The 287058-nt window shown below is 45.6% G+C and overlaps 7 protein-coding genes and 2 long non-coding RNA genes across 25 annotated transcripts; 5 read left to right on the plus strand and 4 right to left on the minus strand.

The window, feature by feature from the left end:
• Window positions 23063–32782, plus strand: RUNDC3A (RUN domain containing 3A). 9 transcript variants are annotated; one of them, XM_018065227.1, is made up of 11 exons: window positions 23063–23444; window positions 27068–27183; window positions 27506–27654; window positions 27841–27926; window positions 29073–29162; window positions 29287–29367; window positions 29564–29729; window positions 29845–30002; window positions 30784–30921; window positions 31041–31147; window positions 32189–32782. In XM_018065227.1, the coding sequence occupies exons 1-11, from the start codon at window positions 23338–23340 to the stop codon at window positions 32329–32331; spliced, it is 1341 nt and encodes a 446-aa protein (XP_017920716.1). In that variant the 5' UTR covers window positions 23063–23337; the 3' UTR covers window positions 32332–32782. The 9 variants fall into 9 exon arrangements, with proteins under 9 accessions (XP_017920716.1, XP_017920717.1, XP_017920718.1 ...); XM_018065228.1 differs by lacking the exon at window positions 32189–32782 and adding an exon at window positions 31576–31988; XM_018065229.1 differs by lacking the exon at window positions 32189–32782 and adding an exon at window positions 31576–31988 and having other exon boundaries at window positions 27521–27654.
• On the minus strand, window positions 33388–38031 carry SLC25A39 (solute carrier family 25 member 39). Of its 4 annotated transcripts, none has more exons than XM_018065237.1 (12): window positions 37872–38031; window positions 36880–36979; window positions 36687–36746; window positions 36534–36578; window positions 36151–36260; window positions 35479–35546; window positions 35209–35333; window positions 34865–35038; window positions 34446–34555; window positions 34149–34230; window positions 33996–34076; window positions 33388–33906 (listed from the first exon to the last, which is right to left on the minus strand). In XM_018065237.1, exons 2-12 carry the CDS (start codon window positions 36962–36964, stop codon window positions 33791–33793), a joined length of 1056 nt encoding a protein of 351 aa, XP_017920726.1. In that variant the 5' UTR covers window positions 36965–36979; window positions 37872–38031; the 3' UTR covers window positions 33388–33790. The 4 variants fall into 4 exon arrangements, with proteins under 4 accessions (XP_017920726.1, XP_017920723.1, XP_017920725.1 ...); XM_018065234.1 differs by having other exon boundaries at window positions 36151–36284; XM_018065236.1 differs by having other exon boundaries at window positions 36151–36284; window positions 36880–36997; window positions 37872–38005.
• GRN (granulin) lies at window positions 56344–63455 on the plus strand. The gene is made up of 13 exons (XM_018065239.1): window positions 56344–56432; window positions 59179–59323; window positions 59441–59566; window positions 59684–59768; window positions 60467–60579; window positions 60678–60813; window positions 60929–61023; window positions 61261–61384; window positions 61658–61755; window positions 61847–62092; window positions 62329–62562; window positions 62665–62895; window positions 62985–63455. Exons 2-13 carry the CDS (start codon window positions 59186–59188, stop codon window positions 63120–63122), a joined length of 1764 nt encoding a protein of 587 aa, XP_017920728.1. The 5' UTR covers window positions 56344–56432; window positions 59179–59185; the 3' UTR covers window positions 63123–63455.
• On the minus strand, window positions 63561–73624 carry FAM171A2 (family with sequence similarity 171 member A2). Its single transcript, XM_018065238.1, has 8 exons — window positions 73354–73624; window positions 69896–70123; window positions 69575–69667; window positions 66926–67084; window positions 66643–66822; window positions 66424–66540; window positions 66173–66299; window positions 63561–65575 (listed from the first exon to the last, which is right to left on the minus strand). The coding sequence occupies exons 1-8, from the start codon at window positions 73469–73471 to the stop codon at window positions 64096–64098; spliced, it is 2502 nt and encodes an 833-aa protein (XP_017920727.1). The 5' UTR covers window positions 73472–73624; the 3' UTR covers window positions 63561–64095.
• On the minus strand, window positions 78800–93881 carry ITGA2B (integrin subunit alpha 2b). 2 transcript variants are annotated; one of them, XM_018065241.1, is made up of 30 exons: window positions 91845–93881; window positions 90224–90345; window positions 90037–90134; window positions 89762–89930; window positions 89436–89485; window positions 89313–89358; window positions 89094–89219; window positions 88693–88740; window positions 88501–88544; window positions 88338–88391; window positions 88163–88215; window positions 87742–87953; window positions 85369–85551; window positions 85077–85122; window positions 84875–84979; window positions 84732–84787; window positions 84486–84637; window positions 84203–84328; window positions 83550–83617; window positions 83203–83350; window positions 82525–82617; window positions 82208–82287; window positions 81819–81899; window positions 81598–81694; window positions 81346–81498; window positions 81129–81245; window positions 80516–80629; window positions 80179–80280; window positions 79862–79978; window positions 78800–79107 (listed from the first exon to the last, which is right to left on the minus strand). In XM_018065241.1, exons 1-30 carry the CDS (start codon window positions 92030–92032, stop codon window positions 79051–79053), a joined length of 3105 nt encoding a protein of 1034 aa, XP_017920730.1. In that variant the 5' UTR covers window positions 92033–93881; the 3' UTR covers window positions 78800–79050. The 2 variants fall into 2 exon arrangements, with proteins under 2 accessions (XP_017920730.1, XP_017920729.1); XM_018065240.1 differs by having other exon boundaries at window positions 89094–89358.
• On the minus strand, window positions 96681–189574 carry GPATCH8 (G-patch domain containing 8). Of its 5 annotated transcripts, XM_018065244.1 has the most exons (11): window positions 189331–189354; window positions 169012–169086; window positions 167990–168024; window positions 162843–162860; window positions 160715–160787; window positions 143223–143267; window positions 141113–141180; window positions 139637–139723; window positions 118873–119016; window positions 105905–106035; window positions 96681–102826 (listed from the first exon to the last, which is right to left on the minus strand). In XM_018065244.1, the coding sequence occupies exons 7-11, from the start codon at window positions 141137–141139 to the stop codon at window positions 98926–98928; spliced, it is 4290 nt and encodes a 1429-aa protein (XP_017920733.1). In that variant the 5' UTR covers window positions 141140–141180; window positions 143223–143267; window positions 160715–160787; window positions 162843–162860; window positions 167990–168024; window positions 169012–169086; window positions 189331–189354; the 3' UTR covers window positions 96681–98925. The 5 variants fall into 5 exon arrangements, with proteins under 5 accessions (XP_017920733.1, XP_017920731.1, XP_005693989.2 ...); XM_018065242.1 differs by having other exon boundaries at window positions 141113–143267; XM_005693932.3 differs by lacking the exons at window positions 143223–143267; window positions 167990–168024 and having other exon boundaries at window positions 189331–189574.
• On the plus strand, window positions 218566–224425 carry LOC108638227. Its single transcript, XR_001919656.1, has 3 exons — window positions 218566–219083; window positions 220459–220715; window positions 224289–224425. It is a non-coding gene; the product is annotated as an uncharacterized LOC108638227 (long non-coding RNA).
• FZD2 (frizzled class receptor 2) lies at window positions 233839–235792 on the plus strand. Its single transcript, XM_018065245.1, has one exon. It carries the CDS (start codon window positions 233965–233967, stop codon window positions 235660–235662), a length of 1698 nt encoding a protein of 565 aa, XP_017920734.1. The 5' UTR covers window positions 233839–233964; the 3' UTR covers window positions 235663–235792.
• LOC108638233 lies at window positions 263838–265970 on the plus strand. The gene is made up of 3 exons (XR_001919661.1): window positions 263838–264092; window positions 264841–264964; window positions 265777–265970. It is a non-coding gene; the product is annotated as an uncharacterized LOC108638233 (long non-coding RNA).

Below are 287058 nucleotides of genomic sequence, written 5' to 3' on the forward strand. Positions count from 1 at the left end.
AAGCAGGTCCACAGCATTTATTTTGCATCTATTAATGTGTCAGGAACCCTGCTAGGTGCTTGGGGATACAGAAAGCCAGGCAGACAGGCCTGGTAACCTCAGAGTCTGGGGGAGAGTAAAGACTGCTGTCCTGAGACTGTGCGGGCAATGGCAACAGCCCAGAACCCATGGGAGCTTCCTGTGTAAAAAACATCACTTCATTTTGGCCAGCAAACCCCAGGAGGGAGCAGGGATTCCCTCTTGTGGCTTAGCAGAGAGGTAAACAGATGCGCTCAAAGCAATATAGCAGGTGTGTCTGTGAAGGAATGAGCCCACGGCGAGCGGGATCTGTTTATCTCAGTTGGGAAGCCCTAAAGGGTGGCTGCTAAGAAGGCCTGCAGGTACCTGCGGTGCACGGGCACCCTCATCCTTCTGCCTCATCTGCCCACAGATCCCAAGCCTTGCATGACCAGAGGGCATCCTCTCACACCCCAGGCTCTGGTGCTGGAAGATGTCACTCAGACCAAACGTGGCCCAACTCCTGGATTTGGCTCCACTAAGCTCTTCAGTGTTTGTGTGTGTGCTGTTGCTCAGTCGTGTCCGACTCTTTGGGACCCTATGGACTGTAGCCTGCCAGGCTCCTCTGTCTGCAGAATTTTCTAGGCAGGACTACTAGAGTGGGTTGCCATTTCCTTCTCCAGGAAATCTTCCTGGCCCAGAGACTGAACCTGAGTCTCTTACATCTCCTACACTGGCAAGCACACTTAAGTTCTTTGACCAAAGGAGATATGATTGCCAGGGTGATAGTGGCTTCCATGTCCTGGGGTAGCCAGAAAACTTTCAAGGATGTCAAGGGGCTGTACTGAGAAGTACTTCTGTTGGGCAAGGACAGGGTGAGCATCAGAAAGAAAGATATAATTAGGCTAACTTGAAATAAACCAGGTGTGAGACACAGCAAGGCACCGCAGACAGGATGCCTTGCGGGTCAAAATGTGCTTATGGCACTGGACAGGCCAGTGCAGGAGAAATGGCCCTCCTTGTGCCCAAAGGGGGCAGAAAATGAAGTTAAAAAAATGAACACGGACATAAGATGCCTCTACCTGCTGACTGTAAGTTCCCTCTCTTCATTTTGTGCTTTAAAAACAGAGTTGAGGGACTTCCCTGGTAATCCAATGGTTAGGTTAGAACTTTGCACTTTTACTTCAGGGACCTGGGTTTGATTCCCGGTCAGGGAACTAAAATCCTGCAAGCCACATGGCGCAGCCCCCAAACCCCACAAAACACAGAGTTTAGATCATCAGGAAATGACCATTCCAAATAGAACCCTCAATTTGCCTGATAACCAGACATAATACTTTTGGAAATAATCATATTTGTGCATGTTTTGCGAATCGTTTAAGTGTTCAGAGAAGTCAGCCGTGTTTTCATTATAGTATGTAATTGTATTAATAGTAACACCTCTATAGCTCAAGTGACTGAGTACAAATCTAACACTTACCAGCTCTGTGACCTCGGGCAAGTGACTTCACCTCTCTGGGCTTCAGTCGCCTCAGCTGCAAAACGGAACAAGTTAGTTGCTCAGTCGTATTTGACTCTTTGCGACCCTGTGGACTGTAGTCCATCAGGCTCCTCTGTCCACGGAATTCTCCAGGCAAGAATACTGCAGTGGGTAGCCATTCCCTTCTCCAGGGGATCTTCCCGACCCAGGGATCGAACCTGGGTCTCCTGCATGGCAGGCAGATTCTTTACCATCTGAGCCATCATACTTACCTTTCTTGAAGGGCTGATGTGAGGATTAATGAAGTAATACATGTAAGGCACGTCAAACAGTGCTTTGGGCATAATAAAGACAATATTCAGTGTTACCAATTTTTATCATCATTGTATTGGTAATTCATGTTTAAAATATTAGGAGAAATTTAATTTGTCAAATTCCTAACTGTTAATTTGTGCTTGGGTGACTATCAGAGAGATTGGTTGTTTATTTTTATTTGCTTTTTCATTTATTTTTTGACTACACTGTGTGGCTTGTGGGATCTTAGTTCCCTGACCAGGGACTCAACCCAGGGCTACAGCAGTGAAAGTGCCAAGTCCTAACCATTGGCCCACCGGGGATTCCCTTTTTTATTTTATTTATTCTATTTTTTGATTGTTTAAAGTGATGTCAATTATTTAGTAGATACAGAAGGTTAATATACTGGACGCAAAACAATGTTCAGGTAATAGTGAGGATTTCTCTCCATCAACAAAGATTCTTAAAGGTTGAAGTTTCTAATAAACAACGTCTCCTCCCTGGAGAATCCAAGGGATGAGAGCCTGGTGGGTTGCCATCTATGGGGTCGCACAGAGTCGGACATGAGTGAGGTGACTTAGCAGCAGCAGCCTCCCACGAGGCCTGTAAACTTGTCTGCAGTGACACCACCGATCCTCTAGGGGGCTCAGGCTGTTCCATGGGACACTCAACTTCTCTGGAGCGCTCCACTCCCACCCTGAGGCACAGGCCACTCTGGACTTCCTCCCTCCGTCCTCCCCACTCTCCCTCCCCAACTTATTCCTTCCCCATAGCCCTAAAGGAGCTCAAGTCTATCCATAGAAATAACCACACAAGCTTCTTTTGACCCTAGAGAGGTTGCTCTGTTGCTCTCCTCACCTTCAAATGCACAGTACTCTCCTCATTCTCTCACCTCTCATTCCCTCCTCTGCCCAAGACAGCTCAGCTTCTCCTTTATCTCCCCTTTCCACTAATAACCTGCAAGCTGTCAAGTCTCATGAACACTGCCCAGCTCCCCAGCTGGGTTTCCTCATAGCATTTGACATGTGCAGCGTCTCCCTTCTTAGAGGTATCTGCTCTCACTTCCCCTCCTATCTGTTGAATGGTTTCTCCTCTATCTTCTTGGCTGGCTCATATTCCGCCTATCACCTCCCCCCACGTTGATGCTCCCCCAAGTTCATCTTTCTTGGGCCATCTTCTCGCTCCACTCTGCATGCTCTGGCAACTTGGCCCTCATCCAAGGCGAACTAGCTCAGCCAGTGACAGCCCAGTCTACCCAGTGCTCAAGCCAGAACCCTGGAAATGACTGCAAAGCCTCCACCTTATCTGGCTGATTACCAAGAACTGCCCATTGACTTGTCTACAACTAATGACCTTTTAAAACCCAACTTGGAGCCTGTCACTCCTTGCTAATGTTCAGAACTCACAGTTGGAGGTGGGGGAGAGGAGAGAGGGGATAGTTAGAGAATTGGGGATTGACATGTACACACTGCTGTGTTTAAAACGGGTAACCGACAAGGACTTACTCTATAGCAGAGAGCACTCTGCTCAGTATTATGTAATAACCTAAATGGGGAAAGAATTGTAAAAACGAGGTACATGTGTATGTAAAATGGAATCACTTTTCTGTACACTTGGGACTGTTGCAACATTGTTAATCAACTATACTTCAATATAAAATAAAAAGTTAAAAAATCCCACTAATGTTCAGGAACTTCCCTAGTGGTCTGGAGGTTAAGACTCTGGGCTTTAGCTCCTGGGTTGGGAAACTAAGATCCTATGTACCCTGTGGCTCAGCCAAAAAATATTTTTTTTAAATGCTAATGTTCAAATCCTGTAGCTCTGTATAACCTTGAGTTTCATTTTTCCTCTTCATTCTCTCCACTTATATACTAAACTACATGTAGATTCTATATGATTAGCACAGGCTATGGCACACAGTAGGTACTCAATAAATGTTTCTTGAACGCGCATACTGAAAGGTGAAGATAAGAAGATGAGAAATACATATACCATGCAGTTTCCAGTGGCCAAAGCTAGAACAATTTGAACAACAAAATAGAACAAATATCCATGAGTCCATATTGATATACTTAAGTAATTGCATAAATTAATAAGTGGAGCAGAAGACAAATTTCCCATGTGGAAGAATTGCAAATAATGTATCAATATATTAATGATACTCCTCTCTCAAGGATGGGGAGCTTGACTCCCCTCACCCCCCTCTTTTAAACCATTTTAAAAAGTTTTTATTGAATTGGTTATTCATATGATACTGCTTCTGATTTGGTGTGTGGGGTCTTAGCTTCCTGATCAGCAATTGAACCTTCACCCCTTGCACTGGAAGGTCTATTCTTAATCACTGGACCAGGAAAGTCTCATGACTCCCCCTGCTTTAAGTGTGGGCTGCACACAGTGACTACTTAAAAAAAAAAAAAAAAACCTGCAAATTACAGTGGAATAACTTGACAAACACTAGCTCAGCCAGCAACAGAGTCAACATCATCAATTATAAATTGTGTTGATATTATGTACACTTGAGGTGATGGGATGAAAATGGGACTCTGTGATCTTCCTCCTCAAAATTCATAACTGAGTCTAATCATGAGAGAAGTATCAGACAGACAATAGCATGATGGTTAATTCCATGTGTCAACTTGGTTAGTCCACAGTACTCAGTTATTCTATCAAACCACTAATCTAGAGATCGCTATGAAGGTATGGGATTAATATCTACAATCTTTTGACTGTAACGCTGAAGAAACTGAAGTTGAACGGTTTTATGAAGACCTACAAGACCTTTTAGAACTAACACCCAAAAACGATGTCCTTTTCATTATAGGGGACTGGAATGCAAAAGTAGGAAGTCAAGAAACACCTGGAGTAACAGGCAAATTTGGCCTTGGAATGCAGAATGAAGCAGGGCAAAGACTAGTAGAATTTTGCCAAGAAAATGCACTGGTCATAGCAAACACCCTCTTCCAACAACACAAGAGAAGACTCTACACATGGACATCACCAGATGGTCAACACTGAAATCAGATTGATTATATTCTTTGCAGCCAAAGATGGAGAAGCTCTATACAATCAACAAAAACAAGACTGGGAGCTGACTGTGGCTCAGATCATGAACCCCTTATTGCCAAATTCAGACTTAAATTGAAGAAAGTAGGGAAAACCGCTAGACCATTCAGGTATGATCTAAATCAAATCCCTTATGATTGTACAGTGGAAGTGAGTAATAGATTTAAGGGACTAGATCTGATAGGTAGAGTGCCTGATGAACTATGGAATGAGGTTCGTGACATTGTACAGGAGACAGGGGTCAAGACTATCCCCATGGAAAAGAAATGCAAAAAAGCAAAATGGCCGTCTGGGGAGGCCTTACAAATAGCTGTGAAAAGAAGAGAGGCGAAAAGCAAAGGAGAAAAGGAAAGATATAAGCATCTGAATGCAAAGTTCCAAAGAACAGCAAGAAGAGATAAGAAAGCCTTCTTCAGCAATCAATAAAAAGAAATAGAGGAAAACAACAGAATGGGAAAGACTAGAGATCTCTTCAAGAAAATTAGAGATACCAAGGGAACATTTCATGCAAAGATGGGCTCGATAAAGGACAGAAATGGTCTGGACCGAACAGAAGCAGAAGATATTAAGAAGAGGTGGCAAGAATACACGGAAGAACTGTACAAAAAAGATCTTCACGACCCAGATAATCATGATGATGTGATCACTAATCTAGAGCCAGACATCCTGGAATGTGAAGTCAAGTGGGCCTTAGAAAGCATCACTACGAACAAAGCTAGTGGAGGTGATGGAATTCCAGAGGAGCTGTTTCAAATCCTGGAAGATGATGCTGTGAAAGTGCTGCACTCAATATGCCAGCAAGTTTGGAAAACTCAGCAGTGGCCACAGGACTGGAAAAGGTCAGTTTTCATTCCAATTCCAAAGAAAGGCAATGCCAAAGAATGCTCAAACTACCGCACAATTGCACTCATCTCACATGCTAGTAAAGTAATGCTCAAAATTTTCCAAGCCAGACTTCAGCAATACATGAACCGTGAACTCCCTGATGTTCAAGCTGGTTTTAGAAAAGGCAGAGGGACCAGAGATCAAATTGCCAACATCCGCTGGATCATCGAAAAAGCAAGAGAGTTCCAGAAAAACATCTATTTCTGCTTTATTGACTATGCCAAAGCCTTTGACTGTGTGGATCACAATAAACTGTGGAAATTTCTGAAAGAGATGGGAATACCAGACCACCTGACCTGCCTCTTGAGAAATCTGTATGCAGGTCAGGAAGCAACAGTTAGAACTGGACCTGGAACAACAGACTGGTTCCAAATAGGAAAAGGTGTACATCAAGGCTGTATATTGTCACCCTGCTTATTTAACTTATATGCAGAGTACATCATGAGAAACGCTGGACTGGAAGAAACACAAGCTGGAATCAAGACTGCCGGGGGGAAATGTCAATAACCTCAGATATGGAGATGACACCACCCTTATGGCAGGAAGTGAAGAGGAGCTAAAAAGCCTCTTGATGAAAGTGAAAGTGGAGAGTGAAAAAGTTGGCTTAAAGCTCAACATTCAGAAAACGAAGATCATGGCATCCAGTCCCATCACTTCATGGAAAATAGATGGGGAAACAGTGGAAACAGTGTCAGCCTTTATTTTTTGGGGCTCCAAAATCACGGCAGATGGTGACTGCAGCCAGGAAATTAAAAGACGCTTACTCCTTGGAAGAAAAGTTATGACCAACCTAGATAGTATATTCAAAAACAGAGACATTACTTTGCCGACTAAGGTCTGTCTAGTCAAGGCTATGGTTTTTCCTGTGGTCATGTATGGGTGTGAGAGTTGGACTGTGAAGAAGGCTGAGTGCCGAAGAATTGATGCTTTTGAACTGTGGTGTTGGAGAAGACTCTTGAGTCCCTTGGACTGCAAGGAGATCCAACCAGTCCATTCTGAAGGAGATCAACCCTGGGATGTCTTTGGAGGGAATGATGCTTAAAGCTGAAACTCCAGTACTTTGGACACCTCATGCGAGGAGTTGACTCGTTGGAAAAGACCCTGATGCTGGGAGGGATTGGGGGCAGGAGGAGATGGGGACGACCCAGGATGAGATGGCTGGATGGCATCACGGACTTGATGGATGTGAGTCTGAGTGAACTGCGGGAGATGGTGATGGATAGGGAGGCCTGGCATGCTGCAATTCATGGGGTCACAAAGAGTCGGACACGACTGAGCGACTGAACTGGACTGAACTGAACTGAACTGGATGGTTCTCATCCAATCAGCTGAAAGCCCATAAGAGGAAAACGAAGGGTTCCTTGAGGAAGGAGAAATTCTGTGAACTGCAATTTCAGTGCCTGCCCTACAGATTTCAGACTTGTCTAACCAGGCCTCACAATTGACTAAGTCATTTCCTTGGCAATAAAACAGTAAATCAATCAATCAATCTTCTCTCTTTCTCTGTAAATATTTATCTATAAATATATCTAGAAATACACAAATATATCTATCAGTTCAGTTCAGTTCAGTTCAGTCGCTCAGTCGTGTCCGACTCTTTGCAACCCCATGAATCGCAGCACGCCAGGCCTCCCTGTCCATAACTAACTCCTGGAGTTCACTCAGACTCACGTCCATCGGGTCAGTGATATCATCCAGCCATCTCATCCTCTGTCGTCCCCTTCTCCTCCTGCCCCCAATCCCTCCCAGCATCAGAGTCTTTTCCAATGAGTCAACTCTTCCCATGAGGTGGCCAAAGTATTGGAGTTTCAGCTTTAGCATCATTCCTTCCAAAGAAATCCCAGGGCTGATCTCCTTTAGAATGGACTGGTTGGATCTCCTTGCAGTACAAGGGACTCTCAAGAGTCTTCTCCAACACCACAGTTCAAAAGCATCAATTCTTCAGCGCTCAGCCTTCTTCACAGTCCAACTCTCACATCCATACATGACCACAGGAAAAACCATAGCCTTGACTAGACAGACCTTAGTCGGCAAAGTAATGTCTCTGTTTTTGAATATACTATCTAGGTTGGTCATAACTTTTCTTCCAAGGAGTAAGCATCTTTTAATTTCCTGGCTGCAGTCACCATCTGCCGTGATTTTGGAGCCCCTCAAAATAAAGGCTGACACTGTTTCCACTGTTTCCCCATCTATTTCCCATGAAGTGATGGGACCAGATGCCATGATCTTCGTTTTCTGAATGTTGAGCTTTAAGCCAACTTTTTCACTCTCCACTTTCACTTTCATTAAGAGGCTTTTTAGCTCCTCTTCACTTCCTGCCATAAGAGTGGTGTCATCTGCATATCTGAGGTTATTGATATTTCTCCCAGCAATCTTAATTCCAGCTTGTGTTTCTTCCAGTCCAGCATTTCTCATGATGTACTCTGCATATAAGTTAAATAAGCAGGGTGACAATATACAGCCTTGATGTACACCTTTTCCTATTTGGAACCAGTCTGTTGTTCCAGGTCCAGTTCTAACTGTTGCTTCCTGACCTGCATACAGATTTCTCAAGAGGCAGCATACAAATATCTATCTATATTTACATATATATGTCTGTATATATATATATATATATATGTATGTATGTTTATATATCTATATGTGTCCACCTATTTGTTCTACTGGTTCTCATGGGTTAAAGAAGAAACCATAAGGAAATTATACAATGTTTTGAAACAAATGAAAAAAAATGGTGGGATATGGCTAAAGCAATATTCACAGAAAAATTTATAGCCTTAATTGTATATATTAGAAAATAAATATATAATGAACAATCTAAGTTACCCATTTGTTTTTTAAAAATTACTTTAGATATTTATTTGGAGTTAATCCTTGAGAAGAACCAGACTTATTCTTTCTTGTATCCTCAGCCTACTTCTTGGGGCTTTCTTTCCTTTTTTTTTTGTAGGATGTTAGTTCCCTGACAAGGGATCAAACCTGTGTCCCCTACAATGGGGATGCAGAGTCCTAACGACTGGACCAAGGAATTCCCTAAATTACCCATTTCTATAATTTAGCAGGACCTTCCAAGTGGCGCTAGTGGTAAAGAACCCACCTGCCATTGAAGGTTGGACATAAGGGACACACATTTGATCCCTGGGTTGGGAAGATCCTCTGGTGGACGGCATGGCAACCCACTCCAGTATTCTTGCCTGGAGAATCCCATGAACAGAGGAGCCTGGCAAGCTGCAGTCCATGTAGATGCACAGAGTCGTACACGAGGGAAGTGACTTAGCATGCACGCATAACTCAGCAGAAAAACAAAATGAGTCCCTTAAAAGTAGAAGGAAGAAGAAAAATAATAAATATATATAAAATGTAGAATGAAATATCAATAAAGGGAATCAATAAGGACAAAGGTAGTTCTTTAAGCAGATTAATAAAATGTAAAAATCTCCAGTGTGATTTATCATGAGAGAAAAGGATCACATACTGCAAATATCAGAAATGAAAAGAGTTTCATTACCAAATTTAGGGACATTTGAAAAAATATGAGAATATCACGGATACATTTATCTTATACCAAAGAATTTAAACTTTTTAATAAAACAGACAAAGTCCTAGAAAGTTATGATATCACAAACCAACTCAAGAAGAAATAAGGGCATTATATCTCATCATGATGGAATTATAGGGTCTTGCTGTCTTGCAAGTGGAAACAGTGGCAGACTTTATTTATTTGGGCTCCAAATCATTGCAGATGGTGACTGCAGCCATGAAAGTAGAAGACGTTTATTCCTTGGAAGGAAAGTTACGACCAACCTAGACAGCATGGCTTCCCTGGTGGCTCAGAGGTTAAAGCATCTGCCTCCAATGCGGGACACCCGGGTTCAATCCCTGGGTCGGGAAGATCCCCTGGAGAAGGAAATGGTAACCCACTCCAGTATTCTTGCCTGGAGAATCCCATGGATGGAGAAGCCTGGTAGGCTACAGTCCACGGGGCCGCAAAGAGTCGGACACGACTGAGCGACTTCACTCAAACAGACAGCGCGTTAAAAAGCAGAGACATTACTTTGCCGACAAAGATCCATCTAGTCAAGGCTATGGTTTTTCCAGTAGTCATGTGTGGATGTGAGAGTTGGACTGTGAAGAAAGCTGAGCGCCAAAGAATTGATGCTTTTGAACTGTGGTGTTGGAGAAGACTCTTGAGAGTCCCTTGTACTGCAAGGAGATCCAACCAGTCCATCCTAAAGGAGATCAGTCCTGGGTGTTCACTGGAAGGATTGATGTTGAAGCTGAAACTCCAATACTTTGGCCACCTGATGCAAAGAGCTGACTCATTGGAAAACACCCTGACGCTGGGAAAGATTGAGGGCAGGAGGAGAAGGGGACAACAGAGGATGAGATGGTTGGATGGCATCACAGACTCAATGGACATGAGTTTGGGTAAACTCTGGGAGTTGGTGATGGACAGGGAGGCCTGGTGTGCTGCAGTCCATAGGGCTGCAAAGAGCTGGACACGACTGAACTGAACTGAACTGAACTGCCATCTTGCTTAAACAAGAAAACTAGATAAAATATATGAAACAACTGGTTTAGACATTGGATGATGGGCAGTACAGGGCTGAGATATCTAAAAGAAAGGGAACAAGCAAAGTGAGCCCAATGATTGCCTCAAGTTCTGCCTGAAGGCACTCTTTAAACCACAGTGTCAGGAAAGGGGCCCAGTGTCAGGAAGGGGTCCCAAAGCAGTAGGTTTGCTGTATCGGGATGAGAGATCACAGCTTAAAGAGACTGTAACACTTGGAATTTACAAAGTAGAATATTAAAGAAAAGGAAGCTGTGTAGAGAGAGAGCTCCAGTGACATGCATGAGTGTTCTTGAGAGGGTCTTTGAATTAACTAAACCACTCATGTGAGAGTCAAACACTGCACATCTCAGTGGACAAGCTGTGAGCTACAGGATTCCCGGAGCTTACAGAAGGCTAGGATATAATCAAGTTTTGATCACCGAGTGGAGAATATTCCTTAAAATATCCAGGTCATTCAGCAGAGACCCAAGAAAGTTAACACTTCGGTAGTTAATGAGAGCTATTTCAGCTTTATTAAGTTTGGATTGTATATTGTCACCCTGTTTATTTAATTTATATGCAGAGTGCATCATGAGAAATGCCAGGCTGGATGAATCACAAACTGAACTCAAGATTGCTGGGAGAAATATCAACAGCCTCAGATATGCAGATGATACCACTCTAAAGGCAGAAAGAGAAGAGGGAACTAAAGAGCTCCTTGATGAGGGTCAAAGCGAAGAGTGAAAAAGCTGGCCTGAAATTCAACATTTTAAAAACTAAGATCATGGTATTTGGTCCCATCACTTCATGGCAAATGGAAGGAGAAAAAGTGGGAGCAGTGAGAGATTTTATTTTCTTGGGCTCCAAAATCACTGTGGACAGTGACTGCAGCCATGAAATTAAAAGATGCTTGCTCCTTGGAAGGAAAGCTATGATAAACCCAGGCATCATGTTAAAAAGCAGAGACCTCACTTCTCTGACAAAGGTCTGTCTAATCAAAGCTATGGTTTCACCAGTAGTCATGTATGGATGTGAGAGCTGTACCATAAAGAAAGCTGAGTGCCGAAGAATTGATGTTTTTGAATGGTGGTGCTGGAGAAGACTCTTGAGAGTCCTTGGACTGCAAGGAGATCAAACCAGTTAAACCTAAAGGAAATCAACCCTGAATATTCATTGGCTGGAAGGACTGAACTGAAGCTGAAACTCCAATAGTTTGGCCACCTGATGCAAAGAGCTGACTAATTGGCAAAGACTCTGATGCTGAGAAAAATTGAAGGCAAAAGGAGAAGATGGCAGCAGAGGATGAGATGGTTGGGTGGCATCACTGACTCAATGGGCATGAATTTGAGCAAACTCTGGGAGCTAGAGGAGGATAGAGAAGCCTGGTGTGCTGTAGTCCATGGGATCGCAGAGTCAGACATGACTTAGTGACTAAACAACAACAACAGCAAGTTTAGATCTTCCCTAACAGCTTAAAAATAAACTTCAAAGGAATTAAGTTGATCATGGATAATTTCAAGACTAGCCTGTTAGAACAAAGTTCAGTATCTTGGAAAACAACAAAATGCAACACCTCAGTTCTTACAGCAAATCATGGTCTGGGTAAAAATGTTTGCAATGCTTTTATCTGACAAAAGATTTGCATCTAGAATACATAAAGAACCCCCACAATTCAATTATAAAAAGAGGCAAATAGGTCAATTAAAATGTTAATGAAAGACCTGGACACTTTGCAAAAGAAAATGCACAATGGGCTAATAAGCTCATGAAAAAACATCTAATAATAGCTAATGCTGACATTTTTAGTCATCAGAGAAGTGCAAATTAAGTCCACAGTGAGATACCACTACATACCCGCTTAATGGCTAAAATTCAAAGACTGGTGGTCCAGTGGTTAGAACTCAGCACTTTTACTGCTGTGGGTCCAGATTCAATCATTTGTTGGGGAACTAAGATCTCACAAGCCACATGGCATGGCCAAAAGAAAAAAAAAAGAAAGAGAACACCAAGTGTCAGAAAGGAGATGGAACAATCTTACACATGTGTACATTGTACAAATGGAAAAATCACTTTGAAAAACAGTTTGGCAGTTTCTTAAAAGTTAATCACGTCAATCATATATGTATCCTGTGATTCATTCACACACTCTTGGTACTTATCTAAGAGAAATAAAATATATGTCTATAAATATCTTTAATGAGAATGTTCGTGGAAGTTTTTTTCTTAGTAGCCAAAAAGCTAGAAACAGCTCAAATGTCTATCAGTAAGGGACTGAATGGACAAACTGTGGTACATTTCTCATCAATAAAAATAAATTACTTATATATACTACAGCATTAATGAATCTCAAAAAGTTTATATTGAAGGAAAAAGGCCAGCGCCAAAGAGTATTTATTATATGATTCCATTTGTAGAAAGTTCTAGAATAAGGAAAACAAGTCTGTGGTCCTACAAATCAAAGCAGTGGTTGCTTCTGGTGATGGTGGGGATTGACTGGGAAGAGGCAGAGGAGAACTTCCTGGGAGCGATGGAAATGTTTCGTGTCCTAATTGGTGTGTGGGATACATGAGCGCATGTATTTATTAAATCATTAAATGACAGTGATTAAAATTGAAACATTTTGCTGTATATAAAATGCACTTCAATAAAGAAGAACCACACTGACATACTGAAATGACTAAAATTAAAAAGAATAATAAATAGAATGGATAAACAACAAAGTCCTACTGTATAGCACAGAGAGCTGTATTCAATTGCCTATGATAAACCATAATTGAAAAATGTATATATATGTATAATTGAATCACTTGGCTGTACAGTGGAAATTAATACAACATTATAAATCAACTAGACTTCAATAAAATAAATTTTAAAAAGAGAGTAAAAATACTGGATATTGGGGAAGTATGTGAAATAACATGACCTCCCCTACACTGATGATGAGTATATAAAATGGTACAACTACTTTGCAAGTCTGGGAGTTTCTTACAAATGTAAATATGTACTTCTCACGTGACCTGGTGTTTCCACTTCTAGGTATTTACCCAACTGGAATGAAAACACCTCATTACACAATACTTTATACAATGCAATGCCATTTTTAGCAACTTATACTAGTAAGAAGAACTGAAAAATTCCTGAAGTCCAGCAACAACAATGGACCACTAAATTGCAATACATTTATATAATAGAATATTACATAGCACTAGGTGCTAGTGAAAAAGAACCCACCAATACAGGAGATGTAAGAGACGCAGTTTCAATCCCTGGGTGGGGAAGATCCCCTGAAAGAGAACATAGCATCCCACTCCAGTTTTCTTGCCTGGAGAATCCCATGGACAGAGGGGCCTCGTGGGCTAATGTCCATAGGGTCGCAAAGAGTCAGACAAGACTGAAGCAACTTAGCACACAAGTAATGAATTAATGTGCTGAGTATGAGAAGCCACACACAACGTAGCAAATCCATGATTCCTTTTACATGAAATTCTAAAAAAGCCTAGTCTGCAGCAAAAGGGAGTAGATAAATAGTTGCCTGGGGTCGGGGTTGGGCAGAGGGTTGACTAGGAAGAAGCACTAAAGAGACTTTCCCAGTGATGGAAATATTCCCTGTCTTAATGGTGGGTATATGTGTTGGTCAGAACTCATTGACTGGTCCAGTTAACCTAGGTGCATTTATTGTGTGTAAATTGTACTTCAGTAATGCTGATTTTATAATGGAGAAATTAACTGACAAAAACCTTCTAGGACTGAAAAAGAATAGAATACCTACATAGTCTACAATCATAAAATAAATTGAATAAACACTCGAAAATATTCCCACAAAGCAAATTCCATGATCAGAGAATGTCATCACTAAATTTAATCATATAATCAAGAAGGAAATACTTCCAAACAGTCACAAATGACTCCAGATTATAGAAAACATATCATTTAACATATTCTTAGTACCAAAGCCTGGCATAGAAGGTACAAGGAAGAAAAATAACAGGTCAGTCTTACTCATGAACATAAATTGAAAAGTCCTAAATGAATAAAACATTAACAAACCAGTAATAAAAGAAAAAGGTAATACATCATGACCAAATGGGTTATCCCAGATATAGAGTTTAGTAACATTAGAAAAATCAATTAATCTAATCCTCCGCATGAACAGGAATGAAGAATTAAAACCATATATTCATCTCAGAAACAAAGAAAGTATTTGATAATATTGCCACTCATTAATGATTAACATTTTGAGCAAATTAAGAATAGAAGGGAACTTCTATAACTTGATTAGAGATATTTATAAAAAGCCTATAGCAAACATCATATCTAAGATTGAAATCTTTCCCTCTGAGGTCAGAAACTGGACAAGGATGCTTGTTATTTGGTGAGAAAGAAAATACCTATTATTTGCAAAAAATCTGATCATGTAGCAAGAAAAATTGTCACAGATAAATTATTTCAATTTATAAAAATGCTCAATAAATTAAAAGAATCAACTTAAAAATTAAATTCACAAAAAACCCAATTTAAAAATAGTCAAGGTACATGAATAGATATTTCTCCAAAGAAGATATAGAAGTGGCCAATAAATATGAAAAGATCCTCAACATCATTAGGTATTAAGAAAACAGAAATCTGATACCACTTCACACCTTTTAGGAGGCCTATTACGAAAATTGAAAGATAGTAAGTACTGGTGAGGCTGTAGAGAAATTGGAACACTTCTATGTTACTGGGAATGCAAAATGGTTCAGCCACAGTGGAAACAGTTTGGCTGCTCCTCAAAAAGTTAAACATAGAATTACCATATGACACAGCAATTCGAAAGAATTGAAAACAGGGATTCAAACAGATACTTGTACCCAAATGTTCACAGCAGCCTGATGAAGGGTGATGGAAATATTTTGGAAATAGATAGTGGTGATGGTTTGCATAACATTGTGAGTGTAATTAATGCCACTGAATTGTACACTGAAAAATAGTCAAAATGGCAACTTTTATGTTATATATATATTTTAGCACAATAAAAAATACCATCAACTGCTCATCTCCACCAGCAAGAATTCAAAAATGAAATTTTAACAAAGTATCTTTCAAAATAGCATAAAACTTATGAATAACCTAAAATAAACCTAACAAAATATGTAGAAGCCTTCTTTGAATAAAATGAGAAAATTTTATTGATAAATGTTTAAGGTGAACTAAGTAAAAAGAGAAATATACTATATCCAGTGATTGGAAGACTCAGAATTATACAGATGTCAGTTTTATACAAATTAAGCTACAGATTCAATATAATCACAATTCCAATATATATCCTTTTAAGTTTAGTTTTTAATCCATAATTTTGTCAGTCATACCTCAATAAAGCTTGTTTTTGTTGCACCAAAACACAAGGGAAACACAAGTGGCCAAGAAAAAACAAGACACATTTAAGAATAAATAAGATGGCAGGACTTGCCCTACCATACCTCAAGACTTATTATAAAGTTTTAATAAGTAAGACATTATAATTTGGTATAAGGATAGCCAAAGAGACCACTAAAGCAGAACATAGAGCTGAGAAACAGACCCACACATGCACAGATACTTGATCAGAGACAGGAAAGCAGTGGGAAAAGCACTTTAAAAAAAATCATGAATGGAGCTGGATCAAACTGAAATTGGATCCCCACCTCACACCATACACAAAATGTACTCCAAGTAAATTACAGACCTTGAAGTAAAACAACACTACAAAACTCTTGTAAGATAATTTAAGAAAAAATATCATAACCTCAAAATAAGAAAGACTTCTTTTAAAAAAAAATATTTATTTAGTTGGTTGCATTGGGTTGCTGCAAGCAAGATTTTATTGCATCACGCGGTATCTTTCACTGTGGCTGGTGCCCCAGCTTAGCCGCATCCTTTGTGGCTGACTATAATCATTGTCATTCCACCTGGGATGTGGTAGTGCTTCTGATTTAATATCTTGGCAGGGGGTACTTTCTACTTGGTCTTTTCTACTTTGATGGTTCTTGTTTCAGGAAACCAATATGGGGGTTCTGCTTTCTGCCAAGAACATCTGTTTCAGTTATGTATTCAGGGACCAAGAAACTAACCACCGGGTAAGTCTGTGGGCCTACTGGACCCACTGTGGGAATGACTTTGCCAGGTCTCCTTTTATTGCTTGGCCTCTGGATGCCCCGACTCTTAATACGTGTTCATGATGGCATTTTGATCCCCCTTATATCTGTCAGCTCAGATCCTGTACCCAAAAGCCTTGAAAGAGCTGAATCTTTCGCCAGTGTACAATTGCTCTGAGAAATGGCTTTGGAGGAAGAGTGAGATAATTACTATGAGATAAGCTTGTTGTGGAATTCCAAGATTCTTCCTGAAGGGAACTGTCCTCCTCTTTGATTAATGGATTCTGTAGCTGAAAAAATGGCTAGGGTCTGGAAACTGGGTGATGGATTGTGATTTTTTCCTTCACAGTGGCTGACATCAGCCTTCTGTTTACCCATTCTTGCTTTTTATTTAAAAAAAAATATTTATTTGGCTGCACCAGGTCTCAGCTGAGGCACACAGGATCTGCAATCTTCACAGAGGCATGTAGAATCTTTAGTTAACGCATGCAAACTCTACATTATAGCATGTGGAATTTAGTTTCCTGACTAGGGACTGAACCCAGGGCCCCTGCATTGGGAGCAAGGAGTCTTACCCACTGGACCACCATAGAAATCTCAACTTGTTTTTGGTTATATAAATCCAGAAATACCTTCATTGGCTGTCCACCTACCTAGGAAGACCACGGTCTGCCGTGTGAAGACCATTAGGGATCACAGTAGATTGCCGTTTTCCATTTTGGTCTTTTTGCGCATATAATTACATCCACCTTGACTCTGATGACTAAGTGCCATCATCTGGCCTCTGTTCTGGGTTCCAGTCATACCCATTGACTTTATGAAGCCCTGTTCCATAGCCATGTCCACTACTATCAACTTTGGCCTGCAGAGAATAGCCCCTACTGAGTGGCAAATGATGCCGGTGTCTTTCCAACAACTGACACGTTTCTTTTGCTGTTTTTTTGTTAAATTTTATTATTGACTGCACTGGGTCTTTGATGTGGCACACAGGCCCTTCATTACTGTGTGTGGGCTTTCGCTGGCTGCGGTGAGCAGGGGCTACTGTCTAGCTGTGGGGCGTGGACTTCTCCTTGCAGTGGCTTTCCTTGTTTTGGAGCATAGGCTCTTGGGCTTCAGTAGTTGCAGCACAAGAACTCAGTTGTTGTGGTGCATGGGCTTAACTGCCCCACTGCATGTGGAATCTTCCTGGACCAGGGATTGAACCAGTGTACCCTGCGCTGACAGGCAGATTCTTAACCACTGCACCACTAGGAAAGTCCCAATAAAACATGTGTCTTCTCACTTTATTTAAGGGACTGTCTTTGGATCCTCCTGAGGAACACAGGAAGCTGGAGGGTTCTCTGGTCTTATATAATGATTGCATTCTGGTGAGCTCATCTTTCTGAACCTCTTGGCTTTTCCCCGCTACTCTGTCAAGGAAACGTTAGCATCTCCACCTCATTTGCTGTAACGCATGATTTCCTCCAAACTTTGCTGCTCTATCCCAGTAGCATATTGCAACTGGTTTCAGATGTCCTTTCTAGGGCTTTAAAATAATTAAATGCTTAGTCATGGCAGAGTATCCCAGATCAATATAAACTCTCCACTCTCCAGCCTTTTATTCCACTCCCCGACTCTAGGCCAACACCCTCAAGAACTGTTCTCAAGCATGTTCTCCCAATTTCTGCTGCTACCTTAGCCAGATCCTGCAGCACTTTTTGGTGAATAATCCCTTTCTCCCCTTAGCTAGGATAGTACTTCCCCACTTGTTCCAGGTTGAGACTTGCCCATGGTCATGTCTCTAGACTCCCGGAGTGGGATCAGGGCCAGATCTTGAAGAGAACAAGTATCATCTTGTGAGGCCTCTGCCTCAGGTGAGGACCTTGCATCTTATCTGGCAAGGAGACACTGCTCTTTTCCATCAAGGGAGAGAGGCCATGTCTATTGGCCCTATTGGTTCAGGATAACATGGGGATTCTAGAGCAGATGTTTCCATACCAGGCCTCAGTGTCCCACTCCTTCCCTCCCTCCTGCTACTTCCACAGCAGTATGGGATTGATTTTCAGCACAGTGTAGCCACACTGGGTACAGATGAAAACTTCCTTGAGTGCTGCCCTAGAAGACTCCTGGGTTTTACACTGTATCCTGAGTTAATAGCCATTGTGAGTCTGTTGTGTTTTTTCCTTTTAGCAATTTGATGGCATTTATCAATGACTGACTGACCACAATCCTTCTAATTCCCATCTCCCTCCCATATCACAGTTACTAGAGATGCGCACAGGTGGTGTGTCCCTATATTCACCAGGGTGAGAGTTTTAGTAATCGTGCTGGTGCTCTGGGTAGCAGCACCCTACTCACCCTAGTCACGGAATTCTTATCGTTATTTGGATGGTGAGTGATCCAATTCCAGAATCCCATGCAGGGGATCTGCTTCCTAGGATCACTTTAGATACCAACTGGGTTTGGCAGGGGAGGGAGGTCCCCCTAGGAATAAAACCTCAGTTGAAGATTTGAAGGCATGTACATTTTTTGAGTTTTTTTTTGGTTTTGTTGGCCACGCCATGAGGCATGTAAAAATTTTAGTTCCCCGGATGAGGGATAGAACCCAAGCTCCCTGCAGCGGAAGTTCAGAGTCCTAACCACTAGACTACCAGGGAATTCCCATATTTGAGAACTGATGCTAGTGGTAAAGAACCCACCTGCCAACGCAGGAGAGGTAATATCCCTGGGTTGGGAAGATGCCCTGGAGGAGGGCATGGTAATCCACTCCAGTGTTCTTGCCTGGAGAATCCCATGGACAGAGGAGCCTGGCGGGCTACGGTCCAGAGGGTCGCAGAGTCAGACACGACTGAAATGACTTGGCATGCACACACATGAGGAACTACCTCCAAGTGAGAAAGTGACGCAGAAAAGAGAAGAAGGCTGATAAAGGCTGCACTATCAAGGAAATTAAGCTTGTGGGCTGGAAGTGAGTCCTGCTGGGGACTCAGGAAACCAGTAATGATGAAGCCTCAGGACTATCCCACCAGATGGCTGAGAGAACTGGGGCATTTATCCACCAGTCACCGTCAGTTATTGCCTGAGGGTTGTTGAAGATTGGAGTAGAATTCCTCAGAATGTTCTGCCTGCCTAGCATCTGAGTAGTGCAGCTTCAGTGGCCAGAGATAAGAGCCCTTGGGCAGCGTTGCAGTTTTCTGGCAGCTGGAAGTTTGTCCCCAGTGCTTAGAGAGTGTGGGAGGGATGCTGATAACATCTGCTATACGGAGGGGAGGAATCCTTTCTCTAGATACAACAATGGTTCCACTCAACTGACAGCAATCCAATTCTGAGAATCTCGATTCCTCACGAATGAAGTGGTCACCTGACATGGTTTGAAAAACAACAGCCAAGTGAAGTGCTGGCTAAGGGCAAAGTGAAAATTAAATGAGTAATGAAACAGGAAATTAAAAAATATCAACTTCTAACCAGTTACAGAAATAAGGACTGTAGAAGCTATGGATATTTTCTTGCTTGCTTGTTTTATATTATATACTCTGTGTGCATATGTATATATGTATGTATATAATTTTTTCCTTCCTTCCTTTGCTTTATCCTCTTATAAAAGGATTGTTGTTGGTAGTGAGCTTTATTATTTAGTCTTTAGGTTCCTTTCGAGAAAAATATGTTTCCCTGGTGGCTCAGTGGTAAAGAATCCACCTGCCAATGCAGGAGACGTGGGTTTGATCCCTGGCCAGGAAGAGTCCCCTGGAAAAGGAATTGGCAGCCCACTCCAGTATTCTTTCTTGGGAAATACCATGGACATCGAAGCCTGGTGGGCTACAGTCCATGGGATCTCAAAGGGGTCAGATGTAACAGCGACTAAACAACAACAAAGGAGAAAATGTGGCTGAACTCAGAAAGGTGTTACCATCACCCAGAGATGGATATTGTTACTGCAGAGACTTTGCAACTCTGCTTTGTGGGGAGTGCTAGAGCACAGACCTTTGTACAAATGACAATTACATCTTTTTTTTTTTTTGGACAATTGCATCTTAATGGGCAAAGGCATGAAGTTGTTATTGTTCAAACATGTATAGAAAAGATGTGTGCATATGCTAAGCAGAAAGTCTCTGCTTTTTCTGTGCAGGTTATTTACTTCTTGCTTTCCCTGGTGGCTCAGACAGTAAAGAATCTGCCTGCAATGTGGGAGACCAGGGTTGCATCCCTGGGTTGGGAAGATCCCCTGGAGAAGGGAATGGCAATTCCAGTATTCTTGCCTAGAGAATTCCATGGACAGAGGAGCCTGGCAGGCTACAAATCATGGGGTTGCAAAGAGTCGGACACGACTGAATGACTAACACTAACACTTTTCTGCTCCAAGTTCGTTCTTCATGACTCTTTTCACTGATGCTGGTAAGGCAGAGCAAAACTCTGCAAATTTGTTTCCCAGACTTCAGTACTAACTGACTTCCCGTTAGGTTCTAATAGGAGGCACTAGAGGGAGACGGAAGGCAGAAGAGAAGGGACATCTTCCTGTTTGAGGGGTTTTGTTCAGGGTCACTCTGTCATTGGAAGTTGGCTCCAGCCTTCAGCTTTTTCTGTATTTTGAGAACCAGCTTTCTAGATGGCTCTTTTTTGTAGATGGCACCAGCGGCAGCCCACTGGCGGCTCTGGCTGAGTCTGAGCCCTACCTGTGGGATCCCACCTCTTCCCTTGTGTTCTCTCAATCCTGCTGCTTTCCTAGTTATGAGTTCCACTACTTCCATGGTGCCTCTGCTTTCTCTTTTTGCTTTTTTAGTCTTCCAGTGTGACCAAATCTCGTCTATTTCAAATCACATGGTTTCTGTTTTTCTGACTTGGCCCTGTCTTGTGCACAAAGTGACCCTCAATGGTAAAACAGATAAATTGTGGTAGAGATATACACTGGAATAGTATTAGTGGAAATGTATCTCGCTAATATGATACTGAAAGAAGCAAATTACAACTGAATTCATCCAGTATGACTCCATTTCTTCAAAGCCTAAACACTGGCAACATTGAACTGTATTTTTTTTTTACTGATGGATGTGTAGGTGGTAAAACTATAAAGAAAAACAAGAAAATGCTCATTGCAAAAGTCTGGATAGTGGTTATCTCTCACAGGGATGGATGAAGATGAGATCTGGCAAAAGCATTATGAGAGGTCCTCTGGGGCTGGTGATGTCCTATTTCTTGATCAGTGAGGCTATGACATAGCTGCGTGCTTTGTAAGTATTCTTCAAGCTGCACATATGTGATTTAGGCGCTCTTTCACGCATCTAATATATCTTGCAATTGAAAAGCAGAAGAACAAACATCATGATTGCCCCTGGCAATGAATCTGGAGGAAGGAAGACGAAGGTGAGGCGAGAGGGAAAAAGCAGAGTGGAGGGGCTGAAAAGACTAAGTCTGAGGCCCCAGAAGCCAAGAATTGAGGCTGAGGTTGAGTGAGCAAGAGATCTGTGCTGGAGTCAGGACCTTCTCCCCAGTCCCCAGGAAGTCAGACCAAGATTGGGAATTTCTACAGGTCTTTCATCTCTCCCTCCTCTGTTTGTGCTAATGGAGGGTCCCTGCCTGCTGGTCATTTTCAGATGTGAGAGCCCATCTGGAGCAATGTGGAGACACTGACCAGCCACTATCGAGCAGCGTCAACCCAGAGAGTGGGCAGAGTTGGACAATGGACATTTCTGAGGCCAGATGGAGAAACTGGGTGAAGCTCTTGTGGTCAACACAGAAAGCCTTTCTGTGGGAGCTGAGGATTTCAGTGGTTGAAAGAGAACAGGCTAAATAGAGGAACAGAGAAATGGAGCATGTGGGAGCAGTGATGTGAGAGAGCAACGGGTAGTATGGAAGCCAGACTGTCCCTCTGTTTCCCCCACCTTCCCTGAAGGATGCAACCACCTAAAAGACGCAACCAGCACTGTAAATCAGCTATACTTTAATTTAAAAAAATAAACACGGAAAATGGATGCAACCAGCTTTTCTGGCCTTGAAGAGAGGGTTGATGGCACCCTGCAGCAATTCTAGCAACCAAGGGGTTAATCCTCAAACCAGCTGCCTCTGGGGTGGTGTGAGGAGGTAGGACTCAGAAGCAGTTACTTGGCACCACTATGGGCATCAGCTCTACTGCTGGGAACCTCCACAGAGCCCAGGCCCTTAGCTGCCAGTCTACTCTCCACTCTTTGTCCCGACGGGTTCCAGGCTCAGGGCTCCTACGGCTCCTTCTGAATTCCCATCCCCCACCCTACAGCGGTGGACTCCGCTGCCTGGCGCAGACGAACCAAGCCCGGGGGCAGACAGATACGCAGTTTCCGACTGCTCCTTGGTCTCCAGGGTCTCTGGACGCAGACCTGGTCTGGCCTCACTGGGAATGCCGATAGACAACGGGTGGGCGGAGGGGGCCGGGATAAAGGTGAGGAGAAATGAGAAGACATCTGAGATAGACACCACTGATCAGAGGTCAGAAACAAGGGAGTAGAGGCGTCGGGCCGCAGAGACGCGAGACGTGGGGTCCTGGGCTCTGAGCCTGGGGGTGGAGGGCAAGCCAGAAGCCCCCTTTTTTCCTTCCAATCGCTGCCTCTCCCTGGGACCCTCTCGGCGATCCTTGAGGCCCCTGTCCCTTCCCCTCCCCCTCCAAATCCTGCACCCTCTGCGGATTGGTCCCCGGCCTGCCAGGGGGCGGGGCTCGAGGGCTTTGACGTCACCGGCCGAGGGGGGCGGGCAGCTAGGGGAGGGGGTGACCGGCCCCGGCTCAGCACCTCGGAGAGTTCCCTCCCCGGCCTTGTTTTGCTTCGGAATCGCCGCCGGGGGAGAGAGCCAGGGGGCCGGGCAACACGCGCAGCGGCTGGAGGATGGCCGTGGAGGGGTCGATGTGCCCCGGCAGGCAGAGGGCCCAGCGGTGATCCGGCGGTGGGGGGGCCGGGGCGCCGGGCAGGGTGAGGGGCAGCTGGCGGCGGCAGCAGTGGCCACACATCTGGATGGAAGCGAGCTTTGTCCAGACCACCATGGCTCTGGGGTTGTCCTCCAAGAAAGCGTCTTCCCGCAATGTGGCCGTGGAGCGCAGGAACCTGATCACCGTGTGCAGGTGGGCACCGCCGGCGGGCGGGGGTGGGGTGGTCAAGGAGAGGCGACGGGGCCGGCTGGATGCGAGGATGCACAGCAGACGCGAAGAAAAGGGAGGCAGCACAGGGTTAAGAGGAGCCCGCGTCCGCTATCCTCAGACCCAGGCTTGGAGAGGGTCTAGAGGTTTGGTCCCTATCCTTCTAGGCCAGACCAGGCCAGGCCTGTGCCCAGCCTGGGGCCTGGAGGGTGAGGGGTGTTTAATTGGCACTGCAGCTTCCTGTGAGAACCAGGAAGTGACATTGTCTGTGAGGGGGAGGGGTGGGGAGGGCTGGCTCCCTTGCTGGGGGCGGGAGCTGGGTGGGCAGAGAAGAACTGATGGGAGAGGGGAATGAACGCCCTCCAAGCATGTCCTCACTCCCACCCCTGCCAACCTGGCCTCTCTGGGGTAGGGCTTTTCTGGGAGATTTCCCACTGCTCAAATCCTGGAGCAGGGGTGGTGCCCTCCTCCATCTCTAGGCAGTTGCAACCCATGGCAGGGTCAACAGGGCATGTAGGTGAAGTCCTGGAATCCATCCAGTGAAGGCACAGCACTGCCCCTGTGGTGGGAAGGAGTGAGGGTCTGACCGCAGAAGCTGTGTTCTCCCGGGTCCAAGGGGAGGAGATTGGGAGGGCCGAGCCCTTGGTTCCCAAGGGTGGGGTTGTCGCAGTGTTGGGAAGACTTGCCCGCTTTCTTGGGGCCCAGAAAGTGAACCTTCCCACTCCCCAGCCCTGCAGTGGCTCACTCTCCCCTCCCTGAAGCCAGGAATGACCAGTCCTCAGCCCCTACCTGTACTCATCTCTCCCCCTTGGAGCCCCCTGCCAGCTGCCTTCTCCACCTGCAGTCTCCCCTCTGCCCCACGCCACCTCTGAGGGCTCAGCTGTCTTCCCTTGCCAGACCCACCTGCCTGCATACCAGCCGTGGTCCTGCTCCTTCCCCCAGGGATCAGTGCCCACCTGATGCCCTAGGTCTGTCTCCTACAACTCTTCCAGGTTCCTGGGTGCACACTCAGCTCTACTACGTCTGTCTCATACCATTATATCCCCAGTGCCTAGCATGGTGCTGTGCACACATGACCTCTGTAAAAATGCCTGGAACGTTAGAGAAGGAATGAGTGCGGCAGTGGCCCAGCCCAAATGCAGGCCTCTGCCTCCATGCTCACCTCCCAGGCCCTGCCAGTGTGGTGTGAAACACAGACAGTCCTAGGTTCAGGCTTTTCTTCAGTTATTAGCTGTACCACTTTGCGGAAGTCTCCTAACCACTCTGAGCCTTGGGTGTCTCACCATCTCCATCGTAGGTGTAACAGCCGCACCAAGGAATGGTAATGACATGATGCATGTTGGAGCCTAGTCCTGCACCTGGCACATGAAAACAGCCCGTCCCTATGCCATCCTTCCTGTCCCTCTCATCTCTCTTGACCTCCTAGGTTCTTCTGCCTTCTCTTGCCTGCCAGGACAGCTGGGACTGTTGAAAGTGTAGGGAAGGGACAAACGCCTCTGGGCCTCAGCTGCAGAAGCAGACGTTCTGGGGGACTGGAAGTGGGGTTAGATCTGGAATGTGAGGGAAAGAGTTGGTGGGGAAGGGGTGATTGCGAGCATGACAGAGGCTCAGAAATCCCTCTGGTCCCTGCCGCCTCATCACAGTCACGTGGTTTGCCTCCAGCTCTGGGAACAGTTCCCTTTAGCAGGCCAAGGGCTCCCCTGGGCCCTGGTTTCCCTGTCTCCATGGTAACCTGCAGCAGCCATTGCACCTCTGAGCAGGGAACACACCATGGGGCTCCCGGGGGCGATGACCAGCACCACAGCACCCCTGAGGACAGATGGCAGATGGCTGCCATGCTGAAACCAGCCACAGGCCCCCACTGAGGTCTGACCCAAATGACCAGAAGACATCACAGGAGCAGGGCTGTATAATAAAGTCCGGATAATGTCCTAAACACAGACTCCTTCTGGTCATGCCATTAATGGCCCAGTTCCTTACCACCCCTGCCCCATGGCTTGCTCACTCACCTTCTCCCAGACTTTTCCCAGAATTTGAACCAAAATTTGATGAGACAAGTACTATTGTTCTTGTTTACACCTGGGGAATATGGGCCTTGGAGAGATTAAGTGACTTGTCCAAGGCCACAAAGGTACCACCAGGACACAGGATTTGAGTCCATCCAGGCTGCCTCCCTTGGTACAGCCCCAGCACTGACCTGATTCTTATCTCAGGCCAGACCAACTCAAAGGAAGGGACTGAGGTCTGTGGGGTTAGTTGTGCCATTGGCCTAGAGCCTTGGCGGCCAGTGTTCGAGGGCTGGAGCACAGAGCGGAGGACAGAGTGTGGAGGAGGCAGGGGCTGCTTGGGGTCTCACTGATCCTGACATCCACCAGGAGGTCCCAGAAAGAGCAAGGGCATTGGGATCAGACATACCTGTTGACACCTCACAAGCTGTGTGACTTTGAACAAATCAGTCAGTCTCTTAGACCCTTCAGTTATCTTATCTGTAAAATCGGGGTGATGGTGATACTAAGAGGACCTCCCTCCCAAGGCTGTCAGGATAGATGAGATGACACATACAGAGTATAACGTTGGGCACATTACAGGACTGGATGAGCTTAGAGAAAGAAGGATGGTGCCAAGCAGCCCCCATGTCCCTGGATACATCCCCCCTGCTGTACCACCCACAGAGGGGCCATGATGGGATGCTGGGAACCAGGTCCTCATCCCTGCCCCACCCTGCTGCAGCGATGGCAGGTGGAGAATGCAGGCCTAGGGACTGCAGAGGGAGCCCAGGCTCTGGGTGGATTGGAGGGAGGGTGGGGGCTGCTGGGCTCCAGTCTCTCAGCCCCATTGGCTTCCCTTGGCTTCTTTCCTCTCTGAGAGGCCAGGTGTCCGGGCCCTCAGGCCCCCTTCCAGAGATCTGCCAGTGCCCCTTCCCACCCATTGTGTGTGTCAGACCCGCGCCCTGCGCCTCCCCCGGCCCAGCTCTGCACTGCCTGGTTCTGGGCAGCTGGTGTGTGGGTGGCCAAGCTAGGAAGGAAAAGGGGGAAGGGGGGCATCTGTGTGCTGGGGGTCCACCTGGCCACCCATGCATGCCCACGCTCCATGTGCTTGGTGCAACTCACATGCTCTGGCACAGGTGACCCCAGCCCCACCCCAGAAGGGACTGGAGAATGTTCTAGCAATAGCAGAAGGCAGCTCAGGACAGGGGCACAAAGCAGCTCCCACCTCCGAGCCAACCCCCGCCCTTCTCTGACAGAGAGGATGCAACTCCAAAGGGTGGCTGATCAGGAAGAGGCTCTGGGCTGGCCCCCGGCTCTGGGCGCCTCATCCTTCTACCTGTTGTTTCATCCCCTCTCACACCTTGTTCCTAAAGCCTCCCTTCTCTGCCTGTCACCTCTCCGTCACCCACTCTGTCAATCAATCTCCCATCTGCCACCCTGCTCACTCACATCACAGCCCCTCTCTGGTCACTACAGCCTCACTAGTCCCCCACCCTCTTTCCCTCTGCCTCCCTACCACATCCATGCTCCTGGTGATCTCTTCTTATCCTGCCTTTTACCCCCATTACCCTGTCTTGTCACCTGACACCCCACTGCCCCTTCTCCCTCCCTCTCACCCAGGTTCTCTGTGAAAACCCTGCTGGAGAAGTACACAACGGAGCCCATCGATGACTCATCCGAGGAGTTTGTGAATTTCGCAGCCATCTTAGAGCAGATCCTCAGCCACCGTTTCAAAGGTGGGTCCACGTTCCTGTCCCCTATTGCTCCCAGCTACCCCCTTCTGAGCTACTCTGTGGCTGTCTGAACCCCATTCCTGGTCCCAATTCTAGGTCATGCACAGAAGCTCAAGCACAGAGCTGGGAAGGGGGGGCACAATACAAGGGGTACCCACAAGCCCCAGCAGTGAGCCTTTGTGTACATGCATGTGTGGGTATGTCTGTTTGGGGCAGGCGTGATGCACATGCATGGCTGCTTTTATTTATGCATGTGGATGCCCCATGACATGGACCCTCTCCAAACTCCCTGGTCTTGCTGAGCCCGCTCCCTGCCCTGGCTCAGCCTGTGCCCCAGCAGGTCCGGTGAGCTGGTTCAGCTCAGATGGGCAGCGAGGCTTTTGGGACTACATCCGCCTGGCCTGCAGCAAAGTGCCCAACAACTGTGTGAGCAGCATCGAGAACATGGAAAACATCAGTACTGCCCGGGCCAAGGTGAGGGGCCTGCAGCGGGCAGGGCCAGGGCAGCTGCTCCCTCCTCTGGATACAGAGGGGCTGCTTGCTTCTTGGTCCTCGCCCCAGCCCACAGGCCCTGGGGAGAAGGGCCACAGGAGGTTCAGACCCAGGGGCACACACATGGGTCCCTCTGGGGCAGCCGGTAAAAGTGAACGTGCTTTCCAGGGCCGGGCATGGATCCGGGTGGCACTGATGGAGAAACGCATGTCGGAATACATCACCACAGCCCTGCGGGACACTCGGACCACCAGGTCAGACCCCCTCAATCAGTGTGGACCACAAGTCTCAGGATGTACATTCATTGCCTAAACACACTTGATCCTTAAGTTGTGGCAGCAACCTTCAGTATCTGGACTACAACTACCAGCACGCACTGCTAGTTTCCCTCTCCCAGACCATCCACCCATCAGCTGGGCCAGCCCGTCCCAGAACACACTTTTAGCACTATCATCATCTCTTCCAAGTCAAATTCATTATCCCCCATGACCCCAGTGCTGGTCTCACGCATACAGCTCTGGACAAGCCTCAACTATGTATTGTTTTACTTGTTGGCCTCGTTCCATGACCTATAGCACACAGCTCTACCTGCTCTGCAAACAGCAGCAGTACCGTACTTGCTACCCATGGACTCCAGAGTCCCAGGGGACAGAGTTTCAGTCCATACACTGTGGGTCTGCAGAGACATTGGGTCTGGGAGGCAGGGTCACAGGCAAGATGTGCCAAAGGGGAAAATGAGTACAGTGGGGACATGTGCCTCGCTACCCCCCTCATGTGGTCACACCCAACCTGATGTTTTTAGCTGCAGTGTATCTCTAGTGTGTCCTCACATTTCAGGATTCACATTAACATATATTAAAAAAAAATCGACTGTATGCCAAAATACTTCCCTGGTAGCTCAGACGGTAGAGAATCTGCCTACAATGCAGGAAACCTGGGTTCTATTCCTGGGTCGCGAAGATCCCCTGGAGAAGGGAATGGCAACCCACTCCAGTATTCTTGTCTGTAGAGTCCCATGGACAGTAGCCTACCAGGCTCCTCTGTCCATGGGGTTGTAAAGAGTGGGACACGACTGAGAGACAAACACTTCACTATATGCCAAGCACTGTTTGGGACTTGTTTCCTGATTTTAAGGATCTGGGTGACTCTGTACTTGGTGGAGAAGGGGTAGTTCAGAGTGATGGAGGTCGAATCTCAGGGGACACGCGCTTTAATAGGTGGGAGACACAGGTGCTATCCCCAGTAGGCCCCAGCCTGAGAGGGAGACACAGTGAGGGGTGAGCAGGAAAAAAGATACCTCCTTCCTCCAGGCAAGGTTTGTGATAAGCCAACAGGAGAAGCCCTGAGGTGTGGGGCTCTCTGGGAAGACTACATTGCCGGTACCTCCCTCCTCCCCACAGACGCTTCTACGACTCAGGAGCCATCATGATGCGGGAGGAAGCCACGGTCCTCACTGGGATGCTGATCGGACTGAGCGCCATAGACTTCAGGTGGGGTCTGGGTGGCGGTGGCGGTCGCCGTGACGGTGGGTGGGATTGGGGTTGTTTCTCTGCGAAAGTCCACGCTCCCATCCGCTCATACCTGCCCCCCACCCTGTGGCTGCTCTGCCCCCAGCTTCTGCCTAAAGGGCGAAGTGCTGGACGGGAAGACCCCCGTGGTCATCGACTACACGCCCTACCTGAAGTTCACTCAGAGGTAAGCAGCCCAATTGTTGCGATTGTTGCGGAGGTGGGTGGTGCGGACAGACGACCGCCCTGAGGGGTGGGGATGGCGGGCGGGAGGCGAGCGGTCTGGCATCATGCCGCCCCCCTCCCCGCCCCCCGCCCCCGGCCCAAGAGGCTCGTCTGTGTAACTGTGTAACCTTGGTTGTGTAACTGCTCCCTCCCTCAAGCTACGACTACTTGACGGACGAGGAGGAGCGGCACAGCGCCGAGAGCAGCACGAGCGAGGACAACTCGCCCGAGCACCCGTACCTGCCGCTCGTCACCGACGAGGACAGCTGGTACAGCAAGTGGCACAAGATGGAACAGAAGTTCCGCATTGTCTACGCGCAGAAGGTGTGCGGCGCGCGGCGTGGGCGGGGCGTGGACGGGGCGAGCCCGGCAGAAGGCGGGGCGGGCGGCCGCGGGGACCCCCTTCTCTCGCCGCCGGGGCTGAGCTGGCGCCCCGCAGGGCTACCTGGAGGAGCTGGTGCGTCTGCGCGAGTCGCAGCTGAAGGACCTGGAGGCGGAGAACCGGCGGCTGCAACTGCAGCTGGAGGAGGCGGCGGCGCAGAACCAGCGGGAGAAGCGGGAGCTGGAAGGCGTGATCCTGGAGCTGCAGGAGCAGCTGTGAGTGCCGCCGCCGCGGCCCTGACCCCTGTCCCCCGCCACCCCGACCACATCGCCCCCGCTGACTCTAACATCACCTTTCCTGATGCCAACCACCAACATCAGACCACTGAGCCCGATACCGCCACCCTGAGATCCCCTTCCCCGGGCGACCTAGCTTTATTCTCAACATAAGACCCGCCCCAAGCCGGCTCCCCACTTCATCCTTAGCTACGTACGAGACACCAGCTAGAATGGCCACTCAGCAGTACTGCTGGGATTCCGGCACTACAGGAGCTCCAGTATTACTCACAAGCATCTCTAATTAATAGTATTCAACGCCCTTCAACATGATTGCATCATTCCCTCTGTTCAACACGTCTGAACAGCATCGTAGGCCCACTGAGCATCAGGCACAGTGACCCCCGACCTCACTTTTACCCATCTTCTAACAGTTCCTCTTTAAACGTTTTCATCACCCTGAGGCCTCCCAGCCTGATCCCCTGACACCCCATTACTCTTCATGATCCCTGCACTGCTCTGCACCCACCTGCCCGCCACCCTCTCTGACATCTCATTATTCCGCTAAACCTCAACACAAGTGCTCTAATTCCTATCACCCCTGTGACCCCCCCAGTACACTCCACTGACTCCCAGGATCTGCCCCACTGACTCTCAACATTTGTAATGTTTCTGCCACCCAGGTTTCAATCCTAGCCCTTCCCCCCACCTCTCTCTGAGCCCTTCTTCCCCACTTCTGCTCCCTCTTCCAGCCAGGCCTGACCCCCCCTCCCCATCCCAGGACAGGTCTGATCCCTGGTGACCACGCCCCCCTGGCCCAGGGTTCCAAGGACCTCACCACACGCCTGGTCAACCAATGGCCATCACTGGGCACACTCAGTGGGGCCGAGGGTGCCAACAACCCCAAGCTCTACCGGAGGTAAGCCCCAGCCAGACTCAGCCTGAGCTCAGTGTTGGTCCCTCCTCTCCTACAGAAGAGGGGCGCTAGGGGCTGTGGGCCTCTGTCCGCCCACTGGCTCTCTCTCTGCTTTGCCACAGACACAGTTTCATGAGCACGGAGCCCCTGTCTGCTGAAGCCAGTCTAAGCTCGGACTCCCAGCGCCTGGGAGAGGGCAAGCGGGACGAGGAGCCCTGGGGCCCCATCGGTGAGCCCCCCAATCCAGCACCCAGTATCCACTCCAAAAGGGCTGAGGCCAGGCCTTGGGTCTTGTAGTCAGGCCCTAGCCATTTCCCTCATTCACTCAACCCTGCCTGGGAGCTTAGCACAGCAACTGAGAGCTTGGTTTGGGGTGTCAGGCAGACCCTGGCACAAGTCCCAGCTGTGCCTTCTCTGGTCGTGGGAGCTTGGTCATTGAGTCCACCTTGCTGAGCCCTTCGTATCTGTAAAATGGGGGTGCTGACTAGAATAGTCACCAGTGTTGGCAAATGGTGAGGGCTCCATTACATCCTCAAAGGCCCCACAAAGGCCCTACAGATCCTTCGGGAGTTCTTTGCCTAACTATTTTGCTCTTATTTCCTGCGCTCTATCAACCAGTTGCCTGACCATTGTTTCCCCCTTCTCTTTGGCTGCCAGGAAGCTCAGAACCAAATTAGTGGCTCCCTTCAAGCGAATGTCCAGGACTTCAACGCATGCATTTTGTGTTGCCCTCCCTCCTTGGCTTCACCTGGCTTTCCCACCCTAGTTTCCCTGGTGCCTGGACCGCCTGTCTTTTCTTTCTAAAATCCACACCGCACTGGATGACCCTAGAACTTCCTTGAGACGAGGCAGGCTATGGACCGTGGAACCCCGCCACACTGTGTCTGTGATTGTCCGTGTGTCTGTCTCCCCATCAGACTGTGAGCTCCATGAGGGCAGGGACCGTGTCTCGTCCGCTCTCTGTATCCCCCGCACTTGGAACCGAACAAGTGCTCACCACGTGTTTAATAAACGGACAAAGAGACGATGAACCCTCAGGGGGAGACAGAGACATAAACTGACGATTACAATACAGTGTCTGTCCCCAGCTCTGTGCATGACAGCGCCAGGTGCTCTTCCCAGGTTTCACTGCACAAGGCCAGCGCTCCAAGGATGAGGGTCTCCTGGCGGGTGACCCGAGGGCTGTCCCTTCACTGCCTGCACCCGAGCACCGTCCACCACTCACTTGCGGAGGCCGGTTGGCTCGGCCTCACCCGCCCTCTCTCCCCAGGGAAGGACCCCACGCCCTCCATGCTGGGCCTCTGCGGCTCCCTGGCCTCCATCCCCAGCTGCAAGTCCCTGGCGAGCTTCAAATCCAACGAGTGCCTGGTGAGCGACAGTCCCGAGGGCAGCCCGGCACTGAGCCCCAGCTGAGGAGCGGCGTGGGCAGTGCCAGCCCCACCTGCCGCCCTTCCTCAGAGCCTCCCCAACCCAGGCCACCCTCCAGAGAACGCTGCCCACTCTGCCAGGAGTCTCTCTAGAGACACCCTTTGCTTCTAGCCCAGTTCAGCTTCTTGCCCACGGAGGCTGGAGCTGCGGAGGGAGGCCGCTGGGGCCGAGAGGCAGGGGCACCGAGGCCACGGGGAGCCCTCAGGAAGCTGCTTCTTCCGGTGACCCCGATGCCTGGTTAGCTCCCAGCTGGACTCTCCTTCGCTCATCACCCCACCCTCCTCGGGCTGGCGGCCCAGCCTCAGCAGCCCCACCTCCCATGCCTCTTACGTCTGCCCCTGTGTATGTCCTAGAGTCACTCCTTTCTCAGCCCCCTGGCTGGGGGCGGGGGGGGCAGCTATGAGGGTATCAGGCAAATAAAAACCAGAGGACTGAGGGCGGCCTTGTCTGTGGAGGGGCTGGGACAGGGGGCCCGCTCCTGAGGTTGGCAGAATGTGGTAGAGTTAGTGCTGGGCCCACAACCAGGTGATGCTGGACCCGCTAAACCCTGGAAACAGACTGGTCAGAATAATTCAGGGAGCGGGTGGCTTTTGGTATGAAGTGTCTGAAATAGTAAGTCAGCCCAGGGAAACACCAAAATGTGTTAAGGGCCCCTTGGATAACTCATCTACCTCAGGCAGAGAAGAAGTTGGACATCCTGGGCAGGGAGTGGGGGGTGGGGCAGAGATGGAGAAGGCAAGCCCTGGCAGGGCCCCATTTCCCATCCATTACCTTGAGCAATTCAGCTTTGGCCTAAAGGTCCAGACTCTTCCATTAGGCCAAAGCCTGGCATTGAGGTCACCTTCCTTCCTGGGTTATCAGTTAAGTGTGCCCTTGGGTAAAGGTCTCACCCCCACCGGCTCTCATAACATCACAGGAGGGCTCCTCTACAGGGATACCACCCGGGCAGCCAAAGCCAATGTCAAGGTCCCTTCCAGTCCTCTTCTGTGCAAATCGCTCACCAAGCCCTATTTTTCCACCCAACCCAGACACCTCCTGCAATCACAAGCACTGGAAAGAAGTTTATCATCTTTAGACTCAACAAATTAACAGGAGTGGGTGCAGACTACGCCAGGCCCAGGGTTTTGTGGCTCCTAGAGACAGGCTCACTTACAGCAAACCCACAGGGAAATGAGGGGAGAAGTGAGCAGATTTGGTCTTGAACTTGAGGGGAGAGAGTGATGATTCTCAGGGCCGGGGAATGGGGAACAGCAGGAAGCAGTCGGGGGTTGGTGGGGTGCTCTGGGTGGGTGCAGAGGGGCATTCCCCTACCCCTGGGGCTGAGTGGGGAAGAAAGAGAAATGAGGCCCCTCCCCTCAGTGCTGAAGGAAAAGGCACTTGGCTCAGTCTCCTCCTGCCCCACCCTGTCCATGGAAGAGGTAGGGTCCTTGTCCCCTCGCTCCCTTCAAGGGCTCAGAAGCTGTTCCCTGTTGAGCCTCTGGAAGAAGCTTTTGCCGAACTCATAAGTGCTGATCATGATGGCGCAGGAAGGGGCGGCCTTGATGATCCTCGGGAGGAAGCCTGCAGTGGAGAGGAGGCTAGGGTCAGAGGTCGAGTCCCAGGGAGCACCAACTTCACCAGGGTGTGGACATACACACAAAGACGCCCACCTGCAAAGAGGCCCCTGGTGCCTGACTCGGCCAGGATCCTCCGGAGCAGCAGCCACGTGGAGTCGGTGTGCGGGGGCATCACTGCAAATCCAGGCCCAATAAGACCCCGCGGGGCACCCCCAGCCCTGCCCCACACCAGCCAGGGCTCCTCACCTCTCACAGCCTCCACTGCTCCTAGCGCGACCTGGCGCTGAGTCTTCACCACGTCAAAGGGTAGAGTCAGGGTGGCTGCCACCTGGTGGGGTGCAGACAGGCTTGTCTCCATTCCCAGGACCCTCGTCCCTTGCATCCAGCCAGGGCCTCCTGGCCTTAGCTAGAACATCCCTAGGGGAATGGAGTGAGTGTACCCCTGGACAGGCACGCAAAGATTCTTTTCCAGAGCATCTCCAACAACCCTTTGGTCACCTCAAGGACACATCAATGGCCTCACTCCCAGCATGATCAACTCACCATCCCTGAGATGCCGCCAGCGACAAAGCTGATGCCCACGGAGGTCTGGTCCTTTGGCCTGAGCCCACTCAGCCAGCTCTTCACCAGCTCATAGTTGAACCAGTACAGAGCTTGGGGGGATGGGGGAGCACTCATTAGAGACTGGGAGGGCGGTGGGGTAGGCCCAGATTTCCCATCTCCCACAGACCTATATCACGACTACTCCCTCCCAGTTATGAAGCCTACATGCTATGTGCCAGTGGATTTCACAGGCCCTGGGCAGGAAGCGTCTCATGAAAATGTGGGGCCCACTTCGCACGTGAGATGGATACTCATGGCTCAGAGAAGTTACATGACTTATAGATTAGTAGTAGCAAAACGGGCTTAGCTATAGACCTCCTAGGGCCCCTCACCTCAACCCCTGCACTCCAGGTGCCTACCTGAGAAGGGCACATCCCGAAGGGCAGTGGGACCCCAGCCCAGCCAGAGTGAGCGCCAGCCACCCTGAGCCACAGCTGCTCGGACACAGGTCCCCAGCTCCCGGTATGATAGGTGCTGAGCCTGCAGCTTTGTCCGCACCAGCTCTAGGGGGCTGATCACAGTCACGGTGCCCACTGCAGGGAATGGGAGGATGGGTCAGCTCACAGGTCCCAGTGGCAGCCCTCCCAGAGTCTGGGGGCCTTGAACATCCCCCCACCCCAAGGCTGGCAGAGGTTGGGAGTCCGGACTGGGCTCCTGCACGGGGGTGGTCAAAGGGAGATGGCGGGCCCAGGGCTGTGCTCACGGCGAGCCAGTGCGCCAGCCACCATGGGAGCGTAGAGGTCAGAGGTCAGGGCTCGACCACACAGGAAGGCCTTGAGTTGGTCGTAGGCGGTGAAGTAGGCGGCAGTGGCTGGCACAGTCATCACCCTGGGGGTGTGTATAGGTTAGCCAAGATTCTCCAAAGCTCCCAAACCTCCCAAGGTTCCCTGATCCCACTCAGCCAGCCAATGTTGGGAGTAAGAGGTCGGAATGAGGGGATCGGGGAGGTAAGCCGCAGAACTGGGGTGCTCACAGGGTGGCTGGGAGGCCGCTCCACAGGGTCCTGGTACCCTCATGTCGCACAATCTTCACAAAAGCATCCTGGTCATGCAGACACGAGCCCAAAAGGAGAAAGGATGAAATGAACAAGGCCTGTGGCAGGGCTGGCCCAGGCTGGGCCCTCCCGATGCCCTCACTTCTACCCAGGAGCCCTTTAGGCCTCTATACATGTAACTCCCTATTTGACTCAGCCCTGGGTGTTTGGAAGGAATGATGCTAAAACTGAAACTCCAGTACTTTGGCCACCTCATGCGAAGAGTTGACTCACTGGAAAAGACTCTGATGCTGGGAGTGATTGGGGGCAGGAGAAGGGGACGACCCAGGATGAGATGGCTGGATGGTATCATGGACTCGATCGACGTGAGTCTGAGTGAACTCCGGGAGATGGTGATGGACAGGGAGGCCTGGCGTGCTGCAATTCATGGGGTCGCAAAGAGTCGGACACGACTAAGCATGGAACAGGAGAGACTCCTAATCACCTTTCAAACCTAGTGAAGGCCCTGCCCCCTCAGGGGAGCGCTTCCCAAAATGAATTGGCCATCTCTACATGCTTTAGGCTACCCACTGTTTTCTGGGTCTGCTGCCCTACCAATCTGTATTGCTCCAAATGCCTACAGACCCATCCAGGGGCACAGCTGCTCCTCACCATGGTACCAGTGAAGCGAGTGGGGTCCTGAAACCAGGTGGCACAGCGGGCACCATTTGGGCACAGGTAGAGGGGCTCTAGGACACCACTGCAGTACAGGAGGCACTTCCCTGTGGATCGGAGAGACGAGGGCACTGGGGAAGGGGTGGAGGCGTCAGAAAGAGGGCCCTGGGACCTCACAGGGAGGTGGCGAGCTCCCATCCTTGGAGGGCCAGCGGACCCTGGGGTCCCTGAGTGGACGTTTTAGTGTAGGACAGAGGGCTGGCTGATAAGATCTAGAAGTGTGTGCCAGTCCACAGCTGTGGGGCCCCCATGTGCCCTGAGAGACCGGGACACTCCCTCCCGTGAACCCTTACAGGCTCCCTGTGGTGCGGGGCACTCACATTTGGCATAGGAGAGGCTCCAGAGTCTGGAGGGAGGCATCAGCTCTAAAACACAAGACGGTATCTCAAGTCAGAAGTGTCCCCCACCTTCCCCCAGGCACCCCATCCCTGGGGAACCCTGCACCCCCATTGGCTCCAAGGTCAGGCACTCACCACTGGCCACCGAAGGGCGCTGAGACTGCAAGCGTACCTTCACCACATCCAGGGGGGTCACTAGGGGAGGAGGGCAGGGCTGGAGGCTCCTTCAGGACCCCTCCCTGACCCCTCATCCAGAGCCAAGTCACTTGTCAACGTCTGGTCAGCCCCAGCCCCCAGCTGCTCCCACCCCACTTTCCCCAGGTCTTACTGAAGAGGGAGGTGACCACAGCCCCCGCGCCAGATGCCACCATTTGTTGGAGGGGGCTAATGCCCCCTGGGTCCTGGTCAGCCATCTTGTAGCTTCAGTTCTGAAAAGCAAGTGTCAACTGGAGCAAAAATCAGAGTCAGGAAAGGGAAGAAAGGAGGCAGGGGTGCCTGGGGACACTACAGGGATTCTCACCCCATTCACTCACTGAGTATGAGTTTCTCACAACCACTTTCTAAAGCAGTTATTCTCAGCTTCACCTTGCTGGGGGCGTGGGGGTGGGGAACATGCTCAGAGAGGTGAGTTGACCGGCCCAAGGTCACACTGGGAGAAGTCAGCAAGGAAACTGGGAGAGTCACCCATCAGTTAATGGACAATAACGGCCCACCGCCATTCCCTCTCCCTCGCCACACCGGCGTACTGTGATCCAGTTCAGTGCAGGTGCCCCGGCAGGCCTGGGTACCAACGATCAAAACGCCTGAGCCGCCCTCCACTCCAGCGCCCAGGCCCGAGATGGGTGCATGCGAGCCTCGAGTCACACGGCGTGGAGAGGTGAGACCCGGAGGTGAGGGAAAGGAAACAAATCTGAGGGCGGCGAAGGGTCCATCCCCTTTCCTGGGACTGAAGGTGAGGACTCCCAGACCTCCCCTGCACCCGTCCTCTCGAGGCCCGAAGGGCCAGGCCCCGGGGCCGAAGGGTAAAGACGAATTTCTTTGCTCTCTCTCGCGAGCGGGGATGGTGGCGTGGGGGTGGGGGGTAGGCTAGGCCGATAGTGCTTGAAATAGGGATAGCACGACAAGATCGCTCTTCACCCCTCAGAGACATTCTGTTTCGACTCCTCGCGCAGGGAGAGCCCGGTGGGGCCGACTAGGTCGGCCCGCGACTCCCGGCTCCTAGCCCAGGCCCGCCCGGCTCAGCCTCCCTCGGACCCCTAGGGACCCAACTCCCGCCTCTGCCTCCCGCTTGGCCCGCAGCCTTGGTTCCGTCCCGCCCACCTGGCTCTAGGCCGGTGCTCGAGCGGCGCGGTGCCCGGGGCCGGGCGGACCCATAGCGGCTCCGCCGCCGGTGCGGGCTCCACGCGCGCTCACTCGGCACCGAGGCCGACTCGGAAAGCGGCCGAGCTCGCCCCGCCCCCGGTTGGCCCTGTGAGGCCCCGCCCCCTCGGGCCGACCGACCGTTTGCCCGGAGTGCCGCTGGCCCGCCCACTCGCGGCCTCCTCCCTGTCCCGCGCTAGCCCGAACCCGCTCGGCCGGTGCCCAGTCCCGCCCGCGCGCCAAGGTCGTGTGTCACCACGCCGCGCTCGACCTGGCGGCAGCGCTGTACTTGACAACTTATTGTCCCCAACACCACCCCACCAATACCGCGGCAGAACGCTGCTCCCGCAAACTTTCCAAACGAGCATGGGTAACGCACTCCCCCGGTTTTCTTCATTCGCGGGCCGGAAGAGATTTGAATCAATTCTTTCAAGATCGCGAGGGCGATCAGATAGTGATGGCAAACATCAACCCACCCGGCTCTTTGTTGAGGTTTTTACAGCTTCATGACGATCGTATCAAACAGGGTCGTCCCCATTTAACAGACAATCCACCGAGGTTGCAACGCCAAAACCACTTGACAAACTGCGGGGTACCATGCGGGTGTGGGCGATGGAGTTAGCGAGTAAGCAACTGAAGCCAGACAGGCTGGCCCGAGGAGCGGCTGGCCTGGGAGCCCCTGTGAGATCTGGGTTTAACCTGGGCTTCGTCCCACCTCCTTGTGACCCTGGGCAAGTTACAACGCCGCTCCGGGCCTCGGATTTCTTACTTTGCACTGAGATAGGATCGAGTAGGGGGAAAAGGGACCAACATTTCTGTGTTGGTTACTCTCACAAAACCTATTTCTAGGTCTCAACAGTTTTAGAAATAGATTATTATTCGCCTTCCCCATTTTACGGAAGACGAAACTGAGGGTCAAAGTTAAGAACCCGGAATTCGAACTGGACAAATACCAAACCCCTCCCCTCAAATTGTCTCTCCGGGGTGACAGGTTGGCGTAAATCCTGTAACGAAGTCTCCGATCCTGCTTCTCAGGAGACTCATTTTTCTCCCGGGCCAGCCCCGTTAGCCGAGACCCCACCAACTGCCTCGCCTTTAAAACTTCGTTCGCTCACTGATTATTTGTTCTAACAGAAAAACGAACACGGGCTATGAGCCTGCGCCTTTAAGAATGGTAGGCCGTGACTCTGACGTCACTTGCTTCTCCGCCCCTCACCCCCAGAACGGTTGCTTCCCGGCCGGGAGTAACCCAGCCAGCCGGTGCACGCCGGAGTAGCACGTGGATTCCATGGGGCCAACCATGCGCTTTCCCTGAGAAAAGTCTTTGCGGCCCTCCGAGGTTAGGAAACCCGAAGTGGGGGGCGGGGAGTGACCGGTGAAGTGCTGCTGGTCTAAAGGGCCCCGAGAGAAGGCGCCATTTACATTCCCTTCTTATACCAAGTGAATTTTTGAAACGACACAAAATCATTTTATAAACTGTCAGGGAGAGAGCCCAGCCGCAGTTAAGGTCCTTTACCGCCTTACAGACATGGGTTACAAACAGTTTCACAGCCCTCAGCCAAGAGATATCTCTTCCCATTTTACAGAGTAAGAAACAAGTCCTTGTGTGTAATGACTCCTGGTGTGGAGTAGAACCCAGACTTCTCCCACGCACTCTTCCCATTTTACGGTGAGAAAATGAGGACCCTAGAGGTCAAGTTGCATCGAAATCACATGAGAGCAGCAGGCTCTCTGCTCCTGGCAAAGGTTTACTCAGGCCTTAGGTCTGAAGAACTCTAAGATACAGCACGTGCAGGCCCGCACCACTTACCTGCCTCAAGATCAGAGCTCTGGGAGGCCAGGACCTGGTTCCAGTCTGAGCTGCCTCCTGCAGCAGCTGTGGGACATCTAGCAAATATCTAGAGGTTTTTAAGCCATTTATAAAATGAGCTGATGGGGATCAAAATACCTGCACCTCCCAGCAATTTTGTATTTTATGAGTTAATAGCTCTAAAGTACATAAAGCCCTGTCTGGCACTTGGCAAGCAGTCAGTGACTGTTACTATTACTGTTGTTTAGTTGCTAAGTCCTGTCTGACTCTGCAACCCCATGAGCTGTAGCCTGCCAGGCTCCTCTGTCCATGGGATTTCCCAGGCAAGAATACTGGAGTGGGTTGCGATGTCCTTCTCCAGGGGATCTGCCTGACACAGGAATCAAACCTGTGTCTCCTGCATTAGCAGGCTAACTCTTTACCACTGAGACACCTGGGGAAAGCACTGTTATTATTCATTGTCCCCTCCCCCTTGGCACAGAAATTTCTGGAAAGGGTCTTTAGAGCAACCAGGATTCTGATCCTAAATGCAGGTGCAGATAGTGATGACTCCTCACATGCCTTCTTCCCAGAGCAACGTAGCTCAGCCAGGAATCAAACCTGGTGATCTCTGAGCCTCAGTCTCCTTCACAGTAGAAGGAGGGGCTTGCACTCCTTGCATTTCTGAGTTTCTTCTTGCAAAAGGGTGCTTTTGAGATTTGTCACTACACCTGTTTCCTCAACTGAAAGATGAGGTCACCTGCCTGCTGATTTACAGACTCTTAGCTAAAGACAAGTCTGTGACAAGCTAAGTAGAGTCAACAAATAGTTCTGTGGCCCCACCCAGAGCTGAGCAGATCACAGCCCCTGCCATACCCTACAGTAAATGCTTTGAGGCTGAGAAAACCTTGGGCACCAAAGGTCAGCGCACTGGCAGCAGTGTGGGCAGCTGCGAGAAGTTATTTACCGCTGGAGCCGATGGAGGTGCCATCCAAGGGCAATCAGAGCAACTTCAGGGTGGAGCCACAGCTCGAGATGCTCGTAACTGTGGGGCCCTGGCTAGACTGGCCTGCCCTGAGAAGCAAGCCTAGAGTCCCGAGGAGGAGACGGCCACTGTCCTGGCTGACTCAGCCATGGTTCACACTGACCAGGCACCCAAAAGTCCTTCTAGAGGCAGCATGTGGCCCCATGTGGCCATCACCAGCCTCCTTGTCAGATGGAAAAAACAGATATTCCTTTCAACTGTAAAAGGGGAGAAAACAGTACCAGCCCCAGGGTTATCTCAGGGACTGATGAGCAGGTCCTTGCCTGGCACTGGGGAAGGGATATAAACAGAAGATAGTTTGTTGTGAGGCTCAGTTCTTCCAGGGCAAGCCCCAGCTTGCACCCCTAGGGCCTAGGAAGACATTTAGGGCCCTGAAGTAGGGCTCAGGTTCCTCCCATGGACTCTACCAGCACCTCTGAGTTTAGAGCCAGAACTGTGCCCACCAGAAGTGCCTTGCTGGAGGCCAGTCCCCAAGCTTCTGGATCACAGAACCAGAGAAAAGTGATCCAAACTCTCGTGATGGTGGCTTAGCTGGTAAGTTGTGTCCGACTCTCGTGACCCCATGGACTGTAGCCTGCCTGGCTCCTCAGCTGAATTCTAGGCCCCCAGCTAAATGCCAAGTCGGAGCTTTGATTGAGCCCAGTGGGCAGGGAGGGGTGGGGAAGTCAGTATTGTATTGTGTATTGATTAGTCAAGCCCGACTCTTTTGCAGCCCCGTGGACTGTAGCCCACCAGGCTCCACTGTCCTTGGGATTTCCCAGGCAAGAATACTGGAGTGTTGACATTTCCTTCTCCAGGGAATCTTCCCGACCCAGGGATTGAACCCACGTCTCCTACATTGGCAGGAGGATTTGTTACTACTGAGCCACCAGGGAAGCTTGGGGGAGTTAGAGAGGACTTTATTATGACAACTGGAGAAAACTGAAGAAGGCCTGTATGGTCAATATTATTTTATCAACATTAAATTTCTTGAGTGTGGTAAGTATACTGCAGGTTTGTAGGAGCATGCCCTTGTTCTCAGGAAATGTTCTTAGGAGTGCTGAGGGGTGAATATCTGCAACTTAGTCTCAAATGATTCAGCAAAAAGAAAGAAATAAGGCCAATGTAGCAAAATGTGAGGAGAAGGCAATGGCACCCGACTCCAGTACTCTTGCCTGGAAAATCCCATGGACGGAGGAGCCTGGTAGGCTGCAGTCCATGGGGTCGCGAAGAGGCGGACACGACTGAAGTGTCTTAGCAGCAGCAGCAGCAAAATGTGAACAACTGTGGATCAAAGGGAAGGGTATGTGCTGCTCACTGTATAGTTCTCAAAGTTTTTCTGAAGTTTTAAAAGTTTTCAAAATTAAAAGCTGGTGGGGAAAAGGATTTCTCCCTCTGAAATATATATGTATGGTATATGTGTGTATATATATATATATACAAATAGTGCTAGTGGTAAAGAACCCACCTGCCAATGCAGGTAAACATGAGACCTGGGTTCGATCCTGGGTCGGGAAGATCCCCTGGAGAAGGAAATGGCAGCCAATTCCAGCTTTCTTGCCTGAAGAATCCCATGGACAGAGGATCCTGGTGAGCTGCAGTCCATAGAGCTGCAAAGAGTCAGACGTGACTGAAGGGACTTAGCACACATGTACAGAATCAGAAGGCAACGAAGCTGGGAATTCCCTGGAGGTCCAGAGGTTAGGACTTTCACTGTGAAGGGCTTGGGTTCAATCCCTGTTCATGGAACTGTGCATAAGAAAAAACAAAAAACATACAACAAAACTGTCTTTCATGTTTTGTAGGTTAAAAAAAATAAGAAATAAATGTAATAGCTAGAACCAGCCCAGCTGCAGAGAGTCCTCTATCTGACCCCCACCCTAGACCTCCCTGGCTTGAGAAGGTGGGCTGGGGAATTTCTGGACACCCAAGGCTTGAATAGGGGGACCTGGGTGTGGTCTGAGGGGATGGCCTCTAGAGGGGAATAGTCCTGGCTAAGACTCTGTAGAATTGCCTTCCCCCTGTCCTGCCGGGAACTCGGGACAGGCTCTCTGTACTCTGCTGGAGGAATGTGGATTAATCTACCTCGGAGGAGGGCAGTTTTGAGCCATAATTATAAAAATTCCACATACCCAAGCCTGGCGCTAAAGGTCAAGAAACCGCCTGCCAATGCAGGTTAGAAGATGGGGAAGATCCTCTGCAGAGGGGAATGGCAATCCACTCAAATATTTTTGCCTGGAGAGTCCCATGGACTCAGCCAGGCCACTTGTGAGCATTCCTCGGCTGATTGGCTTGCTACTGTGCACAGCAAGTTTCCTTGACCCTAGTAGCCCTGTGTGTAACGGCAGAAAGCCGTGGAAAGGGACTGCCTGACAATATTCCCGTATAACAAACACCACCCTACAAGAGATGCTGATCACCTCCGAGTGTAAAACCTCAAAGGTGTTAAATTGAAAAGCGGGCAGTTGTTCTCGATCGGAGCTCTACTGCCCCCTAGGGGAAGTTTGGGGAATTTAAGGGGCCGTCTATAGTTTTCGCAAGTTCCCGAGGCCCTGGCATTTTGATAGAGCGCAGGGCAGGGATGCTCATTGTCCTGTAAACTATAGGGCAGACTGATATAACAAGAATTTATCCCCATACACCTCTCAGCTTTCCTCTGTCTTTCTGGACAACCGCATACTTTCTTCCCTCGGTGTTCATGAAGGACTGGTCCCAAGAGCCCCTGCAGATACCAAAATCCAGAGATGCTTGAGTTCCTTATATAAAATGGCCTAGGAGAGTGAATACACCCAGCCCTTTGTATCCGTGGGTTTCACCTCTGTGGATTCAAAAAATCTGTTGATAATTATCCGACCTGGAAGCCAGCTCTATTTCACCCGTGCCGTGAAGTGCTAAGTCGCTTCAGTCGTGTCCAACTCCACGCAACCCTATGAACTGTAGCCCACCAGGCTCCTCTGTCCATGGGATTCTCCAGGCAGGAATACTGGAGTTGATTGCCATTCCCTTCTCCAGGGGATCTTCCAGACCCAGGGATCGAACTGGCATGTCTTACATCTAACCTTCATTGGCAGGTGGGTTCTTTACCATTAGCGCCACCTCATCCACATCTTCTTAAATGATTTTCTAATATATTGAATTTCCCAGGAATAAAACAATCATGCAGTCTTCAGGAAGACATGTGTTTGTCTCTGTTAGAACTTTACTGAAGATCACTGACCATTCAGAATGTCTGGTCTGTTGGCCACCTGGCCGGTGTGAGCTGAGAAGCTGACACAGTACTCCAGCCCAGTCTCCATTTCCAGTTCTCCATCACCAGAGATTCATGGGCATCTGCAAATTTCTCTTCTTACATGGAGTCAAGCCTGAGCTTTCACACACAGAAAATATATAATATTTTATTCTAAATTACTTTCTTCTATTTTTCCTCTCTATTGCAGTTTGCATTTCATACAGATTTTTTTAAATGTGCACAGGAAATTATACTGTCTGTACATTTCACTTCGGAAAATGTATTGCAGGAGATTTAAAACTATATTACCAAAGGGAGACTTTGGATCTGACTCTGTTGAGAACCTCAGAAAGGACCAGGAGCTAACCAAGCACCAGTAGTCCCGTGTAGTGTCATTGCCTCCTGGGAGCTGCAGGCGCTGCTTCTCACTGGGACCGAGTCTGCCAGGAATATGTCAGCCTCCAGAACAGGGTGGCCATGGTGCAGGGCTAAGCCCACGTCTCTGCCACCCAAAGAGAGGAAGTACAGTCCCAGCTGGGCCCAGACCATAGGCCTGACCTGTGTTCATCTCTCTCCCCCTCTCTCTTTGATTTTGTTTTTTCAGTGTTTGTCTTTTTCTCTCTTTAAAAATATTTGGGACTTCCCAGTGTTTAACACTCCACACTTCCAAGGCAGGGCGTGTCGGTTTGATTCCTGATTGGGAAACCAAGATCCCATATGCCTCAGAGTGCCACCAAAAAAAAAAAAAGTTTGAGTGTGCTGTTGTAAGCCCCAGGATATAGCAAGGAACAAGCCATTTGGGGTCCCTGCTAATATTTCTAATGCAGGAGATACACAGAAACAAGTGAATAAGACAACTGCAGACCTGGAGGACATTTGCAATTTAGTGAAAGCACTGAAACAGGTCATGTGATGGAGAGGCCCTGAGTTAGCCTAGAAAAAGGGAGCAGTAGGGGTTCAGGGAACATCGATGGGGATTAACCCTTGGTGAAGGCCAAGGGAGAGCAGGGCAGGCTGGGTTGAAGGCAAGTGCTCGGATGAGGGCTCGGATGTCACACTAACTTACACCGAAAGAACAACTATGATGATTACAAACACAGGCTCCGGACCAGACCTGGGTCCAGTTTCTGGTTTCACCCCTTCCCAACTACAGAGCCCCAGGAAAGTTGCTTAACCTCTCTGAGTCTTTATCCTTGCATCATAAGATGAGAATGATAATTGTACCTCCCTCACAAGGCTGTGTTAAAGATTAAAGGAGAGCTTAGTACGGAACCTTACACAACCTGAGTCTCCATAAACATCAGCCAGAACTACTTTTTAAAAACAGGAAATCCAGTATACCAGCGACCATCCTAACATAAGAAATTGAATTATCAAGTCCTCTGATGTGTATGTGAGCACAGATTTCTCTGCTAACTTGTTGGGGAAATTTCTCTTTTCTGGGCTTCATTTTCATCATTTTTGAAATGGAAACAATAATTCTCTCAGCCCTACTTCCCTTTCAGGACTGCTGAGAGGTTTAAGATGACAGATGGGGCGTGTGAAGGAGGTTTGTGACCCGGAAAGGGTGACCCGGGTTGAGAAGGGGGGAGTTCCTTCCTGTCCTGCCTCCTCTCTCTGTTCCTCCTTGGGCTCCTGGACATGACGCTGACCTGACCTCTCTGAGTTTTCTGGGGAAGGCAGTTTTCCTTACTGAAGCCCTGGCCCTATGCTTCCGAGGCAGATCATTAGGTTAACAAGAGGAACCTCTTTGATGTCCTAAAAAGAATTCCTCCTCCCATTTAATGCGCCACTTTACAAGGTTTCTTTACATCCGTCATCCCATGTGACCCTCTCGTGACTGTGTAAGAGAGCGTGTGGGGGGTTACTGTGTACCCATCTTACAGATGAGGAAACAATCTCAGAGGAGTGAAGTGGCCTGTCCAAGTGACTTGGAGTGGGTGTCTCCTGATGCCTAGGGGGACTGCCTGGAGAAGGGACAGAGAACTCAGGTGGGCTGGAAGGGCTCGGGGTTGGAGGGGAGCACCTGGCTGAACTGGCATCAGCATCCAGGAAAGCCTGGAGATGTGGGCAAAAGCTCTGAGGTCTGATCAGCTTGGACTCAGATACTGTCACCACTGCTAAGCAGCTGACTGACCCTGGACAAGACCCTTAGAGTCTCATACATCCGTGAGATGGAGGTAATACTCTGTGGTGTTGTTAGAAGGACTCAGTGATGTGGAAGAGATGAGCCAGGCAAAAAGTGGTCCTGATTCTTCCCTTCACTCCCCCCACCCAAGTTCATGAACATCCCAGCTCTAATTGTCAATGAGTCAGCCGAGCCCACAACACAAGTTGTCCTTTCACTTCCGTGACCCAACCTGTCCACCTGTCCCCCTTGACAGCAGCTAGGCGCCAAGTCTGGGAGTCCACAGGCAATGAAGCAACCACTCAGGGCCACAGCTGCCCCCAGGGCACTCTCAAGTTCAGAAAAAGCGACCAGGTGGGGAAAGTTTCTCCCTGTACCCGCAGGGAGGCATAACCCTGGCCAGACCACTATTGTTGCCCAGCCTTTCCCAAGCCTTCCATGGGAGGGGCGGGGTGTCCTTAGATGTGGGTGGAGGGCAGTCACCGTGAAGGAGCTTCAGAAGGGTTTGGTGGAACCTTAGCCTCTGTCTTGGGTTTGGCTGGATGTTTTCTTTTTCACTTGAGTGGCGTCAGATTTTTACATCGTTGATTTTGTAATTTTTGTTTGTTTCTTGTTTGGGTCGTGCTGAGCAGCTGATGGGATCATAGTTCCCTGACCAGGAATCGAACCTGGGCCCTCAGCAATAAAAGCATAGAGTCCTAACCACTGGACCGCCAGGGAATTCCGTGATTTTGTACATTTATTTTGGAAAATGAATTTCAGTCCTGAATAAATGTGCTTTAGTCAGAATTCTCTCAAGCATAGGAGTTGTGGAGAAGGAGATGACAGCTTATAAAGGATGACTGTGTGCTTGGCAATTTTCATACGTCTGTGAGCACGTTCCATTTTCTCGAAGCCCTGGCAGGTAATTACAGTTACTCCATTTGACAGATGAAGGCATTTGGGGTCAAAGAAATAAGCCAAATTCACCCAGCTGAACTTGAGATCAACAGGCAAAGATGAAATCTTGCTGCCCTGATCCCAGGCCACCAGCCATGTTTCAAGAAAAAGCGAATTCCCATCTTCAGGCACCAGGCACCTGCCTCTCCCGGATACCACTCTGGCTTCCTGGAGAGTCACAGGGGTCAGTCCTTGCCTCAACCAACAAGTTCTTCTCCAGGTCACCCCCTTGCTCTCAGCACGTTAGAAACAAACTTTACCTGAGAAGGTGCCCTCCTCTCCCTCAGAAGGTGGGTGCTGACTCCATGTCTTGATGGGAGAAGTCAGCCCAGCTCACCCTACCCCATGTCTCTCTGTCCGGACCCCATCCCTGAGGGGTTGATACTTCCTCTGCCCACTCCATCCTGGTCTGACTGAGAGATCCTGATGGTTTCAGCCTGAGGGGTGCGCTTCTCAGGAGTCTAAAACGGACAAGGTGCGAACATCCCCTACTGGACAGGGTCCTGGACCCTGGACCAAGAGGATGCCTTGGGGTGCAGCCAGGCAGGTGGGGGATCCAGGTGAATTTCTGGGAAGAAAGATACATGGAAGGAGAGGGTGAGGTGGGCTGAAGGATGGGTGGGCAGCTGCCCACGCTAAGGTGTGTGTGTGTTACGGGGGGTGGGGGGTGCTGATAGGGTCCAAGGGGAAGTATCTCCATTACAGGGACAGCTTCATGAACTGAGCATATTCATGGCTCAGGCCCCACACTGAGGGCTCCTCGGACAATACCTCATCCGGAGGGAAGTGGTCGATGTCCTCAGTGTACAGACCATGACGCTGAGGCAGAGAGGTTAAGCCAAGTCACACAGCTTATAAGAGGAAACGGGACTAGAAGGGAATGTCCTCGCTGGTTCTTCATTGCATAGAAAGGGGGTCCGGCGAGATGAGGGGCTCTCGGACCTGCACCTCAGCCCTCTGCTGCTGCTGAAGCTCCTTGAGTGACAGGCGCTCGAGCTGCGAACCCTGGGCGAGAGGATCCCTGAAGCTCCCTCCATCCAGGGCCTCTGCAAAGCCAAGTAATCGACTTCCCATAGCTGCCTTCCTTTCCTGCTTCCTTCCCTTCTCTCCCTCTGTATCCCAACCCTGCCTCCTGTGCCCCGCGAGCTGGATTTAAAGGTACCGCCCAGTATCAGCCTGCCTGCACAGAGGGGTGGTCCTACCCCTCCACCCCATCCAGGGGCCAGGTGGAGCAGCCACCATCCTGTGTAGACTCTGAATCTCCTAACTGACAGAGGGCAGAGCAATGCTCACTCACTGCCCAGATGAACACACTGAGGCCAAAGAAAAATTAAGAACTCACATACAAGCACACAAGGGAAAGTAACAGAAGCAACTGTTAGAGGATTTGAAAGTGGAAGTCTGGGGTGGGGAAAGAGAGGCTAGCAATGCTGTTTTGTGTGGGGCCTTCCCTGGTGGTCTAGTGGTTAGGACTCTGAGCTTCCACTGCAGGGAGCCTGGGTCAGGGAACTAAGATCCTGCGGTGTGCAGCACAGCCAAAAAAGAAAAAAGAGTTATAACTTGACTGTAATTTATTTGCATGTTATACTTTGTTAAAAAATAGTCATTGATTAAAAAACAACAAGGGAAGTGCCCTGCCCACTGGCACTGGGCAAGTTCAGGGCCTCTGCTCCGGCAGGAGTCCAGATCTGGCGGCGCTATTGCCAACTATCCCGCCACAGACTTGGGCCTGGGCGCTGGCCAGTTCCTGCCTCCCCTCCCCCACACCCACCCAGCTAGGCTGGAGGGCCAAGCCGAGCCCCACAGACACCAGTCAGCTGCCCCATGATGAGGGCCGGCGCCACGGGAACTGGGCAACAATTGCTCACCCTAAGGTGACTCAGGCAGGAAAGGGAAGGAAGGAGTAGGTGTGTGTGAGGCAGAGGCCATTTCTATGCCCTCACACAGGCCTCACTGTTCAGGGCTGCCAGATTTAGGAAATAAAAATATCAGATGCCCAGTCAAATCTGCATTTCAGAAACACAAGGGATAAAATGGTTTTTAGCCACACCCCCACACAATCTGTGGGATCTCAGCTACCTGACCAAGGATTGAACCCAGAGAACTCCCAAGAAATAATTTTTAAGTGTAAGTATGTGTCGAATAAGGCTTCCCTGATGGCTCAGAGGGTAAAGAATCTGCCAGTAATGTGGAAGACCTGGGTTCGATCCCTGGGTCAGGAAGATCCCCTGGAGAAGGGAATGGCAGCCCATTCCAGTATTCTTGCCTGGAGAATCCCATGGGCAGAGGAGCCTGGTGAGCTACAGTCCGTGGTCTTACAAAGAGACACGACTGAGCAGCTAACACACACACACGTGTCAAATATTGCATGGGACATACTTATGCTTAAAAAATGTGTCTTTAATCTGAAATTCAAATTTAATGAGGCATCTGATGTTTTATTGCACAACTCAAGATCTTGGTGGAGGGCTTCCCTGGTGGCTCAGTGGTAAAGAACCTGTTTGCTAACGCAGGAGACGCAAGTTTGATCCCTGATCCGGGAACATCCCACATGGCGTAGAGCAATTACCACAGTGCACCACAACTGTTGACCCTGTGCCCTGGAGCCCGGGAGCCATAACTGCTGAAGCCTGGATGCCCTAGAGCCCATACTCTGCAATAAGAGAAGCCACTGTAATGAGAAACCTACGGATGACAACCAAAGACTAGCCCCGGCTACCACAACTAGAGAAACGTCTGAGAAGTAACAGATTCAGCACAGCCAAAGATTAATAAATTAAAAAAAAATTCTTGCAGGGAAAGGCCTCTGCCCTGGGGAAGCTGTGACTCTTCTATGAGGGCAGAACTGGAAGTCTGAATGAAGAAAATCCTGAAGGGGTGATGGGCAGAACTGGAGAGAGGCTGAGAGTAGCAAAAGGAAGGAGAGAAAGGGATGCTGTCTGACCCTATATCCAGACCACCAGCTCTGAAAGCAGCCTTGGGGGCTGAGCTGGAGGGACTTCTTAGCCAGAGTCACATCCAAGGTTCTCTTTGTGTCTGACCACAGGGATCTCCTGTCCATGTGGTGCCTCAGTCAAGGGCAGTGCTGGTATTCGAGGTGGGACCACAGCAGGAAGAACATATTTCTAACTTCTTAAGCAAGTAGTGGGTGGTGGGGAGGGAGAAGCCACAAAGGAAAAGATCGATTGCTAGATTTCAGATGACATAACAGCACGACTTCTGACCACAAAAGACACCAAAAACAAAGATAAAAGACAAATGACAGATTGGGAAGAAATGTGTGCAATGCATATAATATCCAGGTTATATACAAAACTCCCACAGTTCAGTGAGCAAAAGAGAAACACGGGAGAAAAACGATCAAAGGATAATGTGATGGTGTTTATTTATTTATTATTGAACTACAGTTGATGTACAATATCATGTAAGTTACAAGTATCAGTTCAGTTCAGTCACTCAGTCGTGTCCGACTCTTTGCGACCCCATGAATCACAGCACGCCAGGCCTCCCTGTCCATCACCAACTCCCGGAGTTCACCCAAACTCATGTGCATCGAGTCGGTGATGCCATCCAGCCATCTCATCCTCTGTCGTCCCCTTCTCCTCCTGCCCCCAGTCCCTCCCAGCATCAGAGTCTTTTCCAATGAGTCAACTCTTTGCATGAGGTGGCCAAAGTATTGGAGTTTCAGCCTCAGCATCAGTCCTTCCAATGAATACCCAGGACTGGTCTCCTTTAGGATGGACTGGTTGGATCTCCTTGCAGTCCAAGGGACTCTCAAGAGTCTTCTCCAGCACCACAGTTCAAAAGCATCAATTCTTTGGCACTCAGGTATACAATGTAGTGATTCACAGTTTTGGAAGGTTATACTTCATTTATAGTTATTATGAAATATTCGGGTGCCTTCCTGGTGGCTCAGTGGTATAGAATCTGCCTACCAATGTGGATTTGACACGAGCTTGATCAAATTCAGACACGGGTTTGATCCCTGAACTGGGAAGATCCCAAATGCGGTGGAGCAACTAAGCCTGTGTGCCACAACTACTGAGTCTCTGCTCTCGAGCCCTGGAGCTGCAACTACAAAGCTCACGAGCTGCAACCACCAAAGCCCGTGTGCCCAAGAGCCTTGCTCCACAAGAAGAGAAGCTGCCACAATGAGAAGCCTGCGCATTGTAACTAGAGAATTGTCTCTGATCTCTGTAACCTGCAGACCTAGCACAGCCCAAAATAAATAAAGTATTTTTTTAAGCATTGGCTATATCTTCTGTGTTGCACAATATATCCTTGTAGATTATTTCATGTATAGTAGTTCATACGTCTTAATCCCCTATATAGTCCTTTCCCTTTTCCTCTCCCCACTGATGACCACTCAGCTGTTCTCTGTATCTGTGAATCGATTGTGTGACGATTAGTTTTGTGTGTCAACATGGCAGGTGTTTCAGATGAGATTAACATCTAAATTGGGCTTCCCTTGTGGCTCAGTTGCTAAAGAATCTGCCTGCAATGTGGGAGACCTGGGTTCGATCCCTGGGTTGGATGGATCCCCTGGAGAAGGGAAAGGCTACCCACTCCCATATTCTGGCTTGGAGAATTCCATCGACTGTATCGTTCAAGGGGTCATAAAAAGTTGGACACGACTGAGCGATTTTCACTTTCAACATCTAAATCACTGTATTTTGGCTTTAGCAAATTGCCCTCCATAATGTGGGCGGGTCTCATCCAGTCAGGTCAAGGTCTGAATTAAACAAAAAGACTGGCCCCTCCTGGCAAGAGGAATTTCTCCAGGAAGTCTGTCTTCAGACTTCCTCTGCTCCATCGGCTCTTCTGAATCTCCAGTCTGCTGGTACACACTGCGGATTTTGGACTACTCTTGCCTGGAAAATCCCATGGATGGAGGAACCTGGTAGGCTGCAGTCCATGGGGTCGCTAGGAGTCGGACACGACTGAGCAACTTCACTTTCACTTTTCACTTTCATGCATTGGAGAAGGAAATGGCAACCCACTCCAGTGTTCTTGCCTGGAGAATCCCAGGGACAGGGGAGCCTGGTGGGCTGCCGTCTCTGGTCACACAGAGTTGGAAACGACTGAAGTGACTTAGCACTAGCAGCTTCCTGAACCATGTGAGCCAGTTCCTTTTAATAAATCTTTTTCTATACACTTATCAACTGGTTCTGTTTCTTTGGAGAACCCTGAGTAACACGGATAAGAACACGCATTTCACAGACGAAATATACGTGCAGAATAAACATACATAAAAATGCTCAGCTTCCCTAGAGATCAAGGAGACGCAGATAAAACCACCATGAAATATCTTCCATCATTAGGTTGGCAAAATTTTTTTTGATTTCCTGGGTCAGGAAGATCCCCTGAAGGAGGGGATGGCAACCTACTCCAGTATTTTTGCCCGGAGAATCCCATCGACAGAGGAGCCTGGCGGGCTACAGTCCATAGGGTCGCAAAGAGAAGGACATGACTGAAGTGACTTAGCACACCACACACACACACGCAATGTTAGCGAGTATATGGGGGAAAAGTTCCCCCAAATACTGAGCCTAGGAGTGTAAACTGGAAAAATGTTGAGGCAATTGGGCATAAACATTTCAAATGTGCATACTCAGGTAGCTAGCAACATTAACAAGTTAATATTCCTAAAAATGTTAGTTTTAGGAATTTAACGCCCATACGTGTACTCAGACCCATGTTCAGAAATACTCGTTGTATAATTATTTGTAACCGCAAAAATTGGAAACACATAAAAGTCCACAATGACAGTGGTTAAGGGAATTCCTTGGTAGTCCAGTGGTTAAAACTCTGTGTTTCCATTGCAGGAAGCGTGGGTTTGATCCTGATTGGGAAACTAAGTTCCCACAAGCCACATGGCGTGGCCAAAAAAATTTTAAAAAGAGAGGCTAGTTAAATAAACATGTAACACCTATAGTGTGGAATACTTGGCAATTGTCAGAAAGAAACTGATAAATAAGTCAAAAGACATCCCATGTTCATGGGCAGGAAGACTTAATAACAATATTGTTAAGATGGTAATATACCCCAAATACAGTGCATTCTCTGTCAAAATCTCAGCTGTCTTTGCAGAAACAGATTCTAAAATCCACATAGAAATTCAGGGGGCTTAGAATAGCCAAGACAGTCTTGAAAAAGAAGTTAGAGGACTCCTACTTCTCCTCATTTCAAAATTTGCTACAAAGCTAGAGTAAATAAGACAGTGTAATACTGACCTTAAGGATGGACATATACATCAGTACAATAGAACTGATTGTCTAGAGTCCATTCCTCATATTTACAGCCAGTTGATTCTATCAAAATAAAAAATCAAAAGGCCTGACCAAAGGAGCCTGGGAGGAGTGAGGGAACAGGGCAAAAAGGGATGGACCTTTTGATATCAAATCTTTCTGTGACTCTGAAAGCTTTTGCTTCTTCTCAGTCTACCCTGTTCACAAAATGATGCTTCCCCCTTAAAAGCAAAAAGCAGAGGGAGAGAGATTCCTGACTTGGGAGGTTTAAGGACATGCGTGTTTGTTGAAGAACGTGGGAGAGACTTTTTTTCGGTCTTTGGGGGAACTGTACCCTCTTCCACTGAAGTGGAGGTTCACTGCATCCATTTTGACAAGACCTTTAGTAAAGATACTTTAAGTAAATATCTTATGTTTCTTTGCCACAGTAATCAAAGTAACTGCACATGATAAAAATTTTCCTAACTGCTTAGGCTCCTACCTTAACTATTAATTACCATTCTTTAAGAGCAGCAGTAAGATCCATTGAGTTGACCAGGACTGTTTGTCCCTAAACTCAATGTCCCCAGGACATTTGGCTTCTAAGTTCTTCAGTCTGCTTTTTGTACTTTTTCCTATTGAATGCTTTTAATCCTTGCTAAACTGCAAGTGACTGCTTCTAAAAAACTTCAACGCATAAATCCCCTGATCTTTCGGTAATCTACCGATGCTGGGAAGTCAGGTGACAGCATTTATTAAAAGTATATAAAATAAAAGAGGCGCTGCATGAGGGACACCTAGTGCTTTCATGGAGAACATTTATGATCCTTCAGAGAGGGTTTCTTAGCCTCAGCACACCTGACATTTTGGGCAGAATAATCTTTGTTGTTCTCCTCTGGTGGCTTAGATGGTAAAGAATTTGCCTGCAATGCAGGAGACCTGGGTTCGATCCCTGGGTCGGGAAGATCCGCTGGAGAAGGGCATGGCAACCCACTCCAGTATTCTTGCCTGGAAAATCCCATGGACAGAGGAGCCTGGGGGGCCACAGTCCATGGGGTCACAAAGAGACGGACACAACTGAGCACCTAACAGTTTCAGTCCTTCTTGCGGGGGCCATCCTGTGCACTGTAGGCTGTTCAGCAACATCCCTGTCTCCTGCCCACTAGATGCCAGTATCATCTCCCTGAAACTGTGACAATTTAGAATGTCTCGAAACACTGCCTAATGTCCCTAAAGGGCAAATCACTCTATTATGTATTTTGTGATATTTGTTTCAGTCATTCTAGGTTTCTTTTTTTTCCCTCTTTGTGTATTTTTTTCCTGGTTCCATGTAGTCATGATTATAGGTTCATTTATTGATTTGCCAAACATTGCATGGTATTTGTGTATCTGTGCTTGCTGTGTCCATAGAAGCATATGGATGTATGAGACAGGGAATAAGCATAGAGCCACCAGTATACAGAATAGTCCTGATTCTCAGCAGGAGCCTTATCCACCTTTTGGACCCTCTGTGGGCCCGGGCTGAGCACCGAGGTCACACAGTTCCTCAACTCTGCCACTTCTTCCCTACACAGACTCCTGCCATCCCTGAGTTTGCCTATTTGTCCCCAACCCCAGCCTCACCCCAAGCTCTCTGCTTAACCTACAGTGCTTCCCATCCACTTGGCAACCAAACACTGCCCTTCCTCCAAGATCCGGCTTCAGGCTTCCTCTAGTATCTCCTGGTACATCTCCCATCACCCACCTCTGCCTGGGCCAGGCCCCATAAAGGGCACCAAGCAGTCTAGCTCCTGCTGCTGGTGAATCTGTTCTGTGCGGTTTATTTTTTCTCCCTCACTGGCTTCCTTGGTGGCTAAGATGGTAAAGAATCTGCCTGCAATGTGCAAGACACGGGTTTGATCCCTGGGTTGAGAAAATCCACTAGAGAAGGAAATGGCTACCCACTCCAGTATTTTTTCCTGGAGAATTACATGGACAGAAGAGCCTAGAAAGCTACAGGTCATGGGGTCTCAAAAAGTCGGACACAACTGAGCGACTAACACTTTCACTTTACGGCTTCCCTGGTGGCTCAGTGGTAAAGAATCTACTTGCAAAGCAGGAGACCCAGGAGACTGCGGTTTCATCCCTGGAGAAGGGAATGGCAATCCACTCCTATATTCTTGCCTGGAAAATTCCACGGACAGAGACTTGTGGGCTATATAGTTCATGGGGTCGCAGAGTCGGATACGACTGAGTACACACGCTCGCTAACGCGCGCATCAACAAATCAATTCCTGAAAGGTAAGGGCTTGACTGAAACTAAGGAGCTACTTCCGGTATGCACCCACACCCACAGTCAGCCCAGCCTGGTGCCACACACCCAGCAACTCCACAAGTCCACTTCACTGAACCTGGCATTCAATCCCCGCCCAAGGCTGCCCTTGCATCTGGTTTTCTAATGCTTTTCCCAATACCCTCTGTCTAGCTACTTCTCCAACCCGTCTCCACTTGCCACTTAAAATCCTCCCAGACTCAGCTTCAAAAAGTGCCCCCAAGGTGGCACTTTTTTCCTGCTCAGATCTAACCAACTACTTCTCTACACACACCTGGAGCACCTGGAACACGATTCTCCTACCCCCTCCCCATCCCCTGCTGTGAGCACCTTGAGGAAAGGACCTGAGGTCTGTTTATCCTTGCCCTCACAACTCTCCTTCAGTCCCCTTTGGGGGCCCGGCTGCCGAGCACTAAATCTGCATGGGATGAACAGAATAGAGACAGGATGCACAACTGTTCTAAATCCAAGAGACACCCCTTAAATGCTCTTGAACGCACCCACTAAGGGACAGATCTCTTGGCTCTCAATGTCCCCGAAAAGGAGCTGACTCTCGGGATGGGTTAACAGAAAGCAGCGGGCACCCGCAAGCAGGCTGAGCCGTCCCAGGGCGTCACATGATTCTCCAATCACATGATCCCTAGAAATGGAGGGTTGGGGAGAGAGAGGAAGGAGGGAGGGGAGTGCATTGAGTAGGAAAAGAAACACAGGATCCCAGGTTGGCCCCGCCTTTACGTCGACGAGTAGCCAATGGGAGTGCGATATTCCGGACACCTGACCAATGGAAATTGAAGTGGGTGGGCCATCGAGCCGAGTGGCCCAAGTGGATGAGCTGCCTGACCGCTGCTACCCAGCGATCGCGGACCCCGACGCAGGTAAGGAGGGTGGACTTCGCTTGCTCCTTCTTAGGGGCCCAGCCTGGGGGACGTGGGAGATGGGGCTCCTCTGGAGTTTCAGCGGGGATACAAAAAAAAGATTCTCCTATAGAAACTCCGATGCACTGGAGGGAGTTTTATGGGTGGTGGGAGTAAACAGTAATTGCAGTGACCCCCATTAGAAGGGGCTCTCTCTCTCTCCAGCACCCCTGGAAGCTGCAGCCCCTTCTCCCAAAGCAGAGATCACTCTGTTCTTGAGTCGACTCCGCCCCCGTCGGCAGGTGCTGGTAGTGGTGCTGGTGGGCAGTCCCCGCTGCGCCTGGCAGCAAGCGAGGCGCCCGCCCCTGGCCCCCGAGCTCAGAGGGCTGGGAGTAGGGCTTGTGACCCTGGTCTCCTCAAAGACAGTAGGGACTTGGGAGTGGTGATTGAACCCCTGGGATGTGTCTGACTCTCTCTAACTTCCTCTCGTGGGGCTAACTTCCGCCTCCCCCGGCCACTTTTTCTTGCTCTCTCCGCTGTTGGGTTGGCTCACCTTTTGGGAAATCTTTCTCCTGGCACTCGAAGTGGGGGGCTGCCACCTAGTGGAAGATGACGGAGCTGGGGACTTGAAGAGGCAGTGTCCTCCCTCTCTGTAGTGGCAGTGTCGGGTTGGGGTGAGAGGTCACCACTTGAAACCCTACTGAGATGAACTGGGTTCCCTCTTCCCCATTCTGGTTCTGAGTGTGTGTGTGTGTGCGCGTACATACATGTGTATTCGGTAGAAGTGTACACTACTTCCAAACCCCAGGATACCCAGGAAGAAGGATGTACCTAAATGAATCACTAGGGTGCTGAGTAGTCAGAGATGTGTGCAGACAGGCATCCCTCCTGGCCAGAGCAGCCCAGCGAGTCTGCAGGGGGTTATGGTTGGACTCCTAAAAAGCAGGGCAGCCAGCTCCCTTTCCAGGTAGCTGTGGGCATTGGGGAAGAGAGTGAAAGGGGCCAAGGTCCAGGACCAGTCTTCTTCAGCCTCTCCTGTACAGGAGATAGCCTCCTGGGGGTGGTCTTTGAGTTGGGGAGAGGGCAGTGAGGAAAGCCAGGTGAGGGAGAGAGGATGTGAGTGACCCTGTGTGTGCTATTCTCTGCCACACAAAGTGTGCAGTGTCCACCTATAGACTGACTGAGAACTGAGGCCTAAAGACAGGAAGCACCTTCTGAGGCCTTCATTCTAGCACTCATGTGCAGGATCCAGACAGCCCCTGTACCCCACATTTCTGTCTGGGTCCAGTCCACTTGCCCAGAGAAATATTTCTATCCCTCTTCTCTGCTTGGACACCAGGCTTCTATCCTCCTTGGGTTTGGGGGGGCCTGTCCCAGGCACTGTCCATGGTACCACTTGTGAACCCAGGTCCAATATACTCTGGAGCCATCAGAGCCTGTCATCTCTATGTTTTGATATATGACATGGGCGGGTTGCTTCCTATCTCTGAGCCTCAGTTTCCTCCTTAGAAAAGTAAAGGTAATAATTCCTACTTTGGATGGTTGTTACAGAAAAAAAAAAAAAGAAAATATGTAGAATCTTGTCACTGGCTTCTAACAGGTTCAGCACACATGACTGTTTTGGCCCCTCTAGACAGGGTAAGATCTTCTGGGCCTGCCCCATTGAACTAGCAGGGCTGGCTGAGCTTGGGGGAAGAGTTGTTCAGGAAGTGAAAGGCCACTCCCCTTCAGAGAATGAGGCTTGCTTCCTTCTGCTGATGTGGATGGCAGCCTGGTGGGCACACATGGGCTCTCTACATGCAGCTGGGTTTCTGCTCCAGGATAGGGAGAGGTGGAGGGGAAGGGTGGTGGGAATGTTTGAGGATCCTGAAAGGGCCTGGTGTGGGACTTCCCTGGCAGTCTGGTGGTGAAGACTCTGAGCTCCCAATGTAGGGGGCATGGGTTCAATCCCTGATCAGGGAACTAAGAACCAACATGCTGCATGGGCGTGGCCCCCCAATTTTTTTTAATTAAAAAATTTTAAAAAGAAAGGGCCTGGTGGTATTGGGGGCCCATGGAGCACAGGTGACCCAAAGGTTGACCAAGCCTATGCATCTCCTTTGGATGGGGAGGGGACAGTCAGCGGGCAGGTGGTGGCTGGCCTTTGGGGAAGGCAGCCCAGACTCCGTCAACATCATGCTTCCTTTTTCACAACTTTCTCAACCCCGTGGTTGATCATGTCATCATGTGACCTCCCCTCCCCTGCCAACAGGCCTTAGCAGAGGGCAGGTGTGAACACAGCATTGGGTGAAGAGGCAACTGGAGGCACTGGCTTGGGAAGTGAAACCCTGGCTTTCCTTCAAGGGGAGACTTCAGTTCTTTCTTCCTAGGGCAACTGATGTCTTTCCCACCCCCATGGAGGTGGCTTACGTCCCCACAGCTCAGGCCCACAAAACCCACAGATCTTCCGGACTCTCACATACCCACATCTGCACACACTCAGCCACAGAGATTAAACTGTTAGGCCATGCACTGGGGAAACAGATTCACTCACGTACGCATGCCAGCATTCATTATCATGGATGTACACTCGCTGGTGCACGTGTGACCCCCGCACAGGACACACGTAGGAAGCTGAGCCTCAAGCCCCGCATCTTCTTGCCCGGACAGGCTGTTGTTGTGGAGGCTCAGATGGTCCTGGGCCTTCGGCAGGGGGCAGTGACTGGTCCCAGAATCAAGGGTGGCCTCAGCTTAAGCCAGTTGCCAAATGCTTCTTGGCACTTTGCAGGTGGACCATGTGGACGTTGGTGAGCTGGGTGGCCTTAGTGACAGGGCTGGTGGCTGGAACACAGTGCCCAGACGGTCAGCTCTGCCCTGTGGCCTGCTGCCTGGACCCGAATGGAGCCACCTACAGCTGCTGCAATCCCGTTCCGGTGAGTGCCCTACGGCCCAGGCAAAGAGCTGGAAGCCTGGGATCGGGCCTCTTGGATTGGCCATAGGAGTGGGCCAGGCTCAAGTCCTTCGATTTATCTCCTTGTCTTGCTTCCCAGGACCAGCGGCCGTCTGTGCTGAGCCAGCGTCTGGGCCGACCCTGCCAGGCCGATGGCCACTGTGCTCCTGGCTACTCCTGCATCCTCACTGCCTCGGGGACCTCCAGCTGCTGCCCGTTCTCAGAGGTGAGGGTGCCGTTAGGTCTGTGGAGAAGCTTGGGTCTGCATTTACACTTTTCCTGCACTCTCCCACCCTCCCAGGGAAATGGGCCTCGGTAACCAAGGCACTTCTGTGTCCCATAGGCTGTGTCATGTGGGGATGGCCGCCACTGTTGCCCCCGGGGCTTCCACTGCAGCGCTGACGGGAGGTCCTGCTTCCAAAGATCAGGTGCGGCAGAGGTGGAGGTGGAGGTGGAGGGCAGGGAGGTGGGAGCAGAAGAATCTGGAGCATCCAGGAGCCCAGCCAGCAGAGTGACCTTGATTCCTGCCTTTGTGCCCTCATTTGTATGACATCTGTACTAAGCAACACCCCCCCACACCCTGCTCTGGACAGAGGGATGAGGAGGGGTCAGAAGAGAATGAAAGACCCCAGGCCCAGGACCAAGCACTGTGGGGGTGAGGACAGGCCAAGTTGAAATGTTTTTTTTTTTTTTTTTAAGATTTTTTTGACGTGGACCGTTTTTAAAATCTTTATTGAATTTGTTATAGTATTGCTTCTGATTTATATTATTTTGGTTTTGCTTGGTTTGAGGCATGTGGGATCTTAGCCCCCTGACCAGGGATCAACCCACACCCCCTGCATTGCAAGGTGAAGTCTTAACCACTGGACTCCAGGGAAGTCCCAAAAGCTGCACTGGTTTAATGCCTACCCAGGCAGTGGATCCCCTTGCCCTGAGGCATATTGCTGGTACAATGACTGGCCTGGGGGACAGTGGGTTAAGAGAGCCGGGGGAGCCCTGAGCCCTAGTGCCAGCCCCTGAATCCTCCTGTAGCTGGGCTGGAAGGCGCTGGTGCCAGCAGCTCCTTGAGTGATGGGGGGAATGATAGTCACTGACTGGGCGGAGTCCTGGGTCATCCTGTCTACAGATACCAAGCCCCTGGATGCCGTCCAGTGCCCCGACAAACAGTTCCAGTGCCCCAACTCCTCCACGTGCTGCACCATGCCTGATGGCTCCTGGGGATGCTGCCCCATGCCCCAGGTACAACTTTGGGAAGACGGAGGGTGGAGGGGGAAGGCAGTGTGGGCAGAGGAAGGGGTGGAGGGAGCAAAGACAGAATCAGAGCCATCTCCTCTCAGGCTTCTTGCTGTGAAGACAAGATACACTGCTGCCCCCATGGCACGTCCTGTGACCTGGCTCGTGGCCGCTGTCTCTCGGCCATAGGCACCCACCCCCTGGCTAAGAAGATGCCTGCACACAAGACTAAAAGTTCAGGTAAGGAGGTATGAGTCTGGGGTGAAGAAAGACCTTTTCTAACTCCTAGTTGGAGAGAGCTGGAGAGACTGTCCCCTCCACCCTGGCTGCCCCTCACCTTTCTCTCCCCTTCCAGTGATCTTATGCCCAGATGGACAGTCCCAGTGCCCCGATGGTTCTACCTGCTGCAAGCTTCCCACTGGAAAGTATGGGTGCTGCCCGATGCCCAATGTAAGTGAGGGGCTATAGTCAGCTGGACTGTGTGCCCGCAGTCACCTGGCCTGGACACCCACCTACCTACCCAGCAGTGACTCCAAGGGTTGGGGCTGGCTGGCTGGCAGCTGGGAGCCTAACTGCTCAGGACTCATGCCACCCCCTAGTGGTAGACTTGGGGTAGTGCCTGCTGTCAGCCTGGCTGCTCCCTGCACCAGGGAGACTGGAAATCCCAAAGACCCTGCCCTCACCCAGGCCATCTGCTGCTCCGATCACCTGCACTGCTGCCCCCAGAACAGTGTGTGTGACCTGACCCAGAGTAAGTGCCTCTCCAAGGAGAACACTACGGACCTCCTCACCAAGCTGCCCGCACACACAGGTACCAGGGGAGACCGCAAACCCCATTCTACCTACACCATGAGGAGTGAACAGATATGGGGCTGGGGACAGACGGCCGCATGCATGGAGGGACTGAAGCAGGGACAGTCCCCTTCCGTCCACACTGGGCCTCGCCTTAGGATCACTGCCAGGGGTGGCCTGAGCCATACCTTCCCTCCTACGTATCTGGTTCTCGCTGTGGAGCTGGCAGAGGGAGGGCACCCCCGAGGGTCCCCAGTGCCACTGCTGACCCACTGCCTCACCTGTCTCACAGTGCAGGATGTCAAGTGCGACATGGAGGTGAGCTGCCCAGACGACTACACTTGCTGCCGCCTACAGTCCGGGGCCTGGGGCTGCTGCCCTTTTGTGCAGGTACCGAGGAATGGGGAGTGGCCTGCGCTGAGCAGAGGGCAGCCGCCAGCCAGTCCCCTCAGGCCCACTGTCCCCTCTCCCGCCACCCTAGGCCGTGTGCTGTGAGGACCACGTGCACTGCTGCCCGTCCGGGTTTAGGTGTGACACAGAGAAGGGTGTGTGTCAACAGGGGACCCGCCGGGTGCCGTGGATGGAGAAAGCCCCAGCCCACCTCAGCCTGCCGGACCCCGGAGCCGTGGAGGGGGATGTCCCCTGTGATAACGTCACCAGCTGTCCTTCCTCCACTACCTGCTGTCGACTCACGTCTGGGGAGTGGGGCTGCTGTCCTGCCCCAGAGGTGCCTGGGGAGGAGGATGATTTAGGGGAGGGGGGCAGTGTCCTGGCCTGGGCACATGGCCAGGCTCCTGTTGCCTTGCTCTTCTGCCTTCTGCCCAGCCCACGGGGGACCCCAGCTCAGTCACAGTCATGCCCAGCTGGAGGAGCCGAGCAGGAGAGGCAGGCTGGGGGCTGCAGGGGCTCAGCGCTCTGGCCCAGAGTAGCTGCCTAAACCACCCTTTTCTGCCACCTCCCCAGGCTGTCTGCTGCTCGGACCACCAGCACTGCTGCCCGAAGGGCTATGCGTGTGCGGCTGGAGGGCACTGTAAGAGGGGGAACCAGGTGGTGACCGGACTGGACAAGGTGCCTGCCCGCAGGGCCTCCTCGTCCCACCCCAGAGACATGGGCTGTGACCAGCACACCAGCTGCCCAGTGGGGCAGACCTGCTGCCCGAGTCTGAGGGGGGCCTGGGCCTGCTGTCAGTTGCCACACGTGAGTACCCACCTGCCCAGTCCTGGTCAGGGCGGGGCCCCGTCTCAGGTGGGAGGGGACGTTAGTGGGGGTGAGAGTACGAGGCCCTTTTGTGTCCCATAGGCCGTGTGCTGTGAGGACCGCCAGCACTGCTGCCCGGCTGGCTACACCTGCAATGTGAAGGCCCGATCCTGTGAGAAGGAGGTGGACCCTGCACACCCTGCCCTCCGCCTGGCCAGCGGCCCTCTTGTGGGCGCGGGGAACGTGGAATGTGGGGCGGGGCACTTCTGCCGTGATAACCAGACCTGCTGCCCAGACAGCCAAGGGGGCTGGGCCTGCTGCCCCTACCGCCAGGTCAGTGCCACCCCCCACCCAGGGGCTGGGTAAAGGCCTGGGCCAGGTCCTGCCACGTCCAACTCTCGCCCCCTACTCTGACCATCAAGGGCACCTGTTGTGGGGACAGGCGTCACTGCTGTCCCAGTGGCTTCCGCTGCGGAGCCAAGGGGACCAAGTGCTTCCGTCGGGAGGCCCTGCGCTGGGACGCTCCTTGGAGGGACCCGACACCAAGACAGCTGCTGTAAGGAGGGCCTGAGGACTGACGACACTTGGCAGCCCTCAGGACCCTGCTCAGAGGGTCCCCACTGCTCAGGCCTCCCTAGCACCTCTCCCCCACCACATTCTCCCAGACCCCCTTCTGAGTCCCCCATCACCCTGGGAGGTGGGGCCTCAATCTAAGGCCTCCCCTATGCCAAGGTGAGGGGGGCTGTGGCAAAAGCCACGTTTCAAGCTGCCATCCCCTCCCCCAATTTCTGTCAACCCTGTGGCGAGGTGCTCTTCCTATCCACGGGTGTGTGTGCGTGTGTGTGTGAGCGCGTGCGTATGCGTGCTGCAATAAAGTTTGTACACTTTCTTAACAGTGTCTGATTTGGCCACTCTGCCTGCCCTCCCCAGGGGCCCCTGAGCCAGGGTCCCCATCCAGTGGCCACATTCCCCAACCCCCACAGAAAGACACACAGCAGTTCATCTCACCAGTTTTATATTTGCTGTTGCCCACAGTGATCCCATCACATTACTCCCTAGTCCCCGGAGCCGCCCCAGCCTCCAGCCCTGTGACATCGCAGCCCAGAGGTGGGCTAGTCAGCAAGCAGCACCCCCTACCCTCCCAGGGGTCCGCTAGAACGCCCCCTCCCTTCCCGGCCCTCAGGCTAGCAGCTGAGGCCTCGTTGCCCCTCCTGCTTTCCCACGATAGAGCTTTCTATGTACAGCCACGTTTATACAGGCACTGCTTCCCCCCACCCTGCCCTCCTCCCCAGCACCTCCCATCGAGGTTCTGGTCCCCCCTCCCTCACCTCCCTCTCGGAGGCAGACACGGGTCCCTCCCAAGACATTACCCAGCACATACCACCGGACAGCTCCGCAGGGCCCCGGGCCCCTTTCCAGGCGGGGCTGGGGGCTAAGGGCGAGGGCCCCCGCGGCCCCCCGGAGCGCGCACCCTGGGGGCGGGCCCGGGCGGAGGGGGCGGGGGCCGGCCCGGAGGCGGCGCCAGGCCGGGCACTACTTGACGTTGAACACCATGAGCGGCCGCTCCTCCCGCCGCTGCCACGGGCTCTTCTTGTCGCCCGCTTCGTCGCCCACCTCCGCCCCCAGCTCGTCCTCCGGGCTGGTGAGCGAATCGCGCCGCAATTCGCTGGCGCTGCTGCGAGAACTGTCCCCGCGGCTGCGGCCCCGCCCCCGGGGTACCGTGGCCGCCCGGCCCTCGGGCGCCGCCACCTCGTCCAGCAGCGGCGTCAGCGAGTTGTCCTCCGGGGAGCAGAGGCCTGTGCGGCTCTCGCTGCTGCTCGGCTCCGTGTCCTCGCTGAGCGCCAGGCGCGGGGGCGCCGGCGGGGGCGGCGGCGGCGGCGGCGGCGGCGGGGCGGCGGCCGGGGCGCGCTCCCGCTCCTCCCGCAGGGGCCGCCGGCGCGCCGGCCGCGCCTCGTGCACATCGACGCCCGAGTCCAGGCTGGCGTCCGTGCTGCGGCCGCCGCCGCCCGCCTGCAGGTCGATGTATGAGTGGCGCACTTGCGAGTTGGAGCGCCCGTCGAGGGACACGAACCAGGCGCGCGGGTGAGGCTTCACGCCCAGTTCCAGCAGCTTCTTCTCGGTCAGGGCCTGCAGCTCTCCGTTGAGCTGCGCCATCGTCGACTCGTTGAACAGCACCGGGATGGTGACCGAGCCGCTGACCGGCGCCGCGCGCCCACTCCCCCAGCCCTCGCCGCCACCACCCCCGCCGCCCTCGCCCCCCGCGCCCGAGTGGCCTGGCATCAAAGGGCGCTGGGGGTCGGGCTGGGGAAAAGGGCGTGCGGGGCCGGGGGCCGCGCCCTCGGGCGGGGCCGACTCCTCTCCTGCCCCCGTTGCGCCCGCCTCGCCTCCTAGGCGCACGTAATGCGCGGGGATCACCAGAGTGGGCATGACGTTGCGGTAGACGCTGTCCTTGAGGTGGTCGATGGAGCCGCAGAAGATGAGCTGCCCAGCCTGGCTGAGCGACGGAGGCCGCGCCAGCTGGTCCACCGACTGCGACAGCAGGAAGTCGGGGGTTTTGCTCTCGGCCGCCCCCTTGTGGCCCAGGTAGTGCTCGAAGGGCGGCGGTGGCGAGGGCGGCTCCTGCAGAAAGGCCGGGGTCCCCGGGGCCCCCCGCCGGTACTCCTCCAGGCCTGGCTCCAGCCCGGCGGGACCCTCGACGGAGCGGGCGCCCTTGAGCCCGGCGCCCTCGCCCCCGCGGGCACCCGTAGGCTCGGCGACCGGGCGGCTGGCGGAGCGCGGCTTGGCACGGAAGAAGTCGTCCCGGGAGGCGGTCAAGTCCCGGGAGCTGGAGAAGGCTGAGTGGAGGGGCCCTGGAGGTGGAGCCTCGGGGTCCCCCGACGGCGCGGGCTCCAGGGGTCCCCCACAGATGAGGTGGAGCTGGGACATCGAGGTGGCCTGGTCTCGTTTGTTACCGTCAGAGGGGCCGGAGAGCTGCAGCTTGCGGTGCTGTTGCCGCGGCTTCAGGCAGCGCCTCCTGGAGACACGGGGGCAGATCAGGGTGTCAGAAAGGGTGGGGGTCCCTGACCCTGAAGTTGGAAGATGGGTTGGGTATAGTTGGAGGGGTCCTAACAATGCCTGGGACTCAGGAGAGAGGATGGGGAGCCCAGGTGGGTCCTGGGAGAGGTTTGTGGACAGAGTTGGAGTGTCTGTGGGAGGTCCAGCAGGCAGCAGTATCTAAATGGATCCCACCTCGGGGTAAACCGCACGTGATTCATGGCAGGTACAGTGAAAGCCGGGGAGGAACCTAGGCCAACCAGGGGCATGTGTGGCCTCAGGTCCCCTGGAAGTGGGGGCTGGGGTGGTAGAAGCAGCTGCAGATGGTCTCTGCAGGGGCCTGGCCTGCAGCTCAAGCCTCCTCTCCCGGACTTCTCTGAAGTCACCAGTCTTTCCGTCTTTACATATGCATATGCAGTGCCTTCCTGGCGCGCCTTAAGAATCCCAGTGGTGTTTTATGCATCTCTGGGGCCCCAGCACCTGGCTCAAGACCAGGCATGGAGCAGGCCTCAGGCCATGGCTGGGATGAGGGGGCTTGGGCATCGGGAGGCCGTGGGAGGGGATAGGGGGCACTCACCGACAGTAGTAGACGAGCAGACACAGCAGAATGAGCACGAGCAGGGCCAGGGCTGCCAGGATGGTGAGCAGGAAGATAGTGTGGTAGGTGCCGATGTCCTGGATGCCCGATGTGATGGTGACCAACCCTGTGCCAGGCGAGGGCTTAGCATTCCCAGGGGTGGCTGTCCCTCTTGGCATTCAGAAGGAGTCCACTCTCCCCCCTCCCCTTCTACCACCACCCCCGGTCCCTGCTGCCCCCCCAACTCTCACCAGCCGTCGGGGAGGCCATGGCGGCTGCCCAGTACCCCAGCTGAGGGGAGATGAAGGTCCAGTAGAGCTGCCGGCCTTCCTTTCGGATCACACCTGTGCCGTTGCGTACCCACAGCCCTGGGAGAGGCAGGGCTTTCAGCAAACTCAGTGTCCCCAACTTAAGTCCCACTTTTTTCCCCCAAACTCTAGCACCTGCACACACACCCCCCAGGCACTCACCACTCTTGGGGTCGAACCTCCAGGCTGGAATGCTGGTGCCCACGGCGAGGGCACGAGGTTCTGAGGGCACTGGCAGGGATAGGTGAATGGGGCCTGAGAGCGGCACCTCTGTCCCATTACCTGCCAGCAGGTGCACGCTCACAGCGGCCACGGGCATCAGCTCCAGCCAGGAGCCGTTGCCTGCAGGAAGGGGACACAAGGGCTGAGGGCTAAGTCCTGGTGGTGGCGGGGCGCAGTGGGGGATGGGGGGCGGAATCCCTTCTGTGGCTGGCACCCAGCATACCTGAGCTGGAGGCCTCCGTGCCCAGGAAGGCAGGGAAAGCCCGCATTTCCTGCTGGGTGCTGGCAGGTGTGAGCGAAGCCCAGAGCTGGCTGTAGGTAGAAGTGACAGGCAGGCGGGCAGCCCGGCGCTGGAACTGCACCCAGGGCTGGGAGCGGGCACCTGGAATGGAGAGAAGGGCTGCAGTGGCCTGGCCAGGTGCAAGCTGCGCCAGAGACCAGAACAGAAAGCAAGTAGTTAAGGCAGGGGTCCCCAACCTCCGGGCCATGGACAGTACCTCCTGTCAGATCAGCAGTGGTGTTAGATTAGGAAGAAAGTGTACAATAAAGGTAATGTGCTTGAATTATCCTAAAATCACCCCCAAGCCTGGTCTGTGGAAAAGCTGACTTCTACAAAACTAGTCCCTGGTGCCAGAAAGGTTGTGAACCACTGATCTAAGGAGAAGGGGAGCCAATGGATCAGAACACGTGGGAAGGCCAGGGAGGGTGGTAACTTGGGGAGAGAACTGGGCAGGCTTAGAATGGTAACTTTGAAGGGGCAGGGCCCTGAAATCTGCTCCAGTAACTACTAGACACACAGGGCTGTTAAGTACTTGACATGTAGCTAGTGGGACTGGGGAACTGCATTTATTTTTAACTCTAAGAAGTTTAATGAATTTTTAATTTATTCAAATTTAAATAGCTACATGTGGCTCCTGCATTTAACAACTTAGGTTTTGGATGTGTGTCTGTCTGTCTGTCTTGAAGCAGAGGGAATGTATAAATAATATTCCAATATAATATGGTAATAGCTAACATTTACTAAGCTTTAAGATATGCTGGGCACTGTTCTAAGCAAGTTACTGACATTAACCCCTGTAATTAGCACAACAGCCCCTGAGGTAGGTGCCTTTATTATCAGCCCCATTTTAAAGATGCAGAATTAGAGGCAGGAAAGGTTCAGTAACTTCCCCAAGGTCACTGGAGCCTGATCGAAGCCCAGGCAATCAGGTACCAGGACCCCTCCCCTCACTCACCATAACATCCTGCCTCCCTCTTGAAATAGCAGGGTGCAAGGGGAGCTTGCCCTGCCCATCTTGGAAATAGTCTATGGAGCCCTGCAGGGTGAGTAAGACTCAGGCAGGAAAGAAAGTGGGAAGGGACTTCTCAGAGGACTGACAGGAGGAAGGCCTGGGGCATGAGGCGACTGGCTGGTTGGGGGAAGACAGGTGACTGGAGTGGGAGGCAAGCAAGGCAGCCAGCAGCGCACAGGCTCATGGAGGGTGCTGCCAGCTTTGTGAAAGAGTCTAGGTTTTCTACTGAAAGCAGTGGGAGCTGTGGGAGGGCTTTCAGCTAGGGGGCAATAAAGGGTTCCTCTGGCATTTTAGAAACCTCCAAAGACATTTTAGAAGCCTCTGGTTCGGGATCAGAGAGAAGGAGATGAGCATACAAGAGTAATGTGGAGATAAGGATTCAAGCTAAGAATATAAATTGGGGAGGGGAGGCACCCCGTTCAGAACCCACATTGGCTCCCCAGTACTAGCCAGATGGAAGCTACCCTCTGCCTGGCTGCATCAACCAGTCTACACCAGGCACCCCTCCTGTACAGCCAGACCAGAACACCCTTACAGTCCCTTTCTGCCCCTGCATCTATTTTGGGGGGGAGCAGGGGGGCGCTATGCTGGGTCTTGCTGTGGCTCATGGGTTCTTCGTTTCAGCGTGTGGACTTTCTCTAGTTGCAGTATGCAGGCTCTAGAGCACATGGGCTTAGTTGCCCCATGGCATATGGAATTTTAGTTCCCAGACCAGGGATTGAACCCACATCTCCTGCATTGGAAGGTAGATTCTCAACCACTAGACCACCAGGGAAGTCCTTGCTCCTGAATCTCGATTCCGCTCCAGTGAAGGTGCCTTTGCTCCTTCTTCATGAGCCACTTGTCCTACAGCTCCTTTCGCCAGATCCTCTCACCCTGCCGTTGTCCCTCGTGAAGGTCCTCTCAGTAGTGAATGCAGCTGCCCTCCACTCCACAGCCCTGCCTACTCTGTAGTTATTTCAGGGTTTGCAATGTTCTGTCTTTCTGTTTGTCAGTGAACTCCACAAGGCGAGGAGCCAGTTAGCTCTTCCTCACCATTATCCCCCAGCACACTGTACCTGGCACAGCACAGGGGCTGCAGCAAGTATCAACTGGGTGAGACTGAAAGTCTAGGGGTGGACAAGGTCCATTGCAGGATTGCTCCAGGCCTCGCACTTGATAGGTGTTCTGTGTCTGTGGATTGACCCTAGTATTGAACATAGTCAGGCACCCAGTAGGTGCACAAGAAGTGCCTGTAGATCCACTGAAGACAAGGTGGCAGGAAGTGGGAATTCTAATGGTAGGAGAAGAGGGAGAACAGAAACCACGAGAAGCCCCCCAAACAGCAGGTATTGACCACCTTTTGTGCTGTTTTTCACCTGCCTGATGCCATTTAACCCTTAGCTCAATTTGACAACATAGATCCTATCAATATTCACATCTTACTGAAGAACTAACTGAGGCTCAGAGAGGTTAAGTGCCTCGCCCAAGGGCACCCAGCCAAACTGTGGCAGAGGGGAGCACTCTATACCCAGGTCAGGGAGAGGGAAGGGAGGCTGGAGTGGGTGGAGGAGAGGGGACTGGAGAAGGGAGAGTCTTACCAGGAGAGCCCAGGAGGATGTGCACCAGGTCCTCATAGAGGATGAGGGTGGCCGGCCGCTCAGGGAGCAGGTAGAGGCTGACTGACGCATACACTGCAGGAGGGGTGGCCTGTCAGCTTCAGAGAAAGCCCCCCTCCCCCAGGCCAGGCACTCCCACCATCTGAATCCCAGTGACTTCATCCTCTCTCAGCCCCTTCTGCATACCCCAGCCCAGGCAGCAACTGCTAGAAAGCCTGCCCCTCCGCCCCCAAGAGCTATTCTGGGAAGGGGCTGATGGGGTCAGCTGCTCCCCCCCCCCACTCCAGCTGCCCCTGCACTCACAGGGCAGCTTGTCAACACGCCAGGGCACAGAGTTGGTGAGGAAGCCAGGGCGGGCAGCAGTAACCAGCACCCAGGTGCCCAGGCGGTAACTGAGGGGCAGTGTGGCCACGCCCTCTGAGTCCGTGGTGCCGGCAGCCAGCAGCATCCGGTTTCCAAACACATCCACTGAGGCCCGGGCCAAGGGCACCAGCTCCCCGCTCACATACACCTGCACCTTGATCAGGATCTCTGTGGGCAAGATCGGGTGAGGGGAGTAAGGAGGAGGGAGGGGGGATGAGAAACCCAGGGGGAGCCTCAAGATCAGAAGAGGGCGCTGTGGTTGGGAGTGGCTTTGGGACCCAGGCTAGACAAGGTATTATGAGCCAGCATTTATAGAGCCGTCATGTTAACCTCACATTAGCCTGTGAGGTAGGCAGTACTATTAACATATTTCATCAAGTCTAACACATGCACATTTTGACATTTTAACATTCTGAACTTAGGCTGTGCCTAAGATTGATGATACCATAATTGTAATCTGGCAGCATTTTTTTTTTTTTTTTGCTGGCACATGAAATAAATAATGGTGTATCTTACAGTCAGTGATGCATTAGACCCAATAAAATATGCTTGTAGCCCATTTTATAGCTAAGGAAACAGGCTCAAAGGGTTTAGATTCTTGCCCTACAGTTAAGTAGGAGATCTGGGATCCAAACCTGGGAGTCTGTCTCTAGACCCAGATCCTTAACCACTGGACTCTATGGGAGGAAGAGGGGCTGGGGCAGAGTTTGGGTTCTCAAGAAAAAACCCGAGAAAGGGACACCAGCAGGCTGGCCATTCCCATCATTCAGCCTCTTCCCAGACTCCTGCGCATGAGCCTGTCTCCTTTCAGATTTAGGGACTCACACAAGCCCTGAGCTCCAACAAGTACCCCCTGACCCCTCCCCCTCACAGGGATTGCCAGCCCCCTCCCAGCTGGTCAGCTACAGCCAGTCACCATGGCAACGCCCTCATTCCTCCCAGGAGATGGGCAGCGAGCTGGGGCCCTGGCAAGGGGAAGGAGATCTGGGGGGCCGACACAGGCCCAAGGGTAACCAGTATGGAGGGGGCTTGGAAGTGAAGTCTAGGTCTTTCTTTGCAGGCACCTTGGCCCCTGGCCCCACGATGGTCTGGCCAGGATGGGCCTGCAGGTGTCCTGAGCTCAGAGGGACTGACAGAGGAGGGACCAGGCCAGAGTTGTTCTCATGGATTCTGCAGCATCCTCTCTGACCCACAGCGCTAACTACCCCTTCCTGCTCGGCGCAGTTCTTCCTCAAGAACATCCTCACCCCTCTCTCGTTGCTAAGAATGGGAGTAGGTATCTTGCCTGAAAAGGTACAGAGGCCGCAGTGTGGGGGCCCCGGGGGAGTGGGCGGGGTGCTAGACACAAACCTACGAGAGTCCAGGTGCAGAAGGACGAGCCCGGAACTGAGGGCAGCAGGGCACGAGGAGGTCATGGGGCCTCACGTGGAGTCTGACACGCAACAGCGACAGGTGTCTCGTCTCAGGCTTTCAACCAACCCCAGGGCCAGCACCACGCCTGCCCTTGGCATCCCGTCCAGCTGTTCGCCTGAGCCCACCTCCCTCTCGCCTCCCAGGCCAGAGCCCAGCTCAGAGGGTGGGTGTGCATGCACTCGACCCTTTCCTGCTTTCTGGTTCTCCTGGGTACTGAGCCTGTCCACACTCCCCCTCTCCCCACCACCACCCAGCAGGAATTCTGAGAAGCCAGAGGGGCTGCGGGCTCCCCACCCCTACCCGGGGTTAGGAGCAGCTGGATGGAGCAACTGGGAAGAAGGGACCTGGGAGTCTGGAATATGGTCATTTGAAGGAATGCCTTGGGTTCAAGGGCCAGAGCCTCAGAAAAGGGAAGGGGTCCTAGGGAATAAGACAGGGGTGGGCAGGTAAGGCCTGAGGAGGCATCAATGCCAAGCTGGGGAGGGGATGGGCAGGTGCCTAGCAGAGTCCCCCTTTCTCCTCAACCTGGGCCCCTAGCCAGCAACCTGGGAGAACCCCCTCTTCTGGCTCATTTCCAGCCAATTCCCTGGGCTCCCTCAGGTGTGCAGCTCTTGAGGAAGAGGCTTCCTGAAAAAACAGGGCCCCTTCCTACCCATCAGAGCCTCCACCCCTGCAGAGAGCAGGGGAGACTGAGGCCAGGAAGATCCTTCCCCATTCCTCAAAGCTTGACATTCCACCCAGGATCCGCCTGTCCAGGCTTCAGCCCTGCCTCATTCCAGGAGGAAATCCGACCCCCTCCCTTCATCCGGACCTTACTTCCCTCATCCAGACACCACCCACCCCCCTGCTTTTCCTGCCAGCTCCTTGATGGAAAGGCAAAGAGTAGAGAGCACCATGTCAGGCTGGGATGGGGCTCAGAGGCAGGAGTGGGGAGGACAGTGGCTGGGGTGGGGGAGTGGGGGTCAGGGACTAGGAGGCAGGCGCAGGGCTGGGGTGGGGTGGACACCCCTGAGAACCCTGGCATCGGTAGGGAGTCATGGTCTAGCCCTCCCGCCCTCTCCCGCGGCAGGAGCCAACCCCGCCCCCACCTCACACCTGGGCCCGTGAGGCTCTGGGAGGGTCTCCTCCACCGCGATGAAGAGGTAAGAGGAGGAGGGGGTGAGCTGGGGGCGGGCTGGGGCAGGAGTGGCTGAAGGCTTCCTGGACGGGGACCCAGGCACCTGCCCTTCCAGCCGACACTGCCCACAGCCAGTTAGCCAGCTCAGCATGGCTCCTCCACCAACCACAGCCCTGCCATGCGCCTTGAGCTGGGAATCAACGTACCCCTTTTTCCAGACAGCCCCCCAACTGCAGCCCCTCCTCCATCACGGGCCAATCGGCGTTTCTTTGGTGCACCCCAAATTCTGAACCTGGGGCCGGCTGGGGGCAGTTAGGCTCCAGGGTGAAGAACCCCATTCGAGCAGCCAATCCGCCCACCGCCTCACCCACTCCCCCTTCTCCCCTCCTCCCTTCAAACCCAGCTCCAGGCGCCCAGCCCCCGTCCGGGCCCAGGGTGGCAGCCGCTGCCTGCGCCCCCAACCCAGCGGGAGTCGGGAGCGAGGAACCCGCTGGGGGCTGCGGAGCGGGCGCCCGCCCCAGCCCGCCCCTGGGCGGGTGTCTCCGATAGACAATGGCTCTGGCAGCAGCGCCTCGCGGACCAGGAGGGAGAAAAACAAGGCAGGAGGGGGCGGTGGCACGGAGCCTGGGGACCCCGGCCCTCCCCATTGTGCCTCCCCGAGACCCCCGTCCGGCGGTCTGCCTTTCTCTCCCTCCTCTCCCCCGTAAGCGACGACCCCAGGTCGCCTAGCTCCCCCCACCCAAATCCAGGGAATAGAATACCCCTCAATTCACAAGCGCCGCGAAGAAGCGGCTGGCGGGCGGGTCCCGATCGGGGGTAGGAGGGGTACGCAGGCCCAGGATCAGTGCCCCTCCCGACCAAGACTCACCCTGCGGGCTGGGGGGCTCCGGCGGCGACTTGCCGGGAGCCCGGGAGGCGCCGCCGAGCAGCAGCCCCAGCAGCGGCAGCAGCCGCGCGAGAACGCTGGGGCCACTCGGCGGCGGCATCGCGGGGCTCGGCCCGGCCCTAGCGGCCCATGGCTCCCGCCCGGCCCCGCTCGGCCGGCCCCGCTCAGCCCCAGCTCAGCGCCGCGCCGCGCGGCTCGGGCTCCCGCTCTGGCTGCGGTGGCCGCTCAGCGCGATTGTCTCCTCCCGGAGCCGCCGCCAGCGCCCCCTGCAGGCGGCGCCCCACCCCGCGGGCCTCCGGGCGCCGCCCCCTCGATGCCCGCAGCCCACTCCGCAGCCCCGGCTGCGCGCTCAGACCCCCGGCTGCAAGGGAGTGTAGCGAATAGGGTCAGTCCACTGGGGTTCTCGGAGTTCCAGAGCCCTCAAAATTGGGTGCAAAATTTGGGGAGGGAGAATTGCTGTTGCTTACAACACAAAGAGTTGCTTATGAGTGTCTCCAAAAACTGTCAAGAACTGCGCGGTCCTCTCCGCACAAACAACCTGCGCGGTGCTGGGAAGGTAGGGTGCAGTCCCGTTGGGAATAACCCCGGTCCGAGTTCTGTCTAGTTTCTTCCTCCTCTTGAGTTCTAAGCAAGTTCCTTAGCCTTCTGCTCCACAGCCTTCCTTTAAGATGAGAGTTGTGGTAATCTCTGCCTTGTAGGATTATTGTAAGGATTAAAAGAGATAATGATGCAAAGGGTGCTTTACTGGAGCGCAACAGATGTTGCTGTTGGCTCAGGGTGAGCTTCACCCTCAGGGTGAGGCTCACCACTGCCCGGTAGTATATTCATCCCTGGGCAAACCAAATGCTTAGAACTGCACGTATGAATTCCACACTGGAAGCTTGCCCTGGCACCCACCAATCTCTCCTTCGTTCCTGTTTCTGGTCATCTTTACCATTCAACTTGGTCAAATCCTCACTAATCTGTATCCCTCTTCTGATTTTCTCTTGCTTGTCACCTTCTCTTTCTCACAATATGGTGCCCTGAAGGGGCCTGGACACTTAGGGTAAGGAACTCCCCATCCCTCAGAGGTCAAGCTTTTTTCTTGGTTAGGTGCCTCTGTTGGGTCTCCTGACAAGGACATAATTATGAGTTTGTGAACAAAACCACCTGATTGATTCTTTCTCTCTTTCCCTCCCTTCTTCCCTTCCTCTTTCTCTCATTCTCCCTTCCTTCCTCCCTTCCTCTATCCCTTTTCCTTTCTTTCTCACAAATTTCCATCTATTCATATTTCCCCCGTCTAATTCTTATGTAACCAATTTTTTTTTCACAACCTCAACACAGGATTTAGCACTCATTCCTGGTGAATTTCATCTTGTTGGTTTCAACCCAGCTTTACAATCTGTCAAGGCTGACTTGAATCTGCTTCATCACCCATTGTATTGGAGCTGCCTCTCAGCCAGCAGCCATCTGCAGGGTAAAAGCAGCTTTGCTGTCTCCATTCACGGGACTCATGACAATACCAGGCAGCCCAAGGATGGAGCTTTGGGATGCCCCCACAGAGATTGCCTCTGCTTTATGAAAATTGTTCAATTTTAAATCTGCATCTCTATCATCCAGGTCACATCTCTGTCTTGTTTATAAGGACAAATGCCAAATGATTTGCTGGATCAAGATAAATTGTCTGGGGCCATCCAATTACAATGGCGGCGGGAAGAGAGGGTTTGGCTGCTATTCAAGGATCACAGCTTAATCTTTTCCTAAATGGTCACAGTCACCCATGAAGAAAGCTGTTCTGGAACCTGCCATGCATGGATATCAAATTGTTCTCTTTACATAATTTACCTTTTACCCCTTTGGGTAAAATCAAATGCCAGCAGCTCTTGTGTGGTAAATTTATTCATCAACGGCTTCCCTCAACACTCAGCATCAAGTCCAAAGTTCTTCCCCATGGCTGCAAAGTGCTGCATGCCTGCCCCCACCCCTGACTTCATCTGGATTCCTCGTCTGCCTTCAGCCCGAGGGTCTCCTTTTGCTTGAATACGTCAAGCCTCCTCCCACTTCACTTCAGTTCAGTCGCTCAGTCGTGTCCGACTCTGCGACCCCATGCACTGCCCCATGCCAGGCTTCCTTGTCCATCACCAACTCCCGAACCTTATGCAAACTCATGTCCATTGAATCGGTGATGCCATCTAACCATCTCATTCTCTGTCATTTCCTTCTCCTTTGCCTTCAATCTTTCCCAGCATCACGGTCTTTTCCAATGAATCAGTTCTTCACATCAGGTGGCCAAAGTATTGGGGTTTCAGCATCAGTTCTTCCAATGAATATTCAGGATTGATTTCCTTAAAATTGACTAGTTCCTTAAAATCTCCTTGCAGTCCCAGGGACTCTCAAGAGTCTTCTCCAACACCACAGTTCAAAAGCATCAATTCTTCTGCACTCAGTTCTCTTTATGTTCCAACTCTCACATCCTTACATGACTACTGGAAAAACAAACTTTGACTAGACAGACCTTTGTTGACAAAGTAATGTCTCTGCTTTTTAATATGCTGTCTAGGTTGGTCATAGCTTTTCTTCCAAGGAGAAGCGTCTTTTAATTTCATGACTACAGTCACCATCTGCAGTGATTTTGGAGCCCCCCCAAATAAAGTCTCTCACTGTTTCCATTGTTTCCCCATCTATTTGCCATGAAGTGATGGGACCAGATGCCATGATCTTAGTTTTCTGAATGTTGAGTTTTAAGCCAACTTTTTCACTCTCCTCTTTCACTTTCATCAAAAGGCTCTTTAGTTCTTCACTTTCTGCCATAAGGGTGGTGTCATCTGCATATCTGAGGTTATTGATATTTCTCCCAGCCATTTTGACTCCAGCTTGTGCTTCATCCAGTCAGGTATTTTGCATAATGTATTCTGCATATAAGTAAAATAAGCAGAGTGACAATATACAGCTTTGACATGCTCCTTTCCCAATTTGGAACCAGTCTGTTGTTCGATGTCCAGTTCTAATTGTTGCTTCTTGACCTGCATACAGATTTCTCAGGAGGCATGTAAGGTAGACTGGTATTCCCATCTTTTTAAGAATTTTCCACAGTTTGTTGTGATCCACACAGCCAAAGGCTTTGGCATAGTCAATAAAGCAGAAATAGATGTTTCTCTGGAACTCTCTTGCTTTTCCATGATCCAGTGGGTGTTGACAATTTGATCTCTGGTTCCTCTGCCTTTTCTAAATCCAGCTTGAACATCTGGAAGTTCATGGTTCATGTACTGTTGAAGCCTGACTTGGAGAATTTTGAGCATTACTTTACTAGCATGTGAGATGAGTGCAATTGTGCGGTAGTTTGAACATTCTTTGGCATTGCCTTTCTTTGGGATTCGGATGAAAACTGACCTTTTCCAGTCCTGTGGCCACTGCTGTTATCCAAATTTGCTGGCATATTGAGTGCAGCACTTTCACAGCATCATCTTTTAGGATTTGAAATAGCTTAACTGGAATTCTATCACCTCCACTAGCTTTGTTCATAGTGATGCTTCCTAAAGCCCACTTGACGTCACACTCCAGGATGTCTGGCTCTAGGTGAGTGATCATACCATTGTGGTTATCTGGTTCATGAAGATTTTTTTTGTACACTTCAGTGTATTCTTGCCACTTCTACTTAATATCTTCTGCTTCTGTTGGGTCCATACCATTTCTGTCCTTTATTGCACCTGTCTTTGCATAATATGTTCCCTTGGCATCTCTAATTTTCTTGAAGAGATCTCTAGTCTTACCCATTCTATTGTTTTCCTCTATTTCTTTGCATTGATAACTGAGGATTGCTTTCTTATCTCTCCTCGCTATTCTTTGGAACTCTGAATTCAAATGGGTATATATTTCCTTTTCTCCTTTAGCTTCTCTTCTTTTTTCAGCTATTTGTAAGGCCTCCTCAGACAACCATTTTGCCTTTTTGCATTTCTTTTTCTTGGGAATGGTCAATCACTGCCTCCTGTACAATGTCACGAACCTTCGTCCATCGTTCTTCAGGTACTCTATCAGATCTGATCCCTGAATCTTTTCATTCATCTCTCTGCTCATTTCATCACAGGGGCTTCCCCTGACCACTTTCCCTAAAATGTCAGCCCTCTCCGAGCACCAATTATTCGATTACTGTCTCCTTATCTTTATTTTGACTCCCACCGATCATACATTAGTTTGTTCGTTCTTTCCTCCTGGTTGAATGTAAGTTCCATGAGCTCAGGGACTTTGTTTCATCCCTTGCTCCATCCTAGCACTGGAACAGGACTAGGCACATGGTAGCTGCTCCATAAATATTTACTGAACTCATGAACCAACACATGTCTCAGGACTCCAGGAGGACCCCCCCCGCCCCCGACTGCTACTCACTGGCTCCAGCCTCCACCGTGGGACAGCTGTGTTCCACTCCCAGCTCTCCTGCAAGCTCCCCGTCTGTGCCCTCATTCCAAACTTTAGACCCCTCCCCTTAATGGAGAAGAAGGAACAGCAAGCAGCAGGGTAGCCAGAGAGCAATGCCTGCTCTTCTGTCCCCGCTGAAACTCTGCCTTCCTCAGACTGAGGGCTTACTCAGCCTCCCTCTGCCCCTTCTCACTCTGAACATCTTTTTTTTTTTTTAAGATTTTTTTGGGGCGTGGCTTCCCTGCTGTTCTAGTGATTAAGAATTCCTCTGCCAGTGCAGGGGACATAGAATCCATCCCTGGTCAGGGAAGATTCCACATGTCTGGCAGCAACTAAGCCTGTGTGCCACAACTACTGAAGCCCAGCTCACTGCAAGGAAAAGTAGTCCCAGCTCCCGGCAACTAGAGAAAGCCCAGGTGTAGCAAGGAAGACCCAGAGCAGCCAAAAATAAAAAGAAAATAATAAATAAATCTTACAAAACATTTTTATATGGACTATTTTTTTCTCTTTATAGAATTTGCTACAACATTGCTTCTGTTTTATGTTTTGATTTTTTGACCCCATCAGAAATCGAACCCACACGCCCTGAATTGGAAAGTGAGTCTTAACCACTGACCACCAAGGAAATCCCTGAATACAGCTTTAAGGACCTTCTTTTATGAGAGTGGGGACAGCATATTACCTCAACTCTCAACTCATCTTGGGGTTTATTTCCTCCAAAATCATGGAAAAAAAAATTGTTTAAATTCACCCACCAGGGACTCAGCCTCCCTTTTCTGATGTGCCCAACCTCCCTCTAACCCAACCACCCTGAGACACCCCATTCTCCTCCAGTCTCACTTGGAGGCTCTGCCATCCCTTTTCCCTTGTTCCACTCTCTCGCTCCTGATACTCCCCAAAGACAGTAATTTGCACCCTAACCCTGGCAGAGACCTCTCTGCTCACACTTCTTCCAGTCCTAGATTCCTCAGCCCAAACATCACCTTGGGCCCCTCTCCTCTTCTGACCCCCAAGAAGAGGCAGCATGCTGTGGAGCTGGGTTCCAAGTTCTTTATTAGGCAGCAGGAGAGGGGATGACTCAGCTCTGATGGGAGAGAGAGGACATCAGGAGGCAGAGAGAGATGCTGGCCCAAGTAGATGACTCAGGGTCCATCTGATCTCCATCTCCACTATTAGAATGTCACCCTCCCAGCCTTGGGTAACCAGAGATGGGGGGGCGGCACTCATTGGAGAAGGGACACAACATCACACCCAGCCTTGCTGCCAGAACAGAGATGTGTGGGCTCATCACTCCTCTTCATCATCTTCTTCTAAGGGTGGACGATTCCGCTTGAAGAAGCCAACCTGGGGGGTGCACAGGGGCCAGGGATGGGGTGTAAAGGTGATTTTTCAGCCCCAGAGCAGCAATGGAGAGTGTATGCTAGAAACCAGCCAGCCACGAGGTCCTCACCCTGGACCAACACGATCCCCACTATATGATCAAGTGGAGGCATTTCCCATTTAGAGATAATGCATGAAACAAAAGAATTTTAACATTTTGCTTTTCATTTCCTGAACTTTTCTGAAGTACTATTGATTATGTCTCTATATGACTCAAACGTGATAGTATATATTTGATTATTATAAGTCTAATGTATGTTTTCCCTAAAAGCACTGTGGCTTTCTAGGGTTTGGACACTTGAGTGAGTTTGAGAACAGTGCAGGTGTTCTCCAGAGGCAGAGGAGGGAATGACCCACCAGGGACACATCGGAGCAGGAAGACCTGGGTCCTTCTGGGGGAGGGACTGAACAGCGAGGAGGTGAAAATTCTCAGGGGTCAATGGATTCCAGAAGGCAAGACTCTGTCCCTGGGACTCCTGCTCTCAGGGGAAACGGGTCTAAAGGCCTTAGGATTTCAGGTGCCACCTCTCCCAGGGACCTCTGCCCTGGAAGAGATCCTCTGGAAGGTGACATTCTAATAGTGGATATGGAAATCAGATGGACCCTGGGTCATCCACTTGGGCCACCATCTCTCTCTGCCTCCTTGTGGGATTGCCTGTCCTCCTGACCTCCTCTACCCTCCACCCCAACACCACCTCAACCTTGCTTCACGCCTCACCTTCCACATGGCCAGGATCAGGAATGTGAGCAGCAGCAGGCCGCCCAGCACACCTACCAGCACCCACCACATTGGAATCTCTCTCTCCTCCAAGACCCGAAGCAGCTGCGTCTGCACCTGAGGGGAGACCCATGGGTCTCAGTCACCGGGACACTTGCCTTTCCCAGAGACTCAAGACTTGAGAGCCGGTGACCTGAGGCCAAGCCACCTACTTGTCCCACCTCTCAGATCTGGGCAGTCCCGGCTGGGCAGGGACTCAGGGGAAGACCAATGGGAGACCCGCGGGACCCTTTCTGCCACCACCATTCCACACCCACCTGAGCTTCCCCGCTGGGCAGGCTGAGGGCAGGCACGGAGTAGGGAAAGGAGGAGACGTTGAACCAAGCGTGCGACTGCAGCACAAACTGATCCAGGGGCCTCTGTATGGGGTGGAGGTGAAAGGTGTTTATACGAGGCCTGCTGGTTGCAAGAGTCCCGGCCTCGGACTCCGCTGTAGGGAGATCCGCCCGGGCCTAATTCTATCAGCTCCAAATTAAACCCAGCCCTCACTTTCTCCCCGCCCCCACTCTCTCCCCGCCCCTAAAGCCCCGCCTCCTCCCCAAGTACCTCAGGCCCCGCCTCTAGAAGGCCCCGCCCACCCGCGTCCGGGTTCACCTCTTGGAGGATGGGCAGTGACAGGAAGGCCAGCACCGTGACCATGACCCGCTGCCCGCGCGCCATCTCCTGCAGCTCACACTGCACCACAGTACAGGGCGCCGAGTCGCAGCTCTGAGGGGACGAGTCGCAGCTCTGAGGGTCCCCAGCCCCTACTGATCCATCATCACCCCCATCACAGGACCCAAGTCAGAGGGGGCTTGGGGTTGAAGAGCTTGGGCCAGGCCTCCCTATCGGGAAGGGCCTCAGATTCAAGCTTGGGACGTTATCTTTGAATGGCATTGCTCACACTGTCCCAGAGATACAGGGAAAGGGCAGGAAGAAGTGGGTCAATCGTATAGCGTTCAGTACTAAGCCTTATTGTAACCCTGCTTTGGCATTTATTTATTTTCTTTAATGTACTGGATACCTTGAAATATACAAGTGCCCCCCCACCCCACCCCACCCTAGACACAAGACGAGCACAATCCTTCATATTCACCTGGAGGTTCCCTGTGAGACCAAGGTGACCCATACGAGGTCCCCACCACACCCTTCTCTCTCCTCTGCCTCCCATCCCCTCTGCCTCTGGGCCCCAGGGTGGCCCCAGCTGGAGACCACAGAGCCTGCTCACCACCAAGATTGGATCTTGGAGCCTTGAGGGCTGCTTCTCCTCCGGCAGGACCGCCTGTCTGCGATCCCGCTTGTGATGGGCTGGGGAAGGGCTGGGGGTGGGCAGCCTCCATTCCAGCTGAGGAGGCAAAGAGGCCCTCAGGTCTCACGCTCTGCCCACCTGCCAGCCCTCCCACAAGGGCCCTGGTTGATGGCTAGGGATTCACGCAGGCTCTCACCTGGAGGGGATTGGGAGAGGGCTCTGAGGCGCACTGAAGGCCTCCCTGCGGATGAATATCCAGGATGTAGAGCAGGTCTGAGGGCTGGGACTGGCTGGGGAGGTAGAGGTTGAGGCGGAGACCACTTACAGCACCAGGGCCATTGTTGTGGAGCTGGCAGGGTGGTGGTGGCAGAATGTTAGGAGGCTCAGCACCAAAACCAGCTTCTGGGACCCTCCTACCCCAGCCTGGGGCCCAGAGCCTCCTTCCTACCTCGTAGGTGTGCTCCACTTTGGGGCTCCAGCTGTCAGAGCTGTTCTGCCCATTGCCTTCTTCCCCAGCCACCACCAGGGAGGCTGGAAAGGAATTCCTGCAGAGGCCCGAGACCCCCAGAGTGAGCCTGATCACCTGACTTGCCTGTGGAGGTTTGCCCAGGACCCCCTGAGCCTCAGGGCTGTGCCTCTCAACTCCCTTTTGTTTCCCTGGCCTCTCACCCTCTCAACTCCACGTGGGCCACTGCCCGGACTGGCACATCCAGCTCCACCATCTCACTATTTGGATTCTGGCTGTTCTTGCTGTAGGAAGGAGGCCGAGGAGAAACAGATCAGGGACACGAGCCCAGTGGACATTAGGACTCTCGGGGCGGGGTCAGGGGAGGGAGGGCAGGATAGCAGAAGGCTCAGGAAGAGCTAACTCCACAAACAGCGCACCACACTAGTTAGTTCCTCTGGGGCTCCAAAACTCAAACCAGTCTCTGAGGAAGAAAGGAAACAGGGGAGTCTAAAGAGCATGCCTCCCAGAGAACCCTTCTGTGTGGCGGGCAACTGAGGGTCTCTGTGTGGGGATTAGACAGGGGGAGGGAGTGCCCCCCAGTCTAGTATACCTCCTGATCTGCAGCAGGAAGGACACCTGCTCCCCAGCCTCTTCCAGCTTCCCCACGCTCACCCACATCGTGACTTCTACCTGAGACATGGGGAGGGCCAGAGTCACTGTCCAGATGCCCACTCGGAATGTGGCCTCCAGTCCTCGTCCTGAAGACCACTCAGAGAGGGAGTCACTCACCCAAGACTACACAGGCAGGGAGTGAGAGTACAAGGATTCCAGTCTGGAGCCATCTGACTTCAAACCCAGCCCCCGAAACCCAGCTGTCTATGAACCCCTGGTAGAGGAGACCCAGCACCCAGGCCTGAGTGGCCTCACCTGGGTGTTGCTCTTCATGGGGTTGCCCAGTTCACACAGCACCACCTTGGTCTCATTCTCCTTCTTCTGGTTACAGATGAGTCTTTCAAACCCCTTCAGAGAAGCAGTTTCGAGAAAGAAGATGGTTACACAGCATCCCTTATATATTTAAGCTCCCTTGGAAAGTCAGGGCGGGGAGGATCCCAGGGTGGGATGGAGGGTTTCAAGGGGAGGTGGAATTCAAGGACTGTCACATTCCTGTTTACGTATTACTGTATATTACTGTATGTATTACTATTCTTTTTTAATGATTTTTTTAAAAATGAAAACCACAAAACATCACATGGAGGGTAACTCCATTGTTATAAACTGCATCAGTAAAATAAAAAATGAATATACACCTGCGTAAGTATCCATGTCGAGAAAAAAGAACGCAAGGAAATCCAAATTTAACAGCAGAAATTTAATGGAAATCCAAAACCGAATCTAAACGGTGGCTCCTGTTAACAGTTATTTCCTGATTTTATAATTGAGTTTGTGAATTGTATGCCATTAGCAAATATTCCTCTTCCAAATTAGAGGAGGAAGAAATTGGAGCTCTTGAAGGAAAGCATAGAGAAACGGGAGCTCCAGGTGGGAGATGAGAATCAAGGCTCCCACACTTCCCAGGTCCCCATGGACGCCCGGGTGGGGGCTCACCTCCATGTTGCTGACAGCCCGCATGTAGTGGGCACCAGGAGGCAGGAACACAGCCAGCTCGGCCTCATAGGCTCCCTCACCCTCATTGGCTGCATCCATTCGCAGCTCCAGCACGTTGTCTGCTCCAATTAGGAGTGGGGAGCCCTTCCTGTGGTGGTTGAGAAGGGAGTAAAGCCAAGGAGGCTGGGTCCAAGCCCAGGGTCTGGGATGAGGAGACGGGCTGAGGCCAGAGTTTCAGGATCCAGGTGAGAAGGGGCTGTCATCAGGGTAGACAGGGAGGGGTGGGGGGGGCAGTGGGTGGTGTTGGGGGGCAGTGGGCGGTGTGGGGGTGCAGTGGGTGATCTCACATGCTGGCAGTGAGCTGCAGCTGCGGCACACACAGGTCATCGTCCCCACAGTCCAGAATGATGCGGGTCTAGAGGGGACATGTCATGTGGGTGGGTAGGTTTGAGGGTCACAGTGGGGTTTGGGGAATTAGAAGGTTTGAGAAGAAAAGGTTGGTGATGATATCAGAGCTTTGGAGTTTGCCTCAGGGTTTGGGATGATGTCAGGGCTTTGATTCTGCAAGGAAATCCATCAAACGTTAACAATATTTCCTGTTAATATGTATTTCCAGATTTTATAACTCAGTTCTTGAATTGGATACCATCAGCAAATATTCCTCTTCCAAATTAAGGAAAAAAAGAAATCACAGCTCTTAAACAAAACGGTGGAGAAGTGGAAGCTCTCAGGTGGGAGATGAGTGAGTAGACATCAGGGTTTAAATGAGAGTTTAGAGGTGATGTCAACATCTGAGGTTTATATGAGGGTTTGGGGGTATTGAGATTTGGCAGTTTTCATTAGGGTTTAGAGTAACACCAGAGATTAGAGGTGACATCCAGGTTTGGATGTCTATTTGGAAGCGGCTTAGCAGCAGCAGCAGCAGCATGGACAATAACCCAAACCTTGACAATCTTGCAGGGGTCCTCCCCCTCCCCTGCCTGCACCTGCCCACCTCTACCTGTTCCTGGATGTGGGTGTCTCCATGCAGCACGAGAGCAGGGGCTCCTCCATCCTTCTCCGGCGGCAGGGACACACTAAAGCTGAGCACGATAGGGCTTAGCTTGTCCCGGAAGTCGGCCTCATCCTAGGGAAGGGGGCAAGAGACGGGCCATCTTGCTACCACGTACCCTACCTACCCTGTGTGTCCCGTTGACCACCCCTGCAGCACCTGGCCCCATGCCCTGGGGCTGGAGTAACAGGCTCTGCACACTCAGCCCTGCCCACCCCCAACTTGGGCATACTCGGAGGAAAGCCGTGGCAGTGGAGCAGATGGGGTTGTGTCTGCCTCTCAGCTCCAGGTCCAGGATGGTGCCCGCCTGCTGAGAGTCCAGCAGTAGGACCCGCCGGCCCTGGCGGGGCTTCTGCCGGTCCAGCTGCAGCTCGGCCTTCAGGTCTGGCCCAGGCAAGCGGGGCATGTCAGAGTCTCCCAGGCCAGCCTCCTGCGGAGCTCAGGCCCACCTGCCTCCTGTCCCCAGGGTGCTACTCACGCAGCTTCTCGGGAATGTTGTGCCCAGTGGCTCCCACACACATCTGGATGTTAAAGCTGCAGAGAGATGAATGGGGCTCAGGGGCAAGGGTCGCCCGGCTGAGGTCCCAGATCCTGCCCGACCCACACCCTCCATTTCCTCACCAGCTCACTGGGGTCTTGGTCTGGGACAGGACACAAGTCTTCACGGCAGGGTTCAATGAATCTTGCACCATCAGCTGGACAGTGACCATCACCACTGGCTGAGCCCTGGTGGGAATTGGGAGGCTTGCCTTGGTGGCCCCTCCTGACCTAGTCTCTGATGGGGTGGGTTCTTCCCTATCCCACCCCTGGAGCCAGCGCTCACCTGTATACCACAACCTTGCTGGCCCCGTAAGCTCCCACAAGCAGGTCTATAGACATTGTGGGAAGGAGGGGAGGTGTCAGAATCGTTAATTAGAGAGTTATGGGGTCTTCGTCTCATTTTCTCAGGGGTTTCCCACACTACCTCCCCCCATAGGAGGTTTGATCTGGCCCCCCAACCCACAGAGTTCTCAGTGGGGCACCAGGTCAGGTTCAAGCCCCTTGCTGTGTATCTTAGTATCTCCAGCTAACGCCCAAGGGCCCTTCCTGTCTAGTTGGAGGCAGTCCAGGGGCACCTGGGTATCCGTTGTCATCGATATCTGTGGCACCTCGAAGGGAGAAGCCAAAGCCAGAGCCTGTGGGGAAGGGGCTATCCAGGACTTGGGAGGGGGATGGGTTAAGCCCCTCACTCTGACCCAGGTACACCAACACTTGGCCTTGACCGCTGGGACCCCCGTAGGGGGCAGCTACTGCAACATCTGGAAAGAACAACAGAAAGGGAGTAGCTATCTGTTATCCAGTCTCTCCAGGCCCTGTAACATTTTCCTGAGCTCCTTGTCTAGGCAGACCCCAGGGAACCAGGAGAGGAATGTGGAGGTCAAGGAGGCATCTGCCCCACTCTCCAGGAGTTTACAATTGGATGGGAGGAAGACTCATCAAGTCAGATTATTGTAAAAACAGTCTAACAGCCCTCACTATCTATTGAGGACAATATATTGTCCTGATTTCTTTTAATCCTGAAAACTAGGCATTATTATTCCCATTTTAAAGGAGAAAATAGAGTCCCAGAAGATTAAGTAACCAAGACCTGCTAAATATTTGCCCCCACTTCAGCTGAGGCATTCCACTTCCACCATGTAAACCCAGGGTCACACCATGGGGTTGTCATCACTAATAACTATAATGACCACTCTTGAAAATGTAATCATCATTAATAACAATCATTAATAATCTTATTAATCTGTAAGAATTCTTTGCATGTGATGGCAATTAAGATCTTTGATATATATGTTGTAACTGTCTTTCCCTTGCCTTCTGACTTCATGGTATGTTTTCTGTGCAGTTTTTTTTCTTCTAAAGATCTACTGACTTTTCTGATAGACTCAGAACACAGTCTCGTCCAGTCACCTGATCTTTGGCTTCCCCATCTCTCCAGATATTTTCTAAACATTCAATTACCCTCACCATATCCTCAGTCATCCCGCCCCATTGCCAGTCCTGGCCAGACCCTACCACATGGGGCACCATGAATTCCTGACCTCCAGCCATCACTAGGGGCTTCTGTGTATGCCTAGCTGTCCCTCGGGGTTTTCTGCTCAGCACCTATTTCAAACTTTCTCCATTCAATCAAGCTCCCCGCCTCTCACTTCCTTCTCAAACAGAAGCAACCAAACTGTTGTGCTTTTTGCTCTTCTCCCCTCTTGACCCTAGAAATAGTGTCCCTCCTGCACCTGCCACTAGACTGAGCATTCCAGCCCTGCATCTCTCAGGCACTGCAGGGACCCACCTCCAGCTCACTCCCTGCCCCTGTTTCCCCACAAGATCATTTTCCTCCACATTCCACCTACTCCATAGTCTTTACAATTAAAATAGCCTTCCTTTGAGCCTCATCTCCTTTCAGTAATCACTTTTCTTTTTCTCCTTTCACAAACTGGTAGAAAGAGCAGTCTACTTTGGCTGCCATCAAATCTTCACCTTCATTCATACTTTGTACCATACTAGCCCTGAATTGGTTCTTGTCACTGTCACCAATGACTTCCTTCTTGCTAAAGCCCAGGAATACTTACTTCTCCAGCCCCATCTAATTGTATCTTTCAGCAGCATCTGGAGCCACTGACCCAGCTTCCTTCTGCTTCCAGCACTCTTCCTTTGAGTTCTGGGCCATCAGATCTCCTAGTTTCCCTCCTATCCCTCTGAACATCCCTCTGTCTCCTTTCTAGATCTATTTTCTCTGGGAGTCCCCTAAGTGCTCTTGCTCCCCAGGGCTCTCTTCTGGGCCTCTTCCCACTGTGCAAGCTCCCAGGACCTCATCGACCCTCCCCAAGCCCCTATCTCCCATTCAGACCTCTCTGCTGGAAATGGAGGAAGTCACACCCAACTGTTCTCTGGATATGTCTGCCTAAGGCTCCCAAGCCTTTCATGATCAAACAAGTCCAGGGAATTCCCTGGCGGTCCACTGGTTAGGACTCCGTACTTTCACTGCCAGGGGTATGGGGTTCGATCTCTGATTGGGGAACTAAGATCCTGCAAGTTGTGTGGCATGGCCAAAAAAAGAAAAAGACCAAATGAGAGCAGAGCTGAACTGCTGATCTCTCTTCAGGCCTGTGGCAAGACTTGAGTTTCAGGCAGTGAAGGGCACCACCACTCACCCAATTCCTCTCTCTTAGCCCCACCTCCAGTCACCCGTCAAGTTCTAATAATCTAAGTAATAACTATCTAGAAATCACCCTCATCTCTAACTCTGTTGCCAAAGCCCACATCCCAGTGGTCACCATCTCTTGCCTGGACTAATGCAAACAAATCCCGACTGGTCTCCTTTAGCTCTCTCCTGCTCAAAGCCCTTCCTGGCTCCCCCTGCCCTCATGTCAAATCCACGATCTTTGTCATGTCTAAATAAACCCCTTCTGATCTTTGTCATGGCTAAATAAACCCCTTCTCTCTTCCCTTACCATTGTAGCCATCCCGGTTGAGGTCGCCCAGAGGTGCAACGGCTGAGCCAAATCGCCCATAGAGCTGTGTGCCAGTCAGCAGGAGGTTGGGGGCCCCCAGCATTCGGGCGCCTCGAGTCTGCAGGAACAAGTACACACGCCCCACCTCGGCCAGCTTGCGGTCAGCACGGCTCTCCATGTACAGTGGTGCACCCACCAAGAGGTCATGCCTCCTGCAGGCCCAACGGGTGGTTATGTGGGGATGGGCTAGATGGATGCTGTGGGCCTGAGCCCAGGCTTACCCATCCTTGCCCTCCCGCTCCCCTCAGTGGTCACGTGTGAGTGAGGGCTGGGAAAGGAAGAGACTGGAGACCAAGGGCAGTCAACACCTCTGGTAATTTGGGACCCAAGTGGGTAGGAGTGGGGGCGCCTGGCTTCTCACCCATCCCCATTGACGTCAGTGACGGCCACTGAGTGCCCAAAATATGAAGCCATCTGCAGGAAATGGGGCACACCTTAATTTCTGTCCTCATACTCACACTTTGATCCCACCCTGTCTCGTGGAATATTCCAGGGTCTCAATTCCCTTGCCTTGGCCACCCCCACCTGATCCTCACCTGCTCTCCATGCAGCCGGTGCAGCATCTGGTGGTACGAGTCCAAAATTTCCACCTGCTCAGAAAAGGTACAGGAGCATGTCACAGGGCAGGAAGTTTGGGGCGGGGGAGCGCGGTTCAGGCTGAAGAGTGAAATGAGTGAGGGGTGGACAGAGCGCACTCACCGCTCCCAGGGTCCAACTCCAGGTGGGGGCACCGAAAACATACTCTGGGGAGAGTCGGGACCAGAAAGTGAGGTCTCTGGAACCCCCACCTGCCTCCCGCCCGCCGTTCTGCATCCCAGGGAGATGCCGGTCTTGGAAGTGCTCCTTTCCGGGCGGGACTCCCCAAACCCCACCCCTAAGTGAATTTCTTGCCTGTAGTGTTGGGATTTCCGTCGAAGTCGCCCACGGCCACCGAGTACCCTGAAGGCACAGTGAGAATTAGTCCTTCAGGGAGGGTGAAGCAGGGAAGGGGCCCGAGTGAGAACGGAGGGGACTCAGAGACCACCCAGTTCAAACTCTGCATTGCGGAGACGGGGAAATCGAGGCCACCGAGAGGTCAAGACCTGCCCGAGGCCTCGAAGCGAATTCAGCTCGAGAAGTCGACGTGCTCGCCTTTGGGAGCTGGGCTGTCTGCAGAGGGTAGGGAGAGGGAGCTGCCTGAGCAGAGTGGGGGCGCCTTAGTCCCGGGGCTGGCCAGCCAGAGTTGACAATGGGGCGTTCCTACAGGGGTAGGACAGGGCCGGCGGTGACGCTTGAGTGCTGGGAAGCCTTACCCCGGTAGCCGTCGTAGTATTGTAAGTGACTGTGGTCGTAGGTGAACTGGGTGCGCACGTGCCACAAAAGGTTGCCTGGGCGATAACTCGAGATGATATCGGCGATTGGAGCCCGCGCCAAGAGACCTAGGGCGCGTGGGACAGTTGGTATGGGGGCCCAGGAGCTTGGAGTCTGCCCGGGTCGAGAGAAGGGAGGGAGGTGTACGGATGGGCATGTACCTACGAAATAGTAGCCGCCAGGAGCCCCAAGCACCAGCTCCCCAGCCTGAAATAGAAGCTCTGAAGGTGAGAGAGGGCCCTGTTTGGGGGGCAACCCCCACACCGTTTATGCTCCCTACTCGCCTGAGTGACTACCGAGCTGAAGCCGGCTTCGCAGTAACGCCTGTCCTCTCCTAGAGAAGGCAAAAAGAAAGGGTCAGCGAAGAAGCCTGCTCTGACGAGTGGCGCCGGGCCGGGAGGCGGAGTCAAACGAGGGCGGGGCCACAGGGTAATACGGAGGCGTGGTCTACTATCAATATCCAGTGGGCAGGATATGGGGGTGGAGTCAGGAACTAGGCTATCTGGGAGACCCCAGACTGCAAGCAGGATTTGGGAATGATCGGGTGAAGGGCGGGGCTAATGGATAACGGCCGCGAGTGGGCGGAGCCGAAACGGAGAGAGGAGCTCACTGAAATGATTTCTCTCGTAAAACTGGCTCATTTTGTTGGCCCGGCAGGGCGAGTACTCTGTGCGGTCGCCGTTTTGGAGCTGAGCCACGAAGCAGCCACCTACGGGCGTCTTCTGAGCCTCCTCCTCGTTCCTATCTAGGACGTTCCAGTGCTGCCAGGGGGCGCAGGCCTGAAGCAGAGCCAGAGGAGAGTGGGGAAGGGGCGGGACTCGGGTTCCTCCCTCCACGTGTTCCCGCCCTCCGTCTGCTCCCTGATCCCGGTCCGGTAGCGCCCACCACAATGCTGTCTCTCCAACTAACGACCGACGCCCCGAGTCCTTGCCCGGCCTTGAACGTTTGGAAAGTTTGGGTGCCTATGCTTTGCGTTTCATCATCTGGAGGGCACAAGAAGAGAGTAGGGTGCTGAAGCCCGGCTGTCCGCGCTCCTTGTAACCCTCCCTTTCTCTTCTTGTGCGAGACTCACAGAGGTTGAAGGGCAGCGAGATGCACTGGCCGCCCTCGGCCTTCCAGGGGCACAGGAAAACGCCGCCGGTCTCCTCCTCGCTGCGGCCCAGGGTCCGTGGGGCGCCCACCACGACGGACACACTGCATTAGAAAGCTGGGTGAGAGCTCCGTGGATTCTGGGGTACCCCGTGCCCCAGTGCCTGTGCCGGGAACACTCCTCGGAAGGGCGGTGTGCCTTGAGGGTCACTGGATCTTTTCTCAGTGAGACGACACAGACCACAGAAGCCAATCTTTTCATTTTATGGCCACTGAAACTGACTCCCAGCGAGGAAAGTCACATACCCATCAGTAACCAAGGAAATTAAGGATAAAACTGAAACTATAACCATTAGGTTCGATTTGAACACGAGGGGTTTGACAGCCTTGCTAAAAGAGACCTCCTAAACTCTGTACACCGTCTACATTCCCCAACACTTGCCACGAAAAGCCAAGGGTTTACATGCACCGTGTTCCTGTCTAAACTGTCATCAGATCTCTTTCTGAGAACCAGTTTTAATCAGGAAATATTAAGCTAGTGGGCACCGGTAAAGTGGGTGGTGGGGTGCTGACATTTCTAAGGACTCTAGTAGATCTAGGTTCTAATGACAGCTCTACTGTGTATAAAAGGTGGACAATACCAATCAATGCTGTCAGGAGAAGTAAATGAAATAAACGCATGAAAAACATTTATGCCAGTGCCAGCCAAATAATACATAACGAGGGCTCCCAAAATGCTGTAATTTGTTTTTCTTTTTAGTTTGCAGGATGTTTACTAAGTAGTGCCCATGAGACCAGTATCTATGAAAAGGAGGAGAAAGAAGCAGGAGCAGGCAGGGGCCATTGAGTTGAGATTCAGACTGAATAACAGCCATGGGTCAATGTCCTGGGAACTTTGGAGGGAGAAAGACCCTCAGAACTGTCTGGAGTTGAAAGAGTCAGACCGTTAACCTCTCCCCTCCCTCCACACTCCTCATTGACTGGTCATTGTTCCTGGGCCACATTTGGAAGTGGCGGAGCTTTGAGGGAGGTGGCCCTCTTCAGCAGAGGCAAATCCCCAAGGTGCTGATACTTAAATAGTTCATCTGCTATTGTTATGCTCTGAAGCTGGACCTTGGTGTCCATCTCAATAAGGAACTAGCTCAGGGTTGTTGCTATAGAAAGAGCCAGGACTCTAATTTTAGCAGTCTGAATTTGCAGCCTGATGAATCCCAACCAATAATGCTCTATTGCTTCTTTTCAAGTATCAATCGTTTTGCTGGGTTGAGGGGATTGGAATAGAAAAGCAAAGTGGGAGTAGACAGACAATTTCACAGTTCTGCAGGTCAACTTAAGACATGTGCTCCTTTCTGTATTTCAAGGGGATGAGGGTGGAGTGGGTCATAAAACTGACCCTTGAGGAAAAAATAAGGCATCAACATCGGTCTCCCCTTTGTCTTTGCTCTGCTCAGCTCCCCACTGGTGCCTCTTGCTGACACCCTGGTATTCCTAACAAGGACTCAGCCCAAATAGACCCTGGAAATCAGTTTGCTCAGCCTCTATCACAAATGGGGAACTCAAGACCCACAGAAGCAGTGATAGTGGGGGAGTTTCCCAGGGCTCACCTCCTATTGCTGTTCTTGTAGAAGTCCAGTGAAAACCCAAAGTGGCTGCCATTAGGGCCTGTGTAGATGGTGAGCTGCACTGAATCCAGGTTCAAGGCCCAGGTTGGAGGCACAGCACCAGGTCCCAAGAGCAGCTGCACCCACTCCAGAAGCCAGAGGGCACGAAGTAGACACAGAGCTCTGGCCATCTTCCTTCTCCCACAGCCTCCTAGGCAGTAATGGGTTAGCAGCTTCCCCTTTCAGTTCCACCGCAGGAAGTCTTTTCTTATCAAGCTGAAACCTACTTGCTGAGTAGTAGGCAGAATCCTGGGCCATATGGTTTCTAGGGTTGCTGGGAAGAGGGTAAGTCTACCCTGGGGGTGGATGCTTATGGCTGAAAGCCAATTCTTCCCTTTTCTTGAACGTATTTTATCATCAAGTCCTGCTGGTTCTGCTCTTCAACAATGTCTCTTGAATCTTCATTCCATTTCTTCTACCACCATGCTAGTCTAAACCACCACTGCTTCCTGCCTGGGATAGTGCAACACGCCTCCACTCTAGCCCAGTTCTACAGGTCCTCCTCCCCCCACACAGTTCCCTGCACTGCCAAGGCACACTGTGACTTGGTCAGAAGTGGGGGAAGGAGCGAGGAAGCTCCTGGCCCCTGATAAGACCTGAGGCTGCTGTATCCTTAAAAGAATAAGGCACTTATCCACTTCCTCCTTCTAGGACCTTTGGCAGCTTCAATCAGTCATATTGGCACAATAGCTTCCTCGCTCATCCTCCATCTGGGGCCAAGTCTTAATGTGGTGCAGCAATGTAGCCAGTGCTGGGGGAGGGGTGGTCAATGGATCCTGGCTGAAGGGAGGAGATGGGGATAAAGTGGAGTCATCCCAGGGTGTTCTGGCTCACAGGCTTGGAGATTTGCACCAGCTGTTCAGTTGAAGGCAGGTCTAACTCCTTGGGTGACAGAGCTCTTGTCCAATCACTGAGACTTGATTCTAGTGGGATCATTGCCTAGGAGATGCCACTCTCGATTCCTCGGGCTGGCACTCTGGGGTTCACACACAGGGGTGCGGCACTGATCACACTGCTTTGTCATGGTCTGTTCACTGGATTTTGTTCACGGGTCCCTTGAGAATGAGGGTCCTTTCTGGTGCCCCAGGACCTAGCCAAGAGCCCATCATACCGTAGGCACTGCTGACAGACTGAATAATAGCAGGCACTGAGGACTGGAGGATGCAAATGCAGGCTCCCACAGCGGAAAGAAAAGGAATAGTTTTGAGCAGAAAGGGCATTTTTTAACGGATGTTCAGAGGAAGAGGAGTGCCAAGCAAGTCTTACTGGCAATGCATTGTCTTCCCAAAAAAGCAGGTTGTCAGGAAGGAAATTTAAGAGATCTGCTGGGGTAAAGAACATAGTCACATTGCTTTTGCTCATATTTTCTTTTTAAATATTTTATTTATTTGGCTACGTTGGGTCTTAGTTGCGTCATCTGGGATCTTTCCTTGTGGTGCACGGATTCTGTAGTTGCGGTGTGGGAACCGTTGCACCTCGGCGTGCGGGATCCTAAGTTTCCCAACCAGGGATCGAACCCAAGTTCTTTGTATTGCAAGGTGGATTCCACTGGACTACCAAGGCTGTTAAATTTTCTGATCAAACTTAACCATCATCTTATCCCGCCCAACTCCCCGGGGCCCTTCAGCACCACCTTTGTCCTCATAATTCACCTCCTTTGAGCACATAGCTCAAAATCCTATCCCTTTCTAGGTTAGAGGCACCTTGAACTTTAGTCTGGGCCTCCTTCACTGCTGAATTCCCAGTGCCAAGCTCACGGCAGGCACGTAATACTTAGTCCTGCACTTACCTTCCACCCTCCCCGTCCTCAACTGAGTGGAACTGTATTACTGGTGTACCCTGTGTAGCCCCAGATTAACTCACACTTCACCAAGGTTTTTAATAAATTCTCATTCTGTTCATGGAGAAGGCAATGGCACCCCACTCCAGTACTCTTGCCTGGAAAATCCCATGGACGGAGAAGCCTGGTAGGCTGCAGTCCCTGGGGTCTCTAAGAGTCGGGCACGACTGAGCGACTTCACTTTCACTTTTCACTTTCATGCATTGGAGAAGGAAATGGCAACCCACTCCAGTGTTCTTGCCTGGATAATCCCAGGGACGGGGGAGCCTGGTGGGCTGCCGTCTATGGGGTCGCAGAGTCGGACACGACTGAAGCGACTTAGCAGCAGCAGCAGCAGCAGCAGCAGCATTCTGTTCAAGGCACTGAGTGGTAAGAGATACAAAGACAATTGTCAAGGATCCTTAAAAAACTTAGTCCAGAGAGAGTTAAGACATGACATGAACACATATAACTGCAGCAGAATAGTAAATGCCTTGAAAAAGGTAGGGGTGATGCCTAGCTGAAGTCATTTATATTATCCGCTTCTTCATAACAACCCTATGAATTAGCTACTATTATGTCCATTTTAGAAATGCTAAAACTGTGGCACGGAGTTTTAGGTAAATAGCCCAAGTGTACAGAGTGGCAAAAACTATGTGTCAAACACATTTGTGCTTGAACTCGTTCGTAACCATTGTACTATATTGCCTTTTGTCAGAGAATGAAGGGGTTTTTCAACACAGGAAATAACAGAGAGCAGAACACAGAGGTCAGTTATAGAGGTTAGTAGTCAACACAGGAGAGGACTGGGGCATGAGGGTGGAATGAAGGCTGGGGTCTCATCACTGCAGGTCCTTGAATGTCTGAGAAATCTGAACTTTAATCCATAGGAGATGGAGAATCGTAGGTTTAATTAACAAATTAGAGAATAAGACACATGATCAACTGTGCTCCAATCAGAATCATACTAGTTACCTATGGATAGAAGGGATTGGAAAAGGCAGGACTTACTGGGAAGATCAGATGGATGGTGCCTACCATCCTCTCAGTTAAAGGTGATGAGGCCTGAACCAGGGTACTGGTGGCAGGAGCAAAGGAGAGGGCAGAGATTACACAATCAACTGCCATGTGGTAGGGAAGTGTCAAAAGTAATTCAGAGCTATGGGGCTGGCTGGTAGGATGGTAGTATCATTAATTCAAACAGGATCAGATTCAGGAAGGGACAGTTTTGGTATTCAATAAAGATTCTATTCCTTGTAGGAGTTCTGTTGGGGACACAGCTGGGTTGATAGTAGGCAGAGGAGGGCTGACACACTGCTCTCATTTTTCCATCCCATCAGCTTAAGTCTTTGAATCTCTCAATGAACGTTAAGGCTTCATAAAGTCAACAACTGCTGAACTACCATGGGTCTGGCAGTGAACTAGGCAATGTGGAGGATATAGAGAAAAATCTTCATCTTTGATGTTTCCTTGCTAAATCCTGATGCATAATCCTGTTAATTGTATTTTGCTTTACTTTTATCTTTCTTGAACACATAATCAATACTGAAACTGTTCAACTCCCTATATAAAACACTAGTCTAAGGGATTAAGAAAAAAAGAAATTGAAGTTTAAGAATTGATCCCTGTACTCTCAAGAGTTTACTATTTTACTGGGAAGCAGTGAGTACTAAATGAACCACAAATCTGAAAATCCAGTAGATTCTAGAGTCAGGGAGGCCAGCCAGGAAAAGGCTGCAATAATTCAGACACATGATAAGGAGGTGATGGTACCCCTGGCAAACAAGAATGGAAAGGGTTGACAAGGCCTGAATTAGTCACCGGGGCTGTAGAGGAGGAACTACTTCCATGTTGCAGCCCAGGTGGCTGAGGCAGGTAGCAGAACCCTTGCTGTAGTCAGGCAGCCGCTCAGACCTTCACACAGAGATCTCTACAGGTCAGTCTGCCTCTTTGCTGACACCTTGCTTGCTCAGAACACCATTTTTTTTTTTGGCTGTGCCACAAGACTTGGGGGATCTTAGTTCCCTGACTAGGGACTGAACCCAAGCCATGGTGGTGAAATGCAGAGTCCTAACCACTAGACCGCCAGAGAATTTCCACTCTTCATTTTCTAACATCCTTTACTTGGGGGTGGGGATTTTGCTATTTTAGAGAAATAGGCAGATCTGAGCATCCAACCCAAAGTTCAAGTTGAATAGCTTCTCTTTTGTCAAGGGGAGAATACAACTGTGTAAGAGTAGGAAAATAGAAACAGACATTGTACCGTTCCTTCTTGAAAGGCTGAAGGAGAGAGGAAAACTAATTCATCCCTACAGCACTATGGTAAGCATTTGATGCACAATTTCCCCTGCCTTTTGCATACAGAAGAGTAGATAGAGAATTTTATCTCAGTAACAATTAGCACATCCTTCCTTTTACCAGGTAGCTCTTTAGCACTGTACTCATAGTAAAGGGTTGAGAATATCTCAGGACTGGTACTGGAGGACTCAGGACTCTGGCGGGTAAGGCCAGGCAGGTGACTCATCTCATTGCCCTGAAGTCCACTCAAAAGCCCCCAAATTGGAATTTCCCTGGTAGTCGTGATTAAGATTCCGTGCTTCCACTGTAGGGGGCACAGGTTCAATCCCTGGTCAGGGAACAAAGATCCTGCATGCCATCCAATGCAGCCAAAAAGAAAGAAAGAAAAAAAAAAAATCTGGGCGAGTTGGTGGAAAGGAGATATACATTCCAAGACATCTACCTAAGACTGACAGCAACTTAACCATCACTTCTGCCCACAACATAACCTTTCACTTCTACTTGCACAGGGTGAGCTTTGAGAAGCACAATCTAAACATCATAAAGAGCTGGTTCATAAGAATCTATCCTTTGACCACTTCATACAAGATGTTATTTGTAACCCAAAACTCCATCCCTTCCCCACTGAGTGGATGGGGCAACAATCACGACAGACTCTAAAGTTTCCACAAATCATTGGTTTATTAGAAAGTTCCTTTCCCTAATTTTACAGCGCATATATCTCTATCATATGTGATAAAGTTAAATACAATCTGTTATGCTTGTAAGTAAGGATAGATTATTTTGTTTTTCCTTTTAGTTTTAAAATCACTATTGTGGAAATTAAAGGAAACTGCCCCCAGGAAGGTAGAGAGGCAGCCAGAGTATGGCTCAATCTACAAGCTAATGGGAAGCAGCACAAAAATGTTAATACTGTATTATTTAAATATTTACATGGGCTGAAAGCAAAGAAAAATGAGTCCCTTCACTTCAAACAGATGATTTCATTTTCCAGTGCTATTTATCAAAAAAGTGATGCTTCTGAATCAGAGGAGGAGCACTGAACAGGTAGAAGGCTCAACAGAGTCTCCGCTTGCCCAGCACTTGCTTGACGTGAACTCAAGGCCTTTCGGTCTTGGAAATTGAAGAAAGGCAGAACACAGAGCCCTGGCCCATGTCCGCAGGGTTTTGTTTTTCCTGTCAGGTGACCATCCAACCAATTCTAGCCACAGGAGTAGGTAGGGAAATGCCCAACAGGGAAGTTCTAACTACATCAAAGAAGATAAGATCTACAAGATGAACACCTTTGGGTCACTGTATTAATTAGGACTGAGAGCCAGGTGAAAGGTAAGAAGAGGAGGAAGAGGAATTCAGGTCGTACTTCCTCTGCTAAGTGTCATGGGAGAAAAGAAAAAAGGAATCTTTACTGCCTAAACTAAGCTGGGTAGAGGCATGGAAACTATGTAGCAAAAAAATCTGCAGAATCTAAAACTGTGCTCACCTCTCAATAAGAGGAGGAAGACCTTCCCAACTCTACCACGCTCCAGTCTACTTCTACTTCACAGCTTCCAGCCAACCCAAAAGGCACATTAAAAATTTTTGTCAGAGGGGGCTAAGTACTAGGAAGGCAAATGGACTGCCTGGGACAGGCACCCTGGAAACCCAGGAATCCCCCAGGACAATAACTTTGAATCTCACTGCTTCCAGAGAATAAAGCTCTTGAATCTCTCTCTCCTCCTCTGTGGGGCCCACCAGTTTCTCTGTATGAAACTGCAAACCACATAAGTGAGACTGTCAAAACTATTCCTCAACACCCCTAGCTGACTGCAGCCCGTTAGTTCAAAACTCCCAGTACTGGCGGCACCACTTACTGCAAATTATGTCTCAGCAAAAAAAAATGTTAAGCGATGTTCCTCTTTTTAACATTTTTATGGTTCATAACTTCAAAAAATACATGAACTTGATAAAATATACATGCTTAGTCATTTTTGCATCTAGCAGAAAACAAATACTTTATTTTTTTGTTCTGTTTTCATTTGATAACCTTTAAAGTTTCTTAATTCAACTAGGGCAAACATATTTACACAAAGCCACCAGAACAAGGATCACTTAAAGAGCTGGATGTAAAAAATATTATTGCAGTATACTACAAATATGGAACCTTTTTTATATGAGCTACAAAAAGCAGCATTTACTTTTATAGAGTTCAGTGCAATTTTTTACATTAAAAAATCCTATAAATTAAGAAGGAAACATCAACATGACAGAAGAAAATACACCCTTCGGACACATGAGCTCCTCTCTGTTCCGCAGCTTCTATTCATGATACGATCTTCTTTTCTGGGATATGCAGATGTCTCTTCTGGGATGAGGGACACAAGGACAACAGTGCCCAATGTGTGGTTCTGTTTGTGTGGGAAATGGATCAGATGACAGCCTGAGTGGCATCTGGTTCCAGGTCAGACTCCCTTTCCACCTCACTCGGGATAAATAAGGTCACCAAGGTCAAAGACACTGAGAAGGCAGGACCAGATGGACAACCCGCCAGCCAGAGAGGAGGAAAATGTTTTAAAATTTATACACAGAAGTGCAGAGGATAAAAAGTAGAGGGAGGAGGAGAGTATCTAAACTCGACAGTTTGGGGATGTTGCTGAAGAGGGGTGGGTAGCACTTACTGGTGTTCCCTAGTCTAGAAACAGGAGAGGGAGGGACAAACAGAAAAGGAAAAAGGGGAAAAAAAAAAATCCCTGATAGTAAACCCAAAGCAAACCTCAAATCTAAAACCACCCCTGCAAGCCAAAACTCAATTCTTTGGCTGTCAGACACTGCCCATTCCAGCTTCTACCTGCTGGTATTAATGGCTCGACACCCCAAAGGAAGATGCATGGGTCACCTTCCCTGGCCCTATCTGGGCTCCTATCCCCTAACTCATGTGCCATGGCTGGGGGGGTGCTGCAGGTCCTGACCTGAGAAGATGGGGTGAAGTAGTGGGTGAAGGTGGAGGGCAGTGGCAGCTGCTGCAGCAGGCCGGGGAGCCAGCAGGGTAGGGTAGAGGGCAGCATGTGGAACAGGGTGGAAGGTGAAGGGCCCGGGATGGATAGCCGAGGCGGGAATGATGTGGATGGGGTGGCTAGCCAGAAAGGTGGCGGGATGACCAGGGATGATGGAGTGAGTGAGGTGGGACAAGGAGATGGGGGTCAGGTGGGGCTGCGGGATATGATGCACTTGGGCTAGTGGCTGGGGGTGAGGGTGGGGGTGAATGCCAATGGCGGCGGCAGCAGCTGCGGCATGATGCTGTAGGATGGCGTGCTGCACAGTTGTGATGGAGGTGGCAGAGGCCGTGGCCGGCTGCTGAATGTGGATAGGCTGCAAGGCTGGAGTGGCTGGGGCCAGGGCGGCCGAAGCGGGGAAGGCCTTCACCTGCTTGGCCAGAAGCTGCTGCTGGATGTGCTGCTGTGCGGCCTGCTGGAGCTTGCTGTACTTTTCCATCTCCTCGGGAGTGAAGGTGATGGGCTGGCTCTCCAGGGGGGCAAGGGATGCATCCTCGGCTCCATCAGCTGACTCAATACTGGGTTCCCCACTGGGCGGTGCATAACTGGGGAAGGGCTCGAGGTCTGATGCTATAGGCAGCAAGCTGGACTCCACAGGGCCTGGCTGACTGCCGCTATCCAGGGACTCAAGGGTGTCCCCGTCGCTGGGGTCAGGGAGGTAGTTATGGGAGATGGATGGGTCCCCAGGATAGCAGTCAGAGTGCACTGGGGTGCCTAGCGGAGCCACAGGGTGATCAGCAGTAGCTTCTTCAGACTTTGGCTCTTCTGGGGGTGGGTCTGATAAGGGACCAGCTGTTTCCTCTGAGGGGAACTGATGTCCAAATGGGGCATCACTATTCCCTGGAGGCCCTTCCTCTGTCTCTGACTGTTCTTGCTCTTCTCCCCTTTCTAAGCCAGACTCTTCACATTTCTTGGCGTTGGGCTTTCGGGTAGCTGGGAGCTTCCCTATCAGAGGAAGGACAGGCTTGCTGCCAAGAGAAGGGGGGAGCTTGGGTCCAAAATAACCTTGTGGGGGGTCCTTGAGCTTGAGACTGGCTTTATTAGGGGTGGCCAGCACCTCCTCACTCACGCTGGGTTTCCTCTCCACTTTCCTTGACTGAATCTTTTCCAATAGCAGCTTGGCGGTGACAGAGTTCTTGTCTTCAGGGCTGCAGTCACCTTCTGACCCTCTTCCTGGGCCAACGCTGCTGTTCTGGGAGGGTGGGCCTATTCCTTTACCATCATCTCCTCTGCTGTCTTCTTTCTTCTTCTCCCCAGGACCTTCTCCCCGGCCTGATCGGAAGTAGTGGGGAGACTGGGAGCGGTAAATTTTAGAGCGAATGAAGTCTCGACGACCAGAACGCCTCTCTTCAGGGCTCTCGTGCCCCCACGATCCCTTCCTGGAGCCTGATCTCTGTGAAGGGCTCCGGGTGCTGCGGCTGCGGTCCCGGCTATAGCTCCGACTTCGCTGCCAGCTGTGGGCTGTGGTGCTGCGGCTTCTCCTTTTGCTCCGGCTGCGACTACAGCTGCTGCTGCGGCTACGGCCCCTGGATCTTGAGCGCTCTCTGGTATGACTCCGAGATCGGCTTCGGGACTGGCTGCCACTGAGGCTATAGTCATCATCAGAAGATGAATATTTGTGCCGCTTGGACCGGTGCTTGGAGCTGGTGTAGTCTGAGTCATCAGAGTCGTGGGAGCGCTTGGAGTGCCTTCGTGACCGGTCACTATAGTCACTATAGCTGTCATCAGAGTAACTGTGTTGTCTACTATAGCAGCTCTGGTCTGAAGAAGCATCTGAGCTACTGGAGTAAGAGCGCCGAGAGGAATGACGAGAGGAATGGTGCCGGCCAGACCGTGAGCGGCTTCGGGAATGCTCACTGCCCGACTCTTCCTCTTCCTCCTCCTCCTCCTCCTCACTGTACTGGGATGGAGACTTCTGGTGCAGCCGGCGTGATGACGCATCATCACTGTCCTCATCTCCACTACTGGGTCGACTTCGATGGCTGGATCGGCTGCTCCGTTTGGTGCCAGCTCTTCGCTGGCAGGATGACGCAGGAGGTTCACCCCTGTGTTTCCTCCCACCATGATCTTGGGCGCTCCCACTGCCTCCGCCTTCATCCTTCTTGCCACTGCTCCCTTCTTCAGCTGGAAGGGATCTCCGCTGCGAATCATCCTGGGCTCGCCGCCGTCTTCTCGGTGGTGCAGGACTACCACTACCAGGAGGTTCTGGTTTGGGCCCCCGTTCAGAATCTGCTGGGGCTGATGATTTATTCTTTTTTCGTTTTCGCTTCTTGCGCTTCTTAGACTTCTCCCCAGATTCTGCCTTAGAGCTTTTCTCTTCTGGGTCAGCCCTGTGTTTCCGTTTATGTTTGCTGGATTTTTTGTGCTTCTTTTTCTTTTTGTGTCGGTGGGACTTCCCAGATCGTTCTTTCTTGCTAGGAAGGCTTCTCCCTGTGTCTTCTGTCTCTGATCCATGGCTACCCCCAGGCTCCTGCTTATTTAGGCCGCTACAGGCAGCCCCTGAAGCAGGTGCATCAATTCTGCCTCCTGAAGAATGTTGAACACTCTCTTCCTCCTCTTGGCTTTTATGTAGCTCACTAGGATCAAGGCCTTGGAGATGGTCCTTTGAGGAGCCTCCTATGTCCTTTGGCTTTTCTGTCCCTTTTGCTCTGGCATCTTTGTTCCTTGAAAGCTTGAAGTCAAAATACAAAGGGTTACAACTGTACGAAATGGAGGGTTCTGCCTTCGTGAAAATTAACAGTTCTGATGGCCACTGGAGGGCAGTGCTTTCATCTTTGCTTAAAACGGGAAAGAAAGGACCGGTTGGATGTTTGGGTCCCTCCCGGCTTTCTCTCCCTGCTGGAGTAGCCTGAGAAGTTTCTTCAGGAGGGTCAGACTCACACATTTGGATCTCTGAATCCTTCTGACTCTGACTCTCTAAACTATGCTCACTTACATCCCCTCCTGAGGGCTTCTTTGTCTCAGCTTTGCTTCCAGGCTCTGAGGGCTCAGCCGCACTGGTTTCCATCTGCTGTTCGGAGACTTCACTAACTGTCTTTTCTGGTCCTTGGCTTGCTGTCACCTTGATGTAGGCTTTAGGCTTGGGAGAACTACTTTTTTTGCTGTCTAGGGCATTCTTTGGGTGTGTACTATTATCACCTTCCATTTGTTCACTGGCTCTCATAAAGAGCAGAAAAGGAAAATTAGGTTTTACTTTGCAGTGTGCTGGGGGGATGTAGTGGTAATACTCTGGCTCTGTAGCCCCAGCTCCTTCTTCTCGCTTCATTCTTTTTAACTTAGATAATGTTGAGGCAAGGGACCCTCCATCCTGAGGGTCTTCATCCTCTTTTTTACCATCAAGATTACTGCTACCATCAGAATCTCCCACCTTCTGAAGTCCTTGGTCTGTACCCTTTTCGTCAGCTTTTGTTCCATCATCAGAGGTCCCTTCCTCTGCGTGGTCCTTGAAAACTGATGCTATTGATTCGAGTTTGACAGGAGCCTTCTTGGCAAAGGAAAATGACACTCCCAATTTTTGCAGTGGGGTCCCCAGATTATTCTTAATGCCAAAGCTGATGCCTTGAGAGGCTGGCCCAGGAGCTTGTGCCAGTCCAGTGGTATTAGTGATTTGTACTGCAGTGAATGGGCCTCCTTTATCTGTGGAGAATTCAGAGCCCAGGCCACAAGTGGCAGTGGTACTTGTGCCACTGTTTGTTGCTGATTCTTCTTTCTCATCATCTCCACCTTCTTCATCTATAGCCACTGTGGTCGGTCTGAACATGGGACCACTTCCAGGTGCACTACACAACGGTTTAGAAAAATGAGAAACAAACAAAAAAACAGGTTTAGGGGTACATTTCACACTACGTTATTTTTTTGGCCGTGCCATGAATCATGCAGGATCTTAGTTCCCTGAGGAGGGATCAAACCCATGCTCCCTGCAGTGGAGGCGCAGAGTCTTAACCGTTGGGCCACCAGGGAAGTCCCTCATACTTCTAAAACACGTTATCTCTTATGTTTGACCATTCATCACAGGCAGATCTTAAAGACACTGAATACTGAATGGTGGTCCTTCCTCAGCCCTATGCTAACGAAAGGAACTTGCTCAGTAAGGTAAGGCAAAATCTCGTACTGCTAATCTACCAAGCTACATTCATAGGGATAGCCAGTTACTGCTGTTTCTTCCTAGGCTGTCTAAATACTGAGGTTTACCTCATAATTTGGATACACTATCATTACCATCTGGCATAGCCCACCTGTCTTGTATCTGCTCTCAATTTTTACTGTACCATCCTACCTATCAGTATGCTACCAAACATATGGGTGAAAATTTATTCCCAAAGGTTGCACAGTTCACCCTTGAATGATATGAGTTTGCAGGTTTGAAATACAAGGGCCCACTTATACAGATTTTTTTTTAGTATAGACATGTCACACAATTTGCAGCTGACTGAATCAGCTGCAATCAAACATCAAATTGGATGTGGAACTGCAAATATAGAAGACTGACTATAAAGTTATACACAATATCTGATTGTTAGGTGTATGAGTTTGTGTGGGGACTGGGGTCATCAGCATCCCTCACCTCCACATTGTTCAAGGATCAACTGTACTTTGTACAGCTAAAAAAACAAAACAAAACAAAAACACAACCCTCAATTTCTTCTCTGCTTTCAAATTTCAATTTTTAAAAATATGCCTATTCCCTGAGTTGAACACAGTCAGAAACCTCCACTGTGCTACGCTCTAATGGTCTGTGGTTAGGTTAGCATGTCTGTTACAGAAATGAAGACTCTGTGTCTATCATGGCACCATGTCCAAGCATTTGCTTTGGTTTTATGACACCTCCTGTTGCACTCCACACAACAATCATGATTCTACCAAGTACTTTCTCAGCTTTGAAAACAGAAACACTAAGGAGCCTCAGAGCCAGTGTTTTAAACTCCTGTCACGTCTGAAATTTTTACAGTGTGGGTTATACAGGTATCTCTTAAGCCAAACTCAAGACTTGAAGACAATTATTTGGATGAAATCCTCTTAATCTAAACCCTAACTACTAGTTGTCCTAAACTCAGGGACCAAATATATTCAGATAATATGGTAACCCCTTTGCTATCTGAACTCTTGTTATTGGAAGATGGAACCCACCAGATTGGGGTAGCAATCTGTGTCACTGTGTCACAAAATCCACCCCATGGCAAAGAAACCTTCAAACTGAAATAAAAAAGAATTTATTCTGACCTTTTGCTTAGTCTTTGTCATGCAACTCCAATATACTATGGGGTCATGCATTACTCCTAGGATGATGAAATATACCTGATGGTGGATCAAAACCTTCTTCTATCTTCCCAAGAATTTACTTGGTCATCTTTTAACTGTTTATTTCTAACACAGTAGTAATGCTGCACAGTGTGACTGAATAAATAAATAAAAAACAACTAAAACTCACCAATGAAGAAAAACATGTATTAAAATATGTCTGGAACTAAAAAGTGGTCTGGTATTTTTTTTTTAAGGAAATACCTTTACAACAAGTCCAAGAGGAATGTATTTATTATATAAAGAACTGCTAAAGAAGGAATCAGAATCAGTTTATAGGCACTGTAACTCAGTATTAGAGGTCATGGGTTAATTCTGTTTCAAAACTTACACTGTATGTGTTCTCCTCCTTCCTCCCTTTTCCAAAACACAAGAGAAGTCAATAAGTAAACAAGTACCCCAAAATCTAGAAAGGTCACGATCTCTGGCCTCAACTTCACTGTAAACTTTTAAAAGTCACATAGTTTTTCTTTCCACTGTAACCAGCTCCTCTTGTTCCTGGCCAGCCATTAAAAACAAACAGAGGGACCTAAATCCTTTAGATTGAGGCACATACCTCATGAATTCTCAGATGCTTAAAGACTAGGTCCACCAAAGACTAGCTGCTTGGGAATGCGGCCCTAGGCGGGGCTAAGGGGGGCTAATTCCACCTAAGGCTTAATACCAGTCCTATACTTATCATCAAGAACCATGAAGGAACATTAAAAACAATACTCAAGAAGGCAGGAATCTGTAGAGAAATAAATAGAATTTTCTAGGCTTTATTGCTTAGTACTAACTCTACAGTACTTGGAAAGACAGTTAAAACACTTAAATCTGCTCCAGTAGAATACTGTAAGGTATGTGATTTTCTACATAAGAATAATATGGGAGGGGAATTCCCTGGTGTGGTTAGGACTTGGCGCTTTCACTGCCGTGGCCGGGGTTCATTCCCTGGTTAGAAACTGAGATCCCTCAAGCAGAGAGGCAAGCAAAGATGGAGAATGGGAATAATTTACTGATTTGCATAATTTACTGAGGATCTTCTATGTGCTAGGAATTCTTTTGTAAGCACTTTGATATAACAACTTAATGATTTCTCACAAGAACTGTAAGAATTAAGTTATTATTATTATTTCCATCTTACAGATAAAGAAACTGAGGCATGGAACGTAGATAATTAAGGTCACACAGATCATAGGTTATGGCCTCAGGAGCATATATTCTTTTTTTCTTTTTTTTTTAATTTGGCTGTGTTGGGTCTTAGTTGCAGCATGCAAGGTCAACTGCTCTGATCCATGTGGGATCTTAGTTCTCCTATCAGGGATCGAACCCACATCCCCTGCATTGCAAGGCAGATTCTTAACCACTGGACCATCAGAGAAGTTCCAGGAGTGCATATTCTTAATCAGTATGTTATACTCCAAGTATAGAAATTCTTTTAGCTTGAAAGAAGGATCTATTTAAAATTTAACGATTATATGTCAATGATAACCTTAATTTTTTTAAAAAAAGGATTATTAAATTCTTAAACCTTAAAAATTATTATTTGTAAGCCCTCAGAAAGACAACGTCCTCACCATTCAGCTTGTTTTCTTTGCTCTGCCAACTCGTGGAGCCGCCGTAGGGCTTTCTCCTGTTTCTTCTCATCCTTGCGGGATCTTGAGGAGACATTCCGAGCAAACTCTCTCTGCTTGAGATCTTTCAATCTCTGAGGTTAACAAAAGAAAGGAACAGGGAGTGGGTAATTTAGAATAACTTGGGGATCCTGAAAGCAAGGCCTTCAGAATTTTTATCCATAATCAATGGTTTTAGCATAGTGTAGAATATACAGTGTTGTACTCTCTTATGGTAATTGAAAACACAATGGCTGATTACTCTGGGTAGAGCACCTGGAGTATCTGGATTCCTAATTAGGACAGCATACCATTTGCTTTATTGGCCAAAATTAAGTAATTTCAGAAGCAACAAACAAATTTTAGAACACTAGGAGAAAAGAAAATGGACTATTTAATCACCTGCTCTTTCAGGATGCAAAACTAGACAAATAGAATATGAGTTAAATTGTAATAACACAAGCCAAAGAGAACAGAAAGGGGTTAAGCCAGTACAGAAAATTACCCAGGTGTAAGATCTTAAAAAGCAATGTACAGCTTACATGGGAAGGTTATCTGAATCAGACTAACAAACAGAAAGCCTACTTTGCTTTCATCATAAAAAGGTGCTATTCTTTTCATCATGAACAGTTTTCCTGTGAATTAATCAAACCGTCTTCCAATGCTTGCATGTTCAGAGCTCACCAGTCTGACCACTTTCATCTGGTCAGTCTGCTAAAATTAGAAAGTAATAGGTGTGGCTTTTCATTCCTTCATGGCCCCAAGAGGAACAACCAGGGAATGAGATGGGAGAATAGATAAGCCAAAGAATTTATTACTTAAAATCCTGATGAAAGAATGGGTCTTTTATTCTCAGAAGATACTATACATAATTATCCTTAAAACAAAAACAACCACCAAAAAATAACAACAGTGTTATGACACACTGATGACAAGAATCCAGACACATCTATCTGCAATGAAGACAGAACTAAAATTAGTTTCAACATACTAGATAATATAAAAGCAAACAAACCAAACCAAAACACATACATTATCCTATGCTTTTTACAACAGCATTGAGAAAAGGAATTTGACCCAATATAAAGTGGACATTGCTTTGTGGAAAGGTATGATGCTGAACAGACAGAGGAATTTTCTTATCTAATATTTATGAAATGTGTTTTGAGTGTTTTTGAACTGGGAGAAGGAAAGGGTGGAAAGACACACACAGAAAAAGATATACAGCTAAAGACACTAGTAGAAAAACTCACTCTTGTGATCTGGGCTCCCAAATTAGAAGGATTTGCTTTCAATACATCAGCTGAAAATGTCACATCACAAAGAAAAAAAAAGTAAAAAATAAAACAAGAGTGGAAGAGAAAAAAAATAAAGCAAGCATTACTACACAAGCTCTCTTAGTGAATCTGCAAACTATTATACTGAACAATTAGGGACATAGCCATCAACTCTAATAAAACGTTTGAGGAGAGGGAAGCACCTGCACAAAACATGTATGTGTACATACACACAGACTGACACAGTAATAATCCCTTCTAGATAAATGGAACTATCTCCATTCCTTTAGGAAAAATGGTTACAAAACTTTAGGGGAGAGCACTGCGGTCTACAAGTAGTTAGTCTTATTTCATTTACCTTTATTTGGGGGATGTTCAAGTAACCGACAGCTGGCAAAATTGTTTTACTGAGGCTGGCTACTCAGAATTAAGCTTTTTATAAAAAACACTTCAAGATGAAGAAGCAACTATTTTAAATAAACATGAATTCCAAATTCCTCCTTCCAAGGAGAATGGGGCACAGAGAGTCTATCAGGTCTATTGAATGTTTATTTTAGGCCACAAACCTAGTTTTTTTTCCTGACCCAAACATTTACCAGGCTCTCCGGCCAAGATTTAAACAAAATGTCATATTTCTTCTCATTTTTACTGTTTTTTCTCCAGCTACCTCATAGGCCTGGAAAAATCTCCCCATGCCCAGTCATTCCCCTCCCTCTTACACTTTTAGGAGTTATTTCCCAAACTATAGGACCCTGTCTAAAAGAATGAGCATTTTATCAAAGTCTTGAGTCTCCAGGCCAAGTCAATGATTTGCAGTCATTCAGCAGCCACTTGGTACAAACTTGAAGTTGAAGGGACAGACTACTTCCACATCATCCTGAAGACATCCCATCTCAAATTCCCACCCACCACAATAATTAGAAGTAGGGAAGGAAGAAAACAGAATGATATCAATAAAACAAGTGCAAATCCCAATCCTATACAAGGTATAGGCAACACTCCTCTATCACCTCTATAAACTCTATGGTCAAGTCTGGGGTTTTAAAAGGAGAATTGGGAACCCTAGAATTCTAACCCAAATTTTAAAGACAAGACTAGGCAACTTTCCCAAACCCAACATGTATATTTGAGGTCTCTCTTAGATAAGGGTGTTCCGACAGTAAAAACGGATTCCTAAACCCAAGTCTCTTTCCATTCAAAGTCAAACTGAATTCCCCTCACAAACTTTCTACTGATCTCTACATAAGACGAGATTCTTTTTCTTTCTGAACTGTCTTACTAGCACTTTGTTACACCACTCACCTAGCAACCATCATTTTATCTGACTACTTATTCCTGCCTTTCAGAAGGGCAGTCTGTATAAAATTTCAGTTTCACCTCTCTGAACTCAAAATCCCTCATTAGAAAACAGGGCTACATAGCAATAGATTAACAAGATTAAATGTCAAAATAAATACATGTAAAGCACTTTTTATGTCTAAACTGTTCAATTCTGCCCATTCCCCTGTATTTGGGGCAGGAACTTTGGCTTATCTTTATAATCAACCCTGCATTGTTAAGGAGCAGCACGAAACCCACAGACTGCATCTGGTAAGTGGCTGGTGAATAATTTGGGTCAACACTGGATCCTTGATTTTCAACAATTTCTTTTTGTTATCATCCGTAGGAAAGTTTGTTATGAAATATTTTCCTATATTTACTAGAGACACAGTCAAGTTAAATAACATAGTTTTCCTAGGTATTACTCTGATAATAGTGAGGAAGTCTTACTCTTTTTTTTGTCTGGCCACACTGCTTGGCATGTAGAAGGTTAAGTTCCCCAGTCAAGGTTTGAATCCAGGCACTGGCAGTGAAAGTGCGGAGTCCTAACCACCGCATTGCCAGGGAATTCTCATAAATCTCATTCTTTAGAGAACCGAAAGGTCAGAATTTTAGCCCCTTAACTTCTGAACAGAACTGGACCAATGACAAAAAAAAGGTATTGACCAGAAACTTCTCAATTTCCAATCTAAAAAGTAGTTTTTTATAAAGGTATAAGACCCTAATTCTGAGTCAGTTTTCTGAAGTTGCTTATTTTATTTCAAAAGGCTACCAAGCTTGGCTCATTTGTCACTGAATACCCACATGAAATTCCCCCTGTGACCTTTACTTTTAATTCCCACTTGAATTCTGAGGGGGAACTCAACTTTAGATAACCTTTTCTAAACAAGAATAGATGAGCAACATACCTGTCTGTCAAAGAAGACAGAGTTCCAGTAAGGAAACCAAAAAGTACAGATGTGTCATCAATCCAAAACTATTTTCAAAGGATGAGCAAATTCCATACTGTACACACAAAGTCAAGTTAAAACCTTCAAACTAGCGCACAGTCTAATCTGAATGGATTTAATTAATCATTTAGGTGACTCCAAAGCTACTATGTCCTATATATTATCTCTGAAAATGATAAAGTATAATTTCTGAAGAAAATTGCTAATAAATTTACTTATTTATTGAACTATTGTTTATTAATATAAATTTAAGTCATATAACACAATTTTAGCTGGAAAATATTTGATCCAAAGGAAAGGAGACCAAACCCCATTCATAATGAAAGGGTTTGAAGATCCTATTTTTCTAAAAAATCAACAACAAATGTCCAAAAAAGTATATACACTTGCCGCAGAGAACATAATTTCTCATTGATTTCAATCACAGGGTAGCTGGTGTTTCCATTAAATTTCCCAAAAGACCAGTAGAGGGACGAACTTAATAAATAATCCAGCACTTAAAAATATCCATCCAAAAAAAAAAAAAAAAAAAAAAAAAAAAAAAAAAAAAAAAAAAAAAAAAAATATCCATCCACAGTTGGGGCTAAAGACCACTTCAAATGTAAACGACATTTCCAGTTCTTAAAACTGGCTAAACTGCAGTGTCCTGGCAGAAAAATATCTGCTCCAGACACAAAATCCTGCTCTACCTTTCAACTCTGAACAATTAAACCAATGACATGAGAATGTGGTATATCTTACCAGTTTTCAGTGCAGATGATAAACTTGCCCACATTATTACTAATGTGGAGTGTCAACAGTAAGGAGTGGAGATGCACGTGGGCAGGAATTAATGAGACACATACTCTCCACACTGTTTTCTCTACCATCAAAAGATAGTGAGGACTTCAATCTAATAAAATACTTTTTATATCTTTTGATGCTACACTTCTCTCTTGAACCACAACAAAATTTGATGCTAGAAGCTTGTATTTGATTGAATATACTTCACTAGGAATAAATCTATTATCTTTCTCAAGTATTTAAAATCTATTATTGCACTTTAAAGAATAAAACCGTTATTTACATGTGAAGAGAATTTCAGGCATTAGAAAATAGGCAGAGAGTATTTTCTATTGCCACTAAACAGCCTATGTTCCAATATACATGCAATTGTAAAGAGAAACTGAATTCTATCTCTTTGGGGTCAGAAGATTATCTGTGATTTCTTTCTCTCACCAGACAGCAATCCCTCTCCAAGGAGACAGACTGCTCTTAGTCTTCCTTCATAACTAACCCTCCAACACACACACCTTATCTATGGTACAGGAGATAGGCTCAATAAACATGTATCAACCTGGTTTCAGTTTTAGAATCAGTTGCTGGGAAAGGGAACATAAACACATACTTTCATATGTTATTTGTTGGTTCATGAACAGAGATGGAAAATAGTGAGCAAAGAAGCAGTGGTTGTAACTCAATCTGTTTTTTTTGCCCAAACATAATCCAGCCTTTTTGAGCTTCAACTACTCCCTTTCCATTATGTCAACAATCCCACATACCCCTAAATCCATGGCTCTTCTCCCCACTGTCCCCAGCCTCTCTCCAATGACAGAACATTAATGAGGAATGTCTCTCCTCTCCCAAACTGGAGCAGTCATGCTGCAGTTACTTGGCCAATTCAAGATTCAGTGTGTGTGATGCCTCTGGATGAGCCAGTCCAGGAAATCACCGTGCAGTGAGGGAGGGAAAAGACCAGCAGAGAACACAGAGAGCTTCAGCAGTAAACCACTCAGGGAAAAAAGATTCGAGTTGAAAGGTTAAGGAAATCCAAGTTACTGGGCATTAGGTGTAAATTCTTCTTTTAGCACGTGCATATCAGTAAGTGATGAAAATGAGTTTTATTCAGTAACACAGAAACCCAAATGTTTTGTAACAGAAAACTAAAACTAATGCTGATTACAGATACTAAAAAAAATCAGAGGGGAAAGAGATAAGTATACATTTTTGGGGGCTAAGTAACTGTAATTCTAATTAGTAATTTATGGCAACACTTAATTTGTGCACAATTACTCTGAAACACAATAACTTAATATCACTTGGTCAATGTCAAATTAATCTGTCATAAAATCACTGCATTATATGTTCCAAAATTCAGCAAAAGCCTTAAAAGTATGGTATTAATAGCATCATGTGTATACTGCTTTAAGGTATTTTCCACATATCCACACCTAAACACACACACACATATCTATGTACATGAAGTCACCATCATCACTACTAAAAGTTAACTTTGATAATGAAGTTTTAAAAAATAATTCTATTAATATGTATTTCATATATCATAAAATTCATCCATTTAAAGTGTAAAATTTAGTGGGTTTATTAGTACATTTTCAGAGTTGTACAACCAGTAGCACTAATTTTAGAATATTTACATTATCCCTAAAGGAAAACCCTACCATTAGCATTCACTCCTCACTGTCCCCTGCTACCTAATGTGTGGAAACCTAAACTATATTCTCCATAGATTTGCTTATTCTAAACTTCTCATATAAACAAAATCATACAATATAAGGTTTTGTGACTGGCTTCTCCCACTTGGCAGAGTCTTTCCAAGATTCATGCATGCTGTGTTTATCAGTAAGTCATTCTATTTATTGCTGAATAACATTTCATTGTATAGCTGTGCCACATCTTGTGTATCCATCACTTAATGGATATTCCAGTTGTTTCCACTTTCTGGTCATGATGAATAGTGTTTCTGTAAACAAACATGTACAAATTTTCGTGTGGACGTATTTTTATTTCTCTTGAGTACATATCGGTCATATGGTAGCTTTATATTTAACATTCTGAGGAACTATCAACTGTTTTCCACAGGGGCTGCACCATTTTATAGCCCCTCTAGCAGTGTAGAAAAGTTCTACTTTCTCCATATCTTCTCTACCACTTACTGTATTTCTTTCATTTTGGCAACCTAAGTAGGTGTGAAATGGTATACCATTGTGGTTTTGGAGATAACAATTTTTCAGAATATCTATGTAATCCTTGAGATCATATCTGAAAACAAAGATTTGCCCTCTATGTAAAATTTGAAGGAGCATAATTCAGAAGAGCTGCTTAGGCCCAAAGCAAATGAAAGAGCAACATCCTAGTTCAGAGTTCTCTTTTCAGTAATATTGTTCATAAACTTATCATTCCTGAAGTTGCTTTAACTTTTCAGACTACGACAGAACATATAGCCTCATATGCCAGAATCTCCCATGGTGCACCACTGTGATGAATGTATGTGTACAGGAGCAGAAAACCAGTTGAAAGCTACAGAATGTAATTAAGGCAGAATCACTTTTATTCACCTTGGAACTGAGTGCCAAAAGGAAGAACAGAGTTAGAAATACATACTAACAGTATTAGAATACAGGGTTTACCAGCAACCTTAGCTCCGAAAAGGTCTGCTTAGGGTTACCCCTGATCACAAAAGCAGACAGCTTCCCTGAACAGACACAGAGTTTTCCAAGATTAACTATGCTGTGATAGCAGGGTTTAAGATGGAGTCTATTTTCAACAAAAGCAGAGGTGGTGGGTAAGATTTAACAGGTGAAAAGGCTCAAATCATGCTCAATTTTTGGTAGACTGGAAGTGAAGTCATTCATTAACTAAAACAGTCCCAAAGAAAATGGCATCCACAGCAATACAAAACACAACCGAACCTAAAATTTTCACCTCTCTGCTGTAGGTTATTAAAATACAACTACAAAAAAAGTAAATAAATAAAATACAATTACAATATGCTTAAGCTCTGAGATACATTCCTCTCTCAACACATTTGCTTTTGCTTCTCAGAGAAAAATCTCTTCAGAAGTGAACTGTGCTCTTTAAGTCAATATTATAAAGCTTTGACATTCATAAATACTTTATGATTTTCTTAACCCTTTTCACATTTTTACAATAATCAATTTATTATTTTTCTAATTTATAATTTTCTATCAACACTTCAAATATACAGCAGCTATGAAATATCTTCATGGAAGCTAATCTTGGTGGTTTCACTTAGAATGATCTTTTTCTTTTTACTTTAGTCCGAGAATTATCTTTTCTTACCTTGCCTTTTTAGTTTTGTTTTTATTGATACTTTTCTGTGTCTCATCCACCATGACCCCTGCACTGAATATCCTAAGTTGCACTGAAAAAGGAATACAGTTACATTTCATCAAATCTGCATCTGGTCTTGCCAGAGGTTCAACTGGCTTTGGTGTGTTTACTGTCCTGATGTAGTAAGTGCCAAGCATAGAGGACTGAATGTATCTTGGCAAAAACTGGACCAGTAAGTAGTGAAATTTCAAGTGGAGAGTACACCAAACTTGAATGAAACCCATGTGAAGTCCAAAAATGATCATTCTTTCCATCACCAAACAATTTCTCAGAAAATACTTCAATTCAGAACCTATTTTATTTTTGAGAGATGAGGAAAACTCTGAACATTTCTGTTTTTTGGTACATATTACCAGGTGCTAGTTAACTAAGAGCAAGCAAGCTGTCAGAAAGTCAACAGTTTAGACAAAGTTAATTTAAATCATGCAGTATAGATTCTACTCTGTAGAGTTCAGAATAGAGAAGTCACTAATACCTGTTACAGGCTTAAACGGTTTAGTAATTTAGTTCAGTCATTTACAAAGTTCAGGAAACCATTATTTTTACAGCTAAAACAGACCTTGGTATTTCTTTTTTTTTAAAAAAGTAGAAGAGTACAGGGGTTTTCATACTGAAGCTATTTTAACAGGAAGAGGAGGCAGGCTGAAAGCATTCTTTACTCTGATGGAGATACTGATTCTTTGAACAAGTTCAAGAATTTCTCAAGGTTGCTTTACAGTACCAGATTTTGATAACTGGATTGTACTACCACATGGTTTTGAAACTGCAAGGAAGTTATACCAACACTAACTAAGCAGGAACAAGCAGGCATCTTTTCAATGTGCTACTTTCCTAGCATCAACTACAACCTGTGGAAGCTTGTGTAAAGAGGAGGGAAAGGTATAGGCCTGGGTCACAAACTCAAATGTTTATAGAGGGATTTGCCAGGTAACATAGTAGGTTACACAGGTTGGTGTAAGAGAGAAGATGAAGCAGAAATCATGTATAATTGGAGAAGGAGCACATGCGTTTCTAAAGAGAAGGTAGTAAGCTTTCAGCTTTAGCCAACTGTTATGTGATTATGTAGGCCCAATGTTCTCAGAAACTTCAATTTTTCAAGGTAAGTCAAAACCTGAATTATGTAACATCTCATTTAAAAGAGTTGGGAATCAACTGAAATTAAAGGAGAAAAAACTACCACTACAAATAACAGACAAAACACAGTTGACCCTTGAATAACATGGGTTTGAATTGTGCAGATCCACTGATATGTGGATTTTTTTCAATAGTAAATACTACAGTACAATAATAAATACTACAGTACTACAGATCTGGGGTTGGTTGAATCCACAGAATGGAACCATCGATAGGGAGAGAAATCTCAGGTATGAAGGGCTAACAACAAATCATACTTAGATTTTCGACTGCATAGAGGGTTGGCACCCCTAACCTCATGTTGTTCAAGGGTCAACTGTGCATGCATCTAGGGGAATTTGTGATCGCTAGTTTATGTACTGGAAGCTAGTGAGGAGGGCCCCCTTAGTGGCACAAATAAAATAAAAGAGTAAGACTGGAAGAATCTTGAATGAGTAACAAGGCACGAAGAAAGCAAAACTAAAACACATCAGTGTTAAAATAATGCACCGACCACTGCGCTGCTACGAATTTACCTCTGGGAAAGAGACTATTCTGTGGAGTCTGGAATTTAAATCTTGCAAGGCTAAAGAAAATGGTTTCCACTGTATATTCATTAGCAGATATGTGTTTTTAAAAGCTATGTAAAATAAAAAGGCACAGAGATAGAGATAGATAAATGTATTGCTTCACAGTCAACTTTAACTTTTATAACTAAGCCAACAAAGGTAGAAGATGAATACTAACGTTAATTGAACACTCAGGCATATGACACTAACTTATATAAAAATGAATCACAGATTAGATTGCCTCTTAAGAAAAGGAAGGCTAACCCCTGGAGATGTCAAAATGTACAAAATTATCACTATTAAAGAGTGTTACACTGCTAAAAACAGCCAAAATGTCTAATTAGGATTTTCATCTCTGAAAATCAAGCTGGGTCTTAATACTTGCGTATTAATGACTCTCTTCACAAGATATCTTAGAAAACTGAGAAAAACCAGTGAATAGTCAGATGTACATAGCACCAAGGAGGTGGGGAGGATTAAAAAAAAATCACCACAAATGAAGGTGACCCAATAGATTCTTTTTGAGACGTGTGTGTGTGCACGCAACTGTAGCCCACAAGGCTCCTCTGCTCATGGGATTCTCCAGGCAAGAATACTGGAGTGGACAGCCATTCTTCTCCAGAGGATCTTCCCAACCCAAGGATCAAACCGGTGTCTCTTATGTCTCCTGCATTGGCAGGCAGGTTCTTTACCACTAGCAATTATTTGTGTTTAATAAAGATAAGGGCGTATTCAGGATCCTTCCTATACCAGGAAGTTTACCACTAACATAATAGATTATTTCTCTGGAAAGTTTTAATGGTGAAACTTTGACAGAAGATGCAAACTAGGGATTACTAATATAGGGTTGAAAGTACTTACCTATTATCTCAGATTCATAATAATCCTGTGTGCCTGCCTGGAAGACAAGACAGGGTGTCTTTATGATTTTAGAGCATAAATTTGGAAAATGGTAGGTCCATTTGTATGGTAAGTTCATGTCCATCAAAGAGGAATGAAAAATAGGACCTATCTCCTCCTCTTAGGAGTTACTTAGCTGTTTTGTACCAAGGTCAATTAAAGTCTCCTTAGAAATCCTAAAGGCAGGAAAAAGTAAAACTATAATAACAAACTTAGATGCATCTGTTCTTTGTTTTATACCTAAGATGGGCTTTTGATCAAGATGAAGATATCAACTTACATGCATTCATCAGTCATACCAGCTGAAGATTTTTTTTGCCAGACCAGGAATCACAGATATATTATATATTAATGGATAAGGTAATTCAATATAAGAAATCCTTAATTTTTTACTTTCATTTTGTTGATACTCTAAAACAGAGTAATACAAGAATATATCTGAGATCATTGAGATGAGAACAGTATAAATGTTTACAACATAACTGGGGGCTTAAAATGACAGAAACTGGTCTGTACCAAACAAAGGCCACACACTATCATGGGTACTTGAAAGTTTTTCAATAGTTCTAAGAGAACTGAGGTTCTCAACCTCAGCACTACTAATCAATATTCTGGGCCAGGTAATTCTTTGTTGCAAGGAGCTTTTCTGTGAATTGTAGGATGTTTAGCAGCATCCTTAGTCTCTACTCACTAGGTACCATTAGCACCATCTCTCTAGTTGTGATAATCAAAGATATCTCCAGATATTGCCAAGTGGCCCCTGGGAGACAAAATCTCCCCAGGTGAAGAATCACAATAGAAAAGTGGTAAAGAGAACTGAGTCCACACAAGGTACACAAGAGAATAAATATGTGAAATTCAAATGAACCAGAGCCATAATAATTTTACTACTCTCAAACTGAGAGCACCATCACTAAAAATCATCATTCATCACTTTAATTGTTGTCAATGCGAATTTTATTAGTTTTGTAGTTATCTCAGATTTAATTTGCCAATCTGTTTTGCTCTGACAGAATTTTTTCCTATTATAAAGCAAGTCAACACATGATTTAAGTTTGAATCATACTTCCTCATTCATTTTTTTCTAAGAAAGGGAAGTCAAGAAACTTATCAACTAGAAATGTAATCTTTCTTAATGTTCTTTTGGTGTCTAAAGTTTCTTCTGGAGTCTTAATTTTTTTAAAAAATTTTATTTTATGTTGGAGTATAGTTAATTTGTAATGCATTAGTTTTAAGTAAACAGCAAAATTATTTAGTTACACATATACATGTAACTATTCTTTTAATTTATCAAATACAATTCTTAAAGAAATTTCTTGAAGATATTCTCATGAGCCCAAAATGGTAGACATATATTTAGATGCTAAATGTCTTTAACTCCAGAAAATGAAACAAAAACAAAAAAACTCCCAAATTTGACTTACACACACACACCAAAAAGCTGAGAAAAGATTTGGATGCAATAAATTGGATGCAACAGTCACTGTTACATTTGTCTTTCTTGACATATGATTCTTTGAAATAGTAAGGTAATTGCTAATATATCTTGTCCATATACATGCTCTCTAGTTTTCTCTTCCTCAAATCAAGCAGAGCTGACAATATATTAAAACAATGTCTAAAGTTGCATATAAAGTTGAAAAGTTGTCTTCAATACAATTCTATTAATGAAAGATTCTTAAATCTTAAACTGGTTAGGTATGGTTAACTATGCAAAAAAGTGGAAGACCACAACTGGCTTATAAACTATTCCTATGCTAGTAAAAGAAAACTTGGTCAAAGCTTGCCTTTTACGTGCACTGAAATGGTTGGTTGAAGATGAAGCAAAGATTAGAAAAACAGTTCAAAATGTCCAGCTTATAAGAGCATTTCAGTAATGCTCATAAATCTTACAAATTTATCAAATACAACCACTGTGCCCCCAAAGACCTGGCAAGTTCTGCTAAAGTCACCTACAATCAAATGTCTCAAAATTGTCCTACAGGTTTAAGGATTCATTTCCTCCTTCTAAAATCTCCCAAGGGAATTACTGCCACCTCCTTTATGCTGGTAACTAGTTAGGAATAATTTACTTTTCTAAATCAATGAACGGAAGAAAGAAAAAAAGGCCATAAAGAAGGTGTAATTTGTTTTTCAGCAAGCTCTTCAACATGCAGCATCAGAATTTTTTGTTAAAGTTAAAATAGTATCTAACTTTATTTCTCTTTTCAAGATTTATCTATCTTCCAAGGTACACGAAGTAACAAAATGACTTACTGATAGGAAATACCCAACACAGCATGAATTCTTAGATAACAGAAGATGAAATGACCAAGGCCTGAGATAACTGTTCGAAGTTTAACAAGTTCAGGAACAGGGAGAACTGGAAAAAAGCTCCCAATGATCCTTAGCTGAATTATCAAATTAATACAAATTTAGAAACCATTCAAAGCCAAAAATTTTATGCATGAAGCTCACAATTCTTCACTCTACAATCTTAGAAGGATGAGGTCTATGTCAGGACTTCTGTCACTGAAAAAAAAATCAAGTCAGTCAGATGACCTCAGATAAAGACAGGCAGATACAAGAAACCATAGTCAACAAGTTTTGGGGAGTATACTCATAAAGTTTAATATTTATAACAACAAATAAAGTATCATTTTCTTTTTTAGAAATTAACTATTCCTCACCTGCTTGTGTGCATGATCATAGGAGTTGATATGGTTGTCAAATTCCTGGTGTTTCTGATACTGCTTATCACAGAGTTCACAGTAAAAGTTGGCTCTAAGGTCTTCCAATGCTTTGGCAATGGCCTTCTCTTTGTCAACATAATCCTACAGGAACCACAAAATAAAACAAAAAAAATGAACTTGGCAAATGTTATAAAAAAGTAGTCTTACTGGAAGAGAGAAAAAGGGCTTTTCATAACATTTAATGGTACCAGTTAAAGTCAGATAGAACACAAGTAGCAATTTGGTGGGGTAATTAGTGTGTGGTTATACTAAGAGCTATCTTCAAAAAAACCGAAGTCAAAAGAACTTAATTTCACCTTCGCTTTTGGCAGTCTGGTGGACTAGATACTGTGGCATCCCCTATTCCTATCCTTGGCTAAAAGCCCCTCAACCAACCAGACATTATAAAACAATTTTCACTGTATTGCAGGAACCATAGAAAGAAAAGTAAATTCCAAAATGGGCAATCAAAGAAGAAAAAAAAACCCACAAAACTTAAAAATCAGCTATGATCTGAAACAGAAATTAGAGCTGTGATAGGCAAGGGCTCGCCTTAGGACATATAGGTGACAATGGTGCTTGAGGTTTGAGCAAGGTGTTGCAGCTAAACCTGAGAAGCCTCACTAACAAGGAAAAGAACCTGGAAGTGGGCTGGAAATTTCAGTATCTCTGGGTCTTGGCAGAAGGGATAAAAAATGTTCTAAGAAAGCATCCTCAATTTTGGTCCCAAAATTTTCCGTAGATTAGGATCAGCAAAATAGGAGTTATAATCAAAGATTAGTACACACATAAAAGGAAATAAATCTATCACAAGCAAGAGTCACAAAAAATAAGCAACAGATTTAAGCCTCCAAGAACTCAGATTTTGGAATATTCTATTATAGAATATAAAGTAACTATAAAATGTTTAAAATATAAAATGGAGTTACAAATATGAGCAAACAAAACACTATTATAAAAAACAAAACCAAAAGATTATGCAAATTGCAGAAAGAACCAAATGAGATTTTTACAACTGAAAAACCTAATTGCAAAAATTTTTTTAATGCATTAACTATTTAGGGGATAGGTTAAAAGAGAGTCAAGAAACAGCTCAAAATAGATATAGCATGGATGGTGAAAATGTTCTGGAATTAGACTGCAGCAGTATCTGCATGACCTTGTGGAATATACTAAAAACCACTGAACTGCACAATTTAAAAGGATGAGTTTCATGGTAGGTGAATTTATCTCAACTGACATAATCACTGAAAATTTTTCAGAAGTGATAAGACAGGATTTCACAGGTACACAAAGCACAAGGTAAACCACACAGGTTAAATAAAAAATAAGCACCTAATACATGCTAGTGAAACGGTTAGTTATGGGATTAGAAACAACGAAATCATAAAACTACCCAGAAAAAAATTAAGGATCACCCATAATCAGACTGATAGCAGATTCAAAAGCAATAAAAAAAGATAGAAAATACTATGCTTCAGTGTGAGAGAAAACATTTTCAATTGTATACCAAAAGAAAATTTTTTTAGAAATCATCAAGTAAAGGCATTTCTACATAAAAAGAGAATTTACCAAGAGATTCATTAAAAAGGACCTTCCTAAAGCAGAATTTCTGAAATCATAGATTGTGACCCACTAGTGGGTCATGACATTGATTTAGCAGACTGTAACTTCACTTTCATGCACTGGAGAAGGAAATGTCAACCCACTCCAGTGTTCTTGCTTGGAGATTCCCAGGGACGGGGGAGCCTGGTAGGCTCGACTTAGCAGCAGCAACAAATACAAATATGATGCTGTGGAAGTGCTGCACTCAATATGCCAAAAAATTTGGAAAACTCAGCAGTGGCCACAGAACTGGAAAAGGTCAGTTTTCATCCTAATCCCAAAGAAAGGCAACGCCAAAGAATGTTCAAGCTATCGCACAATTGCACTCATCTCACACACACCACTGAAGTGACTCAGCAGCAGCAGCGCATACTAATAAAGTAATGCTCAAAATTCTCCAAGTCAGACTTCAACAGCATGTGAACCATGAACTTCCAGATGGTCAAGTTGGATTTAGAAAAGGCAGAGGAACCAGAGATCAAATTGCCAACATCCACTGGTTCATCAAAAAGCAAGGGAGTTCCAGAAAAACATCTACTTCTGCTTTATCGACTGTGTGGATCACAACAAACTTTGGAAAATTCTTAAAGAGATGGGAATACCAGACCACCTGACCTGCCTCTTGAGAAATCTGAATGCAGGTCAGTAAGCAAGTTAGAACTGGACGTGGAACAACAGACTGATCCCAAATTGGGAAAGGAGTACATCAAGGCTGTATAATGCCACCCTGCTTATTTAACTTATATGTAGAGTACATCATGAGAAATGCTGGGCTGGATGAAGCACAAGCTGGAATCAAGATTCCGGGAGAAATATCAATAACCTCAGATATGCAGATGACACCACCGTTAAAGAGCCTCTTGAAGGAAGTGAAAGAGGAGAGTGAAAAAGTTGGCTTAAATCTCAAAATTCAGAAAAGTAAGATTATGGCATCTGCTCCCATCACTTCTTGGCAAACAGATGGGGAGACAATGGAAACAGTGACAGACTTCATTTTCTTGGGCTCAAAATCACTACAGATGTTGACTGCAGCCATGAAAGTAAAAGACACTTGCTCCTTGGAAGAAAAGCTATGACGAACATAGACAGCATATTAAAAAGCAGAGACATTACTATGCAAACAAAAGTCCATCTAGTCAAAGCTATGGTTTTTCCAGTAGTCACGTTGAGAGTTGGACTATAAAGAAAGCTGAGTGCCGAAGAATTGATGCTTTTGAGCTGTGGTGTTGGAGAAGGCTCTTGAAGAGTCCCTTGGACTGCAAGGAGATCCAACCAGTCCATCCTAAAGGAACTCAGCCCTGAATGTTCTTTGGAAGGACTGATGTTGAAGCTGAAACTCCAATACTTTGGCCACCTGATGCAAAGAACTGACTCATTGGAAAAGACCCTGACGCTCGGAAAGATTGAAGGCGAGAGGAAAAGGGAACGACAGAGGATGAGATGGTTGGATGGCATCACTGACTCGATGGACATGAGTTTGAGCAAGCTCTGGGAGTTGCTGATGGACAGGGAAGCCTGGCGTGCTGCAGTCCATGGGGTCACAAAGAGCTGGACACAACTGAGTGACTGAACTGAACTTTAGACTTCGTGAAATTAAGCATTAAATCAAGTTACTCAGTTGTGTCCGACTCTTTGCGACCCCGTGGACTGTAGCCCACCAGGCTCCTCCGACCATAGGATTCTCCAGGCAAGAATACTGGACTGGGTTGCCATTTTCTTCTCCAGGGGATCTTCCTGACCCAGGGATTGAACCCAGGTCTCCCGCAATGTGGGCAGAGGCTTTAACCTCTGAGCCACCAGAGAAGCCTTTGTATTAAAATTTCAAAGATTATTATTAGAAGAGAGAGAGGAGAGTGAAAAAGTTGGCTTAAAGCTCAACATTCAGAAAATGAAGATCATGGCATCCAGTCCCCATCACTTCATGGCAAATAGATGGAGAAACAGTGGAAACAGCGGCAGACTTTATTTTCTTGGGCTCCAAAATCACTGCAGATGGTGACTGCAGCCATGAAATTAAAAGATGCTTACTCCTTGGAAGAAAAGTTATGACCAACCTAGACAGAGGATGAGATGGTTGGATGGTATCACTGACCTAATGGACATGAGTTTGAGTAAACTCCAGGAGTTGGTGATGGACAGGGAGGCCTGGCGTGCTGCAGTCCATGGGGTCGCAAAGAGTTGGACACAACTGAGTGACTGAACTGAACTGAGGAATACTAAAAGAGGGGAAGATTAGGAAAACTTCAGTTTTATAAAGGTAATACAGGCCAACAAAACACAGAAAAATTAGGAATACAGAAGGTAAAAAGATGTAAGAAACAGACTTACAAGTGATCACTAGAAATGTAAACGCACTAAAATAAAACTGTCAGAAAAATTCAACTACCTGATGATTAGAAGAGATAGCCCTATAATATGAGGACTTTGAAAGTTAAAGGATAGAAAAAGATATGCCAGGCAAATTACTAACCAAAAGAAGCTGGAATAGCTATTAATGTTCAAGTTTTTAGACTTTACAGTAGAAAACTTTACTTCAGTTTGTGGCCAGCTATGGACTTAAACACAACAAGATTATTCTCCAAATAAGTGGTACTGGTAAGTTTGAAAAGCCAACACAGATACGCTGGTTTTACATTAGTCTTAATGAGATTTTGGCTCAAAACTGTGGGGACTGGCAAAAACTGTGGGGACTCAGCAGTTCCACTTAAAAAGAGATTGAGACACATCTCAAAGCAAGCGGCTTAATTCATTTGCTTTAAGGTAATACAGAAGAGTGAGAAGGGGAAAGGAATGAGAACATGATTGCTTTGATAGCCTTTTATAGCAGAGTAGGTGCCATTACTCTCATGAGCAGCTCCTTCTAGTTAACAGACCTAAAGATAAATCTCACTGCAAAGGTTCTACAATCAGTTTTTTATTCAGTTTAGTATCTTTTGGACACTTTCAAACATCTCTATCATCTAACATCTCTCTACAACTATTCAAGTTGAGCTACTTAATTAGTAAGCAAGAAAAGGTTGCTGTATTTTGTTTAAGGCCAGTACTAGTTTGAACAGACTAGTTAAGACTGAAAAATGAATAATGTGGCACATTATGATTTTCCCCCCTATTCAGTCCTTCTCACTAGTTTTCTCTAAGCTTCCTGGACTTCATGTTTGGCTAAAAGCAATTTGTGGACATTCTTCCTTATCAGTGCTGGTTTCCCAGACAGAAGTCAGAAAGTTCACCTGCCCAATTTTCCTTAAAATTAAGGTGAAGACATATGATCTACCATCTCTTCCTGTGAAATGTATTTACATAAGACTTTGATTCAAAAGTGAGCAGTACAAAGAAGTGCCAAGTGGAATTCATCTTCTAGCAATGGTGGCTGCAAAAGCATATTGATTACAAGAGATTACTGTCTCTCAGGTCTTTCAATGGGAACCACATTCCTTCTTTCCTAAGTACTTTCTTTTTAGATAGTCTTTTGCTAGCAAATGGATTTTTTTAATCTGAAAATTTATTTTTAATCTTTATTCTTAAAGATATTTTTACTGAGTATATGTAAATTATAGGTTGATGGTTGTTTGTTCTGAGCATATTTAACATTCCATTAGATTGCATCAATATCAGAAATGACACTGTGTTCTGATTTCCTTGTTACTGTAACAGTTCTTCAAAGATTGTCTTTTGTTTGATATTGTACAGTTTTATCAGGATGTGTCTATGCGTACACTTCCTTTTTATCTTGCTCCAGAGATTCACTAGGCTTCCTGAATATGTGAGTTGTGTCTTTCATCAAATTCTGGGATCTCTTCTTTGAACACTGCCTCTGCCATTTTTCTTTCATTCTGGAATTCTATCTAAAGACATTAGTTTTACATTCTTTATCATATAACTCAATTTTTTTCATGTATTGTCCATTTCTCCTTTTCTTGCCCTCCCTCTCTCCACTTTTTGCTACATTCTTCAGATGTGTTACAATTAAAAATTCAACTTTGTATAAAATGCTATTAAATCTTCCCCTTAAGTCTCGTGCCCTTCCTTACTCATAATCTCAATTCCTTAAAAAATTTTTTTTTAAAACAAATCCACACTTTATTTATTTTTCAGTAAGTTTAAATCCTCGAAGAGTAATAGCAGGAGACTGTTTTGGAACTGGCGTGAACCATGTCACTGTTTCCATGAGTGTAAATTATCCTTCCCCAGATTACTCTGGTTTTGTTAGGTTTTCCGCCAGGAGTTATTGAATTGTTCTTTGCTTTGCACACATAAGCACATCTCTTGCCTACATAGAATTCAGTTTCATCTCAAGCATATATACCTTCAATTTTCAGGAGAGTTGTGTGGTTCCCTCTGGTTCCATAGATCCCGCTTATAGCCAGCAAAAATGTCCTCAGACCACAACCTTCCAGATATATTCGTTGTTTGAGAAGTCCTATTTCCAGCAAGCTTCCAGAGTCCAAGACGGTTGAAAGAGCCTGATTTATTCTTAAACATACTAAATATGCCTGTCTTACATGCTTTAATCTGTGCTTACAATTTAGTATCTTAAGTCTTAAGAGGTCTGACTCGTCTCTTTTTTTTCTTCATTAATTCTAGCCCATAGTGTCTAGTTTCTTAGTTGGATTTATGATCTGACTATGATCTCTTATTTGGGGGAGCTTTATCTAGGAGTTCTTTTTTTCATGTGTGTGACTAGCAGGATTTTAGTTCCCCATTCAGGGACTGAATCTGGGCTATAGCAGTGAAAGCACCACCACACCATCAGGTAAATTCCCTTTATAGGAGTTCTTTGAGGCCTAAGTTGTTCCAGAGAAGTTTGAATTTTCTTCTTCCCAAGGGCCTGAGATCATTTTATTATGTATTTCATTTGTTTTTAAATGTCCCACTTTTTATTTTATGTCCCACTAAAAAAGAAAAAAATTCTCAGTCATTATCTCTACTTTCTCCTATTAGGATTTTGAAAATACTGCATTAAACTATTACCCCATTGATCTTGGATACTCTGTTCTGTTTGTTTGTTTGTTTGTTTTTTTAGTGTTTTCTTTCAATTTCAGTTTGGATAATTTCTACTGACTTGCCTTCAAATTTATAGATTCTATCTTCTGTGTTTAGTCTGCTGCTAAGTTCAATCTTCATCTCTGATACTGTGTTTTTCCTTTCTCCCTGGGTGATTTAATCCATTTTTGTGACAATAACATCATCAATATACTACAAATCTCCCAGTCCAATATTTCTTGCTGAGACCAACAAAAGAATGCAGCTTTAAAGAGGAAAAGAAGTAGGGGAAGGGAAGGTGGGAAAACAGGGAGGACAAAATAAGATGGCAGATTTAAATCCAAATATACTTGAAATGATATTTTCTATTACTAGATTAAATATTCCAATTAAGAAAGACTAGGAGGAAAAAAGAAATTAGAAGATAAACAGACTAGATAAAACACCTCTAAATAATCCAATTAAATATTGATTACAAAAGTTAACAGAAAAGGGGTGAAAAAAGATGCATTCTCTATGAATAGAAAGGAACTTCCTCAATCTGATTAAGCCATCTATGAAAAACACCAGCTAAGATCACACTTAAAAGACTAAAAGCTTGCCCCCTAAAATCAGAAGAGAGACATCTGTTCCCTTCTAAGACAGTTATCTGCTTTTGCCATTTCACTGATAAATGAGTTTAGCAAAGTTGTAGGATACAAGATAGGATACAAGATTAACATAAAAAATAACAATATAAAAAAGTAGAGTGTGTGTGCCTAGTCACTCAGTCGTGTCCACTCTTTGCGACCACACGGACTGTAGCCCACCAGGCTCCTCTGTCCATGGGGATTCTCCAGGCAAGAACACTGGAGCAGGTTGCCATCCCCTCCTTCAGGGGATCGTCTCAACCCAGGAGCTGAACCCAGGTTTCCCACACTGCAGGCAGATTCTTTACCATCTTAGCCACTAGGGAAGCCCAAGAATACTGGAGTGGGTACCGTATCCCTTCTCCAGGGGAACTTCCCAATCAAGGAATCAAACCAGGGTCTCCTGTGTTGCAGGCAGATTCTTTACTAGCTGAGCTACCTGGGAAGCCCAAAAAACCACAATACATAGGATTAAATTAACAAGAGAAATATAGAACTTAAACACTGAATTTGTATGGAAGCACAAAAGACCCCAAACAGCCAAAGCAATCTCTAGGAAGAAAAACAGCTGGAGGAATCAGAGTCCATAGTCCTGAATTCAGACTATACTACACAACTAGAGTAATCAAGACACTATGGTACTGGCATAAAAACAGAAATACAGATCAATGATACAAGACAGAAAGCCCAGAGATAAACCCAAGCACCTATAGTCACCTAGTCTATGACAAAGGAGGCAAGAATATACAAGGGAGAAAGGACAGCCTATTCAATAAGTGGTGCCGGAAAAACTGGATGACTCTACGTTAAAGAATGAAATAAGAACACTATTTAACACCCTACACAAAGATAAACTCAAAATGGATTAAAGACCTAAATATAAGATCAGACACTATCAAACTCTTAGAGGAAAATACAAGGAAAACATTATTTGACATAAACCACAGCAAGACCTTTTGGACCCACCTTCTAAAGCAATGAAATTTAAAATAAACAAATGGGATCTAATTAAACTTAAAAGTTTTTGCACGACAAAGGAAATCATAAACAAGACAAAAAGACAACCCACAGAATGGGAGAAAATATTTGCAAATGAAGCAACGGACAAAGGATTAATCTCCAAAATATACAAACAGCCCACGGAGCTCAATATCAAAAAAACGAACAAACAATCCAATTAAAAAAATGGGTCAGTCAAAAACCTAAACAGACATCTCTCCAGGGGAGACATACAGATGATGAAAAGGCACATGAGAAGATGCTCAACATCATTAATTATTAGACAAATACAAATAAAAATTACAATGAAATATCATCTCACACAGGTCAGAACAACCATCATCAAAAAAGCTGCAAACTATAAATGCTGGAGAGTGGAGAAAAGGGAACCCTATTACATGTTGGTGAGAATGTAAACTGATATAGCCTCTGTGGAGAACAGTATGGAGGTTCCTTAAAAGACTAAAAACAGAACTACCATATGACCCAGCAATTCCACCACTAGGCATATACCCTAAGAAAACCAAAATTCAAAGTGACACATGTTCACTGCAGCCCTATTTACAAAAGCCAGGGCATGGAAACAACCTAAATGTCCAATGATAGATGAATGGACAAAGAGGAGGTACATATATACAACTGAATATTGCTCAGCCATAAAAAAGGACAAAATTTAGTCATTTGTAGAGATGCAGATGGACCTACAGTCTGTCATACTGAGTGATGTTAGTCAGAAAGAAAAACATCATATATTAGTGCATACATGTGGAATGTAAAGCAATTATACTTCAATTTAAAAAAACTGAAAGATGATCTAAATAAATGAAAAAACATCCCATGTTCATGGATTGGAAGACTTAACAATGTCAAGATGGCAATAATACTCCCCAAACCAATCTACAGATTCAACATAATCCTTATCAGAATCCCAGCTGGGGATTTCCTTGGCAGTTGAGTGGTTAAGACTGTGCTTCCGGACTTCCCTGATGGTCCAGCAGTTAAGAATCCACCTGCCAATGCAGGGGACGTGGGTTCAATCCCTGGTCCAGGAAAATTCCACATGCTATGGGGCAACTGGGCCCATGAGCCAGTGCCACAACTACTGGAGCCACTGTGCCCTAGAGCCCATGCTCTGAAACGAGAGAAACCACCACAATGAGAAGCCCACACACTGCAACTAGGGAAAGCCTGTGCACATCAATGAAGACCCAGCACAGCCATAAACAAACACATAACAAATTTTTTTTAATTTAAAAAAAAAAAAAAAAAAAAGACTTTGCGCTTCCAATGCAGGGGGCACGGGCTCAATCCATGGTCAGGGAACTAAGATGCCACATGCTGCAAGGTACAGCCAAAAATAGAATAAGTAAAAATATTTAATACACAAATAATGAAAGAACTGCAACTGCCTTCTTTGTAGAAATTGACAAGCTCATTCTAAAATGCACACAGAACTGTAAGGGACCAAGAACAGCCAAAACAATCCTAAAAATGAATAAATTAGAAAGGCTCACACTTTTCAACTGCAAAACTTGCTGCAAAGCAACAGTAATAAAGACAGTGTGTTTCTCCAAAGGCATGTAGATCAATGGAATATAATTGAGAGGAAAAAACCCACACAATTATGGTCAACTGATTTTTGATGAGGTGCCAAGGCCATTCAATGGGGACTTTACCGTCTGAGCCACCAGGGAAGAGTCAGGGAAAAAACAGTCTTTTCAACAAATAATGCTGGGACAACTGTGTAGGCACAGGGAAAAGACTGAATTTGGACCCTTTCCTATTAATTTCGACATGCAAAAATTAGTTCAAAATATATCAAAGACCCAAGGCTATAAGAGCTAAAACTATAAAACTCTTAGAAGGAAACATAGGTGTAACTTTTCATGGTCTTGGATTAGGCAATGGGTTCTTAAATATGATATCAAAAACACAAGCAACCAAAGAAACAAAGATAAAATGGACTTCACCAAAATTTAAAACTATAAGCAACAAAGGACATTATCAAGTGAAACGACAATAAAAAAAAGGAAGAAAATACCTGCAAATCATACATCTGACAAAGGTCTCATTCCAGAATTCTTATAACATAATAAAATGACAATTAATAAAACAGAGTCAAAAGACAGACTTCCCTGGTAGTCCAATGGTCAATAATCCTCCTGCCAATGCAGGCAACACAGATTTGATCCCTGGTCTGAGCAGATTCCACATACCATGGGGCAACTAAGCCTGTGTGGCACAACTACTGAAGCCCACACACCCTAGAGCTGGTGCTCCACAACAAAAGAAGCCACCACAATGAGAAGCCCTTTCATCACAACTACAGAGTAGCCCCCATTCATACCCAGCACAGCCAAAAATAAAACAAATTAAATTTTTTTTAATTTTAAGAAATACAGTATTATTTTTAATTGTGCAAAAGATCTGAATAGACATTTCTCAAAAAAAAATCATTAAAAGGTCAATAAGCACATGAAAAGGTGCTCAACCAAAACCACAAGAAGATACTGCTACTTCATACCTACTACAATGACTATAATAAAAAAGAAAACTAGTGTTGATGAGAATGTAAAGAAATTGTAACTCTCATATAGTACTGGTGGGAATGCAAAATGGTACAACCATTTGTGGAAAAGAGTGGTGGTTCCTTAAAAAGTTAAACACTGACTTACCATTTAACTAGCAATTTCATTCCTAGGTATACACAAAAGAGAACTGAAAAATATATTCACCCAAAAACTTGCACAAGATGTTCAAAGCAGCATTATCACAATAGCCAAAAAGTGGAAACAACTCATATGACCATTAATTGCTGAATAACTAAACAAACTGTAGTATACTCATACAATGCAATATTATTCAGTCCTAAAAAGGGATAAGTTTTGATACATACTATTTATTTACATGGATGAACTGGGGAAACATTATGCTAAGTAAAAGAAGTCAGATACAAAAAGCCACACATTGACTGATTTATTAATAATTTACATGAAATGATCAGAATGGGCCAATCTATAGTGACAAAAAGTGGTTGCCAGGGGAGGGAGAACTGGTGGGGTGGGGGAAGAATGAGGAGTGACTGCTGACGAGTACACGGTTTCTTTTGGGAGTAAAGTAAATGTTCTAGAATTAATGGGGATGGTTGTACAACACTGTGAATATGCTAAGTTACTAAACTATATATTACATATGGGTGAACAGCAGCAAAAAATATCTACCTGAAAAAACATAACTGAATGATAAACACGAAATTCAGAATAGTGCTTACCTCAGGAAGAGGAAAGAAATGGGACGGGATCATAAAGTTATTGATAACATTCTTTTTCTTAAATAGAGCAGTGTTAAACACAAGTGTCTATAGTTGCTTTTTATATCTTACACATATTTGCTAAATATCTTATCAATATTGATGCTAAGGGTATCAAAATAGGACAGCATTTTTTTCCCCCATTAAAAGTGTGGTAGAGCTATTTGGGTTTAAAATTATGTACAACTTTCACACACACAAAAAGAATAGAAGGCAGTGAGTGTAGACTATTTTTTCAAAAATAGTAGCTGCAGTGACTAAGAGTCAATAAGTGAAGTGTAGTCGCTCAGTCGTGCCTGACTCTTTGCGACCCCATGGACAGTAGCCTACACCAAGCTCCTCCATCCATGGGGTTTTCAAGGCAAGAGGACTGGAGTGGGTTGCCATTTCCTTCTCCAGGGAATCTTCCCAACCCAGGGTTGAACCCAGGTCTCTCACATTGTAGACAGACATTTTACCATCTGAGCCATCAGGGGAAGAGTAAATAGAGGGAAGTTTATTTTGGTTTTAGTGCTTCCTTTCCCCTAAGAATGTGTGAGAATGTTTACTGGTGATAGGAAATGAATGAGTGAGTTTGCCAACACAAGAAAAAAGATGTAAACTTCTTGATAAGACAGAGAGGATTAGGATCCAGAATTCAGATGCAGGTAGGAACTTCATTTGACAAACCATGAAACCAGGGAAAAACATTTAAGGATGGGAACAGACAGACCAAAGTTTGCTGACAGATTTACAGGTAGAAGAAGGCGCTCTCATTTGATGGTCTAAATTGTCTCTATGCTTCCTACTGGGGGTAAGAAAAGATGCAAGAAGGACAAGGGTGGCTGAGGGAAGGTGAGAGCTTAAGGATCAATGTTTGAGAATGACAGCTGAACAGACTAAGAGGAAGATAACGCATGAAAGGATTCCTTGACAGTTCTGAGAGTCCACTGAGTTGGCACCAGTTCCAGACTACACTACTGCAATGATGTAGAAATGAATGATGCAAGTATTTGTACTAAGTGGAGATAGGTTCTTGGTAAGCAGACATGACAAAAAGGACTGGGAAGAAAGAAAGCTGGAATTGAAGTGTTGAGAGAAGGAAAAAAATCAATCTGTGGTGTTCAAGACCTATAAATTAAGGAGTGGCTAAGTTACTAAAGTCAAGGTTCCAAGGTCATGTGAAGGTGAAGAACAACTATGAAATAAAGGAGTGAAACATCAAGAAACGGAGAGGGTTTCAGGAGCTGTATAATTCAAAGTTGATAAAATTTCTGAGTAAAAAAAAATGTGATCAATAAAACGAGAATAAGTAATTCCTGTTCTATCTCCACAAAGAGTTCAAAAGTGAAATAATTTCTTGGTCAGGAGAGAAAGGGTCTCAAAATATAATAGATAATTTAATGAGGCTGTGTACTACTCAGATATTTCATGTATTAGTACTTGATAGCTTTTACTTGAAAAACAATAAAAATGCATTCTCTAAAATGTTTCTATTCTTGACAGTGTATCAAATGAGATAACAATCAAAATTGCAAACTACACAAGGAAACAAATCACTATGAGAAAGCCACAAGCAGCAAATTACAAAAACATTAATGAAGTACTACAGATAATAGAGACTTGAAAGAAATTATAAAATAAGAAAATTTAGAATGTTTTAAGAAAAAAAAGATAGAAATAGTAACCAAAAGGCAAAAGTTTTGTTTTCCAAAAAATTGGCAACTTTGGGGGAAAAGAATCAAAAAGATATTTTAAAAGGCACTGATCAATACAGTTGTTTTTAAAGAGGTCACTGAAATATAATAAAACTATAAATATTAATTTTAGAATATACATGGTAGGTATATAAGTATTCAGTGTACAGATCTTTCAATTTTCCTGTATGCTCAACAATTTTCATTATAAAGTATCACTGAAATAACAGTAAGTAAATGATAAATTAGGTACAACTAGAAGAGAAAATCTTCTATAATGTCTTCTAAACTCTTATGTTTTTCCCTTTTAGATTTAAATCTTTAATCCACCTGCAGTTGATTGCTGTACATATGGGAGTACAGCCTCTTCCAAAAATACAAGAGAAGACTCTACGACACATGGACATCACCAGGTAGCCAAAACCAAAATCAGACTGATTATATTTTTTGCAGCCAAAGATGGAGAAGCTCTACACAGTCAACAAAAACAAGACTGGGAGCTAACTGTGGCTCAGATTATGAATTCCTTATTGCCAACTTCAGACTTAAATTGAAGAAAGTGGGGAAAACCACTAGACCACTCAGGTATGACCTAAACCACATCCCTTGATTATACAGTGGGAAGTGAGAAATAGATTCAAGGGATTAGATCTGATAGAGTGCCTCAAGAACTATGGACGGAGGTTCGTGACACTGTACAGGAAACAGTGAGCAAGACCATCCCCAAGAAAAAGAAATGCAAAAAAGCAAAACGGCTGCCTGAGGAGGCCTTACAAATAGCTGAGAAAAGAAGAGAAGCAAAAAAAAGGAGAAAAGGAAAGATATATCCATCTGAATGCAGAGTTCCAATGAATAACAAGGAGAGATAGGAAAGCCTTCCTCAGAGATCAGTGCAAATAGAGGAAAACAACAGAATGGGAAAGACTAGGCAGTGGCAACCCACTCCAGTACTCTTGCCTGGAAAATCCCATGGATGGAGGAGCCTGGCAGGCTGCGGTCCATGGTGTTGCTAAGAGTTGGACACAACTGAGTGACTTCCCTTTCACTTTCATGAACTGGAGAAGGAAATGGCAACCCACTCCAGTGTTCTTGCCTGGAGAATCCCAGGGGCGGGGGAGCCTGGTGGGCTGACGTCTATGGGGTTGCACAGAGTCGGACACGACTGAAGCAACTTAGCAGCAGCAGCAGCAGCAGAGATCTCTTCAAGAAAATTAAAGATACCAAGGGAACATTTCATGCAAAGATGGGCACAATAAAGGACAGAAATGGGATGGACTTAACAGAAGCAGAAGATATTAAGAAGTGGCAAGAATACACAGAACTATACAAAAAAGATCTTCATGACCCAGATAATCACAATAGTATGATCACTCACCTAGAGCCAGACATCCTGGAATGCAAAGTCAAGTAGGCCTTAGGAAGCATCACTACAAACAAAGCTAGTGGAGGTGATGGAATTCCAGTTGAGCTATTTCAAATCCTAAAAGATGATGCTGTGAAAATGCTGCACTCAATATGCCAGCAAATTTGGAAAACTCAGCAATGGCCAGACTGGAAAAGGTCAGTTTTCATCCGAATCCCAAAGAAAGGCAATGCCAAAGAATGTTCAAACTACTGCACAACTGCACTCATCTCACACACTAACAAAGTAATGCTCAAAATTCTCCAAGCTAGGCTTCAACAGTACATGAACCGTGAACTTCCAGATGTTCAAGGTGGATTCAGAAAAGGCAGAGGAACAAGAGATCAAACTGCCAACATTCACTGGATCATCAAAAAAGCAAGAGTTCCAGAAAAACATCTACTGCTTTATTGACTGTGCCAAAGCCTTTGACTGTGTGGATCACAACAAACTGTGGAAAATTCTGAAAGAGATGGGAATACCAGACCACCTGACCTGCTTCTTGAGAAATCTGAACGCAGGTCAGAAAGCAAGTTAGAAGGGGACATGGAACAACAGACTGATCCCAAATCGGGAAAGGAGTTCGTCAAGGCTGTATAATGCCACCCTGCTTATTTAACTTATATGTAGAGTACATCATGAGAAATGCTGGGCTGGATGAAGCACAAGCTGGAATTAAGATTCCGGGAGAAATATCAATAACCTCAGAAATGCAGATGATACCACCCTTATGGCAGAAAGCGAGAAATAACTAAAGAGTCTCTTGATGAAAGTGAAAGAGGAGAGTGAAAAAGTTGGCTTAAATCTCAAAATTCAGAAAAGTAAGATTATAGCATCTGGTCCCATCATTTTGTGGCAAACAGATGAGGAGACAATGGAAACAGTGACAGACTTCATTTTCTTGGGCTCAAAATCACTACAGATGTTGAATGCAGCCATGAAAGTAAAAGACACTTGCTCCTTGGAAGAAAAGTTATGACCAACCTAGACAGCATATTAAAAAGCAGAGACATGACTTTGCCAACAAAGGTCCATCTAGTCAAAGCTATGGTTTTTCTAGTAGTCATGTATGGATTTGAGCGTTGGACTATCAAGAAAGCTGAGTGCCGAAGAATTGATGCTTTTGAGCTGTGGTGTTGGAGAAGACTCTTGAGAGTCCCCTGGACTGTAAGGAGATCTAACCAGTCCATCTGAAAGGAAATCAGTCCTGAATGTTCTTTGGAAGGACTGATGTTGAAGCTGAAACTCCAATACTTTGGCCACCTGATGCAAAGAACTGACTCATTTGAAAAGACCCTGATGCTGGAAAGGATTGAGGGTGGGAGTGGAAGAGGACAGAGGATGAAATGGTTGGTTGGCATCACCGACTCAATGGATATGAGTTTGAGTAAACCCCAGGAGTTGGTGATGGACAGGGAGGCCTGGCATGCTGCTGTCCATGGGGTCACAAAGAGTCGAACATGACTGAGCAGCTGAACTGAACTGCTGGGGGCAGAAGTTCAAAGTAACTATTTCCCATATGGATAACCAATTGTCTCAATCATTTACTGAAAAATTCATTCTTTCCCCCACTTATTTGCAATATCACCTTTCTCTTATCAAGTTGTCAAATATGTAAGGGTCTGCATCTGGGCTCTTTTCTGTTCCATTGGCCTATCCCTGTGCCAATATCACATCTTAATTACTGTAGCTTTCTATCTTATAATTTAAGAATGCTTTAACTATTCTTGGGCCTTTGCACTTCCATATAAATTTTGGAATCAGCTTATCAAATTCCATACAAAATTTTGTTGCCGTTTCTACGTGACTGATTTGAATATATAGGAAGACTGAGGGAAAACAAATGCCTTTACAATATTGGATCTTTTAATTTATGATCATAATAAAAAATCTCATTTTTAAAATTTATTGTTCTTTAATGCCTCATTGAAAATAATGCTTCATAATTTTTCTCTTAAGTCTCCCACATCTCATTAGATCTATACTCAAATGCTTCATATACTTGTTTGCTATTACAATTGATAACATTTTTGTTATCTCTAGCTTCTAATTCTGTTGTTGATATACAGATGCCACCCCTTGGTGGCTCAGATGATAAAGAATCTGCTTGCAATGCAGGAGACCCAGGTTCAATCCCTGGGTCGGAAAGATCCCCTGGAGAAGGAAATGGCTACCCATTCCAGTACTCTTGCCTCGAGAATCCCATGGACAGAGGAGCCTGGCAGGCTACAGTCCATATAAAAATTTAAATTTGATTTTGTATCAAGCATCCTGCTAAACTCTGTTATTTGTAACTCATCTGTAAATTCTCTTGGATATCTCTGAACATAATCATAGCTACAAACAAAAGACAGCTGTCTCTCCCTTTCATCTTATATCTTTGTTTCTACCTGTCTGCCTTGCTACTTAAGACTTCGAGCACAATATTTAATAAAAACAATGACAACAGGCATCCTTGTCATGTTTCCCTATCTTGAAAGGAAAGTTTTCAACTTTTCAATATTAAGTATGATGTCTCCTGTATAGTTTTTGTAGGCATTCCATCTGGTTAAAAAAGGTCCTTTCTTGGTCAGGTGGACAAGATCATGAATTAATGATCAATTAAGATGATCACATAATTTTTTCTCTTTAGTCACATAACATGGTTGACTATATAAACTGATTTTAACATTAAGTCAATCTTGCATTCCTGGGATAACTTAGTTATGGTATATCCTAAATTAGTTCTGGTATTTTAAGATTTTCATCTGTAACCTATGTGCAGGGCAGGGAGAGAAACTATGACACAGAGAACAGACTTATGGACACAGTGGAGGAAGGAGAGGGTGGGACAAGTTGAGAGTAAAACTGAAATATATACATTCAGTTCAGTTCAGCTGCTCAGTCGTGTCCGACTCTTTGTGACCCCATGGACTTGCAGCATGCCAGGCCTCCCTGTCCATCACCAATTCCTGGAGTTCACTCAAACTCATGTCCAGTGAGTCAGTGATGCCATCCAACCATCTCACCCTCTGTCATCCCCTTCTCTTCCTACCTTCAATCTTTCCCAGCATCAGGGTCTTTTCAAATGAGTTAGCTCTTCGCATCAGGTCGCCAAAGTATTGGAGTTTAAGCTTCAACATCAGTCCTTCCAGTCAGTCAGGACTGATTTCCTTTAGGATATACATTACCATGTGTAAAATAGATAGCTAATGGGAAGTTGCTGTATAGCACAGGAAGCTCAGTCTAGTGCTTTATGACAAATCAGAGGGGTGTCAGATGGGGTGAGAGGTAGGAGGGAGGTTCAAGAGGGAGGGGACATATGTATACCTATGGCTGATTCATGTTGATGTATGGTAGAAACCAACACTGTAAAGCAATAATCCTCCAATTAAAAATAAGTTTAAAAATAAAGAAAAAAAATTTTTAAATCTGCGTTTGTGTTATATGTCATAATTAACTGTCCTTGTCAGGATTTATCTTTAAGATGGTACTTTCTGTTGTTTTTTATAGCCACTAAGTCATGTCCGACTCTTGTAATCCCCATGGGATTCTGTCCATGGGATTTCCCAGGCAAGAATACTGGAGTTAGTTGCCATTTCTTTCTCCAGGGGATCTATGGTACTAGTCTCTTTCATTAAATGAGCTAGGATTTTTTTCTTCATTTTCAATTCCCTGAAGATCAGGAATAACTGCTGTTCAAGGCTGAAGTTATTTCTTTTATGATTTTTGATAGAACTCAGTAGTAGTGAAGTTATTTGGGCTGTATGGAAAGATTTTTCACTACATATTTAACTTATATAATTTATACACATTTTAAGATTACTGAGGTTTTCCGTTTCTATTCAAGTCTATTTTAGGGAGTAATATATTTTAAGAATTTGTCTACTTAAAACTATCTTTACATTCAAAGCATACTTATCCATACTATTTTTACCTTTTACTGCCTGCCACATCTACAATGATATCCTCTCTTTTCATTATTGATATCGGTTTTCTACGATCTTCTCTTTCTTAATATCACCACAAGTATGTCAAAGAACAAACTTTTGAATCTGTTGTATATTTGTTTTCTATTTCATTCTTTTTTTGTTCTTATCATTAGCTTCATTACTTTTTTTTTTAACATTCTTTGAGTTTATTTTGCTATTCTTTTGCTAACTTCCCAAGAGAAATGTTTACTTCATTTATTTCTTGCCTTTCTTTTTTTCTAAGGTAAGCATTTAAGGACATGTATTTGCTATAAAATATAATATTGCTTTAGCTTACCTTACAAATTTTGATGTGTAACATTTCTATCTTTCAGTCCAAAATATTTTGCAATTACTATTGTGATTTCTGCTTCTACTGGCAGGTTAAATAGAAATGTGTATCTTAATTTGAAAGGTTTTAAAAAACTTTTTAAAAAGCTAATTGTTTTGTGGCTTGATAACTTGATTTTTCCAGGTGGTGCTAGTGGTAAAGAAGCCGCCTGCCAATGCAGGAGACATGAGGCAGGTTTGATCCCTGGGTCTGGAAGATCCCCTAGAGGAGGAAATGGCACCCCACTCCAGTATTCCTGACTGCAAAATTCCATGAGGAGCCTGGAGGGCTACAGTCTGTGGGGCGCAAAGTGTTGGACATGACTGAGAAACTAAGCAAATACACATAAAAGCTTGATTTTAGTTCTCTGAAATTTGTTCATACTTTATGACACCAAACATGGTAGAAAAAATTTTTTCGTTTTGTTTCACAAACATTTGAAAGTTGCTATTTTCAAAATGATTGGATACACAGCTCTATAAAAGCATTAGGTGAAATTTGTTAAATGCGTTGTTCCAATCTTCCAAACATCCTTGCAGATATTTCTTTCCTCTACTTTTATCAATTACTGAGAGATGTATATTAAAATCTCCCATTACTGTGGTAGATTTAACAATTTTACTTGCAGTTCTGGTCAGTTTTTGCTTTATACATTTTTTTTTAAATGGCAGAACAGGTTTTTAAAAATGAATCCCTTTACTTTCTGCTCACCTTAAATACCAAGAGCAAAATCAGTTTCTGTATGATAGTTTTCACTAAATCTGTTTCTCATCTTCAAATTTACCTATTTCATAGTAGAAACTGAACTTACTAAAACATCTTTAAAAGCAAGTACATTGGTCTTTTTTTTTTTTCCAAGAGAAAAATAATCAGAAATTTATTACCAGGGGCATCATGCATACACATCCAAGTAGTCAGTGATGGCTAACTCAAAAGGGGTGGTTAAAACTTGAGCTTATATGCATCTTAACAAAATAACAATAACTTTTTAGAGAAGTGACAAGACAAAGGAAAAGGACTTTAAGTTCACAGAGCAGCAAATGGGGGAACTAATGGAAGATAAGAGTGAGTTAGTAAAGATTTGCTTCCCTGTTGGTGCTAGTGGTAAAGAACCTGCCTGCTAATGCAGGAGACATGAGATGCAGATTCAATCCCTGGGTCGGGAAGATCCCCTGGAGGAAGAAATGGCAACAGACTCCAGTATCTTTGCCTGGAGAATCCCAAGGACAGAGGAGTCTAGCAGGCTACAGTCCACGGGGTTGCACAGAGTAGGACATAACTGCAGTGACTGAGCACATAGCATGATAAAGGTTTGCTACGTAGATCTCTCTGGTGCCCATCTCTGGGCTGATTAGGGTCTAGAGTTGTCTCTGGTGATTAATTTCTGTTCTGGTAGAGAAGGGAAGGGGGATGCCTTGGTAAGTCATCTTGAAAGCTAACTTATATTCTAAGCTACAGTTTTCTATTACTATCAGCTTAAAAAGGAAGATACTAAATTTCTCAATTGTTATTCTTTAAACAGCTCATCCATTAAAAAAGGAAAAAAAGGCTTATCAATAGGTATCAAGTTCTCAAAGGACTCATCAATTCTTACTATTATTACCTAAGTATTTCAGGCATTGTTTTCAAACACTAATGTAATCTCCACAACAGACATACAAAGTGGTTGTTATTATTATCTCTATAGTTTTTAACAGAAACAATAAATTACAGAAACCTGAGAACTAAGACTAATCAATACCAAATGTCAAACAAATATTGTTGTCAAAGGATTGTTTTTCACCAAAATGAATATCTCAATGTGAAAGCCCCACATGCAAGAACGGTTTCATTTAAGTACCTTGTACTTCTGCCTCAATTCTTCTGTGTCTTCTTTTTCTACTTCTAGGACACGGCGCCGTTCGGTAGCATCTTCAGCATAATCAAGCTTAACAAAAATAGATATAGTTAGACTTAATTGCCATAGTACTCCCATCTAGCCATAAAAAAGTAATTTATACAACTACAGTATTATATGAAAATATGTAATTTGCTCAACTACCTCTTGCTTTATTGTCACACCACAGAGAAAAAGACATGCAAAATAGTTCATTAATCCTTTCATGCTGGTGGTTCCCAACAGGCATAGTTGATGATAACAGACTTTACTTCAGTGTTCAATGACAAAGAATTAGCAGTAAATGGAGCATAATATTTCAAGCAATGAAAAGAAGGTATCATAGATGAGAGCAGTACACAGCTCTATTGTTGTTCAGTCACTAAGTATTGTCCAACTCTTTGCATCCCCAAGAATTGCAGCAAGCCAGGCTTCCTTGTCCTTCACTATCTCCCAGAATTTGCTCAAACTCATGTCCATTGAGTTGATGATGTTATCCAACCATTTCATCCTCTGTCGCCCCCTTCTCCCTTTGCCCTCAGTCTTTCTCAGCATCAGGATCTTTTCCAATGAGTTGGCTCTTCACATCAGGTAGCCAAAGTATTGGAGCTTCAGCATCAGTCCTTCCAATGAATATTCAGGGTTGATATCCTTTAGGATTGGCTGGTTTGAATTCTGTGCTCTTCAAGGGACTCTCAATAGTCCACTACCACAGCTGGAAAGCATCAATTCTTTAGCGTGCAGCCTTCTTCATGGTCCAACTCTCACATCTGTACATGACTACAGGAAAAACTATAGCTTTGACTACATGAACCTTTGTTGGCAAAGTGATGTCTCTTCTTTTTAATATGCTGTTTAGGTTTGTCATAGCTTTCCTTTCAAGGAGCAAGCAACTCTTAACTTCATGGCTGCAGTCACTGTCCGATGAAAAGAAAATCTGCTGCTGTTTCCATTTTTACCTATTTGCCATGAAGTGATAGGACCGGATGCCATGATCTTAGTTTTTTGAATATGAGTTTTAAGCCAGCTTTTTCACTCTCCTCTTTTCACCTTCATCAAAGGCTCTTTAGGTCCTCTTCACTTTCTGCCCTTAGAGTGGTATCATCTGCATATCTGAGGTTGCTGACACAGCTCTGTAGGGGCAAAGCTTCTACCACAACAGATATTTTAAGATTTGAGCTACAGAGCCTACTGAAATGAGCGTAAGGGCCTGGGTTTAAGTCTGATCTTATCTTGTGGCATAATGCTGGGGCAATCACTCAATTTCTTTATAAAAGGGGCATTATTTGCCACCTACCTACCTCAAAGACAGCACTAAATGAGAACATAAAATAAGTTTTTTAATTTTCCCTCAAAAGTATTAATATTACACCTGAATTTTGGAATTAGTATCCATTTTAAATACTCCATGCAACAAGTCAACCAATGAGATCAATTTACCTCCATTTCCATGCGACCCATGCCCATGACATCATATTTGACAACGATTGGAATGGGATCTGTTCTCCCTGTAAGAGGAACATATAATCAAGGTGAGATGTAAGGCTAAGCCAACAGCTCGCTTTACACATTGGGTTTGGGTGGTTAGAGATCTTGCCTTGGAGTGCAGAGACCAGAAAGCTACAGTGAACCAAACACAAGCCATTCTCACAGCTTACAACCAAACCTACCTCTCCAGTTTAAGCCCAACTAACCACCTTGGCTGACCTTCCAGATGGGGATGATTCCAGATTACTAAAGCAAAATTAAATAAGTAATGCAAAGCATTTGTAAGCAATGGCACCAGGAAGTTTAAAATCAAGAACACTAGAAATTCCTTTTTAAAAAGCCTCCCAAGTAACTTTCCATCAAAAATCACTTCACTCTTACTGTTCACTGACATTTTCCCACACACACTTTTAAAACTGGTAATAAATATGTCAACTGACAGGTTTAAATCGGAAGAGCACAGTTTCAAATATGACACAGGAAAATTCAATAACTGCAACTCAGCGTGTTTATATTTCTTTGTATTCAAAAGATGCTTTACAATTAAATGAAGGGGTGAAAATAATTTAAAGGAACGCAACAGCGAGTTGCCCTGAGGAAAGCAGAGTTTTACTTTTAAACTGGTGCTCTAAGGTCCCATTTTTCCAGAGTGGATTTAACACTGACTGTGGCAATCAGTAAGCTGTGAAAAGGACTAGTTGCGAAGAAAATTGACTTAAACTAATTGATCTATGCTGGAGATTTTTTAAAATGTATATTTAATCCACTCATAACCAGCCAAACAAAGCAAAATGGGGCAGACAAGCACTTTACTACCACAGCTATTTTACATCACAACTTGCGCTGTTTATTGTGATGTAAGCCCACTGAAAAGAGGACTTACCTTATCCGTTGTATACCTTTAGTGAAAAAACACAATGTTTACTTCCCTCATCATTTCACTCAGGCTGGTGTAAACAATTTTTTTTAATTATTTTTTTTGTTGTTGTTATACACACATATATATTATACCTTTGGGCTAAAAGTTGAATTTCGTCAGGCTAAATCTGAAATATGACCACAACTGAATTTGGGGGGTTAAAAAAAAAAGCAATAAATGCCATGCCCATGACTAGGATTAGTCCCAGAGGGGAAAAAAACTGTTTCCAAAGTGACCAGCAACCACTTGAATCTAGTTGCTCTGTATTTGTGGGATTGATTTTTGTTTCAAAAAGAAATGAAAAACAAATTCAGAAGTTTAATTACTTATCACCAATCTTCTATTATTGCTTTTAAACAATAAGAAGCTAATCAAGAATAATTATCACATTAAAAAAATTTAAGTAAATAAAGAACATCTCACACCAGAAAAGAGAACAAAGTTGTAAAACACAGCCTTATTTTAGATACTATCAAAAACTGCCAGTTAAACAAAATAAAAATGCGTTACTACCTTCTGCCCAATGGTATAATAAATAAGCAGTGACTGCAATCTTTAGCAAAAGGACCAAATTAAGACAGGTTATAAAAATGACTTCCTAGGTGCAATATCACTTTCATAACGTCTCAATCAGGGATTTACTGGTAAACACCAATGGTCCAATGAAAGAATTGGAAAGAAATGTCAAAGTTATTTTTTTTTGTTTTGATATCTTTTTTGATCTGTCAGAATTTGCTTTGTTAAGAATCAAGAAAATTTTGGTGGAAATTCATTACCTCTGTAAACCCCTGTTATAAACTCTGCATTAGTACTTTTGCCTTCTAAGGCAGTCAAAGTTTGTTTTATTTATAAATTGCAGTAGCAAGTGCTAGTGCCCATTATATTGTGGGGAAATCAAGTTTTTATAGTATTAGAATTTAATGTTTTAACTGATTTTTTTTTTTTGGCAATTCTAACACAAACAGATACATCCCTTCTTAACATTACCCTTTAATGAACAAGGATCAGACAAGTTGCATAAGGAAAGGAAAGGAAAATGAAAAAGACCAAGCAGAAGGATGAAGGCTACAACAGAGAAAGTAAGCCTAACATATTGGTGCACTGATGACAAAGGAGTAATTCAGTCTGAAAATAAAAAATTACCACTGCTAAGTTTACCATCACCACAACAAGTCCAGGATCATAATGCTGTAAAAAAGAAACACCATTTGTTAGGCAGAAACCATTAGGGTAGGAAACAGGCCTTCTAGCAGGCAGACAGGATGGGATAAAGTAACAAATTGGGCTTTGTCCCTCCCCCAATTTCAGCTGGGGATGCAGGAAGGACACTTTGCGCTACTGCAGTTGTTTTCATACCAGTTGGATGAGGGTGTGAGATTTTTGTACTGCTACTTGAGAACAAACATGAACAACCTCTTCTACAACAATGCAGGGGTTGGGGGAAGGTGGGAGAAAGTGAGAGAACTCTCTCTCGCTTCCAATCTCTCATTTAACTACTCATTCTGTTCAAATCAGTACTCAAGGCCCAAGGTGGGACTTGTTCCTTAAGGAAATAACATCAAAGACAGATCATCAAGTGATTATCAAGTCATTGGCTGCACTAAAAGAACTCTAAGAGGACTGTCTCGTAGAGGGGATCATCAAGACCTCACTATAATAAATTAAAGGTCTGGAAAATAACCTTAGATTTTCAGTGCTTGGAAAACATGCACATTTGAGTTCTGTTATGAATGAATACAACTTTTGCGGCAGACTTCCTCAGAATTCTGTTTCCTTTTAATGAAGTCTTCCCAAGTCTACCAACATCTTTCTTTCTGCACACAATAAAGCCAAACTTTGAAGAACACCAGGAACTCCAGAGAAATTGGCATCAAAAGGCCTGTCACATTTACAATTAATTAGTCCACTCAGAAAACAGTCTGGCTTTAAAAACAATCTGAAGGTAACACTGCTGCCTCGGCCAAGTAGTAATTTTTTCCCATTATTAGAAGTTCCAGACCAAGGGAAAATCCCATTGGGAAAAGACACTGAAGAATACATACATGGAGAAGCTGCAGTATTAAAAAAAAAAAACAACCCTCATTTATTCGTGATCAATGTCAAATCCTATCATAAAGAACACTACCGTGAAATACCTGAGTAACAACCTATAGTGATGACTTTTCAATGGTAAATAGCAAAAGAATGTTTGCTATTATAATAATCCCCCAGAAAACTCAACTTCCTTTTGATACAAATTGAACTAAATCCAGTTTCTCTTATTTCTTGGTTTCTCTTAACAGGGACAAATAATTCTTAAAATTCATTAAAATAAGAACATTTTGTTGTTTATTTCATTTCAAAGGAGGAAACTTCAACCAGAACACTAAATACTTTCCTCTTCAGCCAAAGATCTATATATAGATACTCTGACTGTGATCTAGCTGACCGGACAAGGGTGGGAAAAAAACATACTACTTACAGAAAATTCCACTATCAATGTATTCATGTGAGGGGAAAAAACTGATATTCATATTTTCTAAATAAAAACTTTAAATATATATATATGTATTGAATCATTATGCTGTATACCTGAAACCAAAATAATATTCTATATCAACTGCACCTCAATAAAAATTTTTTTAAAGAGATGGAAAAAATTTTTAATGAGGCTTCACTGACCAACTGGTACTGTATACTCTATATTTTAAAAGGTAGGCTTACTTCTACAGTGGCACATGTGTTAAAATACTCATTGTCACATCTCTTGCTAAAATGTAAAGGTATTATAACTTATCTTAACTCGGGAGAGAATAAGGCCAAATATGAAAATTCACTGATTGCTTATAGCCACAGTTTCTGAGAATGAGCCCTTCCATTAATCAGTCTTGATTTTGAAACACTTTAGGATACTCCAATCTACAAAACTGGCCCAAAGAACTGGACTGTAGAGAAATTATTACTATTATTTTTTAAACAAACACTATTTTAAAACAAACTCCAGGAAAAGAACAACTGGGGAGAAAATATTGAAGAACAACCATAATCTGGTAAATAGCACATTTCAGAAACAGAAGACACACGACTTCTCCACAGAAACAAATTAGAAATGAAGAGGCTTCCAAAGTGATTAAAACAGTTTTTGGATAGTCAGCAGATAAGATAACACTACAATTTACCTTTGCTGCCTGTTCCTTTGCTGAGATTCATCTAACAACAAATGATTATTGAGTTGCTTCTACATACCAAGCACTACTGGAAGGCTTTGGGCATATTTTTGTGACAGTAATTAAAACAAAGTCCTATACCCCATGAATTATCTACAATTAGGCAAAATAATCCTACCAATGTAAACTTCTGGCATGAGGCAGTAGAAAATAACATTTGTGGACCCAATGTATGTATGCTTCAAAAAGCTTTAAAATGTCTAACAACTTTCAAAGAAGTCTAAAACTGTTTTTAAAGACTGACCCTAATAAGGCAGAAGTAAATATAAAAGCCATCAAAAAAGTCACAAATTTTACTTCCAAAAGGCCACTAAATTGATAAAAGCCAAGAATCTGACCTGACATCTTAAATTTATTTCTTACTTTAACCAACTCAAATATATATGTGAAAATCAAGAATAATACAAAATTAGGATGGTGACTCTTCTCTGATTTGTAAAACTACTCAAAATTAGACTCTATAGTAAGCTATGTTATAGTGAAGTCGCTCCGTCGTGTCCGACTCTTTGCGACCCCATGGACTGTAGCCTACCAGGCTCCTCTGTCCATGGGATTTTCCAGGCAATAGTCCTGGAGTGGATTGCCATTTCCTTCTCCAGGGGATCTTCCCAACCCAGGGATCGAACTCGGGTCTCCAGCGTTGTAGACAGACACTTTACCGTCTGAGCCACCAGGGAAGCCATTATGTTAGTGTGTTTAAATATAATTTCATTCATTTAAAAAAACAGTGGTTACATATAACTTTCAGAAATACTTCCTGGGTAAAAAGTGGTATATATTTTTCCAAACCAAAGCTTTACTTCTGCAAATTTCTCCTTAAAATAACAGTAGCATAAAAATGATAGTATTTTCAGCATCATTTAGATATCTTTTTCTTAGTAAACATCAAGTATATTAATTACACCCTATGGCTTTTAAGTTTTGTTTTGTTTTTAAAGAATTCCTACTCAAAATAGAATCCAAACTCTCTAGTGCTACAAAAACTAACTATATTCTTGCCACAGACTGTTTAATGATCTATACAACATCCAGGTTATTTTGATTTTCAGGCACAGGATTTTTTCTTTTCCTAAGGGCACAGAAGTTTAAAAAACTATGACCTAAAAATCCTTCCATCTTCCCAAAGAATCAGAGCTACTTTCTAAGACAAAATAGTTCAATTTTAATCATGTAATCTAATATATTAAGAAAAGGTTAGTTTTGTTTCTCTTGGTTAAGCATACATATATTTATTTCACTGTCAGCTGACAGGGCCTCAAAACAACCCGATGGTGGCTAAGTTGTAAAGAATCTGCCTGCCAATGCAGGAGATGTAGGTTTGATGCCTGAGTCAGGAAGATCCTCTGGAGAAGGAAATGGCAACCCACTCCAGTATTCTTGCCTGGAAAATCCCATGGACAGAGAAACTTGATGGGCTATAGTCCATGGGGTCACAAAAGAGACATGACTTAGTGGCTAAATGTAGATAGTACAGAGTAGCTAGTCTTATGGTATTGTAATATCCAACAATCCAATGTTTTCTTAGAGTTGTATTCACTTACTATTAAGTTATTCCATAACTACACTGAGAATTCCTTAATATTCCAAGATCATTCTTAAACCCAAAATGTTTTCCAGTTCCATTTAAACTGCTCTTCCTTAATCCTACACCTCAAACCCTCCTCAACTCACCTTTATTTTCTTTCGATATTTTTCTAGGTAGTCCCTAACTACCTAGAGGTGGCTACAAAATCTCAGTTCTCTGGTAAGAGGTAACTTCTAAACACTTGTGTCACTCTGGACAACTAGCACGTGAGTCTCTGCAGCCTCTCCAGCAAAATGGAGACATTATCTCTACTTTCAGGACTGGCATGTAGATCAAAACAGACAACAAATAGAAGATGCTTTGTAAACCCTAACATTTCACTATGATGCTGCTAAACACTTGTCTTAAGGCCTCAGAAAATTAAAAAATCAATTTGTTCTTTCATTTCCAAAACTGGCATTTTAAAATACCTTAAAATTAAAAATACTCTAAGAAGCTGTGATAGATTCTAATGTTCTACCAGAAACCTGGTGATAATGAAACAGTTCTATTTACTGAAGGAGAAAATTATCATCTACCCCCAAATCCTTCCCATATTATCATTCCATTAACAAGAGTGACTACTGAGTTTGAAAAGGTTACACAAATATTAAATCTAAGCCAAAAGAATGAAGTATACTTTAGCAAGACTTTCTCCAAATTGAAACAGATCATCTAAGAAATTTATCAGGTACATTTATCAGGTACAAACAATTTTCTTAGGTAAATTAAGCCTAAACAAAACAGAAAAACACTGTCAAAATGCTTACTATTTTACTATTACTGTTACCTGAGAAATACAGTAAAACCTATGTATGTGTACTGAATAGTAAGTTATTAATCCACTGTATGCCAAATTTGTAATAGATGAAGTCTACATGGAACATAGAAGTAAATTGAGAAAAATCTCCCTTATTTCCTCTGGCGTCTCTTCTAAAAAGCCCACAGATCCTAGGTTATCCACAGAAATTTTCTTTTCCAGTTCTAAAGTCTATGATTCCATACAACTTTGAAGGTATTTTTGTCTCCACTTTTCAAATATTGGCTAACCAGTGAAGTTTTATATTTTCAACTGTTTCCACCTGATTGGACTACTCTAATTACAATGACATCATGATGATTATATACTAATTTATATATTAGTATATTTTATATACTAATTTTCTATATTGCTAATTTTAAGTTTCTTAGACATGCCACTCTTGAAGAAGTATGAGAAACCAGTTTCCATGCAAACCAGTTTCATTTTAATCATGCAAACTAATCTAGGGCACAAAGCCCATAAATAATAATGTAGGAAACAGTGTAAATCAGGATAAAGATAAGATTATAAGAAAAATAAATAGCATTATATTAAGTCAGACTAAAAATCACTATAAGAACCAACTGTCTACCCCTACTTGCCACAGTGAAGGTAACATTCTCAGAAGCTTATTTTATTCATATGACCTAAAGCAAATTACTTGGGGAGTTTATTTAAAATGTTATTTCCTGAACCCACTGCAGGCCTGCTGAGTTATATCTTTAACAAGCACCCAAAGTGATTCTGCTGCTCACTAAAGCTTGAGAATCACCAGTCTAATGGTAAAAGTACTAGAGTAGATCATGAGAAACGCTGGACTGGAAGAAGCACAAGCTGGAATCAAGATTGCCGGGAGAAATATCAATAACCTCAGATATGCAGATGACACCACCCTTATGGCAGAAAGTGAAGAGGAACTGAAGAGCCCCTTCATGAAAGTGAAAGTGGAGAGTGAAAAAGTTGGCCTGAAGCTCAACATTCAGAAAACGAAGATCATGGCATCTGGTCCCATCACTTCATGGGAAATAGATGGGGAAACAGTGGAAACAGTGTCAGACTTTATTTTGGGGGGCTCCAAAATCACTGCAGATGGTGACTTCAGCCATGAAATTAAAAGACGCTTACTCCTTGGAAGAAAAGTTATGACCAACCTAGACAGTATATTCAAAAGCAGAGACATTACTTTGCTGACTAAAGTCTGTCTAGTCAAGGCTATGGTTTTTCCTGTGGTCATGTATGGATGTGAGAGTTGGACTGTGAAGACGGCTGAGCACCAAAGAATTGATGCTTTTGAACTGTGGTGTTGGAGAAGACTCTTGAGGGTCCCTTGGACTGCAAGGAGATCCAACCAGTCCATTCTGAAGGAGATCAGCCCTGGGATTTCCTTGGAAGGAATGATGCTAAAGCTGAAACTCCAATACTTTGGCCACCTCATGCGAAGAGTTGACTCATTGGGAAAGACTCTGATGCTGGGAGGGATTGGGGGCAGGAGGAGAAGGGGACGACCCAGGATGAGATGGCTGGATGGCATCACGGACTCGATGGACATGAGTCTGAGTGAACTCCGGGAGTTGGTGATGGACAGGGAGGCCTGGCGTGCTGCGATTCATCGGGTCGCAAAGAGTCGGACACGACTGAGTGACTGAACTGAACTGAACTGAACTGGAGTAGAGGTCAGAAGATTTATGTTACAAACACAGCTACTATCCTCAGCAGTTTGACTATGGATAGACACTTAAGTTTCTCAATCTATTTAAAGTGGCATTATCTCCCACCCTACTATTTGAGAGGAATATGAGATAAGATACAGGTATAAAGCTTATATGCCATCATGTTTAATTCCCCAAACAGTTCTGAAATCTTTTAAAGATTGAGCATACTGAGGAAAGGTACACCACTAACTGATTGCAGAGCTTGAATTTAAACCCAGGTCAAATTTCAAATGAGGTCATAAAGTAGTAACCTATGAATCAAATACAGGCCTTGCATATGTTTGTTTATCTCAGATGACTTTAAACTTTGAGCCAACATTTATCAATTACTAAGTTTCACCAGAATATCTGGATTTCCGGTTTTGTTTTTTAAATTCAGGTCTGGCAACACATCAGACTATATTCCTACACAGTTAACAATGAGCAAGAGCTACCTGAGTGGCAATTATTCCTCTCCAGACATAGCACAACTCACATTACTTCCTACTTACTGTCTCAAGTTCAGTCGGCTTCAACTGTTTATGTTACCACCTGACCCCAACAGGCATCGGAGCCTCCAAGTCCTACTCCTGAGACTGTCCTCTGCTCTTTCCTTCTAAGCTCCAGCTAGATTTTCTCTGTAACTCATTTGGTTACAAAGTTATCTACGTCACAGATTTCAAAAGACTCAGTAAGATAGAAAAGGCTGAATTTAGAACTAATAAACCACATTTATACATGTAAGATAATATTATTTTGTTCCCTTTTCTAAATGTACAATCCATTACTTCAAATTTTGGTAGCCATTTTTAATAAATATTTTCATTTTTAGCTTTTTTATCAAAATATATTTCTCAGAAATCATACTTTTAAACTTTGTGTTCTTATCATGTTTATATCTGGTCCTACTTTTAAATACCAGTGGTTCTTATAGAAGAATTTGATGATTCCATGTGTCAACTAACTAACAAGTATAGTTGGGCAGATGCTAATACAGTTGTTTGCTTCCTTACTCTCACAATGAGATCTTTCACTTATTAAATCCTTCAAGAAATAAGTTAAAATTCCAAGTTATGTTTTTCAATTCTCTATTAAGCCCCCACTGGACCTTTAACTTCACAATTACAGTATTATACTGCACTAGATTTATTTGTTACACTTGTGTCTGTATTAGACATAAGCCTCCGGAGACAAGAGCTACATCTTATTCATTCCTTAACTCTTATGACAGTACAGATCTGGCACATTCTACAGATTCAGTAAGTATATGCAGAATTAAAAAAACATATTGAAAAGCAACAACAGAAAACACATAAATGCCTAGTAATTGTTACCACTTAGGAGTTTATAGTCTAACAAGAGTTAAGTGAGTAAGTAAGTGAAGTCGCTCAGTAGTGTCCGACTCTTTGTGACCCCATGGACTGTAGCCTATCAAGCTTCTCCATCCATGAGATTCTCCAGGCAAGGATACTGGAGTGGGTTACCATTTCCTTCTCCAGGGGATCATTTCCTTCTATAGGGGATCTTCCCGACCCAGGGTTCAAACCCGGGTCTCCCGCATTGGAGGCAGATGCTTTAACCTCTGAGCCACCAGGGAAGATGGTTCAGAGGTTCAGAGGAAGATGGCTCACGAGAGTTAAGAGACACATAAATACAAATTATTCAAGGCAGAATGTTAAAAACACCACAAGAGAAATATAAAGTGTAAGAAAAAATAAAGGAGGAAATTATAGTATGAGACAAGAAATCACAGTATTCTCTTTACCCTTGGAGATCAATTATCTATCACTCCTAAAAATGTGGCCAAGGTTCTTACTACTCAATCTAGCCTCAAGTTTCCAGTTAATTTACATAAATTTATATTTATCATCAAGAACATAAATGACCACTTCATGTGCTCTAAGAAAAAATATCACATTCAAAGCTACCTACATTTTTTTCAACCAGAGTAACTATTGTACATTTCAATTATGCAGTACTTATTTCTCACCACCATCACATTTCTCCAGAAGACAGAAGTAAGCCACCACACAGCAATTAAGTACATTATAGATAGTATACTGATTAAAAGCATAGGTTTTTGGCAACATAATTCTACTACCTATGTGCTGTAAGATTTGGGGCAAAGAATTGCTTAAAATGTCAATCTCCTCATCTGTAAAAAAGGAGTAACTACCCCAGAGAGGACTTAAATTAGACTATACATGTGCAAACACTTTGTAAACACTTAAACGCTAGCTATTATAAAGGATTAACACTAAACCCAGTGAACAAAGGCTTGCTAGCAAGACACGTGCATCAATCAACTGTATATTATACTTCATAGTTGATTTATCATCCTTCATAACTACACTTTCCTTTCCAGTTCCACTGCTATCATTTTATTCTATGCCCTTATCAACTCATACCTAGACAACTTTCTAAATGGTTTTACACCTTCACCTTCAGTCATACTTTGGCGAGATTCAAACTTAACTTCTACCACCAATGTGCTAATTGGTATAATGGAACACTCTGGAACCCTAAACCTACATTTCTTCATTTGTAAAGTGAATTTCTGATTAAATTAGCTTCAATATTTCTATCTGCTAGATAAGTCTATACCTCTCTTCTAATAAAAAACTGCCTTTGGTTTACAAAATAAAGTCCCAAATTGGAGCAGCCTTCTACATTCAGTGTGGTAGTTAGTTAGCAGCACAGATTTTGGGGTCAAAAAAAGCAAGGTTTGAATTTTGATACTGTCATTTACTGATGGTTTATTCTTGAGCAACTTGCTCAACTTCTTTAAGCCTCAGTTTTTCCTCTGCAAAGCTGGAATAACATAGTTTTGCTTTAAGAATTATATGTGTTAAATAGACAGACAATGGGAGAAGCTGCTATATGGGGATAGGGAACTCAACCCAGTGCTCTGTAAACTAGAGGGGTGGGATAAGGTAGGGAGTGAGAGGAGATTCAGGAGGGAGGGGACATACATGGACTTGTGGCTGATTTATGTTGTTGTATGGCAGAAGCCAACATAACATTGTAAAGCAATTATCCTCCAATTAAAAATTTTTTAAAAAATAATTAAATGAGGTTTTAGTTAAGATAATACTAGATTTGTGCCTATCTGAACCAATTTCCCATTACTGCTTTCTAGTTATGGTTTCTCAACTGCTCTTGGACACCCCGAACCCTGCTTCAACCAAATAATTATGGTTTTTTCCATCCTTTTATATGTCAAAGTTCATTTTAAAAATATGTATTTTGATAAGTTCTTCTGCTTTTAAGTGTGACATTCACTGCCGAATGGACATTTTCTGCTCTAGCCAGCCACACCTACTCTTCGCCAACTGTAATCACCTTGTATACATCAGTGTCTCTTTCTTTGGTAATACCTATTCCTCCCTCCTTAAGACTTCATTGCGAGGTCTTCCCTAGTCATTAATTCTTACAGCGTTTACTCTTAAGGTTTCTTCCACTTATCTCCTAAAATAAGAGGCAAACTTATGAGAGTAAGGGTAGTATCTCGTAATGTATCTCTTTACTATGGTCTCTTGAACACAAGTATTTAATAGAAGTGCAACTATTTTAACGTAATTCTTCACCAGTGAGTGCTTCATTTAAAGTAATCTACCTTGAGAATGTCCAAACTGCTTCTATAACTGGTCTACTCTTTTCTTAGTAAAAAAGTATCTGGTCTAAATTAGAAAAATTTGCTACTTCCTTTCTAATTATTTTGCATGGACTTGATATATATTTAATGTCTTCTGATTAAATAACACCTTAACATATATTTAATGTCTGTCTTTAAATGCAATAATCTCTATACTGAGAAACAAGCAGTCTATACAGCATCTGAGTTCACTATTTCCCCTTCTCATCTCCCCCAATCCCTTTTCATTTCTCAGTTCAGTTCAGTCACTCAGTCGTGTCCGACTCTTTGCGACCCCATGAATCACAACACGCCAGGCCTCCCTGTCTGTCCATCACCAACTCCCGGAGTTCATTCAACCTCATGTACATCAAGTCACTGATGCCATCCAGCCATCTCATCCTCTGTCATCCCCTTCTCCTCCTGCCCCCAATCCCTCCCAGCAACAGGGTCTTTTCCAATGAATTAACTCTTCGCATGAGGTGGCCAGAGTATTGGAGTTTTAGCTTCAGCATCAGTCCTTTCAATGAACACCCAGGACTGATCTCCTTTAGGATGGACTGGCTGGATCTCCTTGCAGTCCAAGGGACTCTCAAGAGTCTTCTCCAACAACACAATTCAAAAGCATCAATTCTTTGGTGCTCAGCTTTCTTCACAGCCCAACTCTCACATCCATACATGACCACTGGAAAAACCATAGCCTTGACTAGATAGACCTTTGTTGGCAAAGCAATGTCTCTGCTTTTTAATATGCTCTCTAGGTTGGTCATAACTCTAGCTCTAAAATCTAGACTTTTTAACTATTAGACTGTCAATTCTAATTTTGTTTACTAACTGGATTCAACTCATTTGTTTATATTAACTAAATTTCATTAAGATAGTCAGAGGTTATATATAATCTGTATCTTACTAAATTTGATACCTGAATTACTAAAATTATGCTTACCTTTGGAAATGCATACAGCTCATTTAATTACCAAGGAACAAAGATCATTATAGCTACCAGGCTCCTTCAGCTAGACCAGCAACAAATATAACTAAGCCTTTCTGACAATCCATACTGACATGCAGAATGTTTAGATTCTAGATTTGGCACATAATCCATGAAAACAAATTTCAAAGGGAAACTAAGGAAGAAGGACAACAACTCAGCTTTTTACAAATATCCTATCCAGAACATTTATCTATGTCTTCATAGTATTAAAGAAAACCTATTTTTCCCCAGGCAAAGAATGATTTTTCTTAGAAGTTAGTGTGGTTTTAAAAATCAACATTCTAACTTAACAATGAAGTCCATATTTTAACACTACATATTTCTATTGTATGGAATTCAAATCTAGTTTTTCTTTAGTCATAAAATGTATTAATATAAGCACTGTTGGGGCTTAGCTAATACAGGGTTTACCCAACTATATTTACCATTTGTTTGCTAGCTGAAACTAGAGTGGGAGGAGGGATACATACATAAAATCAAAGAAACACTAAAGAAACCAACTCTACTCTGCTTGGATTCTGTCTACTCTGAGTCTTTTTCAAAACAATTTTCTTTCTACATTTTTTAGTAGTAATAGTATATCATATCAAATTTTAAAAGGATACAGTAAAAAGCAACTCACTTTCCCTTCACAGTCTGCCTTAACAATGATTTTTCTCCGCACAGTCAAGCAAACAAGAAACAGATATATGCACAAACCTCACAGAATGTACCCTTTTAATGTTTCACAGTGAAATGCTTCAGTTCATCTCTCGACATATTTTCCAGCCAACGATTTCACATAATAAAATTTTTATGCTTCAATCTCAAAAACCTAATTCAACATTTTTAACAAAAAGATGTGAGAAACCTAGAGATATAATACATTTCATATACAACTTGTAGGACTTTGGGAAAGCTGCTTAAGTATCAACAAAAGCTATCGACATGTTACAGCAGAGAAAGCAACTGTCAAGAACCATAGTAATTATTTGGTAATCAGGAAGAAATATATACTTTATATCTTAATTTTTTTAAATCAATAAACAAGTTATGTTTTAGAAGCTGGTTAGCTGCTGGGTTGATGTATATTCCATTTAAAATAATGGAAAATGGAAACACACTGTTTTATGTGCCACTAAGAAATTTTAAAAGCTGCCATTATAACTTTAATGCCATTAATAAGGTACATCGAATTTTACCTTTATTAAAATATGAAAAAATGTCTTAGGATCAAGGAAATATGGTAGACTATTTCCAATCTTTTATTACAGTGATATAATGAATAACTTCCAATCATACATTATTTTGTGCATTTCATGAATAAGTTAAAGATAGAAATAGAATTGTTGGATCTAAGGATACAAGCATTTTAATCTTTAAGTAATTCAAATTGTTCTCTATAGTGGTTTTATCTGTTTACAGTCTCACTGGCTATGATTTAAGAACCTATTTTCCCCAAATCTGACCAGGCTAGTCTCTTTCAAAGCCTTTTCCAAGCCAACAAGTAAAAAATGATATCTTATAGTTTAATATGCATTATCTCTAACATGAGAAGAAATGAGAATATTTTCATAGTCAAAAGATCATCTGCAATACTTTTCTGTAAACAGTATTCATAGCATTTCCCCCTTTCTATTTAGGTTACAAGTATTTCACATACCAATAAATACATAAAGAAATCTGTCCTCTGTCTACAATGAGATATTACAGATATTTCCCCCAGTCTGTTTAGTTGTTGTTCTTTTACTTTACTATGATGAAATATAGTCAAATTTATCCCTCTTTTAAGGATTTCTGGGTTTGGAGTTGAACTTTAAAAAGTTCTCCTTATTATAAGATTATCTTTAATAATTATCCTATTGTTCATCTTAACAATTATATTTTTTACATTTAATTATTTTAGTCATCTGTAATACGTTTTGGGGTAAGGTACGACAGTGGAGATCCAACGTCTTTTTTTAGGTTACTATACAGTTGTCCCAACCCCACTGCTTAGTGACTGAGGCTCTTTCAGATGTAACTAAGAGCTCAGAACTGAAACAAACAGAAAAATTAGGGACTTAGGACCCTAAAACATACATAGCATTAAAAGCACAGAACTGGGAGTCAAATATCTAGCACATATTCAGTTCAGTTCAGTTCAGTCGCTCAGTCATGTCTGACTCTTTGCAACCCCACTGACTAACACACCAAGCTTCCCTGTCCATCACCAACTCCTGGAGCTTGCTCAAACCCATGTCCATCAAGTTGGTGATGCCATCCAACTAATAAGAGCACATATTAGTATCTTAGCTACTACTGTTACAAATTCTGGGAAATAGAGAGTAGCAAGATAGAGGCTTCTCTGATTTTTATGATATTTAGGTTTTTGATGAATACCTAAAGTTTAACTCAAATTCAGTTAAAATATCTAAACATACACCATACAATTGAGGTGTTAATAACAATTAGCATTTATATAGTGTTTTACAGTTTATATAAAGTAAGTTCCCTTAATTACTTTACCCTTATAATCACTGCGAGAATATAGGCAGAGATTTTAATCCTCATTTACTGCTGAAACAAATAATTCAACTTGTCCCTTTACTTAAAGTAAGTGGCAGAGCCAAATTCAAACCTAAATCCTAAATTTCTAAATCTGCTCACACTGCTTCATACCCTATACCAAGTGCTTCTAAACAAAAATAAAAGAGAATCCCTACCCTCAAGGAACTTAAAGCAATTTGTCAATTAAGTATTCAATTGATCACATACTAAAAAATATAAACGGTCCCTGGCCTCAAAACCTTCAAAAGTGTACCGTAAGTTTAAAAAGCAAGACTTAGAGGACTGGAAAATAAACCTGAAGAGCAGGAACAATCTTATTTATTTTGCCCATGACTTACATTATTTACAGCTGGTATAACTAGAACACATTATTATCTCATAGCTGAGCTAATGCTGGTTGACCGTTACTGACTGAACCCTGTAAATATGGAATATGAAATATATCATACCTCTTCATTTGTCTTAGGGGACGAACTTTTGTTTGTGACCAAAAAATCAGCCAAATCATCAAACAGCTCTTAGACAATATAACAGAGAAAGTTTAGGAATCACTTCTGAGCTACATCTACTTACCTATTTCACAGCAAAATAAAGATTTTGAGCTACATTCCATTCCATTTCAAAGCTGCCAAAAGGTCATAAAACAATTTCAAGAACCAAATCCAATTCAACAGCCACAAAATACAAGTATCATTTGTTGTCGTTTATTCCAAATTAAACATACCCTCTGCCTCCATTAAGAAAACAACAACAACACAACCGTTCATAATATTTCTCATCAGCAGGTCGTTCTTTATTGTTGTTTCCTTCAGGTATCTTGACAACCTTTTCTATAAGTCTTTTATTTTTTTAATACTAACAATCACTTATCTGCCACACATAAATTTTAACTTTTGAATATTTTAAGAAACACTGTGATGTGTGCTAAATCGCTTCAGTCGTGTCCAACTCTGCAACCCCATGGACTGAAGCCCTCCAGGCTCCTCTGTCCATGGGATTCTCCAGGCAAGAATACCAGTGTGGGTTGCCATTCCCTTCTCTAGGGGATCTTCCCGAAAGGGATCGAACTGGCGTCTCTTATGTCTGACCTGCATTGGCAGACGGGTTCTTTTACCACTAGCCCTACTGCTGCTGCTGCTAAGTCGCTTCAGTCGTGTCCGATTCTATGTGAGCCCATAGACGGCAGCCCACCAAGCTCCCCTGTCCCTGGGATTCTCCAGGCAAAAACACTGGAGTGGGTTGCCATTTCCTTCTCCAATGCATGAAAGTGAAAAGTGAAAGTGAAGACGCTCAGTCGTATTGGACTCTTAGTGACCCCAGGGACTGCAGCCCACCAGGTTCCTCCGTCCATGGGGTTTTCCAGGCATGAATACTGGAGTGGGTTGCCACTGCCTTCTCCAAGCACCACTAGGGAAGCCCTAATAAATATTAGGGGAAAACAAAAGGTAAATAAGGGAAATTCAAGTACAAAATTAAACCCACCCAACAAAGTTGAATTTTCTATCATGCCACAAAGAATTCTGTTTCAGAGTTAGCATGCCCTATTCTCCAACTTATCCAGTGACAAACCTATCCAGTCTTTGCAGCCCCAAAGACTAGCACTCTGTAAAGTCTCACAGGGCTTGCAATAATTTTTAAATGTTAGCAAAATCTCGAAAAGATCAGGCTTAAATTCAGTGGATGACTCCATGTTAAAAAATGTTAGAGCCTAAAATCTAACAAAAGCAACTAAAAGTTGACAATGAACAAGTAAATACAAAGAACTTACAAAGCCATGAATCTAGAAATTATTTGCAGTGCGTCTATGCAGTAGTAAGAAGGCCTTATGATTTTCTGCAGAGCAACAGGGCTTTCTTCAGTGGTTATTTGTAGCAAAGGTTTGGTACAATGAAAAAAATTTGTCATGAATTATCTAAATATGTCATATATGTGGCTATATTCTAGTCAAACTATGTGGGTATTACAGAAAGAGCAATGTAAGAGAAATCAACTCAATGCCTGTACAATGTTGAATGTGACACTAAAAAAATAAAAGAGCCATTTCCAAGACAATTAAAGTCACCCCTTAATGTTGGCAGGAGAATAAGGTCCCATTCTTTTTGAAGGGTAGAGACTGTACTAGCCATTCAAGACACATGGGCTTTGAACAACAATGTGAATTTAGTAAACACTACTGAAATGTACACTTAAAAATGGTTAAGATGGCAATTTTATGTTATGTGGGCTTTGCCACAATTGAAAAAAAAAGGGACGGGCTTCAAATTTCTCTTTTATTTTAAATAAATAATGGATTGATGAGTTATTGAGTGCTTATTACATGCCAATCACCACAGAGATGAATGTGAAATATGGATAAAATCTGATTTCTCTTCTCAAGGAGTTCAAAGTTTAAAGACACCCAAGTTTGAAAGTATTCTTAAAATGAAACAATAATCTTCCATCACCCCAAAATAGTTAAGTACCCATTTACCTAATCTTTTTTTAAATTTTATTTTATTTTTAATTGGAGGATAATTATTCTACAATATTGTGATGGCTTCTGCCATACACCAACATGAATCAGCCATAGGTATATATATGTCCCCCCCTCCTAAACTGCCCTCCTACTTCCCTCCCCATCCCACCTCTTTAGACCATCACAGAGCACCTTTCTTAAACTCGCTTGCTATATATCTCTCTCACTCTTTTTCTCTGCCAGTTTTAGTTGTACTTTGAAGTCTCCGATGCTTACAATGGAAAACTCTGGGATTCAAACAGATTCGCTAGCCACCTATGTAATGTCCCCAAATTCTACTCTCCTCTGTACCTGAACAAAAACAGTAACAATCAACAATGCTCCTGGGAATCTCTGAATAGGAAGAGAGGTTTCAAATAGTAGGGGAAAAGATCAAATAAAATCTTCAGACCTTATTCTGAACTATCACCTCCATTCGACCCAACCCAACATTTAACTGTGCAAACCACTGGGACTAAACCTATTAAGGAGTCACTTCTACTTTAGGCCTGATGACCCTTTCTCTTTTCTGGTCTTTTACAAAATCTATGGTGTATGCCATACAAATTGCTCTCAGTTGTTGAGTATTCTTTATACTGTGTACAATGAGTTCTTGCAAGTTTAGTGGTGATCAAATCTTTCTACCTCCCCCAAAGGATAGGTTAATGCTTAGTAATAAATATTCATTTGAAGTACATTTTTGAGCATTTCTCATGTCACCACTGAATAGAATTTGTGGATGTATACTTTAAAAAGCAAAAGTTTTAAAGACTGAAACATCCTGTTTCATGCCCCCACCTATTGTGCCCCTTAATACAGTCACTTGAACTGATTAGACTGCCCACTCATATTATGGAAATTCATTTCCCAAATTCAAAAAATTAGTCAACAGTAGTGCACCTCTCCCCAAATATCCCTTTATACAATGAGACCCTTCATGGCCAAATGTAGAAGTGCAATGATTTCCATCATTTCTGAGGTACTGTTCATATCTGCAGAGAACAGCAGCCCTTGAATACGAGAGAGCTAATAAGTGAATGGAGTTGGTTGACTGGTTTTCAACTAGTAAGAACTCAGAAGCAGAAATGTTGGCAGTGTTTGTTATCCAAATGATTAGTACAGTTAAAAGAAAAAAAATACATGCAATGTAAACTTTAAACCATACATTTCCCAGAGACTGACCTGAACTTGAGAAATGGCCTCTCAGAGAACCCTAGGAAATCTCTGTTTCAATTTTATGTTTCATATAGGTTAATTATTCTACTATTGCATGGATTCTGATTAGAGACAAAGAACCAGGGCAATCACCAGCTTCAGGAAGAATTCAGGAGGGCAAAAATTAAACTCTGCTGTTGAAATTAATCCTCTTAAAAATACAGCAGCGACAATACATCACTAAGTGATACAAAGAAAGTACATTCTGATACTACGTATTTCATTTACTTCACCCACCCATCACTTCCACCAAAAGAAATTTAAAACAGACTGAGCCATACACAGTATGTTTCCTGGAAGTATTCACGATACAGCAGCTTACTCTTGCAAATTATTAGCTTAATAGTGATTTCAAATACAGTTATAGGAAAAACAGACTACTCTAGGGGATAAAAGGCGGGGGGGAAGCCCAAACACTTTTTAAAGAAAGACAAAAAATATATTCAGGCATAAGATCTGCATCAGAAACATTTTTTCTTTTTTCTTGGTATATTTAAAAAACTTACCCTGAAGAGATTTTCCCAATCCCTGGCCCAGCTTCCACCCATGTTTCTGGAGTAAGCGATGTCCAATATTATCCTGACAGACAGAACAGAGAGACAAACCAAAAATATTCCAATAATATATTCTTCCCTTCCTAGTGGTATATAACAGGTGATGAACAAGAGATAATTCTACATATATGCATGCAAAAAAGGTGCTAATAGGGGAAATGTGCCCAATAAAGGGGGCATTAATGTAAAAAGAAATACTGGCTAGTATTTTATACAGGAAGAACAAAGAGGTAAGGGTCCTTTCTGATGGTGTGTTGGGCAATTTTTATACACAATACTTTTAAAAAGAGAAAAAAGGGAAGGGGAAAGGGGGAAGAATACACTTATGAAGTTTAAAACTAACATTAAAAAGCATAAAGTCAAAGTACTTATACAATCATATCCACCACCTAGACAGCACCACTTTAAGAGCTTTTTTTTTTTTTTTTTTAAGAAAATCTACATTGTGTTTAGTTATTTTGCTTATGTGTCAGGCTTTCATGATACAAAGTAAGTTGTAAGTGTAAGACTGCCCCACCACTAGAAATGAAAACACAATCAGAGCAAAATCCAGGCTAGACTTGATTGGTTTTTTAATACATATATATAAAATATAAATATTTAACTAGCATGCAGCCAATATTAAACTGAAAAAACAGTGAGGTTAGTAAAACGAGAAATTAAATTGATTAAACAGAAAAATAAAATGAGCTCAAGCACAGACTGAGTGATGCATTTCAACATGTAATCTAACAAAAATGCTAAAATGTTAGAATGAAACAGGCCTAGCAATAAGTTAACAGTAAAGAACCATTAGTGCATGTAGGGGAAAAAAACCAATATACATAATGTCTCATCTTCCTAGGAGCACAGTGGAAGAGATCCTTCAATGTAAATCACATGTAAAGACACTAGAAACAACAATTAAATGTCAGCTTTTGCATAAGGTTTCAAGATCTTAGAAACCTCTGCAGACCTTTGTCCAATTCTTTGCTTTTTACAAATACAGAGAGAACACTAAAATAATCATTTAACTGTATCTGATAAAATGATGTTATTTATCAAAAGGAAAACATTTAAAAATTGTAAACAAACTGTTCTGTATGCATTAAAATGTAATTTATAATATTAATTGGGTATCACCACTTGAAAATAATCTCATATTTCCTAAAATCAGATTATGAAGTCAACTAAACCATAAATCTCTGAATTAAAAACAAACATCTCATATTAAATTGATTTTTATCTTCCAGCTACATATTCAATGGTAAAATGCTCTGGAATTATAGAAAAAATGTTACTATTATATTCTCTGATAGTAAGTTACAAGAAGAAGGTTAGGTCTCTTCAATGCTCTGTTTAAAAAAAAAAAAAGGTCAACTTCCTTCTATCAGTTTATGACAGGATGCCAACTAGAAAACTGGACTGAGCAGCTTATTACTTTATTGATAGAGGAACAAAGATCAGGATACTTGAAAAAATGGGGCAAATGATAATGAAAACTGTTTCTGTAACAAAACATGCAATTATTTTAAACATACATATACACAGTCATTACTGTACATAAAAGGTCACTAGAGATTATTTTTTGCTAGGAATTGAGAGAATGAGAAAATGCTATGGATACATGTAATCCCAGTACTGAATGCCTGACTATTTATAAATAACTTTATTGGGAAAAAAAAAAAGTTTTAAGTCTTAACACAACTAACGTTAGCAGAAAATGAAGATAAAGAGAGGCCTTTATAGTACTACTGTGGAAATACACTTACCTGCACATAAAATCCTTGTTTTATATCATAATTCCTACAACTAAATTAACTACAGAAAGGACAAGGATAGCAGAATGACTCTAAGATAATGTAGCTGAATAAAGTATTGTTTAATCTCTTAATAGGCTAATTTTAGGGTATTAAAATCATACTGACAAAAATTGTTGTCCCTTTTTTTAAATTAAGAAAACTCTATCTTTTGGCTAAGTGGAGATGAGACATTATGCTGACCGTGTTATATTATGAATGCACTAAAATAAACAGACAGATGAAGCAGTATGCTATTTCCAAAAGCAGTGCAAGTGGAGTGAAAGCATTTCCATACGAACCTGGCTTTAAAAACTGGGCTGTCAAAAGAACAGTTAAATGTAACACAAAGTAAGAAACTGTCCAATCACTAATGGTCGTTTTTTTTTTTTTGTCTTGTTTTCAATTCACTGCTTGCAATTAATGTATTTATTAAAGGAGAGTGAAAGCATAAGTAAATTCACGAGTCAAGACCAGCTGAAAGATTCAAGAGCAGCGTGTTGTGACTGACAACAGTGAAAGGAAAAGCAAATGTTAAAGGGAGAGGGAGAAAAAAAGAAAAATTTAGGGTTATACACATTAGCATCACTTTTACAAAACCACTCAAGATGGCTGTCACCTTCTCAAAAAAAGCTATTGATACAAAATGGCAGTGGTACTTCTCTTCTAAATCTTTAAATGAAAACTGTTCTTTAATTAAATCTACTTCCCTGGTGGCTCAGACAGTAAAGCGTCTGTCTACAATGTGGGAGGCCCGGGTTTAATCCCTGGGTTGGGAAGATCTCCTGGAGAAGGAAATGGCAACTCACTCCAGTATTCAAGGCCCAAGGACAGAGGAACCTGGTAGGCTATAGTCCATGGGGTCGCAGAGAGTCGGACACGACTGAGTGACTTCACTTTCTTTCACTTTCCCCAAGTATGAACAGGGAATGAAATGTCAGGGGTTATGTATTAATATTATTAACATGCCACTCTATGTCCTTGCAATTATAACAAAAAGCAACAAAAATAATAGGCATATCTCCCAGAAAGTCTTCCCCTCACCAACCTCTTAGATTAACTGAATGACTATTACAGAAAATCTGAGCCTTTCCTATCATTTCAGACTATGTTTTTGAAGAAAAAATGGCAGTTCTGGGACTCTGCAGAAAGGACTAGTATTCACTATGGTTCCTTTTCCTACCAAAAGAAAATAGTTTTATAAAGACTAGTGAAAAATCCAATAGGCTTAAGGATGATGGGTTAACACAAGAAAGGCACCTCAAAATACCTCATAACAAAGTATTAATAGAACAAAGCAGACTTGTCTAATCTGAAGTGATCAAACTGTTCACTGAACTTTCACTGTGAAAGAGCAAGGAAATAATTCAGTGGCCAACTGGTGATAATCATTACTGTCTTTGGTTAGGGTGTCAATCATTCCTATAAATGTCATTTATAACAGTAAACTGCAGTAATGTGTAGCCTCAACCGGTAATCTAGACATAACAAGGGCAATGAGCACTATTTAACTCCTGAAATAACAGTTTATTATTTTGGTTACTACAAAAGTGACTTAAAAAACTTCATTTTTTATTTTTAAGCAAAATAAATAATTTGAACTTTAGTTATAATCTTAAAGAACTGAAAATAATTATTTTTTTAACACAGCCTGGTTTGTAACTGACAAAGAGGCATGTATAGTGATAGGCTATTTATAATTTAAATACACATGGAAGAAATGCAGGGAAATACTAATTTCAAACAATTAATAAAGGAACTAACTTTGCCCAAGGGAGGTAGGCAAAGGGTGGTTTTCCAAATCATTCATAAAGAGTTCCCACAACGTATTTGTTGTTGTTTGGCCGTGCCAAATAGCCTGTAGGGTGTCAGTACCCTGATGAGGGATTGAACCTGGGTTCTTGGCAGTTAAAGTGCAGAGGTCCTAACCACTGAACCGCCAGGGAATTTCTCCCATGATCTATTTATTACTCTCTGTCCTTAAGACTCCAAAAATGGTGGCAATGTGGCATTTTATTTGGTTAGGAATGAAGTTCTTATTCTTAATTCTGGTTAAACTATGAAGCTGAGCTAAAAACTCAAAACCTTTTTCATCTAGATTACCTAAATTGGCCTTTATGGTTTTTCTATTTCTAAACTTAAATGTAAATTAAACTGCTATATTTTAATCCTCTGTACTAAATGTGCAAGAAAGGAGGATGTAATTTTTAAATGGGAACATCAATAGCAAGAAATGTGTATTAGAAACAACTACCAATATGCTAAAAACACTATACCAGCAATAACACAAAAACAAAAAACCATCTCATTATTGTTTTAGCCATTCCTCAACAATTTTATTAATTAAATACCAAGTAGAAAACTTTCCCAGGAACTTCTCTCTGCTCCCTGAAGCTGTATACCATCAAAGAAACAATAACCACTTGGGAAACAGCCCCACCAATCTGTATAATGGGAGTCTGCCAAACCCCACCCATCTGTATAATAGGAGTCTGCCAAAATATAGACTAAAATTCACTTCATTGGGTGGGGCTGATTCTAAGTTTTTTAATAACGGGAAATAGAATACCAAGTCTCAAGAGAAAACTATACTACAATTATGGCAGTGACTAGATGAATACTAATTCCACACTGAATTTTCTTTTAGTTGACAGCCACATTCAATTTACACCATTTAGCTCATTTTCAACAGTGACAAAAATGGCAAATCTCTTGAGTGGATTGTAAGCTTTGCTGATTGTGTATTAAAGACTCTATAAGCAAAAACCAAGTGCTACTAGGTGAACCCATGCAAACAACAAGTTGTAAAAATTCCCCAACAAAAAAATCTATAGCTCACTACAGATGACACAATGAAGACTAGAGAGAAAAGCCATATAGTAATGCTACACCATTCAGCTCCAAGAAGCACATTATTTATAGTGCAGTCCACATATGGTCACTGCTAAATATCAAATCAGCAGTCTTATAGAGTTACAGTTTGGAACTAGTGGAGTCCACAGATCTAAACAGATATGCAACATGACAAAACCCACTTATACATATACTTCTAAATCCTTAGATATGCAAAGTAAACATCAGCAACTGGAATTTGAAAACTTAATTTTTTTAAACTTGCTCAGTCAACCTGACAACTATAAAGACAGAATTTTAATCAGTCAGGTAGAACAAAGACCAAGTACTGGCTGATGGGCAGTTTCACTTCCAACTGCAACAATGACAACATATTTTAAGTGTATGGTGCAGGGATTTTGCCTTTTGTACAGCTTATAATCACTCTCCCATCTGATTTCTCATCTTCTTTCTATGGTAAAGATCACAAAGAACCATATACCTTAAGTCAGATCAACCAATTTTTGGATGTATGGCGGAATCCTAGACTGGGTTATGGTTTTAAGATTTTTGGTTTTTAAATGCTTTATTTTTCGGTATGAAGTGGAGATCATAATCATAGGTGGGACCTAAAACTCTCATAAAGTAGCTACATTAAAACATAAATTTTAAAAAGTTTTTTGTAATAAGAGCAAAATGTTAATACTTCCCACCTTCTCTTTAATTCAGATAAACAAGTTATCTGGCAATTCTTTAATAATTTTCTTGGAATAGTGTTTTATTACTGACCAGAAACTTCACTGAAAGATATCTGGTTAGTTGAAATAAACCAGAGAAAATAAAAATTTATACCAAAGATAACGAACTGTTTCATTAACGCTGGATTTTGATGTATTTTCAACATTTCCAGATTGAAACTGAAATACCTGTATCATCTCAGGAACAAATCTAAGCTTCAGGAGTTTATCAAAATCATAATGTATTATCACATCTTTGTATCTCATCTCCCATCTTGCTGGTGTGCAACACATTTACCCTATTATGAAACAAAAAGACCTTAATCCTATACTCACAATAACCCTTCACACGGGCATATTCTTGGCACAAACCTGTGCAGAGACTTCCTCGGTTACCAGCTGCTGCAGATTACCTTCGTTTAAAAAAAAAAAATGACTAGACCTTTAGCTCCTGCAATGATCTGTAGACTCCCAAAGCTGCATATTTCCAGCCACTTTTGAGTTGCATGCTGTAGCAAAACAGTCAGCACCTCTCAATAGATATTGCTGCAGAGAAAGATTTTAATTCAGCAGAGACTCTTTCTGTGTGTTAGAAGCAACTGCTATTTCCCCCTAAGAAGAAGATAGCTCAATAGCTAAACAAGATAGCCAGCCAGCCAGACATGTAACTAATATACACTTACTTGGTGGGCATTCCTAAGGTGATAGGGCTCTTGGAGGTTACTACATTATCTATTTTTATGCCAATCATTTTAGGACTTTCTTTTAAAACTTTAAATTTACCCCCAAATGATTGGTGAACAGAAATAAAATCTCTCTCTTTTTGCCCCACTTCTAACACCACGTTGGCTATGAAGCACCTTACTATTACTACCTAAACTACCACATCACAAATAATGCATGTTTTAACGTGTTCCCAGAGTAAATTTTCATTAGAAGTACAATTTACTACTATACATCTCTGAACATATACTTATTCATAAAAAATTAAACATCTAGTCCGAGGATACTTGCTATTTTTAGTGGAGAAGATAACACTATTTAATAAATAAGGCATATATCAATTCCACTCCTACTCACTGAGATTACTCAATCCGACTGCCTTATGACAGTGTTCTTTCTATGACATATGCTGGGAAAATTCCTGGACACTGTGAGAGGAAAAAGAGCACTAGTCCCACATGCCGAAGGAATGAACTTTCCAAAAACCTTTAAATGCAGTCCTAAAAGAAGGCTTTTAAAATGTTAAATATCATTTAATTTCGTGCTTTTATTAAATCTTTCTTGAGTAAAGTAATAATGAATACTAGGCCACAAATTTAGTCCAGCTAAATTTCCTGCAACTGTTGAGTCAGAGTACCCACTGATTTATAGCTTGTATAAAATTAATCAACCTTGTACCTTGCAGAATATGGCACCTGGGCCTTTCTTTTGACAGCTATCTACTCTTAAACTTTGACCCAAAGAAACATTTAAATGATATGGAAAAATTATTTTCCAAGTATAAAATACTGACCTAGCTAGCCCATAGATTTCACTGTAAAACTCCACCTTGTGATAATTCCCAAGACGATAGTAAAATAAGACAAAAACTTCAAAGATTTTTTAACTCATCAAAGTGGGCCTGGCATTTCATCCTTAAGTCAAAACACAAGACTGGGCTTTCAGCACAACATCAGATGTGAATTCTCCCTCTGCAGCATTATCACATGCGTCATCAATTACTGCCATGCCTAAGTCTAGCATCATGCCAGCACATTAAGACAGAAGGTACTATATGCAGTGTTCACTGGACCAGAAGAACAGAAATAAGAAGGGGAGGTGGGGAGAAAGAAACCCTAGAGAAGAAATTAAAAAAAGGCAGACCGTGCAATACAAACCAGATCATGGCTGCTTAGCTAATATGGGCCAACTGCTGTGGAAGAAAAATGTCGAACACCCCAAGTTGTGTAAATTTCTGTAAACATCTAAACACACACACAAACACACACAACACCAACCTAGTTAGGAACATAAATATATGTTGATCCTTTACTATGCTACAGCTAGGAAAATAAAAGCTAAAGTTAAAATATCTGTATTGTCTAAACTGCCTTATTTTCCTGAGGGAGGAGGAGAAGCTAGTATTTCTTAAAGGGAGAAGGGGGAACATCTTGGCTGTTATAGAGACTCTCTCTCGGGTGACTTTCCATTCTAGTTAATCAATAACTCTCTGAAACCCTTATTAAATACATATACTTAAGAACAAATATTAAATACTGACAATACTGACAAATTTAGACATTTTAACAATGGACTGTGTAATCTGAAAATAAAGGGCTTTTCAAAATAAAAATAATGTTCAAAAATTAAGAGTCAGGAAAATAAATCTCCTTGTTCTGTTGCATTGTATCAATATTTAAAATTAAGTCATGTGAATAGATATAATCAACTTTTGACAAAAACCAGACATCTCTTAAACCATAGAAACCAAAGTTACCATGTCTCACAAGAGTCTGGTAAATAAAAATATTAGCCCCTAACTGTTCCTAATGGAATATTTCACACATGATTATGTTGCCAGGAAAGGTGAAGTTTTTTAAAGGATCAAAATACATTTTACTCCTTTATTCAATTTACAAAAACTTCAACTAAACTTAAGCTTGTTATCTTTAGCAGAGTATGGGCCAAAAATGCTATTTCTCCATCAAAATTCTAAAGTGTTTCTAGGTTTTTTTCACTGATTTCCTAACATATTAAATATTAGATTAAAACTCAAACTCTACTTGATTACTGTAGGGCATGCAAGAAAACAGCTCTAAACTGTACTATAAGTTAATTAATAAGTTTAACTTCATTCACATCAAGTGTCACACGAACACTACCTAACTATCTATGACCCCAAATTAAGCACTGATCTTACCGATTCTATAGGCTTGTCAAGGGATGCTTGTTCAATTTCCAAATGTCCTTCTTCATATTGATCAAAGTGATTACCCTGAAAAAACAAGATTACAGTTATTTTTCCTAAAAGCAAATGCCAAAATTATTAGTAAAACTAATCAAACTAGGGGGTTATCTTTAATTTTTCATTCTTTTTGAATAAACAACCCAAACTGTCACAAATTCAGGCTTCCTTAAATCTGTAAACACAATTTATTAGAAGTCTAGATCTAGTAATATGAACTTGTCTTCTTATGATAAACACTGAAATTGCTAACTAAAACATTAACCATCATTTGGGACAGCAACTCTTTCTTAGACTGACTATATTAGGAAGACTGCAGAATCTTAAAAACAAAGGGCTGTACTGTGTTTTACTTTTCCAAAACAATCTTGTGCTATAGCAAACAAACCCTGACAGCAGAATGCAAATAAAATCTGTATTACAACACTGTTCAATGTTGCTAGCATTGCCTTTCACTAAAACTGCTAAAATAGTCAACTTTAAATCATCAATTTCCAACTCCAAAGCTTCAAGGGGTTCAGAAACACAATCTCTTGACACAGTATCCTCAATACAGCTATTCCTCAAATGATCTGCCAAAAGACACAAGCATGCCTGTATAACACCATATTTGACCATAATCAAGGAAGCTGTCACTACAACTAGAATAAGTCAAAACCTCTAGGAAGTTCTCTCTAATTCTGTTTTTTTTTTCCTGCTCCATGAGAAAAGGAAGAATTCATAATTTAGCTTTAAATCAGAATATCAATTTTTCAGTTTCCTTATTGTTACAAAGTAACAAGTATCAAATCTGGGTCTCCCGCAGTGCAGGCAGATTATTTTACCATCCCAAATACAGGTATTCCTCAAATGATCTTACAAAGTAGAGGGCATGAGGATTTGTGAGTCCTGAATTTATTTAAGCCAAGAAGACTAAAGATTTCAGTCTAGCCTAAATTTAATTCAGGTATGGAGTAGTAGGACAACCTGGATGTTAACCTAACCAAAAATTACTTGGCTCTTTCAAAGTAAAATTTTAATTGAACGAATACAGCTTAATTATAGCAAGCTCTGACATGTAATTTGCCACACCGTATGGTAAACATTAGGTTACTTGTTTTCATCACCAGACTGTGAAGTCCTTAAGGACAAGAATGGGGTCTTGTAGGGACGAAAAAGTTCTGGAACTAGACAATGGTAATAATGGTTGTATAACACTGGTAACGTATTTAACACCACTGGACTATGCACTATAATTAAAATGAAAAATGTTATGTTATTTGTTTTTACCAGGTTAAAGATAATAAAACTGTATGGTAGAGTCTATCTAAAAGAAGAAAGGAGTAATAGGATAGGAGTGGGGTTTCCAAAGATAAAAGCTCATCTTAAAAACAAAACAGGATTTAAGAGCAGAGGGGCTCAGACAGTAAAAGGATCTGCCTCAATGCAGGAGACCTGGTTTCAACTCCTGGGTTGGAAAGATCCCCTGGAGAAGGGAATGGTAACCCACTCCATTATTCGTGACTGGAGAATCCCATGGATAGAGGAGCCTGGCAGGCTACACACAGTCCATGGGCTCACAAAGAGTCAGACATGACTAAGCAACTAACAACTCTCCCTTCCCAGAATGATGAAAAAAAAAACCCATCAACAAATAATATAAAAAAATAGCCATTAATCCTGAAAGTCTGTCTTAATCTCCAATATTTCATCCAATGATCTCTTTAAAGTAACACCTGCCTCTTGGCATTTAACTTCTATTCTAGCATTCCAAAGTTTCATCGTTGGGGTTTCCCTGGTGGTTCAGTGGTAAAGAATCCACCTGCCAATGCAGAAGACATGGGTCTGATCCCTGATCTGGGAAGATCTCACATGCTGCAGAGCAACTAAGCCTAGGAAACACAGCTACTGAGCTCATGTCCCACAACTACTAAAGCCCACACACAGAAACTAGAGAAAACCTTGCGCAGCAACAAAGACCCCACACAGCCAAAATTAAATAAATAACTTTATTTTTTAAGTTTAGCAGTTACTTAAAAGTTGTTAACTGCAAAGTACATCTAAATTCCTAAATAATAAACATCCAGATAAATTAGATTAACCCAAATCTCACAGTATAGGAAACCAAAGTGAAAGTGATAGTCACTCAGTCGTGCCCAACTCTTTGCAACCCCATGGACTATACAGTCCATGGAATTCTCCAGGCCAGAACACTGGAGTGGATAGCCCTTCCCTTCTTCAGGTGATGTTCCCAACCCAGGGATCGAACCCAGGTCTCCCACATTGCAGGCAGATTCTTTACCACCTTAGCCACAAGGCAAGCCCATAGGACACCAATGTCCGGCCAAATTTCATAATTCTCTTTTACTCTATCAGTCAGTTCAGTCACTCAGCTGTGTCCGACTCTTTGCGACCCCATAGACTGCAGCACGCCAGGCCTCCCTGTCCATCACCCACTCCCGGAGTTTACTCAAACTCATGTTCATCGAGACAGTTCTTTTACTCTATAGCTTGATACAATTTAATTATAAAAGAATAATTTCAAACTACCAACAATAATTGGCTACTATTTTTTAAAGCAGCTAAACCTTTATTTAACTTAGGACAATCAATTAATTGATCTTCAACAAAGGTTCAAAAACAATTAGAGAAGTATTTTCAATATATGGTGCTAGAACTAGGTACTCATATGCAAAAAAGTCTAATCCACACTGCACACCATAATAAAAATATAACTCAAAAAATGTATCACAGACCTAAAAGCAGACCTTGGGTGAGACAAGGATTTAAGATACAACCCCAAAGCACAACTTATGAAAGAAAAAATTGAAAAATTGAATTGAGAGAAAATATTCACAAATCTTAGAAGATCTGTATCCAAAATATATAAAGAAGTCACAAAACACAATATTAAGAAAACCTAGTTCTAAAGTAGGCAAAAGTTTGCTGGTAGGAATATAAAATGGTACAGCCACTTAAGAAAATAGTTTGGCAGTTTCTTATAAACTTATACACACATTTATCCAAATAATCCATCAATATTGTCACTAAGTATTCACACAAGTAAAACGAAAAACTTATGTTCACACAAAACCTGCCTGTGAATGTTTGGAAATTACTCAAATGTCCCTCAACTGGGAAAGAAATGTAAAAACTATAGTACACCCATACATGGACAAATATTCAGCAATAAAAGGAACAAACTACTCATATAAGCAACATGTGTATGAATTTCAAACACATTATGCTAATTAAAAGAAGTCATGCTGAAGAAGTTACCTGATTCTATTTATACAGCATTCTGAAAAAAGCAAAACTAGAGGAAAACACCAACTAGTGGTTTTTTCAGCCCCCTAAAAACTGGTTGATTCTAGAAGTTAACTCTGAAACCTGTTTGAGAGACAAGAGATGAGACAGAGGCCATTTTTAACTGCACATGTTTTTTTCTTTTGAATTTTATACTTAACTAACCCAATACTCAAATATCCTAATAGAAATCACAATCACTTTGTGTTTCATCTCTGAATATTTAAAATGAAAGCTGTATGTATTTTTGAATCAACATCACTTTAAAATAAATTTAAAAATATTTCCCCAGAAATCTTAAATGGTGTTGATTCAAAAATACACAGTTATGTATTATGCTGTGTTACTTTGGGAGTTTTTCCCCAGAAGTAAAAGGTACTAGGGGGGGAACACTGAGAAAAGAATATCACATTTTCCATAGCTATTACATATTTAAAATGCAGATGATACTGTAGCATTTCTCTTTTAACAAGTAGAGACCAATGTCCAAAAAGGAAGAGTTTAATTCTATTTTATTAATGCAACAATTAGGGAGTCATTTAAAAGTTTTAAAACTACGTGGAAGTATGTTAACTTGAAGTTAAATGGAAGGGAAAAACTCAGAAAGATTGTGTGAGACTATGTGGAGAAAAATTAAACAAGCAATGTTATGTAAATGTGACAGGAGCCGGTAAGTATTTCTGGGGGGAAAAAAAACAACAACTAACCAATATCTAAAGTTTAGTGTTTTTTTTTTTAAAGTTTAGTTTTTTAAGTATCTGCTGACTTTAGTGATGGCACTTGAATTTAAACAGCCTGAAAAGAAATATCCTACAAATTATCATAACTAACTTAGAGAATTGAAAGAGATCACTTCTCAATATTTTAAGTATCTGATTTGCCATAATAAACCAAACAATTAGCGTCCTGTTTTTATTACTATCTTGCTATTTGGCCTCATACAAATCATGTTATAGTTTTCATCCATTCTGTACTCATTTACAAAATGAACTTGAACTAGACACTCATGTCATTTCTTGGCCTAAAATTCTATGAATTTGCAGATTTAAAGTGAATTAAAAGTATCCTACAAGGAAAAAAAAAACCTGACATTTAAAATTTGCCACTACAAAAACCTAATTACCATCAAAAGTAAACTGTTAATCAAAAAGCTAATAATCCCTAGTGGTGAAGCATAAAACATTTTTCATCTATGCCAAAATAAACACAATGACATGAAAATCAAGTAAAAGCAAGCAATAAATACCCTGAGTTTGCTGTTGACTTTTCAGATACAATACCAAAAAGCACGGGACTTCCCAGGTGGCACTATGGTAAGGAGCCCACCTGCCAATGCAGGAGAGCCGGGTTTGAGCCCTGGGTTGGGAAGAGTCTCTGGAGGAGGAAATGGCAACCCACTCTAGTATTCTTGCCTGGAGAATCAATCCCATAGACAGAGGAGCCTGGAATGCTATGGTCCACAGGGTCACAAAGAGTCAGACACGACTGAAGTGACTTAGCGCAGCACAGCACACAGAAGGCATGATGCATAAAAAAATAACTGCTAAGGACTTTATTAAAATGTAAAACGTCTGCTCTGTGAAAGTCACTGTCAAGAGAATAAGAGGACAAGCCACGAATCAGGAGAAAATATTGCAAAAAAGCACATCGGACAAAGAGCTGTTATCCAAAATACACAAAGAACTCAAACAATAAGAAAACAACTGAACTTAAAAAATGGCCAAAAGATCTAAACTGACACTTCATCAAAGAAAATATACACATAACAAATACTACAACTTATTTCATTCGAGAACTGCAAGTTAAAATGAAATGCCACTACATATGAGAATGGCTAACATCCAAGATACTGACAACATCAAATGCTAGCAAGGATGTGGGAGCAACAGGAATTCTCACTCACTGCTGGTGGGAAAGCAAAATACAAAAGACAGTTTGGCAGTTTCTTACAATACTAAACATACTCTTACCATACCATCCAGCATTTGCATTCCTTGGTATTTATCCAAATGAGTTTAAAATTTACATCAAAATCTTATACATGACAGTTAACAGTAGTTTTTATTCACAACTGCTAGAATTTGGAAACCACCAAGATGTTGAACTCTGGAAGCTGGTGATGGACAGGGAGGCCCGGCGTGCTGCAATTCATAGGGTCGCAAACAGTCGGAGACGACTGAGCAACTGAACTGAACTGAAGATGTTGAACAGATGAATAGATTAACTGACCATGATACATCTATGCAACAAAATATTATTCAGCACTAAAAAGATGAGCTATCAAGTCACAGAAAGACACAGAGGAGTCCTGAAAACATATTACTAAGTGAGAGATGCCAATCTGAAAAGAAAACATATTTTGACTCCAAGTAAGTAACACTCTGGAAGAAGCAATACAATGGAAACAGTTACGGGTACACACACATACAGTGTGTGGCTATCAGGGGCTTAAAGGGAAAAAAGGGATAAACAGATGGAACACAGATTTTTAGGACAGTGAAACTGTAATGGTGGATACATGTCATTATACTACGTATGTCAAAACTATAGAACTACATCAAGAGGAAAGCCTAAGATATACTAGGACCTTGGGTGATAATTAGGTGTCAATGCTGGTTCACCTCTTGTAACAAATGTACCACTCAGGTGGGAACTGTTGATTACAGTTGATGTGAAGGAGGGAATGGATATATGGAAACTGAATGTTGAGCCTAATTTAAAACTGACTTAAAAAATAAAATCTATGTATTTTTTTAAAGTAAACAACAAAAAGTTAATAATCTGAGTAAACCCATAGTCAAAATTTCCAAGGCATTTCTTCAAAATAGTATGTTCATTTTAAAACTTGACTACAAAATTGTAAAATTGATAACAATGATATCTCTAAGAAATGAAATAAAGTAGCACTTTCACTTTTTCCTGTTACAATGTAGCCTGAACTTTTAACAATATCTACTTTTACATTTGTATTACTTGCTCTGTTTTAGTGGCGGTTTTTTTTTTCCCTGATTTTTGCTTTTTAATTGCTTTATTAACTTTACATTTTTCTATGCAAATAGGTGAAACTATACTGTTGACAGAAACTTAGCTTGGGTACCAAGGCAATGTCCAATTAGAAGCTGGTAACATCTGACACATGGAAATTACAAAAGGTTTACAGTAAAGGCATATCAGGAAAATGCAAGGGAAAAGAATAACAGTATTAATCTCATGGGAAATGGCAGCAGTCAAGGCATAAGGCAAAATTCATCATGATGGTCATGATGATTACAGACATTCATTAATACAGAAATAAATGTGCCGTACTAATGAGATGTTAATAAGGGGGAAACAGGCACAGAGTATATGAGGTGTGGTGTATAAAAAACTCTGAACTACCTTAGCAAACTTTCTGTAAATCTAAAACTGTTCTAAAATAAAGGTTTATTTTTTAAAGTTTTGGGAAGGATCAATACCATTCCACACACACAGACATGTATAGCTTTCTTTAGCTTTATAAAATCCTTTAGAAACCTTACCCTAATAAGCTCATGATATACTCAATACAGGATCTGGGAACCAGCTGAATTTAGGGGATTTTTTTTTTAAAAATCATCTCTATTTTACAAACAAGAGAACTGATACATAAACTGATACAGAGATTGTCACAAATTCACAAAGGCTTCTGATTCTTAGTCCCATACTCCTGCCACTGTATTCTACTATACAAAACCCAAAGATCAAAAAAAACAATAACCTTGCCGCCATAATTCTGAAATAATATTCTGTATAGAAAGCAGGAATAGTCAAAACTTAGTTAGCGATATGTAAAACAGATAACTAATAACCTGCTGTATAGATGGATGGATGTACAGCATAGGGAACTCTATTCAATACTTTGTAATGGCCTATATGGGAAAAGAATCTTAAAAAAAAACAAACAGTGGAGAGAGAGATATAGATACATAAGCAGCTCACTGTGCTGTACATTTGAAACCAACAACACTGTAAATCAACTATACTCCAATAAATTTTTTAAAATTTAGTTATAAAATACATGGAAAGACTGAGGATGTATTACAAATGAGAGAAGACAATCAAGAAACGCTAAATGTAAACAATGTGGAAACCTGGATGGGATACTGGAACAGAAAAAGGACATCAGTGGAAAAACTGGTAAAATTCAAATAAGGTCTGTGATTTAGTTAATATTCTCTTACCAATGATAATTCCTTAGTCTTGATAATTATGTTATGGTTATTATACAAATATTATAGCAGAAGAACATGAGTGAGTAGCATACCAAAACCCTCTACACTATTTTGGGGACTATTCTGTAAGTCTAAAATTAGTTAAAAATAAAAACAAAAAGTAAAAACCTTTTAGTTATCATTATTATTGAAAGCATATTATGAGAAAAAAATCAAAGAGCTAAAAACTGTACTTTTGGAAAAGTAGAATGGAGACTGCTTGTATATATTAAGTAACTCCGAAAGAATCCCCATATAATTAAACAGTGGTTGTCTTTGAGAGGAAGTGATTTAACTTTTCACTCTGAATCCTTCTGTCCCTTCTGAATGTTGTACTAAAAAAGCAAAATGGAGGATGGAATATAAAGAGTGATTTCAAACTCCCAGGGCACAAACTATAGAAGCAGCAGCGGTGATGATGATGATGATATTTCTTGCCTTTCTCCCCCACAAAAATTTTTTTCAACTCATTCTGATGAATTTAATAAGATTGTTCTTTCCAAAAATAATCAGCAAGGCATCTGATTATCTGCTGGCCTCAACAGGGATTTGAAGAGAAGTAACTTTTTCTGCTTTACCCTGCTTTCAAAACCACATTTAGATCTCTGAAATCCCATTAGTGGTAGGATGACTGTATCATACAAACCAGGGCATAGAGAGGAAGAGGGTGTGGAAAACCTAATTACCCCTGGACAAGAGGTATAAACTAAACAGTCATCCTGGTGAAAATTCACAGATCCTGTGATTATTAAGCCATTCTTAAAATTTGATTTTAATGATCACTATTCTGAACAGCTATTTCATTGTCCAAATCAATTCTTCCTTTCTAAATATTACCTGCTTTTAGAGTGAAATATAGCTTTTCATTTATGCTGATCAGAAATATAAGTTCAAAAAGATCAAACACACACACAATGTGTCAAAGATTTTTAAATGCACACCCACGTATACATACAGCCGGCTGACTTTCTTTTAACTGCCTCTTCTCTCAAAAAAGGATCAACTTGCGGTAGGTCTTAACTACAAATCAATAGAACCTGACTGACCTGCCTATTACTGAAGTACACAGTAGCTTTAGTTCCTTACAGGTCAAGGATTCTGCTTCCAAGCACAGGACAAATGTGGCAATTTTCAATTACAAATTTAGCTGCAGTGATCATTTCAATATAAATAGAGACTAAGGTTGCCCTAAATTGATCCATATAAATGAATCTTGTTATTTGCTAACCAGTGCTGATTTTGGAATCTACACGATCCCACAGCTTTTCCAGTAATCAACTATATGGTAATTAATACGGAAAATGAGAAAGAAAAATTTGGGGCCATTCTTTAAGGATCACAACCAACAACCCATAATTTCAAATAGCAAAACAAGATATTTAAGACCCCGAAGAGGTGAGCCTCTTCCATCTTCTTATAGTTATTAAAATTTCATACCATTTCTAAAAAAAAATTTTTGATGAAAAGTATTACTCATAGTAAAAGTCGGCAGATCCAAAGTTTCCAATTTGAATCAAATCCATTATTAACAGGAGGATTATACAGACTGAAAATTTAAATCCCGTCTGGCTTTCCTATCTAGACTAGGTATGAGACAAGTTTAAAGTTTAATCTTTGTCAGCTTTATTGTACCACTCATGCAAACCCATCTTAGCACCTGGCTCTAGCTATTAAGCTGCCTGTTATAGATGTTCCTGTCTCGGCTCCAAATCTCTGCAATCAAAATTTATTTTTTCTACTGTATTTACCATCGTCCCCTTAGAGACAGTCTAAAGTCACAAAGTGGATATATTAATTGTAGCCTTACATCACAACTCAAATAATATATTTGTTTATAATTTGGACTTTCTAAATTCAAAACATATAATGATGCTGATTTCACCTACCATGGATTAAAAATGGTTTAGTGTATAGAGCCATACAGAACAGCTTCATATTTCACCTATGAACAAAACCCGTTCTCCTCTGACAACAAATAATGAGAATTCATCTGTCTCCCTCTCCCTTACCCCCGCCAAGTAAACTAATTCTAGTATGGTCTCAAATCAGAAAGAAAACATCTCAGGATGAAAAACATATCCAAAAAGTAATGGATATTTGGGGAATCCCTTAGTGGTCCAGTGGTCAGGACTCTGAGCTTTCACTGCTGAGGGCCCAGGTTCAATCACTGGTCGGGGAACTAAGATCCCACAAGCTTCATGGCTTGGCCATAAAAATAAAGAAATGAACATCCTGGGGGATTACTGATACCATTTTATTAGTATAATAAAAATATATTTAAACTTAGAAACACCACTGTGGTCAATTCCTCAAAAACCCAAGTTCTTCACTATTGTTTTCATCATCATACAGTCTGATTTCCAATGACTTTCAGTACATTACTATAAAGCCAAAGATGTCTGAAGTCAGACACCAGAAATCAAATCAGTCTGCTGGGGGTGGAGGTGGGAGTGGGGCTGTGTGTGTCTGCTAGGGGTGTGTGTGTGTGTGCTTACTCACTCAGTTGTGTCCAATTATGGGTGTGTATGTGTGTTTACTCACTCAGTTGTGTCCAATTATGGGTGTGTGTGTGCGTGTGTGTGTGTGCGCGCACGTGCGCGCTTACTCACTCAGTTGGGACCCTGGGCTGTAGCCCGCCAGGTTCCTCTATTCATGGGCTTTTTCAGGCAAGAATACTGGAGAGAGTTGCCATTTTCCTCCTCCAGGGGATCTTCCCAATCCAGGGATTGAACTCGTGTCTCTTCTGTCTCCTGCACTGCAGGCAGATTCTTTACCCGCTGAGCCATCTATAACCTTAGGCAGATTACCAAACCACTCACTGGGCTTAGGCCTGTTTCCCAGCTATCAAATCCAGATGATGACACTACTGTATTACCGCACAGGTTTTGAGATTTAAAGAGTTTAAAAAAAGTAATAAATTATCATTTCAAGACATTGTTGAGGCCAGTCAGTAACCCAGAAAAATAAATCCACTTACTAAATTTAACTCTATGTAATTTGGTAGGAGAGATAATTTGCTAAGCAATCTCAGTAAGTATCTAAGAATCTGAAAACACACTACACTGAGTCAAGGGTATGAGCATATCACACCCTAGTCTAAAAATACATGTACATCTGTTTGACATATCAAATTTTCTGGATAATTGGACTAGATCAAGAAAGGACTGGTTTCCAAAAACTCACTACACTGAAAAATTAGTATCTTTTAAAAACCCCACAGGAGAAACAGACCTTTTTCAGAAATGCAGGCAAAATCAGGAAACAATTTCTGAGGCGTTCAAAAAGATATGGAGACAGTAGTTAAGAAGTCCTGTGGGATCCACATCAATGCTTATTATTTCTTTCACCACTCGCTGGTACGATAAATGACTAGACACGTGACAAAAATTCTGCACTAGTCCACAGAAAAACAATGTGTATATACAATATGACACACAAAAGAAAACTCACAACTAAGATTGCTATAATTACTATATACAATATAAAATAAAGTGAGATTACAAACCTCCATTCCTGAAATATCCTTCAATTGGCTTTATAGGATATCACAGAACTAACAGTTCAACTGTTAGATAATCCACAGCACAGCAGGAAGTTGATCCCCCAAGTTGGACATAATCCTCAGACTCTATGTTCTTTCCTACACATGTGCCTCTGCTGCTAAGTCGCTTCAGTCGTGTCCGACTCTGTGCGACCCCATAGACAACAACCCACCAGGCTCCCCTGTCCCCGGGATTCTCCAGGCAAGGACACTGGTGTGGGTTGCCATTTATTTCTCCAACGCATGAAAGTGAAAAGTCAGAGTGAAGTTGCTCAGTCATGCCGGACTCTTAGTGACCCCATGGACTGCAGCCCACCAGGCTCCTCCGTCCATGGGATTTTCCAGGCAAAAGAGTACTGGAGGGGGGTGCCACTGCCTTCTCCGTATGTGCCTCTACTTAACCATTAATTCAAATATCTGAGCAACTTGTAGGTGCCAGACCCTGAACCAATTCTAGAAAAATGAGTAAGAAAGAATCTGCATTCAAGGAGTTCTACATCCAGGGAGATGAGATAAATTATAAGCATTATAATAAAATAATAAGTATCATATACAGTAGGAGAGATAAAAACAACACAGTGGTTAAAGGCTGAGACTAGTTCAAACTACTTGAAAGCTATCTCTTTGACTCACTAGCTGTGTGAAGTGGGTAAGTTTTTCATCTGTAAAATAGAGATAAAAATAGAACCTACCTAACTGGGAGATTGTAAGAGATAATAAGCATAACATAGTGCCCAACAGAGAGCACTCTGTACTGTTAGCTGCTACTATTATTAATAAAAGTGCTGTTACTGAAATATGACCAAAGAAAATAAGCAACTAACTGCCTAGGGAAGATGTCACAGACACAACTAATTGAGTCTTGAAGAATGAGTGGTAAGAATTCCAGAGAGGTAGGAGTATATGCAAAAACAAAAACAAGAAAAAGCCTAGCAGGTCCAGATAAAAACAGAAACTATAGGATGGCAAGACAATGACAGGGCAAGAAAAGAAACACATCTGTTACAATGGCACCAGATGCTTAACAGTCTCAAAAGCCAAGTTAGTGCATTTGGATTTTATTCTTGAAACAATCAGGAATGACAGGAAAAGTCGTATTTTAGGAGAGAACAAGGTTCAAATCTGAGTTTACTGTGTGGCCTCAATTTCTGCTTTCTCTTCTGTAAAGGGAAAGATACTACCACCTCGCTTGGATGGTTACTTAGATAAATATCTCCCAAATGCCTTGGCACAAAGCCTGTCATTTAATACTATTCAACAAACAGTAGCTGACAGTTTCATCACTAGATTCCACAGCAGTCAACTTCTGATGCTATAATGGTCATGGATACATTTTGACACCTTATTTTGACAGTATCCAGTAGAAGTACCACGCTTCTCTACCATCTACTCTTCTACTGGAATAAATGAAAAAAAATAGACTGATTTTTAAAAACCTTTTCTTATCCTTTTTTATATTTTATGATGCCATGCCAACAAACAGGAACTCAATAAATGACTGGGAAATGGAATGGAATTTCTGGTAGACCTATGAACAGCAAAAAGGCAGGCAAGAAGTCATAAATGACCAATTAAGCTTATAAAGGTGAGATACTCCTGGGGGGAAAAAATTAACAATAAGCATACCAACTACTTCCGACCAGTTAGTTAACTGGTAAAAAATGCTGCCAAGTATTAAAGAGAAACAATACTTTGCATAATGTAGACAATACCAACATTCATCACCTCAAAGGGGCCAATCTATAAGTCACAGCAGCAAGAATGCTACAAAAGAAATCAGAAGATTTAAGTTCAAAACTCAGGCCTGTACTAGACAAGTTTCCTCATCTCTAATAGACTTACTACCTACTCTATTCACCTTGCTGAGTTACTGGGAGAATTAGACAAGACTGTATACAAGGGCAGTTATTAAAGTGTCATGACAGTATGCAACTACACAATATTACCATTCTAATATCCAGGTCAGACGATTTTACAACATCCTGGTGCCTCAGTTTCCTAACTTCCTTTCCTAAAATGATCCTGATGTCCATTCTACCGTAGCCATTTCACTCTTATGGTCATTACGACTTCAATTCCTCCATTATCTCTATTTCAAACACTGTGCTCTCTCGCCACAACCTTCTGTCTTTCCAACTCAATTCCTCTAGCACCTCCACTCCAAGAATCCTTCAGCCTCATCAGAACCTACGACCCACTGATTCAACGTTCTCTACCCTTAACCCTCGAGTCCTCACTTGTCTCTCAGCCAAGCTTAAAATCACATAGTCCACTATTATAATCATTCCCTTGTATACACCTTCTACTCTACTCCCTTGCCCCCATTCACATTAATTCCGGTTAATGGAGACCCGTCATCACAGCTTTAACAGTATGTGTAGCACATCTAACAGAACTCTACCTAAATCAGTCTTCCTACGTCTATTCCCCTGCTTAACACTTTAAATAACCAGTACACACCTGCTTACAGCATTGAAATAAAACTTTTGTAGCCCTAGCTTTTCTTTTTCCCGTTCCCAATGGTTTATTCATTGTCCTTAAAAAAAAAAAAAACACAACACACAACCAACTCTGCTAGTTTGACCTCTACACTTTTACCCTGGCTATTTTCTCCAGCTGAATGCCTCCCTATCTTCTCCTTTGCAAGGATGCAAACCCATCTTTCAAGACCCAGTTTAAATGTTTCAGAAAGGCACACTTAATCATCCCACTTTAAGGGTTCTCTTCCTCCCTTCTGCTGCTGCTGCTGCTGCTAAGTCGCTTCAGTCGTGTCCGACTCTGTGCGACCCCATAGACGGCAGCCCACCAGGCTCCCCCGTCCCTGGGATCCTCCAGGCAAGAACACTGGAGTGGGTTGCCATTTCCTTCTCCAATGCATGAAAGTGAAAACTGCAAGTGAAGTCGCTCAGTCGTGCCCGACCCTCGGCGACCCCATGGACTGCAGCCTTCCAGGCTCCTCCATCCATGGGATTTTCCAGGCAAGAGTACTGGAGTGGGGTGCCATTGCCTTCTCCTCTTTCTCCCTTAGGGTTTTGCATTTATTTACTGTAATACTATTTATCTGATAATCATATTAGTCTTGTTTATAATACGTACTGTTTTTACTTTTGGTATCTCCCCAGATATAACAATAGCTCCCTAAAAAACACCACTTTTTTTTTTTTAAACACCACTTCTTAATCAACTCCCTCAAAGACATAATCATACATACAATTCTTAAAACAAACACTTCAAATACTGTTTTAACAACTTTTCAAAAAATTAACATACTCTAAAAGATATTTCTGAAGTAAATATACCTTTTTGTATCTCTTGTGCAGATGAATCCCTAAAGTAGTATTAATTAGATTTTCAACTACTTTTGTCCCTTTTATACTCCATAATTTTACTCATAGGAACAAGATAAGTTATTGACACTAAAGCATCAGCTTTAGTTTCTATAGTCAAGACCTAAAGTATCAAATTAATTTACTGATTTTAGCAGTACTGCCTATAAAAAAAAATTAAGCCTCTCTCTCTCTCTCTCATCAACTCTGGAAAAATAATATCGAATGAACCATGAGATAGGAATACTGCCTTTTCCAACAATCATTATTTAAAATGTCAGATACAGAACACGATCAATCACTTTTCTCTATAACAACTTTAAACCTGGAGAGCTATTTTGTATTCCAGTTCTAACAAACAGAGACATAAACTGAAATCCCCCCTTGAAATCAACATAATTGCTTTAGCAAGGATCACAAAAATAATTGGAAACTCATGAGACAAGAGTAAATGTAATATTACAAAGGTAAATTTCTGGTCACTTGAGTGACACAAAATACAAGATTTACCTTACTCTAACATTGTTGGTAAAAAAAAGAATTCAGGCAAATAACAGGAAACTCTGTTTGGAGCCCGAATGTTAATTTCTTACTCACTACAGCACATACTAAAACATTATGTGCTATTAACCTGTGTACAATGCCAAAGTAACTTTAGCTATACTTTTTTTCTCAAACATTTCTAAATTAGATATAAAATACTAAGTGTATGTTAAATCTCAAAGAAATCATTTTGTATAGGCATAACAATACAGTATATTCAGCTTGGGCATATTTAATTTTTTGCACTGATTAATACAACATGTATTAAGCACATTTGGTTAGACTTCCACAGTTAAATGGACAATTCACTTTTTATAACTGGAAAATCATTACAACATCTTCTGGTATTCACTGCAATATCAAATCAATGCCTTCTTTCAGTATTTGTGGTGGTCATTTATAATGCCTTTAGTAACTGCCATGAGTCAGCTTTCACTTAATACTAAATGGCAATGCTAATATGAAAAGAGAATGCCAGACATAAAAATATCAAGCAGTTTCAAGGAAGGAATTTTAACAGAATTCAAGGACTGGATGTCTACCTCAAGCTGGAATTCACTTTCACTAATAAAATATCAGAAACTTATTAAGTCACAAGAGCAAATATGAAACCTCTACATGGAAGGGTTCAAGATTTCATGAACTTTTTTTTTTCCGAAAATGGTAATCTTGACCACATCAAGAAAAAAAACCGTCCTTTATTCATTTTATCATGTTATCTAAATAGACTGAATTAATATGGAAATTATCCCAGCGACGAAGCAGCACAATCGAGGTAGCCAGTTATATATGCTTTAAAAATTTTTTTAAGTCACAAATGTTAGTTCTGGTTAGTTAACTTATAAATAGACCTGAGAAAATGTGATAAAAATATCTCTCCCAGTACTTTAATGAGAATTTTGTGACACATACAGAATAAAAGGAAGGACTACAACAGAACACTTATTTTTCCATAACTTTACTGCCACTCAGCCTAATGACATATTTACCTAGATATCTTTCTTCTTGGTCTTCCATACCTACTTTAAAATGAAATAAGTAAGGCTGCCATCAGATGAAGCCCTATGGTCACAGTTCTTGCCAACCCCATCCTCCCTTCGAGGAAGGTTGTAATAAACGTCTTTCTCTCTGATGTTATTTCTTAATATGTCTCATGTTTTTAAATGCCTTTTGCCTTAAATATATACCCTGTACCCTTGAAATCACAACCAGGGAGACTTCCTTTATGTTGACCTTACTTTGGTCACTCTTAATCCCTTGAGAATACACTAACCAGTAATTGTGCATTTGCTAATAACTGTACCAATGCATGGTGAGTATATTGAAGTTTGTACAGCTTTGATTCCAGGCCTTTCCACCTATCATCATGTGTATGGGAATCGAAACAGTAATGATTTTGCGTAAGTTTCAACATCCTAAGCAAACCTGACAATGATTTTCACAAGCCAGAGGATAGGAAACAGAGGTTAGAACATTTGCCAATGTGTGATCTTTGGCATGTCTGCATTAGAACGCCAACTGTGTTACACAGTCCCACATAGAAAATACACTTCTATGACCTAAATATTTTAAAACTGTAAACCTCCTGACAATGGTCCCAATTAAGAATTATCTGAAAGTCACATCCTGGTGTCACATATGAAGCACAAAAAACATACTACATAAAAGTAACACAGCTTATTGCTGTATACCACTATGATTACTATATACAGAAAGTTACAGAAAGTTCTTGGGTAATTTCTACACTTTTATTGTGACCTTTAAGATAGTTGTTTTTTTTCATTACTTTATCACTTACTGATCTATTACTGTAGCTCCTTTTCATTAGAAATCTCAAGCAGAATGCATTCAGAACGAGAGGAAATGAGAAACTACTTGAAATCACCAGTCCTCTGCAAGCACACAAGCTGAAGAACATTTCCTCACTAACATTCAGCTGCATCATCATTAATAGCTGCGCAACCACTAAATGCTAAGCAGTGTGTAAATATACCTCATTGCTGTACATCACAGTGCAAAAAATACTTTCTTTAGTGAACTTGGAATTCAAAGTGTTGAAAATATATCCACATTTGTAAATTATACCATGCTATTTTCCACTAGTTTCTGTAACATTTCAATCTGTGAACAAATATGCCTTAATCTGGTAAATGTAGGCAGAAGTCATGTCTCATTCAGAAATTGAGGTCAGATTCTTAAAGAAGTAGTTAAAACTCTTAAAGCATTTAAAAAATAAATACATCAGCCCAAACCACAAAGATTTCCAAAGATAAAACACCACTTAAAGGGGGTATTTTTAAATAATGTCAGAACTAAGACAAGAGTTAACAATATATCCTCTATGACAAAGGGTAACATCACTGTCAGAAGCCTTCCTAGAAACCCTTGGGAGACCAACAAGAAACAGATATGGACAAAATGCAACAGAGTAGAAACTGTAATTGTATCACCTCTCTGAAAGCTCATTTATTCTTTGTGACCTATAAGTTTATCCTCCATATTTGATGACTCAGTTACAGTTATATAAAATATACAATTGCCAGTAAAGTTGTTGGTCATGAGTACAGGTTCAAAAGTCAAAAAGCAGGAGTCTAAATCCTGGTTCTGCCATTACCAGCTGCGGATACTTGGTCAAGTTATTTAACTATCTGTACCTGAGCTTCCTCATTTGAAAGTAAGAGTAACACTACCCACCTCATAGAGTTATTGGAAGATTAGGAGACAACACATGTAAAGTCCACAGAACAGTACCTGTTTATTACTAAAATGAAGTTATCAAATGTTTTCAAACATTTCCCTGATATTAATGATTACTCTTTATATTCATAAGTGCTTCAAGTAATATGCCAATTAGGCTCCTCTCTATATTATATAAAACACCTTTGAAACTTTTAAGTGTTCACAAAATCTAATAGTGAAGCCTCCTCTGACTCATACTAAATTCAAGAGACAATCCTTAAACTCCCCAAAATTTGCACCTAATGGTAAATTGGTAAAGAGTGAAATTCTACAATTCTAAATTCCCTTGCCAAATTAAAGGCGAGAAAATGATAGTCATCTAGAACTTACCAGAGAAGGTGCACAGAAAAATTTCCACTGCTAGAGATCTGTTTAAAGAAACAGGATCTATGTACTGTATCTGGAAACCTACTTTGGATTTGTTTTCAAGTGCACTCAGTAGCTTCATCTCATTTATCACTTACAGCCTTAAAAGGCCAAGTTAATTTTTGAATAACCTGACCTTGAACAATGTTTCAGATACGCTATATGCAGGAGGTTCCTAGGGCATTTTCTCTCCAATAACTTTAAATCAAATGACATCATTAATGAAAATTCAACTACATTTTCCCCTTTATTGAAACACTCAGAAAAAATAGTACTTAAAATATTTTAAAATGATTTAAAAAAATGTTAGCACAATAATTTACAGAAGTTCTAACATCCTGTAATTGTCTAATAGGTTTTCATTACTAATATCCTATTTACCCATAATGCTGGGACATCTGAATCTTAAAAACCAACATTTACCTGGCTGACACAATACAACAGAAATTGGCTATACCAATATAGAAGCAGTAGGTAAAACATATGTAATATCTTCAAAGGCCTACCAAGCAACCAAAAGCATATCGTATATACACAACTAAAGCATGAGAAGAGAAAGTCATTTAACTTGAAAAAGGAGCAGCTTTCCTCAATTTATTCAGGTGACTGCATTCATTTTCTGTTCTCCAGTTTTCAAATCTTTTAAGGTCCTGAAAATCCTGCCTGTTCAACACTGCTGAAATCCTGTGGTTAACATTTTCCCACAATACTTATTTGTCCGTATTATCTATTTTCAATTTTAGGTGACCTTCAAATTCTCTCTGAAAAGCACTAGAAGATTTTAATTATTAACATGTCTCCTTAAAAACTACCAATAAAACCCCCACATCTTGCAGCCTACTCTTATTTTATGGTGCTCCCTAAAAAAACAAAAAATCTCACCTTTCCCAAGGATCAAATAGCTAGTAAGAAAAAAGAAAAAAAAAAAAAGCTAATAAGAACTGCTTTAAAATCCCCAGGACCTGCATTCCATCTTTAAACACCTTGAGATCCTGTACTGTGCTGCAGCTATTCAGCAGGCGCACGATCACAAGGCTTTTCAACAGCCTTAGGATCTTCTACTGTTGCGAAACTTCTCTTCAGAGGTCTAGGTACTAGATTGTTACACTGTTGCCTTCACTGCTTTACCTGTTTAGTTACCAACCCAAACATCCGGCAGAATTCAAACCCTTCAACTACCTTCCTAAACCTATCTAGAGTATTCCCATGTAACTTTGAGAAAGAGCTGCAGCGGGATAATAACTTGAGTTCGGACGTTCATCCCTTGAACCAAACTGCTGTTGCCAGGGTCTGCGGTAGTAATGCAGGGGTTTCTTTGAGACTAAGGACGTCATTTACCCTAGAAATAGCCCATCTCTACTAAATCCCTTTTAGTCGCTGAGATCTCTGCGGTAACAATGCTCAACAGGAAGGTACTCGAAACAGCCGAAAGACGTGTTGTTCTAATTTGGCCTTAATTTTTTCCTCAGTCATGCTAGCCACGGCAAGGACATTTTTCCAACGTTTGCAACTGAAGAAAGAAAAATCAAGCTGTTGGTAGCAGTCACCACCTGCTTGTAAAGTCCATTATCGTGATGCTTTTTACAAATCTCTCAAGGTAGCATTTGGGGCTAAGCTTACATCGACCATCCTCCTGTAACTTACTGTCTTCCAAGCCCATTTAACGACGTAATGACAACAGCAACATCTACGCTCAGGGAAATCTCAATGTTTGACTATCATGGAGGCGTCTGATAACTAAAGCCCCCCTTTTCCGGGTGAGGAAATGGAAAAATAGACAATGAAAGCGATTTGTTACAGTGAGCAAAGAGGGAGAAGGATCCCATGAAGAGACGTGCGAGCAAAATCCAGGGGTTTAGGAGCCCCAGTCTCAGCAACACTCGAACCAAAACCTCCCACCCCACCCCACCCCCCGCTTTCCCCTGGGAGCCAGCCCAGCGCCCGCACACGCTGGGCACACCCGAGGGCAGCACAGCCACCCCACCCAGCGGCCAGGCTGGGGCTCCCAAACCCGCAGACCAAACAGGACGAGGCCGCAAACCCAGCGGTCCGTAAGATACAGAGTGAGAGAATATGCGGCCTCGCCTCAAACCCGGAGGCCCCTAGAGGAATCGGAGGCGGGAGAAAAGGGACCACGTTCGGAAGCCACAGCAGAGCCCCGAGCGAAAGAAAACTGGGAGTGGGGGATGAGGAGGTTCTGGTTCGGCCAGCGCCTTCCCCGGACCTCGGCGACGCCCGTGTTTACCTGAAAGTCTCGGTCCTCGTTGAAGCGGGAGAAGCGGTCCGCCATTTTGCCGCCTTCACTCCTCTCAGGACGACACTCTCCGGTTCGCTCCTTCCCTCCCGCGACACCCGCCCCCTCGCTCTCCTTCTGTGTTCCCCGCCTCCTCCCACGCCCACCCGCGCGCGCAGGCGAGGGAGGGAGGAAGCGAGAATGCGTATCCCGACCAGAGCCCCGACGGCGCAGGCGCCTTTCTATCCTGGAGGCGGAACCTTCCCTCGCGTCTCGGCTTCGCGCGCGACCCCAAGCGACCCCGGCGCCGCGCGTGCGTACTCGCGCTAGAGGGCCGCAAGCGCTTCCGGAGAGAAAGGTCATGAGGGGAGGCTGAGCGCCTGGATCCGGATGTTTTCCTTCAGCTCGCTTGTGTTAGTGGGTTATCTCTTTTTGTCCGCTCGTTTGCCTGAATACACAGAAGCCCACCCTCTGCTTTCTTCACCAAATAACAACATAATGTAGTGGTCGAAAGCGCAGATTTTGGAGCCAGACTTATTAGTTTAGAATCCTGGTTTACCTTGAAAATTAGTCGTCGGACGAGACAGCAAATATCCCTTCTCTCACAAGGCCTACATTCCAGTGGGGAAAATGAGATAAATAATAAAATAATTACATAATTTTAAAAATTAACTAGTACTAGGGGAAAAAAAAACACAAACAGGGTGATGAGAGCAATGACCTCCGAAACGACCTTTGATCAAAGAAGCAGCAAGGGGCATGCTGCTTTGGGACCGAGAGAACCTTTAGACCCAAAGGGCCAAAGACTGCTAATAACGTGGCATTTTCAAGCGATCGCTTGAGAGTATTTCTCAAGAGACCACAGTTGATCCAAATAAACTACAGCTCTCTGGACTTCAGTTTCCTTTTTAAAAATAAGGAAATTAGGGTGCTCGGGGCTGATGCACTGGGATGACCCAGAGAGATGGGATGGGGAGGAAGGTGGGAGGGGGGTTAGGATGGGGAATGCATGTATACCCGTGGCTGATTCATGGCAGTGTATGGCAAAACCACTACAATATTGTAATTAGCCTCCAATTAAAATGAATAAATTTACTTAAAAAATTAGGAAATTGAATTCGGTAATCTCTACTGCCCCTGCTTAGCACTGACTTCGTACGGTTTATGAATCAGATTTTTCCATCCTTGGACCTTCCTGAGCACCACACCTAGCCCTCCAGCCCCCTTAGCCAAAATACATAAAACAGGAGAGGTGGCAGGACTTTTAAAAGAAGAGTGTGATGTGCTAAGTCGCTTTAGTTTTGTCCAGCTCTGTGCAACCCTGTGGACTGTAGCCTGTCAAGCTGCTATGCCCATGAGATTCTCCAGGCAGGAATACAGGACTGGGTTGCCAGTACCCTCCTGCAGGGGATCTTCGACCCAGGGATAGAACCCACATCTCTAACTTCTCTTGCATTGGCAGGCCGGGTCTTTACCACTAGTGCCACCTTGAAAAGTAGTTGACAGAAATCACACGTTGGATAAATGGCTCTTACCCTACCCTTAGAGAGTCAAATGTTTTGAGAATGTGCATATCTTCTATTCCCTTGTTGTTACCCTCTGCCTCACTTTACCCCCAGTCCAAGCAGAATACAGTGCTAAGCAGTGAAAAGAGCTCCCTATTTAAGGAGAGGCAGAACACACATAATTGAAACATTAAAAAGACCCTTCAGGGTAAATAGGGTAGAATGAATTCCATGCACTCACAAGACACATTTACCTCTTCTCCCTCTGCCAGCCCCACTGAAATGACAGTTAAAAGGATGAGAAGGGAATAAACTCCCATGAACAAACAGATCTGAAGAAGGGACAATAGCAAACAACTGATGTCAACAACATTTGGAAGCTGGAGAGAATAGATAAATGGAAATGGCTTAAGCAAAATGGAGAAAACAAAGTCCTGGAGTAGGGAAGCCAGGAAACAAACTGACTTGAGGCTAAGGTGTAGCAGAGAAGCTCAAGAATTGGAATTGCCAGGTACCACTGAAGGTGAGGGTGTAAATGGGGTTGAACACAAGAGGACTGGTTACAAAGCAGTTCAGGGAGCAGTTAGACTGTAAATCCCTTTCCCACCCAGGTAACAACTGGAGGGTTCTTCTCTGAAAAGGCTGAACCACTGAGGCTTCATGTGATAGCAAAGGAGGGAGATATGCTGAAAATGGGAAGTTTTGGTAGACAGCAACATTCTGATCACAGAGTTGGCCTTCTCCCAGTGAGAGACTATACCATCTGTAGGCTGGGAGGGGGGGAAAAAAAGCACAACCTAAAAGTTAAGAGTTAACGCTTCATTCTGGCTTCCCTGGTGGCTCAGAGGGTAAAGAATCTGCCTGCAGTGTGGGAGACGTGGGTTCGATCCCTGGGTTGGGAAGATGCCCTAGAGGAGGGCATGACAACCCACTCGAGTATTCTTGCCTGGAAAATACCAATGAACAGAGGAACCTGGCGGGCTATTGTCCATGGTCTATTATGGTCTATGGTCACAAACAGTTGGACACAATTGAGCAACTAAGCACAGCATGTTTTACTCAGCAGATATTCTGAGGATTTCAAGCCTGGGAGATACTACTCTCAGGTCACTCTGAGGAACTTCTCTGAAGAGGAGGGGAGGGGAGGAGCCAGGATCTATATTAGTTTTTGCAGTAAAGACCCAGGTAGTCAGGATATCAAAAGATTACTATTAATTAAAGAAAAGCAGATATCTCAAGTTAAAGAACTTAGCACTTTTCTATGTACAGGAAGATGCAAGAGTCTGGGCTCACTGATAATGCACCTCAGCTCTCTGGTGCCAGTATCCTGTGCTTTCTCATCCTGAGTTTCCTGAGGGTGAACCCTAGGGCATGGCTGAAGCCATGGACATTCTGTTACAACCTGAATTCTCTTAGGGCTCACTGTTCAGTTCACTTCAGTTCAGTCGCTCAGTCGTGTCCGACTCTTTGGGACCCCATGAATCGCAGCACGCCAGGCCTCCCTGTCCATCACCATCTCCTGGAGTTCATTCAGACTCACGTCCATCAAGTCCATGATGCCATCCAGCCATGTCATCCTCGGTCGTCCCCTTTGCCTCCTGCCCCCAATCCCTCCCAGCATCAGAGTCTTTTCCAATGAGTCAACTTTTCACATGAGGTGGCCAAAGTACTGGAGCTTCAGCTTTAGCATCATTCCTTCCAAAGAAATCCCAGGGTTGATCTCCTTCAGAATGGACTGGTTGGATCTCCTTGCAGTCCAAGGGACCCACAAGAGTCTTCTCCAACACCACAGTTCAAACGCATCAATTCTTCAATGCTCAGCCTTCTTCACAGTCCAACTCTCACATCCATACATGACCACTGGAAAAACCATAGCCTTGACTAGACGGACCTTAGTCGGCAAAGTAATGTCTCTGCTTTTGAATATACTATCTAGGTTGGTCATAACTTTTCCTCCAAGAAGTGTCTTTTAATTTCATGGCTGCAGTCATCATCTGCAGTGATTTTGGAGTCCAAAAAAATAAAGTCTGACACTGTCTCTACTGTCTCCCCATCTATTTCCCAAAAAGTGATGGGACCAGCTGCCATGATCTTCGTTTTCTGAATGTTGAGTTTTAAGCCAACTTTTTCACTCTCCTCTTTCACTTTCATCAAAAGGCTTTTTAGCTCCTCTTCACTTTCTGTCATAACGGTGGTGTCATCTGCATATCTGAGGTTATTGATATTTCTCCCGGCAATCTTGATTCCAGCTTGTGTTTCTTCCAGTCCAGCGTTTCTCATGATGTACTCTGCATATAAGCAGAGTGACAATATACAGCCTTGACGTACTCCTTTTCCTATTTGGAACCAGTCTGTTGTTCCATGTCGTTCTAACTGTTGCTTTCTGACCTGCATACAGATTTCTCAAGAGGCAGGTTAGGTGGTCTGGTATTCCCATCTCTTTCAGAATTTTCCACAGCTTACTGTGATCCACACAGTCAAAGGCTTTGGCATAGTCAATAAAGCAGAAATAGATGTTTTTCTGGAACTCTCTTGCTTTTTCGATGATCTAGCAGATGTTGGCAATTTGATCTCTGGTTCCTCTGCCTTTTCTAAAGTTAGCTTGAACATCAGGGAGTTCACGGTTCATGTATTGCTGAAGTCTGGCTTGGAGAATTTTGAGCATTACTTTACTAGCATGTGAGATGAGTGCAATTGTGCGGTAGTTTGAGCATTCTTTGGCATTGCCTTTCTTTGGAATTGGAATGAAAACTGACCTTTTCCAGTCCTGTGGCCACTGCTGAGTTTTCCAAACTTGCTGGCATATTGAGTGCAGCACTTTCACAGCATCATCTTTCAGGATTTGAAACAGCTCCTCTGGAATTCCATCACCTCCACTAGCTTTGTTCGTAGTGATGCTTTCTAAGGCCCACTTGACTTCACATTCCAAGATGTCTGGCTCTAGATTAGTGATCACATCATCATGATTATCTGGGTCATGAAGATCTTTTTTGTACAATTCTTCTGTGTATTCTTGCCACTTCTTAATATCTTCTGCTTCTGTTAGGTCCAGACCATTTCTGTCCTTTATCGAGCCCATCTTTGCATGAAATGTTCCCTTGGTATCACTAATTTTCTTGAAGAGATCTCTAGTCTTTCCCATTCTGTTGTTTTCCTCTATTTCTTTGCATTGATCGCTGAAAAAATGCTTTCTTATCTCTTCTTGCTATTCTTTGGAACTCTGCATTCAGATGCTTATATCTTTCCTTTTCTCCTTTGCTTTTCGCCTCTCTTCTTTTCACAGCTATTTGTAAGGCCTCCCCAGACAGCCATTTTGCTTTTTTGCATTTCTTTTCCATGGGGATGGTCTTGATCCCTGTCTCCTGTACAACATCACGAACCTCATTCCATAGTTCATCAGGCACTCTATCTATCAGATTTAGGCCCTTAAATCTATTACTCACTTCCAGTGTATAATCATAAGGGATTTGATTTAGGTCATACCTGAATGGTCTAGCGGTTTTCCCTACTTTCTTCAATTTAAGTCTGAATTTGGCAATAAGGAGTTCATGATCTGAGCCACAGTCAGCTCCCGGTCTTATTTTTGTTGACTGTATAGAGCTTCTCCACCTTTGGCTGCAAAGAATATAATCAATCTGATTTCGGTGTTGACCATCTGGTGATGTCCATGTGTAGACTCTTCTCTTGTGTTGTTGGAAGAGGGTGTTTGTTATGACCAGTGCATTTTCTTGGCAAAACTCTATTAGTCTTTGCCCTGCTTCATTCCGCATTCCAAGGCCAAATTTGCCTGTTACTCCAGGTGTTTCTTGACTTCCTACTTTTGCATTCCAGTCCCCTATAATGAAAGGATATCTTTTTTGGGTGTTAGTTCTAAAAGGTCTTGTAGGTCTTCATAAAACCGTTCAACTTCAGTTTCTTCAGCTTTACTGGTTGGGACATAGACTTGGATAACTGTGATATTGAATGGTTTGCCTTGGAGACGAACAGAGATCATTCGATCGTTTTTGAGATTGCATCCAAGTACTGCATTTTGGACTCTTTTGTTGACCATGATGGCTACTCCATTTCTTCTGAGGGATTCTTGCCCACAGTAGTAGATATAATGGTCATCTGAGTTAAATTCACCCATTCCAGTCCATTTTAGTTCACTGATTCCTAGAATGTCGACGTTCACCCTTGCCATCTCCTGTTTGACCACTTCCAAATTGCCTTGATTCATGGGCCTGACATTCCAGGTTCCTATGCAATATTGCTCTTTACAGCATCAGATCTTGCTTCTATCACCAGTCACATCCACAACTGGGTATTGTTTTTGCTTTGGCTCCATGCCTTCATTCTTTCTGGAGTTATTTCTCCACTGATCTCCAGTAGCACATTGGGCAACTACTGACCTGGGGAGTTCCTCTTTTGGTATCCTATCATTTTGCCTTTTCATACTGTTCATGGGGTTCTCAAGGCAAGAATACTGAAGTGGCTTGCCATTCCCTTCTCCAGTGGACCACGCTCTGTCAGACCTCTCCACCATGACCCACCCATCTTGGGTGGCCCTGCAGGCTCACTGTTAGGGAGGTTATAATGTGGGCTTGATGGATGCAACATCCTTTGTTTACTGTACATCTCTTCCTGTTGGGATCCTTGTTCATATTGTGAATGAAAAATATGTTGCCTGCCATATCAAGTAAAAGGTAATGCATTCCTCAAGCCACTACATCCCCTCTAGGTGAGCCCTGAAGGGATTTAGAAAAGACAGAGGAACCAGAGGTCAAATTGCCAACATCCATTGGATTGTAGAGAAAGCAAGAGAATTCTAGGAAAACATCTACTTCTGCTTCAGTGACTATGCTAAAGACTCTGTGGATCACAACAAACTGGAAAATTCTTAAAGAGATGGGAATACCAGACCACATTATCTGTCTCCTGAGAAAACTGTATGCAGGTCAAGAAGCAACAATTAGAACCAGACACGGAACAATGGGTTGGTTCAAAATTGAGAAAAGAGTTCATCAAGGCTGTATATTGTCACCCTGCTTATTTAACTTATATGCAGAGTACATCATATGAAATGCCAGGCTGGATAAATCTGAAGCTGGAATCAAGATTGTCAGGAGAAATATCAACAACTTCAGATATGCAGATGATACCACTTTAACAGCAGAAAACAAAGAGGAACTAAAGAGCCTCTTGATGAGGGTGAAAGAAGAGAGTGAAAAAGCTGGCTTAAAACTCAACATTCAAAAAACTAAGATCATGGCATGCGGTCCCGTCACTTCATGGCAAACGGATGGGGGAAAAATGGAAACAGTGACAGACTTTATTTTCTTGGACTTCAAAATCACTGTGGATAGAAACTGCAGCCATGAACTTAAAAGATGCTTGCTCCTTGGAAAAAAAAGCTATGGCAAATCTAGACAACTTGTTAAAAAGCAGAGACATCACTTTGCTGACAACGGTCCATATAGGCAAAGCTATGCTTTTTCCAGTAGTCATGTACTGATGTGAGAGTTGAACCATAAAAAAGGTTGAGCGCCGAAGAATTGATACTTTCAAATTGTGGTGCTGGAGACTGCACCCTTGGACTGCCAGGAGATCAAACCAGTCAGTTCTAAAGGAAATCAACCCTGAGTATTCACTGGAAGGACTGATACTGAAACTGAAGCTCCAGTATTTGGCCACCTGATACAAAGAGCCAACTCATTGGAAAAGACCATGATGCTGGAAAGAATGAGAGCAGGAGGAGGGGGTGACAGGATGAGATAGTTGGATGGCATCATTGACACAATGGACGTGAGTCTGAGCAAACTCTGAGAGACAGTGAAGGACAGGGAAGTCTGGCATGCTGCAGTCCATGGGGTTGCAAAGACTCAGACATGACTTAGCAACTGCACAATAACAACAACCCTTCATTAATTTTCACACATTTAATCTCTAAATCATCTAAATAGCTGATAACATAAATATCAACACCAAAATTGCAACTAGCTGTTGAATAACCATTAACAGAAGGATGCTGGAACCTACCAGGAAAAGATATCCCACATCCAAAGACAGAGAAGAAGCTTTAGCAAGATGGTAGGAAGGGCACCATCACAATAAAATCAAACCCCTCACCCACTGGGTGGGTGGCCCACAAACTGGAGAACAATAATACCAAAGAAGTTCTCTCACTGTTGTGAAGGTTCTGAACCCCACATCAGGCTTCCCAGCCTGGGGATCTGACACAGGGCCTGGAAATCCCCACGGACTCTGACCTTGAACGTCAGCAGAATTTGATTATAGGACTTCCACAGGACTCTGGGTAACAGAGACCCCAGTCTTGGAGTGCACAAACGAAATCTTGTGTATGCCAAGACCCAGAGGAAAGGAGTAGTGACCCCACAGGAGACTGAGCCAAAACTACCTACTAGTGTTGGAGGGTCTCCTGTGGAGGTAAGGGATGGCAGGGGCCCACCACAGAGACAGTGGCACTGGCAGCAGCAGTCCCTGAAGGCCCCTTTTGGCATAAGCCCTCTTGGAGGTTGCCTTTAACCCTACTATAGAACCTGTAGACCCCAGGGCTGGGTTGCCTCAGGCCAAACAATAGGGAGGGAGTGCCACCCCACCCATCAACAGATAATTGGATTAAAGTTTTACTGAGCAAGGCCTTGCCCACCAGAGCAAAAGCTAGGTTTCCCACTGCCAGTCCCTCCAATCAGGAAGCTTACACAAGCCTCTTAGCCTCCTCCTTTAGAGGGCAGAGAGAAGAAGCAAGAAGAACCACAATCCCACAACTAGAACAAAAACCTCGTTACAGAAAGTTAATCGGGATGAAAAAGCAGAAAGTTATGACCCAGATGAAGGGACAAGGCAAAACCTCTGAAAAACAACTAAATGAAGTGGAGATAGGCAACCTTCCAGAAAAAGAATTTACAATAATGATAGTGAAGATGATCCAGGATCTTGGGAAAACAATGGAGAAGATGCAAGAAATGTTTACCAAAGACTTAAAAGAACGAAAGAACAAACAGAGATGAATAATACACTGCTGCTGCTAAGTCGCTTCAGTCGTGTCCGACTCTGTGCAACCCCACAGACGGCAGCCCACCAGGCTCCCCCATCCCTGGGATTCTCCAGGCAAGAACACTGGAGTAGGTTGCCATTTCCTTCTCCAATGCATGAAAGTGAAAAGTGAAAGTCAAGTCACTCAGTCGTGTCCGACTCTCAGAGACCCCACGGACTGCAGCCTTCCAGGCTCCTCCATCCATGGGATTTTCCAGGCAAGAGTACTGGAGTGGGGTGCCATTGGCTTCTCCAGAATAATACACTGGAAGGAATCAGTAGCAGAATAACAGAAGTAGAACAGATAAATGACCTGGAAGAAAGAATGGTAGAAATTACTGCTACAGAACAGAATATAGAAAAAAGAATGAAAAAAAATGAAGACAGCCTAAGAGACCTCTGGGACAACATTAAACACACCAGAAATCTCCCAGAAGGAGAAGAGAGAAAGGACCTGAGAAAATATTTGAAGAGGTAATAACTGAAAACTTCCCTAACATGGGAAAGGAAATAGTCAATCAAGTCCAGGAAGCACAGAGAGTTCCAGGCAGGATAAATGCAAGGAGGAACCCCCCCAAGATACATAGTAATCAAACTGACAAAAATTAAAGACGAAGATAAAATATAAAAAGCAACAAGGGAAAACAACAAATAACGTACCAGGGAACTCCCATCAGGTTATCGGCTGATTTCTCAACAGAAACTCAACAAGCCAGAAGAGAATGACATTATCTACTTAAAGTGATGAAAGGGAAGAACCTACAGCCAAAGATACTCTACCCAGAAAGACTCTCATTCAGATTTGATGGAGAAATCAAAAGCTTTCCAGACAAGCAAAAGTTAAGAGAATTCAGCACCACCAAACCATCTTTACAACAAATGCCAAAGGAACTTCTCTAGGCAGGAAACACAAGACAAAGAAAAGACCAACAGAAAACAAACCCAAAACAATTAAGAAAATGGTAACAGGACCATCAGTTCAGTTCAGTTCATTCGCTCAGTAGTATCCAACTCTTCATGACCCCATGGACTGCAGCACACCAGGCCTCCCTGTCCATCACCAACTCTTACACAAACTCATGTCCATTGATTCAGTGATGCCATCCAACTATCTCATGCTCTGTCATCTCCTCCTCCCACCTTCAATCTTTCCCAGCATCAGGGTCTTTACAAATGAGTCAGTTTTTCACATCAGGTGGCCAAAGTATTGGAGTTTCAGCTTCAACATTAGTCCTTCCAATGAACACTCAGGACTGATCTTCTTTAGGATGGACTGGTTGGATCTCCTTGCAGTCCAAGGGACTCTCAAGAGTCTTCTCCAACACCACAGCTCAAAAGCATCAATTCTTCCGCACTCAGCTTTCTTTACAGTCCAACTCTCACATCCATACATGACTACTGGAAGAACCATAGCCTGGGCTAGACGGACCTTTGTTGGCAAAGTAATGTCTCTGCTTTTTAATATGCTGTCTAGGTTGGTCATAACTTTCCTTCCAAGGAGTAAGTGTCTTTTAATTTCATGGCTGCAACCACCATGTGCAGTGATTTTGGAGCCCAAAAAAATAAAGTCAGCCACTGTTTCCACAGTTTCCCCATCTATTTCCCATGAAGTGATGGGACCAGATGCCGTGATCTTAGTTTTCTGAATGTTGAGCTTTAAGGCAACTTTTTCGCTCTCCTCTTTTACTTTCATCAAGAGGCTCTTTAGTTCTTCACTTTCTGCCATAAGGGTGGTGTCATCTGCATATCTGAGGTTATTGGTATTTCTCCCAGAAATCTTGATTCCAGCTTGTGCTTCATCCAGCCGGGCGTTTCTCATGATGTACTCTGCATATAAGTTAAATAAGCAGGGTGACAATATACAGCCTCGACATACTGGTTTCCCAATTTGGAACCAGTCTGTTGTTCCATGTCCTGTTCTAACTGTTGCTTCCTGACCTGCATACAGATTTTTCAAGAGGCAAGTGGTGGTCTGGACGGGTGGTCTGGTATTCCCATCTCTTTCAGAATTTTCCACAGTTTACTGTGATGCACACAGTCAAAGGCTTTGGCATAGTCAATAAAGAAGAAATAGATGTTTTTCTGGAACTCTCTCTCTTGCTTTTTTGATGATTCAACGGATGTTGGGAATTTGATCTCTGGTTCCTCTGCCTTTTCTAAAACCAGCTTAAACATCTGGAAGTTCACAAGCCTGGCTTGGGGAATTTACATATTGATAATTACCTTAAATGTAAATTGATTAAATGCACCAACCAAAAGATATAGACTGGCTGGGCGAATGAAAACAGATGCATGTATGCACTTTCACTTACTACATCACTCTGCTTGACGCCCTCAAACTGTATGTAATTATTTTATATTGTTAGGTTAATCATGTTCCCATTATGGCTTGCAACTGTAATTATCTTTTTGGGGGGGGAAGATTCTAGCTATTGGCTTCCCTGGTGGCTCAGAGGTTAAAGCGTCTGCCTTCGATGCGGGAGACCTGGGTTTGATCCCTGAGTTGGGAAGATCCCTTGGAGAAGGAAATGGCAGTCCACTCCAGTATTCTTGCCTAGAGAATCCCATGGACAGAGAAGCCTAGTAGGTTACAGTCCACGGGGTCGCAAAGAGTCGGACACAACTGAGCGACTTCACCTTCCTTCTGGCTATTGATTGTGAAAACTGACAAATGTCTTTTACTATTGTGATTATGTAACTATTACTCACTTAATACCATTGCATCATGATTGGTCAACAGAAAAATAATAGAACTCTATATCAACAAGTGAAGTGAAAGTCTTTGGGTCATGCCCGACTCTTTGCGACCCCATGGACTGTAACCTGCCAGGCTCCTTTGTCCATGGAATTCTCCTGGCAAGAATACTGCAGTGGGTAGCTGTTCCTTTCTCCAGGGGATCTTCCCAATCCAGGGCTCGAACCCAGGTCTCCTGCATTGCAGGCAGATTCTTTACTGTCTGAGCCGCCAGGGAAGCCCAAGAACACTGAAGTGGATTGCCACGCCCTCCTCCAGGGGATCTTCCTGACCCAGGAATCAAACCTGTGTCTCTCACATCTCCTGCATGGGCAGGCAGGTTCTTTACCACCAGCACCATCTGGGAAGCCCCTATAGCACCCAAACAAGGATCGAATAGAAAAGCCTGTAATCACTTTTGAAAACCCAGATGCATATCAGAATTACCTTGAAATTTTTTGAAAAATACGAATGCTCAGTTGTTGCTTTTTCTCCAGAGTTCTAGATATGTTTCTAATGAGCAGCCATGTTTAAAAACAACTGGACTGGGTGATGATCATTCACTTTTATCTAGTTTGTTCCACTTTTTCTATTTCATATTCAGTGCTCCCATTTCATTTAGTTTGTTTTCCATTTCTCCATCTCTTTTTAAAAAAAATTCTTTCTCAAGCCTTTATCAAGCATAGTAGAAAAGTTTTGTGTACATATATATAAATAGCATGCATATTATATATCTTAGAAAAGTCATGAATTTTTGCCTAACTAAAAAGTTATGATATTTTGACTCGACTTGTTTGACTTAGCATGAGTAGAATGCTAGATTTTTAATTTTAAAAATAGATATGCCACAAGCAACAAAGATTTACTGTGTAGCACAGGGAACTAGAGTCAATATCTTGTAATAACCTATAATGGAAAATAATCTGAAAAATTATATATGTGTATATGTATAACTGAATCACCTTGCTGTATACCTGAAACCTTGTAAGTCAACTATACTTAATAATATATACATATTATAAAATTTTTTAATTGAAAAAAAATTCCTCATTGGGTAGATGAAAAGGCAAGGCTCAGAAAGGTCAAATCATTTCACACAGCTAATCAGATTCAAACACAGTCTGTTCATCCCTGCTCACTCAGAGGAAAGATAGGAACTTAAGTGTGAGACTTGGGATAGAATTAAGGCAATGGGAGAAAAAGAGCCTATGGTATTTGCAATACCCAAAGGATAAAAAGACAACTCTGGGGGCTTCCCTGGTGGCTCAGTGGTAAAGAATCCACCTGCCAATGCAGGAGACACAGGATCCATCCCTGATCTAGGAAGATCCCACATGTTGCAGAGCAACTAAGCTGGTGCACTACAACTAGTGAGCCTGTGCTCTAGAGTCTTGGAGTCACAACTTCTTAGGCTCATGAACCCTAGAGCCTGTGCTCTATAACAAGAGAAGCCATCGCAATGAGAAGCCCGCACATCACAACTAGAGAGTGGCCCCCCTGCTCTCCACAACCAGAGAAAAGCCTGTGCGGCAACACAGACCCAGCACAGCCAAAAAAAAAATATATATATATAAAGAAACACTGCAGGCCATTGGATTCCCCCATGGTAGGCGGTCAATGCTAGACCAACTTCCTGGAGTGTGTTAGCATATTTATTCCTTTATTCACCAGATATTTATCCTGTACCTAGTCTGAAGTAGCCCTGCTCTAGCTGCTGGAGACACAGAGCTGAGCACAGCAAGAAAGGTCCTTCATTGACCTTATATTCTGGTCATGGGGAGAAGGTGGGGAGAGACAGACAATACTCAGGTAAACAAATGAGATCATTTCAGATATAGCCAGGTGCTGGGAAGAAAATTATACCCAGTGATGTGATAGAGAAGAATTGGATGAGCCTACTTTAAATTCAGTGACAATCAGGTGACACCTCTGATGAGGTGACATTTGAGCTGAGAGCTGGCTATTATAAACTGGGGCAGACAGTTCCAGACAGAGACAGGGCCAGTCGCACAAGGATCTGTACTCAGAAGGGCTCTTTGCTTGGTTTAATACTCTGCTAACACATCTTGAAATTCTTAGCAATTTTTAAATAAGGGTCCTACGTTTTCGTTTTTCACTGGGCCCTGCATGCTATCTAGCCAGGCCTGGTTGGAGGTACTGCAAGAAGTGGGGAAAGAGGTTTTAGAGGTGAAGTGGAAATGCTGTAGGAAGGGGCTCAAGAACGGCCTCTTGTTTTACACTCGGAAATGAATTGTCCAAGGAGACACACATGCTGATAAAGCAAAAGACTATTGGGAAGAGGCTCCCAGGCAGAGAGCAGAAAGGTAAGGGAACCCAGGTGAACTGCTCTGCCACATGGCTCACAGTCTCAGGTTTTATGGTAATGGGGTTAGTTTCTGGGTTGTCTGTGGCCAGTCATCTCGCTTGGTCCATATTGGTCTGACTCAGGGTCCTTTCTGGTGGTGCACAGATCTCTCAGCCAAGATGGATCCCAGCACAAAGGAGTCTGGGAGGTTGGTAGGACAATGTTATGAACTCCCTCCTTTGGGCCCCTCCTGAGTCCTCCTGGTTAGTTTTGGGTGGCAGCACCATGTTACTTATGTGAAGTGAAAGAGTCGCTTAGTCGTGTCCAACTCTTTGTGACCCCATGGACTGTAGCCTGCCAGGCTCCTCTGTCCAAGGGATTTTGCAGGCAAGAATATTGGAGTGGGTTGCCATTCCCTTCTCCAGAGGATCTTCCCAACCCAGGGATCAAACCCACGTCTCCTGCACTGCAGGCAGATTCTCTACTGCCTGAGCCACCAGGGAAGGAGAAACCTCCTATTGTGAGACAGCTCATGCAAACGGTTATCATTAAGCCTGGCCAAGGCACTTGTTTCAGTCAAGGGTCCTCTAACAGAAAGGGAGGCAGGGACTGACTTACCTAGGAGGACTTAGAAGTCATGGCAAGAAGCTGGAGCTCCACACGGGGCAGGGTCTTTGGCAGATCTGGAGGAAAAAAGCAATGTGACCCTATTAACATTTTCAAGAGCTCCGTCATTGCCTATAAGGAGTGTGGATTGCAAGGGGGCAAGAATGGAAGTGGGAAGGACAGAAATGCATCTACTGCAGTAAATTCCATGAGAGATGATAAATGGTGATGACCTGGACTAAGGTGGCAGTTGCAGTCCATGGGGTTGTAGAGTCAGACACGACTGAGCAACTGACGGAACAATAGATATGGAGAGAAGGTAACTTAAGGTACGTTTTGAAGAAGGATTTGGTAAGATAATGGATTGCTGCTGCTAAGTCACTTCAGTCATGTCTGACTCTTAGCGACCCCATAGATGGCAGCCCACCAGGCTCCCCTGTCCCTGGGATTCTCCAGGCAAGAGTACTGGAGTAGGGTGCCATTGCCTTCTCCGAAGATAATGGATTAGATGTTGCTAATAAGAAAAGGAGAGAATCAAGAATGGCTTCCGGGTTCCTGGTATGAATAACCAATGGAATGTGGAATCATTTGCTGAGATTGGGAAGGCTGGGTGGGTGGCAGACACATTTAGAGGGTATCAAGAGTTGCATTTTGGATGTGATAAGCCTGAGCTGTCTCTGAGAATTAAAATGGAGATGAAAAGAAATTGTTTGTCCATGTGTATCTTGAGTTTAGAGGAGAGTCTCAAAATGGGGTCAGAATAACGCAAGAGAGCTGTTTAAAATGCAGATTATGGTGTCCCCCGTCTCCAGTTCTTTCAAATCTGAACACCATCTCCACCCCCCAAAACATGATTCCGATGACTGTGAAAATCTGAAGCCTGCTACTCTAAGAGATTCTATGGGGCCAGAGGCCACAGCATCTACTTCCTTTCTGCAGATTCTTCAGGCTGAGCAACGAACCAGGCACTCAGGGAGACTTACTGAATATTTAAGCTTCAGCTGACCTGTGTGACCTGTGTGCTGGGAAAGACTGAAGGCAGGAGGGGAAGGGAACGGCAGAGGATGAGATGATTGGATGGTATCACCGACTCAATGGACATGAGTTTGAGTAAACTCCGAAAGTTGGTGATGGACAAGGAGGCCTGGCATGCTGCAGTCCATGGGGTCGCAGAGTCTGAACTGAGCGACTGAGCAACTGAACTGAACTGAACTGTGATAATAATGGCCCATGGCCCCCAAACTTTGTGAGAGACAAACGTGATTTAGATATAACTCTTAGTGTCCCCAGGCCAGGTATAGGGATAGGAATGAGTTTGTAAGGGGCATGGTGTGGGTTCAAAGGAAAAGTCAGCTCTTGGTTGTTGTTACTTTGTTTTGTTTTTTTGGGTTTGGGGTTTTATTTTGGTGCTGAAATCTGGGAATGTCACCTCCTTTTGATAGAAGACATAATAGAACATGATGAATGTCTGAAATAGATATTTTCCAATTTTATTCTTGTCAAATGTGTTTATTTTTCCACATATCATCATAAATAATTTAATCTACACATACAAGTGTAATCTTCCCCCAAATTTTTTAAGCAGTCTTCTTCTTAAAAAAAAATAACGTGGTTTTCCCTCTCCTACATCCCCAACCAGCTAATCCATATCTACAACCCCAGTTTGTATTCATTCTTTTTTTTTTTTGGCCACACTGCACTGTTTGCGGGATCTTAGTTCCCTAGCCAGAGACTGAACCCTGGTCCACGGCAGTGAAAGCACTGAATTCTAACCATAGGACCTCCAGGGAATTCCATGTATTCACTCATTTAAAACAAAACAAAACACTCATATAATTGTATACTCACATATATATATATATATATACACGTATATGTGAAATATTTTTGTTGTTAGTCTTAAAAATACATGTTCACGTTATTCACACTTTCCTGCATCTTGCTTTTCTTATTCAACCATTCCTCATGAGGATTGCTCCAGGACAATTTGTACAGCTCTCATTCTTTTTAAAAACCGCACAATATTCCATCGTGTGCCATCCTTTATTCAACCACTCACTGACGGGTGTTCACCGTTTCCAGTGTCTCTGTTATTAATGCTACACTAAGCATCTTTGTACACCTTTGTACACTTGTCTCTGTGTAGTGGTGGTTTCATTTCCATCAGATAAATTCACAAGAGTGGGATTGCTCAGTTAAAGAGTAGAAGGGTTTTAAATTTTAATAGATATTATCAGGTTACTTTTCAGAGAGGTGGCACCACCTCCTTCCCTCAACAATACCTGACAACATCCTAGAATACACCTTTCTTCATATTCCTTCCAGAAAGTGGTGACTTGGCATCCTTCAATTTTGGTCAATCTGGTGGTATAAAGTGACATGTTATTTTGCTATTTGATTTTCCATTTCTCTATCTACTTATGAGTTTCAAGTAATTCCTCCATGAATTTCAATGGCTCAGCGGGTAAAGAATCTGCCTGCAATGCAGGAGATGCAGGTTTGATCTCTGGTTGGAAATATCCCCTGGAGAAGGAAATAGCAACCCACTCCAGTATTCCTGGCTGAAAAATCCCATGGACGGGGAGCCTGGCAGACTATAGTCCAAAGGGTCGCAAAGAATTGGACATGCCTGAGCAGGAGCATGACCTTGCCATTTTTCTATGGGGTTGTCTTGAATTTGTAAGAATTTCCTGTTAACCCATGATTTCCCAACTGCATTGCACATTTAGAAAAAAATCTATTGTTAATCTAAACAACTGTGTTTATGGACTATTTTTCCATCCAAAAATGGAACTTTTTTCAGTTTTAGTGAAAGCCGCTCGGTCGTGTCTGACTCTTTGTGACTCTGTGGACCCCATGGACTATACAGTCCATGGAATTCTCCAGGCCAGAATACTGGAATGGGTAGTTGTTCCCTTCTCCAGGGGATCTTCCCAACTGAGGAATCGAACTGGGGTCTCCTGCATTGCAGGTGGATTCTTTACCAGCTGAGCTACCAGGGAAGCCCTTTTTCAGCTTTACTGAGATATAATTGACATATAACATTGTGTAAGTTTAAGGTATACATCATGATCATTTGATAGATGTGTATATTGCAAATGATTTTTTTAACAATGGCAATCCACTCCAGGACTATTGCCTGGAAAATTCCATGGACAGAGGAGCCTGGTAGGCTACAGCCCATGGGGTCACAAAGAGTTGGACATGACTGAGCGACTTCAAGGATAGTTCTGTTATAGCTTTGGGGTTTCTAGTCTTGGTTAAGGTTTTCTCATCCTTACATTGTACATGTAGGCTTCTAGATTTTCATACAAGATTTTATGAAACTATTTCAAGATACAATTGACATATAACATTAAGGTGTACAAAGTATTGGTTTGATACTTTTACATACAGCAAGATGATCACTACAGTAGTGTTAGCTAAAACCTCCATCATATTTATCATTTCATTTTGTGTGTGTTGAGAACAGTGAAGATTTAGTCTCTCAGCATTTTTGAAGTTTATAATACAGTATTATTGCATACAATCACTATGTTGTGAAGTAGATCTCCAGAACTTCTCTATCCACTAGTTGTAAAATAAGTCATTTTTTTACATTTTAAAATTTTAATGCATCTAAAGTTCTTTTTTATATTTGGTGTAAGATAAAGCTCTAGTTTTATTTCCTTTCATTTGCAAAGCCTGCTTTTGCAAAATCATTTTCCTTTTTTTCCCCTGGTTAACTTAACAACCCCCTGTGTTATATCTTAGAAACTGATGTTTGTGTGTTAGTCATTCAGTCCTGTCAGACTCTTTGCAACCCTATGGACTGTAGCCCACCAGGCTCTTCTGTCCTGGAATTCTCTAGGCAAGAATACTGGAGTGGGTTGCCAGTCCCTTCTCCAGGGGATCTTCCCAACCCAAGGATCGAGCCTGGGTAGTGGGACTTATTTCTGGATTCTCTATTCTGTTCTGATCTCTTTATCTATTCCCATAGCAATGCTACATCGATTTAACTCTGGAGGCTTCATAGTCTGTAAGGCAAGACCTTTTTCATTCTGTTTATTTTCATAGTTTTCTCAGCAGTCATTATCATCTGTAAAGTTTAAGATCATTGTAGTGCTGCACTCAATATGCCAGCAAATTTGGAAAACTCAGCAGTGGCCACAGAACTGGAAAAGGTCAGTTTTCATTCCAATCCCAAAGAAAGGCAATGCCAGAGAATGCTCAAACTACCAGCACAATTGCACTCATCTCACATGCTAGTAAAGTAATGCTCAAAATTCTCCAAGTCAGGCTTCAGCAATATGTGAACCGTGAACTTCCAGATGTTCAAGCTGGTTTTAGAAAAGGCAGAGGAACCAGAGATCAAATTGCCAACATCTGCTGGATCATGGAAAAAGCAAGAGAGTTCCAGAAAAACATCTATTTCTGTTTTATTGACTATGCCAAAGCCTTTGACTGTGTGGATCACAATAAACTGGAAAATTCTGAAAGAGATGGGAATACCAGACCATCTGACCTGCCTCTTGAGAAATCTGAATGCAGGTCAGGAAGCAACAATTAGAACTGGACATGGAACAACAGACTGGTTCCAGATAGGAAAAGGAGTACGTCAAGGCTGTATATTGTCACCCTGCTTATTTAACTTATATGCAGAGTACATTGTGAGAAACAGTGGGCTGGAAGAAGCACAGCTGGAATCAAGATTTCTGGGAGAAATATCAATAACCTCAGATATGCAGGTGACACCACCCTTATGGCAGAAAGTGAAGAGGAACTAAAAAGCCTCTTGATGAAAGTGAAAGAGGAGAGTGAAAAAGTTGGCTTAAAGCTCAACATTCAGAAAACGAAGATCAAGGCGTTTGATCCCATCACTTCATGGGAAATAGATGGGGAAACAGTGGAAACAGTGGCTGACTGTATTTCTGGGGGCTCCAAAATCACTGCAGATGGTGACTGCAGCCATGAAATTAAAAGACGCTTACTCCTTGGAAGGAAAGTTACAACCAACCTAGATAGCATATTGAAAAGCAGAGACATTACTTTGCCAACAAAGTTCGGTCTAGTCAAGGCTATGGTTTTTCCAGCAGTCATGTATGGATGTGAGAGTTGGACTGTGAAGAAAGCTGAGTGTGGAATAATTGATGCTTTTGAACCGTGGTATTGGAGAAGACTCTTGAGAGTCCCTTGGACTGCAAGGAGATCCAACCAGTCTATTCTGAAGGAGATCAGCCCTGGGATTTCTTTGGAAGGAATGATGCTAAAGCTGAAACTTAAGTACTTTGGGCACCTCATGTGAAAAGTTGACTCATTGGGAAAGACTCTGATGCTGGGAGGGATTGGGGGCAAGAGGAGAAGGGGACGACAGAGGATGAGATGGCTGGATGGCATCACTGACTCGATGGACGTGAGTTTGAGTAAACTTCGGGAGTTGGTGATGGACAGGGAGGCCTGGCGTGCTGCGGTTCATGGGGTCACAAAGAGTCGGACACGCCTGAGCGACTGAACTGAACTGAACTGAATCAATTAAAAATTTTTTTTTGAACTTAGAATGGTTAAGACAGTGGATCGAAAGAGTGAGCATTTGAGAAGACAGTCAGCAAGGGCAAAATTAAGTGGGAGAAAAAAACAACACGGGACAGGAGACGGGAATTTATTTGGTGGGGATCGCCGTAGCTCGAAGCCTTAGGGGAGAGGAGACAAAGACAGGGTTGGCTTAGAACTTGTTTACTGTATTCTGTTTTGGGCACCGGGGACTAAAAGGAGGTCCAACTTGGGACAGTCACATTCCTTCATGTTCGGTTCTGTCCTAGCCCCACCCGGAAGTCCGCGAACAGCTGCAGGGCTGCAATGAGAATGTGTGTGCTGCCACCTACTGTCGACTAGAGGCAGTACAGACGAGCCTCCCCGCCCGGCTCTTGGAGATCTCAGACTAGACCAGGCCGGTCCAGACCAGAAACAATCTTTCCCAGAAGCCTTCAGCTCTGGGCAGAAGATCCACTGTGTGTGTGTGTGTGTGTGTGTGTGTGTGTGTGTGTGGCGGAGAGGGGCGGAGTCCTTAGCCTGCACCTCCAGATGTCTAGGCAGACCCAGAAACGGCTTCAAACTTCCTGAACTCGAAACTTCCCCCATCTCCACATCTTCTGACTTGCTAGGATTTGGAGCCACTGGTAGGGTCTTTTCCTGCCTTCCCTGAGACGATCACCTAGTGGGGGAGATAATAAGTCATTCCCCAAATTGTTTGATAAGTGAATCATGCAAGCCAAGTCCCAGGGTGCTGCCGCTGAATGGGGTACGGTCAACTCTAGTTCTGCGGTAGGAAAGTTCTAAAGGGCAGGAAGGGAAAGGGCTGGTGGAAGGAAGCCAGTCCTCGGAGAATGGCTCCAACTTGGGGCAGCAGGGAAGGGAGAATATATGACAAACGAGAGGAATGAGGACAAAGGACTTCCATTTCCAGTAAGAATGGGCTACCGTTAGACCAACTTTCCGACTGAAAACAACTGCAAATGCTGCGTAAAAGATTTTTTAACTCTCCTCAACGATATCACAGATATTTGACAAGAGAGTTAATGAATTTCCAGGTGAAGCCTAAGGTGAAGTGGGATCCCAGAAAGGCATTGGAAGATGGAGCAGAAGAAATTACCCAGAATGTGGAAAAGAGGGGCAAAAAGAGAAAGGAGACAGACAGGGAGGATAAATTTTAAAAAGTCAATCAGAGATTAATCAGAGTTCTAGAAGAAAAAGACAAGAGAGTGTGGCAAGGATAAGATTTGAAAGATAATGACTACACATTTTCCAGTATTGATAAGGCATCAATCCACAAGTTCTAGGAGTCCAAATACCCAAACAGGATACACAAAACAGAACCTGCATGTAGATACGTCACAGTGAAACTTCAGAATGCCAAACCTAGAAAGAAAACCTTCAGAGTAGTCTTCTCAACCCAATAATGGAATCCAGAAGACAGTGGAATGAATGATACCTTGAACATGCTGGAGGAAAATAACTTTTGACCTAGAGTTCAACAGTGAATTTTTAAAGAAAACTAGTAAAACTAAGAAAGTTTGCTACCAGCAGAGCCTCACAAAGGAAATTCTAAAGGTTGCCATTCAAGCAGAAGGAGAGGGATGCCAAACGGAAGGTCTAAGATGCAGGAAGGAATGAAGACTTGTATACAAAAGCGGAAACAACCCAAACATCTATCAACAGATGAAAGGATAAACAGAAGTGGAACTTCCATCGATGGAATATCATTCAGTCATTAAAAGGAATAAGGTATTGACATATGTTATGATACGTATGCATCTTTAAAACATTAAGTTAAATAAAAGAAGCCAGACACAAAAGGTCACATACTGAGTGATCCTGTTTATATGAAATATCCAAAATGGGGAAGTCCATAAAGACAGAAGATAGATTAGTGGTTGCCCAGACTAGGGTAAGAAAGTAATGGGGATGACTACTAATGAGTACAGGATTTATTTTGGGGATGATAAAAATGTTATGAAAGTGTCTAGTGGTGATGATTGTACAATCTTGTGACTGTATTAAAAACCACTGAACTGTACACTTACAATGATGAACTCTATCTCAATTCAAAGAAATTTTTTAAGAAGTGAAAAGATCTGTACAGAAATCTAAATAAGTATTGATGATTTAAATAATAACAATAATGTCCAGTGAGGTTAAAGAAGAGAATTAAAATGTACAACATAAATGATCAATTACGTTAAAGAGTTCTTTGGTCCAGAGGAAAGCAAGTAAACATATTGATTAGCTTTAGACTTTGATGCACAGTGTAGTGTTTAGGGTACAGGCCAAAACAATATGCCCTCTATATAATCATATAATTTGTAGAATCGTCAATAAAGGAATAGAAACAAAGGCATGAAAATGGCAATCGGGCCTGGTGTGGCCAACTGGGGATCCATCTATTTGCAATAACACCTGGCTGCCCGGGGCTACTGTTACTGGTTGGAGCGGACAGAGATTAGAGGAATCACAAGGAGGACCTGAAGTGTTGCCTGATTCACCCCTCTCTTTTCACGTGACCAGGTATGTGGTGGTTCATCCTAGGTTCCAGGCATGGTGCTGAGCGGCGCTGGGGCCACAGTGGTGCCTGAACTCAGCTTTCAGGGAACTGTAGGTCCTGGAGGGGAAGCTGGAGTTGTGAACCAGAGCCCAGCCACACAGAGACTGGTAGGTCAGAGCAAGGAGCTCACCACTGATGCCAAGGGCAGTGGAAAGTCATTGACAAGTTTTTGGGAGTGGATGATGTGATCATGCCAGCTGGGGTGCAGAATGACTTGGGAGGAGATGTGAGGGGAACCATACTAGAGATCTCACTGAGAGACGGGGAGAATGGAGTGTGTTGGGCAGATGTGGGAGAGTAAATGGAGGGGACTGGGGGGAGTGCGGGGAGGAGTGAGAAGAGTCCAGGAAACCGAGAGGCAGAGGTCCAGGGACTTCCCAGGCTCCTCCAAGTGCTGGTGGCTGAGCCAAGGCTGAGACTGCACCAGGGTCTTTTCACCACAATGTAGCATGTAGCATTAGAGACATGCTAACAGCCGTGTGGAAATACAGGCCCATGAGAATCAGACGGTCGGGAGCCAGGAAACCCAGATTTGGCATCCTCAGCCTGCGAGTGACAGTTGAACCTGCAAGAGGCCGAGTTGTCTGGGGAAAGAGCCTGAGGGAAAGATGAGAAGCACAGCCCACAGCTGGGCTAGCCCATGGGCGTGGAACTAGCAGAGAGCAGGGGAGGGGCCTTCTAGCTTGGCCCTTAACAGACCCCAGGCTTTACCACTGTGGGATCCCAGGCCTCTCCCTAGCCTCTGCTTCTGTGGTGGACAGACTCTAAGATGTCCCCACCTCCTGGGGTTTATGTTCTTCTGCGATCCCTTTTCCTTGCTTGTGGGAGGAGCCCTCTAGTTGCTTCTAATTTTATAGAATCTGGCAGAGGGTATGGGATGTCAGGCCCAGGATTGGTTACATTTATATATGATTTATATATGACTCCTTGCTAGACAGTTCACTGGAGAGAAGCTGCTTGCTGGCTTGGGGAAGCAAGAGGCCATGGGAGGCGTGATGTCAAGCGTCACATGTCAGCTTGGCCAGGCTCTAGTACCCCATTATTCAATCCCATCCACTTATCTAGAGGTTTCTGTGGAAGTAATTTGTAGATGTGGTGAATACTACAATTGACTCTAAGTAAAGGAGATTACTCCTGATAATGTGGGTGTGTGCTGCGTGCTAAGTCACCTCAGTCGTGTCTGACTCTTTGCGACCCCACGGACTGTAGCCCACCAGGCTCCTCTGTCCTTGGGATTCACCAGGCAAGAATACTGGAGTGTGTTGGCATGCCCTCCTCCAGGGGATCTTCCCCACCCAGGGATCGAACCTGCATCTCTTATGTCTCCTGCATTGGCCGGCAAGTTCTTTACCACTAGTGCCACCTGGCCTCATCCAATCAATCAAAAGGCTTTAAGAACCAAACTGGGGAGTTTCCTGGCAGTCCAGTGGGTTAGAGCTCTGGGCTTACACTGCAGGGAACAGAGGTTCCATCCCTGATCAGGGAACTTGCAAGCTATGCCAAACAAGAAAAAAAGAAAAGGAAGAATAACAAAACTGAAGTTTCTCTGAGGAATAAAGAAATTCTGCCTTAAGACTGCAGCTTTAGCTCCTGCCTGACTGTTTCTACCCTGCTGATACGCCCTATGAATTTCATACTTGCCAGCCCCCTTTTGGATGTAAGCTAACTTCCTGGAATAAATATCTTTATACCCACACATACATCCTACTGGTGCTTTTTCTCTGGAGGACACTGACTGATACATTGGGAAACCCCTTGTGGAAAGGAACTGCCTTCAGCCAGTAACAGACAAGAAACTGAGATGGTCTGTATACCCTGGAGAAAATGAATTTTGTCAAAAACCTGATGGAATTTGGAAACAGAGTCTTCTCCAGTCAAACCTCCAGACAGGAACACAGTCCCACTGACACCTTGACCACAGCCTTGTAAGACTTTGAGCAGAGGGCCCACCCACTAAACCATGCCTCGACTTCTTTTTTGCTGCACTATAGCATATGGGATTAGTTTCGAGAGGATCAAACCCTCAGACTTCTGATATGTGTTGTTTTAAGCCATGAGGTTTGTGATAATTTGTCATGTAGCGATAGAAAACTAATACATTTCCCATCTGTAAAAGAGGGGAGATTATAGTAGTCATCTTATTGAGCCATTATGGAGCTTCAATGAGATAAACCAACAGCGTGCTTGGCACAGGACCTGGCATGTATTTAGCACACAACAAATCAATAAATGTTAGGCCTGATTTTTCAGCATCAGTTTGCAGTGGTCAGAGACTCAGAGACAAACTCAGAAGGTTCAGATTCATGGAGCACACAGACTTATCATATCTCATGAAAGGCAGAAAGCAGTCCTGAGCATTTAAGAGAAGCAGTAGGTAGCATGGGGCTTCCAGGTGACTCAGTGGGTAGAGAATCTGCCTGCAATGCAGGAGACAAAGGAGCCACGGGTTCAATCCCTGGGTCAGAAAGATCCCCTAGAGGAGGGCATGGCATCCCATTCCAATATTCTTGCCTGCAAAATCCCATTGACAGAGGAGCCTGGAGGGCTACTCCAAAGCGTTCAGTTCAGTTCAGTTCAGTCGCTCAGTTGTGTCCGACTCTTTGAGACCCCGTGAATCATAGCATGCCAGGCCTCCCTGTCCATCACCAACTCCCAGAGTTCACTCAGACTGACATCCAGGAGGTGAAATTAGTATGTATACATTTATCTACAACAACTGAGCAAAGAAAGATGATCCAATAGACAATTACACCTTGGGGGATGCTCATTTTGCTTAAGCTTCCTATACTCTTGTCAAAGGATTCTGTTTGTGTGGTTGCCTCAGTGGTGTCTGGGGATCAGGAAGGACCCTATCCAGCATAGAACTTTCCCCTCCTATTATCCCTGGTAAAGAACCCGCCTGCCAGTTCAGGAGACGCGGCTTCGATCCCTGAGTCGGGAAGATTCCCTGGAGAAGGAAATGGCAACCCACTCCAGTACTCTTGCTTGGGAAATCCCATGGACAGAGGAGCTTGGTGGGCTGTGGTTCATAGCACACGACCTGGCGACTAAACAGCAACGCCTTATTTCCAGCACTTCACACGGCTACCGCTGCCCCAGGTCCCCGTGTCCAGCAGAGGGCGCTAGGGCCTCAAAATGCAACCCGCAGACGCTTCCGTTTCCTGGGAAGCCCGCAGCCAGGGAGGGAGAGTACCTGACCGGGGTAGGCCTGACTCCAGTCAGACCCTTTGTCCCAACTAGTCCCTTTCACCGCGCACTGGGCAAACTCTCTGGCCCCCACCACCACCTGGTTTTCCAGACCTCACGCTGCTCCTTGGAGCGTTTACTCAAGGCTGCAGCCCTGCAGACCTCCCCTTGTTTGAACCCCTGAAGCTTTATTTCAGCAGTGAATCATCCCAGCCCTGTTTCCAAATTCCATGACAGCACAGCCGTAAACCTAGGTCTGGGCCTCGAAGGAGCCTTCTGCCAGCCACCCACAGCCTTGTCCTTTTCCATCCTATTCCAGCTTCTCAAGAAAAAACTCACTCACCCCACTCAGCTTACTTTTGCCTCAAGCTACCGCAAGGCAAAGGACTTTTTTTTTTTTTTCCGTTCTGTCTTTTGGCTTAACAATTGTTTGGGGCCAAAGTTAGCCTCCTGCAGAAATGAAGATGTCTAATCTTTATAGAGCAACTACTACTGTGCCAGATATTGTTCTAAGCACTTCATATAATCTTATGAGGCTTGTTAGGCCCATTCTACAGATGAGACAATTGAGGCACAGCATGGTTCAGGGGCATATCTAAGATCATACAGCTAATAGCTGAGCTGGTGGTCAAAGCCTGGAAGTCTATTTCAGACAACCAGGATTCTTAAACAAGATGCTATCTGAACCTTTAGCATAGACCTGGGGCTCCATCCCCGATTTCTATAACTCTGCTATCCAGTATGGATATCCAGTATGGTAACCACTAGCCATGTGACCACTGAGCAAATCTAAATTGAGAGGTTCTGTGAGTGTTAAATACACACTGAATTCCAAAGACTTAGCTTGAAATACATATGTATATAATATATAGCAATAATAATTTTAATATTGATTGCATGTGGAAATGATCATATTTTGAATCTATTGAGCTAAATAAAATCTATTATCAAATTAATTTCACCTGTTTCTTTTTACTCTTTTTAATGTGACTACTAGAACTTTTTATTTTTTAGTAATTTTTTAAAGAACTTTTTAAATGGCATAGGTGGCTCACCTTTTATCTCCGTGGGAAACAAAAGCTCTAGGAACTCTCACCTCGGTGGAAAGACAGACAGGCTCTCAGTTCTAAAATAAGGGAAAATGCGGCTTGTGTTACGGCAAGTAAAAACAAGGTGGTGTGAAAGGAGCCCAGGGCCGCTTTCAGCGTGGAGGTATCTTTGAGCAGACTTCCCAAGATCCTGGAGAGAGGCGCGGTGGGGACAGCAAAGGCCAAAGCAGCCAAGCAGCCCGAACAGCAAGTCAGACAGGGAGGCTGGGGCAGGGAGGCTCATGCTCCGGGGATAAGTAGTGGAAGCCAAGGCCAGGAGACCTCAGACTGCGGGGGTCTTTGACTGGGAGTCCAAAGGCTCTTGGCAGGACGGAGCTCCAGACACTGAAAGTTGGGTCGGCCTGGAGGGGCGGGGGAAATTGCCAGCGCGAGGCTCCCTGGGAGATGGGAGAGAGGGCGGAGCAGTGAGTGCCAGGCCCCGCCCCTTTCCTCCTCCCAGCTTTCTCTCCGCTTCCCAGGTCGCCCCTCCTCCAGCTCCTGGAGGGGCATGCGGGCGAACAGACTCCTCCGAGGAGTTTAGCTGTGGGAGGATGGCTCTTGAGGAGCATTTCCTGCCTTTGGCTCACAACTACTTCCTGCCCAGAGCTCCAAACCCTTGACCCCCATTAAATCCCTTCCTCCCAGGGGAGGTGGGTGGCCACGAGGGCCTCCTGGGTTTCCCAGATCCTGAGACCCAGCACCTCCGCCGCAGAAGGAGGCAGGATCCCAGGTGTCCAGAGGCCCAACCTCCCCGGACCCTTCTGAGGACCTGGAGTCCAGGCCTCGCAGTGAAACTCCCCGAGGACAGATTTTGGAGGCGAGAGCGCCCCTCAGCTCTGGGTGGGAACTCACATCCCTTCTTCATCTATGGGGCAGGTTTTCTTCCCCAACAGAGGATCAGGCTTTGTAAAAGAGGGATGTGTGCAAATTCCACAGGAAACAGTGCTAAGTGATTCCTTCCCTAGAACCACCTGGGGCCTCCATTTGCAATTTCCTTCCTTGTTCTGCTGTGAGGCTCCTCAGTTCAGTCTCTGAGTCGTGTGCGACTCTTTGCGACCCCATGGACTGCAGCATGCCAGGCTTCCCTGTCCTTCACTATCTCCTGGAGTTTGCACAAACTCATGTCCATTGAGTTGGTGATGTCATCCAACTATCTCATCCTCTGTCGTCCCCTTCTCCTCCTGCCCTCAATCTTTCCCAGCATCAGGGTCTTTTCCAATGAGTCAGTTCTTCGCATCAGGTGGCTGAAGTATTGGAGCTTCAGCATCAGTCCTTCCAATGAATATTCAGGACTGATTTCCTTTAGGATGGACTGGTTGGATCTCCTCACAGTCTAAGGGACTCTCAAGAATTTTCTCCAACACAACAGTTCAAAAGGATTAATTCTTCGGCACTCAGCTTTCTTTATGGTCCAACTCTTACATCCATACATGACTACTGGAAAAACCATAGCTTTGACTAGATGAACCTTTGTTGGCAAAGTAATGTCTCTGCTTTTTAATATGCTGACTAGGTTGGTCATAGCTTTTCTTCTAAGGAGATTTCCTTCTTTTAATATCATGGCTGCAGTCACCTAGGCTCCTAGGTCATGAGGTCATGAGGCTCCTAGGATGTGAGTTTTGAGAGCCCACTGAAGGTTGGTAACAGGGGTAGGATCTTCCTTACTTCGCAAGCCTAAGCCATGCCTCCCCCCACTCACACCCTGAGGTGGGTAGTGTAGTATCAGTACTTAAAACAGGGAGCCAAGCTGTGCTGTGCTCAGTAGCTCAGTTGTGTCATACTTTTTGCACCTCCATGGACTGTAGCCCACCAGGCCCCTGTGTCCTTGGGATTTTCCAGGTAAGAATATTGGACTGGGTTGCCAGTTCCTCCTCCAGGGGAGGGGGCCACCCAAAACCACCCAGCTCATCTCAGCTCAACTATGAATCCCCTGCTCTACTTCCAAGTCATTCTTGTCCTATTCCCTTCATAAATCCTGAGGACCCCGGTACCAACAAGGATCCCCAACTCCTCCCAAACAGCTGTGAGGCGCGCGAGCTGAGATGGCCCCAGGGGAGCCTTTGTCGCTGCACCTTGCTATGTCCCTCGGTAGCCAGCTGAACCATCATGCTGGACATTTTGTTCTACCTCTCTTTAAAATCAGGGCGAACTCCCTTAAAGGATGCGATCTTCTCTTCCGGGGATGCTCAGTCGCGGTCCAAGGGGAAAGGAAGGCAGGTGGGTGCGGGGAGGCCGTATTAGCGGTAGGGTACAGACTCCCCGCCGGCTCCGGAGCCCCTACTGTATCCAGGCTGCCCCCTGGTGGTAACAGAAAAACTTACTACTAGAGACTTGGACCGAAGGGAGGAGAGGACCAAGGACGAAACAACTAAAGGAGTAAGGGGCTTGGACCTCGCCCCTCAACTCACCCCCACCCTCCGCGGGGACGAGACGCCAAGAAACGGATCTGTGTGAGCCTAAGAACTGATGCTGAAGCTGAAAGTCCAATACTTTGGCCACCTGATGCGAAGAACCGACTCTTTGGAAAAGACCCTGATGCCAGGAAAGATTGAAGGTGGGAGGAGAAGGGAACGTCAGAGGATGAGATAGTTGGATGGTATCACCCACGCGATGGACATGATTTTGAGCAGGCTCCGGGAGTTGGTGATGGTCAGGGAAGCCTGGCGTGCTGCAGTCCATGGGGTCGCACACAACTGAGCGACTGAACTGAACTGAAAAAGGGCTCTGGGATCCGATCTCACATTTTTCATTTCCCTAGCCGCAGCACCTTCCCACTGCTTGAATCAGGGCTCTAGGCCCCCAGCCCTACACTGAGGCTCGGTGAATGAAGGGGGAACCCAAACTGCAGCATCTCGGCGGGGATGAGGGAGGGGGCGAAGCCAACAGAGAAGAGGCGAGTGTCCGACTTTCTCTGAGACCAAACCTCCGCCTCCCTCATCACCCGGTGCTTGAACCGCCGCTCACCCTCTTTCCCGTCCTCAGATCTCTAAAACTTCCTTCCGTCTCCGCTCCTCCAGATCCAAAAACTAAGCCTGCTACGGAGAGGGGGCGGCAAGCGGGAAGAGAGGAAGGAAGAAGAGGCAGTGCAGTGTGGGTTGAGGAGGGGGTCCTCTCCACCCCCGCCCCACCCCGAACCAAGCCGCCCCTGGCTTGGCACCTCTAGGTGCTTCCTTGTTTGGAGAACTCCAAGGAAGTCGACGGACTAGCGGGAGAGCTGGCGGGTGGAGCGGTAAGGAGGGGTGTGGAGGGAGGGAGGAGAGAGGAGGGGGAAGGGGAGCCCAGGCAGGGAAGCTAGGGTTTGCGAGGTAAGGGGGCTCGTCCCCCTCTGCCCCGTGGGTTGCAAAGAATTGCTAATTGCAACTAAAGGAGACTTCGGTGTGGGGGAAGGGGCAGTCTCCCGGCTGTCAGGGGCTACCGTCTCTTTGAGTGCCCGGGTAAGGCCAGGCCAGTCTGCTCTTCTCATGTAAAGCAGCTTTTTGTCTGGGGGAGCCAAGGCTGGGGCCAGGGGCTGGGGAAGGGGCCCAAGCCTTTAGCAAGCTTCTTGTTCCCCAGAAAGGGAGAAGGGTGCCGAGGCCTCCTTGGAATGAGGACACCCCCCTCCTGCTCCACTCTAAGCTTTCTGCGGTGGGGTGCTGCCCAGCAGGAGGGGGTGGGCCTGGGATCCCAGCACCCCCCTTACAGGGCTGTGGGAAAAAACTGAGCACAAAGAAGGGGGCTGGCCCAGCCGAGTTGGGAGACAGGGCAGCTCTGATCCAGGGATGCCCTGAGCTTGAAGTACCCGTGGCTGGAGCCCCTTCTCCCCAGAGAATGGCCCCAGTGGCCACGTGTACCTTCTCTGACTGCCTCATCCACTTTGCCAGCCCTTCAACCCTTCTGCACCATGGGGAAGCATCTTGAGATCCAAGCCTGCTTCCTGTCTGAGCCCAACCTGGAAGGAGAAGGAATAAAACCTGGAGAGAAATCCTCTACGCATAGGAACAGAGGAATAATGCTTCCAGGCCCTGGGGTCATTTAACCTCTTAAAGACCCAAGAGTCTTGCCTTCTAATTTGGATGCTCCATTATATAAGCTTCTATAAACCTGGATAAGAAATTGCATAATGTTATTGAGCCTCACTTTTCTCATCTGTGAAATGGGGGCAATAATGTCATGCTCTAAATGTCCTTGTAAAGATGGAAAGAGATGGAAAGCACCCATGGGGTGGTCTCTATTCTCCATGTTCTCTCCCCTCCTAGGAACACTCATCATTTTACACACACACTCCAGGGATAAAGATGTCTTGGTGCGTGCGTGCATGCTAAGTCGCTTCTGTTGTGTCCAACTCTTTGCAATCCCATGGACTGTAGCCCACCAGGCCCCTCTGTCCATGGGATTCTCCAGGCAAGAATACTGGAGTGGGTGGCAATGCCCTTCTCCAGGTGATCTTCCCGACCTAGGGATGGAACCCACATCTTTTATGAATCCTGCATTGGCAGGCAGGTTCTTTACCACTAGGACCACCTGGGAAGCCCAAAGGTGTCTTGGAACCTCACATTTAAATTTTCCAGACTGCCTGTGTCAGCTCTTGACAATACATAAAGTGGAACAGATTTTTTTCTCCACAGTTGACTGGTGATGAAACTGAAATTCAGCGGGATAGTCTGATCTCCTGACTCCTCCACCACTTGCTCACCCCACTCCACAGTGTGGCCTCAAGAGATATTGTCTCACAGATGAGACCACGGAGCTGAGGGCCAGAGTGAAGCCAGTCCCCCTGGCACAGTCCTGGCGCCAGCCAGGGTTTCTCAGTCAGACACTTTGTCTTGGTGGCCACCTAGACTCTTCCCCTAAATCAATGTCTGTGTGGTAACTTCAAGACCAGGTGAGTCCCCTTCATTTTATTCCATATCTGGGTCCCTGGGAAGCAGAGGGGGCCATCTATGGGTAGGAAGGGTTGTTCGTTACCCCTCCACCCTGGGAGCCTCTGAGAGGAAACTTTCCTCTGGGAGGTAGCAGGGAGACCTAGCGATTTCCTGTGTCGAAGAGCAGGGTCTATCAGCTCTGTCTCTTCTCCCTTTTCTTACTAGAAGTTGGTTAGTTCACTCAGGAGTGTCTCCTTCCCCCTTCCGTTACAGGGACCCCATGGTATCTCCTCAACACAGTGTGTCTCCTTGACTGGGCCCCCATCCTCCCCGCCCCTTGTCCAGGTGGAGCGCGCTGACCCTCGCCTGCCAGACACCCAGGGGCTCCTGATCCCAGAGGGCCTTGGGCCAAGGGGCTCTGGCTTTGGGCCAGTGCCTTTCTTACTGCCTGGCTCCCTCCCCACAGGCCCCTAATCCATCTCACCCAGCAGGAAGCCCTTAAGCTGCCTTTTCAGTGGCCTTCCCCAGCCCGCTGTGGGCTCCATGCCTTTCTATATACCACCCTTGGCAGGAGCTGTGTTATACAAGCTGGAGGGAGCGGCCCCTGCAAAGAGGTCATCGTGCCTAAGGCAGCTTCCAGCTTCAGCAGCCTGTCCTCTCTAGTCACCTCCCCAGGGTTTCCCCCACTAATGCCCTGCCTGGGCATCCGTGGCCACTGACAGCCCTGGCTAACTCACATCCAAGCCCTAGGCTGGATCCAGGTGGAGGGAGGGGGCAGGGATTCCCAGGGGACAGCTGGCAGGAGGCCAGGGGCTGGGGAAGTGTGGCAGGCAGGAGGGGGCCTCTCTGGCGCGGTGCCTTTGGTCCTTTTGGCTGGTCTGTCCAGCTTTCTTCTGATTCCAGCCCCTGCCCTCCGACTCCTCAAAGCTCATTTGCAGCCGTCTCAGACTTAGCTGTACAGCCCAGACTGAGGGCTGGGAGCGTCTGGCTCCTGGAGGGGTGACCAAACAAGACGCTCCCTGGCCCACCACGCCCCAGTGTCCAGAGAGGCAGAGAACGCTTCGGGTAGGGTGGAAGGGGGAGAGACTGGATTCTCTCTCTCCTCATATATTTGGGTGATTGCTTGCACTGCTGGGGTGGAGACCTTACAACTAGGGCCGGGCTTGATTTCAAACGCCCAATCCCATGGTCCCTGCCAGTATACTCTTCCCAGTTCTGATTTGGGGTTTGAAAAAAATATGGCTTTTGTATGGCCTAGTCTCTGCCCTACCCTCAATCTTTCCCCCACCCCATCCTTCTCCAGCAAAAAGTCCCCCCACTGAGGCCCCATCTCCAAGCCCAGCGTAGCCCAAACCCCACCCTATCCTCTCAGTCCCGGTCTCCCGCTCCAGGAAGCCAGTCTTTAGCTGCCTTGGAGTGGTTGGAGGAGAGTTGGGGGTGCCTCCGGGAGGTCTGTTTGTAGTTGAGATTCTTTTCATTCCAGGCTCAGCAGGCTCTCTCTAAGGAAAGGGCCTGGGATGGGGCGGGGGAATCCTTAGGGCACCAGCTGCAGGGTAGGAAAGCTTCCTGGAGAGAGGAGGGAAGTGGGTTCTCTCCTCCCAATGACCCCCACCCTCTAGGTAGGACCTTCCTCTCCCAGTTCTATCCTTGGTGATACACCTCCCCCTCCTGCAAAGGCACCCTCAACAGGAAGGTCCTTACCAACAAATGGAGGCATTTAGAGGCCTCAGGCGAGGTCCTGATCGCTTTCTTCGCTTTCTAATGAGTCAGCTTCTCTCCTTTTGGGACGCTTAGAGTTGTCTGGAGGAGTGGAGGAGGGTGTCAAAAGACTGGGTGAGCCTCAGCTTCAAAGAGGCCTTGTCACCCTGTCCCCCAAACTGAAGTCCCTTGGAGATTTTTACTTTAGCCCAACACTAACATATTTGTTCGTCTATGTTGCCAGTTCTCAGACTACAGAATCCCTTAAGGGTTAATCAGAGTGACCCAGCCATGGAGCAAAGCCTCCTGAACTCCTCAGGGCTTATTAGAAGTCTGACACCTGCTCCAGTTTCCCTGGAAGCCTCCTCTCCAGCTGCCTCTACCTGATTGAGGGAGAGGAGAAAATATAAATCCTAACAACTTGTACTGAGTGTTCACTAAGGAACGTTACAGCTCACTTACCACTTCATCTAATCCTCCCAACCCTCAGAGAGAGAAGGTTAATATCCCATATTGTAGATGAAGAGAGTGAGCTTCAGAGAGTGTGAGTGACCCATCCCAGGGAATGTAGCAAGGACGTGGAGCCAAGATTTAAATCTCCTCTTCCGCTGTGGAGGCCTATGCTGGGCTTCAACACACTGCCTTGTTAGGAGGTCCAACTTGTGTACTTGTGTTCAGGCCTCTGAGTGACCTCTGCTTGACATTTTGCTTCCAGGTCACAGAGTCAAGTGTCCCTTCCCAAACCAACTGTTCCTGAAAATCCATTTTATCATTCAGTCCTCAGTTCAAAAGGAATAAGATTTATTGTACCCATTTTACAGATAGAGAAACTGATACTCCAAAGCAAAGTGAGTCATGGAAAATTGGAGAGCTAGGAAGTAGGTCAGCTGTGGCTTATTAAGGCCAGGACCTGAGCATTTAGATTTCCTGGGTCCACTTCATGAGTTCTCACCATTATGTCAAATTTGTTGTTTATCTCTTCTAAGATTAGGGACAAGAACATGTTTGCAATTAAATATGTCTTCAAGGAACTGGATAATCTTGTCAAAAATGGAGACTGGAAACCCAGACCTGGTTTGCTCACTTCTCTTCCTCAGAGCTTAGCTTCTCCCCTTCTGAAGTCTAGGTTCCAGAATGGGGCAAGGTGGTCAGGGTAAGGGAGCTGGACTGGGGCTTCCAGAGCAGGATGCTTGAATTTCTAGACTACTCAACCCAAGAAGTGCTTCAGGCTCTGTCCTGCTTATAGAGGGCACTGATTCCTTAACAAATGTTTACTGAGCACCTACTATATAAGCATAGGGTGTGTATAAAAACTAAGACACAGCCTGTGCCCTCAAAAGATGATCTTGTTGAGAGTGGATGCTAGTTAGACATCATAAGTAACACACACCAAATGCTCTAATTCATGGGTAAAGTCAGGATCCAGTGCCAGAAATGAACACCATTCTAGGCGCTTTATGCAGAAGGATATTTAATCCTGGTGATAGGGACTGAATTGTGTTCCCCTGAAATTCACATACCTCAGTTCTAGCCTTCAATGTGAATATTTTTGGAAAGAGGGTTTTTAGGAGGTAATTAAGATTAAGTGAGATCATAAAAGTGGAGTCCTAATCCAATAGGATTGGTGACTTTATCAGAAGAGGGAGGGACTTCCCTGGTGGTCGGCCAAGATTCCATGCTCCAATTCAGGGGGCCTGGGTTTGATACCTGGACAGGGAACTAGATCCCACATTCCACATCTTAAGCGTTTGCATGCTGCAGCTAAAGATCCTGCATGCTGCAACGAAGATCAAAGATCCTTTCTGCCACAACTAAGATCCAAAGCAGCCAAATAAATAAAAATAATACATAATTTTTTAAGAAGAGAGGAAAGAAGATTTTTCTCTCTTCTACAGGTATGTGCCAAGGAAAGCCATGTGACCACACAGCAAGAAGACACCATCTGCAAGCCAGGAAGAGAGCCCTCACCAAAGCCCAACTGTACTGGCACCCTGATCTCAGACTTCCAGCCTCCAGAAGGGAGACAATAAATTCCTGTTTTTTAAGCCCTTTGCTCTATGGCATTTTGTTATGGCAACCAAAGCAGACTAAGACGACAGGGAATTAGAGCTTGCAAAATTGTGAGAGGGACTGGAGGAGCAGACTTTCTAACGTAGCCATAGAAATGAGCCTCTGAGCAGTCTCCTCTGCCAGAATCAGGTAAGGAGAACCACGATGAGGCTGCCACTGGAACTGAGGTCACAGATACACCTTTATAGCCTCAGGGCCCCATAGGAATAGATGCCAGGCTGCTACTGTCATCAAGAGACTGAATGAAGTGTTGTTGCTGGGAAAAAACCCATCTCTAGGACTTTGCCTACCAGCAGAAATAGCTAGAGCAGCAAGAACATGGCCTTATCACCTTATCTCCGTTCCATGTTCCAAGTCTTGAATGAATGCATTTTGCACCCAGAACTCTAGCTGCAAGGGAGGTTCAGGTTTTGGGCTTTCCTCTGCAGTACAGGAGGGTACCTAGAAGAAGGTGAGAATGGATGCTAAGGGCTAGTCCATCTGGTCCACAATGGGGCAAGTGTGGGAAAAATTACTGCTGGAAAGATACTTCAGGATCAGATTTTGAAAGGTGATTGAACGGGTCTGCCATTTGTCATGCGGGACAGAGCAAGCCTGGGCAGCTGCCAAGATTAACCAGGGCTCTGAAAGCTAATTGACTGGTCTGGAAAACAGAGAGCTCTAGAGCGTGCATAAGAATCAATTGGGAGGAATTCCCTGGGGGTCCATTGGTTAGGACTCTGTGCTCTCACTGCCAAGGGCCCGGAGTTCAATCCCTGGTCAGGGAACTAAAATTCCACAATCACTTGGGGATTATAATTAGGAGGGCCCGGGAATCTGTATTTCTAAAAGGCAGATCCTGCCTGGGCACCCTTCTCCCATTGACTCTGATGCTTGTGGACTCCAGGCTTACAGAAATATTGCCCTGGGGCAGGGGATCTGATGGGTCCATCCCATAGAGTCCTACGAGCTCTAAAAAGTTTCGATTTGTGGGGGACACATGCTGAACTGGACTTCTCTGATGGCTCAGACGGTAAAGAATCTGCCTGCAATACAGGAGACCCAGGTTTGATTCCTGGGTTGGGAAGATCCCCTGGAGAAGAGAATGGCTACCCACTCTAGCATTCTTGCCTTGGAAATCCCACGGACAGAGGAGCCTCGTTGCCTACAGTCCACAGGGTCACAAAGACTCGGACACACTGAGCGACTATCACTTTCTTTTTCTTCTTCTTCCTGAGAGTTAGCCCTGAATTTTGGATGCTTGAACCCTGAAAAATACCAGTGATGTAAGTGTGCAGAGGAAAGAGTCCAGGGATCTAACCCCCACCCCTTGGAGATTCCCTGGCAGTTCAGTGGTTAGGGCTTCATGCTTCCACTTCAGGGGGCAGAGGTTTGATCCCCAGCTGGGGAACAAAGATCCCACAGGCCCATAGCACAGACCAAACAAAACAAAACAAAACCAACCCCTCTCCCCAACTGAGGAGGACCAGGTAGTCAGTCAAAAACCTGCACAAACATTTCCTGGGATTGTGACTCACTTTGATCTCTGCTTCCATCTGGCAGTGGTGTCTAGGACTCCTGAGACCCTATTCCCATTGCAGAGGCTCCTTTAGAGAGCTCTTACACTTCAAGGAATCTAAGGACCTGACAGAGGAAGAGCAAGGTGAAAAGGAGCAGCGAGGAGGAGAGGAGGGAGGTGGCACTGCCACCTAGAATGAATGGCCTTGAGTCTCCCCTCAAACCCAGGGGTGTCCACAGCCCACACTGAGCTTCAACACAAACGAATTCACTCAAGTAGATTTTCCTTTTCTTTTTCTGGTTCTTAGTTTCCACTCCAGGACCCCAAACCCCACCCCGTTCCAAGGGAAAGGCCACAACAGATGAAGCAGCGGTGGCCTCCTCCTGTCAGCACCCCCAGCCCAGCCCCACATCTCTGGGGAGGGAGGTCAAGTCAAGCCAGAGCAGGACTGAGTCTGTGAGGCTAGGCTGCCTGGACTGAGGGGCTTTCCTCCTTCCTGGGGGTCCCCTCCCACACCCAGCTCCTTTAGAAGCATCTGCAGCCCTGCTTAGCCAGGGTCCCCAAGGGTCGGGGGGCAGCCTTGCTCTTCCAGTCTAGTTCTTCTAGGACAGGAACAGCCTTTCAGGCTCGGGGAGGGAGTCAGGCCTCCTCATCCCCTCAGTTATCACCACAAAGCAAAGTCCAGGGAAGGAGGGGGAGGGACAGGGCTGGGGTTGGGGTGTGGGTTGGAGAGCCAGGTCCTTGCTAGTAAATCAATGTTGGTTTCCCAGATGGAGCTGCAGCCGCTTTGATTTCTCAAGTTGCCCCCCTCCCCCTCTGCTCCCCTCACCCCCAGCTCCATGGTTTCAATTCCTCCCTGAAAAGCAGTGGGGCCTCCTTTCAAACCAGCCCAGCTCCTCCAACTCCCAACAACAGCTTAAGTTACAGGAAAGAGAAAGGGGAGGGGGGCGAGGTGGCCCAGCCTGGAGGAGAAGGAGAGAAATTCTGGGAGAAGGGAAGGGGACAAGGGAGAGAGGGAAGAAGAAAGAAAGGAAGAAAGAAAAAGTGAGGGGAGAGCGAGGTAGGAGATGGGGAGGAAAGGAAGGGTCTGCTCTGCAGGCCCAGGAGGGGAGCCCCCAACCCAGAAGCAACTTGTCTTGGTTCTCCTTCCCCAGTGAGCACCCCCATACTCGTCCCCTCTGAGGGCCCCTCAGCATCTACAAGTCAATGATTCAGGCTCCCCCATTCCGCTCCTCTTGACATGCAGTTCTAGAAGTTTCCAGGAGTCTCATTCAGTCCCAGGGACACCTATTTCCTGGGCCAAGAAGGCAGAGTCACCCCCAAGAACTTCGCTAACGAAACTCAGCGCTGCTTTTTGTCAGCTTGTTTTTTCCCCCGGTCTGCTCTTAGCAGCCCACACTGTGCTTTTGCTTGGCCGAGGCCTGGGCTAATTAAAGTCCTTAATTAATAGATCATCTGTTATATCTGTTTAATCCTTTTATGGCCCATTTTGCCATCCAGGGAGCTTGGGGGAAGAGTGCTGGAGAGATAAAGGGGATAAGAGCTATACTCTGCCAATTCCCCACCCGCCTCTGTCCCCAGAGCCGAGCAGCCTGGGAACTTGGCAGGGGGAAGGCTGAAATGCACTGAAGGAGATCTACAAGCGGGGGTTCCAGGAGTCCTAGACCTCCTGATTATTCTGTGCCTGAATGGCTGGTTCTCTGAGAACCAAATGGAGGATGGAGTTCAGGGAGAGGGAATTTGGTATCTCACCTGAAGGTGGATTCCAGGCTCAGGGAAGAAAAGGAAGATTCTGGAAGAGCAGAGAATACCTTGTAAGTTGAAGATGGGGGTAGCCAAGTAGAGTCTCTGAAGACTCAAATCTGTTTTTCACCAAGCATCCAGAATCTATCCCACTGAGAACAGAGTATTTTTAAAAAATATTTATTGGGCTACACTGGGTCTTAGTTCCAGCCTCAGGATCTTCACTGTGGCATGAAGACCCTCATTCTCAGGGCTCAGCCCCAGTCCTCCTCCTCCTGAATAGATATACACACCCCTTCCCTTTAGGGTGGAGGGACCTCAGTGCCTCTGGAGGGAAAGAATACAGACCTAATGACCGGGGTTGAGGAAACAAAGGGAGGACTCCTAACTCTGCTAGATGGGATGATTTCTCTGTAAGGAAGGGGTTCTGATGGGAAATAAGCAAGGAGACAGGGACACGCGCAATTTCCAGGACTCTTCTTCTTGGCAAAATGAAAGGTCAGAAGGAATTCCCAGACAGTCCAGTGGTTAGGATTCTGTGCTTTCACTGCTGAGGGCCCAGGTTCAATCCCTGGTCACGAAACTAAGGTCCTATAAGCCTGGCTGTGTTCTAAGAGTGGGCAGACCACTCCTCCCTGCCCAGCCACCCAGGTTTCCTTAGCTGGGAGAAGTTCCCTATGCTCTCAGTACCCCTGTGGTGTGTTGGCTATTGTTGACTGGCTCTAGCACACAAGCCTTTCACCTTGTCCAGGAGGCACCTAGTAAGGACAGCTGTGATAATCCCAAAGTATTATTTTTACAGCCCTCTACATCTGGCCCAAAAGTAAAATTAGTAGTTTTTTTTTTTTTTTAAATAATCCCCTCATGCAGATAAGGCAGATGATGCTAAGGAAGGAAAATGACTTGCCTGAGGTCACTCAATAGGTGTGGGTAGAGCCAAGCCTGCAACCCCAACACATTCTGAGCCCCAGAGCAGACTTCTTTCCTCTCCACCAGCTATTTATTCTGCTCTCCTGTCGACTTGAGACTTCTGCTCCCATTGAAGAGAGTGGGTGGCATCTTTCCAGTGGGCACTCAACAATTATCCTAGATACCAGATTTGTAAGCCAAGAGATAATTGACAGTAGTGTCCCAGGGTTTGGGGCAGAAGCGGCAGCGACATTGGAGGTAGCGTGGGCTTCCAGTCTATTGCGGAAGCCCCAGACCAACCAGAAATATTTCTCAGGAAGGAAAATCAGCCCAATTTTCTGCAGACCATCACCCCTTAGACTTTAAGTCCCTGAACCTGCAGCCTAGGTCTCTGCAGACTTAGTCTACTTTGCGTATAGTAGATGCTCAATAATGTGTTGGATTAAAATAATAGCTATTACCTACCAAGCTTTTTGCCTAGCATTAGGTCAAGCAAGTGCCATAATCTATCTCATTTCAGTCTCACAACTGAAACAAGGTAAATAAAAAAATTCTGACTTGAGGCTCTCAAGACCCAGGAAAAACAAGCCAGGGACATTCTCCTGTTGACTAGAATGTCTCCTGGCCCCACTGCTCCTTCTCTGTCTCCCTCTTCCTCAGCCCATTTAAATGTTGATGTCCCCAAAACTTGAGTCTTCCCATTCAATCCCCTTTCCCTAGCTGATCTTAGCTGCTCTCGTAGCTTCAACTACAGCTAAAGGTACTAGATCTAAATCCATCAAGAGCTCCTTCCAAGCCCCTGGGTTAGAACACGCGTGTGTGCTCAGTTGCTTCCGTCATGTCTGATTCTTTGCGACCCCATGGACTGTAGCCCACCAGGCTTCTCTGTCCATGGGATTTTCCAGGCAAGAATACTGGAGTGAGTTCCCGACCCAGGAATTTAACCTGAGTCTCTTGCTTCTCCAGCATTGGCAGTCAGATTCTTTACCATTGCATGACTTAGAAAGCCCTGTGTTAGAATAGTTAACTTCTATTGAACATACTGTCTTCTTTTGAACACAAAATAGGCTTGACCTGGCTTGACTGTGCTCATTATCTTCCTGTCCGTGCATTTCCTATCCTGGTTAATGACATCAGGTCATCTAAGTCAGAAACTTTGGTTGGGCTCCTCCTTCACTCTCTCTTCATCTATACTGCCTCAGCTCTCAGCATCTCTTGCCTGATCTCTTACGATCTATTGCTAACTGGAATCTCTGACTTAGCTGACTCAAATCATGCTCCACCTAACTGTCCAAATACACCATCTAAAACTTAAGAGGGAAAAAACATTTTGCTTCCCTAAATATGCCAGTGCATCTCTATCTCCAGGAGACCAGATTGTGTGCACAGTATCTCAGGTCTTGCCTTATTTAAAACCTCCTCTGCTGTCACTCTCCCGGGTATACACAGGTCTCTAACAGGGCCAAAGTACTCGTACACTTGTGGCCCCAGTCCATCCATTTCACCACGTTACACCCTTGCACATGCTATTCCCTCTGTCTGAAATGCCTATCCCTACCTTGAGTTTATGAGGTCATATTTCTTCACCTAACACTTGGTCTGCAAGGCCCTGTAGGTGTGACACCTGCTGACCTCCCTTTGTTTCATCCTGTTTAACTCCTCACTCCAACCACAGAGGCCTCCTAGCACCACCGCCTTTCCCTTGTAGCACTGAATCCTGTGGCCATTTTACATTCATTTAAGTGACTGTGATGATCGTGAATCTCTCCCACAACTTCCCACTCCTCTGCCCTCTCCAACTCAGTCAAATTCCCTTCCCAATTATGCTTCCCACTATATAAGTTGCTATATTATCATATTTTATACATGGTAATGTATATATATCATGCTTCCCTGGTGCCTCAGACAGTAAAGAATCTGCCTGCAATGCGGAGACCTGGGTTAGATCCTTGGGTTAGGAAGATTCCCTGGAGAAGGGAATGGCTCCCCACTCCAATATTCTGGCCTGGAGAATCCCATGACCAGAGGAGCCTGGCAGGATACAGTCTGTGGGGTCACAAAGAGTTACTCAGGACAGGACTGAGTGACTTTCTCTTTCACTAACTAATGTATATATTATGCTATTCTCAGTTCTTCCCACCCTCTCCTCCCCCTGCTGTGTCCACAAGTCCAGTTCTCTATGTCTGTGTCTCTATTCTTGCCCTGCAAAATAGGCTCATCAATAGTATTTTCCTAGATTTTATATATATATGTGTTAATATACGTATTTGTTTTTCTTCTTTTGACTTATTTTACTCTTAATGACAAGCTCTAGGTTCAACCACCTCAATTCAACTCTTCAAGGGCAGGGATGCTGCTGTTTTTCTCTGTCTTGGCCACAACCTCTACCACAGTGGTTTAAAATCGGAAAACCCAGTAAAAGTGTGATGCATACAGAAAGGTTGATTGTATGAACGAAAGTCTTTCATTTTTTTTTTCTTTTTTTGCAGCTTCAGCTCCCACTTTGCCTCGGGGGTGGAAGGGATAACTGTCACTCAAGCCTGGCCCTAGGGTAGGAAAGCAGGTTTGTCATGGAAGGAAATTGAAGATGCTGCATTTCTATTGGAGATTTACTCTCAATTTCCTATCAGACTGTGAGTGCTTCCTGAGTGGAGTAGAGGAGTACGTCTTACTCATTTTTTCTTCGCTGCTCAGCTCAGAGGCTTGGTACCAGCTCTAGATGTCCTAGGGGTAGAATAGGAGGGGAGATTTGAAGGCACAGCACCTTGAGCTTAGTTTGGGCCCCACAGAGCAAGACAGCACAATTTTCCCATCCCTAGACTGCTCTGGGGTGAAGGTGGACTTGTGGGTGAAATGAAAACAAAACGGAAGAGCAAAGGCATAGTCTCCCTGATTTTGAAGGAACTCTTTCTTCCGAAAGCTGTGAAAAGTCAACCTCTCCAGGAAATGATAAGGCCAATTTTCATGTTGTAAAGAACCTAAAAATCCGTATTTCATTCAACCAAGGAGGGGGAAAAAATTGAGTCCTATCAAACCTGGATCCATTGTTTGTATCTATGACTGAGAATTTTCTTTCCTTTTTTCTATTCTCTCCTTTTTTTTTCCCTTTTGGGTTTCTTTTTGTTGTTGTTTGGTTTTTTGTCTTGTTTTTAAAGCAATCCTTTTCTAGATTGAATTAGGAAACAGCTCGCCGGGCTGGGAGGATTTGGACCATATAGAGAAGAAAAGGAGATTTTCTAAACTCAAGTTTCTTTCCTCTTTTTAAGTGCCCTCCCCCCCAACTGAGAGACAATAGAAATAATTGATCCATCATCCAACACCAGGCCCAGGAGATTTACATGCAAATTCCCCCTCTCCGCCCCAGAACTCCCTCCCCACCAAACTTAAAATCCAAGAATGAAGAAAAAAGAAGCAAACCTTTCTAAACCAACCGGAACCCTGCTGGCCACTGCCTTCCACCCCCAAGTCAGGTGAGAGAAATGTGTGTGTTTGGCGGGGGGGGGGGGGGGGGGGGGCGGTGTGTGTGTGTGGGGGGGGGTTGGGGGGACGGGCAGTTCATCCACCAAGACCCCCAGCCTCCTTCCTCGCCACACACACCACCCCTTTCTGGTGTGGAATCACTTAAGATTTGGGTAAAACTCCCCTCTCTCCCAGGAGACCATATCTGGAAGATTTTAGGGGGCGGAGGCAGAGGTGGAGAGAGAGGAGGAAAATTCCCCCAAACGGCCTAAAAGAGCCATCTCTTCCCTGAAAACTGCTCGTCATCCCCCACCCCCTACCATTAACCTCCGATTAAGACCTCCTCGTTATGGCAACTAAACTTTACTTTGCATAATTAAGATTTGCCTCGGAAGAAAGGGGAGGGAGAAGCCGCAGCTCTAGGCCATTCTCCTTCATCTCACCCCCTCCCACCCCCGCCCCAACCCTCCAGCTCAGGGCCTCAGAGTTCCTGAGTTTTCTCACTTTGAGGTGCCACCGAACACAAAGAACCATAATGGGCTCCTTTGTGCTCGCTACGGGGCAATTACGCCCCGGAGTCCAGGCCCCTTTAAGAGCCTCTTAAAGAGACAAGCTCTCATTTTTCAGAGGGCTATTTAAGGGTGCACGTAGAGGGAGGCGGAGAAGGCAATGGCACCCCACTCCAGTACTTTTGCCTGGGAAATCCTATGGACGGAGGAGCCTGGTAGGCTGCAGTCCATGGGGTCGCAAAGAGTCGGACACGACTAAGCGACTTCACTTTCACCCTTCACTTTCATGCATTGGAGAAGGAAATGGCAACCCACTCCAGTGTTCTTGCCTGGAGAATCCCAGGGACGGGGGACAGAGTCGCACAGAGTCGAACACGACTGAAGTGACTTAGCAGCAGCAGTAGTAGAGGAAGGAGCGAGGCAAACCCCTAGAAGTCTACATATAGAGTGACGTGAAACTTGTCTGGATGCCATGAGAATGGGCTGAGAGAAGCGTCTTTATAAACTGTTGGCTAATTTAAAAAAAATCTCTCCCTTAAACAATTTTTTTTTTCAAATTTGAGATTTTTTTTTTTTAACTTGTTCTGAAAAATTGGACTGAAATAAGAGAGGTTCGAGGAGCAGGCGCGGAGGCACGAATTTAAAGAGGCTCTACCCCTAGAGCTCCGTGGCCCCGGGAAGAGTAATCCAGGGCTGAGTGACGCGGACCTCCGCAGTTCTGAGGAACGTGTGTCTCCGAATCTTGCCGCCGAGACTACAGAGAAATCCCGTGTTGAGCAAAAAGCCCTTAATATAATAATAGCTTGTCTCTTTAAAAAGCAAAAGGAGGGGGGAAAGTTTTGTTGGCATCTGGTTTCTGATCTCATTATGTTGTGGTTGACCAATCCAGCCCTCGGGGCTGGTCCTCGGGTTTAAATCTCATTGGCCGAGAGAACATTTTGGGATGGTGCTTAGAGCTCGACGGGGCGGTTTCAAGGATCCCTTTTTTGGGGGGCTGAGGAGAGGGCGGGGCCGCCGGCGGGGGCCCCCTTGAAACCGACTAATTGGGATCGGAGAGGCCGAGGTGAGGGCTGGAGAAAGGCACAAAGGAGTCGCTGGGCGGAGAAGGGAGGGGAGAGGCGAGAGGAGGAGGAAGAGGAGAAGAGAGGGCAAGCCGCGCGCTGTGTCTCCGGCGGCTCAGTCCGACCTCGGCGAGCTAGCGGGCAGGCGCGCCGCCCCCCTCCCCCGCCCGGCCTCCCCAACTCGTCAGCCGCGAGCAAAGTTTGCAAAGAGGCACGGGAGGCGGCGGCCGCGGCGAGGAGGCGGCGGGGAAGGCGCGCGGTCTCCGGGCTGGGGGCGGGGGCGGGGGGGCGCCCGGGAGCCGAGTGGGGGGCGGCGGCCAGCATGCGGCCCCGCAGCGCCCTGCCCCGCCTGTTGCTGCCGCTGCTGCTACTGCCCGCCGCCGGGCCGGCCCAATTCCACGGAGAGAAGGGCATATCCATCCCGGACCACGGCTTCTGCCAGCCCATCTCCATCCCGTTGTGCACAGACATCGCCTACAACCAGACCATCATGCCCAACCTTCTGGGCCACACGAACCAAGAGGACGCCGGACTGGAGGTGCACCAGTTCTACCCGTTGGTAAAGGTGCAGTGCTCGCCCGAACTGCGCTTCTTCCTGTGCTCGATGTACGCGCCCGTGTGCACCGTGCTGGAGCAGGCCATCCCGCCGTGCCGCTCCATTTGCGAGCGCGCGCGCCAGGGCTGCGAGGCGCTCATGAACAAGTTCGGTTTCCAGTGGCCGGAGCGCCTGCGCTGCGAGCACTTCCCTCGCCACGGCGCGGAGCAGATCTGCGTGGGCCAGAACCACTCGGAGGACGGCGCGCCAGCGCTTCTCACCACCGCGCCGCCGCCGGGCCTGCAGCCGGGTGCGGGGGGCACCCCGGGCGGCCCGGGTGGCGGCGGCTCGCCCCCGCGCTATGCCACGCTGGAGCACCCGTTCCACTGTCCGCGCGTCCTCAAGGTGCCGTCCTATCTCAGCTACAAGTTCCTGGGCGAGCGCGACTGCGCGGCTCCCTGCGAGCCGGCGCGGCCGGATGGCTCCATGTTCTTCTCACAGGAGGAGACGCGCTTTGCGCGCCTCTGGATCCTCACCTGGTCCGTGCTGTGCTGCGCCTCCACCTTCTTCACCGTCACCACGTACCTGGTGGACATGCAGCGCTTCCGCTACCCCGAGCGGCCCATCATCTTTCTGTCCGGGTGCTACACCATGGTGTCGGTGGCCTACATTGCGGGCTTCGTGCTCCAGGAGCGCGTGGTGTGTAACGAGCGCTTCTCCGAGGACGGCTACCGCACGGTGGTGCAGGGCACCAAGAAGGAGGGCTGCACCATTCTCTTCATGATGCTCTACTTCTTCAGCATGGCCAGCTCCATCTGGTGGGTCATCTTGTCGCTCACCTGGTTCCTGGCGGCCGGCATGAAGTGGGGCCACGAGGCCATCGAGGCCAACTCGCAGTACTTTCACCTGGCCGCGTGGGCCGTGCCCGCCGTCAAGACCATCACGATCCTGGCTATGGGCCAGATTGACGGCGACCTGCTGAGCGGCGTGTGCTTCGTGGGCCTCAATAGCCTGGACCCATTGCGGGGCTTCGTGCTGGCGCCGCTCTTCGTGTACCTGTTCATAGGCACGTCCTTCCTCCTGGCCGGCTTCGTGTCCCTCTTCCGCATCCGTACCATCATGAAACACGACGGTACCAAGACGGAGAAGCTGGAGCGGCTGATGGTGCGCATCGGCGTCTTCTCGGTGCTCTACACGGTGCCCGCCACCATCGTCATCGCCTGCTACTTCTACGAGCAGGCCTTCCGAGAGCACTGGGAGCGCTCGTGGGTGAGCCAGCACTGCAAGAGCCTGGCCATCCCGTGCCCGGCGCACTACACGCCGCGCATGTCTCCCGACTTCACCGTCTACATGATCAAATACCTCATGACGCTCATCGTGGGCATCACGTCGGGCTTCTGGATCTGGTCCGGCAAGACGCTGCACTCGTGGAGGAAGTTCTATACCCGTCTCACCAACAGCCGGCACGGCGAGACCACCGTGTGAGCCCGGCGCTTGTGCGCCGTGTCCCCGGCCGGGCCCGCACCGCGCGCTCACCGCCCGCGGGGAGGGGGTGGGGCGGGGGCTCCTACAGACTCCTTATTTTATTTTTTTAAATAAAGAACAATCGAAACCATTTCCTTTTTAGGTCGCTTTTTAAAAAAAGAAAACTCTGCCCAACAGCCCCACCAGGTTTGTAATTAAAACTGTAAATAGTCTTTGTAAATTTAATTATATATTTTGTATTTAAAAGAAAAAAAGGGGAGGGGGGAGGGCAAAGGCGCCAGGGCCTGAGGAGTAGGGGGTGGGGGGAGCTGAGGGGTTCTCTCCTTTCTTCAGGGCCGTTTCAAACACCATCCCTTTGACAGGGCCGGGCCTGCTCGAAGAGGGGTTGGCTCACAGGAGTTGGCACATTCAACTTCTCAAGCCAAATTTGTGAGCTTTCTCACTGACTCCGGGCCTATGGAAGCTGTTGGGTAGTTTTGAACAAGACTTGGATTCGTTTTGTTTCGTTTCGATTTCCCATTCCCCCTTTCTCTCCTCACATGTGCTGTCTCCTTCACTCCGTCTTTGGAAATCTCCCAACGGAGATGAAGACGTGGAGAAAAAAAAAAAATTCCAACCCGAACCGACGGGTGGGGTGGTGGGGGGAGGACGGAGATCGAGTGAGGAATGGCCAACACACACCCATCCCAGGCCCACCCCACTGCTGGCAGGAAGATCTTTCTCTTCTGACTTTTCTTCTTTTTTTCTTCTTTTCGACTGCTGCCCTGTGCTCTTGGAGTGGGCAGAAAGTGCTTTGTGGTGTGTGTTTTGAAACAACCCCCCACCCCCAGCTCACTAAGTTGAGTAGGGATCCTGACTGCCTCCATTTTTAGGGGGAGCATCATCAAGTTGGCAGATGTAGAGGTCTGGAGATATCCTTGCATCTCTGTCCTTTCCCCTGCTGTCTGCTCCACGCCTGCTCTTCCCCCCCTCCCCACCCCTCAAGTGAATATCTCCTCTGGCATCCAGGTTAGCCATTTGTGGGGTGGTTTGTGTGTTCCGAGTGGGTTTTTTTGGTTTTTTGTTTTTTTTTTTTAAAGCAATAAAATGGGTTGGGTTGGAGGGAGGGAACGGATGGACGGGCTGGTGGGATTTTTAGTTTTTCTCTGACAAAACTTTTCAAACTTGCCCAGAAAAGGGAGGGGAGGGGAGAAGTGGGTATCTTTGCTTTGGATGCAGGCTCTGGGCAGGCTCTTTGTGACTGTGGGGATGGGGTTGAGTGTTTACATGACATTCTATATCACAAGATTGATAGAATGTTTATAACAGATGTTTTCTGTCTTCCCCCTACAGCCCCCCCCCCAATAAAAGTCAAGACTCTTCTTAAAGTATCATTCATGCTGGTATGAGAATTGCAGTTTCCAATACACATCATTTCCCTCAACCAAATATTTGAAGTATTTTAGAATTTTATTTCCAATGGATTGATTTGAAGACCAAGGGGTGGAGTGAAACAAGTTTGCCCCCATAACTCAACTTTTCACCATCTCCTGTGTCTTGATAATAGTGCAAATTAAAAGCTAATAATCATCATAATAAAGTGCATTTAATTATCTTCTAGAGATCTAGCCCTTTAATTGTATTTAACAGGGTTGTAACATTTTATTAGTTTAACCAAACCACACCTCCTCCTTCCATCTCCCCTTGACCTGGTTGGTTGGGGCTAGGATGGAGAAGAGGTTCCCAGTTCCCATCTTGCTTTTTTAGCTAAATGGTGGTAGGGAAAATGGTGCCTTAACACCCTTTGTTGGCAGTCTTTGGGACAAGGGAGAAAGTAAGTTAGAACCCCTAGTTCGAAGTGTTGGCGTATGTTGGTTTATGTTGGGGGAAGGGATCTGGAAATGTTTGGTGGTAATTGAACACATATGTGGGGCTTTGTTTGGAATTGAATGAAGCCTGGGGATTTCAGAAAACCCCCCTTCCCAAAATATATAACCCTCCCCTAGATGATTTGTAGCAGTGGCCCATGTTATAAGTTAAAATTAGCCGTTTCTCAAATGATGATATGTGTGAAGTCCCAATGGGGAGTCACCTTCCACTATCAAAGAAGCAGGCCAGGGAGGTGGCACCACCCTGTAGCTCCATTTGTTGCAAGATTCTAAAGGAACCCCACAAAGGCTGCAGGAAAGAGTTAAATTACAAACAAATTGTGAGCGCCTCTCCCAGAAAGAATGGCCAAAGCTTGCGGAAAGGGGGGATGGGGGGAGGGTGATTTCCAGTGGCTGAGCTGGAGCCCAGTGGGAAGAGGAGTGCTGGTCTTTGCTGAAGATTTGGGAAAAGCCTCCTCTGCCTCCCAGACCCCAGCCCCCTGTACCCTGGGTACACTTGTCAGTGGGCCCTCATGCTGAGGGCAGGAGGGGATGGTAGACTAGCAACAATTACCTTTTTCTTTCCGGAGCCGGGTGGGAAGGAGAGAATTTTGGTAAAGATCCTTCTCAACCCTCCTCCCTCAAAGTCTGCCAATGGAAGGAAAAGAACCTGAGAAAACTGGAAAAATAGGTTTTACAGCTAGGGAGAGGATAGATGTAAGATAATTGCCTCGCTAGGAAAGGATACCTTTCTTAGATGCCCTCCCCTTCTCCAGAGGGGTAGCCGAAGACTGAATTACCTTAGGGAAAGTGGGGAACTTTCTCTCTGGCTGCTCTCCTTGGTCTAATGAAACAACTCTTACAGTGAGGGTGTAGAGCAGGGGTCCCCAGCCTCCAGGATCTAATGCCTGAAGGTTTGAGGTGGAGCTGCTGGAATAAATAGAAATAAAGTGCACCATAAGTGTCTTGTGCTCAGATCATCCCCAAATCATCCCCCACCCCACCCTGGTCCATGGAAAACTTGTCTTCCATGAAAATTGTTCCCTGGTGCCACAAAGCTTGGGGACTGCTGGTGTACAGGATTTAGAGGACAAAGTGCTGTGGAGCAGAGACCCGTAAGTGAACCGCTTGAGCTCACTGCCACTGCTGGAGAGGGATCTGTCTCCACTCCTTAGCTGGGAAAACCTAGTTAAACTCATGAGCGCCAGGTCTGCTCTCTTAGATTTCTGGGTCTCCCTCAACCCCTTGTGCGTGGGTTGGTCCCTCCCTCTGGAAGAGGGCGGCTTTGTCTGGTGGAGAATCAAGGGCCAAGTAAGAAAGCCCTTTACCCGAGCCCCCCAGGCCTGGGCAGGTGTCAGACCACAGCAGCTTTCTACCGGCCCTCCTTCCCGCACCCCCTCCCACAAAGCAGCAACAATGCTTGGTCCTCTAGGCTCCCTGCTTCACTGATGAGAATCCCGCCATCACAGACTTCCCTCCTAAAGATGCTTCCTTTCCCTACAAATTCTTTGTCCTTTAATGTCCCTTAGAAAAGAACACTTAAGGTTTTCCAAGACAAAATTCTTCTAAACATCCCCAAAGAGTGAGGATCAGTGGAATCTGTAATTTAGATCATTCCAAAAAGCTCTCCAAGAGGCTGTTGAGATCCTAGACCTGGGCTGGATTCTGGAACTGGGGAGATGCTGTTCCAGGGTGCCCTGGGGAACATGTCTGGGGGAGCAGAGCCCAAGTTCCTACCATTTCCAAGGCACTGTCCCTTTGGTAAACTCACTACTCACTGTAGTAGGTCCCTTCCTTCTCCAGACATAGTCTCCTCACCTTGAAATGAATCTTAAACTTCCAGGGCCACTGACTCCTCTGAGAAACTGCATTATCTTTGGACATTCTCCTGGGAAACAATGGCCAGACTTCACTGAAAACAATTTTGCATGTATCAATAACCTCAGATACGCAGATGACACCACACTTATGGCAGAAAGTAAGAGGAACTAAAAAGCCTCTTGATGAAAGTGGAAGAGGAAAGTGAAAAAGTTGGCTTAAAACTCAACATTCAGAAAACTAAGATCATGGCATCTCGTCCCATCACTTCATGGGAAAGAGATGGGGAAACAGCGGAAACAGTGTCAGACTTTATCTTTTTGGGCTCCAAAATCATTGCAGATGGTGACTGCAGCCATGAAATTAAAAGACACTTACTCCTTGGAAGGAAAGTTATGACCAACCTAGATAGTATATTGAAAAGCAGAGATATTACTTTGCCAACAAAGGTCCATCTAGTCAAGGCTATGGTTTTTCCTGTGGTCATGTATGGATGTGAGAGTTGGACTGTGAAGAACGCTGAGTGATGAAGAATTGATGCTTTTGAACTGTGGTGTTGGAGATGACTCTTGAGAGTCCCTTGGACTGCAAGGAGATCCAACCAGTCCATCCTAAAGGAGATCAGTCCTGGGTGCTCATTGGAAGGACTGATGCTGAAGCTAAAACTCCAATACTTTGGCCACCTCATACGAAGAGTTGACTCATTGGAAACGACCCTGATGCTGGGAGGGATTGGGGGCAGGAGGAGAAGGGGATGACAGAGGATGAGATGGCTGGAGGGCATCACTGACTCGATGGACGTGAGTTTGAGTGAACTCCAGGAGATGGTGATGGACAGAGAGGCCTGGCGTGCTGTGATTCATGGGGTCACAAAGAGCAACAACTGAGCAACTGAACTGAACTGATAGAGGGTGTATGATCTGTCTTTCTGTGCACATCTCCTCCCCCATCTTGCCCCCAAGCTGATTTTTCAATCCCTGATTTAGACATTATCCAGTCTTTATCACTGGGGCAGCCTTCACCTTCTCAGACCCCAGTGTCCCCCTTTCCATCTGTAGTTCCCTCTGCTATGGAAAAGGGGGCCTCTGGAGGGCAACCCATCAGACCTACAAAATCAGAAACACTCCCAAACCAGATTATTCTCTAGATCCTGTCTCTCCTGCAGGTATCAAGATGAAACACAGTGTAATACACATATAAGACTTTTATAGTTAAGGGAGAAAAGGCGAAAGAGACAGACGTGTGTGGGGAGTTACAGGTGTTGGCACGTAACAGGTGTTGGCACGACACAGTGCCAGCTGTGAGCCCTTGTGGATGTCTCCTAACCTCTGAGACTCAGTCCTCATCTGTTAAAAAGGTGATAGTACCTGTCTGGCAAGGTCGTGGTGAAGATTGGGTCAGATGATGCATGTAAAGAGCTAACATTGTAGAAGCTCCATAAATTGTAGCAATCTTCTACACTTAGGATAAATTCCTAAAAATGGAATCACTGGATTAAAGGACGTGCATCTCTTGAGGGCTTTTGGACTTACAGTTACAGGTAGTTTTAACAAAATAGAATGATTTCCTGTGCTCCTATTTGCTCTACCTGGCTTGGGGTACCTGCTCACGATCTAGAGGATCCCCAGGGTGGAGGTGGGCAGCGGTTTTCTCCCTCTCTCTTTTCTGATTAGGACAGAAATGTCTTACCCGCCTGAGTGAGCAGGGCACACACACGCGCCGGCTCTCTCTCTGGCCGGCTTTGAAGCTGGCTAATTAGGGTTAGGGCTGTCACAGCTGGCTTCCCCGGCGCCTCCCCCCCCCCCCGCCCTCCCCGTTCCCTCTGCTCAGCCCTGTCCCCAAACTCACAGCCTGAGAGCCTCTCCCCAGCTGCCTGGCCTTCCACTGTAAGCTTGTGGCTGGTCCAGGCCACCTGGGAAGGCCCTGGGATTCAGGGCCGGGAAGGACCAAAGTGACAGCAACCAAGAAAGGACAAGATAGGACCTGGGACATGGAACAAGATCACAGGCCACTGATTGGGTTTAGAGAGGACTGCCTATGGCCTGGGACTGTCCTATTCTTTAGCCTGGAGAGGAGCTGGTGTGGGCTGGGGGCTGAGCCCTGGGCCCTTTGTTTGAAAGCCAAGTTTTCTGAAGGCTCCAGCCTCCCAACCTGGCCCTTATAATTAGCCCCAATCAGAGTGTTTATGTCGGTGCCTCGTGCGGAACTCAGAGCCCCGTGATTTCATTCCAGACCTTGGGGGGAGAAAGGAAGGGAGGGGAGGGAATGGGGTTTGTGTGGGGGTGAGCCAAAAGGAGGATAGGGGTAGGAAGTAATGAGAAGGAGACTTGGGGTGAAGGACAGAGAAGGAGGTCCTGGAGAGGGGAGGACCTCTACCCTCCATCTGACCATTGCAGGGGTCTGGACCCCTCCCAGGGTAGTTGGCGCCCTAGCATCCTGACCCTGGGCCAGGCCCACATGCCTCTGGGCAGCTCTGTGGGTGGGTGGGCTTGTGCCAATCGGAAATGGCTTGGATATAATTAACCCGGCTAATCACCAACCTCAGCCTGGTGGGAGGGGAGGGTACAGCCCAGAGCCTTGGCTCCCCCAGGGAGCTCCGGTCTCCCTACTCTCCTTCCTCTGACTGTGGCCTGGAGTGTGCCAGGCTCTGTGGTTGCTGGGGATGGTGGAGTCAGAGGGTGGGCCGCAAAAGGATGTAGGAAGGAAGGATACTTAATTCTCATCTCTGGCCTTACCTGGCATATGACTGACAGGAGGGCGTGCACCTGAGGTGGCCACAGCAGTGGTGCTTGGGGAGTGGGGGTGACAGCAGGAATCCTGCACAGGAGGGAGAGAGGATGCCTGGCCACTGCTCCAGGTGGCCCTGGATGTGTCCCAGAATCAGTTAGCTTCTCCCTCCAGGTCTAGGCCTCCCAGGGAACTCTGGTATGAGATGTGGCTTGTAGGCAATTAAGTGTACTGGGCTTCGTGTCCTGAGGGGTGGGGAGTAGGCAGAGTTCCTTTTTTTTTAATATTAAAAAAAATAATTTTATTTATTTATTTTTGGTTGTGCTTGGTCTTCATTGCTGCATGGATTTTCCTCTAGTTATGGCAAGTGGGAGTGCCACTCTAGCTGCAGTGAGCTGGGCTTCTCATTGCGATCGCTTCTTTGGTTGTAGAGCGTGGACTCTAGGCACATGAGCTTCAGTAGCTGCAGTCCCAGGGCTCTAGGGCACAGGCTTAACAATTGTGGTGCACAGACTTAGTTGCTCCAAGGCATGTGGGATCTTCCCAGATCGGGGATTGAACTTGTGTCTACTGCATTAACAGGTGGATTCGTTACCACTGAGCCACCAGCGAAGCCCTTTCTAAAACATTTTTATTTATTTATTTATTTGGCTGCGCCAGGTCTTAGTTGAGACATTCAGGATCTTTAGTTGTGGCACGTGGATCCCTGACCAAGGATTGAACCCTGGCCCTCTGCATTGGGAGTACAGAGTCTTAACCAATGGACCACCAGGGAAGTCCTGGGATCTGAGCTTCTAACTCCCTTGCTTACAATTCTTTTTTTTTTTATTTTTTTTTAATGTTTATTTACTTCTTTGACTGCCCAGGACCTTTACTTGTGGCACACAGGATCTTTTTTAGCTGTGGCATGTGGGACCTAGTTCCCTGACCAGGGATGCAACCCAGGCCCCCTGCATTGGGAGCTCAGAGTCTTAGCCACTGGACCACCAGGGAGGTCCCCCTTGCTTACAATTCTATTAGGCCTCCAAGGAATGTCCCAGCTCCTGCCCTGAGCACATACAGGTTTCCAAGATTTGGGTCTGGCTCCTATATCTCGAGTCTTACGACCACTCATTCTTCCCTACACTCTCATATTGCCAGCCTCCAGAGTCTTCATGTCCTCAGACCAGTCGTGCTCTACGACTTTGCACATGCCGTTTCTGTGGCACAAGTGCCCTTCCCTTCCCCTACCCTGGATATTATGAACTCCTAGAGCCTCAGAACTTACCTGAGGTTGGGGGCCCTCCTGCCGAGAGCCAGATTCCAGGCCAGTCCTGTCCCCACACTGTGCTCTCATCTGTCACAGCATAACACATTACTGTTACTTGTCTCCTTTCTTGGCTGTGACCTCCTTGAGAGAGTCCACGTTTGGTCTTTTATCTCTGTATCCTTGAGCCTAGGAATATGCCTGGCACATGGTAAGTACCCAAGATCACAGGTTTTGGAGCCAGACTACGTGGGCTTGAATCCTGCCTCAGCCCCTTGCTTGCTGTTGACCTTAGGCAAGTTAATTAGCCTCTCTGTGTATTATCTGTAAATGAGGATAGTGGTTATATTTACCATGCGAGACTGGTTGGAGAATTAAACAAACTAATTCAAGCAAAAGGCTTAAAATAGTGCTTGACATGTAGTAAGTGCTTAATCAATGCTTAAGCTTATTCATTCCTGTGTTGACTCAGTAGATGTGTATTTAGTGGTTACCAGGAGTCAGGCACTTGCTAAGTTCTAGAAATGCACACGTGCAGTCCTTGCCCATATGTAGCCTACCATCCAGTTTCTTGAATCAAAGAATGGATAAGTATTAGGTGCGGTACTTGTGAGTTTGGTTGTTACATGTCTTGTTAAACAAGCTTACTATATAATTGTTTGAAAATGTGTGCAGGCTCAAATATGGGATCATGATGAATCTACTTGGTTTGTGTAAAACAAGCAATGCCGTTGGGGACAATCCTTTAATAAGTTGACATATGTAATCTGGTGTTAGGAGCACATGGGAAAGCTTGCCCAGGACAGAGGGTCCTAGAAGCCTTCTGCTCAATCTTCAGTGCTAATGAGAATGTTTAAAAAATATTTTTCTCCAGGAAGAATAATTACTTTTAGAAATATACAACGAACACATCAAAAGTTTCATTTAACTCCTTAGTGAAGGTGAGACATTCAAACTAGAATCCAAAGAACAGAAGAAATATAGGCCATCAGGAAATAAATTCACTTAATGCAAAACTGAGCAGTTTCCAATGGGCAACAGTAAGTTGTATCGCAGACACAGTTTGCATGGACAAAAATCGTTTCCCTTACTACCAGTCATCTTGAGTTGTAAAATAACTGAACGATAATAAAACTCAGTGATAATCTTCAAGGACAGACAGCAATATTTTTGACCACTTCAAAGTCTTCGTTTGCTTTGATAAGAAGTTCTGAACTCAGATACCTCAAGATAACCAGGGCCACCACCCCTTACAATCAATGAGCTATAGCACCAGTAGGGAGTCCAGTGCCATCCAAAGAGAGCTGGAAATCTCCCAGCCATCCCCAGGCTGGCACAGCCTTTGTCCACCTTTTCTTTTCCACCTTTATGTCTTTGGTCTTCTCTCTCCCTTGACTTCCTCTTTCCCACCCCCACCACTCACAGCCCCTCGAATTGTGCAGCCACTCCATTCATCCTTCTACGTAGTAGTCATCATTTATCGAATACTTTCTATATGGAAGACACTGTGCTAAGTTCAGTACATTCATAGCAGCACTTAAAGTTCAAAAGAACTAGGAAATGAGTGCTATCTTTACCTCAAATTATAGACAGCGTGTTAAAGTACCTGAGATTCATGGAATCAGCTATTCTGAGAGCATTGAGCTAGTCAGAGCAGAGCAAAGGCAATCAGACTCTTAACCACAATACCAGGAAGAGCAAATAGAGTTACTTATCTAATTGGTAGTGGCTACCAGTTAACCACGCCAGGTACCTGGAGTACTGTGTTGAGATGGATTCTGAGGCATCCTCTTGGTTCAGTGGGTGATAGTGCTGGGATCTACTAGTGATGTCTATCATGGTCTCGGAATCAGGGAATGTAAAGGTTACCAAGCATGCCAGCTGCTTGTCAGGCTGGTTTTATTCTATACTGCCTCTTATATCATCTCCTGAATATCTATCTATCTATCTATCTATCTATCTATCTATCTGTATATTTTTTTTACATTGCTGATGACAGCCTCTTCCTTTGAGGCCTAAGCCCTGAGCCCTGCCTCAGTGTCTAGATCTCAGTGCCATTTTTCAAGGTCTTGGCTACTCAAAGTGTGATTCCATCTGCTTTCTTCCCTGCCCTCCCTAGCCTCTCCCCATGCTGAGCAGTGCCATCATCTAGGAGCTTGTTAGAAAAGAGGAATCTTGGGTCTGATCTCATACCTACTGAATTAGAAGCTGCATTTCAACAAGATTCCCAGGGGATTTGTTTGCATATTCAAATATGAGGAGCACTGCTCCAAGAGACCTCTTTACTCAAAGTCTTCATTTGCTTTGATAAGAAGTTCTTTACCTGCCTCACCTTAGTAGCTAGAATCAGCTTCTAGAAAGGTGTTGGCTCAGGTACAGTTCTACTTATTCCCCATGGATCCTAATACTTAACCCAGCAAAACCAGGTGTGTTTATGGACAATTTCTTTATTTTTTATAAATAATATATTTTAGCAAACTAATGCTTTCTTTATTATTTATTTATTGGCTGCAAGGCATGTGGGATCTTAGTTCCCTGACCAGGAATTGAACCTGTACCTCCTGCAGTAGAAGCATGGAGTCTCAACCGCTGGACCACCAGGCCAGTCCCTGGATTATTTCAACTGAGGTATAAAGACTTTAGAGCCATGGCAGTGGCTCAGTGGTAAATAATCTGCCTACCAGTGCAGGAGATGTGGGAGATGCAGGTTCAATTCCTGGATCGAGAATATTCACTGCAGTAGGAAATGGCTACCCACTCCAGTATCCTTGTCAGGAAAATCCCATGGACAGAGAGCCTAGTGGGCTACAGTCCATAGGGTCGCAAAGAGTTGGACACAACAGAGTGATTGAATACACACACACACACACACAAACACTTTAAGACACTGTCCCTTACTTTGGAAAAACCTTGCAGGCTTCTCTGGTTCTTCCCACTGGGGATGTGGGTGCCTCTGGGTCTGCAGTTCAGCACCATGTCCTTTTCTGTTTTCTGAGATTCTGCAGAGTCTGCCTGGGGCCTCAGGAATCCAGCCTAAACTTTCCCCTCAAAGCTTTGAGACCTTTGCCCCTTCTCACAGGGACCTGAGGAGCTGGGTTGGAGTTGGATGGACTACACAGAGACATGCAGAAGTGGTTGCTGAATCTGAGAGCAATAGCTGCTCGTTCAATCATTGGTTCAATCAGTGTTGTTAAGAACTGTTCTGTTGTTCCAGGCACTGGAGACACAGCAGTGAACAGAGCGTAGGTCTCTGCTCTTGAGGAAAGTGGACATGTAAGCAGATAATTGCAATGGCGTGTGATACAAAAAGCAGACCCTGGCATCATCAGGAAAAAGGCAAGGGTATTCTGTGCAGAGGGAACAACATGGGCAAAGCCATGGAAGAACCTGGCCTGATCAGGGAACAGGGAGGAGAGAGGGCCTGGGACATAGGCTGAATGTGGAGGAGAGTGGCAGGGCCCATCTAAGTGAGGATTTGGGCTGATCCCCAGCAAAATGTAAGTCTCATGGTGGCTTGGCCCTGTAGCACATGTCTGAGCCATTTCTGCTTGCTCTCAATACCAGATCTCATTTCTTTACCACAGAAGCCAATTAGAATCAGGAGACATTTATACACACACACACACACACACACACACACACACACACACACGACATTTTAAAATATTTATTTATTTATTTGGCTGTGCCAGGTCTCTTAGTTGCAGCCCATGGGGTCTTTGATCCAGCCTGTGGGATCAAGTGTCCTGATCAGGGATTGAACCTGTGCCCCCTGCTTTGGCAGTGTGGAGTCTTAGCCATTGGACCATCAGTTCAGTTCAGTTCAGTTGCTCAGTCGTGTCTGACTCTTTGCGACCCTATGAACCGCAGCACGCCAGGCCTCCCTGTCCATCACCATCTCCCGGAGTCCACCCAAACCCATGTCCATCAAGTTGGTGATGCCATCCAACCATCTCATCCTCTGTCGTCCCCTTCTTCTCCTGCCCCCAATCCTTCCCAGCATCAGAGTCTTTTCCAATGAGTCAACTCTTTGCATGAGGTGGCCAAAGTACTGGAGTTTCAGCTTTAGCATTCCTTCCAAAGAACACCCAGGGCTGATGTCTTTTAGAATGGACTGGTTGGATGTCCTTGCAGTCCAAGGAACTCTCAAGAGTCTTCTCCAACACCACAATTCAAAAGCATTGATTCTTCGGCGCTCAGCTTTCCTCACAGTCCAACTCTCACATCCATACATGACCACTGGAAAAACCATAGCCTTGACTAGACGGACCTTTGTTGGTAAAGGTTGCTTTTTAATATGCTGTCTAGGTTGGTCATAACTTTCCTTCCAAGGAGTAAGTGTCTTTTAATTTCATGGCTGCAATCACCATCTGCAGTGATTTTGGAGCCCCCCAAAATAAAGTCTGACACTGTTTCCACTGTTTCCCCATCTATTTGCCATGAAGTGATGGGACCAGATGCCATGATCTTAGACCATCAGGGAAGTCCCTAACAGAACATGTTAGGGCCAAATGGTAGTGGATTTAGGACCTGTGCCCTTCCTCCCATCAATGACTGGCTCCATTCCTACCAGTATCCCCTTTCCACACAAGTAGGAGCAAGAGTGGGATTCCCTGGTGGCTCTGCTGGTAAAGAATCCTCCTGAAGTTTGGGAAACCTGGGTTTAACCCCTGGGTTGGGAAGATCCCCTGGAGAAGGAAAAGGCTACCCATTCTAGCATTCTGGCCTGGAGAATTCCATGGACTGTATAGTCCATGAGATTGCAAAGAATCATACATGACTGAGTGCCTTTTACTTTCAGGAGCAAAAATGGTCAGTGAATTAGGGAAAGAACTTTAGGGCAGGACTTTGGGTCTCAATAGGCTTCCCTCATGGCTCAGACGGTAAAGTGTCTGCCTGCAATGCAGAAGACCCAGGTTCAATCCCTGGGTCAGAAAGATCACCTGGAGAAGGAAATGGCAACCCACTCCAGTACTCTTGCCTGGAAAATTCCATGGACAGAGGAGCCTGGTGGGCTACAGTCCATGGGGTCACAAAGAGTCAGACATGACTGAGCGACTTCACTTTTGGGTCTCATCTAGAGATGGGGGTAGGCTTGGCTAATGTATGGACCAGATCTGACTGTGTGACTGTGCCTCTGTGTGTGTGTGTGTTTGCAGGTAAATGTGTCAGTGTACACATGCACACCTCTGGGGTTGGGCAGGAATTCATTCAAAATCTCAGGAGATATCATTCCAATTCCTTGTCGAGAAAGAAAGATAGACAGTTCCATTGACGCCCCTCTGGCATTTACAGGGGAAATTTCTTTGAGGCTTGAAAAATGAAGTGGCTTTAATACATCATTTCAAATTATTTGACACTCCTCCTAATGAGAGGTGAGGTCTGTGTCTCCTCACTTTGCATCTGGGTTACTTGGACCAATTGAGTATGATGGAAGTGATGCTCTGTGACATCGCAGTCTGGGTCAGGAGAGCTCAAGTAGTTTCAACCATGTTCGTTGGAACCCCTTGAGAGGCCCCAGCTACCGTAAGAAATCAGACTGGCCTGAGGCCACCATGCTAGTGAGGCCACACGTAGGTGTTCTGCTTAATAGTTCTAACTGAGGGACTTTCCTGATAGTACAGTGGATTAGAATCTTCCTGCCAGTGCAGAGGACAAGGGTTCAATCCTCGGTCTGGGGAGATTCCACATGCCTCAGAGCAACTAAGCGTGTGCACCACAACTACTGAGCCTGTGCTCTAGAGCCTGGGAGCCACAACTACTAGCTCACACACCCTAGATCCCATGCTCTGCAACAAGAGAAGCCACTGCAATGAGAAGCCGGTGCAGTGAGAAGCCTTTGCACCACAAGGAAGAGTAGCCCCCACTCGGCACAACTAGAGAAAGCCTGCATGCAGCTATGAAGATCTAGCACAAGCAAAAATAAATAAGTAAATAAATTATTAAAAAACTATTCTAGCTGAGCCCAGACACGTTGGTGAAACCATCTTGAATCCTCCAGACCAGCCTATCTTCTAGTTGAATATCAAGTATCCTCAATGATGCCTTGTGGAACAGAAGAATCACCCAGCCAAGCCCTGCCCAAATTCCTAATGCATCAAATGGTGAGATATAATAAAATGATTGTGGTTTTAAGCTACTAAGTTTTGGCATACATAAGTAAGTTTATTAAATACTTACTATGTGTCTGGCACTGTTCTAAGTGTTTGACATGTATTAACTCATTGATTCTTAAGAAGAGGATTCCTAACTCAAGGGTATAGCTCATAAGTGGGATCACTTAGAATGGAACCCAGGTTTAAAAAAAAAAAAAGAAAACCCAGGTAATTAGCAAAGTAATGCTCAAAATCTTTTAAGCTAGGCTTCAGCAGTATGGGAACCAAGAACTTCCAGATGTACAAGCTGGATTTAGAAAAGGCAGAGGAACCAGATGTAATTTCCAACATTCATTGGATCACAGAAACAATGAGGGAATTCCAGAAAAACATCTACTTCTGTTTCATTGACTACGCTAAAGCCTTTTTCACAACAAACTGTTGAAAATTCTTAAAGTGATGGGATTACTAGACTACCTTACTTATCTCCTGAGAAATCTGTACGCAGGTCAAGAAGCAACTGGACATAGAAGAATGGACTGGTTCAAAATTGGGAAAGGAGTACAACAAGGCTGTATACTGTCATCCTGCTCATTTAACTTATATTCAGAGTACATCATGCGAGGTGCCAGGCTGAATGAATCCCAAGCGGTAATCAGGATTGCCAGGAGAAATATCAACAACCTCAGACATGTAGATAATACCATTCTAATGGCAGAAAGAAAAGAGGAACTAAAGAGCCTCTTGAAGAGGGTGAAAGAGGAGAGTAAAAGAGCTGGCTTAAAACTCAACATTAAAAAACTAAGATCATGGCATCTAGTCCCATCACTTCATGGCAAATAGAAGGGGGAGAAACGGAAGCAGTGTCAGATTTTGTTTTCTTGGGCTCCAAAATCACTGTGGATTGTGATGAAACTAAAAGACACTTACTCCTCGGAAGCAAAGCTATGACAAACCTAGACAGCATATTAAAAAGCAGAGACACTTTGCTGACAAAGGTTCATAGAGTCAAAATATCATTTTTCCAGTAGTCGTGTACAGATCTGATAGCTGGACCATAAAGAAGGCTAAGCACCAAAGAACTGATGCTTTTGAAATGTGGTGCTTGAAAAGACTCTTGAGAATTTCTTGGACAGCAAGGAGATCAAACCAGTCAATCCTTAATGAAATCAACCCTGAATATTCATTGAAAGGACTGATGCTGGCGCCCCAATACTTTGGCTACCTGATGTGAAGAGCCAGCTCACTAGAAAAGACCCTGATGCTGGAAACGATTGAGGGCAAGGGGAGGCGGGGAGGGAATGAGATGGTTGGATGCCATCACCAACTCAATGGACATGAGTTTTAGCAAATTCTGGGAGATGGTGAAGGATGGGGAAGCCTGGCGGGCTACAGTCCATAGGGTCGCACAGAGTCAGACACGACTGAAGTGACTTAGCGTGCACAAAGATCCCGTGACTGAACTCCTTTATTACAGATAAAGAAGGGAATACCATTAAATTCACCCTTATAAAGCATATAAATCAATGGTTTTAGTTTCTTCATAGAGCTGTACAACCATCAGCACTATCTCATTTTAGAACATGTTCATCACCCTGCAAAAAAGAAACCTATATCTATTAGCAGTCACTCCCTAATTTCACTCTCTCCTCAGAGAGTCCACTAACCCACTTTCCATCTCTATAGCATGCACCTATTCTGGATGTTTCATATGAATGATATACAACATGAGGCCTTTTGTGTCTGGCTTCTTTCACGTAGGATCTTTTCAAGATTCATCCATGCTGACTTGTGTATCTGTACTTCATTTCTTTTTATTGCCCAATAATATTCTATTGTATGAACAGCTACAGTATATCTAAAAAATGGAGCAGCAGGAGAATTAAAAGAAGAACCCCAGAGACTTTCCTGGTGGTCCAGTGGTTAAGAATTTGCCTTGCAATGTAGGGAACACGGGTTCAATCCCTAGTTGGGGAACTAGATCCCATAAGTGGTGCTTTAGTCACTAACTCATGTCTGACTTTTGCGACACCATGGACTATAGCCCGCCAGGCTTCTCTATCCATGGGATTTTCTAGGCAAGAGTACTGGAGTGGGTTGCCATTTCCTTCTCCAGGGGATCTTCCTGACCCAGGAATCGAACCTGGGTCTCTTGCATTGCAGGCAGATTATTCACTGACTGAGCTACGAGGGTAGCCCAAAGATCCCATAAGCCAGGGGGCAACTAAGCCTGTGTGCTGCAACCACTGAAGAACTACATGCCACAACTAGAGAGTCTGTGTGCCACAAGGAAAGATCCTGCATGATACAGTGAAGATCCCACATGCAACGACTAAGACTTGATGCAGTCAAATAAATAAATATTTTAAAAAAAGAAGAGCCCCAGGACCCAGCAGTCTCTTTGTGCCAAGTCAGGACCAGATCCCAAGTTTGCTGACTTTCAAGTTTATGGAAAAAACAGAATGGAACATTATTCTATCTCTAAACCCCCTTCCTGGAAGAGAAGCAGGCATGAATTGAGAGAGTAGCACTGAAACATATACATTACCATATGTAAAATGAGATAGCCAGTGGAAATTTGCTGTATGACACGGGAACCCAAATCTGGTGCTCTGTGACAACCTAGAGGGGTGGGATGGGGTAGCAGGTGGTAGTGAGTTTCAAGACAGAGGAGACATATCTATCTATGGCTGATTCATGTTGATATATAACAGGAGTTGCGAGTGGTAAAAAACCCACCTGCCAATGCAGGAAACATGAGAGATACAGGTTTGATCCCTAGGTCTGGAAGATCCCCTGGAGGAAAGACATAGCAACACACTCCAGTATTCTTGCCTGGAGAAGCTCACGGACATAGGAGCTTGGAGGGCTACAGTCCATGGAGTTGCAAAGAGCTGGATATGACTGAAACAACTTAGCTCGCATGCATGGCAGAAACCAACACAATATTGTAAAGCAATTATCCCTCCAATTAAAAATAAATAAGTTTAAATGAAAAACCCTTTCCTTTTGGACCATAGTAACTGCCTCTTATCCCAAGGTCACCTTACCAAAAATCTTGGTTTGACAATCTGCCGTTAACTGTAGATGTGCAAAAATCTAGCTCCTTCTCAGGACTTCTGGGTGCATACACACACACACTTTCATCAGAGGAAGGTAAAATTTATGTTGATACTATCACAGTGATTGGGATTTTTTTTTTTTCTCAAAGGCATTAACCTGTCTCTAGGTCCTGCAGTAAGGAATTTCTCTTGTCCTCTTTTTTGTCATTCTTTCCTCATGTCATCTAAAGTGGAAAAACTCTATGACCACACATGGTGAGCAACTTCTAAGTTAATTCCATTGATGCCTGCTTCCTGGGGTTCCTTTCCTTGTGTAACCTTCCAAAAGGAACTAGGGCCTGCTCACCTCCATGTGAGTGAACTTGAAAGCAGATTTTCATCCCCCAGCCCTGCCCCAGTCAAGTCTTTTAGTAAGACCACAGCCTCAGCTGGCATCTTAACCCCATGATGTTGCCCCAAAGTCACTCACCTAAGCTGTGCCCAACTTTGTGACCCACAGAAACTGTAAGAGAATACACGCTTGTTGTTTATTTTGTTTTAAATTTTATTTGTTAACTGTGCCTCTGGTATGTGAGATCTCAGTTTCCTGACTAGGGATAGAACCTTTGACCCTGCATTGGAAGCACCGAGTTTTAACCACTGAACTGCCAGTGAAGTTCCTGTTTGTTGTTAACTACTAAGTTTGGGGTGATTATCTACAGAGAAATAGATGATACACTACATGTTGAAGAAACTCAGGGGTACAAATAACATATATGTTAAGTAAGAGAATTCTTTCCTCAATTCACGCATCCGTTCCTTCACTCTTTCAACTTGCTTTGCCTCTAGGGACATGAAAATGAATGACACCATTTCTGCTCCTAAGGAAATTCCAACCTAGTGGGCGAGGCAATCTTGTAAATGATTTATTGACGTTTTAGTGAAAAATACTGATAGGTTCAAGTTACCTGGACAACACAAAAGAGGAAGAAAATAATTCTGCTTGGAGACATGAATAAAGCTTCATAGGAACATTTGATTTGGGTTTTGAAGAATGAGTAGGAGTTTGCCAGACAGGCAATGAGAGGAAGGGCATTCCAGATAGCAAGAGCAATAGGTACATAGACTGAGAGGCAGAAAAAAGTCCAGTATGTTTGAGGACTCACAGGTCATCCCATGCGGCTAGATCTTAGACCACTAGGTGACAAGGGGACGCTGACCAGGCAGATAGGGGGCTTGGTACCAGCCTCAGGTTTTTTGGCTTTTGTCCTACAGAAACTGAAGAACAGGTGGAGGTTTTAAGCCAATGCATGTTGTGATCAGATTTGTGTTTTAGAAAGAGAATTCTGAAAGATATGGAAGATGGTTGGAGAGAGGATGCTGAAGTCAGAGAGGTCAAGTAAGATGGTGATTCTAATCCAAGGGGGGTCTCCCTTGTAGCTCAGTCAGTAAAGAATATGCCTGCAGTGCAGGGGACCTAGGTTCGATCCCTGGGTCAGGAAGATCCCCCGGAGAAGGAAATGGCAACCCACGCCAGTATCCTTGCCTGGGAAATCCCATGGACAGAGGAACCTGGTGAGCTGCCGCCCATGGGGTTGCAAAGAGTTGGGTAGACTGAGCGACTAACATTTCTAATCCAAGGGAAAGGTGATGAGACATAGACCAAGCGTTGTCTGTCAAATCAAGAGGAAGGTGAAGAAGAGAGGAGCAAGGAACTGAAGGTGGTTTCTAGCTGGGATGATAAGACATTTACCATTGAAAAGAATAAAGATAACACTGGGAGAGTGGAGAATCTATTAGTCAGGATCAGGTATCAGTAGATTATGCTGCAGTAACAAGTAATCTGAAAATCTCACTGACTTAACAAAACAAAGGTCTCTTGTTTTCTCACTCATTACAGATCCACGTGGTCAGCAGGGGTGTCTACTCCATGCAATCATTCAGAGACTGAAGCCAACAGGGGCTCCACCATCTTGTAGCTACACCATCTAGAACCCATAGGTTCTTCAGACACCTCTTCAGTTACATGGCAAGAGAAGAGAGAGATACTAGAAAATCATGTATGGGTTTCTTTTACTACTCCAGTCCTCATATTTAATTTGCCAGAACCAGTCTTGCGGCCTGTCCTAACTATAAAGAGTTGGAAAGTGTAGGGGAGCATATGGGATACCTGGTGAGCCTGATTATCTCAGCCACGTGGAGATAATGAACTCAGTTTTGAACATATTTACTTTTTAAAAAATATTTATTTATTTATCTATTTATTTGGCTGTGCCAGGTCTTATTTGTGGCACTCAGGATCCTCAGTTGTGGCATGTAGGATGTAGTTCTTTGACTAGGGATTGAACCCGTGTCCCCTGCATTTGGAGTTTTGAGTCCTAGCCACTGGACAACTAGGTAAGTCCCTGAACAGCATTTACTTTAAGGAAGAGATATCCAGGAGGCAATTGGAAATGTGATTCTGACGCTCAGACAAGAGTTGGGAGCTTAAGCTGTAGGTTTGAGCTTACTAGCATTGTCCCTGCCTTCTAGAAAGCTTACATTCTAGACAGGAACAGAAACATACAAAAATAGCTGTATCTATAAGAAGTCAAGTTACATGCTATCTGGCTATGAACAAATAGCCATGAAACTAAAGATGGAGGAGGAGTGAATTCCATGATGGTAAGTAGAAGTCTCTTAAGCAAACAGCAAAGATCGCTGACCTCTCAGTAGACTGACAGACCTAGGAAGGTAAGGAGTTTGTGGAAGCAGCATAGTACGGTGGATACCGGAGGAGCACAAGGCAAAGGAGATAAGCATAGAAGGGCAACGAGTGGAAGTGAAGTGAAGTGAAGTAGCGTAGTCGTGTCCGACTCTTTGCAACCCCATGGACTGTAGCCTACTGGGATTTTCCAGGGGATTTTCCAGGCAAGAGTACTGGAGTGGGTTGCCATCGCCTTCTCCAGAGGATCTTCCTGACCCAGGGATCAAACCTGGGTCTCCTGCAGTGTAGGCAGACGCTTTACCGTCTGAGCCACAAGAGAAGCCCTGCAAGGAGTGGACAGTGAAATATTTCAAAGCCAACTCAAGGAGCCCAGGCTCTATGCTGTAGTTACAGAATAACAGGAAGGCTCTGGGAGCAGACAGGTTGATGTGTGAAGAAAAGTTTTTGCATTACTGTTCTTTTAGTATAAACCAGCTCCCTTTCTCGCTTACACGCGTACATGTATACACTGCCCACCCCACCACACCTTTTCTGCCCAGATCCCAGTTCTATATCTTAGTCCTAGATTATAACTGATTCATCACTGTTATCAGCTAGGCAGTTTACCTGAATTTCTGGCCAGATAATTCCTTCCTTCCATCTTTCCTTCCTTATTGAGATATAACAGAGTAAAATGCATAAATTGCATTTTAAGTGGAGATTAATGAATTTTTACATGTGTCTACACTTATGTAAACACAACTTAAGTCAAGATATAGGACATTTTCCTCCTGCCATGTTCCAGTGAGTCCTGGTCTAGAGATAACCACTATTCTGACTTCTATCACTATAGGTTAGTTTTGCCTATTCCAGAATGTCTAGAAATGGGATGATATAATGTGGCATCTTTTGTATCTAATGTCTATGAGATCCATCCTTATGGGGGGCTCCTGACCACATTCTGAGCCACTCCAGCTTTTAAACCTACTTGCCTTTCTTCTCTTCCACTTTCTTCCTTTTCTTTCTTCCTCCTTTCCTTTTCCACTTCCACCAATGTGTAGTATTATAAGTACCTTGGCACAGGTGATCAGGAAACAACAGTGAGCAAGGCAGACTTGGTTCCTGCCCTATTAGAAGCATGTGCCTTAGTAGGGACAAGGTGAAGCACCAGATCATTACAATACAGTAGAGCATGATGAGCACAGTGCTTGTCAAGTCCAGGGCACCATGTATATTCATAGAATAGGCATCCAACCCCAACTTTAGGGACCGTGGACGACTTGCTTGGTCTTCTGTGATGGAGGAAACATCTAAGCTGAGGCCTGAAGGATGATTAGAGTGTTGTGATCAGCCACCTGTGTAAAAGCTACAAAGCAAGAGAAAAAATGGTGCTTTCAAGGAACTACAGGAAGTTCAAAGTACTAGTTTTCCTTGGCTGGAGCACAGAGTGCAAAGCGGGTGATAAGGCTGCAAGCCAGGTGGGGCAGATCATGAAGGGCTTTCTAAGCTCCATTAAGAAGTCCAAATTTTATCTGGGAGCTCTGGGCCATCACTGAGGGTCTTTCATTAGAATAGTGAATGAGGGCTTGGTTTATTTTATCTATTATTAACTGATTTTGATTGTGAAGCATTTTTTTTTGAAGCATTTTTTAAAAGGTATTTTAGTTTTTAGTTTTAGGGTAGGTATACACATGGTAAAAAGGCCACATAATGTATAAAATGCAACAGATTTCTGTATATTAATTTCGTATCTGCTGCTTTACTCAATTCATTGATGAGTAATTTTTTGGTGACATCTTTAGGATGTTCTCTGTATAGTATCATGTCATCTACAAACAGTGAGTTTTACTTCTTCCTTTTCAGTTTGGATTCATTTTATTTCTTTTTCTTATCTGATTGCTGTGGCTGGGATTTCCAATACTACGTTGAATAAAAGTGGTAAGAGTAGGCATCTTGGTCTTAATCCTGCTTTTAGAGAAAATGCCAAAAGGGCATATAATGAAACACAGGTCTCCCTAGCTCCCCTGTCCCCTGCTCCCCATACATGTGGCTTTTAGAATGATTGTTCTGGCTGCAGTGTGCTAAGCAACACAGCAACAAAGCAAGAGTGAAAACAGGAGAATTTTTAGGAAGCTTTGAGCATTCCGGGTAAGAGAGGATGGTAGCAACCATGGGAATGATTAGAGAGACTCCGAGGAAGCAAAAACAACAGAACATAGGCATTGATTAGACATGGGATATGAAAGAGGAAGGGGTTAAAGATGACATGTCAGGGAGGAGGAGAATGCCCTTCAGTGAGTCAAGGGGGAACCAAAGGGGGTACAGTTCAGGGAATGTGGCAGATAGTCTGCAAAATTGCCACCAGAAATGCCTTTCCTGTACTTTCATCTGTGTTTCTCTCTCCTTGAATCTGAGTGGCCTTGTGACTTTCTTTGACCAACAGGATGTAGCAAAACTGATGCCCTGACAGTTCAGGTCTAAGTCTTAAAAGTCTTGGCACAGCTTCCTCTTTTGCTTTCTTGGAAGCCAGTCACCATGTTAAGAAGTCCAAATACCCTGCAGAAGAGAGAGAGGTTACATAGAAAGAGAGGGAGAGAGACACCCTTTGGAGGATGAGAAACAATGAAAAGAAAGAGGGAGGTCCAGTCCGCCCCCATGTCTTCCAGCCACAGCAGCTCAGGCTTCAGTCAATACCGCATGGAGCCGAGATGAGCTGTCCACACCAAATCCTGCTCAAATTGCAGAGTTGCGGGCAAATAAAAGATTGCTCTTGTTTTAAGCCAGTCAGTTTTGGGGTGTATTGCTACTCAGTAGACAGTTGAAAGAGGTAGAAAGGGGTGGGAGAGAGAGAGAATATGAGTTCTTACCTGCTCTTCTTGCTGTTGTTGTTCAGTTGCTAAGTCATGTCTAAATCTTTGCAACCCCTGGACTGCAGAATGCCAGACTATCTCCCAGAGTTTGCTTAGATTCATGTTGATTGAATTGGTGATCCCATTCAACCATCTCATCCTCTGTGGCCCCCTTCTTCTTTTGCCTTCAGTCTTTCCAAAGCATCAGGGTCTTTTCCAATAAGTTGGCTCTTTACATCAGGTGGCCAAAGTATTGGAGCTTCAGCTTCAGCACCAGTCCTTCCAAGGAGAATTCAGGGTTGATTTCCTTTACAATTAACTGGTTTGATCTCCTTGTAGTCCAGGGGACTCTCAAGAGTCTTCTCTAGCACCAAAGTTTGAAAGCATCAATTATAAAGTGCTCAGCCTTCTTTATGGTCCAGCTTTCACATCTGTACATAACTACTGGACAAACCATAGCTTTGACTATATGGACCTTTGTCACCAAAGTGACATCACTGCTTTTTAATATGCTGTCTAGGTTTGTCATAGCTTTCCTTCCAAGGAGCAAGCATCTTTTAATTTCATGGCTGTAGTCAGTGTCTACAGTGATTTTGGAGCCCAAGATAACAAAATTTGTCACTGCTTCCACTTTTTCCCCTTCTATTTGCCATGAAGTAATGGGACTGGAATGGGTGAATTTAACTCAGATGACCATTACATCTACTACTGCGGGCAAGAATCCCTCAGAAGAAATGGAGTAGCCATCATGGTCAACAAAAGAGTCCGAAATGCAGTACTTGGATACAATCTCAAAAATGACAGAATGATTTCTGTTCGTCTCCAAGGCAAACCATTCAGTATCACAGTTATCCAAGTCTATGCCCCAACCAGTAACGCTGAAGAAACTGAGGTTGAATGGTTTTATGAAGACCTACAAGACCTTTTAGAACTAACACCCAAAAAAGATGTCCTTTTCATTATAGGGGACTGGAATGCAAAAGTAGGAAGTCAAGAAACACCTGGACTAACAGGCAAATTTGGCCTTGGAATGCAGAATGAAGCAGGGCAAAGACTAGTATAGTTTTGCCAAGAAAATGCACTGGTCATAGCAAACACCCTCTTCCAACAACACAAGAGAAGAGTCTACACATGGACATCACCAGATGGTCAACACCGAAATCAGATTGACTATATTCTTTGCAGCCAAAGATGGAGAAGCTCTATACAGTCAACAAAAACAAGACCGGGAGCTGACTGTGGCTCAGATCATGAACTCCTTATTGCCAAATTCAGACTTGAATTGAAAAAAGTAGGGAAAACCGCTAGACCATTCAGGTATGACCTAAATCAAATCCCTTATGATTATACAGTGGAAGTGAGAAATAGATTTAAGGGTCTAGATCTGATAGATAGAGTGCCTGATGAACTATGGAATGAGGTTCGTGATGTTGTACAGGAGACAGGGATCAAGACCATCCCCATGGAAAAGAAATGCAAAAAAGCAAAATGGGGAGGCCTTACAAATAGCTGTGAAAAGAAGAGAGGCGAAAAGCAAAGGAGAAAAGGAAAGATATAAGCATCTGAATGCAGAGTTCCAAAGAATAGCAAGAAGAGATAAGAAAGCCTTCTTCAGCAATCAATGCAAAGAAATAGAGGAAAAGAACAGAATGGGAAAGACTAGAGATCTCTTCAAGAAAATTAGAGATATCAAGGGAACATTTCATGCAAAGATGGCCTCGATAAAGGACAGAAATGGTATGGACCTAACAGAAGCAGAAGATATTAAGAAGAGGTGGCAAGAATACACGGAAGAACTATACAAAAAAGATCTTCATGACCCAGATAATCATGATGATGTGATCACTCATCTAGAGCCAGACATCTTGGAATGTGAAGTCAAGTGGGCCTTAGAAAGCATCACTACGAACAAAGGTAGTGGAGGTGATGGAATTCCAGTTGAGCTGTTTCAAATCCTGAAAGATGATGCTGTGAAAGTGTTGCACTCAACATGCCAGCAAATTTGGAAAACTCAGCAGTGGCCACAGGACTGGAAAAGGTCAGTTTTCATTCCAATTCCAAAGAAAGGCAATGCCAAAGAATGCTCAAACTACCACACAATTGCACTCATCTCACATGCTAGTAAAGTAATGCTCAAAATTTTCCAAGCCAGACTTCAGCAATATGTGAACCGTGAACTCCCTGATGTTCAAGCTGGTTTTAGAAAAGGCAGAGGAACCAGAGATCAAATTGCCAACATCCGCTGGATCATGGAAAAAGCAAGAGAGTTCCAGAAAAACATCTATTTCTGCTTTATTGACTATGCCAAAGCCTTTGACTGTGTGGATCACAGTAAGCTGTGGAAAATCCTGAAAGAGATGGGAATACCAGACCACCTAAACTGCCTCTTGAGAAATCTGTATGCAGGTCAGAAAGCAACAGTTAGAACTGGACATGGAACAACAGACTGGTTCCAAATAGGAAAAGGAGTACGTCAAGGCTGTATATTGTCACCCTGCTTATTGAACTTGTATGCAGAGTATATCATGAGAAACGCTGGACTGGAAGAAACACAAGCTGGAATCAAGATTGCCAGGAGAAATATCAATAACCTCAGATATGCAGGTGACACCACCCTTATGACAGAAAGTGAAGAGGAGCTAAAAAGCCTCTTGATGAAAGTGAAAGAGGAGAGTGAAAAAGTTGGCTTAAAGCTCAATATTCAGAAAACGAAGATCATGGCATCCGGTCCCATCACTCCATGGGAAATAGATGGGGAAACAGTAGGGACAGTGTCAGACTTTATTTTTTGGGGCTCCAAAATCACTGCAGATGGTGACTGCAGCCATGAAATTAAAAGACACTTACTCCTTGGAAGAAAAGTTATGACCAACCTAGATAGTATATTCAAAAGCAGAGACATTACTTTGCTGACTAAGGTCCGTCTAGTCAAGGCTATGGTTTTTCCAGTGGTCATGTATGGATGTGAGAGTTGGACTGTGAAGAAGGCTGAGCGCCGAAGAATTGATGCTTTTGAACTGTGGTGTTGGAGAAGACTCTTGAGAGTCCCTTGGACTGCAAGGAGATCCAACCAGTCCATTCTGAAGGAGATCAACCCTGGGATTTCTTTGGAAGGAATGATGCTAAAGCTGAAGCTCCAGTACTTTGGCCACCTCATGCGAAGAGTTGACTCATTGGAAAAGACTCTGATGCTGGGAGGGATTGGGGGCAGGAGGAGAAGGGGACAACCCAGGATGAGATGGCTGGATGGCATCACAGACTCGATGGACGTGAGTCTGAGTGAACTCCGGGAGATGGTGATGGATAGGGAGGCCTGGCGTGCTGCCATTCATGGGGTCGCAAAGAGTCGGGCACAACTGAGCGACTGAACTGAACTGAACTGAACTAATGGGACTGAATACCATGATCCTAGTTTTGTGAATGTTGAGTTTTAAGTTAGCGTTTTTCACTCTCCTCTTTCAACCCTCATCAAGAGGCTCTTTCGTTCCTCTTCTCTTTCTGCCATTAGAGCGATTTCATCCGTATATCTGAGGTTGTTGATATTTCTCCCAACAGTCTTGATTCCAGTTTGTGATTCATCCAGCTCGGCATTTCGCATGACATACTCTGCATATAAGTTAAATAAGCAGGGTGACAATATACAGTCTTGTCATACTCCTTTCCCAATTTTGAACCAATTTTGAATCTCTACCTTAGAGTTCCCTTACCATAGTCAGCCGCTTCCTTCTTTTCATTGTTAAAATCCCCAATATCTCTGCTAGTTTACCTGCAGCTTTATAGTCTGCAGACTTGATCTAGGAGGTTCAGGTGTCCTGGACTCTTGTTTCTCCCCTGTCCACACCAAGAGCTCTGACATCCATTGTGGATTTATAACTATTTTCTTAAGTTAGCCTAGGATTGGTTCCAATTCCACCTTTGATTTGTGGGAAGGAATTTTTTTCTGACATCATACCCTTGGGGCAAATGTGATTTCTTTATATTCTTCATTTTCTAATGCAGGCCTGAATACAAAGTGGCTGTTCTCTCAATGCTAAATGAATGGCTAATGAGGTTTACTAGGAGGGCATCCTGTGGGTACACCTGTGTTAGTTGCTCAGTTGTGTCTGACTCTTTGCCATGCCATGGACTGTAGGCCACCCACCAGTCTCCTCTGTCCATGGAATTCTCCAGGCAAGAATACTGGAGTGGGTTGATACACCCTTCTCTAGGGGATCTTCCTGACCCAGGGATCGAACCTGAGTCTCCCGCATTGCAGGCAGATTCTTTACCATCTGAGACACCAGGGAAGCCTGGAGAGCATCCTAAATGAGGTCCAATTCCTGAGTTTCAGTCCCCAACTTAAACTCTCCAGTTTCTCTTCTTATACCAGGAGGAAGGTCTCATCTCACTCTCTCTCTCCATCTCAGGAAGGAACTGGAGGTGGAGATGAGTAAGGAAGAGTTAAATGGCTCAGATACTGTCCCCTCTGTGCCTCCAAGAAGACCTTTCTTCCCTGTGGCAGGGGCCACAAGGAAGCAGGTGATGTGATGTGGGCAGGTGATTGATGGGGACAAAGACCTGAGAGGTCTGTCTGCATTCCTCAGCAGGGGCTGGGTGAGGAGGGCATATGTGTTTGCTGCGTGTCCATGACTAACCGCAGGCTTTCTGTCTCAGTGACCCTCTTCTCTTCTAACACAGGACTGCCACCAAGAACCCAGCCTGCTGGGAGAGTGTCTGCCATTATCTGCCTCTCTGTCTAGTGGATTAGATGTGTTTAGTGGTTCCCAGGGCAGAGACTACCCCCTTCCTCTGAATTGCCCCTCCTGTAGATCCTCCATGAGGTTCCTGTTGATTCTTCTCTGTGCCCTGCCTTAGAGCCCATTTCTCCAAGCCCCATGGGGATGGAGCTTCTTTCTTGTGCCCCTAAACTCAGCTCTAGTCACCATGGAATCTAAGCAGGGACTCAGAAGAGACTAGTCCAACCTTCTCATATTCAAGATAAGGAAACAAAGTCCCAGCCCAGGGAAGTCACTTGTCCAAAGTTTCCAGCTGGTTCATGGAAGAGCTGAGGCCAGAAGCCAAATTTCAAAACTCCAAAGTTGGTGTTCTCAGCCTCCAGCTCTGCCCTCTCTGAGTTCCCTTTTCTTTTTAAAACATGTGCAATTGAGGGTCTCATGACACCGAGCTGTTATTTTTTAAGTACATATATAATTATTTCTTTGACTGCACCAGGTCTTAGTTGTGGCATGTGGGATCTTCACTGCTGGCATGTGAACTGTTAGTTGCAGCATGTGGGATCTAGTTCCTTGACCAAGGATGGAACCGAGGCCCCCTGCATTGGGGATGTGAAGTCTTAGCCATTGGACCACCAGGGAAGTCTCTCCCTTTTCTCTTTACCATTCTCTCTTCTCTGCTTCTCTCCAGCCCATGGCTCAGGGTAAGGGCACTTCCCCCACGGGGAGGGGTGGCCAGCAGGCAGTCTTTCCTAATCAGTGAGGGACTCACAAAGCCCACTTCTGCACACCGAGAGGTGGACGTGCACAGGCACACGCACTCCTCCACCTGCAAACGCCGTCAAGTGGTGCCACTTAACACAGCTGTTCACGCACTGTGCACACCCAGAAAGGCACACATATGTCTCCACGGGGGTCGCCTGTGCTCTCCACAGTCACCCCCCCCCCCCATGCACTCAAACCCTGGCACAAACACAAGTCACAAGGCTCCTCACCTGGCCTCAGCCCTTGGTGTCCCCCAAACTGGCCTAACTGGTGGCGCCTGAGCCAGGACAGCTGAATGACCAGCCTTGGCCCCAGATCCAGGGGTGGGATCAAGAAGAGAGACAGGTGCACGGCGGTCATCCGTACAGGCGCAGCTTTGTCCACCCAGGACTCCTGCCACTGGGTCCCTGAATGTCCCTCCTTGAGCGGGCAATGAGAGAGTAAGCCCCTCACTTTCCTCCTTCTTCCTGCTGCTTTTGCCACCGCCTCCCACTTCTTGATAAGAATCTGAGTGAAGCTCCTGCCAGGACACGGCTGGATCTCTTAAAACACAAGGGGAAATGTTTATGTTTCCTCTCCACCCTGCCGGGTCACCTCCTCCGGGGTACTGCCAGCCAAGGGCACTGCCTGGTGAGACGAATCAGGTAAGACAGAGTCGGGGCCCCTGGAACCCAGGACTCAGAATGTGAGCGCTGTTGACGGGGGACGGTGGGCAGCAGAGCGGGAGGGTTAAGGGGCAGGTAGGGCAGGAACTCCTGAGGTGTCCCTTCAGAGTTCACCTCTTCCCTTATCTCCGCCTCAACGCTCCTCTCCGCAACCCCCGCCCCCGCCCCTGCCGACCCCGCCCCGCCCCGCCCCAGCCATTCCAATGCCCCCCACCTCTGGAAAAGCCGAATTGGGATTCGATCCCCAGCCAGTTGCCGGAGTTCCGGAGCAGCTGTCCCAGACTTGGGGGGGAGGGGTCCAGGAATGCTGGGGCTGAGGCCTGGTCCGCCCCAGACAGAGCCGGCTCTGAATTCTGGGAATGTTTGTGCAGCTGGAGCCCATTAGGGGAGGGAGCCGGGCCGCTTATTAATCCCAGCCTTGTTCCCCGGGAGGGGCCAGGGCCCCCGCACACGAGTGGAGGGGTACAAGGCTCTGCTACAAGAAGGGGGGGTGGGCCTAGGCCAGCCCTTAGTCCTCAGCCCCCTGCTCCAGTTGAGTCTCAGACAGGAGCTTGGAGATTTGGACCCCCACACCTCCCTTGTGAGGCGTCCATGTGCCTGTGTGGATGGAGTGTGGGCACTTAGAGGGGGACCCGAGGCAGCCATGGTGAGGTTTGACAGAAGTGCTCCTACCTGGGGAGGTGGGAGGCACCCAGGGGTCCTGGATGGGGTGCTGTGTCCTCCTCAGGGATCCTCACACGGCCCTGCAGGAACTCCCGCTGGCTGGCATCCTGGCAATGAGAGAGGAGGAGCAGGAGCGGATGAACTGCTGTTGCCCCGACTGCTTGAATGTGTGCACAGAGCGGGCTGAGGTGAGAGTATGGAGGCAGCCACATGGGTCACAACCTGCCACAACTCCAGGAGGTGCCATGTACCAAGGAGACAGAGGTCCGGAGCGAGGGGCTTGGCCCCGTGTGACCTGCTCAGCTGTGTGCAGTGCCCAGCATGTGGGAATCCTGGGCCCTGGTTTTGAGTATCTAGCACTGCTATAGGGTACAGTACCCCAAAGACCTGGCACGGTGTTCCATCTCCACTGCTTAGCTGTGAGGCCTTGGATGCATTTCTTACCTCTCTCAGCCTTACTTTCTTTACCCTCAAGTTGGGATAGGGTCTGTCCTAAAAACCTTGTTATTATGGTTGCATAGTCACTAAGTCATGTCTGACTCTGTGACGGCATGGACGTGGCCTGCCAAGCTCCTCCAGCCACGGGATTTTCCAGGCAAGAAAGCTGGAGTGGCTTGCCATCTCCTTCTCCAGGGGATCTTCCCCACTTAGGGATCGAACACAAGTCTCCTGTATTGGCAGGTGGATTCTTAACCACTGAGCCACCAGGGAAGCCCTCTAGGGATAACCCTTCTAGGGTTATCTATATAGGTCATGTTCCTTTACTTGTCCATGTATCTGTCCATCCATCCCACAGACTTGACTACTATATGTCACGTGCTCTGCTGGTTACCAGGGCCACAAAAGTGAATAAGGACCCTGACCATTAGGAGCTCATCCTTCGGGCTTCCTGGTGGCTCAGTGGTAAAGAATTTGCCTGCCAATGCAGGAGGCACAGGTTCAATCCTTGAGCTGGGAAGATCGCACATGCCGTGGGGTAAGCCTGTGCACCACTCCACAGGTACTTAGGCTGTGCTCTAGAGCTGCAACTACTGAGCCCTCGTGCCACAACTACTAAAGCCCGAGAGCCCGAGAGCCCTAGTGCCTATGCTCTGCAATAAGAGAAGCCACCTCAACGAGAAGCCCGAGCACACTGCAACTAGAGAATAGCCCCCGCGCCCCACAACTAGAGAAAAGTCTTCACAGCACTGAAGACCCTGCACAACCAATAAATAAATAAATATTTTTTAAAAAAGAAATGAAAGGATTTTAAAAAGCTCGTCCTTAATAGTATGGAGTGGGGTGGGGTTAGTCACACACACACACACACACACACACACACACAGTGTGAATATGGACAGTGCTCTAACTCTGTGCAGAAGGGAGTGGAGGAGGAAGCACTGCTAGCCAGCCTGTCACCTGTATGTTCTCAGGATGACATCTGCAGAGGCGCCCGGTGCGCTGTGAGGCCTGGCACAGTGTGGGAAGAGACTGTGGGAGGATCCCCTGCGGGAGGACCGAGGTATCCTGTATTGACTGTGTCACTCAAATCCCGCCACATCGCTGGCTGGGGGCTTGGGGTCATTAGATGAGCAGGATGATAACACCAGAAAGACTCCGGAATGAACTCTACTCAAACTTTGGTAGGTTGGGAGCTGTGACAAAAATTTCAGCACCCTCTTTAGCGAGCAGAGAGGAAGTTTCTGTGACCGATTCCTTAGAGGGTGGGTTAGCTTTGATGTCTTTGCCGAACCATCATCGCAACTTGTCATGGGAGATGGTGGGGAGGGGCTGGGACAGATGAGTGAGGGAAGGTCACTGGGGACGGGGGTCTGGGGAGCTTTGGGGAGGGGTCATCTGCCTTAGCCATCCTGAGGCGGCCTCGGCCAAGGGAGGAAGGTAGGCCTCTCCTCTCCCTCTTTTTCTCCACAGGACTTGCTCGGTTCACAGGATCTGGAGCTTAGGGAGAGAGAGCTCCCTTCAAAACTGAGAGAATTTCTCGGGAGGGCCGGTGGGACAGGAACCACCTAACATCAAGGCTGGTTTATGAGTGTGACAAAAATTTGGGGATGGGCAAGGAGTGGAAACAGCTGTCACAATTCCCGAGTCCCAAAGCCATGGCCCAGTGACTCCAAATGCCACTAGCCATTCTGGGCAGATAGTCTCCAAACTGAGGGCTCCTTATTCAAGGGCCTCTGTGCTCTTAGGTCCCAGACCACATAGCTAAGGGACTAATAGCAGGCTGTGTCTGCTGCAGAGAATCATGAAGGTGAAAGGAGGCCCACAGAATTCTGGAGAATCGTTGCCTGCTTTTAGGAAACCCCAGTCTAATAAGGGAGGTGTGCCCTGCCCTCGGGGAACTTCTATTCTCATGAAAGGGAGACATCATTTGTGCTCTAGGAACGCCTAGACCGATGGTAGAGACAGATCATCTGTCCTTGGGAAGCCCCCAGTCTGATGGTGGAGGCAGTTTTTTTTATATATTGCCTGGAAAATTCCATAAACAGAGGAGCAAGGCAGGCTACAGTCCACGGGATTGCAGCGTCGGACACGACTGAGCACACACACACACACACACACACACACACACACTCTTCAGACACAAAAAGTTATAAACATGGAGTGAATAGGAGATGACCTAATAAACTTTGCATCATTCGTGGGCAGTTAGGAATAGTAGAATGAGTGATGGGGAGAAGAAATGTGCCATTAATTCAAGGAAGACCCCGTGGAATGAAGTGCCCTTGGGTTGCTTAGGGGATGGCACTTTTCGATGCACAGATGCCCAGACTCTCTCTGCTTCTGGGAGGGGGTTGTAAATTGTCCAGACTGAACCGGTTGATCCCTGAGATCCCTTCCAGCTCTAACAGCCTAGGCTTCCTGACCCCAGCCCTCTCACCCCAGCTTCCTCTCCCTCAGAGCCTCCCCCGCCCCTGCCCTTCCTCCCGCCTTCCATTTGGTCTCTCCTGAGGCAGGTGGCCCAGCCAGCTGCTTGGCCTGTGTGGAGATGCGATCCCACCCACAGTGTGGGGTGGCGTTCGGTGGGGGTGGGCTGTGACCTGAGGGGCTGACAGCTGGGTCTAGGGCTCAGGCTGGAGGCACAGCAGGCGAGGATGTGGCTCCTGACAGTTTTCCCCAATACCCTCAAGAAGGGGAGGTCTGTGGGGAAGGAGAGGAGGGTTTGGGAGATGTCATGGTTCCAGGCTGTGGTAGGTCCGGGAGCATCATGGGGAAGAACAGGTTGAACTCCACTTCTCCCGAGTAGGGGGATGGTGAGGAGAGTTGGGCCAGGCTGGGCGGTTCTGCAGCTGCTGGGTGTGCTTGCTGTGAGGGAGCTGGGGTGTGGGGGTGCGGTGTGGATTGGAAAGGACAGCTGGGTCTGCCAGGAAGCCCCGCCTGACACCCCTCCTGAGACATTTCCCCTCCCCCACTCCACCCCCCTCTTGATACACTTCCCCTCTCCCACCCCACCCCTATACAGACTGGGATGGGGCCCCCACCCAGAACAAGAGGCCAGACAGGGGCTGGGGAGAGACTGGGGGTAGGGTTGGGCCTAAAACAGCCATGTTATTTCCATCTCTGTGTCTTTCCTTCAGAAAAGCTTCCATGAAAAGAGTACCCAGCCATAGGTGATGGCTGGATGGCTGACTGGATGGTCAAATGAGGATTCAACTTCTCACTTCCTGCCCCTCTACACCGCTGGTTCCTAAACTTTAGCCTGAGTGTCACCTGGTGGGCCTGTTAAAATACAAGGCCATAGCGGTCCTTCCCTGGTGAACCAGTGGCTGAAACTGCATGCTCCCAATTCAGGGGGCCCGGGGTTCAATCCCTGGTCAGGAATCTAGATCTGGCATGCCACAACTAAGAGTTCAAATGCCACAACTAAGACCTGGTGCAGCCAAATAAATAAATATTAAAAACAAAACAAAACATGATGCTGTAGAGGCTACCTCACTTCAAGATTTTGATTCATGAGGTCAGGAGGTCAAGGGTGGGGGCTGGGAATTTCCAACAAGTCCCTGGGCCCTGCTTTGAGTAGCACTCTGTTCCTTCTCCTCCCACCCCCCAGCCATGCCCCCCAACTGCTCAGCTGTCTCATCCCTTTCCCAGCCCTGCTGGCTGGCTCCACCCACCCCTCCACCAACAAGCCATCCCAGCTGTTAGGGGCTAAGCACATGGCTAGGGTGGCAGAGGGGCAGAGTTAGATCTTGCGGGAGGAGAGTGTGTAGAGCTGAGCTCAGCCTGGCCTTTTCCGTCTGACCCAGACCCTAGCAACACACAGAGGGGATTCTCTATCCCCTCCTTTCTGCTCTTCCCCAGCACAGTGACCCTCCACCTGTGGGGGCCCTGGACCAAACATCACCTCTAGATTGCAGTTTCCACTGTCTCCCAGATCCACGCACTCAGTTCAGTTCAGTTGCTCAGTCGTGTCTGGCTCTTTGCGACCCCATGGATTGCAGCATGCCAGGCCTCCCTGTCCATCACCAACTCCCAGAGTTTACTCAAACTCATGTCCACTGAGTCGGTGATGCCATCCCATCATCTCATCCTCTATCGTCCTCTTCTCCTCCTGCCTTCAATCTTTCCCAGCATCACGGTCTTTTCAAATGAGTCAGTTCTTCGCATCAGGTGGCCAAAGTATTGAAGCTTCAGCTTCAAAATCAGTCCTTCCAATGAGTATTCAAGACTGATTTCCTTTAGGATGGACTGGTTGGATCTCCTTGCAGTCCAAGGGATGCTCAAGAGTCTTCTCCAACACCACAGTTCAAAAGCATCAATTCTTTGGTGCTCAGTTTTCTTTATGGTCCAACTCTCATATCCATACATGACTACTGGAAAAACCATAGCTTTGACTAGACAGACCTTTGTTGGCAAATTCATGCACTATTGTTCTTCAAATATGTATGGTTGCTGTCGTGGTGAAGAAACATAAAATCATTTAAGAGTCTTAATGAATTTTTATTTTCTTAAATTAAAAAAAATTATTCATATTTATAGACCATATTGGCATTTTGTCAAGATGAATGATCCTTAACACAGCCTAGGAGAGCATGTGTGGCTTGCTCCAGCCTCATCTAAGTTCCTTCTCTCTCCTCACCACTCAAGAGTTTCTTCAATTATAGGAAAGGACCTCCTTCCGTCTGGCCCCAGGGCCTTTGCTTACACTGTTCGCTTTATCTACAACAATACAATAATGTCTTACATCATACCCACTCCCTCTGCTCCTTGGTCTGGTTAAGTCTTACTTTTCCCTCAAACCTAGACTAATCACTTTCTTAGTGAATCTTTCCCATCACTGACCAAGTTAACTCCCGCATTAGAGGCTCTCACCACACATATGTATATTCCTTTGAAGCCCTCAACGATGTTTTTCTTTTTTTACCATGTGGCTTGTAGGATCCTAGTTCTCCTACCAGGGATTGAACCTGGGCCATGGCAGTGAAAACACCAAGTGCTAATGACTGGACCACCAGGGAATTCCCTTGTTTTAATTTTACATTATGTATGTGATTTTGATTAATTTCTGACTCGCCTATCAGTCTGAAATTTTCATGAGGCAGAGCCTGTTTATTGTAGTTCTAGAGCCAACCATCAGAGAAGGCAATGGTACCCCACTCCAGTACTCTTGCCTGGAAAATCCCATGGATGGAGCAGCCTGGAAGGCTGCAGTCCATGGGATCACTGAGAGTCAGACATGACTGAGCGGCTTCACTTTCACGTTTCACTTTCATGCATTGGAGAAGGAAATGGCAACCCACTCCAGTGTTCTTGCTTGGAGAATCCCAGGGACAGGGGAGCCTGGTGGGCTGCCGTCTATGGGGTCACACAGAATTGGACGCGACTGAAGCAACTTAGCTGCAGCAGCAGCAGCAGAGCCAACCATGGTACCTGGCACAACCAGGTGTTAAATAAACATCTGATAAGTGGTGTAGTCAGTTATCAACAGATAAAAAGCCCCTCCATTGCTGGAGGCACCAGCCAGGGTCTTCTTAAAAACAACTGGTACACCTGTACTGCTGCTTATCAGGATTTTCTGACCACCTGTTCTCGTAGGTGGACCCTGGTCCTGACTCCTGCAGTGGAGGTGAGAGAACAGCAGAGGTGATTGGCAGGCAGCCAGAGCAGTAGGAGTTGGGAGGAAAAGAGGAAATTGGAGGGAGAAGGGCAGAGCGGGGAGAGGAGAGAGATGGAAAGGAGAAAAAAGATCTGAAGAGAAGCAAGAGGACAAAGCCCTCTTAGGACAAAGTGAAAGGAACAGAATTTCCAGAGATCAGGATGGGGTCATGAGGTGGGGTCAAAGGGGTGTCATTTGACTGCCTGGCTCTGTGACCTCCTCCACCCTGCTCAGTCACCCTCTCTCTTTCCTCATCCCCTGCTCCCTCCCCCTTTGCCCCAGGAGCTGGGCTAGTTTATTTTGCTTGGGAAGGCTTCCTGAAAGGGGAGCCTAGTTTTCCTGACACATGAAAAGTGTCTCAGACTGCCATCTGACCCTTCCTGCGGAGTTTCAGCTCCGGGGAGTTTGTCTGACATGCAGTCACACACGTGGACACACACATATATCCTGGCACATGGTACGCACAGGCACCCAGGGACCCCAGGGTAAGTCTGGAAGGTGTGTGACCACAAATGTGTATGCACACAGCATATAGGTAGGAAGTAATGTACATAAACCCATAGCATATCCCCTACATGGGTGCCTGATACCTGTGTTTGCATGCTCAGCTTGTAACCTCACTCTCGCATGTGTGCATGCGTACTCAGTGGTTTCAGTCATGTCTGACTCTTCACGACCCCATGGACTGTAGCCCACCAGGCTCCTCTGTCCATGGGATTCTCCAGGCAAGAATACTGGAGTGGGTTGCCATGCCCTTCTCCAGGGGATCTTCCTGACCCAGGGATCAAACCTGTATTTGCTGCAACTCCTGTATTGCAGGCAGATTCTTTACCACTGAGCCACCAGGGATATGTTAGCCCAGATACCCAGTGTGCCCGTTTCCACTCTTTGCTGTACCATTGGTGGTGAGAAGAGTTAGAGTGATGGACACATGTGGTGTGGCTGGCGGCATGAGTGGCTGGTGTGGCCCGGGGCCAGCTGCTGCCTCTCCCTAAGTCAGAGGAGGAGCTGGCCCAAGAGACCACACACTGTGTTGGCATGGGTCCTTCCTCCGCCTGTGGGTGGGAGGGGGGATGTTTGTGTCCTCAGGGTTCCCTGACTTCAGGCTCTTTTGGTGTCCTTACACCATCTGTACTTCCATAGAGGGTCCCTGGGGATTGGAAGGGAGTTCTCTCTTCGGGGTGTGTGTGTGTGTGCACACACACTTACGCTTGCTGCCTCTCCCTAGCCTCATTCTCCCCTCCTTCTCTGGGCACCTAGCCCCAAGGCTCCTGGCATCTGAGAAGAGCCTTTTCTGGGAGTGGAAAGCTGAGGGATTGCTCTGCCCTCTACCAGACATGGGACGTTGCAAAAATAACCTCAGCATCTACTATATCCCACTTGCCAGGAATTAATATTTCATACACCATATTTCATTTAATACTTCCAAAAGCCCATGAAGAATCTTATCTTCTTCCTATAGGGACGGGAAACAGGTTTCGGGGGATAAAAGCATTGACCCCTTCATTACAGCTCAGGAGGCCAAGAGCAGGGATTGTTCCCAGGTCTGTCTGCCACCCAAATCCCTGGTCTTGAACCCTGGGCCGTACTGCCTCCAACTTTGCTTGCCTCACCCTGTCTTTGGCTGAGAAATACCTACTTCAAAGGCTTTTCAGGAAGGAAATGTAAAATGGGCTAGCACACTGCCTGGCACTTGAAAACTCAGTTTTCTTTCTCCTTTGGGTTCCTATTTGGAGGAAAGGGGGATGTAAAACACTCCCCTGACCTGAGGGAGGGTCTTTAGCAGCAAGGAGGTGGACAGAGTAAGTAAAGAGGTAGATTAGAAGCGAAGTCCTCCCACCCACCTCTCTGAGCTCTGGAACCTAGCCCTCATGGGAAGCTAAAGAAAGCAGATTTTTGTTTTTGTTTTATTGACTGCACCCTGCCAAATGTGGGATCTTGGTTCCCTGACCAGGGATCGAACCTGCAGCCTTTGGATTGGAAGTGCAGAGTCTTAACCACTGGTCCACCAGAAAGGTCCCCAAAGAAACCAGTGATCACCATCCTACGGTCCCAGCACTCATCCACACAAACCCAGCCTCCACAGGGTGGGGGGACACAGCTAGAGAGGGCAGGGAACCTCCCCACCCACAGCCAGTCCACCTTCTCTCTGACACCCCCAGGAAAAGGAGGCATTCCCAGATTCTCAGACAGAAGGAGGAAGGGGAGGGGTTGCGGGGAGAAGAGGAGGGGCCGCCACACACTGAAGCCTTTGTGGGATTCCCAAGCGTGGAGGTGGAAACACTTCATATATCAAGTGTGTTTGTCCCTCCCTGGGGAAGATGGAAGCAAGAGGGAGGGAGGAGGGGGTGGAGGCCAGAATCGCCTAGGGCTTAGGGCCTGAAATAGGAAACACCAGTGTGTAACTCGAGTCGGTGGGGAGGGGTCCGCCCAGAACCTTTCTGGAGGAACAGACCTGTTCTTGGCTCCTGGGATTCCCATTGGAGGCTTTCCCTCCCTTTCTCCAGGCCTCTACTCTTACTGAGCAGAAACTCACACACCCGTCACTCCATCCAGATCCTGTGCTCATCCTGCCAGGCTCTGTAGCTCCTTTCCCTGCATCTCATCCCTGGCCTGCCCCTTGGTCCTCCCAGAACTAGCTCCACCCTCCCTTCCACATCTCCCACTACCCTAAGCCGGGATCCCCTCCCCCTTCTTCTGGTCTTCCACACCCTGCTCTGCCTGAGCCTCTGAGACCTCTGTCCATCTCACCTGGATCTCCCTCACCGGCTCTTCAAACACGGCCTGGCCTCCTTCTGCCCTCAACCGGTCCAGGACCCTCAGTCAGTCTCCTCTCTAAGTCTCGACACGTTCCCTGCCTCTGTGCCTCGACTTATGGCCCTGACCCACAAGGTGATGATAACAAGGTGCTGGGGCTGCACTGAGAGCCTCTGTCCCAGGAACCTTGTGATGAGTCTGACTGTGATGACTGTGGAAGTTAGTGCTATTCCATCTGCTTATTCAAGACGTACTTATTGAGCACCTGCTACATGCTAGATTCTCTGCTAGATGCTGGATGCCCTTCAAGGAGCTCACAGTTAGTACGCGTCACTCCTCAGCTCTGGACAAGAGGGTCCTTTGTTCTGGGAGCCTCCAGGTGCTTTACACTCCACAGAGCAGAGTCCATGAGATGCACATACCCGGAGTCTACATGGCTCTCTCTACTCTCTCTTCTAGACCATTCTCTGGGTTTCTAGCCAAAGACGGTGTGGCACCATATTGAAATCTGAGTCAAAAAGAAATCAGTAATACTGAACCCATCTTTACTAAAATTTTTGATATTTTGTTTATTATGGGTCATTCATATTAATTTTAAAAAATATTGCCGTAAAATATTTTAAAAATGTATCCTCAGGGGCTTCCCTTTTATAATTTTATTTATTAATTTTTGGCTGTGCTGGGTCTTCATTGCTGCCCATGGGCTTTCCCTAGTTGCGGTGAGTGGGGGCTACTCTTCCTTGAGGTGAACACGGCTTCTAATTGGGGTGGTTTCTCTTCTTGTGGAGCACAGGCTCTGGGCGCACGGGCTTCAGTAGTTGCAGTACACAGGCTCAGTAGTTGTGGCACACAGGCTTAGTTGCTCCGCAGCATGTGGAATCTTCCCGACTGGGGATCGAACCTGTGTTCCCTGCATTGGCGGGTGGATTCTTATCCACTGCACCAGCAAGGAAGTCCATATTAAAAGATTATTTATCATTATTAATGAGTTTTATGGCATCCCTTAAATTTTGTATCTGAGCTGAGGGCCTCGCTGATCCTCACAATTTCCTATCTAAGGAAATTTCCCAGACTGTTTCCAAAGCCTGTGGACCTCTTTCTCCATCCATCCTACCCACTGAGGACAGGCAAAGTGCACATGCCCTTACACTCAGGGCTGACAGTGGTCAAGGGCAGGCTGGCTTCGGGAGTGGATGGGGTTTGCACATGGGGACTGGGGAGGTGTCCTCACCTGAGTGGAGCAGAAAGGAACTGCTGGCTGGAAGAGAAAGTGGGTAGATGGGGAGAGGGTGGTGCTGCCACATTCCAGTCCTAAACTCCAGTGATTTTGAAAGCAGATTTGTCAAAGTAAGAGAGAGATATTTTTAAACATTTGATGTGTAACTTTTATTTCTTTATTATTTTTAATTAATTAATTTGTTAATTTTATTTAGTTAATTTATAATTATATAATTATAACGATATATACTATCAGCTCAGTTCAGTTACTCAGTCCTGTCCGACTCTTTGCAACCCAATGGACTACAGCACACCAGGCCTCCCTGTCCATCACCAAGTCCTGGAGTTTATTCAAACTCATCTCCATCGAGTCGGTGATGCCATCCAACCATCTCATCCTCTGTCATCACCTTCTCCTCCTGCCCTCAATCTTTCCCAGAATCAGGGTCTTTTCAAATGAGTCAGCTCTTCGTATCAGGTGGCCAAAGTATTGGAGTTTCAGCTTCAACATCAGTCTTTCCAATGAACACTCAGGACTGGTCTCCTTTAGGATGGACTGGTTGGATCTCCTTGCAGTCCAAGGGACTCTCAAGAGTCTTCTCCAACACCACAGCTCAAAAGCATCAATTCTTTGGCACTTAGCTTTCTTTATAGTCCAACTCTCACATCCATACATGACCACTGGAAAAACCATAGCCTTGACTAGACAGACCTTTGTTGACAAAGCAATGTCTCTGCTTTTTAATATGCTATCTAGGTTGGTCATAACTTTCCTTCCAAGGAGTAAGCATCTTTTAATTTCATGGCTGCAGTCACCATCTACAGTGATTTTGGAGCCCCAAAAAATCAAGTCAGCCACTGTTTCCACTGTTTCCCCATCTATTTCCCATGAAGTGATGGGACCGGATGCCATGATCTTAGTTTTCTGAATGTTGAGCTTCTATAATCATATATATAATGTAAATTATAATTATATAATTTATAATGTGTTAGTTTCAGGTGTACAGCAAAGTGCTTCAGTTACACACATACATATATCTATTCTTTTTCCAGTTCTTTTCTTATTCCGGTTACATAATATTGAGCAGAATCCCCTGTGCTTTGCAGTGAGTCCTCATTATAACTTTTAAATATTTAGATATTTTTTGTTCACGGCTTTTAAACAATTTATTTATTTATTTATTTTTGGCTTGCTGGGTCTTGTTACTGCCTGGGCTTTTCTCTAGCTGCGGTGAGCAGGGCAACGCTCTAGCTGCGGTGCATGGGCTTCTCGTTTTGGCGGCTTCCCTTGTTGCAGAGCAGGGGCTCTAGGGCACACGGGCTCAGTGATTGTGGTTCCTGGGCTCAGGAGCAGTGCTGCACCTGCTTAGTTGCTCCGCTGCATGTGGGATCCTCCCAGATCAGGGATCAAACCCATGTCTCCTGCATTGGCAGACAGACTCTTTACCACTGAGCCACGAGGGAAGCCCCTGTTCTTGGCTTTTTATTGGTTCTCTTGCCCTAAGCCCCACAGATGTTAAGGGCAGGCCTGCTTACAGGGAGGGCGAGTGGGCAGACAAAAGTTATCAGGATGGAGTAGACCAGCCTGATCTCACTTCTGCTCAGTGCCCACTTGTGTACCTTTACTCCTGTCCTTCCCACCACCAACTCCTACCCACCCTTCAAATCCCTCTCCTCCCTCTGCAAAGTCTTCAGCGATTCCTGCCGTCCTTGGTGGCTTCCCCCTCCTCCCAACTGTGTTATTTACTCCTCATACCACTCCCTGAGTCGTCCTTGCCCATCCTGCCTGATATCAGTCCTCCAGAAGCTACTTCGTGCTGTCATCTAACTGTTAGTGTATGATGTCCTGGGTTATCAGTGTTTTAATGGTGCTGACAATGTACTGTTAGACTGTTTAAGTTCCCTACAGTGTTAGGCTTTGGAAAATATGGGTTTGGAATTAACCAGAGACCTAGGGTTGATACTGGCCCCCCTTATTAGCTATATGACCTTGAGCAAGTTAACTTTCCTGAGTCTCAGATTTCTCCATATAAAAAACAGGATAATAAAATTTGCTTGGCAGGGTGTTATGAATACAAGAGGTAATCTATATAAAGGGCCTGATAAAGTAAGCAGTCAATAAAATGTTAACCATAATAATTATACTATTATACTTAATATATTATTACATAGTTTACATGTATTATATGCCTGCTATTATATTGTTCATAGGACAATTATAATGATATATTATTAAAGGCCTTACATAAACTCGATGACTGAATGGGACGATCGGGAGATGCAAGAAACCTAAGGGAACAGAAATGGAGCTCTTCTAATTTGAGGCTTTTCTGCCTGGGAGAGACTGAGGATGTCATCTGGAACTGGGTTCCTTTGGTAAGGGGATCCTTGGGACCCATGATTCCTCTCTGGGCATCTGGCATAGAAGTGAGACATCCAGGGCTCAGAATTAATCCTTCCACGTGGCTAAAGCCTCTTGACTCCACACATTTAGTTACACAAGCCACACCCTTGGCACAAGCCTGTCCCTGCCCTGTTAGCAGAGGCAGCTGAGTACCAGGCACCACCTCCATCTGCCACAGAGTTGGCCAGTCTTCCCAAGTGAGTCCTCTTCCCCAACATACCCCAGAGCGCCTGCCTAGGAGTAACCGCGGGAACCAGGGGCTGGGGGGAGCAGGAGACGTTGGATCCCAGCTCCCAGGACCACCCACCCTGACCTCCTCCCCTGTGATTATTAAAACCATATTTCCAAGGGATTAGCAACTATGCCAGGGATGTTGATCGCTAACCCTCAGTCCAACCAATGGTTTTAATCACTAACTGCAGCCACATTAACATTACTAACTAATGAGAAGTCTGCATGGCGGGGTGGGCACAGAGTGGGGTGGAGAGGGAGACACCTGCTAGATGGCTGAGCCAAGGGGCCACCCTGGAAGAGAGTGGCTCAAAATGGAATTCCGCACCCCCACCGCAGTCAGAAGACCAGCTCCTTAGGACATTAAAGACACTGGTTTGGGGATGGGGTGCCTATCTCCAGGCATTCTGTATTACCACATCTTGGGGGAACCATGAATTAGGCTCCCTGTGGGAAAGTCCACAGGGCAGGGCGCTCACCTGTGGTCAGCCAAGTTCTTAACTGGGGCCCCTGTAAACACCTAGCTCTTGGCTCATAAGTGTGTGCAGAATGCAGGAGATTCAGACCCAGAGACTTTGCCATTGTCCCATGACGGGGATCCTAGTCCACTCCTAGTCTTACCTCCACCCCTCCCAGAGCTGGGATCCCATTTTTAGCATGTGATTGTGATGGTGAAGGATTTGTCCAATGTGGGGGTGAGAGTGCGGGGGGGTGGGGGGGTGGGGTGGGGGTGGGGATGGTGTGTGAGGGTGGGGTGGTGGTGATGGCGGCTAAAGGTGACCATTGGTGCGCTCAAGATAGATCCTTTTGAGACAGCAGAGAGGAAGTTAAGAAGGCAAGAAGGGCATAGCCTGGGTTGATGAAAGGAGAAAAAAACAGAAGTCAATGAGGTGGTGGAGTGAGAGTAGACAGGAGGGTATGGAGACGCCTCTGGCTCTTGTGAACTCCCTAGGAAGAAGGTATTTGACTCAGAGAGGACTGTCCTTGTAGCTCGTGGTTGTACATTTTTTTTAATAGAAGTAGTTTTTTTTTTTTTTTGCTACGAAAACTTCTTACTTCTCTCTCTCTTTTTCCTGTGGGATGTGGGATCTTAGGTCCCCAACCGAGGATTGAACCCAAGCCCTCCAAAATGAGAGCTCAGAACCCTAACCATTGGACCTGCCAGGGAATGCCCCTGGTTGGAAACTTTTATGTTCAACAACTGCTTACAAACACTTGGCCCTCTTACCGTCTGTCCTCTTCTCTTCCTCTCTCTCTCTCTTCTTTGTTCATGCTCTAGCAAACAGCTAAGGCCTGGAGTTGGCTTCCTCTTTACTCGGTGCAGATTTTCTCGCAGGGCAAGTCCTCGGAGCTCTACCTCCATCCCAGCCACCAGCCTTGCATCCTTTGCTATCAGCTTCCCTGAAGGCAGCGCCTCCATCCACCACCCGGACACAGCATCCCTGTTCTCTGTGTGCACACACCACGCCAGGCACTGAAGAATGGACCCCAGGAAGGAGGGGTCCTACTAGAACCGGCAGGAACTCGGTGCAGATTCCAGAGCCAAATGGAGCCAAGTGTCAGTCAAACTGCTGAGCACACGTTCAACCAATCAGATTAAAAGAAAAATCAGAGAGATTCTTTAGAAGATGGCAAGGAGGTGTAGAGGGAGCTGGGGTCCAGGCCCAGGCCCAGAAGGACTAAGACAGGGAGGCGCAGAGTGGAGAGCTGTTGGCTTGGAGAGAGTCTGTGGGTTCTGAGCTGAGGGCAGGGCTGGGATTGGGGTTGTGGGAGGTAGCATAGACTTGACCCCGAGAAGGCCAGACTCAAATGTCTGGCATAAATTTGAAGGGAATGGCGGCTTCTCTGTGGGGCCCTAGGCAGGTGAGAATTCTCTGTGGGGCCCTAGGCAGGTGAGAAGGCAGCTTGCCTTTGTGCTCTCCCCAGGCAGAGGCAGGCAGGCGTATGGGGCGATAGTGTCCGGGGAACAGCTGTCATGGACACTGTCGGGTAACCCTCCACCCAGGCCAACCTGCTGTCTCTATAATCAAGAGCCCCAGCAACCCCTTCTGTGCCACCCTACACAGCCAGTAACAGAAGAACCATCTCTGAAATAAACACCATATAAGAACAACAACCCCCAGAAACTCCAAAGGGGCTTTGATGTTGGGGCCAAGGGTTTTGACTAAACAAACTGGAAGCGATTTAGGCCAGAGAATGCTGGCGGCAGCTCTGAGGCGGCAGCACTAGGCTATTGAGTCAGGTCGCCAGGAGCTAGTAGAGGACCCTACCCTCCCCACCCCGAACCAGCCACCCTGGAATCTCAGAGACCAGTGCCGAAAGGCGAGGGTGTGTGCTGTCTCCCATCTTCCCTCCTTCCTACTGCCTGAGGGGCTGGACCATTTAAGAACATCATCTCCACTCAGCAAATGCTGGTCTGTGAAGCTGACCCCATGAAGTCCTCCCCTACTCCCCCTCCAGCCCCAGCACACACAGTCACTGCCCTCCACTTCCCCCGCATCCTCTCCTCCTCAGCCAGTCCTTATCTTAAATGTCTTTATAAGGAACAACTGATTCCAGGAACAAATCTTGTCCCAGTCTGAAAAGTCTCTGATTCCATAACAGCCACGTCGCTCTGGCACTGAGGGGGGTCAAATCCCAAAGAGGTGGCAGTTCAATCCTTGGACAATCAGCAATCCCTTGGAGGGCAGAAACTTCAGGAGGGCAGAAACTGCATCTGGTTCATCTCTGTGTTGAACAATCCTTTGGGAGAACCACAGAGGGTTAAAGTCCTGGTTCCATCATAAGCTTCAGTGTCCTCTGCCAAGAGGTATAACCCGCTCATAAGTGGTTTTATGAAACCATACATGCGCACACACATCCATATACATACAGACAGACATACTATTGATACAAGAACTGTGTAGAATGTGCAACCCAGCGTCCAACATGCAGCAGGTACACAGTGGCAGGCTGTAAATGGTTCATGGATTTAGGTTACTTCTCTACCGGTCTGTGTCTCATTTGTAGCCAAAAGAACCTACATTTGTGAATCTGCGCAGCAGGGCTCAGAAGACGGGCTGAAAATCTTTCCAGGGTGGTGATTCCAGTAGGAAGGCAATAGTAGCTCCCTCCCCTGCTCAACCGTGGAAACGTGGAGAAAGCTGAACCTTTCTGGACTTGTGTGGTGACCTTCTCTGTTAGAGAGGTAAGGGGGAGGGGCTGGGGTTTCGTCTGTGCCCCTTAAATGAGACCCTCTGCTCTGTAAGATGGTCCCCCTCTGGTCTCCTCTCTGTCTCTACTCTGGCTGTTCCTCTCCCTCATATCCTCTCCCTGAAGGCCATCTGCCTTCCTGCCTTTTTTTTTTTTTTAATCTTAATTATTGTTTTACATTTAATCACCAAGTCTTGAGTAATAGGATCCTAAAGAGCTAGTGAGATATCCCCAGGCTGGACTGACTCTCACAAAGGAACAAAACAAAACAAGGGAGCCACTCACAGAGAGCCAGACACGTGCTTACACACTTTCTCTCTCTCTCTCACACACATACAAAGAGAGTCCTATACACAAAAACAAAAAAGTACAGGGAACATGGGCGTGCCACACAAATACACAGGCACACACGCTTAGATATGTACACACACTGTCTCAAACACACGCCTACACACATACATTCACTACTAACAAAGAAACCCCAAAAAGCAGCGCATACACACGTACGCGCACACACACACACACACACACACACGGACTTACAGGAGGCCCGATGACTGTACTTCAAGCTTCACCTCCCAACCCAAGCCCAAAAATCTGTCTCCAATTATCTGGCCTGTGTTGGGAGCAACAGGAAATCCAGAGCTGCCTCTGTCTTCTGGGGGAGATGCCGGGATTTCAGCCATTTCTCCATCTTTGGAAAACAAAAGCCTTCTGGTCTTGCCTCCTTCTCCCTGCTTCCAAGGCAGCTGGGGCTAGAAGGGTGTGCATGTGGGTCGGAGGGAGGGTGTAAAACTGAGCCTAAGAACCTCTTGGGAAAGGACAGCCTGGGAGAGTGGCCAAGGGTCTCTGAGCTCTGAACTTGAGCCTTTCCAACTTCCCCCAAAACACTGAACAGGGAAGTTGCTTGGGTCAAGGATAAGGGTCTACAGTGAGGACCTTGGAATCAGCAATGACTCCAGGCACTAGCCTCATGGAGTGACCAGCACAAGAGTGCAACAACCAGCAGACTTCCAATCAGAAGACCTGGGCTCGAGTCCCAGATCTGCAGCGAGCCAGCTGCCAGCGACTTCACGCCTCAGAATCTCACTTAGAAAATGGGGGTAAGACAGTGGCATGCCTTATGAGGCAGTTGTGAGCAATCAGTGAGCTGGCCCAAGTGCTTGTGTAGCTGTTGGCTATGAGATGATGCCCCAACCTGTATGAGTGGCATCTCCTCCCCAAATAGAAAGCTGTCCTTGTCTCCTCCAGATACATTTGACTAGTCCAACAGAAGAGAAAATACGGTTTCAAGCACCAAAGATTGAGACTTCCCTGGTGGTCCAGTGGCTAAGACTCTGTGCTCCCAATGGAGGGGCCTGAGTTCTATCCCTGGTGGGGGAACTAGATCCCACATGCGGCAACTAAGAGTTTGCATGCTGCAATGAAAGATCCCGAAAGCTGCAACAAAAATCTAAGATCCCACTTGCTGCAGTCAAATAAATAAGGTTAAATATTTTTAAAAATCCTGGATCAGCTTCTTTATCTCTCTTATTAGTCTCCCCATCTTGCAACTTTCTTACTTGACTGCACAACCCACCCCACTGGATTTGTTTGGATATCTTGTTTTTAAAGACACCTAATCTAGGGGCGCCTGGAGGAGGGCATGGCAACCCACTCCAGTGTTCTTACCTGGAGAATCCCCATGGACAGAGGAGGTTGGCAGGCTACAGTCCATGGAGTTGCAAAGATTTGGACAAGACTGAGCACAATCCAGCAGTGCCTTCCCCTAATTCAGCCCAGGGTTAATTTCCCCAAATAATGGACACTCTACCTGGTGTTGCTCAGGGGAGGGTTAGAAATTATGACTACATAAAGGTGATAGTTCCCTCAATGGCTTTAAGGAAGGGACTTTTGAAAGTATTTGTTTATTTGGTTGTGCCAGGTCTTAGTTGCAGTGTCTAGGATCTTTTGTTTTGGCATGCGAACTGTTAGTTGCAGCATGTGGGATCTAGTTGCCTGACCAGGGATTGAACCCAGGCCCCCCACGTTGAGAGCACAGAGTCTTAACCACTGGACCATCAGGGAAGTCCCAGGAAGGAACTTTTGAAGGACTCTTGCCACCATCCCCACCACGCTCTGAAACTTCAGGGCTTTGTAGGATTTATACTGCTTTGTAGGATTTAAACATGCAATGGCACCCCACTCCAGTACTCTTGCCTGGAAAATCCCACGGACGGAGGAGCCTGGTAGGCTGCAGTCCATGGGGTCGATAAGAGTTGGACACGACTGAGTGACTTCACTTTCACTTTTCACTTTCATGCATTAGAGAAGGAAATGGCAACCCACTCCAGTGTTCTTGCCTGGAGAATCCCAGGGATGGGGGAGCCTGGTGGGCTGCTGTCTATGCAGTCGCACAGAGTTGGACACGACTGAAGCGACTTAGCAGCAGCAGCAGCAGCTCTGGGAAATACGATTTCATTGTATTCATCTGAGTTTCTCCACCAGCCAGGGAGTTCTGGGTCACCTTCTCAATACTCCAAGCATGCCAGGAGAGTGGATGTGTGACATGCTAGACTCGCAGAGGGAAATGGTTCAGCGACCCCTCCCTGGGCCCTGGGATGGGACAATCTTGTTAGAGACCCAGACTCCAGTGGGTGCTCAAATAGAGGGAATCCAAAACCAATAGAGTAAGGTATAGAAGGAAGACTTTTCTCACCTCTCTTCTTTATATCGTGAACAATCTTCCCTGGCAGCTCAGCTGGTAAAGAATCCACCTGAAATGCAGGAGACCCTGGTTCTATTCCTGGGTTGGGAAGATCCCTTGGCAAAAGGATAGGCTACCCACTCCGGTATTCTTGGGCTTCCCTTGTGGCTCAGCAGTTAAAGAATCTGCCCGCAGTGTGGGAGACCTGGGTTTGATCTCTGGGTTGGGCAGATCCCCTGGAGGAGGGCATGGCAACCCACTCCAGTATTCTTACCTGAAGAATCCCATGGACAGAGGAGCCTGGTGGGCGACAGTCCGCGGGGTCATAAAGAGTCAGACATGACTGAGTGACTTTCACTTTCTTTCTCCCCTCTCTTCTTTATATTGTGAACAATCCAATGGGCTGATTCAGTGTTTAAGAAACAGTCGGATGATGGGAAAGAGAATGTGGGGGGAAAAGAGAGGAGTGAGAAGAAAGGGGTACCACAAGGTCAAGGAAGTCTTGAACATGGAGAAGAAAATGATGAGAGCATCCCTTGGGGGGTTGGGGCGGAGCTGCTTGATTCTCACTAACTCCAGAGCTGGGGTTTGGGTCCCCCGAGCCAGGCAACAGAGCCCAAATCTTTAGGGGAGGAGGGGTCAGGAGCTCAGGTACGTCCCCCTCCGCTCTTGAAAAGCACAGAAAGGACACCTTTCCTTGCCTCCTGCAGGCTCCCAGCACATGACCTTTGAACATGTAGGGTCAAGGGGCGTGAAATAGTCCAGCTCAGGAATGAGGAGATCCCAACCCTGCCTGCCCAGCCTGGCCCTCCGAGGCTGGCTCAGGGGGTCCACCCGCAGTCCGAGCGGCCCTCCTTTGAAGGCTGGGCCGAGAGGTTCAGCTTTCCAGACTCTGGCGGCGGCAGTGAGTCACGGTCTAACAATGTGATCTGTCAAGTGCTGCAGCTCCCTGGGCTGCTTGTACCCACAGCCTCTCGCTGCCCGGATCCTCCCTGGGCGTTCCTCAGCCTGAAAAACTCAGAGATCGTGCCTTGGCTTTTCTGTGCCCCCCACCCTCCCCCATCCCAGCTCCAGTTAGTACTTTCCGGAGAGTCCATCTGACTGGGGACACCATCTGGCTGGCGACACCAGCCAGAGATGGGTCAGAGGTGGAAAATGCTGGAAATATGGGGCAACTTTTCCAGAATTTGGGTCCAGACTCTTAGGGAGTTAAGAGATAGGATGATGGACCTAGAGTCTGTCATACAGAGTGAAGTAAGTCAGAAAGAGAAAAATCAGCATCGTTGATTAATGGATATATGGAATCTAGAAAAATGGTACCCATGAGGCTGCTTGAAGGGCAGGAATAGAGATGCGGATGTAGACAATGGGCTGTGGACAGAGGGGCACGCAGAGGGTGGGGCAAATTGGGAGACTGGAATTGACATGTACCCTACCATGTGTAAAATGGTACACATTTTGTCTAACGACCAGTGGGGAAGCTGCTGTATAGCACAGAGAGCTCAACCCGGTGCGGGTGGGATGGAGTGAGGAGGCAGGTCCAAGAATGAGGGGATCTATGCATGGATATAGCTGATTCACATTGCTGTGTAGCAGAAACTGAGACAACATTGTAGAGCAATCATACTAAAAAAGAAAAAGAAGAAGAAGAAGAAGAAGAAGAATTAGGGTGAGGGGAGTGCAAAGGAAAAGGAACAGAGTTAGTCTGGGTGGCAAAAAAGGCCCAATTAGTCTGCTGCTTGAAATGAGAGGTTGAGTGTCTTGTATACCAAAGCCCACTGAACGGTACACTTGAAAAGGGTGAACTCATGGTATGTGTCAATATATTACGTATATCAACAAAGCTGGTTTGTTGTTGTTTCCAAAGAGTGTCTGAGTGGGAGGCAGGTGAGTCTGTCTCCAGAAGGAGGTAATTCTGTCTATGCAGGGTAGGTGGTGGTGGGGGAAATGGACAAGATGGTTAGGAGGACGTGGCTGCCTCCAGCTTCAAGTGGATCTGGGCTGGACTAAAGCAGTAGCATCTATGCCGAGGGGATAGTTGGGGCCAGTCCCTGCCCACGAGGATCCAGGGCCCATCCAGAATGTGTCAGCCCTTCTATGAGCCTTCAGTCTCCATGCCAAACACCCTGAAACACCACCACCCCAGGGACCCCTTCCACAGACTCAGATAACACTTTAGTTTCCCAGCAAACCTTGAGATCCACCTGTAGCAAACAAAGGGTGCCTTTTACCTCGTTTGGGGCTCATTATGTTATTACTTTTTTTTCTTCTGCTTTATTCTCACTTTTAATTTATGCTAGCTTACATCTTCTGTATCATTTAAAAAAATATTTATTTTTTGACAGCACCGCATGGCTGGTGGGATTTTTAGTTCCCTGACCAGGTATGGAACCCAGGCCCTGAGAGCACAGAGTCCCAAGCACTAGGCCACAAGGGAAGTCCCCTCTGTATCTCTTAAGCCTCTTGGAAATCCATTACCCTCAACAAGGCAGAGCATACATAACATTTTTAAAAGTACAATTTGCAAAACACCCTCAGGTACATTTTCTGTTTTAGGGTTGAGAATAGCCTAGGTGGAAGGCATTAATAGAGAAAGTGAAGCTATTTCTATTTTTAGGTTAAGAGAAATGAAGAGACTTGGTCAGGAGCATCTGGCTATTGGATGTGGAGTGAGAGCTAAAACTGGGGTCTTGGAACTCCAAGGTACCACTCTTTCTTCTGTGGAAGGCACCAGAAGCAAGCCCAGGAGAAGGCCCAGGTTGTCTTCCTCCAGCCTGGCCAAGGCACACACCACCCAGGCACACTGACAGGACTTTAAACAGAAAAGTGCCCCAGCCCATCTGCTCAGTAGGGGAGGCCAGGGCTGAAGGGAAAGGGGAAGATGACTTTCCAATTCCTTTCCCTGGCCTCATCCCTCCCACAGACTTGAAGTGAATAGATGCTCCTCCTTTCGGTCACTTACACATGTAACCACGGTACTGTCCCTCAGGACAAGGGCAGACAGGACAGTTTTTCCCCCAAGTCCTGGGCATAGGTGCCCACTGTTCTGTCTGGAGTTCATTTCAGAAGATACAGTATGACATTATCTCCTGACACCAGTGGGGCAACTCTGAGCCAAGAGGAGACCTCTCCTATTAAATTTTTTTTTTAATTTTTGACATAGCAGCCTTTACTTATTTATTATTCATTTATTTTTTTACAGATTTATTTGGCTGTGGTGTGTCTTTGTTTGGAGGGGAAGCTTGCATTTTAAAATGTTGACTTATTTACTTTTCACTGTGCTGGGTCTCCCTTGTGGCACATGGGATTTCTCCAGCTGGTGCACCGGCTTAGTTGCCTCAGGGCATGTGGGATCTCAGTTCCCAGACCTGGGATCGATCCCTTGCCCCCCACATTGGCAGGCGGATTCGTAATCCACTGGACCACCAGGGAAGTCCTGCGTGGAGTCTTTTAGTTTAGACATGCTGGATCTCCTATCCTTGGGGCATGCAGGATCTTTAGAAGTGGCATGTGGGATCTAGTTTCCTGACCACGGGTTGAACCCAGGCACCCTGCATTGGGCGCACAGAATCTTAGCCATTGGATCACCAGGGAAGTCCTGAGACCCCTTTTAGAGGAGGGGCTGAAGGAATGACTGTGAAGATCACCGGGACAGGAGCCAAACTCTTCCCATTTCTCATACTCAAAAGTGGAAAAGAGA

Source organism: Capra hircus, chromosome 19, assembly GCF_001704415.2.
Source record: "Capra hircus breed San Clemente chromosome 19, ASM170441v1, whole genome shotgun sequence".
NCBI classification, from domain to species: domain Eukaryota; kingdom Metazoa; phylum Chordata; class Mammalia; order Artiodactyla; family Bovidae; genus Capra; species Capra hircus.

Coding starts and splice junctions, on each gene's coding strand:
- RUNDC3A (XM_018065227.1), top strand. CDS start 23,338: ATGGAAGCGAGCTTTGTCCAGACCACCATGGCTCTGGGGTTGTCCTCC. Junction 23,445..27,067: donor AACCTGATCACCGTGTGCAG/GTGGGCACCGCC, acceptor CCTCTCACCCAG/GTTCTCTGTGAAAACCCTGC. Junction 30,003..30,783: donor CTGGAGCTGCAGGAGCAGCT/GTGAGTGCCGCC, acceptor TCCCCATCCCAG/GACAGGTCTGATCCCTGGTG.
- SLC25A39 (XM_018065234.1), bottom strand. CDS start 36,964: ATGGCTGACCAGGACCCAGGGGGCATTAGCCCCCTCCAACAAATGGTG. Junction 35,039..35,208: donor GGCTGGCGCACTGGCTCGCC/GTGAGCACAGCC, acceptor CATTCCCTGCAG/TGGGCACCGTGACTGTGATC. Junction 34,077..34,148: donor AGCAGTGGAGGCTGTGAGAG/GTGAGGAGCCCT, acceptor CTGGATTTGCAG/TGATGCCCCCGCACACCGAC.
- GRN (XM_018065239.1), top strand. CDS start 59,186: ATGTGGACGTTGGTGAGCTGGGTGGCCTTAGTGACAGGGCTGGTGGCT. Junction 59,324..59,440: donor GCTGCTGCAATCCCGTTCCG/GTGAGTGCCCTA, acceptor CTTGCTTCCCAG/GACCAGCGGCCGTCTGTGCT. Junction 61,024..61,260: donor GGTGCTGCCCGATGCCCAAT/GTAAGTGAGGGG, acceptor GCCCTCACCCAG/GCCATCTGCTGCTCCGATCA.
- FAM171A2 (XM_018065238.1), bottom strand. CDS start 73,471: ATGCCGCCGCCGAGTGGCCCCAGCGTTCTCGCGCGGCTGCTGCCGCTG. Junction 66,823..66,925: donor CACGGAGGCCTCCAGCTCAG/GTATGCTGGGTG, acceptor CCCTTCCTGCAG/GCAACGGCTCCTGGCTGGAG. Junction 65,576..66,172: donor CTGCTCGTCTACTACTGTCG/GTGAGTGCCCCC, acceptor CCGTGTCTCCAG/GAGGCGCTGCCTGAAGCCGC.
- ITGA2B (XM_018065240.1), bottom strand. CDS start 92,032: ATGGCCAGAGCTCTGTGTCTACTTCGTGCCCTCTGGCTTCTGGAGTGG. Junction 85,552..87,741: donor CAACCGGGATGGCTACAATG/GTAAGGGAAGAG, acceptor TGTTCTTTCCAG/ATGTTGCAGTAGCTGCCCCC. Junction 84,638..84,731: donor CAACATTCCCGAGAAGCTGC/GTGAGTAGCACC, acceptor TGCCTGGGCCAG/ACCTGAAGGCCGAGCTGCAG.
- GPATCH8 (XM_005693931.3), bottom strand. CDS start 189,375: ATGGCGGACCGCTTCTCCCGCTTCAACGAGGACCGAGACTTTCAG. Junction 160,788..169,011: donor TTGACAAGCCTATAGAATCG/GTAAGATCAGTG, acceptor TCTGTCTGTCAG/GATAATATTGGACATCGCTT. Junction 139,724..141,112: donor TGGGTCGCATGGAAATGGAG/GTAAATTGATCT, acceptor ATTTTTGTTAAG/CTTGATTATGCTGAAGATGC.
- FZD2 (XM_018065245.1), top strand. CDS start 233,965: ATGCGGCCCCGCAGCGCCCTGCCCCGCCTGTTGCTGCCGCTGCTGCTA.